The following is a 288,358-nucleotide window of genomic DNA, read 5'->3' on the forward strand; positions in this document are numbered from 1 at the left end:
CTGAGGCAGCTGAAGATGGTTTATACTCCTGAATTGTGGTTCAGGAATAGCAGAACCTTTATATTTGTTCACCCTAACAGGGCAATCTGTACTGCGGTCATGTTTTGAGGTCACCGTGTTTAATCACTCACGTCGTGTGTGTCTGTTTTACTTCTGCTTAAGAGTGGCATGTAGTATTTCATTTGCAAACACTGTGAACCATACATATACATACTCAAGGCCGTATAGGAATGGGTGGCAAAAAAAGGAAGACAAAGACGCATATAACAAGCATATGGCTGTGTAAAAACAAATTGCAAACAAATCAACAAGCAATGAACGACTCGGCATCGGTGCTAGTACTCCTGTCTACATGGATGAATATTTTAGGCACCTATTTTCCTCTGACCAGCTCCCAGCTAACGCTCCGCTGTTACCTTCCTCGTGACAACCAGCCCGCTCTTGGGCTCGCAACGTATGACTCTCCAGAACTTAGCATTGAATTTCCTTTTCTGTGCATTGTTGCGCTTACGTAGGAACTGGGACACAATCGGAGACGACACAGAACAGATGTGCGCAATTGCGCACATCTGTTCTGTGTCGTCTCCGATTGTGTCCCAGTTCCTACGTAAGCGCAACAATGCACAGGAATAACAACCACCAACTAGCCCAATTTGAAACTCTCCTAATGTTTCCTTTTCTGCTTCAGCAATTTTCAATCGAAGCTCCAGCGTTTTCATCTGCTGCTTCGACGCTGTTTCCGACATGGCGCTACTCGCATCTCTCATCGCATAACTGGTAATCGCCAACTGCTGCAAGATTTCAACTCTGTCCGACTCCGCATCTGTGGTGTTAACCTGCCTGTCTCGCAAGTTGTATGGCATCGTCATCAACCGCGCCTGACAGGGAACCAAGAGGCACCCACCTGACTTCTGAAGAGTCGCTCCGCGATGCTTTAGTCTTCCACAGGTCTTCCAGCAGCCCGCTGGCTACTCAGTGACGTTGCTGGGTCCGCCGTCCAGGCCACCGATCTCGTCTGGTGTACACCGCTGCTGCTCTCACTCGCCCACCATTGAACAATCCTGCTCGACTGCGCCAGTTAGTATATTGATGGCTCGTAATTTGTGATGGTCTCCGAAGTTTCTCGGTTCCACAAGTGCAGAAAGGGATGCAGCCAGTTACCGAAGTTACACGACATAGATACACTTTATTTACATATTTACCAGTCAGGATCAAGATCGAGAATCAAGATCGATTATCAAGATGTGTGAAGAATTTCACCAGGTCCATATAAGGCTTCCGAACTGCGAGGGGAAATTTTGCTTTTTCCTAATCAACCAATCACATTCGTTAACGAAGACCCGCCCACGATAAGGCGGTGCCTTAACACTCTCGCTGGCCCTCCCATCACGACGCTGGTCGATTGATGTAACATCACTACCTGGAATGGGAATTCTTCGGAGCTGACGAAGGTGATCTATGCTCGTCCGCTATCAGCCCGCTGTCCGCCTTGTGTGAAGGTGAGTGCCCAAACGGCCGCGTCACAGCCGACTGTAGATTTATAGCCCGCCGGCCCCTCGGTCCTGTCGCCGCGCTTTCTTTTACGCAGCCGCCGTTTTCCAAGGCAGCGGTTCGCGAACAGTGTCGCCTTACCGAAGTGGACGGTGGTGGTTGCGCGACCGCAAACGGGGCGCCGACCGCTTTCGGACCGCAGGGGGGGGGGGCGCAGGCGGCGTCTGGACCTCAAAGGAAGGGCAAGCGGGACGTCGCCGGGAACACAGGTGCGCGACCGAAGCAATTCACCGAACGGGATGCCGGCCGGTAAACGCGCAAGCACAGTCTGCCCTGCGGCAACCAGCCGATCTTCCCATAATTCAGTCGGTGTGACGCCAACAGTATCCAAATTCCAGACAAGTCAAGCCCAACAGTACCTAATGGCGCTACTGATTTCGAGCAGTCATGATCAATTTATCCATCCTGACACATTTTTCAATAGACAAATGCAACAGCGACGGGACAGAAAATACGATGCACGAGCATAATTACCTTAAGTGTGGAGAACGTAGTAGAGGTCCTTGAGAGTCTTTTAGAGCAAACAAAAGTAATCATAACATGTGTTCATTGTTAATCATGTTAAGCGGGGATCCAGGCACTGGTAGCGGGCACTGGTAGCGAGCAGGACCGGAGCGGGGGTGGCCTAACTTGCAGTCAGCTGGTCTGCAAAATAACTTCCTCTTGCTCTCTTTCGGCAATCTGCCCACTTAATGTGAACTTCCTCTTTACAATCTGGCCCCCGCAGAAAGGAGTAGCTCTCCTGGCGACTCAAGGAGACGAAAGGAATGCGGGATCGTAGTAAGGATTTAAACGGTCGACGTGAACAATCTCACGCCCACGGCGGCGAAGGTAGGAGGAAGCGGCTAGCGGTTCAACTAGGTAATTGACGGGAGAAGCCTGTTGGAGCACTAGATAGGGTCCGTGGTAGTTGGAAATGAACTTGCTGGTCAGACCGGGTAGTGTCGACGGGACCCTGAGCCACACGTGAGCACCGGGAGAAAATTGGTGGACAGAGTGGCTGATGTCGCTGTGCGCTTGTTTCTGGGCTTGCTCTTCCGAAGTGAGTGAGCGAGCCAGTATGCGACATTCTTCAGCGTGCCTGGCAGCTGCTGAAAGCGATGTATACTCTGAGATATCAGGACGGTAGGGAAGGATGGTGTCGAGTGGAGACAAAGATTCACACTCGTACAGCAGAACACATGGCGAGAATGCGGTAGTTGATTCAACGGCGGTGTTGTAGGCATAGGTTATAAATGGGAGCATCTTGTCCCAATCGGAGTGATTGGAGGCGAAGTACTTGGACATCATGTCACTTAGTGTGGGACTGAAGCGCTCTGTCAGTCCGTTGGTTTGAGGGTGGTACGCGCTGGCTGTCCGGTAGATGGTTTGACATTCGCGTAGGAGCGCTTTGACAGCCTCGGATATGAAAGATTTGCCTCGATCACTTAGAAGTTCACGGGGGGCCCCGTGCCGCAGAATGAAATTATGAAGAAGAAAGGACGCGATAGTGGGTCCTGTGGCATCCTGAAGTACTGCTGTCTCCGCATAGCGTGTGAGGTAATCAACGGCCACGATTATCCAACGATTTCCTGCAAGTGTGTATGGCAGAGGTCCATACAAGTCGATGCCAACACGATCGAATGGTCGGTATGGGCACGGAAGGTGCTGTAGTGGAGCCGGCTGATGGAGAGGAGGCGGCTTGCGACGTTGGAAATCGATGCACGAACGCACATACCTACTGACGAAGGTATATATACCGCGCCAGTAAAAGCGCTGTCGCAACCGTTCATAAGTCTTAAATACACCCACATGGCCACACTGCGGATCGTTATGGTAAGATGCGCAGATATCACTTCGGAGGTGGCGAGGTACGACGAGCAGCCCCTTACGGCCATCTGGCATATAGTTGCGTCGATAGAGAAGACGGTCACGAAGGGCGAAATGCTGCGCTTGACGACGAAGGGCACGAGGAGCCGGTGAAAGTGACGAGTTCGTAAGAAGATCGATCAGTGATGTGCGCCACGGATCTTTGCGCTGTTCTGATGGCATGTCGTTGATGGACAAGGAAGACAAGGCGGAGCTGGTGGCAGGGGACAACGGAGCATCAGGCGACACACTGGCGAGCGAGATAAAGTGTCTGCGTCGGAGTGCTCCCGCCCTGTACGATAGATGACTCGGATATCATACTCTGGTAGTCTAAGCGACCAGCGGGCGAGACGGCCGGTGGGGTCTTTTAGTGAAGACCACCAACATAAAGCGTGGTGGTCCGTAACAAGATCAAATGCACGCCCATAAAAGTATGGCCGAAATTTCTGAAGCGCCCAAACAATTGCCAAGCATTCCTTTTCTGTCACCAAATAGTTGATCTCGGCCTTGATCAGGGTTCGACTCGCGTACGCCACAACGTATTCATCAACACCGGGTTTTCGTTGGGCAAAAAACAGCGCCGAGGCCGGCGTCGCTGACATCGGTGTGCACTTCAGTAGGAGCAGCCGGATCAAAATGGTGCAATACGGGGGGTGAGGTAAGTATTGTGCGCAATTTCGTAAAAGAAGTATCGCAGGCCGGCGACCAGGCAGAAATATCTTTGTGGGCGCTGAGAAGTCGCGTCAGAGGAGCAATGATGGTCGCATAGTTCCGAACGAAACGCCTAAAATATGAGCATAAGCCTATGAAGCTGCGTAGTTGCTTGATAGATGTGGGCTTCGGGAACTCAGCGACAGCGCGGAGTTTAGATGGATCAGGAAGGATGCCATCCTTGGACACTAAATGCCCCAATATAGTAAGTTGGCGAGCGGCGAAATGGCACTTTTTCAGATTGATCTGCAGACCAGCGTCGCTAAGACATTGCAAGACAGTTTCAAGGCGAGTTAGGTGGTTCGCGAAGTCGGGTTAAAATACGACGATGTCATCCAAGTAGCAGAGACATGTGTGCCACTTCAAACCGCGGAGAATATTGTCTATCATGCGTTCAAAGGTGGCGGGCGCGTTACACAGGCCAACCGACATGACGTTGAACTCATAGAGCCCGTCGGCAGTGACAAAAGCTGTCTTGGGGCGATCGTCTTCAGCCATTGGAACTTGCCAGTAGCCAGATCGTAAATCGATTGAAGAGTAAAAATTCCGCTCCATGCTAAGTGTCCAGCGTGTCGTCTATGCGTTGTAGCGGATAGACGTCCTTTCGTGTGATCGCATTAAGGCGGCGGTAGTCCACACAGAATCGAATAGACCCGTCTTTCTTCTTGACTAAAACGGCCGGGGACGCCCAAGGGCTACTGGAAGGCTGAATAACACCTCTACTGAGCATCTCATCGACTTGCTCAACAATAATGCGGCGCTCTGAGGCTCATACACGATAAGGACGTTGGCGTAACGGGGCGTGCGTACCAGCATAGATGTGGTGGGCAACAGTTGATGTCCGACCCAAGGATGGCTGCTGGATGTCAACGGAAGTTCGGAATCTATTCAGCAGGTCGAAGAGCTTGGCGCGTTGATCTGGAGCGGGAGCACTGTCGATGGCTTTGTCAAAGGCAGCAAGAGGCGATGAAGGAGACGAGGAACGAGGTGGACTAAGGGCACTTGTGGTGTCGGAGATTGTGTCGGCACAACCTGAGAGAATCGGCGGGAAGGTAACAAATGCTTCTGATGGTACAGGGTCGGCATGCCCAACGCACTCGCCACATAGCAACGTGAGTGGACAGAACGAATCATTAGTAATGGCTAGTTCAGTGCGGCCGCTTCGTACACTAAGGACGGCGAAGGGTAGGGGAAGACACTGTCGTGAGACGAAAAGGGAAGATGGGGTGAAGAGCAGTGTACAGTCTTGAAGAGAGTCACAGTTTATAGGCACAATAGCGGCAGATAAAGGCGGGATATCAGTAGCATCCGCAACGTGGCATTTGGCTTACCCAAGAACGTTAACGGCGGTCGGTGCGGTGCACAGCGTAGAAAGATCTACTTCGGCGCGAACGCAATAAATTACGGCGCGATTGCGATAAAAAAATCCCACCCTAAAATAATGTCATGAGAGCAGTCACGAAGAACGATAAAACTGATGACGTAGAGAATGTCCTGAATAGTGACTCGAGCCGTGCAGGTACCGAGCGGTTTGATGTGCTCAGCAGTGGCGGTGCTCAAAGAAACCCCAGAATACGGCGGAAGAACTTTTCGTAACAAGCGGCACAGTCTAACGTCCATAACCGGCACAGCAGCACTAGTATCTACAAGCGCAAGAGCGCAAACATTTTCGATGGTAACTTCGATTAAATTGTTCGGTGGCGAATCAGGACTTTCACTGTTCGATGAAAGCGCAGTTCTTGCCTGCGGAACTGCGTCTAGTTCTTTTCCGGCCTTGGCGAGGTAGAACCTGACGCATCGGCGACGGAGAGCGACGGCGCGGAGAGATTGAGCGGTTTTCGTGCGAGAAGTGGTCAAAGTGGGACGAGGGCTGAGGGGGCGCACGGAGAAGGGACGGTGGCTGCGCGTAGTTGACCGGGCTCTGATCGGAAGCGTACGGTGCCGGGCGACTGCGGCACAGGCGTGCAACATGGCCAGGGAGACCACATGCAAAGCAAATCGGCCGATTGTCAGATGTGCGCCAAGGGTGTAGAATAGTTGACGCGCGACGCTGAGTGAAAAATGCCCGCTGAGGCGAACCATACGATGCAAAAGGCGTAGGAGGTGGTGGTCTTGCGGTGACCTCGGTACACGACAGTGGAGTGCGGGCGTCTGGACAGCGTCGGCATGAATGAGCGGAGCTGTCAGTGGAGCGGCATGAAGAGTTGGTTGTCGAGGGGGCGGAAGTGCTTCGGCAACTTGTTCCTGAATAACCTGGCGTATGTTCGAAGCGAGGTGTGTGCTGGAATGCGGAACGTTTGAAATTAATGATAATTGCCGGGCAACTTTTTCCCGTACGAAGTCTTTAATTTCTTGAATAAGTGCGGAGCTGACAGTGCCATCGGACATAGCCGCGATCGTGCCTTCAGGCTGTCGAGGGACGATGCGTTGGCGACGAAGGTCGTCGTAGCTTTGACAACATAGTGACACATCGTTCGGTGCTTTTTGGCCATGAGATGTCGAATACGCCTTCATGGATGCCCATCATGATGTGGCGAATTTTCTGAGCTTCAGTCATCGATGCATTTACACGATGGCGCAAATATAAAACGTCTTCGATGTAGCTAGTGAAGGTTTCTCCATTCTGCTGCACCCGCTCGAGCAAACGGTGCTCGGCACGAAGCTTGCGGACTGCAGGGTGACCGAAAACATCCACAAAGCGAGGTCTGAACGAGGCCCAAGTTGTAATGTGAGCCTCGTGATTTGTGAACCACAACTTTGCGACTTGTGTGAGGTAGAATATTACGTTGTTAAGCTTCAGGATATCATCCCACTTATTGTGGGTGCTTAAACGTTCATACGGCGAAAGCCAGTCCTCCACGTCCTGATCGTCGGTACCGCTGAAGACCAACGGGTCCCGCTGGCGAAGCACCCCGGAGCATGGAATAGAAAGCGGCGAGGTAGCAGGGCCGGTGGTGTTAGTGCTGGAGTCAGTCATTGAGGTAGGAATTCGGCGGCTGCGGAGCTCCAGGGCGAAGCAATAGAAGAGAAATCCCACGACCTCCACCAAGTCTTAAGCGGGGATCCAGGCACTGGTAGCGAGCAGAAACGGAGCGGGGGTGGCCTAACATGCAGTCAGCTGGTCTGCAAAATCGCTTCCTCTTCCTCTCTCTCGGCAACCTGCCCACTTAATCTGAACTTCCTCTTCACAATCAGTTCAGACAGTCGTTCAGTAGTGTCCGACTCTTCGTGACCCTATGGACCATATCACGCCATGCTTTAAGGTTTCTCACTATCTTCCGAACATCACATAACTTTCTCTGCAGCGCCTCAAGGATGTCATCTAACAATCGCGTTCGCTCCGGTGACCCTCAACCTTTCCCAACATCAAATATTTCTCCAGCGACTCCTCTCTTCTCATCAGATGAACAAAGTAGCTGAGCTTTAACTTTCGAAGTTGACCCTTCAATGAGCTGTGAGGGTTTATGGTCGACAATATCGACTGATTTCATCTTCTGGCCGTCCAAAGAACTCTCAAGAGTCTCCGCCAGCACCACAATTGGAACGCGTCAATTCTTTGGCGGTCAGCCTTTTTCACAGTCCAACTCTCGCATCCATATATCACATCTGGAAAGACCATAGCATGCGTTACACGGATCTTGGTTGGCAGTGTAATGTCTCTGCTCTTTACTAGGCGGTCAAGGACAGCCATGGCTCTCTTTTTCCCAGAAGCAGGCGTCTCCTAATTTCATGGCTGCAGCCTCCTTCCGGGGTAATCTTGGAGCCCAAGGAGAGAAAATCTGTCACAGCTTCCACTTCTTGTCCCTTGATGCTCCAGGACTTGATAGAGCAAGACGCCATGATCTTTGTCTTTTTAAAGTTCAGTTTAAACACAAACTTCTCACTCTCTTCTTGTACGCGCATCAGAAGTCTCTTAAGTTTCACTTCACTTTCTGCCATTAAAGTGGTATCATCCGCATATCTAAGGTTGTTGATACGTTTCACAGCAATCTTCACTCTAGCTGAGGACTCCTCCAGACCGGCCTTCCTCATGATGCACTCAGCATATAGGTTAAATAGGCGGGGCGACAGTATGCAGCCTTGTCTCACTCCTTTCTCAATCAGAAACCAATCAGTAAGACCATGCTCAGTTCTGACTGTGGCCTCTTGCCCTTCATATAGGTTCATGAAGAGACATGAGGAGGTGAATTGGGACTCTCATCTCTTGGAGAGCTTGCCGCAATCTGCTGTGATCTACGCAGTGAAACGCTTTCGCATAATCAATAAAGCAGAAGTAGATGGGTTTCTGGAACGCTCTTGCTTTTTTCATCATCCAGCGAAGGTTGGCAATCTGGTCTCTAGTTCCTCTGCCCTTGTGAAACCCAGCTTGCATGTCCGGAAGCTCCCGATCCACATAATGCTGCAGTATACCTTGAATGATTTGCAACAGCACCTTGCTATCATGCGAAATAAGCGCGAACTTGCGGTAGTTGGAACAATCTGGCTCTGCCTTTCTTTGGGATGGGGATGTAAACGGACCTCCTTCAATCCTTTGGCCACTGCAGGGTTGTCCAAATTTGCTGACATAATGTATACATAACGCTAACAGTGTCGTCATGACTGAGGTTTTGAAGCAACTTAGCTGGAATGCCATCAGTTCCGCTAGTTTTGTTCTTAGGAAGGCGGGCTATGGCCAATTGTGCTTGACTGTTCAGGATGCCCGGCTCGAGGTCAGTAATCACAACCATCTTATGTTGGGTTTGCACATCCGGGTCCTTCTTGTACAGTTTTTCTGTTTATTCCTGTCACCTCTTCTTTATCTCCTAGGTTTCAGTGAAGTCCCTGCCTCGTTTCCCTTTATCACGCCCAGCTTAGCACAGAAGCTTCCTTTGATATCTTTGATTGTCTTATACAGAGCTCTTGTATTCCTTAATTGGCTGTTGTCCTGAACTGCTAGGCACTGTATGTTCAGGAAAGCATTCTTATCTCTTGTTGATATTTTCTGAAAATCCGCATTGAGAACCTTGTATCTTTCTCTTTCCACCATAACGTTTACCATCCTCCTTCCTTGAGCTATTTGCAAATCCTCTTCAGATAACCGGTTTGCTTTCTTGCATTTATTTTGCTTTGGAACTACCTTAGTAGCAACGTCTTGTATTGTATCACGAACATCAGTCCACATCTCTTCAGGCTCTCTGTTTTCTAGATCTAATTCTTTAAACCGATTCCTGACTCCCACAGCATATTTTGATGGAATTTGATCCAGATCATATTTGAAAGGCCTTCTAGTTTTCTGCGTTTTCCTCAATCGAAGCTTAAATTTGGCAACAAGAAGCTGATGGTGCCACAATCGGCCCCAGTCCTTGTTTTTACTGCTTGTATAGCGCTTCTCCATCTCTGCCGGCAAAGAATATAATCAATCTGATTCCTGTACAGACTGTCCGGTGAAGTCTATGTGTACAGGCGTTTCTTGTGCTGTTGAAAATGAGTATTCGCTATGGTCAGGTTGTTTTCTTGACAAACCTCTACTAGCCTCTGCCCAGCTTCATTTGGCTCAGCAAGACCGAGCTTGCCTGTAGTTCCGTATATTTATTCACTCCCCACCTTAGCATTCCAGTCTCCTATGAGAAAATTATTGTTAATACTAAACGTTTATCGTATTACATAGCTCAGATGGCCTCATGAAATGCATCCTCGATACTGTCAAAAGACACTATTTTATAACCTTCTTGAATAAGTGAGACATCTCTATGAATGGTTTCTCTGAAATCGTTTCCATTTATCTGACTGAAATTCTCAGGATGCAAGCGTATTTCTGTCACACGAAAGAATGGCATTTATCTGAATGGGATAATCTATCGGAATGGGATAATGGGACAACAAAACAGGACTTTGTACAGCGTTTTCGGGAAGAGTTTTTGCCGCCTGACTACGTCATCCGAATCCAGGATGAGCTTTGTGCCAGGACGCAAGGCGAACACGAGGGTTTGCTCGAGTTTTTGCGCAGCTTTCAAGAGCTGCACGAGCGGGCAGATCCTGGAGCTCCGGAACCAGAGAAGGTGGCTCATGCCACACATCGGTGCCATCCGAGGTACCAGCCATACCTCCGGCGCCGGCAGTTCATGGACTTCGAGGACATGGCCAGGGAGGCCTCCAGCATCGAGGCATTTTTTCTGGCGGAGCTCACCTACAAGCCACCTCCCCCAGCGACCTGCCTCGAGCCGTCCTGTGCATGGCTCGGATCATTGGCAGCTCGCAGCGTGATGGCCCCCAACTGCCGTATGGGGACCGGCGACTCGCACGAGGTCGCAATCCCCGGTGCGCCTCCGCCTGTGACTGGCCGACTGCAGGGGGTGGCAGGCCGGACCGAGCCTCCTCCAGTGACTGGCAGACTGCAGGGAGTGACTGGCCGACTGCAGGGGGTGGCAGGCCGGACCGGGCCTCCTCCGATGAGTGACCGAGTGCAAGGGGTGGCAGGCCGGACTTGGCCTCCTCCGGTTATTGACCGAGCGCAAGAGGTGGCAGGCCAGACTAGGCCTCCTCTGGTGATTGACCGAGCGCAAGGGGTGGCAGGCCGGACCGGGCCTCCTCCGGTGAGTGGCCGAGCGCAAGGGGTGGCAGGCCTGAACGGGCCTCCTCCGGTGACTGGCAGACTGCCGACTGTGGCAAGCCGGACCGGGCCTCTTCTGGCTGCTGCCTGCTACAATGCGGGAGAAGGAGCGTGACCAGCGTGACCAGAGCTTGGTGTTTTGGTCATCTCATCACCCGGCGGCCAGGGTATGGGGCAGCTGCAGATGTTAGCCTAAGCGACGTAAGGGACGAGGAATGAAGTCTCCTCTGGCCCAGACAGCCCCGGCACCAGATGTGATTGGCGGCCCCTTGGAATGTGAATCACGGCCCCAGAACATCAAGGACCAAACGGTAAGCGATTTGCCGTCCACTTTCCGCCTCCAGGATGCCCGCCCTGATAATGCACCACTGGTGGCTGTTAAAATAGCGGGGATAGAAGTTCCCGCTCTACTGGACACGGGTTCCACTGTTTCTGTTTTTGGCGATGAGGTCAAGCAAGCATGCGATGCAAGGCATTTGCAGTTACGGGACGTGACCACAAAACTTCGGATGGCATCGCCACAGATAGCCTCGGTAACCTCTGCGGCACGTCTGACAGTTACCCTGAATGGTCGCAAAATAAGGCAGCGCTTTCTGCATCTTCGCGGACTCTCTTCTCCGGTAATTTTGGGCCGTGACTTCATCTCGAAGGCAGGAATCATTGTCGACCTACATTCAGGCAGCTACCGATACGGCATTAATGCAGAACCACTCAAGTTCATTACAAATATTACAGAGCCTCACTCAAATCTTCTGGTCGCGGATCCCCCCTCAGTCGGAGTGGCAGAAAGTGGTGTTCTCGCTGTCCTGCAGTCTTTCACAGGGTCACAAACGGAAAGATCCAGAATCCAGGCGACACTCGAGCCCTTCACTACTATGTTCACGGAGGCTCCTGGAAAAGCTAACGTGCTGATGCAAAGGATTGACACCGGCAGCTCCCGCCCGATCCGTTTCAACCCCAGGCCGTTGAGCGTCCACAAGCGAGGACTCCTGGATGCCGCTCTGGATGAAATGCTGGCTACCGGTGCAGTAAGACCCTCAAAAAGCCCTTGGGCTTTTCTCGTTGTTCTTGCGCCTAAGAAAGACGGCACAGCACGCTTATGTGTCGACTATCGGCGGCTGAAAGCTGTAACAGTCAGAGATTCGTACCCTTTTCCGTCAGTCGACTCTGTTATGTATACGCTTGGATCAGCGAAATTCTTCACTACTCTAGACTGTAGCAGGGCTTTTCTGCAGATACCGATTGCCCAGAGTGACATCGAAAAAACTGCATTCACTTGCCATCGGGGCTTATTCGAGTTTGTTCGACTGCTTTTCGGTTTATGCAATTCACCTGCTACCTTTCAGCGCGTGATGGATATAGTGCTCGGAGACGCGAAATTCAACTATGCAATGGCATACATGGACGACGTCGTGGTGTTTTCAGAAAGCCTAGATGAGCGTCTGATCCATTTAACCACTGTTTTGCAAATAATGAAGGACGCAGGCATCACCATTAATCCACGCAAAGTGCAGTTGGTTTCATTTTTGAACAGGGCACAGTCCTGCCTGACGAGGAGAAACTGCAGGCCATATTGCAGCTGCCATCACCAACAAACGTCTAGAGCCTGCAGCGGTTCTTGGGCATGGTCGGTTTCTACCGCCACTTTATTCCAAACTGTGCGGACCTGGCAAGACCCCTTCATCAGCTTCTCCGGAAAGGCACCCGTTAGTTCTGGACAGACACGGAGCAGGAATCGTTTCGGGCGCTGTCAACAGCTATCGCCGATACTGCTCGTCTGCGACTCCCGGACCTAAACCGGCCCTTTACAGTGCAGACTGATGCGAGTGAGCATGGAATAGGTGCTGTTTTACTTCAGGATCACAAAAGGAAGCTTTGCCCCTTGGCATTTGCAAGTCGCTCTCTCTTATCGCCGGAATGAAACTACACGGTAACAGAGAAAGAGTGCTTGACAATCGTATTTGCGCTAAAAAAGTTTGACATGTATTTGGATGGGGCGGAGTTTACAATTCAGACCGATCATCAGGCACTGTCTTGGTTGTCAAAGCTGCAGAACCCAGCCGGCCGTCTAGCCCGCTGGCCGCTCGCACTTCAGAAATATAATTACAGGGTGGAGTACAAGACAGGCACCTTCATCAAGGCAGCCGACGCCCTGTCCCGACCTCCGTTACCTGCAGATGGCGAGCAAGCACCGCAAGTCCTGGTGATCGCAGAAGCCGCTGATACCTGGGCAACGCTGGTTTCCCGTGAACAGCTGCTCCAAGCTCAGCTAAGCTATCCTTAGTGCATCCAAATACGAAAGGGCCTGGACAGCGCCAACCCTACTGGAAGCACAGCGCCTACCGGCAGCTATGACTGCTACCAGGAAGCAGAGGATGGACTTCTACTGAGATATATACCCGCTGCCCCACACAGATGGTGGTGAGTCCCCATTTCGTGTTGTCGTACCAAAGAGCCTGCGCAAGCTCTTTTTAGAGTATTTTCACGACACACGCCTTGCAGGCCACAGCGATGGCAAGAAAACATATGAAAAGTTGGGTCGCATTGTGACTTGGCCCCGCATGAGAAAGGATGTCGTGGCATACGTCCGTACTTGTTTTATATGCCAGACAGCAAAGGCAAGAGGAGGTTAACCACCGGGCTTCTTGCAGCCTGTGTTGAGCTGTTGCCCGTGGGAAATTGTTGCCTGCGACGTAATGGGCCCTTATCCTAGATCTGTGAAAGGAAATCGCTACTTGCTAGTGGTCACTGATCATTTTTCTAAATGGGTTGAATTATACCCGCTGCGTAAACTGGACTCAAAAGTAGTCTGGGATAAACTCCTACACGCATTCACTCGGTTCGGCTTCCCTGCGCAGCTAATCACTGATAATGCGACGCATTTCACGGGCAGGATATTTGCTGACACCTGCAAAGCTCTTGCCGTGCAGCACAAAAAGACAACACCCTACAATCCTCAGGCCAACATCACAGAGCGGGTCAACAGAAACCTGAAAAACATGCTCGTGGCTTTCACGGAACGTCAAAAAGACTCGGATTTGCGAGTGCAGGAGATGGCTTTCGCCACAAGAACCACGGTAAACCGGTCGACTGGTTTTACGCCGGCAGCTATTCCTCTTGGCCGCGAGCTTCGATCTCCCATTGAACATGCCCTTACCCATGACTCTGATTTACAGGCTCCACTTATTCCAGGTTAACCCAGGATCTTTCCAATCGTCTCGCTGGAACTCTGGAGGCCAGGGAGAACTTGGACCTCGCCCGCCTGGAGCACTGCGGCCAGTACAACAAGGGCAGGCGTCCTTTGCAGTTCGACGTTGGGGATGAAGTACTCCGCCGCTCGCACCCGCTAAGTGATGCCACAAAAGAATTTGCCGCCTCTCTCGCTCCTCGATGGACTGGTACTCCGCGCTCGCACCCGCTAAGTGATGCCACAAAAGAATTTGCCGCCTCTCTCGCTCCTCGATGGACTGGTCCTTTTGTAGTAATAAAGCGTCTTTCGCGGCTGGCTTACATGCTTCGTCATGTGCAGGGTGGCCGGGAGATCGGACCAGTCAACATCGCCGACCTGAGAAAGTACTACGAGCGGCCAGAAAGTACGTAACGGCACTCGAGTCTACCAGATGTGAATCACCTGGACCATCGTCTGATGAATGCCACCAATCCAGCTGATTCCTTCAAGCGGGCAGCTCGTCAGAACCAGCATTGTTTTTGTACTCCTCCCAGTGCCCTTCTTTGTTTCGTTCTTGGAAATCTCGGGAGGTGTCCCGTCTTGAGAGGGGGGGAGTGTGGGGCTCCGCAGCTCCTTTAGGTGTTTTAAACCGCGCGCGCGTCTTTCTGTTTGTATTGTGTTTGCACGGGCAGCGCGAGTGCGCATGAGAAAGCAGATAATCTTGGGGGGCGTGATGTTAGCGGCGACAGACGAGGGTAGATAAGCGCGTCAGAAGCGAGGCGCGGGGCTTTCTGGCCCCGGCGGAAAGGCCGGCGCGGGGCAACCGGCGAGCGTCATGGGCCAGCAGGGTGTGCACGGACGACCGAAAGAAGATCGCCGACGCGAAGATGGAAGCAGTGCCTGCAGGAACAGCCTAGGCGTATTTTTGTGAGTTGCTGTGCCGCGAGGAGCAATCTTTCTTGTATCGCCGTTAGCGGTTTGGCCCCATTGCTAGCTTTATTTGCTCCGCAGTGTGTTTTGTTTCGCCGCGGTAAGACCCTGGCATTCTTCCCGCTTTCCTTTGGTGCTGTATTCTCGCGCGCATGAACAGCCTGTTCTCAGCGCAGTAGCACCTTATGTTTCTCTGTTTTGCTTATTTTGTTTATCCGGAATAAACCGGTGTTTTTAGGAGACTGGATTTGTCACCCGTCGGGTGAGACCATGGCTCGCGGACCCGTTTTTTGAAGGCGAGGCCTTCAGTTTTTACAAATACGCTACTGATTCTTGATTTAACGCACGAATTTGCAGACAATAATCCTATGTACAGCTTGAAGCTTGAAATCTTCCTCAAGCTTATTCATAAGTTCTTGGCATTCCAGCCGAGGGGCAAAAAGTTCATTTTGTTATATAGCACCGCTCTCCCAGAGCTGCCTAAGCACTTCTGTTACCAAAACTTATCTGTATGCGCTGTTCACAAATGTGATGCACCACGAAATAGCCTGATAGTTCTTTTCCTGTTTCTGAGGATATGTGTCGTACAAAAAGGCCTGACATCCATGCAATTATTTTAAAACAAGATGAAGCATTACGGGTATTAAATACACCCCTTATTATTTAACACGTAAACAAGACTCTTTCTGCAGTCGGACACACCATACTACGATTAGTATTATGCCAAGTGGTAAATATTGGGCCAGCAAAATTAAACAGCAGCTACTAGCAGCTGTTGGCTACATTTTCTGCCTCTCCTTGGACAAGATGACATATTCTTCATAACTTCAAAGGGGCGGATAGGGCTATACCTGCATCATATCTTCTTGCGACGTGTTTTAACCCGTGTGACAGGTGATGGATGTATGGGATGACAGTACGCTTCTTCAAGTTCACTTAAGCGGGTAATAGGCGGCCTTTCACCCATTTCAATAACTTAATGCATGACTTTGAAATGACATTATTGGGGTAACCTGCGTTTGACAATCTACGAACTTGGATATTGAAGCTATCAGAAAATGTAGCCAATGATTCCTGCACCTGCAATGTAAAGCATAGAACAAGGTTTGTGCATTGTGAATCTGGTGTGGTGTACAAACTTCCTTTTCTCTGCAGTTTGGCTTACGTAGGACAAACTGGGCGATGTTTAAATATTCCACTTCGTTGACACAAAAATGATAGCTCTTCTGGGGTGAGTGAACACCTGCGAGAGTGTAACAATTGCAGCCCAATCTATGAAGATACACAGGTCTTACTTTGTCATCATCAGCAAAGAAGCAGAGAGGTGATGGAAGCGTTCTATATTGCATCATATGGTAACGGTCTAAGCAAGCCTTCGGTTTCACTATCTAAGAGAGAAATAGGATATCTGCGAAGATTTTGACATTGTTTTCTTCTCCTGGATTTGTTAACTGACTGTATCTTTTGTTGATTAGATTCTTGTTCATATTTAGGAATTCGTATTTTTTCTCAATAAACCAGTTGTGTAAACGGCGCTTGTCTTCTTATATTCTTCTCTGTGTCCACGTTCCGTCTGCGCCCTCTTACCCATCATGAACAGCTTTCAACTAGCCCAAATTTCTATTCTGCTGAATATGACTAGGTTTTAGTGGTCGATATTGTGCACTGTGTTTTGACGGTTGGAAAAACATTGCACATATTACGACATGTCTTGGCCGGAATTGGCTTGCAGATATTAACGATTAATTTTCAACCTCTATATCCTGATATATTTTTAACGTCCGGAACTATACTGTCGCGTCCTTCGCGATGGCTTTCAAGTATGTTTTATACATCGTCATCGAAAGAGTAGCAGATAACATTTATTCAAGAAATATGGCTTAGGCTGTAAGGGCACGCTTGGGATATGATTCTCCCCCATTGCTCCGGTCTTGACCCCTGCCGGCGTAAGGCTTCATGTTTTGACAAACCCATGCCATGAGATAAAGGCATAGATTCTTGGGCCAAGACAGTTAGAAAGCCCCACAATGAATGATTGGGTGGCACTACGCATGCAAGTAGGGCATGCTTCGTGCAATTTTGCCATCGAGTCGGACGCGTGGCTTATGCTGTCTACGAAACGTATAGAAATGCCCGACTGTTGCGCTGTTTTCAGCTGTAAAGAAGTTTAGTACAGAGGTGGAATTCTCCGCAGTTACAGCCCCTGCCATTCCTTCTATACGTCTTCAGCATGATGCATAAGGCCGCTCATACGTCTACTTCGTCGCACTACTCGATAAAATCGCAACAAAACAGATGCATAATTTTTTTTAAGCTGACAACTGTCGCTGCCTATGTATAGAAACACAGTGCGGTGCGGTATACCAGCATGCATACTTCTGCAATCTGCAGTAGGCCAGTAAGACGCAGCACCTTCATAACCATATATACTATAGGCTGTCAGCCCGGGTTAATTCGTAGCGACGAAGTTTTACATCCGCATCCTGAAAACGTTTTTCCATGACTAGAAACAGGCACATAAATGCTTTATTTACGCACTATTTCATTTGCGTGGTGAAGAAAAGATCAAATGCTGGAAAACAGAGGTACGTTGAAGAGATTGTGCTAGTGAAGGCAAATGTTGCATCGTTTCGTCATGTACGCTAGCTGACTCATCAACGAGGCGCCAGCACCGACGGGCTAGCTGAAACATATTTTGTATTGTAATTTACATCAGCCATAAACTTGCACTTGATTCCTACATGCCGGCGTGCTCTGCTTTGAGTGCTTCAGCAAGGAACAAATAATGAACAAACCCTTTAGGCTGTTGATGCAGCGTAGCTCATAGTCATAAGGTAAATCCCCCCACATAAAAAAATAAACGCATTATTTTCTCTACGTTCGCTACCTTCGCCTGGAAGAGAAAAAAAATACAGCTTTCCCAGATGTTCTGGAATGAAGTGCATTTAAATTCAGTAGCATTGCACGCTACCCAACCTTTTACTACAAGTTGTGCACGTGTTGTGGCAGCTGTTTATCTAGTTTGGACTTAATATTTGCTGGTAAAGACTTCAAAGAAACAATATTGAAGAAGCTTGAAGCATAGCAACCCCGCAATTGTGGACTCGAAATAAGTGTAAATGAATTTTTTGTCTTAAAAAAAAAACATGAATGCGTGCTGACCACAGAAATATTTGTTATAAAATTACTGTTGCGTGGTACTGCTGCTCTTCAAGGAGATTATTTTTGTCCGAAAGCTGTATAAGCGCTTATATACCTCTTATGACCTGCCTTCGAATATTTTTGAGAAGTCGGCTTAACATCTTGCGTATAAAGACTTGTTCCTATAGGAACAATATTGCATTCAGATATGTGGCGCAAACAGACACAAACACAGGAGAAGATACACTACACACGCGCACGATGATGCACCAACTCGCCCCTCAAGCCGTTATTTTGAGAACAATATTGCATACAGTTAAAACTTGATTTAACGAAGTTGAAGGGAGCCGCAAAATATTTCGTTAAATCGGGAACTTCGTTAAATCAAGGAAGGCATTTCTCGGTCGCTTAACCCAATAAAGTCGACTATTATATGGTTTCGCGGTATCAAGGAAGTACAGCGGCATCATTTTGCGAAGCGTAAATGCTCTAAAAAGGGAATCGTGATTTGAAAAGAGGTAACAGCCAACATAAACAAAGGCCCAGGGAAGCTTTACTGTTACGTCATCTTTAAATGCAATACCACTATGCTATGTTGCTGCAATGAATTTTTGACCCGCGCAACCACCGACAACGATAGCGCGTATGAAAAGAGGCAACGAAAATTTTGCCTTGGCAAGAAGGGTACTGGGGACTAAATTTCTTTCCTACCAATGACGTCGCTGATGTTTGCTTATTTGCAGTTTGCAAACAACATTTGCCTGAATTTTTAGTGAGTTCTTTTTTCATGTGTTCTGGCAAACTGTCGCAGCCAGCAGATTAAGGGCAACCATAAATTGTCCCGGTGTTGGCATGTTGAATCGCTGCCAAAACCAGGTCGACGTGCCAGCGGTAATCTCGTGAATTAACATCAATATAACTCTCGTTTCGCACTGCACAGTTCGGCAAAAGCGGGACGTAGTTACTGCACGATGATACCGTTGGCTCGCAGTCAATACATTCTTGAACGTTTTGTACAAAGTAGAGCAGAAATATACTTTTTCGCCTTCATTTTTCAGCAAAAGGTTCGTTAAATCAGAAAGGATAGAGAAATTTGTTTCGTTATTTAGAGTTACTCAAAGCTTTGGACCCTATGAGCTTCTCAGGGGGAATCGGAATATCTTCGTTAAATTGGGACTTTCATTAAATCGGGTTTCGTTAAATCGAGTTTTGACTGTATATGCAGTATTCTGGGAAGATTCTTCATCCTATTATGGAAGTATTAATTAAACATATTGCGTCTAGTTCGAAGGTATTTCAATTTAGAGATTACGTTTGTTCGCTCTAACAGTTGAGAGAAAGATTTGTTCATTTTAGCAGTAATATACAGGCGGCTATCTGCGACGCAGGCAACGCAGCGGCGCAAGCCTACGCCGTGGCAGCGTACGCGTTTTTCGTTCCCCCCACGCCTCAGCTGCGAGCAGTGACCGTTAGTGGAATTCCAACTTGCTGTGTCACATGAAACCATACGGACAGCCCTGCCGCGCTCGCCCGAGTGACGCCGCTGGCGCCGGCGCGCTCTCTCCTTTCGTTCTTCCCCCTTCTCGCTAGCAGCGCAGGTGCGCGCCTCGCGTTGGCTGCTGCAGCTCGCTCGCAGTCGCGCTCAGAGGATAAACAGCAGAACCACGACATGCATCGTCCTGTCTTGAGGTTCTTGAATAGGAGGAGGGGGGGGGGGAGTTTGAAGAAATTGGGGGGCACAGTCATGGAGGAAGAAAAAAACTAGAAGGGAGCGTGCGCAGCCTCCGCAAGCCAACCTCCTCTGAGGCCGCACCCTTCTCTCTCGCGCGCGGAAGGATTCTTGGGAATTTAGCCAACATAGTTGCCAGACTCAATAGCAGCAGGGAACATGGTATATTTTAGTGACTTTGGATGCCCCCGCGGAAAGCCTACCGCAGTGGTATGCCGACAGTTGCGCGTAACCGAAACACATAAGTTACTTTGTTCACAATTGTTGCATTGTACTCCGTGTTTATAGGCACACTAGTGAGAACTGCAGATGGCCTTTTCATCTTTGGTTTCGTCAGGGAGACTACGAACTCAACATAACCTTGCATGCCTGGGAAACTGGCTTCAGCGTAACAATGTGTATTTGCGGTCTACATTTCCTAAATGAATCAAACGATTTTCGTCTCGAACAATACATGCAACTGCCCTGACAAACAAACGTTTGGTTTCTCGAGGACTGCGCATAACACGATACTCACCGTTGGAGTGACAGCCCATAGAGGTGTATCCGTGTAGTTCTTGTATCCCGGCACGCATTTCATATGGCAGTACTTTTTGTTGGGCTAGTTGGTTTGATTTCATGCTTGCGAGACTCAGCGCACCAAGACAGAGCACAAGAACACAGCGGACGACAGGACGAAGCGATGATCAGCGCTTCGTCCCCACGTCCTTCTTCTTCTCGCGTGCTTCGTCTGATCGCCGAGCCCCGCAAGCATTTCATATGGCGCAGCTGAGACAACCCAGCCATACTTCGCGAAATATACGGGTGCACTGCGCGGCGGCGGCAGCCCCGACGTGATCAGCCCGTCTAAACGTCCAAAGTTCCATTTACCGTCTGCTCGCAGCGCGCGCCTCAATTTTCTAGTGCAGACGTCGCGTAGCGAAAGCCACGCGAAGGCATTCTTTCAGAACGAAACGCACGAAACCGCAACCGAAACCAGCTACCGGCTACCGCTTGCCGTATCACGTGACGGCTAATTTCCCATGATTTTTTCCATGATATTTTTTATGACTAGGCTTCACTTTACCGCTGCGGCGCTCCCTCCTAGTTTTTTCTTCCTCCACGGGCACAGCCCTATAACTGTCTCCTAGAACAGATTAGGGACCACCGCAAGTGGGCTGTGCAGGGGAGGGGTAAGTGAAAAGGAGTGATAGATAGTGAAGGGGAGGAATGGCAAAGGGAGGCAGGGGGGAGGCGACTGCGCGGCAATGCCAGAGGGGCTCACACCTGCGGTGTTAGAGGCGGGGGCGAAGTTGGGTGTCCTCTAGAAATGCAAGGAGGAGCCTGAGGGCGGCAGTTTGTTTGGCTGACGGGTGCAGCACTTCACTGAGGGTTGTCGAGGGAAGTCTCAAATACGGTAGCCCAGTTGAAGGGAAACTCGCTCTTGTTGCAGGGAGGGGCAGACACAGAGCAAATGTTCGAGGGTTTCTTTGTTTCGTGGACCTTAGAACAGTCTGCAACTCAGTGTGAGTACCACTGACCCTTTACTTTAAAATATAGGTTCGTAACGGAGTAGGTTTTGGGGAGCATTTGTTGCTTTATCTGCCTGCCATATTGCTACACTTCCCTGCAGGAGTAAAGACTCAGGATCACCAGGACAGACTTTTGCGTGCCAATATCCTCTAGGGCTGCTTGAATTGACGCTGCATGCAAGGCTGTGTTTTACGATCGGTAAGGTATCTATTTGTATACAGTGCGGCGTATTAACTGGAAATTATTCATTTTGTCAGTCATTGTACATGATAATTAGATTAACAGAATGTCCTTATCTGATGTTTATTTACGCCGAGAATAAGAAAAGATTTTGCTTCAACTATATTGCACCAAACAGAAAATATGCATTCTTCATGAATTCCAATTTCAGCACAGTGACTTGGACAAACTAATTTTGAAGCAGTGGCAAATTTTACGGCTCATGAACAGTTTGCCCATGCTATACTACAACCAATTCTGCATAATATTGTCTCTTATTTTTGTTTTCGCTTGCAGAATTTTGTACGAAAGAGGAGATGGTGACATGCAAGCTTCTCGAACATACATCGGTAAGGGCTGCTGAAAGCTGCTGTCCTTATAACCGAGAACAAAAGGCGCATGCTAGAGATGCTGGCTTGCCAGACACCTGAAGCTACCTTTAATGCGGCGTCTTCCTACAACCTAGGATCTGCCGACACTTCATACTGAAATTGACTTCATACTGGGTTCAACCCCAGCCATTATGCAAGATGTAGAGGTAATCGGGAAAGTGCGATGCAGTGACCACAGGATAGTGAGGTCCCGAATTAGCCTAAATCTGAAGAAGGAACGCAACAGATTAGAAAGAAAGAAACCCATAAACGAATTAGCGGGGAGGGGGAGGGCAGAAGAGTTCAGGAGTTAGCTACAGAATAGATATTCAATTCTAAGCGAGGACGAGGACATTAGCCTAGAAGCAATGAACAATAATTTCGGAGATATCATTACTGACTGTGCTGTAGAAGTAGGCAGTAAGATAGTTAGAGAGGATGCCGGTAAGCTGTCTAAGGAGACGGAATATTTGATTAAGAAACGTCAGAGTATGAAAGATTCAAATAAAACAGACAAGATAGAATTGGCCGAGATATCAAAGCTAATCAATAAGCGTAAGGTGGCCGGTATAGGGAAGTATAACATGGATAAAATTGAGCATGCTGTAAGGAACGGGGGAAGCCTTAAAGTGGTAAAGAAAAAATTAGACATAGGTAGAAACCAGACGTGTGAGATAAGGGGCAAGGCGGGTAACGTCATCACGAATATGGAGAGGATAGTCAAAGTAGCCGAGGAGTTCTATACAGATCTCTACAGTAGCCATAGTGGTCTGGACCGTAATGAGATTGGCTTTAGGGAAAACAGTCAGACGGTCCACCAGTGACGAAGGACGAGGTCAAGAAAGCATTAGAAACTATGAAAAGGGGGAAATCGGCTGGAGATGAGATAACTGCAGATTTGTTGAAAGATGGGAGGGGGGGGGGATATCGTGCTAGAAAAACTGGCCACCCTGTATACGCAGTGCCTGGTGTCATCGACGGTACCGGAACCATGTATGAATGGAAACATTATCCTCATTCATAGGAAAGGGGACTCTAAGGACCTTAAAAATTACAGACCAATCAGCTTACTGTCTGTTACCTATAGGGTATTTACTAAGGTAATCGCTAACAGAATCAGGACAACCTGATACTGCAATCAAGCAAAGGATCAAGCAGGTTTTCGGAAACGGTACTCTACTACCGATGATACCCATACCATCAATCAGGTGATAGAAAAATGCTCAAAATATAACCAGCCCTTATACATAGCATTCATTGATTACGAAAAAGCATTTAAATCAGTTGAAACCTCGGCGGTGATGCAGGCATTGCGAATTCAGGGGGTAGACGAGCCGTACGTGAAAGTGCTGGAAGTTTATATAGTGGCTGCACAGCAACCATAGTTCTGCCTAAAGAAAGTAACAAAATTCCCATAAAGGAGGGAGTTAGGAAAGGAGACACAATCTCCCCAGTACTATTCACAGCTTGCTTAGAGGAAGTATTCAGACTTGGAATGGGAGCAGTTAGGGATAAGGGTAGATGGAGAATACCTCAGTAATCCGCGATTTGCTGATGACATTGCCTTGCTTAGCAACCCGGGGGATAAACTGCGAGTAATGATTGATGACCTAGACAGGAAAAGTAGAAAGGTAGGCTTGAAAATATATTTGCAGAAGACTAAGGTAATGTTCAACAGCCTCGGGAAGAACATCAGTTTACATTAGGTAGCGAAGTACTGGAAGTAGTAGGCGAATATGTCTACTTAGGACAGGTAGTAAACGCAGATCCGAATCATGAAAAGAAAATAACAAGAATAATAAGATTGGGATGGAGTGCATTTGGCAAGCGCTCGCAGCTTATGACTAGCAGCTTACCGGTATCGCTCAAGAGGAAAGTCTACGACAGTTGCATTTTACCTGCACTCACTTATGTGGATAAAACGTGGAGGCTAACCAAGAGGGTTCTACTTAAATTGAGGACAACCCGGAGGGCTATGGAACAAAAAATGGTAGGGGTAACATTAAGAGATAGGAAGCGTGCCGAGTGGGTCTGAGAAATACCTCAAGTTACCGACATTCTAGCGGAAATTACGAAGAAATGGACATGGGCAGGACATGTAGTACGAAGAGGGGACAGCCGATGGTCTCTTAGGATAAGAAACTGGGTTCCAAGGGAAGGAAAGCGTTGCGGGGGGGGCAGAAAGTTAGGTGGGCGGATGAGTTTAAGAATTTTGCAGAGGTCAATTGGATGTTGCTTGCACAGAACCGGGTTATTTGGAGAAATATGGGGAAGGCCTTCTTCCTGCAGTGGGCATAGTCAGGATGATGATGATGATTATGATGATGATGTCACTGCACCGAACTAGAGCTGATGTCCTGGAAGTCTGAAAGAATTCTACCCATAGTTTTTTCACTATGCACCACATGCAAACCTAATAAATATCTTTGAAACATACCATTCTGGCTTTTTGTGTGAAAGCATGTATACTTTCAGGATGCTGTATACATATTGCCACGGGCATGGCGCTTCGCGGCTACCATGCTTGGTGCCGACGACGACGAAGCGGCTGTTGGCTCGAGAGGCGCGCTGGTGCTGGACTCTGCTATTGGAACTAGAAGCCGACCTTATTCTCGGGTCCTCGTCTACATGTGCCTTCGCAGCTCTCTGTGGCTTGAGTCGTGACACTGGTGGAAGTGTCATCGATGATCCCTTCTCCTGCGGTCGGTCCGACGTGGCCGCCTCTCGCGACCACTCCTGTTCATCATTCAAGCCGGCGGCTCCGAGGCTTGCCCCCCGAAGCCTTCCCTCTTGACAAAGAGACCCTAGCTTTCACCTTAGCCATGGCAGCGACACCGCCCGCTCGTACCACGACTGTCCCTTCCATCCCTTCGTCCTATCTGATTTTTCAGACCCGCGCACCCCTAAGCTATTTCACGGTGAGCAGTACGAAGACACCGAGGACTGGCAGCTCACTACGAAAGGGTCGCGACGTTTAATGGCTGGGACGACGCTGCGAAAACGCGGAACGTCTACTTCAGCCTTGAAGACGTTGCTCGGACGTGGTTAGAGAACCGCGAGGCCACATTCTCTATGTGGTCAGCCTTCCGAAGCCAGCTCCTCGGTACGTACGCCAACAGTGACCACCGAGAAAACCCCGAGCGTACCCTGACCTCTGGCTTTCAGCGTCCGGACGAAGGGGTCGCACTGTACATTGAAGACGTCCTGCGTCTCTGCCATCGTGCTGACCCGTCCATGACTGAGGAGAAGGTGCGGCACCTAATGCGCGGAGTTAAAGACAAGCTTTTTTCAGGCCTCGTGCGAAACCCACGCACCACCGTCGCGGCGTTTCTGGCTGAAGCTGTGATTATGGAGAAACTGCTAAAGCAACGATGCAGCCAGTATGCTCGACCACTGAATTCCATCTATATACTACCGCCGAGGGATCGCACCGACTACAATCCCGGGGCAGATCTGAGCTCCCTTCGCGACCTCATTCGCACTGTGGATAGAGAGGAGCTCCAGCAACTTCATGGGATATTTCCTCCTGGCATGGCTTCTCTGGCCAGCGTCATCCATAACAAGGTCCAGAACGCACTCACACCACCAATCAATGCAGTCGTTCCACCGCCACCCCCGGGCCTCACCCAGCCGATGACTTATGCTGATGTCACACGCCGCCCAGCCCTGCTTCCTACCCCTTCGCCTTACACGCCACCTCAGGTCGCTGTGCATGCTGCGGAACCGCTGCCCCTCTCGGCAGATCGGCGCCAGGCGCCCCGGAAGACTGCTCTCTGGCGCTCTCCAGATAACCGTCCTCTCTGCTACCCCTGTGGCGAGGCAGGTCACCTCCACCGGTGGTGCCCTTATCGCCAGATTGGCCTTAGAGGACTTTCTCCCGACTGCCTTCAACCACGGCCTGGTCAGCGGCCTCAGGACAACACCGAGTACGCCAACCGCCAGCGTAGTCTGCCGCATTCTCCTCGTCGTGAGTCGCGCTCGCCTTCGCTTCGTGCTCTTCGCCCTCTGGGCCACGTTATACTACTGTACACCGTGGTTCCTCGAGCCCTGGTTGGGAAAACTAGCTCCGGCGACCTTTGGGTTCGAGGCCACCGAACACCGATTCGCCGCAAAGCTTCCACCGCCTCATCCTATCCGACTCGCGTGGGGTCTGTCGGAATTATGAACTGGGCTGGATAACGCCTACAGCACAAATAATACTTCGGAGAGCAGCTTGGGATCAGGATCCCCAGACCCGATTTCTCATTTGGACTCCAGGCCACCAGGGCGTACCAGGGAATGAGGCCGCCAACTCGGCCGCCGGTGCACTCACTAACCGGGACCCCGACGTAGACCCTACCGATCTGGACCAGGACACTTATCCTATCTTAACTTTTCAAGAAATCTGCGCCTATTACCGGGACTCGCACCGTCAGTACCCGGCTCCTCTCAAGGGGCTAGGGAAAGCGGGGGATAGAATAATTCTTGGACTTTTTTCTAATACTCTACTGTGCCCGCCAGTACTCAAACATTTCGACCCTTCCTTTTCTGGCCTCTGCCCTTTCTGTGGAGAGGTGGCTGACGCCTTTCGCATGGCCTGGGCATGCCAGCTAAATCCTTCTCTTTTACCCATAGCTCCTCCCCTACCCGAGAGGACTGGGAGGCGGCCCTTATCGGCTGCCTGGATCTAGCGGCACAACAAGCGCTGGTCTAGCGATCTCGTGTGGCGGCCCAGACCAATGGAGTCCCGGAATAAGGGATTCCACCTAATATTGAAAAGGTAGGCGGCCCACTAAGGATGGCTCTCCAACCTATCAATTTGAATTTAAATGCTTACACCACCACATCCACTGCCGCACCGCTCGATTCGCCCCGACGTAGAACGCCGAATTCCTGTCCAGTTTTCGCGGCACAGACCAGATCGCCGGACCAGTTATCACCGCCGTGTCGGTTAAATCACCCCGACGCCGACCACCCAACTGCCGTCCAGCTTCCGCCGCCACACCCCTCGCTTCACTTCGAACCGACATCAACAGGCCCTGGTCTTGGCCGGGTCTCCCTGGACATCCCTGTTATCGTCGACATGAAGGAGGTTAGTTGATTATTCTGTCCTTAGCGGGCGGCTTACAAGCTGAAGGCCTCCGCCGTCTCTCAGCGGGATCGAGAGCCGCACATTAAGCGTCGAATAACCAAAAACGATTGCTGGCTCAGGAACAAAAACACTTTAATTAAGTTAGGAAAAATAAACAGATGAAATTAACTGGGTTAGAGTATATCGAGTGATGGATGCAAGAGAGGGGTCTACTGGTACTGCAGACGTTGCACCGGCGAGTCAGCAAAGTATCCGTGCTCTCGAAAATATAAAGAAACACGCCACTGGCGGATACACATGCGGAAAGTTAAAGCGCGCGCGAGCGAAAATAAATGCCCCCCAGGCGAGTTCACTCACGCAGGTTGTTCCTCCGGCGGGAAATGGTCGCTCCCTTGACGCCAACCGAAACAAACCGCCGCGCCGCTTGTTACAACACCTGAACAAGTCCAAAAACCCCCGGCGCTGATCGCTTCCCGCTTATTTAGTCTAGGGTAAGGGTCATGTGCGTACACCTCTGCACATGCGCAGAAGGTCGCCGCCGGCTTCGTCCCATCGGGCGCGCTCGCTCGAGGTTACGCGGTTCACAAAGGACACTCAGAAAAGTGATGACGCCATGGAACAGATCAGACATACGTACAGCAGGCGGACATGTGGTTGCACCACTGGGTATGTCTACGGCCCGGTTTACGGTGCGAGCCTGCACATTTGTCGCGACTTTTCTTGCTCTACGCGAATGCTCTCGCGATGTTATTCTTGGCATCGACTTCTTTCGTGAGCACGGTGCCACTATAGATCTCCCGAACCGCTTGGTGACGTTTTCCGCTAAACTGGCCACCGAAAAGCATAAGTACTGTGGATCCCACTCCACGCTGCGAGTCGCCGATGATAGCCTCACAGGGCCACCACGCGCCAGCATCCTGGCCAGAGTTGCCTGTGACGAGCCACATCATGATATCCGGGTTGTTGAGCCTAGTGTCTCTCTCTCACTCACCTTGGGAATTTCTGTGGCAAGAGGTCTTTGTTTCTTTCGTGGCAGAGAGACGGAGGTGCTTGTCACCAATTTCTCCAATGAACATCGACATCTGTTCCGTGGCACTGTCATTGCTTACGTCGACCATTTGCAGGAAGTAGCCGAATGTTTTGCTTCCGAGGAAGCTACGCCTAGCACCGAACCGGATGATGCTGTCGATATCAATTCTAGCCTTTCCCCGGCTCAAAAGAGGCACCTCCAGGATCTATTGCTGAAGTTTTGTGCGTGCTTCACATCTTCGCCGAAAGTGCAGCAAACGTCAGTCAATAAACACCGGATTATCACGTATGATGGCACTCGACCCATCCATCAGCAGCCCTATTTTGTGTCTCCTCGGGAGAGAGACACTATCCAACCGCAAGTCAAGGAGAGGAGGAGGAATCAACATTTATTGGCACGAAATAATTCAGTGGTGCTTACTTGAACCAGGCGGGGTGGTTCCCTAATTGCAGGACCCATGTTCCCAGCAGCTCCTGGCCCCTATCCGTCAGTGCGAGCTGGATGGATAGGGCGGGGCTGAATAACAATGTCTTCCATCGCTCAAGGAATTTGGAATTTGGGTTATTGGCGGAAAGGGGAGGAGGTGGGTCTTTAGTTTTGTGCATTCTGCCAACACGTGCGGCAGGGTGCCTTTTTGATTTTTTGCAAAAAAGGACAGAGCATATCGTGTTCTGCAGGGTACATGTGGTTCATCAGTACGGGATGCACAAGCGATCCCGCCTGCGCTCGATGCGGAATCGTCTGTTATTGTCTGGTGAGTTTGGGGTGCGGATCTGGTAGTCTGCGCCTTTCCTCTCGGTGCATACGGGTTATTTTCCGAAAGCTGGTAACCAGATGCGGTAGCTCTTCCGGCTCGTGCTCGCCCCGGATTGAAATTTCTTGGGCATGGTAGCCTGCGATTGTGTTGCTTGCCACCTGCGAGTGAGCCGGGACCCACACGAGCTGTATGGCTCTTCCAGGAGGCTCGCACTTGGTTAGAATGGCTCGGGCCGCGGAGTGGATTACCTCTCTGCGGAAGCTTCTGTAGGCTGTCTTTGAGTCTTTGACCACGGTGTCCATGCTCGGCGGTGTGAGTGCGAGGGCCACGGCCGCTTCTTCGGCAACTGCTGGGTCTTTTGTCTCTATGGACGCGCTGACGATCAGCTTGTATTTTGACATAGCCATTACCGCTGCACGGGCACTGGGTTTTCGGAGCGAGGCGTCCGCGTAGAGGACCCTGGGGTTCTCTTCCAGCTTCCGGGCAATGGCTTTGGCCCGCGCGGTGCGCCTCTCGTCGTCTTTGCCCGGCGTCATGTTCTGGGGAAGGGGTTGGTCTGAATGGTCGTCTTCCAGTCTTCCGCAAGGGCTCTCTTGAGGGGTGCTGGCTCAATCTGCCATCCTATCTCGCTTAGGATGGCTCGTCCTTGGTTTGTGTGAGAGCCGGATTCTCTGATTAGAGAGGTGGGCTTCAATGAGCTTATCCACCATGTTGTGGGCGCCTATGTCTAGCAGTCATTGCGTGGATGAGGATATGGGTATGCCCAGTGCTTGCTTCGTTGCCTTACGAGGCATCGTCTTTAGGGTGTCCCTATTTGCCTTCGTGAGCTGGAGATAAGGGGTGGAGTAGGTAACCCGGGACACGACGAACGCGCGTATCAGGAGCATGGCATCGCCCTCTTTGAGACCTCTGTTTCTGTTAGATACCCTGCTAATCATATTGAGTATCTGTTCGGTTGTAGTCTTGACCTTTGTGACGGCGGCGTATGCCTTCCCGTCGGTCTCAAGTTGTAGGCCGAGTATCCTAATCTGCTGTGTTGGCTTGATGGCTGTTCCATCGATGGTGATGATCATGTTCGGCGGCAGCTCTTCCTTGGATTTTTGCGGTTGGATCATAAGCAGCTCTAATTTCTGGGGAACGCAGCTCAATCCGCACGACTTTGCGTACTCGTGCGCGGTCGTTGCCGCCTTCTGCAAGTCTCCCTCCATCCAGGCATAAGACCTGGCTAGAGCCGTCCACATCGTAATATTGTCGGTGTAGAAAGCGTGGTCCACGCCATCGATTTGCTTGAGTAGAGCGGGCAGGGGCAGGAGAGCTAGATTGAAGAGCAGGGGCGACAAGACCGATCTCTGTGGGGTGCCCCTTTCACTGAGCTCGACAGGGTCTGCATTCTCCTCCCCTATCCTGATTATCGCTGTTCGGTTTGACAGAAAATCTTTGATGTAGCCGAATGTCTTTCGGTCACACCGGGTCATATTCAGATTCCGCAACACGCTCGCGTGGGACATGTTATCAAACGCTCCCTTCAGGTCGGGGGCGAGTATACCGCGAGGCGCGTGCCTCGTTACCGGCTTGACGATCAGTTCGTGAAGTTGGATCATCACGGCTTGGATGCTGAGATATTGCCTGAAGCCGTACATTGTCTCCAGCATCTGATCCGTTTTTTCGAGGTGCTTCTGCAGGCGGTGAAGGACGATGCATTCCATCACCTTTCCCGCGCAGGACGTGAGGAGATGGGCCGTATTTTGTCTATCGTGAGGGCCTTGCCGAGCTTTGGAATGAGCAGTCCTCGGCATCCTTCCATTTCTTCGGCAACCGCGCGGTCTCCCACGGTTCGTTGATGTGCCCTAGGAGGCCACTGGCCGCTTTACCGCTCAGGTTATCGAGTAGTTCGTATGTTATGGCATCCCTGCAGGGTGCACTTCTCTTGTTACTTTCATCTATTGCTGTCCACAGTTCCTTCATTGTCGACAGTTCCTTCAACTCCTCGTTGTCGGGTCACTCGAACCTCTCGGGCAGGGGTACTGCCCTTCTCTGTCTTTAGGTACTTCGCAATCAGGTTTTCCAGGAGCCCGCGGTCCTCTTCCTTGTACATGTTCAATACTTTGGCAAGGTTGCGATTGATCGCAATTTTGCTACTCAGCGGGTCGATCAGATGCCTCAAGAGACGCCACGTCTTCCACGTCGAGAGCGTGCTCTGCAGGCCGTCGCAGGTCTTCAGCCAATTCTCCCTGCATAGTTTGGCCGCATACTCGGCGATCTGTTTGTTCAAGGCTGCTATGCGCTTTACCAGCTTTCTGTTGTGCCTCTGATGTTTCCATCGCTGCGTTAACGAGTACCGGGTCGCCCACATGTGGGTCAGTCTGGCGTCCACGTACGGGGTCTGCGACGTCGTTACCATTTCTTTGGTAAATTTTTGGAGGCTCATCTTCTGGTCCATCGACAATTCAGTGTAGGTCTGTTGCATTTTAGCTTGTCCTGATTCTTCCTCAGATGCCTCTTCTTGTTCCTGGGTCAACTTTCTCATCTTGTCCCAATCCGTGATGCGCGCTGTCCCCAACACAGCCCGATATTGGGAACCTCGGATTGTGATGCCGATCACGCTGTGGTCAGAGCCCACGTCCGCTTCTTCGCTTCTCCAGACATCTAGCGTGCCCGATAACCACGAAAGGTCTGGTCTGGTAGTTACGTCAGGCTCGTTCAGCAGGGCAATCTCGCGATCCTTCATTGCTTTGGCCAATGGTTTTCTTCTTTTTGACTGGAACTTATAGCCCCACGTTGTGTGAAGGGCGTTAAAGCCGCCGAGGATCAGGAGCGGCTTGGTCCCCGCCAACCCTTTTGCCTGGCTCACGATGCGGTCAAATTCATACTGCCTTAGTAACGGCCGAGAGTACGCGCTCATTAGAAATAAATTGCCCGCGCTGCAAATTTTTTTTACATGAATTTCGACCAGCGTGTGCTCGCACCTGCCCTGCGCCGTAACATGTTGAGTTGCCGCCACGTTGCTGCGAATGAACACCGCCGTTCCGTTCCCCGTGGGGTCCGTGTAAGTGACGTACCCCGGAAGTCTTTGTTTCCCGTTTGTCTCCTGTAGAGCAATTACATCGGGCTTGTCTGGCCCGTCAACGTGTAACATTAGTTCCGTTTCTTTGTTGCGAATTCCACGGCAGTTCCATTGGTAAACTACGTTGTGTCCCCCCCCGGTCCTCTTGTGCTTCTTACTTGGCTTCTGCATCATCCTTTCGGGCGTCTCAAGTGATGATGTGTGCTGCAAGGTGATGAACTATTTCACGCATAGTAATACTGACCTGGAGGCGTTGTGTGTGTCTAGCGGGAAAGATATATTCGCAGTGGTATATCGCCCTCCTTCTGGAAACAAAAATCATTTTTTTTACCTTCATCGAAGAACTGTTGGAGCATGCTTCCTTTCATGAATAACGTCTGCTATTAGGAGGTGACTTTAATATTAACTTAGCTGGAAATGACTGTCATTCTCTTGATTTCAGTAACAAACTGCTGGCGTCTGGCTTTCATTCTGTCATCAACACACCAACGCGAGTAACCGAGACAGGCGAATCCGTCCTTGACCTTTTCATTGTCAACCAAGACACCGTCGTACACTCCGCTGGCACCATATGCTATGACTTAAGTGACCATTGTCCAATATTTATTGTGTATTCCAGCTCTAGGTTACAAAAAAGCGAGCAAGGACGAACCCATGTATAGGAGCATATCGAAAAGTAATCTGGAATCTTTCCGGGCCCACCTACTATACAACGACTGGTCTCCTAGTTACAATGAGAATAATGCCTTTGAAGCTTACAACAAATTCCTAGTCTTGTTCTATGACCATTACAATAAATGTTTTCCATATAGGAAAGCAAAACTAAAGAATAAAATAAGAAAGCCGTGGATAACACCCGATCATTTGAAGATATTAAGGAGAAACAAAAACTGTTCCAAGACTTCTTGCGTACCAGAGAAACGACAGCACTAACAAACTTCAAGAAGTACGAAATAAATTGACTGCAGAGTTAAGAAAAGCAAAGTTTTCTTACTATAATAACATCCTATCTGATGCGTCAAGAAATCGTCCTCAGAAAATGTAGAAGGTCATTAACGAAATTCTTCAAAGGCAACATCGCAAGTGCTGCCCTCTTGAAATGTCAAAAGATGACAAATGTATTTCGGGTGTCGATTTAGCCGAACATTTCAATGCCCATTTTATAAACATGATGAGACCAACCTGCGACGAAACAGGGTCAACGACTAGGAACAAACTAAATCCAACCGTATTCCTCGAGCCAACGAACGAAGCGGAAATTTGTAACACGTTCCTTAACCTGAAAAATACCAGCTCAACTGATGTCGACGATATTCATATCAAGCCTGCGAAGTTCGTAATTGACGTTATCTCGCCTCACCTAGTATATATTTTCAACCTGGTCCTCACAACTGGCTGCTTCCCAAGTCGATTGAAAGAAGCAAAAGTATCGGTCATCTTTAAAGGCGGCGAAGAAAATGACGTTACGAACTGCAGGCCGGTGTCTATACTGCCAGTATTTTCAAAGGGCTTAGAAAAAATCTTGTTGGTACGCATAGAAAAAATCTTCACTAAACATAATATACTACGAGAGCATCAGCATAGTTTCCGTCGAGGAAAATCGACTGAAACAGCACTGTTAACGATGAAAGAACTTATCATCAAAAACATTCAATGCAAAATGCTTACTTTGGGTATTTTTGTAGAGGCCTTTGATTTCCTGAACCACAAGCTTTTGTTGAAAAAGCTGAGTGCTTAAGGTATCCGCGGTGCATCGAATGTGTTGTTTAAATCGTACTTGAGTGATCGGAAGCATTGTGTCAGTATTGGGGACCACTCCTTATCTTGAAGGAGGGTTGAAATCTGGGTCATTTGGTACATAGTCAAAGAATAAAAACCAGCAAAGGGACGAGGACAAAGAAAGACGATGTACACACGGAAGCTTCCGTGTGTACATCGTCTTTCTTTGTCCTCGTCCCTTGGCTGGTTTTTATTCTCTGACTCCTTATCTTTTAAGAGTATTCCTTCTGGTGTGCCACAAGGCAGTCTACTGGGGCCACTGCTTTTCAATGTATATGTAAACGATATTGTTCAACCGAATTCTGATGCCTGTTGTGTTCTTTATGCCGATGATACCAGCATGTTTGTTTCTGGTCATGATATACAGGAAGTAGTTGCAAAAGCGGAAACTGAGATGTCTAAGATAATCAATTGGTCCAACACCAATGGACCAGTGTAAAGCTCTCGTTTTGTAGGAGCGCCCAGTGTTAGAATCCCTTGCTTCAATCTGATGTATAGCCCCAACTGACGTGTCGAGCGTTGAAGTTAGCTACCACAATCAGCGGGTGGCGTGTGCTGATCTGCAATGTTTTTCGTAGTGCTGCCATGAGGGGAGCTGCTTTACACTTAGGGTGACTGTAAATATTCAAGATAAAGAGACTGGGGCTCATTCTGGTTCTGGGCAGGAGTTCAATGACATGACAGTCGCAGTCTTCTAATTCCATCGGGTGATCTTTAGCGGTGTAGTTGCGGTGTACCAATGTAGCAACTTTAAGCACGGTTGTGTTTGTTGGTATGTGGGGGGTGCAGTTGAGGAGTTTAACAGAAGCATACATTTCTTGCAGTGCGATGACTGTAGACATTTCTGCCTAGGACCGAGATTGAATGCGGAGTTGCAGGCTGCGGCGCTTGCAGCGAAACCTCCTGCTATTCCAGTGCCACACTCTAAATTTCTTGCGGTTTCCTGCCATCGTTAGGTAGGTTGCAAGTTGGGGTAGTTAATATTTTGGGGTGAAAAACTATGATGTGTTTGAGCTTGGACTGCAGTTGGGCTACGATTTTCGCTTGGAAAGATTGCTGCTGCTCGATCGCTGTCAACCGAGTGCTGAGGTCAGTGGCCCATGAATTTGTGCTTTGGACCATTGCTTCGAACTTTTTGGTTAGGTTTTGTTGCAGGAGAGCCAGAGAAATGAGGAGGTCAGATTGATTTTGGTTTGTCGTTTGCTATGGGGTCTGTTCCGTAGCCTTACGCTTGGTTTGGGCATTGTGGGAGGTGGGAGGCGTGAGGCTTGATGCGGGAAGAGGTGATGAGGAAGGGGGTGGAAGGTTCTGTTCTGGATGAGGGGTGACGGGTTGGACTTCGATTCGCTCTGTGGGGGACAATTTTTCCAGTAAAAGCTGTAGGTGAATGCTAAGCTTGGCTGTTTGCGCGTTCTGTTGTTGATTTTGTTGGTCCTGTTTCTCTAACCGGGCATTAAGAAGGGCGTTCTCACGGATGAAAGAAGAAGATCGCGGGCCCCTGCTCACCTGTTTGTCTGGAGTGGGCTGGTCTGTCAGAGGCGGGAACGATGGCGACGGGTTCCAGGACATGGGTGGTTTGGATTCTGTCCTCGCTGTCGATTCAGAGCGGTTGTGGGAGAGGCTGCGATTAGCAGAGTTGGACTGGTGCCTGGTGCGGGACTTCCGGACTGGTCCGCTGCACCTTCGGCAGGGGTGGTTGTTGTCCTCTTGGTTCGCGGACGGCTGTAGCGCTCTTGGCAATCCTTATATCCTGTGAAATGGGGACCGTTGCAGACAATGCATTTCGCCGCGCACGTAGGAGGTTCCAAGGGTGTGTGACCGTCTCCACATCCCTGGCATAAATTGTTCTTTGACTTGGTGCACACATCACTTCACGGCAAGCCTGGCGGCAATTATAGCAGGCTTCCGCCTTGGCCAAGAAGGGGTAGCAATTATATACCGCGCCATAGAAACTGAGTTGCCGGGGGACCTTCTTCGTATTCATGAATGTAACCAGGATTGATTTAGTTCTTCCCAGCTGTCGGGCGTCCGTGATGGTGAAGGATTGTCTTCAGTTGAACATCTGCAGTTCCCGGAAAACTTCTTCTGGTGTTTGGTCGTATATGGCGTTGTATAATATGCCTCTGATGGCGGGGTCAGGTTTGGCGATGTATGCATTCATCGGGTATTATTTATCCGCAACTTGGAGGGATGCAAGTTGGACGTAGCGTTTTTCTCTGTCTTCGGAGGGAGCACTTATGGTGAAAGAGTTGTTTCGGGGATTGATCTGGATGACGTCTTGTTGACGGACTACTTCTATTGGGAGTTTCAGAGTAGTACTCACTAGGGATATGATGTATCCGCCGTTATGCTTGCTGAGGTCAAGACCTCCATTAGGCGGTAGATATTCTTCAAATCATCGGCAGGTAGCTTAGGTACGGGGCTTGGCGCCTCATAGTGGTGGATGAAGAGTTGCCGTGGTGTAGTTGTGCCGGTATGGCCTGGCCGGCCGGTGGCGGAGGTGGCGAACGCGTGCTGGGCTGCCCGGATGCGAGTGGCTTCGGGTGATTCAGCGTTCGGGCTTCAATAGTCCTAATCCATTTCGGATCGGTGTCGAGTACCTCAGGAGTGATCGCTTCCCAGTCGGCTTGATGGGCCATGCTGCTGTGGGCACGTCCACGTATCAGGCGAGGGTCCCGGTGCACGAGGGAGGCCAGGCACAGCCGCGCTTGGAATTGGCGAAATCGCTAGGCCTAAACTAGGCCTAGCGGGCGGCCGCCGCTTCGGGTAGAAATTGCACGGTTTATAGCCAATTCGTGCGCGAAATTCCAAAACGTAGTAGTGGGCAGGTGCAGAGCAGTTTCACAAACCGTTTACAGCACTTCAGTTCATAGGGAGTCGTTCAGATCGCATAAATCAGTCGAAAAAGTGAGGAGTCGATGCAAACGAGTCCGCTCATTACGCGGGCCGGTGAGCGAAATCCGGAGGTGTTGTGTTGAGTGTACACGCGTGCCCTTACTCCCAACCGCACAACAACCCAAACCAGCTTGGGGAATGTGCTTTTCTCCTCTCCGTACCACGGGGAGCCCATTCTTCACCACTTGCTCCTGTCTCCACCTCCGCATTGACGATCATAGAAATTAAGGGGAGATGTTTTAGAATCGCACTCACAAGCGGTAGCAAAGGGTGTAGCACGCTTTTCCTGATGGTGATTTCCGCGTGCCAAGTTTAATGTATCATCTCCCAGCAGTGATGAAATCACGTGAAGCAAGAGCCACGCATGCATTTTCCCATGTACAGGCTCCACCTGCTCACAATACCCTCTAACCTCACTCTTCTTGTCAGCAGTGGCAAGAGCTTTGGTAGGGGTCAGTGGCATATATACCCACCCCCACGGCGTCTTGAGGACGAACATGTAGTGGTTTGTTTTCTCTACTGGAGGTAGAGGGCGCGTGAGGGTGAGATGAGTACGGGTTCTGGACTGAGGCGACAGCCAAAACGGGGAAAATATACTTTCTTACACATTCTTTCTGCGAGCGTTGGCGGCAGAAAATGATTGGAGTAAATCATTGTGTAGGAATCTTTATCGAACTCATATTACGCAGCTTGTTCACACATTGGACGACGCCGAGCATTGTTTCTGCGCAGCCTTGTGAGTCGTTTTAGCAGCCGACAAGTCTTCATTCAAAGAGGCGTGCCTGCTAATGTTTGGGAGCACAATAAACGCATGCGTCGAAGGCGACAGGGATTTTTAAGTACCGAAAGCGTTCCACAACGGATGTGAAGTAAGTCGTATTTGAACAGTGATGAGAAATAACACTGTTCGGGATGAAAGAATATTTGTCTTTCATTTAAACGTCGCGATAAGACGAGAAAGGGTAATGGAGGCTTGCCCCACATTTTCCAGAGGATGGCTGGTCAAGCTATTAAATTTACTCCATATTTCATGTGTCATTATAAATAAAGTGATGTAATTACTCCCTCCTCATTTAACGTCATGCGTAGTAGCAATATACACCAGATATTTTTTAGTGTAAAACTATAGGCTCCTTCTTTACTCCGCACCTCTTAATTTTTTTCTCTTTCAAAATTTTGTTTTCAGTTTTGTAATCTCAGTAGTAAATCTTCAGTAGATCTACTTCTACCGACGCAATTGTTTTCTCTCAGGAAACCTCCCGGCGCACCTTATCTCCCAAAGTTACTATAAATATCTCCTAAGGTTACAATAGTTAATTTGGAGCCTAGACTACGCGGGGGATTCACGCGGGTGACCCAGTAACGGGTGTGCACGAAAAATGTGGCGTCTAGACGAGTGTAAATAAATAGTTTCCTCGCGTCCGAAAAACGGCTGCTGTTAAGTCAACGGCTGATATAACAGTGGTGACGAGGAAACAGAACTCAGTCCAGCGTTAAAGATATACTGAATAAAAAAAATAGCCTCCGAGATTTCCAACGCAGATGGTAGATATCGCATTGGGAGTGAACAAAACAATCCACTTTATGAAAAGAAACGGGCCGAAAGTATTTTAATGAATATTTCTCAAATCGTCGTACCTAGCGGGTTCCTGCGAAATCTCTGATAAAACCGGATAACAGGTTTCATTTACTTGCCCCCCTAATGACTCCCTAGCCAACCCCAACGAGAGCAGTCGCACCTGTTCATTTTTTTCCCCGTGGTATTCCATTCACAAAGCGCACTGACGGACCTTTTTTTTTCTTTTCTCTTGTTTTTTTTTTGCTGCTCGTGTTCCTGCGCACATTTGATCGTTCCCTCCCAGCGCGCAAACAATGTCCTCCGCATGCGTCCCCCTCGACCTCCCTCGTATGCAGCATTCCACAGTTCTCACCATTGTGCATGGCACGACGCGGGGGAACCGACACTGCTTGTAGCCGGTAGACCAGCTTCAGGTGCGGGGGCGGCAGCGCCGAGATTGCGTGGCCATAACGTTGCTGATGTTAAATGTGACGTCACACCCGCCGGCTCTCAGTCGGGAGCGCGCTGCCTCTGACCCGGCGGCCGCTCAGAAAGCGTCAGAAATACAGCCATCCGCTCAAAACTAACTCGAATTATGTGTCTGTACTAGCGTAATCGTGTCTTATGGTTGCGGTGCTTTCTCAATATTTTTGGATATTTGGTCATTATACCTTTAAGCTATGCCCGTGCAACATCTTGGCTACACTTGCTTTTCCCGTACGGATACCGGAATTCAACAGCTTTACTTCGGCTTCGATGTCACGGAGAGCGCCCAGAAAAGGACCCGCACTGGCTCAAGCTGTGCGGGGAGGCGACGAACGACGTTTTCTGTGCCGTGGTCTAGCCAAGCATGCCAGCTGCCGTGGTCTGCTAGAGTAGTACACCATCGTAGTTGCACTGAAGAAGCATTTAAACCCGCGGCCATCTGAAGTCAGCAGTCGGCTCGCTTCCAGTGACGAAACTAGTTGGAGGGAGAACTAGCTGCCGACTGCAGCTTTGAAACAATGCCTATACAAATATGGCAGCCACTGAACTAATACACTCTGAAAGGCTAGTTGGTTCATACTAGTTGAACGGGTAAAACTGCGCGAAAAAGACAGGAAAAAGAATGACACAGGCACAGCGTTGTTTGTGCCGGTGTGTTTCTTTGGACCCGTCTTTTTTATCTTATTTTTATTTTATTCATTTTGAACATACTGCAGGCTGAGCGCATGCAGGAGTGGCAAACATTTGCATAAAATTCAAAAAAGCATGAAAGCACAAGGTACAAAACCCACCAACACATCGAGTAGACCAGTTGAAGCGGTCATTACTGCACATAAAATATAAGCAAAACAGCAAAAAAAAAAGGAAAACTGACACAATCAACACCGACACCCTAGAACTGACAGGAGGCAATATTTCATAAGTCATTACATACTTAATTCAAGCATATCTAAATACTGGAGGGAAGAAGCAGGCAAACTATTCCAATCTGCAACTGTATTAGGGAAAAAGGAGAATTTGTATAAGTTAGTCCTTGCAAAGTGTGGTGCTAGAGATAGGGCATGAGAGGGGCGTGTCTGCCTAGTGGTAAGAGGGCGAACGTAAGGGCTAGGATCAAGTGCAAGTTTGTTATTAAATAAAAGAAATAAAAATTTAGGACGGAGGAATTTTCTTCTAGCTTGGAAAGTGACAATACCATTTTCTGCCATAAATTCAGATATCGAATCAGTGCGACTGTATTTGGGACAAACAAAACGCACTGCCCGTCTCTGAATTTTTTCAAGAGTATTTATATTGCACATCGTATGGGGGTCCCACACTGTGCAAGCATATTCAAGCCTAGGCCTTATAAGTGTTGTGTATGCGAGAAGTTTAACATGAGCGTGAGCATCCTTAAGCTTGTGTCTGAGCAGGCAAAGTTTGCGAAAGGCTGAAGAGGAGATGTTAAGAATATGTGTGTTCCAGCTGCGGCGGTTATTTAGTGCAACATCGAGATATTTATATTCCTTCACTTCGGTTAAACTGCGGTCCTGGACAAAGTAAGTGTACTGAAGCGGGTATTTTTTCCTGGTTATTCGAAGCAAGACAGATTTAAGTTTAGGAGCATGCCCCACTCCTGGCACCCTCTAGTGTATTAATTAGCTCAACATTAAGTGCGTGCTGGTCTTCGGGTACCACAATTTCATTAAAGATAACGCAGTCATCGGCGAAGAGACGAATGTTCACGGGATCATGGATCACATTAACTATATCGTTGCAAAATATCAGGAAGAGGAGTGGCCCGAGAACACTACCTTGCGAAACACCGGAAGAGACTGGAAGACAGTCAGAGTCTGAACCATTTATATGTACGTGCTGAAAACGGTTGCTAAAGTAGGCGGCGATCCAGGCAATGAGGAAGCTGAGAAGTTCAAGCTCCTTCAATTTGAAAATAAGTTTGTCATGCGGAATACGATCAAACGTTTTGCTGAAGTCCCAAAATATAGTATCTATTTGCCCACCTCTGTCGAGGACAGAAGCGAAAAAAATGAACAACTGTTGTTAACTGTGTAGTAGTTGAAAACCCCTTTCTGAAGCCATGCTGGAATGGAGATAGAATATTGTGGTTATTTAGGAAGTCAGAGATGTGAGTACTCAAAGCATTTTGCATGTTGATGATACCAAGGAAATAGGGCGGTAATAAGATACTGAGAGTGGGTTGCCTTTTTTAAACACAGGCACCACGCGCGCTATCTTCCAGTCACCTGGAAGAGAGGACGATCTGATTGAAAGCTGAAAGATTAATACAATGTACCTTGGTAATTGCTCTGCACAGCGCCGGAGAAGTGCATTTGGAATACCATCTGGTCGTGTGGATGATTTTACTTTCAACCTTAACATCATATTAGCAATGCCCTCATATTAAATAATGTTAGTGCCAAGAGTATCACAAGGTGTGTTTACAAAGGGTTCAGAGATGGAAAAGACACTGCTAAAGTGGCGGTTGAAATGTGATGCAATAGCCTCAGGATCTGTTATTAAGGCATCTTCATGTGAAATGTGCTCAATAGGTTTCTTAAGCTCACTAACAAAGCTCCAAAATTTATCAGGATCTGATTTGATAAAATTAGGTAAGGTAGCTTTAAAATAAAAATGTTTGGCTGACTGAATGGCATTTGAAAGGGAGCGACGAATTTGGATAAAGTCATGTGGAGCTGTACGGTTTTTTCTTGCCCGTTTCGCTTTCTTTTTTAAATGTATTATATCCCTTGTCAGCCACGGATTACGTTTAGCAGTCTTTTTTACTTTGTTAGGAACGAAGCTGTCAAGACAAAAGAAGCCTACATTTTTAAAATTGTTCCATAACGCATTAATGTTATGCATTACCGCATTACCGCATTACCTGAGAAGTTTCCAAGGTGGGAATCTAGGTAATCTATTATGCTTACGTCATCGGCATGAGCGTAATCTTTCACAGTTTTTAGCATACAAGCGTGATTGGGTCGAGCATCATGTAAGGAAAAAGTGACTGCAACAATCTGGTGATCAGAAATCCCCGGATCAACTAAAACATTGTAGTTATTTATAAGACGGGGAATAAAAACAAGATCAAGAACCGATTATGAAGAAGCAGTAACACGTGTTGGTTCTTGCACAACTTGGAGTAGATTGTGGTAAAACATGATATCAAAGATAATACCAGAAGAGCCGTCAGAAACGAAGCCCGATTGTAAGCGACTCCAATCATTATCGGGAAGATTAAAATCTCTGGCCACGATAAGTTTCTGGTTGCTGAATTTTTCCATATGCGTTTTAGGTTGAAACAAAAAATCGGGAGTCGAATCTGGCGGTCTGTACACTGCAAACAGTACAAAAACATGTCCGAATAGGCCGATTCTTAGGCACAGAGTTTCAACGCATGAACTTTTCTGCAAAATAGTGACTTCAATGTCGGTTTTCACAATAACAGCTACGCCACCTCCCCTAGTCTCCCTATCCATGCGGTGTATCTTATAGTTGGGTGGGATTAGAAAGTCATCGTTTATTGTACTGCTAAGCCATGTCTCGGAATGACAACTAAATGCGGGCTGTAAGAAAGAAGCACAGATTCAAGCTGAACAGTCTTGTTTACGATGCTGCGGGCGTTAAAATTAAGTAGTCTGATGCATGTTTCATTGGAAAGTCATGAAGCAAGTAGGGGTAAGTTTTTTTGCTTTCTCTTAATTAGCTTGCGGGCGTTCTGCACGTCATCCCATGCAAACAGATCACCGTCAATGCGCAGTTTGTCATGAATGAGAGTAACTTTTTTCCCATTGTCCCTATCCAATTTCTAGCTTTCCCATAACAGTTTTCGCGTTTTCAGCGTCTTATTACTGTAATCATTCTGAACACAAATGTCTGTTCCTTTGAGTTTGCTGACGTTTTTGAAGACTGCCATCTTTTCATTGTAGTCCTGGAAGAAAACTATTACGGGTCTTTTGTCGCTCCCCTTGCCAAGTCTGTGAATTCTACCAACGGATGCACATTTCACATCTAGTTTATCGCTAAATACTTCGCTAATGACTTTGCGTTTTAGGACTTCTTCTGATTCATCCGGTTCCTCTTTAACACCACCGACAACTACATTAGAACGCATGCCCCTGTCTTCAAGATCTGTGAGCTTGCGCGTTTCCAAAGTGAATGTACTTTCGCACATTCTAAGAAGATTGTCAAGCTCATCGAGTTTTTCTGTTTTAGCTTTAAAGTCAGGTATGTGGCTCTCAATTTCGTGAAAGCGAACTTTAATGTCTTCCATCATGGTCTCAGCTTTTGCCCTAAATTCCTGAACTTCTGCATGCAATTTCAGTTGTCAATCAAAGTTGTCCATCAAATTTTCTGCCGTAATTCAGCATTGGTCGGTCCCGGGTTTAGTTCAACGTCTCCGCAGACAAAAAGCTTAAGGACAAGAAAACAATCATATGCAATTTTGCAGCACTTGCCTGGGCACGGAAGAACCACCAAAGCACGAAAGTCGCTTTTACAGCAGGAATAACGACTAACCTGCATAAGGTAGAAAAGTGGCTTGGTAGGCATCGTGCTCGTGGCAGGTCCGCCGTGCCCACTGAACTGGAAGCAGTGCAGCGATTGTTTTATACGCGAAGGTGTTGAAGACGTCACAGTTGCTGGGAATGTAGGCGGCAGCAGCAGATGTGGGATGTCATGCTCCAGTTCTGATTGCGATGCAGTTGAGTTGATAGCGGTGGGCTGGCACACGTGCAGGAAGCCATCACTAGAGAGTGCTCCATACAGCGACGGGAAGCTGGTGATGCAGAGTGCAAGACCCTGCATAAGGTAGAAAAGTGGCTTGGTAAGCATCGTGCTCGCGGCAGGTCCGCCGTGCCCACTGAACTGGAATCAGTGCAGCGATTCTTTTATACGCGAAGGTGTTGAAGACGTCACAGTTGCTGGGAATGTAGGCGGCAGCAGCAGATGTGGGATGTCATACTCCAGTTCTGATTGCGATGCAGTCGAGTTGATAGCGGTGGGCTGGCACACGTGCAGGAAGCCATCACTAGAGAGTGCTTCATACAGCGACGGGAAGCTGGGGATGCAGAGTGCAAGACCCTGCATAAGGTAAAAAAGTGGCTTGGTAAGCATCGTGCACGCGGCAGGTCCGCCGTGCCCACGCCCCGTTTTACCCGTTCAATTAGCCACTGAGCAGTCAGCCAAAGCAGTGTCGTCACTATAGCTTGTTAACGCGACTACGTTCCCATTGGAGGTCATGCTTCGTGATAAAGCCTTACAAGAGTGCCGGTTCGCTGTAAAGAACCTCGCGGTCTAGAAAGCATGTGGCGACCCATCGAGTTGTTGTTGTGGCTCTAAGAAAAGAAAGAAAATTAACGGGCCTGCTATTGGCTCTGTAGCTGAGCCACCTCCGCTGCCTCGTGCGAGCAGAAGAGAAAATAGACAAGAAAGAAAAAAAGAAGAGGGAGAGAAAGATGTGTGCTGCAACAACAGCCGTCATCCACCACCACCGAAATGGGGGCGCGTGCAATGACGGCCTACAACTGTAAAAATTCAGTGACAGGCTAGCCCCCGCCGCAAGTGGTGGTGACCTACCTGTCCCGACCCCATCAGGGCCAGCTCAGCGTCAAAACAGTGCACCAGAAAAGCCGTTCGCACAACTAGAGCCACAACACGAAGGTAAATTTGGAAAAACTTTCAAACGTTCGCCGCTTTTGGTGATAGCTGTGACGTAGAAAATGCACAAAAGAGGGAAAATGCGGGCTGCTTGGTACATGATTAAGAATTGAGTAAAACAGCGCTAGGGGAGACGAAACACGTGAACTGTCTGACACCAGAGGAAATTGGCCGCAATGGACGCCAAATGTAAGTCTTTTCCAAATCTTTTGGTGCCTACCTGCGGCGGAACGTCTCTTCTGCTTCTTCGCTCTTCTTTTCTCTTCTTCGTCTGTTCTTTTTCCTTGGCTTCCACGGAAAAGACAACTTCCATCTACAGTTCAACAAGATGTGGTTGTGTTGGGCAACGGCAGCGTCCCAACTGAAGTGAACAGTCTGCTTAAGCTTGGACCAAAATTCTGCCAGCATCCGCGTCTTGACAAAACGGAGCTGCTTTCTCTTGTACGCACAGCCGCAAACAAGGCAACTACGGTTGACGCCAACAGGTGCATCATGGAAGGCGTCGAGTCGCTTCCACGAGACGTCAAGAAGGGAAGCACGCGCCTTGTCACCACTGCCGTCGCGGCCCTTAGGGATGCTAATGTCAAGCTGGTCCAGTCTGACAAGGAGGTGGCTTTGTCATCGTACCTAATTACCTGTACGAAGAAAAAGCTCGAGAAGCTATACGTGCTCACTTCAGAGAAATTAAAGTCGTCAAGCCAGCGAAACTGCAGGATAAAGCGGTTCAGCTCTGCGAACAAGCAGGCCTGTCAAGATTAGCATCGTCTGTGAAAGCTTCAAAAGGAACAAGCCTGTCGGTCTTCTTCAGTGCCAACACCCACAAAGATCAGTGCCCTTTCCGCGCGGTTGTGTCTGAAAGAGGTACGTGGCAGCGCGAAGTCTCTGTCTTCCTGCAGAAATGCCTTTCGCACCTGGAAGTGGACGACCCTTTCCTCATCAGGAAGCCAGAGGCTGTTTCAGACTTCTTTCTGAAGGAATGCCCTCCCAATGTAAGCGTTTTTTCAGTTGACGTGAAGGACTTGTATTATTCCTTGCCCCAGAGTTCCGTGACTGCGGAAATAGGTCTTTGCATTGATCGCTTCGCCATAACCAAGTTCAAAAACGCATGTGGTATGGACGCTAGTAAATTTTTATAATTGCTAAACCTTTATTTGGAGTCGACCTTTGTTACTATGGACAAAAAATGTTTTATACAAAAACAAGGAGTCTGTATTGAATCCAGCATCACTCCTGCATTAAGTGACCTACTTCTGGCTTGTTATGACAGGCGTCTTCAAACTAAGTATAAAGACGCGACCGTTGTTAAGGTAATGCGATACGTCGACGACGTTTTAATTGTGTATCGTACTAATGACACACAGCCATCCGCTGCTCGTATTTTTGACGTGTTCTGTAAAGAGCTTAAATGCTGCAGTTGACTACTGAGTTCCCCACTAACAATAGGCTCAGGTTTCTAGACTTGGAACTAATAATTTCTGACAGCCATATTCGTTGGGCGTACTCACCACGGTCCAGGAAGAGCCTTCTTCCTTTCAAGTCGGCTCATTCTAAGATTATTAAGCGGAATATTGCAAAGGCATGCCTAAGAGCCGCACTACAAAGATCTTGCGTGCATCAAACAAAAATCAGTTTCTCCGCTCAGGTGAACAGGCTCTCTGCAACTGGATACCCAAAGAAGTTTGTATCAGGTATAGCCGAGTCCTTGCTGGCCGAATGCACACAGAAAAGGAAGAGGCGCACCGCTGCTGGTCTGACTAAAACGGCGTGTATCCTGTACGTGCACAAAGTTTCGGACAATCTTAAGAAAATTGTAAGCAAAGCTGGTATGAGGTTGTTTTTTTCGGCCAATAACAGATTGAGCGGATTGGGCAAAAGAGTGAATGACGATAGAAACACGAAAAGAGTCGGCCAAAAAAAGTACAAGTTTGTTGACTGTTGCGTCGCTGTGGTGTACAAGATCCCGACGTCATGTGGCCATTTCTACATTGGCGAGACAGGACGCTGCATCAATGATCGACTAAGAGAACATGCTAGAGATATAGAGAATAAGTCACCCAGAAACCATCTTGCCATCCATTGCACAGAATGTAATGACTGCGAAGCGCTTCTCAAGGAAACCACCATCATCGCCAGATACAAAGATGAAACCTCCAAGCTTATCTCCGAAGCTTCCAATATAGAAAAGGTAGGAGGCACCTGCATCAGCAGCCCGTCGATAACGTTATACCCTAAAGAATATGACTCTCTGAATCAGTGACTTATTTCTTTTTCATGTGGTAGTGTGGTTGCGCACATTCTTTTTTGTGTTTTTCTGTGTTTCTCTCTTGTTATTGTTTCTTTATATTGCTGCCTCACAGGTACCAATATATCATTTGGTTGCTAGTCAGCGCATGTGTCTGTCGTTCACGTGTTTCGTCTCCCCTAGCGCTGTTTTACTCAATTTTTAAATATACACAGACATGCCGGCTTCAAGAAATTACATGCAACGTTTAATTGCTGCCGGCGTGAACCCCTAGAAAAGGCCTGATCACTATAAAGAAACAAGATAAAGCAGCTATTTTATGAAGCCACAGCGCAGATACTTCAATTACACAATTTGGGACGCAACAAAGTAACAAAGTGTCAGCTTCGTCAATGCTCTACGACCTTAACACTGTTGCTAATCGCTGCACACGGTCTAATAGCTCACTTGATCATGAACCACCATTTGATATAGTTCGAAATGGACTCCGAACTAGAGCGGTGCGTACACCCTCATTTCGAGGACACCTTTCACACAACGTGGCCTTAACAACCGCGATGACACGTACCTGCTAGATCGTGGTCAGGTCAGATCGATCCTCTCACTAATGTGTAGCGCCGGTGTTGACATTCCTAACAATAAGGGGGTGAATTGCAAGCTGCCACTTTTAGCTGTTATAGGCAGCGAATCAAGAATGTTGGGAAGAAGGTGGTTTGGCGAACCCGTCCCAGCGACAAAACGACTGTGGAATATCTCAAAGAAAAATATAAAACCTTCTAGAACGACGTTGGTACAAGTGTTGGTACAAGCAGTTCTTCAAAACAAGGTCATTACGTTTTGCCCTGGAATGTTCAGTGGGATTGAAAATCGGCAGATTGCAAGAATAGGGCACCCTTGAGCCAACATAACAATGTCTGCTCACAAAGAATCTGAGGGCAAGTTGTTGGGACCCTTAAACAACCTTTTGTTGGTTCCCTGAAGTTATGTATTCTCTTAAACCAGCTTTTTGATTGCTTGAACTTGAATCATATTGGTATTTTGAGTATAGTAATGACTATTTTGAAAGTATGAAGTGCAATAGTGTTTTGGAAGGGCCGGATTTGCGAAGAATTCATGGCCTCATTCTTCTTTAGTGGTAAAACATGCTTTCAAATTGCGTAAAACTTAATTTACAAAGTGTAAATTTGGGGCTAAATTTAATTTAAAAATTATGGCAAAATGACAAAATAACAAGGAAACAAAATAAAAATAAAATAAAAATTGCCTGAAAAATAAAAATTAGAACCTGACAAAATTTGCTCCCCACCACTTCAAAAAAACTTCCGGAGTCCCTGCTGACGCCGAGCTGCGACTGATCATCGACCACCTTGAAGGTGGGCCCCTTACAATACCCCGGTATCTTGCTCGGGGGCTGTCGTCGTAGTGCCTCCGGAATGGGTGCTTTATAGGAAGAATTCTACTTCGAGTGCAACAACATACCTGCTACCGGGGTGCAAAAACATACCGGCTGATCTAAGGCACGATATCTTCCTGGCCGCCCACGACGAAACAACTTCCGGTCATCTTTCCTTTACACGCACCCTAAACCGAATCCGGCAGAACTACTACTGGCCACATCTTTCTCTGGGCGTTAAACGTTATGTACAGACTTGTCGACAATGCCAGCGGCGAAAACACCTGCGCTGAAGCCATCCGGCATGTTATAATGTATCGAACCTCCCCTCACACCCTTTGAGCAAGTGGGCATGGATCTTTTAGGCCCATTTCCTTTATCCTTGAACGGACACAAGTGGATCGTAGTCGCCACAGACTACTTAACAGGCTACGCTGAAACGAAGGCCCTTGCTCGAGGTACTGCCGGTGAAGTTGCTCGTTTCTTTATGAACGACACGGACACGGTGCAGACACGGTGCAGCGTCGATCATCATTACTGACCGAGGAAAGGCGTTTAAAGCTCGGCTACTGCGGGACACCTTACCTCTCAGCCATAGCGCGCATCGCACATCAACAGCGTATCACCCGCAGACAAATGGCCAGATGGAAGGACTCAACAAAACTTTGGCGGACATGATCTCAATGTACATCGACGTTGAACATAAAATGTGAGACGATATCCTGCCGTATGCCACCTTCGCCTACAATACGGAGCCGCAGGAAACCACGAAGTTTACGCCGTTCTGTCTTGTATATGGCAGAGAGGCTCGCACGATGTTGGACGCGATGCTCTCATGCGGGGATGAAGCGGTCGAACCCGATGCCGCCCATTTCGAGGAACAGGCTGAGCAACCCCGTCAGCTGGCCCGCTTGCACAACAAGGAGCAACATGCCACCGACATGCGACACTATAACCTTCGGCACAGGGAAGTCGACTACGAACCAGGGGACCAAGTGTGGGTGTGGACCCCCACAAAGGCTTGTGCGAGAAACTGCTCCACCGGTATTTAGGACCGTATAAATTCCTGCGCCGCTTTAACAGCGTTAATTATGAAGGTATTCCAGACGAAACTGTGACCGTCAGTGTTCGGCGTCAGAGGCCTGCAATTGTGCATGTGGTGCGCTTAAAGCCGTACTTTGCGCGTGACTGAGCGCTGTGTCAACATCGCCTTTCGTAACATTGACGCTTCCTGGAAGTGAGATCTTGAGTTATTGTACTGTTCACCTCACATCTAATATTTTTTCGCCTCTCACCTTATCATCGGGGCGATGTTTTTCTTTCACGGGGCGAAATAATGCCACGTGCCTAGCGCCTCGCTACTGCCGTGTTTGGTGCCGACAACGACGAAGCGGACGAAGCGGTTGCTGGTTCGAGAGGCGCGCTGGTGCTGGACTCTGTTATTAGAACTAGAAGCCGACCTTATTCTCGGGTCCTCGTCTACATGTACCTTCACGGCCTCCTGTGGCTTGAGCCGTGACAATATTAATAGCTGCATGTAAAATACCTACACAAAAACAAACTCAACTCTGTTTTTGGCGCATGATGGCCGTAGCTGCCTCTGCGCTGTAATACCCATCAAATAAAAAAAAATAGTCACAGAAAGCAACATTCTACAATAATGGGATTTCCTGGATGCCAATGATGCAATGCCAGTGAACAAGCTTGGGTGGGCAATGTTGGGCAGCCGATGAGCCTAGCTGGATAGGAATTCTTAAACTCGAGTGAGTAAACTTGGTTGTAAGTATTAGATAGCCAGTGAGAGTGGCTGGATGTACGTTGTATCAGAGCCAGTGCGTATGCTTGGGTGGACGATATTAAGTAGCCGTTGAGCCAGGCTGCATGCCAATAAATTAGCTAGTCTGCCATTGGTGGCCTTTGTAGGAACGCCAGTCTAGTAGATTGGATTACATCTTGGCACAGATAGCGCCCCAATGAAACGCCCTTATTGGCCCCAATAGTGGGGTTGGTTTCCCTCAATATTGGACTGAAAGCGGTCTATTGACGGCGTGCTACTTGGGATAAGGCATGCCAGACATGCAAGGAAAAATGTCAATAAAAAAATGTTGAATATATCAAAATTTAACTGCAAAGCAATATTATACCCGGGAGATGTACTGTAGTAAAAAATGGTAGTCATATGAAGATAAGGGGGTAAGAAGAAATGTCACTGAAAAGAAGCAGTGAGAAGCTTCATTTCAGTCGACTCACACTGACCCCAGACGAATGTAAACTCAACACATCTATTGCTCCTTTCATTCAGTGTATGTAAGCATTTAAAGAATATAATGCTTAATCTAATAATCAAAGAGGTTTGCAAATAGTCTAGGTTGACAACCAAGTAGCAAGAACCAATAACGCATTTAGGGCACAGTTTTCTTTGGTATTGCATTGATTTATGCAAAATAAAGAAAAAGAAAGAATTCAACATACACTACAGCAAAAAAACGCACCTTTGATTCCTTAGAGCTCTCGAATATTTTCCAGTTGCTACAAGGTCAATACTGCGAGCTTCCATGTGGTTTTGTCCGGCAGATGTCCATATAATGCCATCGTAAACACAGACGCCAATGGGACAAAAAACGAAGGTCCCGAAAAACTTTGTACAGGCAATAAATATTTTCAAGCTTGAGCAGCATGAGATTAAATACGGAGAGAATCAAACTGAAGTAACTGTGAAGCACTAAGAAACAATTAGCGGGACAACCAATCTCTGCTGTTCAGAGTATAAAACACTGGCGTTCCGCACAGATGGTCGATATTTTTCACTTTTGAAAATTTTTATTGGTATATTTACTCTTTTTTACATCAAAACTTAACATAAGGAAACATTACCCTTCCGTTCAAACCAATTTGATACGTTTGCACCCCTTCCTTTTTTTAATATTTCAAGTAAATAATTGGTGAAATGCACACCCCATAATTTCTTAATTACCTTCATCCAGCATTGACGTTTCATTGCAAACATTTTTACACATTTGAACCCGCTTTTCCTGATTTTGTAACTTATTCAAACCATCAAGTAACCTATTAAAAGCAATTACTTCATTCACCTATCTTCGCCAATCACACATAAGTCAGTCGATCCCCAGAACAATGAGCTACCAGAATATGACTTTTTTACGTAGCCATTAATTCGTTCTTAAACTCGATGACAGCTACTACGCTAACAGCTTTTCGAGTGAAGTAGCTTATGCTTTATAAGCTATCGCTCTGAACTGGACAGCATCAAAAATGCAAAGGAGCCAGATGCACAAAGAAACGGTCACTGCTGGTTTAGAAAGTTCTGTTTAAGCAATGTATTTCACACAAAGCTAGAATACACTGTCGTTCGCGACAAAACTGCAGGAGGAGATGGAAGTCTACAAAGCGTATTCTCATTACATCCATCTTCTCAAATTTTAAATTTGATAGAACACCTGCTCCTAAACATTACTCACTGCTAGTATGTATAATAATGTTACGTGGCGGCAAGCGATGACAACAGGAAAACAGAGGACAGAGACAGAGAGATGCTCGATGGTCGTGAGATGACGTTTAAAGAATCTGTGTGCGGGCCTAGCGCGCGCGCTCCTGCCCGCGCCACTGCACTCTTCTTCCTCCGTCCGTAACATGACCCGAGGCCATCGAGCGATCGTCCCGATCGTAGACGAGGAAATTTGCCGATGATGATTCCATGGCATAATAATGGGCGTGCCTGAATGCTTGAATAGGAGGAAAAAGTAAGAATAAAATGGCTCGCCGATACGATGTCTGATGCGTATATGAACCGCCTCCCCTGAGCTGTCAACCATCCGTCACCAGAGTCCATGGGACCGATGGCTCGAGGTCACGTCGGGCAACTAGGGCGGTGGTTGCATGTTCGTGTCCAGCGGTTTCTTCGGGTCAATCCAGTCTTTGGGGTCCTTCGTCTTGGTTCTGATTGGACTGTCTGTTCTTGTCTTCAGGTCCGTGCTCGAGGATGGGCGGTGGTAGTTGGTCAGGTCTGGGCTTGAAGGGCTGGGCAAAGTTGCTCCGCGATGTCCCTGGGCCCTCGGTCGATAGTCCTCGCTTACAGATGCTCCATGGCGAGTCGAGGATGGGGATGAGGTACGCCGCACCTCCAACCAAATGTTAGGTGGCGGCAAGCGATGACAACAGGAGAAAAGAAGACACAGAGAAGATGTTCGATGGTCGTGAGAAGACGTTTAATAAATCTGTGTCCTGGAATAGCGCGCGCGCCCCTACCCACGCCACTGCCCTCTTCTTCCTCCTTCGTCCGTAAAAGTATATTTATTCATAACAATCACGCCATAAATTGAGACTTTTTCTTATGGGGTTTGTTCAAGGCGGCCCCCTCCCTCCTGGGTTCGTGTTGTAACCGCTGACGACGGCAGCCCGGAACAGTCTGTAACATTTCCAATTACCTGAATGTCAAACACAGCAGTATGATAGGCTGCTTTATGCAAAACATGCGGTCTAAAATTCGCCATCCAACTAGTATTAATACAAGATCGCTTGCCAAAGATGGCTCCGTCGTTGAGAGCTGCCCTCTACGAGACACACAGGATTTCATTTAATATCGCATAAGAGCAAAGAAGGCTGTCAACGATGAACCAACACACCCAAACATTTTCCCTTCCGAAGATAGCTCCGCCTGTGAAAGCTGCCATTTACGGAATTCGAACTTTCTGCCAGACATGCGCAGTGCTCATCCCTATGTGTGTTCCGTATCAGAGACGTCTCCAGCATGGGCAATAAAAGACTGTCCTCAGAGATACCTCACCAGTTGGCTCGGAAGGCGAAGAGCATCATGTCACTAATGCAAAGATTCCTGCTTACTTTCCAGGTTATCCTGTTCGCCATATAACCGGTGTGTCAGCAGTTTCAATCAAGTGTCCTCATTTAGGATCGGATGACAACAAAGAGGGCTGCAAAACGATGAACTGACACGCCCAAACATTTATCCTTCTGAAGATGGCTTCGTTGGTGAAAGCTCCCTTTTACGGGATTCGGACTTTCTGCCAGACATGCGCAGTGCTCCATTTTATGAGTGTTCCGCATCAGAGATGTCTCTAGCATGGTCTATAAAAGACTGTACTCAGCGATTCCTCATCAGTGGGCTCGGCGAGGCGACGGGCGTTATGTCTCTAACGCAAAGGTTCCTGCTTACTGTCCAAGTTATCGTGGTCGCCACAGCCGGTGCGTCGACGGTTTCAAGCAAGTGTCGCCAATTTAGGATCGGATGACTGCAAAGAGGACTGTCAAGGATGAACAAACACGCCCAAGCATTTTCCCTTCTGAACATGGCTTCGTCGGTGAAAGCTGCCCTTTAGGCGATTAGGACTTTCTGCCAGATGCGCAGTGCTTCACCTTATGAATTTTTTGCATAAGTGATATCTCCAGCAGGGGCTATAAAAGACTGACCTCAGCGATACCTCACCAGCAATCTTGGCGAGGCGACAGGCGCCATGTCGCTATAGCAAAGATTATTGCTAACTGCCCAAGTTATCCTTTTCACCACAGCAGGTGCGTCAACAGTTTCAAGCAAGTGCAGTAGCCATTTAGGATTGGATGAAAGCAAAAGCTGTCAACGATGAACCAACATGCCAGAACATTTTCCCTCCTCAAGATGGCTCCGCCGGTGAAAGCAGGCCTTAACGCGATTAGGACTTTCTGCCAGACATGCGCAATGCTTCACCTTATGAATAATCTGCATCAGTGACCTCTGCAGGATGGGCTATAAAAGACTGAACTCAGCGATACCTCACCAGCGGGCTTCGCGAGGCGATAGGCGTCATGTCGATAACGCAAAGATTCCTGCTTACTGCCCAAGTTATCCGGTTCGCCACAGCCGGTGCGTCAACGGTTTCAAGCAAGTGTCGCCATTTACGATCCAATGACAACAGAGAAGGCTGTAAACGATGAAGCAACACGCACAAACGTTTTTCCTTCTAAAGATGGCTCCGTCTTTGAAAGCTGCCCTTTACGGAATTTATACTTTCTGCCAGACATGCGCAGTGCTCCACCTCATCAACATTCAGCATCAGAGACGTCTTCAGCATGGCCCATAAAGGACTGTCCTCAGCGGTACCTCGCCAGTGGGCTCGGCGAGGTGACGGGGATCATGTTGATAACGCAGTTTCGTGCTTACAGTCCAGGTTATTCTGTTCGCCGCAGCCGGTGCGTCAACCGTCTAAATCAAGTGTCTCGCTTTAGGATCAGATGACAGCAACGAAGGCTGTCAACAATGAGCAAACACGCCCAAACCTTTTCCTCCCTGAATATGGCTTCGTCGGTGAAAGCAGTTTTTACGCTAGTAGGACGTTCTGCACGACATGCGCAGTGCTCCACGTTTTGAATGTTCCGCATCAGAGACGTCTCCAGCATAGGTTATAAAAGACTATACTCAGCGATACCTCAAAAGTGAGCTCGGTGAAGCGACGGGGATCATGTCGCTAACGCAAAGATTCCTGCTTACTTCCCAGGTTATCCTGTTCGCCACACCCAGTGCGTAAAAAGTTTCAAGCAAGTGTAGCCATGTAAGATCGGATGACATCAAAGAAGGCTGTCAATAATGAACAAACACGAACAAACACTTTCGCTTCTGACGATGGCTCCGTCTTTTAAAGCTGCCTTTTACAGGATTCGGACTTTCTACCAGACATGCGCGTTGCTTTACCTTATGAATTTTACGCATCAGTAACGTCTCCAGAATGGGTTATAAAAGACTGTCCTCAGTGATACCTTATCAGTTGCTTCGACGATGCGACGGGCATCACGTCGCTAACCTAAAGCTTCCTTCTAACTGTCCAGGTTATCCTGTTCGTCACAGCCGACGCTTCAACGGTTTCAAGCCAGTGTCGCCATTTAAGTTAGGATGACAGCAAAGAAGGCTGTCAACGATGAACCAACACTCCCAAACATTTTCCCTTTTGAAAATGACTCCGTCGGTGAAAACTGCCCTTTACGCGATTCCGACTTCCTGCCAAGCATGCGCAGTGCTACAGCTTATTAATTTTCCGCCTCAGTGACGTCTCCAGCATGGGCTGTAAAAGACTGTCCTCTGCGGAACCTCACCAGTGGGCTCGGCCAGGCGACGGGGATCATGTTGCTAATGCAAGGATTCCTGCTTACTGTCCAGGTTATCCTGTTCGTCACAACCGATGCGTCAACGGTTTCAAGCAAGTGTCGCTGTTTAAGACGGGATGACAGCAAAGAAGGCTGTCAACGATGAACCAACACGCCCAGACATTTTCCCTTCTTAAGATGGCTCCGTCGGTGAAAACTGTCCTTTACGCGATTTGGACTTTCTGCGAAATCTGAGCAGTGCTACAGCTTATTAATTTTCCGCATCAGTGACGTCTCCAGCATAGGCTGTAAAAGATTGTGATCTGCGGATCCTCGCCAGTGGGCTCGGCGAGGCGACGGGGATCATGTCGCTAATGCAAGGATTCCTGCTTACTGTCCAGGTTATCATGTTCGTCACAGCCGATGCGTCAACGGTTTCAAGCAAGTGTCGCCATTTAGGATCGGATGACAGCAATGGCTGCCAACAATGAACCAACACGCCCAAACCTTTCCCTTCTGAAGATGGCTACGTCTTGTAAAGCTGCCTTTTACAGTATTAGGACGTTCTGCCAGACATGTGCAGTACTCCAGCCTATGAATTCTCCCCCTCAGTGACGTCTCCAGCGCGGGCTATAAAAGACTATCCTCAACGGTACCTCATCATCGTGCTTGGCGAGGCGACGGGCATCATGTCGCTAACGCAAAGATTCCTGCTCACCGTTCATGTTATTCTGTTCGCCGCAGCCGGTGCGTCAACCGTCTCAAGCAAGTGTCGCCCTTGAGAATCTGGTGACAATAACGAAGGCTGTGAACGATGAACCAACACACTCGAACATTTTCCCTTCTAAAGATGACTCGTCGGTGAAAGCTACCCTTTAATCGATTCGGACTTTCTGCCAGACATTCGCAGTGATCAACCTCATGAGTGTTCCGCATCAGCGCAGTCTCCAGCATGGGCTCTAAAACACTGTCCGCTGCGGAACCTCACCAGTGGGCTCTGCGAGGCGACGGGGATCATGTCGCTAATGCAAAGATTCCTGCTTACTGTCCAGGTTATTCTGTTCGCCGCAGCCGGTGCGTCAACCGTCTCAAGCAAGTGTCGGCATTTGGGATCTAATGACAGCAAGGAAGGCTCTCAAAGTTCAACCAACATGCTCAAACATTTTCCTTTCTGCAAGATTTCTGCGTCGATGAAAGCTGTCCTTTACGCGATTCGGACTTTCTACCAGACATGCGCACTGCTCTACCTTGTGAATGTTTAGCATCTGAGAAGTCTCCAGCATGGGTTAAAAGACTGTCCTCAGCGGTACCTAACCAGAGGGCTCGTAAAGGCGACGGGGATGATGTGGATAATGCAAAGTCCTGCTTGCTATCCAGGTAATCCTGTTCGCCACAGCCCGTACATCAACGGTTTCAAGCTATGAAATGCTGCCCTCAGCGATAACTCACCAGTGGGCAAGGCGAGGCGACGGGCCTCATGCTGCTAACGCAATGAATCCTGCATAATGTTCAGGTCATCCTATTCGCCACAGCCGGTGCGTCAACCGCTTCAAGCAAGTGTCGTCATTTCGCATCGGATGAGAGCAAACAAGGCTGTCAATGATGAATTAGAACGCTCAAACATTTTCCTTTCTGTAAGATTTCTGCCTCGGTGAAAGCTTACCTTTACGCGATTCGGACTTTCTGCCAGACATGCGCAGTGCTCCAGCTTATGAGTTTTCCGCACCAGTGACGTCTCCAGCATGGACTATAAAAGACTGTCCTCAGCAATACTTCACCAGCGGGCTTGGCGAGGCGACGGGCATCACATCGCTCACGCAAATATTCCTGCTTCCTGGCCGGTCCGGTTCGTCACAGGCGGTGCATCATTAGTTTCAAGCAAGTGTCGCCATTTGGGATCGGATGGCAGCAAAGAAGGCTGTCAACGATGAACCAACACGCCCAAACTGTTTCCCTTCTGAAGATGGCTCCGTCTTTGAAAACTGCCCTTTAAAGGATTAGGACTTTCTGCCAGACATGAGCAGTGCTCCTGCCTATGAATTTTCCGCCTCAGTGACGTCTCCAGCATGGGCTATAAAAGACTTTCCTCAATGATACCTCACCAGTGGGCTTGGCGAGACGACGGTCATCATGTCGCCAACACAGAGATTCCTGCTTACTCTCGAGATAATCCTGTTCGCCACAGCCGATGCGTTAACGGCTTCAAGCAAGCGTCGCCATTTAGAATAGGATTACAGCAAAGAAGGCTGTCAACGATTAACCAACACGCCCAAACATTTTTCCTTCTGAAGATGGCTCCTGAGGTATTCATAGTGGGAAAACGATCGCAGCACCCCGGCCTGGCGTCGGGTCTTTCGGACGACTGATGGATCCAGGATCGATACTCTGCACACAATACTGGCTGTTACGAAGTGGCTATTGGCAAAACGAATTTAACTCGCGGAACGGTCATGAACGGTCAGGTTCTCAGCTCGCGTGCCTTCTCCGCGCTTCTTCATCTTCATCCCAGTGCTTGTGAACGCCACATCACCCCTTCATCGCCATTCCACTGCTTGTGAACGCAACCTGTCCATATAATTGGTCTGCACCCAGCTATGATTCAGACGAAAAGCTCGCTTCCAGCAGGGCGTCGAGTAAAACGTGATGTTCACCTTTATTCCCACTCGGGTTCACGGCTGATGTTGGGTCTATTTTGTCGAGAACTGGTGCTAATAGCATTTCCTGGTTGACAGCCCGTCCTTAGCGGCCCATCAGTAATTAATGACAGAACAAGGCTATATACTGAATAGACTAGAAAGACGGCTCTTCAATCTATAACCATTCTTGTAGGAAGAAAAAAATTGCATCATCTAAAGAGCTGAGAGTGCATGCAGTTGCGGCGATCATTATGCCTTCCACGTGCCGCATTGCTTCCCAGACCGTGGCTACAGCGGCCCAGTTCATGTTTCGCTTTAAGTGCGATCTACCACTACTACTTGTGCACCGCACGTGCAGGCCGTTCGATGGACCGAATCAACCCCGTGCGGCCGTCCTCTGTGCACGCCGTATACGACCAGCTGCTTCGGCGGGTCCTCGTTCCAGCGGCGCTGTTCAACATATCCGTGCCGGGCAACAGCACGGGCTTCTCGCTGCAGATGGCACGCTACGCGTTGCGCTTGTACCAGGCCCTGCTGGACGCACTCCTGCTGGACAATTGGGACAGAAACGAGGCCGTGCGGCGCTAGCTACAGGCGCTGCCGCAGTGCTTCGAGTGGGACATGCGAGAGCTGCCCGGCTCACTGAGGGGATCCGCAATGGCAGATCCCGTGCGATCGAGAGGTGCTCTGCTGCTACAGACAGCCGTGTTGCAGTTCGCCCTCCGTGCCTTTCAGGAGCTGTGGCGGGTATCTAAGTTAACAAATATGTTACGTAAAATGATTTTCCAATCTAATTTTTTCAAAGCCTTCATGGTATCCGTGCTTTACTACTACGGCCACAAATGACTTGCTGCTTCCGAAAATTAAGGACACTTTACTTTTCTGTGAATCTTCTTCATCCCCATTCGTTCGTCGCACCCCTGGAGAGTCTTTCTTACTGCCTTATGTGGACAATCGGTTGCTCTCGGTCAGATAGGTGAAACATCTTCGGAGCGCATGACTCCTGCTTTGATATAGGACTGCCTGTCTCAGAAAATAACACAGCTTCTCCCTGATTTGAGCAGGGTTTTTATATCTACATATTTCATTCACCGCCATCACGTATGCCGCATGACAAAACAACACGAAATATTTGCATGGTAGCACACTCCAATGCTTGTATATTAGGCGCAGTGTGCAAATATATTACAATTCGAATTTAGTCGCGAGAAAAAAGCACAAAGCACACGTGTGCTTAAAAGAGAGGGAACATGTGTTGAAATAAACAGAGCAATTCTGATAAAAGTTAGTGTGGGCAATTATAGAACTGAAAACAATGTTGACCAGTCCGCACGGCATGAAACCCAATGTGATATCAGTACTGCAAAAGTTTGTAGGCTCAGCACAAGGCTTTCATAACCACAAGAACTGAATCTGATGCAAGTGCCGTGCGCAAATATATAGTACCACGAAATTCAAACACGAGTACCGAGAAGCTATGCACTGCAGAAATTCTGCACGAAATTCCAAAACACAGATTTTTAGTGGAGAGTGTTATAGAATCCAACATCAAGTCTGCCTGCAAGACTGCAACGCGCGCTTCTCCCCAAGCATCGAAATGAAGTGGCCGCCGCGACGCATTGACCGACCGTGCCAAAGAGGCCTTGTGCTGCTCGCGCCCGTTGAACTCCTCTCCTCCTTTAGATTACGCCGTGTGCAGCAGACGCCCGGCGGCAGCACCGTGCGCCGATTTTGTTCTTCGGTGAGCAGTGTTGTGTTGCTTGAAACGTCGTCGCGGCTGCCTAAAAGCAGGTATGCGCCATGCTATAATTGCAGTTTCAGAGACAAAAAAAGAATCAGGGTGATAAGTTTATCACGATAATGAAATGTTGAGTTCTCACATTTCAAATGACAAATTTGCTGAATTTATAAGGATTCAGGACGTACGTAGAATTAACTTATGGTACAAAACAATGAGTTATCCACTGAATTTAGGGGTTTACGGCAGTTTCGGATAATGAACCTGGCAGCGCTGAACTTTCTTTTGGTGCTGCGACTTGCGGCTGACTAACACGTTCTCTGATAGGAAACCTAGTTTTCGGCAAGCAGCTTGATTATTTCTTCAAAAGTACGCTAGGTCTAAACATAAACAAGGGTTTGATTTTGTGGCTAAGTACTCGGTGAGCTCGCCTGGCTCACCGAGTGCCTTTCACGTGAAATTTTTGCAACAAGAGAAACAAGAGAGGACTCTTACACCGCAGATACTTTGAGCTATGTCCCGCTTCAGACGAGGTCATCAGGAGTAAGTCACAAAGAGAACTTTGATAGGCGACAGTGTGGCGCGAATCCTGAAACAGATATAAACACCATCGCCGGTGTTACCAAAGCGGAGATGCGAAACTTATACTAAATAGTCCACAACCGACCCCTCTGCTTGCTCACTCACGGCTACCAAATATCCATTCGCGGCGAAGAGGTGGGGAGAAAGGCGGCTGGATTCTGGGAAAGAATTCGGAAGCTGTCGCGTGAGGAGGATAAGGGAAGATGCTGTGCATTGTAGATGCTTATCCCGCAGTTAGGTTTCGAGGCTGTCCGGCTGCGGCCCATGTACACACTGTAACAAGAACAACCAAGTCTAACTCGCATTATGGCCGTAATCGCACTTTCGCAAACGTTGCACGTGTTTGTGATTGCGGGGCGTGGCCCAGCTCGGCAGAGAAAAATATAATTTGATCCGCGCCCGGCCCAATCTCGAGCGAAAGGGCGGCCGAACCCGTGCACAGCTCTAGTACCGTTTGCCGCAAGATAGAGGGATGGAGTACGTAACACAATCTTTGCATGCAACAAATTGATTTTCATGTTTTATGGTGCACTTTTCTGGTATAGATTTCGCGTTAACAAGCTCGCACAATTTCCCAAGCCTTTTGGAAACCGAGGAAACAACTCTGACATTAGCTCGGTGGCCTATCTTCTTTAGCCTACCCAAGTAGCACAAAACAGGCTCCCAGTTGGGGCCCCTCCGGGCCCCTTGTGGGCAGCCCACATGGCCCCATGCGGGATTTGCAACTCGTGCCCAGGAGGGGCCCGAATGGGCAGCCCATCGGGCTCCGCTAAAGGGGCCAGAGAATACCCAGCTTGGGCAACCCATCAACTGACAGGAAGTTAGGCTTACCTAATAGAGCCCACTTCTAATAGTGTGCTGCCCCTTTTCGGTGCCTTGGTGCAGCCCTTTTTGGGCCTGAGTGGGCAGCCCAATTTCGATCCCCTGGTGGAGCCCTGGTTGGGCTGGAGTGGGCATACTATTTCAAATTACCTGGTGGAGCCCTGGTAGGGCCCAAGTGGGCAGCCTGTTTTCAATGCCCTGGTAGTACCCTGACTGGGCCCAAGTGGATGGCCTATTTTCAATGCCCTGGTGTAACACTGCCTGGGCCCTAGTGGGAAGCCCTTCTTGGTTGCCCAGATTGAGCCCAGCTTGGGACCATTTTGGTTGCCCTAATGCATCCCAGTCTGGGCCAAAGTGGGCAGCCCAATATTGCCCATAATGGGCTACAGGCATGCAGGTAGCCCACATTGGCAGCCCTGCATAGCCCTGGCTGCACTCACATTATTCTGCATGAGTTGAAATTATAGAAAATCAACAATATTGAATACTAAGCAGGTTTATTACACTTTTCAAATTGCAATAAAGGCAGCTTTATTGTGTATCCAAGTCACGGAACCTTGGATTTTAGCGAGTTTGCTGCAAGGCTTGCCCGAGGTTCATCCTGGCTTTCCGGCCCCCATCCCGATCTCACGCACCACATAAAAAGTTTGCAATGCGAGAGTTTATCCTGACGATATCGGCGTCAGGCACTCTCCATTGGACAGCAGCTGCAATTAGACAATTGGTAATTGAGCTCATAGCTATATAGGTAAACTTTGTAACAACAAAGTGAAGACTGAAGCAAAACCACAATCAGTATGCAAAGATTCATCTTAAAAGCAGACAAACATTGGGTGAAAATATATGCCAGCATGCTACCAGTACTTTGTTTATACTTGAGCTGTGTATCTTTGCCAGCCTTTTAGTTGTGTTTTCTGTTGTGCAGCTCAGCAACGGCTGAGTGCTGTTTAAATAGACTACATAACCACGTGTAATAAATACCAGGTCAGAAAAAAAGAGTGCTTCCCAATCCGGGGCATGGCGCAGTAGTAAAGCGCTGGGCTGGGGATCCAAGAGATGGAGGTTTGAATACCCGGTGGAAGACAAGCTTAATTTGTTTTTTAAGTATCAGAGCCGCCACAAAAGCGTGACACTTTTTGCTGACGACAACAATAAGCCATTAAAGGACAGCCCAGGTTGCATTTATTGCTATGTAAACTGCAGTATCTGTTTGCATAGTGCTAATAATAAAGAGTAGCACCTGGTGCAGTCATTGACATCAGCATATTATGGAGAAAAACCATCCATGTAGTCGCTGCTTGATGGTGTGCAATCACCCTAAGCCCTCCCTTGACAAATTTCAGAAAATTGCTGACCAAGCAACAAAAAAAGCACCATGCAGAGATCAAAATAAACACTATGGGAGCCATATTAGTAGCACGGTATGAAGCTGCGGGTGGGACAAAGTGAAAACAGCAATGATTATAGGCTGATGGGGACAGAAATGCATTGCTGTCTTGGCAACTGTCTACTGCCAGGCTGCTTTGGTCATGAAGATGGGGTGCCATCGCCATGCTGACAATCAGCATGCTGCAACCATCACTGGAGTGGAACAAGGTCAAGGACAGCACAAAAAATGCATTTACTTAGTCTGCCAACAGAAATAAGTTTAGTGTGAGCATGTCTTAAGTGTAGCAATCACGCACCAAACATTGACCATGAATTGCAGTGACATTTACACTTTACTAAATTTTTAGGTCAGAAATAGTAATGTAGGCAAGAAAAAAGCAAATGGCATAGCAGTTATAAAATTTTGAGCTTTTAAAATACAAGGAGCTAGCTTCAGTTAATTTGCACCAGCAAGACATCCATACATTATTTCCACTGTCCCATCTCACAACTGCCTCATGGGAAGTGAAAATGTCATTTGGAAACTACATGCTAGAACACACTTTATTATCAACTCAGACAATTCTGAAAACTTTTATGCATTTAAATGTAAATACGGCATGAAAATCAATGTGGCTCAGTGTTGTTCTGCCCTTACATAAAACTTCATTGGGAGTTTCATGACCGAAAGCATTGAAGTACTCCGGCAAAAGTTAATCGGACAACCAGTTAAAGCAATGCTAAAAGAGAACACAAGGGAACAGAAACATCACAAGGTGTAAACAAGGCCAAAAAACTTGGCATGTCAAAACTCACCTACGATCACTCGATACAGCTTCAGCTGCTTGAAGGCACACCTGTGCCCCCGCCCTTGAAGGGTAAAAGCCAAGGCAACCGCAGTTTTTATTAGTGTTTTTAGAATCAGGCGTGTGGCCTCATCAGCATTTTGGCCCCCAATCAATAGGAGCCGCTTGATCTGAAGACCAATATTGCACAAATCATAAGACTTTTAGAGGAAAAAAATTATGAATGAGCTTTTTATAAGCACATAGACATGTCATATTTATCATGTACAAGGCTCAACAATCAGAACTTGTCTATGCTCAACACCCTAGAATTGTTTACGACCATTTTTTTTTTGTAAAATGAACAGCGATTTCAGCACATGATGAAATAAAAGGAACATGTGAAACCAAAATAAAGGCAGTGACGCAGCTGTGTTCATTTCATTGCAGCGCAGTGACTAACATATCAGCTCTCCGAAGTTAACCTAACTGCATTCTGCAATGGCGCGACCAGTGGATCATGAAACTAAACACTAACAAATGCAAACAGTTCTCCTTTCACCGTTGCCAACACCCCCTCGTATTTAACAACACTATCATTGCTTCCACGTGCAATCTTATAAATACCTTGACGTAACCTTAAGCAGTGATCTTACCTGGCACGCTTATACCTCTAATCGTGATATCATCTGCTAACAAGTCTCTTGGTTTTCTAAAACGTCATTTAAGGCATGCACCACAGCACATAAAGTTACTTGCATATAAATCGCTGATCAGGCCTAGAGTAGAATGTGTATCCCCAATATGGCACATGCATCAAACCTATCTAGCTAAAGCACTTGAAGCTTAAGAGAATCGTACTGTGAGATTCATTTACTCTGATTACTCATTTAATACAAGCGTAAACGCATTAAAACTACAATCCAGTCTGATGAGCCTTAATGCCCGTCATTGCAGTGCTAGCCTTTGCCTGTTTCATAAGCTATTTCGTAGTTCGCTCAATCATCCCCCCAATATCACCATCATCATGTATATCCCACCGCACTGCGCATCTTTTTTATAATGCACGACCACTGTGTATAACTGCCATATTTGCTTGCTAATTTTTTTTCCCCGAACAGCCATAGACTTCCAGGGACCACCTTCCCCACGTCATTGCTGTCATCACTTGCCCATGAATGTTTGTGACAACTGTAACTTCACATATTCAAACATTATATATCTCACTTATTTGTTAACCTAACCCTTATGTAATACCCCGAAAGGACTCTTTAAAGTATTATAATGCAAAAAAAGAAGACAATTCTGATGCCCAGCTGATCAAAACATGCTAAAGCTATGAGTGATAGCGGTTCAGTGTGAGATGCTGCATGGCCGTTTAACTTTTTAAAACGTGCCCTTTTGAATCATTGACACCAAATATTTATTCACTGTATTAAAAGAGCAAGTTTGATTTCAAGCATTTCAAGCAAGCAAACAGCACGTGCAACTAAAACACTGATAAACTAAGCTAAAAACACAGTACAGATTGTAAAGAATATAGCCCAAGCCATGTACTCCAGAAAATGATAACAAAAGAATGCAATACAGCTGCATTTATCTTGCACTCCATTTTGCTCTTACCACTGCAGTGACTTCACATACCTGCACGCTACCTGAAAAAAATGGAGGAAATTTAACTTTACATAAACCTCATTAAAACGAGTAAACATTTGACAAGTTTACCAGCACTGCGACAGGAGACAAAGTAGAGAAGGAAGAACCCATTTAGCAATGCTGATAAAGTTTTAAAAAATATACCAACTCGCTCAAATGTCTGTTTTGCTAGAATAAAACTTTTGTTATACATTCTGGGTTTTTCAAAGCCGCTTTTGTCTTGACATGCTTCCACGAATAGTAAGCCCCCCGTTGCAAGCCATCAATCTAGCTTTTCGCCGCTCAGGTATTTAGTAACCTTTCTAGCATAGACGCGTTCCTTGCCTTGATGTCTCTCAGCACAGCACACGGTGCCTTTGCATTTCATTGGAGGCGAAACGGAAAGGCGTCCATGTGCTGTGCGATGTCAGTGCATGTTAAAGATGCCCAGGTGGATGAAATTATTTCGTAGCCCTCCATTACGGCACCTCTTCTTCCACTCACACCTTCCACCCTTCCCTTACTTTGCTATTCAGATGCCGAACCAGAAGTGTGGCAGATGCTGCACCTTTTCTTTCTATTTACATGGCATACATGGCAGAACATACATTTGCATATTTTTGCAATACGGCACCCTCTACACTCTTTCCCTTGTCTCAGATAGCTCAGAAAATAAAGCTTAAGCCATACAACCACTTTAAAAGTTTTATAGCTTTAAGTTTTAAAGTTTAGTAAAGTTTTTGCTATTTTAAGAACTTTCAAGATGAAATTTAGCTCTCCTTGCTGTACTTGTGCTTGTCTGGTGGATCACTGGCTATAGAAGACCTGTTTGTCATTCTAGATTACTCAGTACCTGAATTCTGAAAGCTAATTTCACAACTGACAAATACCTTGAACACTCATTAAGGTCTATGCAAGAAAGCTGCAGTGAAAGATCCTTAATTTAAATTTCAATAATACAAATTTTTGATCTGCATTACTTTGTCTCATCAAGCTTCACAGAAGCTTATGCATAAACTACCCTGCTATTTTGAATGCAATTCGTTTACACCATGGATAATTCGAACTACGTCGCACACGTCTGAGTAGCCTGCCAACCGGCACATGGGCAAACAAATACCCCGCAATGAGGCAGCATAGTTAGAGAGTCTGAAAGCATACAAAATGAGAAGAGAACAACGGAAAGAATTATAATCTGCGAACCGGAAACGCCAGAAAGTAGGAGAAAGCAGTTGTGGTGGTAGGTATTCTATGTTCAATATGACTTCTAAGGCTTGCAACTGAATGCTCAATAATTTGATCCTTGTTAATTAGAAAACAAACAAATCTACTGTCAGTGCAGTCCCAGCAAATGACCATGTAAGGCTATTGCACTGCATGGATGCTACAAGTCTCACACTGAAGGGCACGTCCGGGTATGACTAGCATGACAAGCAAGTCAAAATAGCATTCCGCAAACCTGAACTGCACGTTGCTAAGTTGAAGACACACCTCTTTCATGCATGCCAATGAAAAGCATAATGAAACACAAATGGCCTCATCTCCGATAACAGGCCGACTACTTTAGTTTCAATTTCGCTTTTAAGAGCTTTGTGCCATTTGCATTACCAACGATGATGGTGGCTCTGGCTCCATATCAGGCAGACAACCAACTGCAGTTGTTTGATGTTTCAGATGACGATTGGCAGTACTGACTGAACATTTTCTGTGATTCCATCCATGTATTTCTTCCACTGCTCCAAAATTGTGCACTCGTCAAGTACTGTTCAAGCTGCTTGTGAGGAGACATCACCACTACTGTATTGCAACACGAAGGATACTAAGGAGTGCCTTAACATTTAAAGCAATTCTGCTCACTCCCTCCCTGCCTTTTCTCCTCTTACTCTGCTTTGATGCTCCCGACGGTATGCACGTAATACATCATTGATGTGATGTGATGTGAATGATGTGAAGAAAACCTGGCCACCCTGTATAAGCAGTGCCTGGTGTCATCGACGGTACCGGAACCATGGAAGAATGCAAACATTATCCTCATTCACAAGAAAGGGGACTCTAAGGACCTTAAAAATTACAGACCAATCAGCTTACTGTCTGTTACGTATAAGGTATTTACTAAGGTAATCGCTAATAGAATCAGGACAACCTTAGACTGCAATCAAGCAAAGGATCAAGCAGGGTTTCGGAAACGGTACTCTACTATCGATCATATCCATACCATCAATCAGGTGATAGAAAAATGCTCGGAATATAACCAGCCCTTATACATAGCATTCATTGATTACGAAAAAGCATTTGACTCAGTTGAAACCTCGGCGGTGATGCAGGCATTGCGAAATCAGGGGGTAGACGAGCCATACGTGAAAGTGCTGGAAGATATATATAGCGGCTGCACAGCAACCATAGTTCTGCATAAAGAAAGTAACAAAATTCCCATAAAGAGAGGTGTTAGGCAAGGAGACACAATCTCCCCAGTACTATTCACAGCTTGTTTAGAGGAAGTATTCAGAGACTTGGAATGGGAGCAGTTAGGGATAAGGGTAGATGGAGAATACCTCAGTAATCTGCGATTTGCTGATGACATTGCCTTGCTAAGCAACTCGGGGGATGAACTGCAAATAATGATTGATGACCTAGACAGGGAAAGTAGAAAGGTAGGCTTGAAAATCAATATGCAGAAGAGTAAGGTAATGTTCAACAGCCTCGGGAAGGAAAAGCAGTTTACATTAGGTAGCGAAATACTGGAAGTAGCAGGCGAATATGTCTACTTAGGACAGGTAGTAACCGCAGACCCGGACCACGAAAAGGAAATAACAAGAAGAATACGATTGGGATGGAGCGCATTTGGCAAGCGCTCGCAGATTATGACTAGCAGCTTACCGGTATCGCTCAAGAGGAAAGTATACAACAGTTGCATCTTGCCTGTACTCACCTATGGGGCTGAAACGTGGAGGCTAACCAAGAGAGTTCTACTTAAGTTGAGGACAACCCAGAGGGCTATGGAACGAAAAATGGTAGGGGTAACATTAAGAGATAGAAATCGTGCAGAGTGGGCCAGAGAAATAACTCAAGTTACCGACATTCTAGTAGAAATTAAGAAGAAGAAATGGACATGGGCAGGACATGTAGTGCGAAGAGAGGATAACCGATGGTCGCTGAGGGTAACAAACTGGATTCCAAGGGAAGGAAAGCGTAGCAGGGGGCGGCAGAAAGTTAGGGGGGCGGATGAGATTAAGAAGTTCGCAGGGGTCAAGTGGATGCAGCTAGCACAGAACCGGGTTAAGTGGAGAAATATGGGAGAGGCCTTCGCCCTGCAGTGGGTATAATCAGGCTGATGATGATGATGATGATGATGTGAATGCAAGAAATAGTCATTGGTATGGTGTTCTTTTTCAACAGGCAGATGATCATAGCCCAATTTGTTTTCATATAAATGTACTGCAACACAAGCAGTTCTGTCAGCATGTTAAGGCCATCGGATAATTCAAATTTTTTCCAGTTCTGTTAGGTTCAAATAAATAAGCTTTTACTATACACTAAAACATTTATTTAAATATTTATTAGAATACTTATAATAAAGAAAGACAGAGTACAAAGAAAAGAAAAAGAGAAGCCAAACATAACTCTAAATGAGGTGGCGACGGTGTTGTTCATCTTATCGATTTCCACCTCTGCATACTGCCTGCTTTTAAATTCTAAACATAAGTCTATACTCACTAGTGCACTGCACTACTTGCAGCAAGCTCCATGTAACCCAAAAATATTAAATTAACAGACGAACCGAGGAAGCAGCAGGTAATGATCATTGCTGATTTCACAACCAAGCAATGTTTACAAAAGAGAATAGAAAACCTTGCAAGGGAAGAAACATCCCTTGTGTTACATGGCACAAGCAGTCCAAAGCTTGGATTACCATGAGAGTTTTTATGTTGTCATCCTCGAGGCTGTCCTCCAGGTTTTCTAGCTCTTCCATGGAATGCAAGGGGGGCAGCTCATCTTTGAGGCAGTCCTGAAGTGTAGCGGCATGATTGCGCTTCAACTCTTTTATGTCGGCTCTAATCTCCATCAGGAGCGGAACGACGCGTGTGTTGATCCCTGAAATAAATATTGAAAATCCATGATTACAGCTTTTTCAGTGCATTGATAAGTAAAAGGTATCATACTTTGGTTTAAATCAGACTGGTTATGCAACAGAGAAGCAAGCTTTTGTTAACTTTGTTCCAACGACTGGACTTTTACTGTTATTGGGTCTCATTCAGGTCATGCATTCATTACATCCACTTGTATCCAGCTTAAAGTAATGAAGCTTTGTTGCCTGTAAAGAGCTATCTATATATATTACAGGCCACAAAGCTTCATTACTTTAAGCTGGATGTATGTAAACACATGCATGTAAACGTGTTGTCATGCTGAAAAAAAAACAAGTTTTGCTACCTGCGGGTGCATGCCTATCTCAAGAAAATGGCCATGGTTCAATTCTCATCCCTAGTCAAAATTAGTTGAAATATTTTAGCTCAATTTCTTTTCCTTGATGGCAGCAACTAGACACAAATATAGCACCAAGTCAAATATTTTTGACCTGATCAAATTATATTATACCCTGTTTCAGAAGGATTTTTTTTCCTCATGGAAAACACTGACACTGCCAGATTTTCTGTGACAAAAGACCAGTAAGGACACCATGATAGGGTATTTTCTAATAAAATGTGCACAAACATACAATGCAACAGTTCTTAAGCTAGCTGACATCCCCATCACAAAAGATATGAGTGATAAAAATGATGCTCTCACTCTTGCCCTCTCAACTCGGACCTTGCCTGCATGCGAATGTAGAACCTCGATATATGAAGTTCTACTTGAAGCTGAAAATTTCGTTCAATCGCGAGTTTCGTTACGTTGAGGCTCCATTGTTCTAGCCATCCAAATAAAGTAACAGGTTAGTAGAACACTGCTAGTAGATGGGAACTTGCCAATTACGAATTCAGGAAATATGCAAGAAATTCTAGCAATAATAACGCTAACAAGGGTACCGGATGTTGTTCTGTATATCAAGAAGACAATGGGTGATAGCAAACAGGCACGAACACGTCAGTTTTCTTAATGTGAGCAAAGAGCGAGTGCAGCACCCATGCCAGCGCGGCAACCTTTGCGCGCAATTTTTTGTTCAGGCCTCATGTACCAACGTACCTATTTACCCGCATAATGAACTTGCCTCCAATTTTCACCCCGACAACTTAAAAAAAAAGAACGCCAGTCGTTATGCTTCCCTTCATTGCGTACCTGCGCGCCCAATCCAGTTTTTTTTCTAGATTCCGCGCAGCGTCAACTTCACGGTGTGCGTTATAGCTCCAGTAGTGGAATGAAAAGGGAGGGGGGGGAGACTTGGCGGAGTTGCAGCGATTTTTGAAGCGCAGGATGCTAAAAGAAGATGATCGCGACTGACCGCGATTTGTTGACTGATAGGTGGAAGGATGGACGACCGTCGTACAAAAAAAATCTACTTCTTGCGTATTTAACCCTCCCCTCAAATTGGCGTGGATGCCGGGCAAATGCAAAACGCGGTATCTCGGCTAAAGTTTGTTTTCATCCGATTGTCATTTAAAGTGGCTGCAATGCGCGGCGGCGACTTCGTTAAATTGAAAGTGCGGCACAAAATTATTTCGTTTAAATTTCGAAAAAAAGACATGATTTTAATGGGGCAGAGATTGGAAGATTTTTAAAAATTGTTACATCGCGAATTACGTTACATTGAGGTTCGTTATATCAAGGTTCGACGAGAAGAAAATAGGTTGCTACGGCATTCCACCACATCCCGTACTTCCTGTGTCACTTGGGACACCCAGTGAGAAGGTGCACCTGAAAAGCCTAGTTGACATCAGTTGAAAGATTGCTACTACAAATGTATGTTGACCTAGCTGTTGCCCGCGTTGGCTTTGAGCTGTTGCAAACAGTGCTTTTTAAAATTATTTGTAAAAGATAGCCTATGCAAAGCTTCTAAATTTCACTCAAATACTCACAAAGGCTAATTATAGAAATTTGTTGCATTACAATATTGACGCTAGTGTTAAAATTAAGAAAGAAGTGGGACTGTACAGTGGTAAGTGGGGTCACTACTTCCACTTGTAGTGTCGCATGCTTTTAGGCTTATTTTGCTACAAAGCCCCAGGCATCATGGACTTGGAGCCTCACTTCATAACATAATGGTATTACATTACTGAGACCATGCAATGTCTTTAAAGACTGTAAGTGAATAAGCTCAATACATCTAACAAACGTTTTGAGCATTTGCACAATGTACAATAAATCCTAGGGATGGAGGTTTCAAGTAATTATTTTCAAAATCCGTGTATGATATTAAATTTGCAAGACTGGCAAAATTCTCCCATATTCACAGTTTTTGAAACTATATTCTGGAACTGCAATATCATGACTAAGGGTGATTCACAGCAGCCACAACAATTGTGAATGCCACCTGAAAATAAAACCAGCATTATACGAAATTCAAGTGGTCTACTCACATTGCTGCGAGCATGAAATGTCCATGTCTTGCCGATCTGAAAAATTAATTCAATAGTAAATGTGTAAAAATCATTCATGTCACCAACGATGTGTAACTACCCTGCCCCTGTCACTTTTTGAAAGCAAGCAATATTGAACAAATAAATATAATAGGCGTTTCAGCAAAGATGAAGCAGAATTTTTAAAATATTTAACAGACGCACTTAGGCCACCTATGTGTATAAAGGCAGAAGTTTGATTGGCAATGCATTAGTACTTCTATGCCTGATTCCCATGCTTCCTCCTCCAATAGTATGTCGCACCATGCAAGCAGTAGTGTGATGCCCTCCCCACTCTTCCTCCTCTGCCTGTTGAAATAGGTCATGTGCATGCTTTCATCCCACTCACAGTTTCAGTGGTTTGACAGCGACTGGTGCCATATTTGCTGTAGTGACCAGCAAGACATGGTAGAACTTTACTGGTACTCACTGCGGACACTTCTTGCCCAATGCGAAAGAAAAGACTGTCACCTTTGAAATAGCATTTTTGAATCGGGAAAAAAACTTGTGCACACATTTGCACCAATGTTGCAAACATCAGGAAACAGGTGAGTAATGTTATACTAAGCGGGTTGACTCATTTCTGATGTCTCTTATTTAGGCATCTAGTTGCAGTACAGGATCATAGCCTGCAATTAGTAAACCTGATATACCCTCGATGCGGTGGATCGACAAACTTTAGCTCTCGCACAGAACAGACGCACTCTAGAAAAAGCTATGCTCTGAATGACACCATGAGAGCTGTCCCTCCACAACGCAAGTGTGATGTGGATTCTCTCTCATGTAGGCTGGAGCACAAAGTAGTGGTGTGTACAACAGTGCAGCTGGGATAAGGCTTAGTGTGCTGCTTTCTTACGAAAGTATGCCGCATGTGTCTTTTGCTATGAGGTAAGCAAGGTTTTTTAAGGCACAACACGAAAGGCAATCAGGCTTTATTTATTCTTAAAACTGATATAGCTACTACTTAGAGAGGGCTACAAATACAAGGTGGCTAACTGTAAACTGATTATCAGAAAGGCATAAACCAACTTACTAATTAACAGTATCCACCTAATTTCCGATGTGCACCAACACTGGCGTCCTTAACTGGGCCGCAGAAACTATCCTCTTATCTCAAAAAGCCTATTTAAAAAACATTCTTGTTCTCCTTCGGCTGGAGTGGCTTGGAGGGCAAGTAACCTACAGCGCCACCTTGCCAATGCTCATTTATACAAAGAGGCAAGTACTACTGATGATGCTGAAGCCAACACTATATTCAGTCAAGCAGTGCTCTCAGTCCCTTTCTCATAACAAGGCTATGAAGCAGTATTGGGCGCGAGGACATACCGTGACGCCACCTCTCGGAAGCGCCCGCATGACGAAGTAAGTGGGATAACGCACGTTGAGCTGCTGCTGTAGGATGCTTTCCTAGGCAGTTCGGTTGCGCACTAGCATGGCATTCATTCATTTATTTAATATACACCTCGGTGTGGGCCTCTATAAGCTTATTCTGAGGTATGATAACCACTCATTCAGCAGGAAAGCACTTCTTCGAATCAGAGTTATCAAAGTTGACGAGCTTTACTGCTACGACGACGCGCACCGGCTGCAGCTATTCTGCCGTTATGAACACAAAAACTGAAACCACCACACAACCAGTCAGATGTAAGCAGTCAGTGCAGAGGTAATGGCATTTCTCTGCAAGAGCAGAGGGCTGTCAGGAGCCTGACAGATGCTGAGCACATTTGCATAGCGCTGGCGGAAGCAGCACCGTTCGGCTACTCCCTTGAACGTAATAGAGCAAACAAGCTTGACTGTGGGGATAACACGGATTAATCTTTTAGCAAGTGTGAAGACGTGCGTTCCACGCAGTGAATTCTTGCGCACTGACTATCTTCATTGACACTCTAGGTTAGAGCGGATATTTGTTTTACCCTTTTTTTACGCATATCTCGATCATGCATGCGACGCTCTATCTTTCGTGTATTCACGGATTCTGTCATTTGAAATTACTACAGTACTGAACACGATGTCTGAGACAACTTCACCATGCATCCGCTGCCCGAGGCGGCAGATTCTCCTAGTTCACTTCAGTGAAACTTCCGTATCTAAGTGTTCCTTTAGAATAATTTCAGACCTGGCTTTCGCATGATTGCTCCGTTCTTTGGGAGGGTACTGCTTCATGAAGAAGCCAGTATCTTTTCCATCCTTCTAGCAGTAGCTTCCAAGTGATAAGCACCAACTAAAACGAGCGCGCCGTTTCTTCTGCCGCTCACCGAACATTTGGCGCCAAGTCTATGGACAAAATCTCGCTCACTGAAATGTCTGCTGCGCACATCATGAGAATGATCACTCGCTTCTTTGTCCATTCAAATTTTGAAAAATTTGAGGAAGGTTCTGCGAGGTTATGTTTTGGGTAGCAACGGAAACTTTTGACGAGTTCCCTAACTTACGTCCGGGTACAGAGCAGTAACGGACCGTTGCAACAGCTTAAATAAAATTCAGCAGCCTCAGTAATGATGCAAGATCAAGAAGTGCAAGGCTGGCACTCTATATCACCTCAAACTACAGAAATAAACGTGACTATTAGCTTTTAAAATGCACGAATTCAATCGAGCATCCACTTCAGCAGCAGTAAAAGGATACACGTGATCCCACTTGCTCCCTTAGGTCGACACTAGTGCTATTCGCTCCAGTGGTAGCGCTCGTGCCCAATATGAAAATGTGACTACTTGATACAACTGCCTTGAGACGATCACTAAAGAGCAAGATGGAGATCACTCCTCATTAAGTGGCGAGTGTGCAGAGCAGTGGCAGGGGGAGTGCTGGAGAGTGCACCTAGAGATACAGTTGTGATTCTGCAGCACCACATTGAGCATAAAAAGCATGCCAAATTTTTTCCAGGCCTTTCAAGACATGCATATTTACTTCACAAAAATTAACTAAATGATGTGACGTAGACCAGCTGTCTTTCTGTGTTCCCACATTATAATAATTATAAGAGGCAGCACAAAAAGACAAGGACTAACACAACACAACAGCACTGGCACTGAACTATCAACATTTTACACAAAGCAGAGAGCAGCATTTAAATACAATTCACAATCAACGTGGCATCAAGAGGCCAAGAGCAACAAGAATTATGTACCAAAACCCCATCCTTTCATTGCCCTAAAAAACTTATCTGCGAAATTTTGAAGTTTCTGCACAGCCATACTAACCGAATCCAATTAATCGAAGAATGCAAATGGTAAAAAGCAACGAAAAATAAACAAAAACTAAGCAGCAATGAAAGCAGATTCATTAACATCGAAGCAAAAGCAATGTCAAAAGGAATGGTTAGCAGCAATATTACCAAGCAAAAGAAAACAATTCGGAGCAAAAGCCAAGTCAGGTATACGGGCGCTGGATCAAATGCCAGGTGGCAGATTTAAACCATGAAATCAACGATTACCCAAAAGCAGCGTTATTACATCTAAGCAGAAGCAGGACCACATTTAAACCACTTTAAAGAAACCTCGTTTCTTGTCAGTCGGTAAACGAGAAGGGGTGCTGACACACAGGCCTCCAGCTTTAGTAGTCAGCAGGGTCTCTGTGATGACCCCTTAGACTTCAGTCTGCACCCATGATTTTTTATTACATTTTTTACTAACAGTGGCTCACACGACGTTCTGGTTGCTTTGCAAGTTATCCATATGGCTGCCGGTTTTGTTACATACAAACTGTTGGTGGTCAAGCAGTCTGTCATTGAAATATCTACCAGTTTGACCAATGTACACATGGCAGAACTTCATAAATCACACAAGTACCACGTTCAGTGAAATGATTGATGTGTCTAACAAGGCAGTAGTATTTCTTTGGCTTTGTCAGGGGCGATACTTCACTCAGGAGAACTGCGTTTCCGGAACAGCTGCGGTATTACCAGCGATCACTTTTGACTCCTGGATTTCAAGTATTTAGAGTAGACAGTTATCCATTTCAATGACCAATATTAAGTTCAAAAGAATGGAATTTGCATAAGGGTCATCAATTGCCCCAGTTCTGTGTGACATCTGCCGGGCTTCTGTGAACAAACTTATATGCGAGATTTCTGGGGAATTGAAGTTCTGCCCATAGGTATGTGGAAGATTTCTATGCTGTCCTAATAGTCACTTTCATGAATCCATTGAAAGAGTTAATTCTGAGCTTCTCGCTCCTAAGTACCAATCCGGAGGGCTTAACTTGATGTGGGAAGCGCCGACTAGCAATTCTGTGTAGTTTCTTGAGTTTTTAACCAGTTTTGAATCTGACCACCCATGTTGAATGTACCATTGTTATTTGAAGAAAGGCCTGCTTCTCTTTGATAGTGTCCACTCGAAACTGATCAAGTGTGACTATCGTGTCATCAGTTATCTAAGCTGCACTGACCAAAAGTTATTTGCTCTCCATACGGAGTAGTATTGAAATACAGGTTCAACACTTTCACAGTGCAGGTTGCCATTCAGAACTGCTGTGCAGTGCCTTAAAAATGGTGCTGCAGAAGGTCAACGGAAAGATGGCAACAAGCAAAGGCGATCCAAATGGAGACCTGCGGCTGTACTACTGTACATCCATGAGTTGTCTCACAACTTAAAGAAAGTTACAAAGCATAGTGTTGTGAATGGTTTTCAGCCCCTTGCAACCTGCTAGGATTTGTACCCTGCTGACTAAGTAAAAGAAAAACCACTGCCTTGTTAGACACATCGATCCTTTCAGTGAATGTTTTACTTGTGTGATTTATGGCATCTCGCTGCAATCCAGACTGCTTGAGTGCTAATGGCTTGTACATAACAAAGCCGGCAGCTATCTGGGTAGCATGCAAAGCAACCAAAAAAGTCTTACCCACTGTTTGTAAAAATCATAATCAAAGCACGGGCTCAGGCTGAAGTTTAAAGGGTCATCACTGAGGCCCTGCTGACTACTAAAGCCAGAGACCAGTGCGTCAGCACACCGTCCACTTTATTGACTGACAAGGAACAAGGTTGCTTTAAATTGGTTTCAAATATGATCCTGCTTCTGCTCCTAAGTATTCACACTGCACTTTGGTTAATGGTTGATTTTATGGTTTAACCTGCTATGTGGACATTAATTCAGTGTCCATATATCTGACTCTGCTTTCGCTCCAACTTGGTTTTCTTTGTTTGGTAATCCAGGTAGAACTAGAGGAAGATGGTTTACACGGTATGAAGGAGCACTGAACAAGGGTAAAAGGGTTATGCCTCAGTTCGCAGGTCGAGCCAATGTTTCCAAAGTGGACTTGTGTTCGTCTGGGCATAGCGATCATCACTGGCAGGGGTTTAAATACGCTTTTGCTTCCGAAGAAGAAAAGCTGGGGAGCGGAAAGTGGGTGCAAAGAAAGTAGGTGTGAAGGAGTGGGGAGGAGAGGATGGGTGAGAAGAAAGTGGGTCATGAAGTGAAAAAATGTTTCTTCAGTATGTATTTCTCAGCCCTGAACCACGTATCCTATGGCCTACAAAAGAAGTAAAAGGGGCAGTACCAGGAAAAACTACAATACCGGGTTTGGTGCAGATACACCCTACAAAGGGACAGGCTTTGTAAAGAGCCCTGATAAGGAGTATATCTAAGAGGACAATTTTTAATACTTTCTGCAAAGGTGGAGGGGAGGGGAGAGAAGTGCAAAGTTACAGGATAATAACCGCACAGTGAACCACAATTTACATGCAAAAAACAAATCGAGGACAAACTAAAACAACAAGTGATAAGGAGGAAATGTGTTTGGAGAAACATGTACAGCTAATACTATTGCGGAAGGGAATAGAGTGTACATGTGTTGTGAATAAACTGTACAAGTAACACTATGTGGGATTGTTTTCCCAAATAGGTTATGGAAACTGGAGGATGCCCGTAGCCTGATTCCTGATGTGCTGCAATTAGCGTCCTCGTCCAGTATCATAATGTTGTGGTCTCCCGCGGGCCTGCAGCTTTCATAACTGGGACTCGCAGATGATCCACCGACTGCGCTTATTTCTTCCATGCATCCTTTCATTGATAGAAGACATTTTGGTAAGCCTCAGTACACAGTACAGGCACTACATGTTCCCATTACATGCGCTCAAAATTGCAGGAGTTAAATGCTTCCCGTACTTTATGAGGTAACCCGGCAGCCATGGTGAATGACTACTCAAAGGTAAAGATAGCAGTAATATCCTACGTATATCAGTTTTCACATAGGCTAGAGAAGATTGACGGTAAAACAGTTGTGCATATGGTACTCCTCGCCGTGAACAAACTTACAAAACTCTGCGGCACAGTCAATGTGACACAAAAGATGAAACCAGGCTGCATCAAGAAGTACAAGAAGCCCTTCGTAGCATGCAAGACATGAGTGGTGTACAAGATTCTGCTCTCATGTGGCGAATATGCTATGTAGGCCAGACTGAGTGTTGCATAAATAACTCGTTGCTGGATATAAAATTGACATGCAGCCTGAAGCTGGGAGCAATCTGGCAGTCCACTAAGCACCTTGTGAAATTATCAGCGGCACTGTGGGCGAACCAGTAGCCTTGGAGAGGTGTAGGTGGTACCAAATGAATTGTGTTTTATGATGTACATGTTATTACCAATTGAGGACCTAGGAATAAATTCTTCAAAACTCAAACTCACATGCTTCGTTGTAGGCCTGCAGTAGTTGAGATCTTTTTTTTAACGTATTTCCCTTCAGTGAACTATATTTTGGTCCCCAAGTGCTTTCATCTTATTTGTTTTGTTTATATTGCTTTATTACTCCTTTTATGCCTGCTGGAGGAAACCATTTTTTATATTTTTCCTTATTCCCTTAAGATATGGCCTCCAAAAGGACTAGAAATAGTTAACAAATTAATCCAAAAAGCCTGAGAGCAGAAAAAGTACCTACCATTAAATGTGGGCATCTGGAGCTCTGCATCTGGAAAATAAATATCAAAAGCTGGTTGCATAATTGCCATGGCCAACTGTACTCATAAATCCTCATGTCATGCCTATAAAATACTGATCCATACAGCATAATAAGAACACATAAGCAGCATGGTAGTCTACTGCCAATACCAGTTGTTGGGCAAGCTGGTGTGCACGATGGTCCATAACAACAGCGCGACAGACGGGACTTAGAAGAACGGACGACAACATAGAGCTCTGTGTAGTCCGTTCTTCTAAGTTCCACCTGTTGCGCTGTTGTTCTGGCTAATAAAACACTAGTCTACAAGCAGCTACAGGCTGTAGTCAAGAAAATTCTTGCCAGTGCACAAAATTTCAAAGATAGCAAAAAGCTTGCTCGTTGTTAGAGCACACTTTTCGTCACTGGACTCGGTAGAGTCCAAGTGGGAGGTATGTTCAGTGAGTGCCATTTTCTCGCAGGCTCTGGCATAGGAGACTAGATTATCAAAGATAAGGACATGAAAATTAGACATGGAATAGCACTGAGCAGCATCCTTTCAGCAACCCTAGTGGCACATTAAACACTGCCAGGTTGAAACTCAGCTTCCCTCATAGAAACCCACAACTGACAGAAGTTAGAATTTGCCAGTAATTTGAGTTCAGGATTCTGGCAAGATACAAAAATATTTGAAAATTGCAGACTTCCACTTCAAAGCATTGTTGATGACTGCAATTTCATTAAGAATATCTTCACAGTAGGTGACATGTTGCGTTATTAACTCAACAAGAAGCGTAGCGTTTTGACAGGACAAGGAAGACTCCCTTAAAGCCTCGGTAAATATATTAATAGCCAGATAAGTTGTTACTGTAACTGAAACGTATAAGGGCCAAGGTGCTATTTTTGAACGGCATAATGTATCTGCACTTACTTTGGCCTTGCTGCACAATTAGAAATAAAACAAGTCATAGTGCAGACATGAAGAACCCAGTTCACTAATTTTTCCCTTTAATCAAACTTCCATAAAGTGGACCAAGTCACACGCGGTATCGCTGAGAGAATTTTTTCTGTGTCAACAAAATCACCACTTGGCCAACATCACCTCCAAGTCACCTTGCCAAGGAAAGTATCACCTAGCTGATGAGTATGTAATTGAAACTCTCTCTTCCAAAAATTACTTTCCAAACTTGATCCTCAAAATTAACCATTGTGAGAAATAAAAACTAAATGTTCTATCTGACCTGATGACGAAACAGACTTCTCTGGAATAAAAAGTATGGTTAATGGCATTTGATGAAAGGACATTTGATAATTTCAACCATCTGTTGTTCTTTGATTATACAAACGGCACATAGTACAACAGCCTCTAGCAATCTGTGACAGAAAGATCAAACCCATTTCTTTCAGGTCCCCAGCTCAGTGCAATAACCACTGTGCCGCCATGGCAGCTGGAAGCGGTGAAGTATACTTGGCAATATTTGTGTGCCTCATCAGATTTGTGCAGAAAAACATACGTTGAGTATACGTCATAACATCTTTTACACATGCCCTTCTGCTTCTGATAGGGTTACTTATGTATCCCGCAAAAACAAATTTTACCTACAAACGAAGAGCCATGCTAGTATCACAGAGACCAGAAGTTAATTGCAAATACAGCTACTGTCCCCAGGAGTGCCTTTAACGTGTACACTACATACTGGAAATGCTTAGGCTATAGCAGACTAAACTTGGTCGCAAAACTTTTGTGAAAAAAGGGAGGAGCACTAAAGCTAAAGCTAGTCCAAAGAACTAGATAACCATCCACCCCCCCCCCAACCCCCTCCCCCAATTTTTTAATCTCCTTCCACTCGATGGTACTCCTTTAAATAAACTGAAATATGAGCACTCCAGCTGTGGGTGGACTTCAAACAGCTGACTACTGCTCTGCAATGTTCCCAGTCATTATCACAGTCCATACCTTAGCTCTTTTCTTCAACTCTATGCTAGGGGAAGGATTAAAACACTAAAAAAGAATGTTTTGAGTTACTCAAAGCACATCTATTTTCTTACCTGCATAGCCTAACACCCTGCAAGGGCAACGTTGCCAATCCAATAATGGCTCCACTCTCCTCCTCGCCATCTGTTCAATGGCAGACCTTCCTGTACCTTTTGGCGGCCACGAGCACCGTACAATTTGGACTTCGATAGCCAGTTTGTTGGCACAGCACCTAGTGAATCCTTTTCTTTAGTAAAAATAACTATGCAGAAAAGATGATGAGGCTTCGACCTCTTCCTTTTTCTGAAAAGTGAATAAGCAAGGCAGAGCCAATAATATGTAGAATAAACTTCTTTATGACTCGTTCTATATTTTCTAGATACTCGTGAGAATTTTACATGCTGCAAGTGTCTTTACACTTGCAAAACCTTCACTGTTCCCAACTGGAATCCCACTACTATACATGAAAATATATGAAAGCCACATCACCAACATGCCAACATTCCTTGAAATACTAGCAAACCATGTAAAATGCCAAAGTAGTTGCTTAACATTTTACACAGATTCTGCAATGATCCTCGACAAACGTCATGAATGTCATTCAAAGATGACATATGACTTAGTTCCTGCTTAAACATCATCTATTGTGGCTGTTGACTAATGCGAAAACCGTCTAACTACTTCAATACAAAATACAGCGCTATCGCAAAGACATGATTTCTCACTGAAAGAACCCATGGTTGAAAATTTACAGACAGCAGGGATCATATGTGGTAAGATTACGTACCAGCATGCCACTAGTCAGAACACTCCCGAGAGGTGCAAAGGATATCTATGAATTACAAAATTGCACACACGTTGACAGCCATTTGTTGTCACAGGCAAAACGAGTGTTTACTCAGGCTCACTGACAAAATTTTGGCCAACCTGTGAACTAGCCCCCTCATATTCGTGCTCACACCAGCTCAGTCTCATCTAACTCGTGAACATTAGACTCACAGCTCAATTGCTTGGACTTACTCTATCTTAGGTAGAATTATATTAGGTGGAAAGTATTCATTGTTTTTCCGCGCGCGCGCGCGCGTGTGTGTGTGTGTGTGTGTGTGTGTGTGTGTGTGTGTGTGTGTGTGTGTGTGTGTGTGTGTGTGTGTGTGTGTGTGTGTGTGTGTGTGTGTGTGTGTGTGTGTGTGTGTGTGTGTGTGTGTGTGTGTGTGTGTGTGTGTGTGTGTGTGTGTGTGTGTGTGTGTGTGTGCGTGCGTGTGTGTGTGTGTGTGTGTGTTCGTGCGTGCGTGTGTGTGTGTGTGTGTGTGTGTGTGTGTGTGTGTGTGTGTGTGTGTGTGTGTGTGTGTGTGTGTGTGTGTGTGTGTGTGTGTGTGTGTGTGTGTGTGTGTGTGTGTGTGTGTGTGTGTGTGTGTGTGTGTGTGTGTGTGTGTGTGTGTGTGTGTGTGTGTGTGTGTGTGTGTGTGTGTGTGTGTGTGTGTGTGTGTGTGTGTGTGTGTGCGCGCGCGTCATTTTTCGTAATGTGAGTCCGTGTGAATTTTACTTTGTTATCGAACACACGTTTAATATCAAAACTTGTTAACACACATAAACAAAAGCGGATACATACCCACTGTAAAAACCCACGTAAATACATTTTTTCCCCCGATTATATCATGTCAGATTTTCGCCTCGAACTCTATGCGGATCCGAACAAACTTCAGTCTAAATTCGCAGTTCCAAACTATTAATCAGCGCTATCAGCTCCGTGCTAGAGGAGGTGTTCAGCACGTTGAGACTGCGATCGTTGCGACATGACTACCACGGTGTCCGCGACGCAAACGCGACTGGAAGCATGCCGAGCACACCTTAACGATCTCTCATACCTATCACTTACTTCTCTAGCCATGCTGGCCACACAGCTGCTGCATGACAATGTGCCGCATGACAACGTGCCGGATGATAACGATCGCGAAAACCCTGAATCTAGCAGTAGTAGTAAGGCACTTTATTCCCCGAATCTAAAAACGCAATTCTTGGGCGCACACGGCGCGCGCCTGCGCGTGGTGCACGGTATGCGCCCCATACGAGAGGTAATGCGCCCAATATATTAATACTCGTAAGCAAATGTCTTAAATGCATTTTTATGACTGCACAGTGTAAGCACGATGTCAGCGTGTCATGAAGAAAGGTCTGCAGCTACACCCTCATTTTATTAAACCTCATTTCGAAGACGATGCATTGTTTAAACACCGCGATACATGCGAGTGGGGGTCGCCACTGACCACGCGGGTGCGTCAAAGAGGCAAAACTCAATTCTTCTCGTTTCACCGGCTTTATGTCGACACAGTTGGCGTGTACTTTTGAAGAGCACTCTTACAAAATTATTATGCATTGATATTTGCAAGCTATAGGTTAAAAAAAAACGGCACAAAAAGTGCGTTATGTGTAGCTGCAAGGTGTTTCTCCGAACCGCAAACGCTACTGTGCGCTCTATAGGTCCATATAGCATACGGTCAGTGGAACTGAACAGCTTACACTCTATGCTAATTAGGCAGCTCTCAAACGGAATAGCAAACGAGGCAAAACAAATTGCGCACCATTGCAGATGGCCGATGTGAGCCACCACGATGGCCGGATATATCGTCTGCGCCATCGTTGCAAAGGTACGCAGTTCATATTCGTTCGTTTGTCATACCGGAGCTGCTTTTCACATTGAGCATCTAGACAGCTGCAGTTTTAAGGACCGTAGTATTGGACCAGTGTAGCGCGCGCAGGAGCATACATGTTGGGCTCAAGATGGTTGTGCGATTCGGAAACGGCAGCTGACAGAGCAGGGCACGATACGATGCTAGAAAATTGTTCGTAAAGTTTTGTTTGAATGAACATTTCTATCGCCCATGCCGGCCGCCAGGTAACTCCCACGCGCATATATCGCACTGTTTTAAAAATACAGCGCCTTCAAAATGAGTCTTGATGACTTTTCAGTCTGTTTTTGGCTTTACTGGGCTTTTCTTCTTGAAGGGCAGAACGCGGCGAATGGTTGGCAACAGCTCGTGAACTGCCTCTAGAGCTGGAAGCAGCCTCTTAGAACAGTAGGAGGCTTGCGATAGCTGGGCAAATCTGGTATTCTCCTCACGTTGCGTGAAGTTCTCAGTTTAAGCGTGCCGGCGCGGCAAGAGTGAACCAGCACCGGCATATATGACGGTTCGCGACACTATATTCAATGGCTGGTGCGGACGCGAAAGCGCGTACGATTCGCGGGAAAACGAAATGTAGTGCAAATAAACATTTTTGTTGATATTTCCTCGTCCGTATTATACGCGGGTGAAAACTTTTCTCCAGCTTTTGGTATCCCTAAATTACAATTCGTATATTATTTGCGGGCCCGTATTATAACGCGGGCCTTTATGGTATGCATTCGACTCTTGGTGAAGGTACAGCTGAAGTCGATTTAGGCCCATGATTTAATTCATGTCTGTATGTCCGCATTCCTCTTAAATATGTAGTATAGCATTCCCACGATGACTTTCACCACTGTATTCACTCAGGGTTGTGTGCGGCTGGCACCGCTGCAAGCGACGCACACCAATTCACGAGCAGCTTTCGTTTTGCACTGAACTGCCACCTCGATCTACTCGTATAATGTAAGCGAGCTATTCCTAGCATTTGCGCTGCCTTCGATCCTGCATGCACCGACCTCCCAAGATCGAACGCCGGCACAACACGTATTTCGTAGTGCAGTGCAACCGTCCGTCGTAGGTAGTAATCAGGAAATGACTTCTTTACATGCAGATAGAGATAATGGGATGTTTCTCGTTAAACCCTACCTCAATATCCTACCGCACAGCCATGGAAAAAGCATGCCGAATATGTACCAAGAGCAGTGCCTAGTCTGGCGCCATTGAAGAGGTCAAGCACAGATGAAAAGGGAAATATATATAGAGAGAAGCGGCTGGTGGCCTGCGTCGTACACAGTTTTTTACAAAGGAGAGAATTTGTTTGGAAAATCTGAGGAGAAATTCATCGTGTTTTTTAGATAATACCTTAATTGATTCCTACCTGATAAAAACAAATACTGTGAAACTGCCGAAACAACAGAGAAGAATGTTCTGACAATACATTTTAACGCAGGGAAACGGTGCGGGGCGGGAGGCAAGGGGGTGGGTGGGAGACCTCTCTTAAATACAGGCAGAGGTTGGGTCTGAGAGACCCCCTAACTTTGAGCCTTGGCTTGAGACCTATACGCTGGTACAGCGGCGAGGACCAGCACACTGCACCGTAATGCGTGTACATCTGGAAATCAGAAACAGGACCTTCGCCCCATAACAAAAAACTCTCCCCCCCCCCCTTATTTGGGAGGGGGAGGAGGCCTTTCCGGGGGCGTCGGATGAATGATGTACAGATGATGATGGAATGAACGGCGGCGCAACAAAGACACTAACAAGAAAGGGCATCATGCACGAACTCGCCCCTCAGGCCGTTATTTTGAAGATGATGTTAGGTTGATGAAATGTGTGATCCTGGGACGCGGCACTTCCGGGTGTCAAGTCCCCTTCCTATCTGACAACGGTAAGCGCGAAGCCAAAAAAAAGAGTATACTGAAAGGGGTTTTCTAGGTCTCCGTCCACTTTCACTGTATATCAGTGGCAACATTGTTTGCAAAATGCACAAAATACTGTTAGAAGCGCACGCAAAAATACGTTCCACATATATGCTCTTTTTTCGGTCACCGAGACACATAAGCCAATGCGCCCAAGCATGCATTCTCGCGGCAAAAAGATATTTCCTCCCCTCTACCGCCAGCAAACGAGGAAAGGCACACACTTTCGTCATGAAAAACACACATCATAATTTGATCCTGAGCCCGCGGACTCGTAACTGGGGTCATGATTTCATTGTGAGTCCAGACTATATAGGAAGCTTGCATGAAGCGATGCATGCTGGGTATAATCCGCCATAATGTTGTCGCTGGCAGCAGACGGCGGGAAGCGTAGCCAGGCTGAATGGAGCGAGCGCCTTGTCATTTTCGACGGTCCACCGAGCAAACAAACGGCTTTTCATGCGCTGTCCTTACGTGCGTGCAAGATCTTGCAAGATATCAGCGAGGAACATACGCGTCGACGCTGTGCCCGAAAAATCTGGCACGCTACGAAGAAAGGCAAAGCAGTGCAGCGCGGACCTGTTCACGCTAGGCGCAGACGACCAGCTGTACTATGCGTCTGGACCTGTGGCTGCCCGTCGACATCGCCAACATTTATGACTTCTAGTTCTGGCGAGTAGTGTGATACTTTCCCGGATTAGCGTCGGTCTGCGAGTGTTGGCCCATGCGAGCCATTCGAGTCGGCAATGCTAGAGGGATGCTTTGCCTTCCCGCACTCGTGCATGCGTACTTTTGGAACTGTGGAGAACCCGCAGTCGGCCTGTCTGATCACGCCAGCATCGTTTGCGCGCACTACACGACCATGCAAACGAGTGTGAGTGACGTGCTGCATCGTCTGCTGCCAGCGACAATAACATGGCGGATTATACCCAGCATGCATCACTTCATGCAAGCTCCTTATAGGTCATGGCTGAGATCTGATCTGTACGTGCACGAAAGGTTTATTCATCGTCCAAGGTGGTTGGGTGGGACGATATGGGAGGGCATGGTACTTGCGACTGATTGCAGCGGAGTGCACTTGTAAAACTGCAGTCCGGCCTTTCATCCAGAATCTTGCTGAGTGGGTGAAAACTGTGTCTTGTAAGGGCTCGTAAATATACACGAAGTGGTTCGTGTGACGATCGAGTATATGGATATTGGGCGAGCATGCGCCTCTTCAATTGTACCTTTGTTAGAGGTGCATCTAGGCAGTCCAAGGCATATTTTCAGTGCCTGCGATTGTACGCTCTCTAAAGTCCGCAAGCATGAAATGCTCATACTAGAAAGTACAGGAAGACTGTACCGGAAGTAGCCAACAAACAGGGTCTCGTAAAGCCGTATTAAGAAGCGCTCAGTTGGACCCCATTTGATGCAGGCTAGGTAACGAAGTACATGGCAAAAATTAATTAGCCTTTTCTTCACCATTGTAACATGTTGCGACCAAGATAGTCGGTGGTCAATAATTACTTCCAAGAATCTGTGCCTGGAGACGTAGGGTATTACGACTCCATGAAGGGTAATCGGATAGCGGCTGACACATTTCCCCGTAAACGCAACCTTCGTGTTCCCGGAATACCAAAGAAGTCAGTGGTACCAATTAGCGGACTCAAACAACTTGCTGTGGCGCACATCTGGTCAGAATATCCTCATTATATTCACGTATACACCGATGGATCTGTGTCAGCACAGGCATCCGCTGCAGCTGTGGTCATACCAACTCTGAAAACGATTCTGCATTTCCTTTTGGGACATTCCTCTACATCAACCACTGCTGAACTTGTAGTCATTCGGGAAGCTATTCGCTACATATGTGGGGAACCAGCTCAAAAATGGTGTATACTCACGGACTCAAAAACGGCATTATAAATTTTGGAAAACTTACGCCACACTGCCTATCAGTCCCTGGCACTAAACATTATGGAGCTCCTCACATCTGCCCAGCTGCAAGGCCACATGATAATGTTTCAATGGATTCCTGCTCACTGCGGACTCCATGAGAATGAATTCAGGCCGATGTTGAAGCGAAAAGCGCACTCATCAATGGCCTCCAAACAGCTGTGCCTTTTTCAAGAGGTGACACGACGTGCCTTCTTACGAGTTGTATGAATAATGCTACAGCAGCTTATTGGGCCCAGCCAGACGCCCGACACATTCGTCTAAGAAGGCTCAATCAAACATTAAAATTTTATGTTTTGCGTGATATTCTGCGTCATCAGGCATGCTTACTACATGGACTTCATTTAAACGCGGCTTTCACGCAAAAGTACGTACATTTAATTGGACAGATGGACTCGCCGGAATGTTCAACGTGTGGCATCCCAGAGACTGTGGACCATATATTATTGGTGTGCCCAGCGTATTCGTGCGAAAGAAGTGTGCTAGCGGCTTCCTTGAAGCGTTTAGACTAGAGGCCTCTGTCGGAAGAACTGCTTCTTGGCGCTTGGCAGGACAAGGGGAAGGGTGTCCACGCAGTGCGTGCTCTTTGCCGTTTTTAGTGCGCCAGCGGACATGATTCACGCTTGTAAAACAAGCTACTGTGTCTGTATATGTATTTCATATGCATTCTCCCACTTCGTCACCCATCATGACCTTCTTTCTTTTCTCCTTCCCCTTCCCCAGTGCAGAGTAGCAGGCCAGATTTGAATTATTCCGGCCAACCTCTCTGCCTTTTCCTTTCAATAATTACATCTATCTATCTCATCTGTACGTGATCGAGTTGTTCGGATTCACTCACAACCTAGCTCATGATCTGGATGCGAGCTTGTCTGTACTCAGCCATGATCCAGATCGTGATAAGGAATGTGAGCTTGAGCGTGAGTGAGCACTCGCAGCGCACACCGCGGATGCAGACATGCATACTGGGCCATTTCTAGCTACAGGCATTCAACACTAATATTGAGACAAATTTACTAACCGATCTTGGAGACTGCGCTGCATCGTTCTGTCCATTCTGTGAATCGGATGATAAAGCCTGAGCAAAGTACTCTCCACACGCACCTATAGCAAGTTTACGCGTACGCAGGAAAGCGCCTGTCTCAATGCACCAAATATCAGTTCAGAAGGGCGGGCTCTCCTTTTTTTAACCCTAAAACGCAGAGGGCGGCACTCGTGCCAAGAGTTGGCGCCGGAAGAAATTTTCCGGGAGAGTCGCTGCTGCTGTCGTGGAGAAGTAGTCAAGCGGCCAAGCTCTGTGCAGCGAAATGATGTCGGTTTGGGAGCGAGCGATCACAAGGCGGAGAGACGCGGACGACCTCAAACAGTCTTTTAAAGGCTGTGAACCCGAGAAACTGGGCAGGAAGGAAGGAGAAGGGCGCGCCATATGAGAAAGGGAGAGCAAAAGAACGAATGGGAGGGGGAAAAACGCGATGAAAAAAGAAGTAAAAATAACACAACAGAAACACGTACCCCTCCCTCTACATGTGGTACAACAATTCGCACAAAGGCAGCCTCCAACGCACTTTGACCTAGAGGAACGGGTTGGAGTCGTCCCTATAGGGACCGGGCGCCCGTTGTATGGAGCCACCGTCGCCTCGGTGGAACAGCGCCGCCCGCGGAGGAGTGCCGAAACAGCGGAATGCCGAGGCAGCTGAGCGGCGCAGTCGTTTCCGTTCTGCGAGGCGTTTTTGAGCCTGTCTCTACCCGTCGTTTTGCGGTGTGGCTTTGAGAGCTTTGAGCTGCTTTGAGTAATCGCAAGGAGTATTTTTTGACAGCGAAATCTTGAAAAAGAAACGGGCCGTTCTCGGCAAGGCGTTCGTGTTTTTTTTTTATTTTGAAACTGCCCGGCGCATGGTATTTCTGTTATATACTCGAAAATGCCGCGCGCGTGATTTCACCATGCGCTAGGAACACCTTCGTTAGGCACTTGTTAAGGCGACTTCGAAGACGGGAATTGCGCCTGCACTGCGCGTCCATCTTATATTAGGTCTAGTCGAAACCTGCCTGAAGATCAAATACCGCTGAAAAAGATACTGCACCTGTCTTTTTTGGTAATAGCTAGGCTCAAACGATTCAGAGTTGAATAATAGCAAATGACATTCCAGTTTCAAAATTGCAATGAGAGCTGTAAAAGGAGAAAAATAAACAAGCAAGACAAAAGCAGGATCCTATTTATGGTTAGAATAGCGAACAGACATATACTTCCAGGACTTCCAGCACAATTACGCTGAAATAGCTCACTGAACCCGGCCTTGAGACTATCAAACTTAATCATAATATAAGCCAAATGAGTAATAACACCTCAGCATCATTTTTATATATACGACAATGCTCTTGTTCAACACGTCGGAGCTGCTACATATAATTGACTTAGAAAATATTATACTATACATGCATTTTTTCCCGACATGCTGCGGAGGTTGTGAAAAGAAAAAAAATTAAATTTCCTGCTAGCATTCTCTCAGCGCAGGAAGTTCAATGCGATTTACCGCACCTGCCTTGAACATCTGAGGGCAAGAGTCCAATACTGTCAAACTGTTAAATACAATCGAAAAAAAAAACACACACACAGTGTGATGTGTTGTAAGATAAGCCACCGACAACTAAGAGAGCATTCTATTGTTAAATGAACCCCTTCGATGGCTCGTTCGCTAAGGTGGTCTTCTTTCTCAGCGTACCACGAACTTGCGGGGCCGATACATAGCTGACCTCGATACCTGATGAGTGTGAGGGGACACGACCATGTATGTAGTTTTCTATTTGCACGTAAAGGAATCCGGATAACTGAAAGCCATTTCTTTTACAACTTTGTCACTGCAGCTTGCCGGACTGCTATCTGTTTACATTGGCCATAGAAGCAATTTCTGAGAGAGGTAAAACGGTCTTGTCATACTACGCCACAATCAGGAAATCTCAAGTTCACTAAAACGCCGATGAGAAACACATGTATTTAGGCGGACCAGGCAATGGACGCTGCTGAGAAAATACGTAAAGCCGTGTCAGGTGCAACGTGAATGTGGAAAAAAGAACTGCTACACGGCCTTCGAAATTGAAAAAAAAAATGCTACGTTTATGCTCGTTGCGAGAAATTAAATTGTATTTTTTTTCTTCGACTTTTATAGGAAGCCGATAGCAGATTTTGTGACCATGCGGTATTGATTGAGCTGTGAAATGAGTGATTTTATTAGGCGAAATTGACATGCCACAAACAAACGTTAACAAATTCTGAGAGTATCAACGCAGAGCTCTCAGCGCATTTTCATTGGTTGACAAACGAAAAGAGGAAAAATGACAAGATCATGGTAATAGAAATTGTTTATATCTCCTATCTGCTCTTTCTGTTAAGAGAAAAAAGTATATTCTCTTTGACTATGTCAGCGAAAGTATCTGCACAAACATTGTCTGTGCCCATCACTGAAGATCGTAACGCAGCCCGAACGATGATGGTGGAGCTGCCATTTCTTTTCCCGTGCTGGGGTTTCCTTGTACACATGCGGGGAAATGCTAGCGTTGTAACTTACGCTGTTGGGTTACTTCGATTTCCAATTGTCAATAAAGTGACTACAGATGAAGGATTGCGGCTTCGACTCCGAGACTCTCGTGCCGTCACTCCTGGGCAACAGAAGGCACAGAGCATCCGGTAGCAAGCGGAATTTTAAAAATTAGCACTTTCCATGACCACACAGTAACCAAATACGTAGATTCGTGCATTTGCCTTTCAAAGAAGCATGCTTAGGTCACCCGCCACTCATGCTTCTGTGGAAACCCGTAGAAATAAATCGACTTAAAAACGTCCGACGAGTTTGCGTAGCTGCCAGTGGAGCCAACAAAGCACCACGTTTCGCCAGCCTTGTTTGGCCAGACTTCATTTCACTGAACATATTCACACAACTAGTCCAACTCTCTGTTCTCTTGAGGATATATTCACGCACAACGTCATCTAAACCTTAGGATTTCCAATTTCCACACAAACCAACGACAAACAGTACGCTCCAATGCGCTGGCAATGCGCCGGCCGGCGCCGGCGCCTTCCGGCGATTGAGCGAGGCGGCGCCACCCGTTCAGCTGTCCGGTCCCTATAGGCGAGAGAAAGAGAGAGAACGCTGCGAGGTAGTTGGCGGGGAGCAAGGAACGGCTATGGAAGACCAGGAACGTATGGAACGGAAGCTGAAAAGAAGGAAAGAAAAGCTGAAATTTTTTTTTTTATAAAATACGAAAAGCCTGTAAAATCGCGAACTACGTGACCGCTACTTGCCAATGTTGTGGATGCAATAATAAACTTAAGCAGAAGATCTCTGAAAAGCTGTAGCTGTCTCTCCAGTGAAGCTGTTGCCAGTTTTCTCGGCGATAAGGGAAAGCATGGCTGATTTTCAAAGACAGCTTCCCCGCCGCTGCTCACATGCGGTCGCTGATAGAAACACAGGAAAATGGAATTAAAGGTGCATTTGGGAAGAAGCGAAGGCTGGTAAAAAAAAAAAAAAAGGAAACATGAACTGAGAGGCAGCAAGAAATAGCGAAACCACACAAAAAAGGTCAATTCATGAACATATACGACGCAAAAAGAAATAAAAACAGTAAATACGCTACATGCCTGTTGATATAACTATCTGCATGTTATCGTAAACAGTGACCCATAAAGGTTAAATAAGTGTTGGACAATAAACAACTGCGTTTACGAGCACACCACAGTACGCGCAGGCGCTTTTATTCTGTGGGGCATGCCAGCTGGCACCACATATTACAGAACCTACTAGTGCCCCCCTTCCCCTTTTTTTTTAAGTGTTGAGACAAATAGGGGATTGCAGGCGATTGTAGTGTGCCCTTTTTCGGCAAGAGCGCTTTGCGACAAATCCAGACAAGATTTCCGGGTCACTGCTAGTCGAGACAGCAGCGCTCCTAGGCTCATGGAACGAAATCCCGTGCGCGAGAGTTGTGCGCGATATTTGTACGCGAGATCTGTGCGTGAGATCTGTCATATTTTCACGAGATTAGTTGTCTAGCGTTCCTGCCACTTGCAATGCCACGCTTGAACGCGCGCTAAGTAACGCCACGCGACAGGAGCGATGGTGTACCATCCAAACTCACACTTGCTGGAGGAAGTGTGACAGATATACTGAAACCAATTATAGTAACACTGCAACGAAGCCGATAAGAGGCAAGCGAAATAGGTAAATGATGAAACCATATATATATATATATATATATATATATATATATATATATATATATATATATATATATATATATATATATATATATATTATTGCTTCAGTGATGCAAACTGTTCTGTGTAAGTTTCTTGACTATACTTTTCTCACCGTCGTTTTGAAGATTATATTCAGCCGCGGAATGTTAATGGCAGCTGCGCTTCGGTCTTCAGACTACAGTGGAAGTTTCTTTTTTGAAAGACTAGTGCTTGGCGTCCGCGTGATTGAATTCTTAAGGTTGTTCTTTAACCTCGACAATAATAATAAATGAGCCCTTTCCTGACTTCTAAGGTATCTGAACACGATAGTGTTTAAAGTAACACCAAATAATGCAGTGTCTGCCACATTAAAGGAGTATATAGGCATCAAATTTGGGTTGCGTGTTTTATTCTTGTTAATGATAAGTAAGTCATTAATCACTCACCATAATTCGTCATGTAGGTACACGCCTGCGGCCAATAACTCTTACATAATAATTTGTTTTTCACTCATGCGTTTCGGTTTCGATTACAACTTTCATATCTGATTTTGGCTCTTAAGTCAGGCTTGATTTAGCATTGTAGTCAAGCAAAACGACGAAATGGTGATTATTTCGCACCTTTAAAATCGTTCAAGCCGCATATAGTATAGCTATATAGATATATATATAGATATATACAGAGACATATATAGACATTTACATCTATCATTCCCTTGTTCGAAACCGAAGCAGGTGAGAGACGGATTTATTTATTTATTTATTTATTTATTTATTTATTTATTTATTTATTTATTTATTTATTTATTTATTTATTTATTTATACAAATACCTCACAGGTTCCAAACATGGAACATTGTGTGAGGAGGAGGGGTTACAGCGTATCAAAAGAAACAATAGTACATAGTTTGAAATACAAAAGTTAGCAGTATTACAGGACTGGAACTGCAAATAAGTGTTAGAGCATGCATGGGAAGTAATAAACCGAGGATCATGACATCATACAATAGTTAGCGGCATTGGACGTAATCAACCGGCACACAGTGAAGGCAATATAAAAAAGTTATTCTGACTGCGAAAAGGTACTCAATTCGTTTTTGAATTTTAGTGGGTCAGATATGTTAGCGATGCGTTCAATACCATTCCAACCCTTTATAGCCCGTGGCAAGGTAGAGAAGTTAAATGCATGTGTTCGGCCGAATAGACGTTGAAAACTTATATTATTATTCAGGCGGTGGGAGGTACGAGTTGGTCTAGTAAGTGGCACTGTTGATGTATGGTGACTGTAGATTAGCTTATGTAGCAAGCAGATAAGCGCGATATCCCGACGTTATTGTAAACTCGTGAGTGATAAAGACAGCTTGATGTTAGTCACGCTGGCATGGCGGCTGTAATCATGGGAAATAAAACGTGCTGCACGGTTTTGAATAGCTTCTAGGGATTTGATTAGATACTCTTGATGTGGTGACCAGATGGCTGATGCATATTCTAGTTGAGGACTAACGAAAGTTAGAAATGCGAGCTTACGAGTAGAAATAGGTGCGCTATGTAGATTTCGCTTTAGATAGCCGAGCGTGCGCGATGCTTTGGTGGTTATATTTTCAATATGCGTCGCCCATGAAAGAATTTCGCTAAGATGAACGCCGAGATATTTATAAGAAGATGTGCGGGTTAGTGAAATCTTGCTGAGTGAATAATCGTAGGTTGAGAGGGAATGCTTCCGACTGACTGTCATTAATTTGCATTTTTCCGTGTTAAGTGTCATTTGCCATGATCTGCACCAGTCAGTTACGTACTCCAGGTCCTGCTAAAGGATGACATGGTCAGTGAGAGAACGGATTTTACGATAAATTATGCAGTCATCAGCGAACAGTCGAACTGATGATCTTATGTGAGATGGGAGGTCACTAATGTATATTAAAAATAATAAAGAACCGAGGACGCTACCTTGAGGAAGGCCAGATGTGACGCCGCTAAGGGGTGATGAAAAGTTATTGAAAACAGTGAACTGCTTGCGAAATGACAAAGTTTCTAATGCAAGAGAGTGTTAGGTTGTCTAAATTAAGCAATGACAATTTAGCTATGAGGCGACAGTGGGCGACGCGGTCAAATGCACGAGAGAAATCAATGAATATGCAGTCAGCCTGGCAATTTTCGTCCATGTTCATAAAGAGGTCAGTAGTAAATTCTATTAATTGTGTGTCACAGGAGAACCCTTTTCTGAAACCGTGTTGGTGTGGGAAGAAGAAACCGTTTCGCTCCAGGTTGAAGGCAACGTTAGATGCAAGGATGTGTTCTAGTAATTTGCATAGAACACTTGTTAGCGATATCGGGCGGTAGTTACTGACAGAGTGTTTGTTACCAGATTTATACACGAGAATTATTTGAGAAATCTTCCAGTCATGCGGAATTGCGCCAGTTTCTATAGACTGTTTGAAAATATGACAGAGGATGAGGCTAGAGGGATGTACAGTGTGTTTTAGAATTTTGGTATTTATTCCGTCTAATCCTGAAGAACTAGATATTTTGAGACTTTTGATTAGAGATGCAATGCCTTCTATAGTGATGTCTATTGCACTCATTAAAAGGAAATCGGTTTCTTGTGGGCTAGGTAGGTTGGAATAGTCTTCGTTAGTGAAAACAGATGTGAGAAAATTATTAAAAACTGTTGCACAGCTGTCCTGAGGAATGGGACATCCGGTGACATCCAGTAAAGAAATATTGTCAGACGTGCGTGATGAGGGGGAGATGGTTTTCAGCAATTTAGCTGGATTATTTTTCATGAGCGATTGAAGATTATGTGACAGAAATTTGCGCTTTGCTTTACGGACGGCATGGCTGTATGATGCTTCACATAACTTATATTGTGTTTTCGAATACTGCGTGCAAAGTCGCTTCGCTGATTTAAAAAAACGTTTCTTCTTGTTTTTTAATGTACGAAGTGATTTGTTAAGCCAAGGTTTAGATACCTTAAAAAAAACGTTATTAGAGAAATGTAATTACGCACGAGTTCTGTCATTTTTTTCTTGTACAATGACCAGATTTTGTTAACAGACCGGGAGAAAAAATCGCGAAAAAAACTGTTCAGAGAAACATTCCAGGCCACGATTTATAGCGTTGAAGTCAGCCTTGTTATAATTTAGGATTTGTTTATGTTCAGCGCGACGTGAAAAAAAAAGGAGCATTTAGTGATAACTGTAGAAGTTTATGATCGCTGAATCCTTCATCAAAATTAATGTGCCTGACCCTGTGCGGAGAAGAAGTTAAAATAAGGTCTAAAATATTAGCTTCTTTTGTTGGATGGTCTACCAACTGGAAAAAAGAAAAGTCTTGTGCAAGTTGTACGAATTCATTGGAAGCAGAGGAATTACAAGATAAGTTACACCAATCAATGTCAGGGTAATTAAAATCTCCAAACAAAAAGATGTCAGACTTAGGAAACATATTTGTAATGGCAATGATATTGTCACGAAGGTCGGGCACAAACTTAGGGGGACTGTCCGGAGGTCTGTAGCAGACGCCCAAAATAGAGTTACCCAAGCGGGATTGTATTGCTACCCATACGATTTCTACTGCACTATGGATATCGATAAGAAAAAACTGAATGTTATCTTTAACTGCGAATAATACTCCACCACCTTTTTTGTTCGTCCTGTCTTTACGGTAAATTTGAAATTTATTGCTATCTAGCAGAACTTCTTCGCTACTAACGTCAGGGCGCAACCAAGTCTCTGTTAAAAGCAGTACGTCGCAGTTGCTATTATCGAGATATGAACATAGTTCAGTGCGTTTAGGGAAAAGGCTACGTATGTTAATGAATAACAAATGGAGCGGCGGACATGGAATGATATCGCTAGTTGGCTGGACTGGGATATTGATAACTAGATTGGTTTTACGTCGTGGCTATCTTGAATCTTCGGTTACTTGGTTACCATCAGTGTCATAAATGTAGACTAAATCACCCATGCGAAGTTTATCAACACTTGTAGGTGGTTTTTTTGGACCTCGCGAATTCTAGCAGTTTTTTCCTGGCTAGCCGTGTATGAAACGAAAAATCCTCACGTATGTACACTTTAATCGGTGTCCTTAAACTTCTTCCCATTTTCCAGAATGAGATTCTTATCCTTAAAGAAGGTAAATTTAACGATGATTGGGCTGAATTTGCCAACGTGGAACTGCCCTAGACGGTGTGCTCGTTGAATTTGTGTTGGCTCGAGATTTATTCCAAGTTTATCGCGGCAAAGCTCAATTACTTTGCTTTCTGCAGTTGACCAAGTTTCAGACGACACGTCCGCCACGCCAAAGAAAAGCAGATTCGATCACCTTAGCCTGTTTTCGGCGTCTTCGCATCTCGACTCAATTTTGCGAAGCTGCGTGCCAATGGTACCTAGGGCAATAGGACCGGGCGCATACTCTGATGTGGTTTCCTTCGTCTTGGATTTAGCAAGGTCTACTTCAACCGCGCGAATTCGGTCAGACGGTTGCTTCAGCTCAACATCAACCGACGCCCGCCAGTGCTTGAGAGCACTTAATTAATTACGGACCTCGTTTAGTCCAGCTTCTATCAGCTGAACCGTAGAGAGCACAGTTGTCAGTATATCAGTATTTTCGCGGTTAGGACCTGGGTTTGTCTCCACATCGCCACAGAGGATCAAAAGAACGTTACTAATACAGCGAGCTGCTCTGCTATCAAGCAATCCCATCACAACCAACAAAACCCCTGGGCACGACACCGCGAAGAAACAACGATTGCTGGTTCTAACACAACGGCCATCGTTTAGGTAACTAACCTGGAATAACAGATGAGGTAAGTGCACCATACTAGATGCGGTGTCCTGCCCCGCAGGGGCGGCGTCTGGCTGCTGCTTATATCCCCTTTCGTCGTCGCTGATAGTGGCTGTGCGTACACGTAGTCGCCAGAGCAGGTAGTGATCGACGGTCAAACTTGTCCCTTGAGTCCAATACTCGGCTTGGCTTGTCGCCGGCAAGGCACAGGCTCTCGGGGAGACCGTGACTGGCGCTGCAATAGCCACGTTGAGTATAAGGGTAACCTTAAACAAAAGATGAGGTAAGTGCACCAGACTAGATGCGGTGTCGTGCCCCCTGTCACTTGGTGATGCACTATCTTACGCATCATTTAAATTATCAAGCATGCACCTATAAATTATGTATCTATACCGCTTCAGGTATTCGAAATGCGACCCACGATAGCAACAGAGACAGGGAAAGGAAAAGTAGAGGAGTGACAGCGCAGAGAGGACTTCTCTACTTTTAAACCACAAATCCACCGACTGTTTTAATTCTGTTAACGTTTGGACATTTTCGTTAGCCCCGTTAGACCAGAACACCAGGCCAGTAGTGATAATTATCTAGGAAGCATCAATATGGGTATATTAGCAGAATATGTTCTGTAACTATATAAAGTTTCACTTAGTACTGAAGAGCCGTCGCCGTAACGGAAAAAAGCGGTGTCAGAGAAAACAAGCACATAATTTTGTATCTAAACTGCGGCACAACCCTCTACTTTGTGCAGCGTTCAGTGTGGCGTCATACGATTTGGCTTCTCATTCAGCATCCATCGTCTAGTCAAATTGGAGGCTAGTTTGCGTCAAGGATTTGAACCGACGACATATGCACCTCCGAGAAGTGTAGGTATCCTTTCACATATCACTACACCGCCTCTAATGCTACCACCATATAATTTAATTTCCCAGCTTCTTCATATGTGGGCCGACTAAGGCCACTATCTATACATTATCTGTGGGAATTCCCCCAACCATTGGCAGTGCACCCCGCATATCCAACCCAACTACTTCCACAAGGGAGGCCACTCTGCGGGTTGCTCAACCGGCTAGCCAAAAATGGCAGGCAGATAGAGTTTCCCGTGAAGCTGATACCCATGAGCTCCAGGACAAGTATAGGAGATCACCCTTGAAGACCTTTCTTTTTTCGTTTTTGTTCCCTTTTTTATTTCATTTATACCGCAAAAATAGCCACCACCAGCTTCCCAAAAGTAACTTGCAAAATGTATAAGTATTTGTGGAATGAAAAGGCGGTGTTAAAGACATTTTGCGTCTATTGTTAAGGCGAACCTTGAGCGTCCTTCTAATTTCTTTATCCGCATACAGCCGAACAGAATCTACAGTGTTCGGCTACGGACTCGTAAAAGAATTAGTTGCAAATGTTGCGATGTTTCGTCCCGACACTAACGTTTCCGTGAGTCTTGAGTGATTTCCGTGAGTCTGGAGTGACAGAAGAGAGAGTTAGTTGGTCGAACTGCAAGCGACATGCGACGAGTTTGAAACAGTATGGCATTCATTCGCAGTGTCGATGCGATTGCTTTGCAATTAGCCATTTTGGAGAACCGACAGCTGCTCCCCTCTTTAACTATGTCTGAACACACTTGAACAAACCTCACCTTGGATAGCAGCTTCGTTGGCCTCGTCAAGGTAAGTGAGGCAGACGCCGGACCATAAAACTGGTTCATGCAAGCACCATTCGAGCTATGCCTCCTTAGTGCCGCATGCATATTACAGGCGCTTCACTACTTATTTCATTCACTATATTCAGATAACACTTTGAAGAAACTTTGAATGGAATACTTTCAGGAACAAACTGGCACCTGCGGTGGAAGTCAGCCGATATAAAAATCCAATTAACTAATTCACAACTTGTAGTGTTGTGTCATCATTATCATCATCATCATCATCCTGATTATACCCCCTGCAGGGCGAAGGCCTCTCCCATATTTCTCCACTTAACCCGGTTCTTTGCTAGCTGCATCAACTCGACCCCTGCAAACTTCTTAATCTCATCCACCCACATAACTTCTTCCCGTCCCCTGCTACGCTTTCCTTCCCTTGGAATCCAATTTGTTACCCTCAGCGACCATCGGTTATCCTCTCTTCGCACTACATGTCCTGCCCATGTCCATTTCTTCTTCTTAATTTCTACTAGAATGTCGGTAACTTGAGTTATTTCTCTGACCCACTCTGCACGCTTTCTATCTCTTAATGTTACCCCTACCATTTTTCGTTCCATAGCCCTCTGGGTTGTCCTCAACTTAAGTAGAACTCTCTTGGTTAGCCTCCACGTTTCAGCCCCATAGGTGAGTACAGGCAAGACGCAACTGTTGTATACTTTCCTCTTGAGCGATACCGGTAAGCTGCTAGCCATAATCTGCGAGTGCTTGCCAAATGCGCTCCATCCCAATCGTATTCTTCTTGTTATTTCCTTTTCGTGGTCCGGATCTGCGGTTACTACCTGTCCTAAGTAGACATATTCGCCTACTACTTCCAGTATTTCGCTACCTAATGTAAACTGCTGTTCCTTCCCGAGGCTGTTGAACATTACCTTGGTCTTCTGCATATTGATTTTCAAGCCTACCTTTCTACTTTTCCTGTCTAGGTCATCAATCATTATTTGCAGTTCATCCCCCGAGTTGCTTAGCAAGGCAATGTCTTCAGCAAATCGCAGATTGCTGAGGTATTCTCCATCTACCCTTATACCTAACTGCTCCCATTCTAAGTCTCTGAATACTTCCTCTAAACAAGCTGTGAATAGTACTGGGGAGATTGTGTCTCCTTGCCTAACACCTTTCTTTATGGGAATTTTGTTACTTTCTTTATGTAGAACTATGGTTGCTGTGCAGCCACTGTATATATCTTCCAGCACTTTCATGTACGGCTCGTCTACCCCCTGATTTCGCAATGCCTGCATCACCGCCGAGGTTTCAACTGAGTCAAATGCTTTTTCGTAATCAATGAATGCTATGTATAAGGGCTGGTTATATCCCGAGCATTTTTCTATCACCTGATTGATAGTATGGATATGATCGATATTAGAGTACCGTTTCCGAAACCTTGCTTGATCCTTTGCTTGATTGCATTCTAAGGTTGTCCTGATTCTATTAGCGATTACCTCAGTAAATACCTTATACGTAACAGACAGTAAGCTGATTGGTCTGTAATTTTTAAGATCCTTAGAGTCCCCTTTCTTGTGAATGAGGATAATGTTTGCATTCTTCCATGGTTCCGGTACCGTCGATGACACCAGGCACTGCGTATACAGGGTGGCCAGTTTTTCTAGCACGATATCCCCCCGTCCTTCAATAAATCTGTAGTTATCTGATCCTCTCCAGCTGATTTCCCCCTTTTCATAGTTTCTAGTGCTTTCTTGACCTTGTCCTTCGTCACTGGTGGAACGACTGACTGTTTTTACCTACCGCCAATCTCATTACGGTCCTGACTACTTTGGCTACTGTAGAGATCTGTATAGAACTCCTCGGCTACTTTGACTATCTTTTCCATATTAGTGATGACGTGCCCACCTTGTCCCTTATTGCATACATCTGGTTTTTGCCTATGCCCAATTTCTTCTTTACCGCTTTAAGGCTTCCCTCGTTCTTTACAGCATGCTCAATTTTCTCCATGTTATACTTCCTTATATCGCCCACCTTGCGCTTATTGATTAGCTTTGATATCTCCGCCAATTCGATCTGGTCTGTTGGATTGGAAGCTTTCATACTCTGGCGTTTCTTAATTAAATCTTTCGTCTGCTTAGACAGCTTGCCGGTATCCTCTCTAACTATCCTACCGCCTACTTCTACCGCACACTCATTAATAATATCTCTGAAATTCTTGTTCCTTACCTCTAGAGTAATTTCGCCATCCTCGGTTAGAGCTGAAAACCTATTCTGTAGCAAGATCATTAACTCTTCTGCCCTCCCCCTCACCGCTAATTCGTTGATGGGTTTCTTTCTTACTAATCTGTTGCGTTCCTTCTTCAGATTTAGGCTAATTCAAGACCTCACCATCCTGTGGTCACTGCATCGCACTTTCCCGATTACCTCCACATCTTGCATAATGGCGGGGGTTGAACACATTATGAAGTCGATTTCATTTTTAGTCTGTCTGTTAGGACTTTTCCATGTCCATTTCCGATTCTTCCGTTTGCTGAAGAAGGTTTCGTAAGTTATTGTGCTCTGCAAACTCAACTAGTAACTCCCCCCTGCTATTCCTAGAACCAATGCCATAGTCACCTACTGCCTTGTCTCCTGCCTGTTTTTTCCATACCTTGGCATTGAAATCGCCCATTAGTACAGTATACTGCGTCTTTTCTTTTCGCATTGCCGATTCTACATCTTCATAGAAGCTTTCAACTGCCTGGTCATCATAACTACATGTAGGTGCATAGGCCTGTACAACCTTCAGTTTATACCGCTTATTAAGCCTAATTACGATGCCTGCAACCCTTTCATTAATACTATAGAATTCATCTATATTACCCGCTATATACTTATTGACAAAGAAATCTACTCCTAGTTGTCGCCTCTCCGGTAAGCCTCGATAACACAGTACATGCCCATCCTTCAGTACAGTACATGCCTCATTCGGCCTCCTAACCTCACTAAGCCCTATGACATCCCATTTCATGCCCTCTAGTTCCTCTAACAGCACTGCTAAGCTAGCTTCACTAGCTAGGGTTCTAGCATTAAACGTTGCCAAGGTCAGTTTCCAGTGGCGGTCTGTCCAGCGGAGCCAGGCTTTCTTAGCACCCCCTGCTGCGTCACAGGTCTGACCGCCGCCGTGCTCAGTTGTTCCGCAGCCGCTGGTGACTGAGCGGCGGGGGTTTATGGAGCTTATCATAGGAGGTTGCGGCCATTTACTGCACCAGGGTGGCCAACTCCTGTTATGGTGAGGGAGTGCGTTGCCGGAGGTGTTCACCGGCATCAGGTCGCACCCCAAGCCTGTTTAACCACCAGTACACCAGTGTTGTGTACTGGAGGTTAAACTGTCAGTTTAGACTCTGAGGCCATACATGGACAGAATAGCGACTCGTGCAGCGTTTGAAACGATGAAAAAGGCACATCATAAAGCTCTACAACGAGAGGAAGTCCATCGCCTTTTCAGTTCAATTCAGTTCAATTTATTGCCTTATACGTCCCCCGTAAGAGGGCATTACGGATATTCCGAAACTTAGTGGAGAAAAAGCGCAGTTATGTGGTGCAGTGAAAGCGCAGCATTCCCGGTAGCGTGCTGTGCCACCCCAGGAACTGGCTGTGCTAGTTTAGCGCATAATTCTCATGCGTCTTGGTGCCACGAAAAGGATACAGCTAGAAGTTTTTCGGAGAAGGACGGAGGGAAGAAAAGTATATTTCACAGCGTAGTACAACAGGCAGCTCGAAATCTGCGCCATATTCGCTGCACACGCTCGCCGTTCATTGAGTTTCTGTTTGAGGCTAGGCGCCGGCATTCCGCGCGTTGGCAAGATTTAGCGCCTTGTTTTTCTAATGGGCGTAATAGTAGTATGTAGTTATTTTATTATATGTTCAAAAGGAAGGAACAGGTGTTTGCCAGCCCCGGTATCTGCTATCGGAAACCTGAACTGGGGTGGCGGAAATAAAGGGATAGTGAGGAAGCGTTAGAGTAAATCATAGAGGTGAGCGATAGGAAGAAAGGACCAGGGTAGGCAAAATAAAAAGAAATGTATACAGCTATGGCACAGCCTACAGTAGTTTGCTTGAGGAAAATATTTTAGGTCACTGGGCACTCGGTACATCGGGTGGGTCTTCGAAGCCGTTTTCGGGTCCACGGAATGAACTCATGTCCTCCCCCCCCCCCCCCCCCTCAAAAAAAAAAAAGAAGAGAGAGGTCGTGCGCTAGCTGTGGCCTAGCTGTGGCTAGACGCAGTTTTGTAGGGTTAAAAGCATGAAGGTTCAAAGTTGCCCTTACTTTCTCAAAGCTAAAAAAACGCGTGTGCGCAGAAACAGAAAGTGCGCGAGGGTGAGAGCATCTACCTCGTTTTTCGATGCTGGCATCGGTTGAACTCGAGCTTCGTATGCACTTCTGGGCGTAGCTGCAATGCAAAGCATCTCAGGTGTCCTACGAGTCATCTGCGGAGTGTTGGGAGGAGTCGAATCCCTTATAGCGGCATGCATACTGGCGCCGACACGTCGCCTTTTCCCGTGCACGCCTTGGCGTGCTGGCTTATCAAGTGCAGGTTTTTTTTAGATGGCAGAATAGCCTGTACTCCAACCAAATTCTGCGACCTGCTCCCGCAAATGCAGCAGCAGTCGGCACAATATAACCCCCTTCCCTCACCCGGCCCTTTAACGGTGTCACGAGGTTCAACAACACTTCCACTGCTCCTTGACACATTCCATGGGTGAGAACCACTGGACAGACCGGAAGACTGGACGGTTTACAATCGGCTGGACGCGGCAGCACGGCGGCATGCTAGCAAGCTCTACCGCCGGCAGTGGGCTTCTCTGTGCAATACGAGCGAGAAGTATCGCAGCTCCCGGCGGCTGTTCACCACCCTGCGGCGCATCACTAAACCTCAGGCGAACCCTCAGCCCCTCGCCGCTCTCGCCATCTAAAGCGGCCAAACAACCCAACAACTAGCTGAGCGGTTCGCTGACCGGTTTGCGCCGCAACGCCCCGCGAGCACCGATGCCATCGCAGCGACTACACCGAGCCCGAGTCCCGATGCCAATGTCCTTTCCTCCGCCCCGGACGACGGCCCGTGCAACGCGCTCTTCACAGTGGTGGAACCGAATGACGCCCTGTGCCGCTGCACCCGCAGCTCAGCGCTCGGGCCCGACAGGGTGACCTACCAGATGCTGCGCAACCTGGACGCGGAGCAACGTCAAGTCCTTCTGCGGCAACTGAACCTGGTGTGGGAACGCGGGGAGCTACCGGAGGAGTGGCGCACAGCGGTCGTCTGCCCGCTACCGAAGCCAGATCGCTCACCCACGGAGCTCAGCGGATATCGCCCTGTGCCGCTGACGTCGGCGGCCTGTAAGGTGATGGAGCATACGGCGCTTCAGCGGTCACACACGCGGGCCGCGGAGGCGGACTTGTTCCATGAGCGCCAGACAGGCTTTCGAAGGATGCGCTGCACGGCGGACTCAATCGCAGACGTGGTTTCTGCGCTCGAGCACGCGGTAGCGGCGCGGCAGGTCGCACTGCTGTCAATGCTGCTCGACGTGTCGAGTGCGTTTGACAACGTTCACCGTGCAGTGATCCTCGCGAGGCTGGAAGAGGCAGGCGTGAACGGGCGCTTGTTGAGCTATGTACAGGCCTTCCCAACGCGCGCACTATTCGCGTGCGTGTAAAAGGGGCTCTCTCGCGACCCCGTCCGGTGGATCTAGGCGTTCCGCAAGGATCGGTTTTGTCGCTGTTTCTATTCAATGTGGCAATGTCGGCGGTGCCGGGCTGTCTGCCCGCAGTCAACCGGCACCGTGTGTACATCTCCATGTACGCTGACGACATCGCGCTGTGGTGCCTGGGGCCGCCGGGCGAGGCTTCCCGCGTCAGAGAGTACCTTCAGGGGGCCCTTTGCGCGATAGACGCCCAGTTGCGGGATCTCGGTCTGGCGCTCTGCCCGGGCAAGTCCGCGGCCATGGCCTGCGGCGCTCGCAGGGGCGCCCGCCTTTCACCGCTAACGGTGGCTGGGATGCCGCTGCCGTGGAAAAGCTCCATGCGGTACCTGGGCCTAGATATCGACCAGCGCCTTTCCTACCGTCCTGCGGCGACCAGGGCATGCCAGCAGATGAAGAGGACCACCGTCGCCGTGCACAAGCTCACCGCCCGGGGCCAGGGGATTTCCCAGAAGGCTGCGCTGCGCCTCTACAACGCAGCAGCCGTGGGGGTGATTCTCTACGCACTGCCACTGGTGACGGTGCGCAAACCATCGTGGAGGGCACTGGAGGTGCAGCATCGCAAAGCGCTGCGAACCTGCCTTGGCCTGCCGGGTAACTCTTAATGCGAAGCGACGCCGCTCGCCGAGGCAAGCGCGTGGCCACTGCAGCTACAGGCCACACAGCGAGCGCTGCACCACATCGACCGCCTTCACCGCGCACCAGACGGCGGCGAACTCCTGCAGCGCCTTCGGAATCTCCCACGCTCTAGAATGGGCGCGGCGCTGCAGGAGTATGATAAGCAGACGCGTGCCACGGCCCCCTACTGCCTCTGCTCCCCCTGGCCCCTCACGACGGAGGTACAGCGCGAGATCATCGGCATCGCGGGAAAACGCAGCACACCACTGTGTGCGGTGCAACAGCTAGCCAGAGCCGTCATACACGAGCAACTAAGCGACCACCTGCTTGTTTTCACTGACGGCTCCGTGGCGAGAGAGAGCTGCTCGCTCGTCGCAGCGGCCACCATCCCTGCCATGCAGTTGCACCGCCAGCAAAGAGTGGCACACCTGGGCTCTTCGACCACGGCGGAACTACTGGGCCTTCGCCTGGGCCTTGACCTATTGCTCACCATTGCTCCGCCACCACCCAGGTGCGCATTGCTGTGTGACTCCCGCGCCGCACTCAGCCGCCTACAGACTCCCGGCCGTGGCACACCGCTGCTGTGCGCGATACGCGAGCGCCTCGAGCACCTCGCAGAGCGAAAGTGCAGCATTCGCGCGCAGTGGGTGCCTGGCCTCTGCGGCATACACGGCAATGACCAAGCCGATGAACTCGCCACCGCCGCACATCAACTCCCTCCCAGCGACGAACTTCTCGCTTTGGAGGACGTGCGCGCTGTCGTCAGCAACACCCGGACCCACGCATCGCGCGAGAAGAGCGCATCCCTGCTGTCGGCGCGCGCTCATTGTGGCGCCTACAGCGTGCAATGCTCATCCGAGTGCGCGTCGGCTGTGTGTGGCCCGGGTTAAGACGGGTGCGCCACGGACTTTCGTCGAGCGCCGTGTGTTGTGATTGCGGTGCAGTGGAGACATTGGAGCACATGCTGCTTCGCTGTACCGCATCCGCAGAGCCACGTCGCGAGATGCTCGCGGCTTATAGGACGCTCAGAATCATCCCGGGTAGCATCGAGACGCTCCTGTGGCCGCGAGGCAGTGCGCGCACCCATGACAGGGCAATGGTGAGCCTCTGTGCGCTCATCGAGCGGGCGGGCTTGAAGCCTCGCTTGCTCTTCGCCAGGTAGTGCGTGCGTGACCTGAACGCTCCGTGTGTGCTACCTTGGACGTATGCTGCCGGGCGCCCCACCCCGGCAGCTGGTATATATATATATATGTAATTTGTAAACAATTGCAGTGGCCTCTCGCGCGCAGGCATTTGTGGACAGTGTTTGGACACGCGTGCGAGCGATGCGAACTCGTTGACCTTCTGCACTTTGTAAATAATGTACAAAGCTCCCCCTGTCCTTTCTTCCTATCGCTCCCCTCTCTGCTTCCCCTCGCTATCCTCTCCCTATCCCCTTTTCCTTCCCGGCGGCCGCAGCTCAAGTGCTTCAGTTTTTCAGATAGCAGTTGCCGTGGCCGGCAATACTCTTTTCCTTCTTTTTGATTATTATAAAAAAATAAATCAACCACTACCACCACCAGCGAATGCCTGCTCCTTCGTTTTTAAAGACAGGCCCGTATCTGGTTGTTCGTTATGCCGTCCAACTTCGATCAAGGTGCTCTTGTGCCCCAATCTACTACAGTGCATAGCGTTTGTTTTTTCTTTTTTTTCCGACAAACCCGACGCTTCGGAGCCGACTCGACTCCTATTGGGGTGACGCAGGGCTTGTATGCAGCTGTAAGTAAACGAAAGAAGAGGCGAGGAGGGGCAAACACAGGTGGGGGATGCGAGGGGGTGGGTGTTGAAAGAGTGGGAGGGGTGATTTAAAGTGCTGAAAGCTCATTTTGAATCATGGTGCCGGCAGGTGCAGGTGTACGCAGCGGTGCTGGCTGGCGTCTCTCTCTTTTTTTTTTTCCTTTTTGAAGTGGCCAGCTGGTCCGTTTGTCGTAGTTTGGGGTAGTCTGACTCAAAGGCCTGTACTTACATTGGTCTCGGCTTCCAGGTCGATGTTTCTTGGAAGTTTATTTCGTGTTCGGAGTGTTCGGAATGTTCGGCTATGATGCTGCGTTCTCTTAAGAAATTCATTAGACCATTGTTATGTTGCCAATTTCTTTCTTCTAGTATTTCTTTGCAAGTATTGCAGTCGGCGCAAAAAATTTTGTAAACAATGCCTTCGCGTCTTTCTCTAGATGGTCGGTCGTTAGGAATATAGGTAGCGTACACCCCAAAGTGTTCGAGTGCTTGGCATTAATTGACCCAGCCGTGCTTTTACCCACCCACCCCCAAGTTGCAGCTTCGTTTGTACTTCTATTCGGTGACTAACTTTACCGTTCTCCCAACTAGCCTTGAGGAAAGGAGGAAGCTGGATGTACGACTATATATAGCCTTTCTTCAGTGACATTTTTTCCAACTTGACAATAAAAACTACCGTATCATCTGTATTTGCAGAAACATATACACAAATTCAATTTTTTTAGCACCTCATAATAGAATGTCCTATCGATAAACTCACCGAATAAATTTATAGTACCGACCTCTCCTTTTTGGTGGGCATGATTTACGTATTTCCTGAGGTAAATAGATTTACTTTTTTTTTCATTACCACCGTTAGGTAGCCAGCCGGGCGTTACATCTATAAGCTAAATGCATGACACAGCGATCCCACACATGCAGAACCTCACACTGGAGCAATGAGAGATCCCGATCATGCTGCTCAGAGAAGACTGGACGGCGAAGTCCAGTTGTTCGCCGGGCCGTTACTCCCGGCCCGGACGGAAACCTGTTCAATGGGTAATGACCAGGCTTACGCTGCAGCTGTGGCCGCTGAAGCCTTGGAAAAGGGTAGCGTCCCCTTACTCTTCAGAGCCCATTAAAGTTTTTTTCTCCCTCTCCTGCCTTGCCGTTCAGTTGTCTCTTTCTCCGCTCTTTTCCCGCCAGCCGCAGATCAGGAGAGTCGATTTATACCTTTGCAGAGATTTAGAGTACGTAACGCGCTCCGCTTCAAAGTTCTCTATCGAAGTAGAATTTTCATTCGGAATGGCCAGTAAGTGGCAGAAGTACCGGCAGCTGAACTGGGATGTTCAGGAATTTTTTCGTGATATTTTCTCCGCCGAAAGCGACGATGCGTCTTCGACGACACGCGACGAAGTCATGAAGAATCGCCTGAAGCATCTGCAGGATAAAGCGGCGTAGCTGACTGCTCTCACATGCCAGCCACTTCTGAAGAAAGCGTCGATGATTTGTGGTCTTCCGAAGAGGATACGGCTACCGTGGCTGAACAAGCGATCAATACCGAAGCAAGTCCCTCGGTGACAGATGCTGCACAGAAGCTAGCAGAAATAGCCCGGAAGCATTCCCTTACGCACTCTGCAGTTATACGACCTGTGCCTGCTTTGGCGCCAACTTGATCATGCAGTGCCTCGTGATGCTCGCACATTGCTGAAGACTGAGCGAAAAGCTGATGTACGCAATAATTCTGTGCATTTTGGCCTGCGAAGCGAAATGATAGAAAAATTGAAAGCGGGTCTGCATGATGCTGCAGGCACCCAGGTTGCCCCCCACGTGAATATAGACGGAATGCCACTGTTCAAGATTTCGTTACTTAGCTTCTGGGTACTGCTGTGTTCAGTGGCGAATGCAATTGACAATCGACCATTTGTTGTGTCTATTCACTCTGACAAGAAGAAGCCAACTAATATTGAACAATTTTTGCGGCCATTTCTCGAGGAAATGAAAAGTATGCAGAACTCTGGTGTGATAGGGAAAGGTACGTGCTACAGCATTTCCCTCGAGGCAGTGATATGCAATGCGCCAGCCAGCTCATAAATAAAATGCACAAAGGGTCACACCGGTTATTACGGCTGTGACCGTTGTACACAAAAAGGTGAAAGAGTTGAACGACGGCAAACATTTCCCATCTGTGCTGATTCCACAAATAGCACAGATGAAACCTTTCGTTCTATGGCCGGCGCTGGCCATCATCACACTGAAAGTCTCCTGCTGGAGTTACGTGTGGACATGATAAAAAGCTTTCCACTAGACTACATGAACGCGGTGTGCCTGGGAGTGGTTCACAAGTTGCTGCAGACTTGGACATCTGGACCACTACCTCATCGTCTCAGCGCACAGCAGCGGACCATTCTTAGTGCAAGACTGCAGGAAAATAGACTACCGTCAGAATTTAGCCGGCAGCCCAGAACCCTTGATGAACTAGATAGATGGAAGGCCGTGAGTTTAGGTCATTCCTTCTCTACATTGGCCCTGTAGTGCTACGAAGTTTGTTGGATGAAGCCCATTACAAGCACTTCATGTGGCTTCATGTCGCTATCTGCATTCTCCTCAGTGATGTCCTTTCATTACAGATGAACAGATTTGCCTCAGATCTGCTCCAATATTTTTCACAGCAGTGTGGGAAACTTTATGGACCAGAGGTTATGGTGTACAATATACACATGCTGTGCCACATTGCGGATGACTCTAATTTATGGGTCACTGGACAATGTTAGTACCTTCCCATTTGAGAACGCTTTGGGGCAGCTTAAACGGTTGTTGCGCAGTAGCAGAATGCCACTCGAACAAATCAGCCGCAGACTGTCTGAGCTGGCTCATTCACCAAGAATTATCCCACCTATCATGCATCCAACAGACATCTCATCTCTGAAAGCTGGAGTGGAAACGGACTCATGCTGCTTATTAAACAATGGCAGCATTGTCAGTGTGACAGAGCTCACTCCAATGTTTCTTTATGGCCACGAGCACCTTCATTCAAGGAACTTATTCTCTGCTCCGCTTCCATCAGAGCAGCTGAACATTTTCCGTACAGGCAATGCTTCACTTCAAATAAGGATGTGGCCTGTGGAGTCTTTTCGCTCAAAATGTGTGAAAGTTTTCTGCAAGTCTGGGTATGTTATATTACCTCTCCTTCATCACAAGCAATAAGCTAGGAGCTTAAGAAAGTGCATCTTTAGCAATGTGCTCTCTCCTCATCATAGCAATTGTAGTTATTGTATCATGGTAGAAGTGTATGTTCAGTGTTATATTTCCTCTCTGTCATCATTTTATTTTTAGAAAACAGTATTTGGTTTCATGTATTGTAGACAGCGGCAGTGCAGTTTGAGTGTTATATCATGGCTGAAAGAAGTGCTAGTGTCATTTCCGAGTGTTTTGGTTTACTGAGCATTGGGGGAGGTACAGGCAGTGAAATAGCTTTTATTCTTCTGTAAAAGCACAATAGCTACTTGTGTATATCTTCATGAACTGTAGCGATAATAACACAGTAAAGATGTTGGCTATTATCATGATGCTGTTAACACTGATGCATGCCTGTCTAATGTTGGATGGCTCAATAATCTGGGGACTCATTTTGACCTTGATTAACAAATCTTTTATTTTGGTCTGGGCAACATATGGTTGGGTGAGATAAGCACACAGAGGGGCTACTGCATAGCAGCTTGAGAGGCAATGTGTAATGTAAGTCATCAGCACTGTTTTTTCTTGAGAGGGACTAAGAGTAAGATAACAGTTGCAGGATAGCATGCTTGGCATGCTGCTTTGCTCGAATTGCAGTAAAGCAGAAGTGTTGGCAGCGTAGCTGGCCATACCTATGAAGAATTCTTGCAGCAAATTAGACCCCTTCATACCTAAAGTTGCCGTCTTTATCTTGATATAAGCAGTCTTATGTACATATATATATATATATATATATATATATATATATATATATATATATATATATATATATCTGTATATATATATATATATATATATATATATATATATATATATATATATATATATATATATATATTTATTTATGAGTTAGCAGCATCACTTTCAAGAACTTTAGTTTTCTTCCCTGTGCAGGATTGCTGATGCCTCTTGCCCTACTACTTGGCTGCTGCAGTTTTTTCTTGTCTAGTCCAAGTGATGTACGCAATTAATCAACCATGAATTATTTCATTGGCTTCAATAGGGTTCCAGGCATCTACTACTTCTAGAACAAATGACTCTAGATCAAGCTATGCTATGCATAAATGTTTTGCAGTCATACAGTGCTAAAGCTTGTTCTCCAAAATACAGGCTCTCTGTGTGTGCGCTTTTCCCAGGCAAATGTGGTATACATTTTGAATTTGCATGATTTTTGGGCTATATAGACATAACTAAAGTTCTACCAGCATTAACCTTATTCAGTGTGGGTTTTGCAATCTTTTTTGAAGTGACACATGTTTTTCATTGCTTTTTTGAGGTCTGCATGCACAGTTCTGATTTTTTGCTGTTTCTGTGTGGTGACTGCTGTATAAACAGCAATTTCGAATGCCTTACAGAATGCAGTCATTGTCTACGAACTGCTGCTGCAGGTGTTTCCATACGTTATGCACCATTACGCAGTGTGGTTTTCTTGTCTAGTGAACCTGAATGATGATACATGCCTGACTTATATAAGAACAATACCACAGTTACAGCAGCCATAACATCAGTGCAACCCCTGGCACAGTCACTGTGGCTGCCACATGCCAAGTCTCAAAGTTAAAACCTACTTGTATACAGCCAGGCACATATTGTCGTGCAGGTTCACCAGACAACTCGACAAAATGTAGAAGCATGGTGTGATTGTTAGCCTGATGTGGACAAGGGTAAAAAGTATCTGGAATGCCATTAAAATGGTAATCTAGTTTGCTCTGTTTAGTACTCTGGCAAAAAAAGCACAAACCAGGTTGTAAGTCTAGGCTGCAAATTGCACATTGCTTAAATCAGTTGGTAGCATTGTTAGGGCTTGAAAAAAAATATATCTGAGACAGGCGTACAGTGACATTCAAGGTACACCATTCAAATTATTACACTGCTTTGTCTGCCTGTGGAAATTTGTCAGTCAGGCTGTCCTGGTAATATTGAGTTGCTGTGTAGTTTCAGTCTGTTTTCACACTATTAGCTGCTAATGAAGTTCATGCAATGCTAGATATTCACTCCATCTTTACAGAATGCACTAAAGCACAAGCAAAGTTTGTAGATATGCAAAAGTGAAGCTTCACTATAATGCTTGCCACTGGAGTCTGTTGTATTTGCTCAGTAAGGGAATAACTTTTTCCTCCTCGTACTTGTAGAGTTTAGAAATTGGTACCTCTTTTTCCTTTATTCTTAAGGTGTCAAAACAGAAATAAAGCTAACTGTAACACCTGAGTGGCTTTTGCATTTTGCTACTGAGCTCATGGTTGTAGGTTCAAGTCTTGGCGTCTCAATTTAGGTGCACGTGAGATGTGAAAGGCATTCGTGCTCTTCACTCTGTCCACATGTACTAAAGAATGTAATATGGTTGATCCGGAGGACTCCATTCTGATGGCTTTCATATTTGCCATGGAGCTGTGGAATGCTAAATATCGCATACAACATCATACAGTAACAAAGGAAACAATTCCCTGCTTAAGATTTGTTAGATGTAAAACTGTAACATGTGTTTGCTGCCTGCTACCCTTTATTTGCCCGAAATTTCAAACATACACACAGTGCGATAGCATATTCAGCCAACTGCACATTATTTCACATAAAATATAAGATTATGTATCAGTTAAAAAAATACCTTGCCCCCTTCGATGCTTACTTCTGGCACATTTTTTGATGGAACATACTTATGCTGTGAGGGTAGTAAGTTGGGCTGGTAGGTTGTATTCTTCATAATAAAACTGCACAGAATCTACAGACACAGGCAGTTCAGTTGGCTAACACTGGCTTCAAGAAGAGGGCTTTGTCGGGGGGCTGGTTGGTTCATGTTGAGTGGAAGGAAGGAACAGCTCAAATGAACGGGAAGGTGTAGGAAGACACAGCTCATGTGTCTGTCTCGCCTTCTTACACGTCCCGTCTGTTTGAGCTGTTCCTTCCTTCCACTCAGCACTGGCTTCCCTTGAAAAAGACTAATGGCAGAACCAGAAAGCCCCCCCCCCAAGCCCCAGAAAGAAAAGCAGAGCTTCATTTTAAAATTGTGAATATCTTAAAACGGTGTTTTTTTAATGCATTACTATTTTTTGTTTTATAGTATTTCCTTTGTTGTTTAAGCTCATGTTATGTACAATCACTTGTGTACTTTTTCTCCATAACTATGTATTTTATCACTGCCTCTGTTTTGTGGCTTCTATTTTAACTCTTTATTACATTTACTATACTGCATATGTAGTCGTTTCTAATTAGTTATTGCATGCTACATCCTGTATCGGTTTCCTGGACCTCGTAAAACTCTCGGAAATAGCGTTGGTGTGAATACAGTTAAAACTGGCCTGTATGGAAGGCGTGCTTCATGTTGGACGAGACGAGTGTCCCCAAGTTGCTGCAAGGTCTTCTCAATAACTTGGATCGCCCCAAAGAATTTTGCTGTACTATGACATCACCATCCTCTATTCGCCTCATCACTGTCGTTTAGTTCCCTTGTCCCCTTCCTCAGTTTTTAGTAGCAGGCCAGGGTAGGGTCTCTTTACTGCCGACAATTTCTTCACCTTTCCTTTAATTAAATAACTTTTATGCGAAGCATATTAACGCAGGTTTCGGGCTTTCGCGCGACGCCCGGCGGTGGCCACAGTTGACCCTGAAGTGGGGTCACGTGACATGACGTCACGTGATGACGTCACACCGGCTGCAGATGTGGCCTCATATCGCACCGTCGGTCGCCTCCCGGCGGTGGCCACCATTGACCTTGAAGTGAGATCACATGATGTGACGTCACGTGATGACGTCACACCGGCTGCAGATGGGGCCTCATATCACGCCGTCGGACATCGCCCGGCGGAGGCCTACACGCTTCGGTTCGCGCCGTCGGGCGCGACGCGGCGGCGGCGCCACCATCGCGGTATCACGTGATATGTGACGTCACGCCAGGGATGAAGCGGCGCGCGCCCGCCGTCGCGTCAGTCTTTGTGCCCGCAACCGCGCCAGCGTCTTTGCGCCGGGCGTGTATGCGTAAGTGACGTGCAAACCAAGAGTCATGCATTTACGGACCATAAGAGTGTGTTTGTCGGGCTGCAAAGAATAAAGTGCGACGATTAACCTAAAACCACGTCTCCGTTACTTATCCTCATCCACACTGAGGCAGCTGCTTAACATGCTTCGCATCCACTGGGCTTAACCTTGATAAGCCTCCAATTTTTGCTCTTTCCATCTCATTACATGTTTGGTTGCAGTCTCCCTCAATACCTCATGATATATGCATAACTGTGCGGTGCCAGAGGCAGGTCTCGAAGCTGTACTTTAGAAACCAATGCCTGGCATCAATGAATTCAATTATGGTATTATCTTTAAAGGCTTGATGAATTTCTAATTGCATTTAAACTGAAAATTTATCTTAAAGGGCCGCAGCCCACCCTCTGGTCAACAATACTTTTTTCCTGTTAACTATGAGACATAAACCCCAGAACGCTGCCTCAAACCTTTTTTGAATATAATAATTGATAGTGCAGTTACAGCCACTGCAATCACAAAATTCTTCGTGTTTCTCTACTTCCTTTCTCTCTCGGAAGATTTTCATTCGCCTGCCCGGCCGTCTAGCCTTCACATGCCGAATTGCCCTTTCTCCTCCACACTTGACAAGAGGCATGATATCTGGTGCAGCATGCGACAGTTCTGCCTTTACGACATGCTTGTTTTTTTGCTGCTTCATGAATATTAGACTGCGTCCCCACCGTGCAGTGGGAGCCCCAGGCAACTTTCTTTTTGAAAGCCAAGAAAAAAAAGAAGCCTCCCCCCCCCCCTTTCCTGCTCTTATCAAAGCGGCAGATGAGCTAGCAGGCTGGTGCACATGTGTGTGTCTGTAGTGTTTATGTACATCTGTTCACGGTTATGCGACTGAATGAGCCCACCACTGCACACAGAAAACTCTGAAGTGCACATAGAGTAGCAAAAGAAAATAAAAACCTTCTTTTTCTGTGCTCCTGTGTAAAAAAAAGGTCTGATGAAAATGCACACAGCGAGTGGCTGACACGATGGTCTATGCTTACCTTTCATGCCTCACTCAGAGAACTAGGAAGTTCGCTTTCCAAAGAGGAGGACGAGAGTGTTTTAAAGTTTGGTTTTGCTGCTTTTCGACGTGCACATCGCTGTAGTATTTTGCAGACTATCTCTGATACCTGATCGAAGATTTAGGCTTTTTTGTTTAAATGGCCATACCCTGGATACTGGCCCGTTAAAGAGCTGACAGTAATGAAAAAATTGCTTGAATACGTCCATTCCTGTTTGCTGCTGCTCAAGCTGCGATTGGTATGAATGTGAAACATCAATGCATCTTTTTTTGCATTCAACCTCCGAGCTCTTCAAGACTACTTTGAGCTCGACTATTTTGAATGCGCACCAGGCAGTACTTAGTTTTAAATCAGTGTTTATTTTTATAAAATTCAAAAACTGCAAGGACCTTCATAGTTGCTATGTAACATTACTTACTTTAGAGTATGTGACAAATTTTTTGAGTGACTTAAATGCACTGCATTATGAATAAACTGATTTTTCAAGTTGCTAAGCGATTCCCAAGCACTTCTATCACAATGTATCTTTTTTTAAACCTGTCGTAAATGGTTGACATAATGTCAAACTAAAGTGAACATATTTGATTGTATCCTCAATAAGGCATGGCCTAGCGTAAGAGAAGATTAATTGTCATGCAATTTAAGGCCAAATTATACAAGGCCCTTTACCTCAATGAGGATGCTTGCACCTACGTTCCATCAGTTCTTAAATACAGCTTAAACAATGAGTGATTAGTGAGGCATATTCAAAAATTCACTGAAGAAGGGCATGTTGCTCTTATGGCAACCTCACTGAGGTACGGAGCCTTTTAAAATTTAGCCTTTAGTTCTCCAGACCGTGTTGTTCATTCAGCAGTTGTTGTACCTAATTGCTTGTTCTTTTTTGCTTTTAATTTTACTTTGTTTTTCATCTGCCATGTTCATTTAGAAGTGAATGTAAGAGGCATTGCATGTGTCACTGCAAGTGGCACCCTGTCTGTATATGTTCATCTGCTGCTTTTGTCCAGTTGTGCTATTACTGCAATAGATTTAATTGGTGATGCTACCCAGAATTTTTTTGTATAATTTGCAACAGCATATTACAACATCCACCATTAAAAGAGTATGACCTCATACCGATGACTCTTCCCGAATCTACTTTCAGCGTTTTAATAGCTAATTTAGTTCACCCTCTCCATGCCAGCAGTAAAACAATTCCTGTTATGCACACTCGGGCCATAACTCAAATTTCTCGTTACGAATAGCAGAATACAATAAACTATAGAAACAAAGTACGCCACTTCTATTTTTTTTTAGAAAAATATTTTAACCCACTTTTGACAAAGAAGCTTCTCAAATTCTCTCACTGAAATGATAGCGAGGTTCTGAAAGGGATTTTCATTTTTGTATTCCGCACACGGTAAAGCAACAACATGCCAACACACGCAAAAAAATGTCAAATACGAACAGAAAAAAAATTAATTTGGAAGGTAAAAAATGGTTACTGCTATCCGGCCCAGTCGTTCAATATCGATTAAATCTACAGACTGCTCGCAAGGGTGTCCCAAAACAATACTCAATGCCGCAATGAACCAGTACCTATGCTCTTGCCTATATTGAGACACGTCCCATCGAATATGACGGCTACGTGCGTGGACCACGCTTCGTGCTGCCGTGAGGTGTCTGGCCCGCTGGTTTCCGGTGGCGGCTTTGGTGGCGGCGGCATGCACGTTTTTGGCGAATTCAGTGAAAGCCTTGTAATGCACTGGCCTTAAAGCACTAACTACAGCACAAAACCGCACAAGCTGCTCGTGCCCGTCACCGATCACGCGCGTTGCGTTGCGACCACGGTTGCGACTACCGAACAAGTTCACGGCAGAGCTGTCTCTTGCGCTACCGCAGGCGGACGTCTCCGTTGCTGGCACTGCCTGACAGAAATATGTGGTTTGAAATGTATGCAGAACACGTGTCATTTCGGCAATGCAGTTCCTAAAATGATGGAAGTCCTCTTAGTTTTCCGGCGGATTCTTAGAAAAAAAAATCGCATCATCCGCAGGTTGCGCGTGCCGCGCCGCTGACGTCGCTCAACACGCCGATCTCGCAGATATCTGCGCTTGTGTGCTCGTCTTCAAGTTTATGGTCGCCATTAAGCACCTTGTCTTTCTCTCTGATGCACCTACGAAGTTGACGCTATGGAGAAAGCTTGATGAATCCGAATAGGCTGCGTAGCCGTTGTCATGTTTAGGGCTAGCAGCAGCCGACCCAGGTGAAAATTTTCTACTGGTATTGTAATGATTCCAGTGGTAGTGGTTTATTGCCAGATTCCCAGTGCCCACTGGAACCATTGGCTACTGGAACCAGTTGCTGATGGTTCCGGCAAATAGTCACACAAAAAGCTAGAACACAGGTGAAATAAATTACATAGTTTATTTTCCTACTCTAGGAGCCAGGTCTAGGCTGACTACCACTTAATCAGTTGGCCGACTGTACTACACACGTATTTGCAGGCTTGCGTAGCTTGGCTTTCAGGGTGTCCTGAATCTTATCGGAAAGAATGCGGGTCAACTCGTATTCGGTGCTGGCAACATCCACTGCCTTCAGGGCACCCCAGTGCTTGAGTGTTGCTACAAGGAGAGAATTCAATTTTAGTATTACAAAACACAGATGCCATATCAGTTGAACTAGCACTGTTGTGCTGTTTAACAATAGAAAACCTGTACTACTGAACACATGTCTGCAGCTGGGCAAATTTACAAAAGAGGTCCCCAAATCCAGCGGTCATGCATCCCATTTTCTGCAGTCAAGCGTCACATGCACCCATGGGCCTCGGCAGGATTTTGTTGGGAGGAGAGGGGGTTCAAGAAACAATCCCCCTTCATATGTGTATTTTTTTTTTACATTCCAGAAAGTTTGTTACAGATCTCAGTGGGAAAATAAGGAAGCACAAGTGAAGGTGGCTTGCGATGAGAGTGAGGGCAAGGGCTGATGTGGCTTTGTGGTGAAGGGCAAGTGCTCCTGCACCCCCTTGACAATGCCCATGCATCTACTAGAGCAAAATTATATCTTGAAATGCACCACATTTAAATGTTAGCTGACGCAGAGGTATAGGGAAGAACTAGACATGCCTTTGCTAATAAGCTAGCATAAGTCTGCTCCACTAATATGTGATTATCCAATGAAGCTATATTAGCATTTTGCCAGCTTTACCTGACACAACCTGAAGTTTCTCTGGTGTCAATGGGGGCTTGGGCTTCTCCCCTTAAGCTTTTTTCCTTGTATAGGCAGTGCCCGTTACGCTTCTTTCCGTTAATACATCAGTATCCCATATGGCTTGGGCAGTGTCCTTGACCACCAATGTGGGCTTTTGTTCTGCAAAATCTTTTCCGCTGCACTTCCATTTATTATTATACCTTTGGTTAGGTGAAACTGAAAAAAAGAACAAAATTTTAGTCATTGTTTACTTGAAGTCACACAAGAAAAAACATAGCACGCAACTGAACACAAGCTAGATTACGTGAAAGCAGCTACTTTCAACAAGCAAATATTTAAGATCAACAGCTGCTCTCTAATCAAAACAGAAGTGAACGTTCATCTGCTACATGTACCCCAAGTGGTGGCCTCACACCACAGTGCCATGTCTGTGCCAGTGCAAATAAAAAGCAAATAAGTATGGAACTGTTTAATGAATGCACACTTTATGTAGCTTACAGTGCTCTGACAGCACTTCAGTAGTATGTGCTCCGTGATATTACTCTGCATAAAAGGGATAACAATCATGATCTACCCAACTACTGCTCTGCAACTGGCTTAAACAGTAAGCAGAAAATGGAAGTCGTTATGATAAGAGAAGTCAAAAGTTTACGAGTCCAAGGTAAAGAAATGGTTTTTTTTTTGTAGTTCTTTTTGTTCAGAATTAGTCCTGTGATGATTTTAAGGAGAAAGAATATAAATACAAAGTGGAAGGAAAAACAGTGCACATTGTTTTCCTTCCGCTTTGCATTTATTATCCATCTCTAAAATCACTACTAATTCTGGTCAATATCAACTACGAAAGAAAAAAAAATGTTCCTTGTTTACCTTGGATTAGTAGACTATGGGCTCCTAGCTTTAATTGCCTTGAACAGTGTTACCCCTGAGAACAGGAAAAATTATAATCACTCTACTGCAGCCTGCAGACTTGTGAAATTATTGTGGAATGCTGCATTAACTAATGTGGGTTAAATATATACCTGGAAACCGGGGTTCTCCCCAGGGTGGCTGACAATGGTTTTGCCACCCATCTCTGAAGCTGACCGGCAACCTCTCCAACCAGGCGCTCACCCCTGCTAGCCTCTCGGGCTTCACATTTGCTACACTCTAGAACAACATTTGTGACTGATATGACCAGTCATGCCATTTGAGAGACTGTAGCACATGTCACTGGCCTTTTAGTTTTATTCCAGGATGGCATCACACCATTTTCTCTCTTACATTCATGTGCTTTCTTTGGTCTTTAAGTATGCGAAGTTCAGTGGAACCGTTGCATTTTGGTTTTGAGAAATGCTTCACCACACGGGTTGCACAGCATGCGATGAAGTGTCCTCAAAACGCAATGAGGTCGCTTACATAGCCACTCCCTCCTTCCCATCAGTCATTAAATGTCTATTTCCCAAAATTTTCTGGGGAGAACCCTGCTGAAAACAAAAGAACGTCAAGCATGAAAACAGCTAAAAAAAAGTTGATATAACTGTTCAGAATATTATACTCAAAGAACCGTCTTCCATGGAAATGAAGTCTCCACTTGGAACTACATGAGGGAAGCAACTAAGTAAGACTCCTTTCCATGCTATATGCAGGTAACTTTAATATATTTAGTCCTATACGAACCTGTTGCCTACCTGGAGCTGTAAGTACATGCTGGCTTTCTGGCCTGCATTGCCATTCCTCCCTTTGCCTAGGTTCAGCAGAAGATGGTGCTGCAGAACATTTGAGAATATTAAAATCATGATTTGGCAGCGCGAAAGGAAATGTTACTTACAGTGAGGAACTTGAATGCAAGGCATGTTTTGTACCTCCATAGCTTCTGAAGTGAAATATATGAAATTAAGCTTCGAAATGGTTTCGACAATGTGAAATATTACAAAATTCACTTAAGTACTTACCTTCAATTGGGCTTTCTGCGGCAGCTATTGCAGAAGGTGCTGTAACAAAAAGAGCATTTCAAGAATAACGCCTCAAATTCGAATGTTCCTTACACATAGATTGCACATCACAGGTCTCACCTTTGAGTACTGAGGCTACCTTCTATAATTACAACCGAAGCAGTATGCGACAAGTGGATTAGCTAAACACCAGACTTTCAGTGCTTTTTGAACTCAACCATGGCAGCTGTTTTGACGTCTATGCAGCTTGTGCATAGGTGCAATATGCGATAATTTACGTCTGATTAATTTGGCTGCACTAATCTGACCATTCCCATATAGCGTCCCAAATGTGCAATGCCAGTTAAAGCAGTCCAGGTGTACAAGGCTTCCATTTATCATTAGCCGCTTATTATTGGCAGCTTCATACTGCGTTATGGAGAGTACCGCTGCATCATATGAACTGCAACATATTGTGCAACCCATGTATGGTTTCGAAAACATCTTATAATATGCAAATGGAAAACAAACCTGCAATCGCGCCTTTACTGCCAGTATGTTGAAGGTCTTGTGCTCGTTCAACTTCATGTAATAATAATGAAGAGCAGACAAAAAGCACATGAGGTCTCACTTTTAAACTAATTTTACATGCAGAATCAACAGAAACATAAGAGTAGATCAGCACGCAACCTTACCGTCAAAAATTTTGCTCTCAAGGCACTTCTGCAAGCTCTGAATGTGTTGCTTTAAAAAGGAGTTGTCTGCTTGGAGCTCTTGAGCACGGGATCTCCAGAAGTCCTTCTGCCGCTTCATTTCCTGGAGCTCACGTTTTGAGCACAGGTCATCACCTGTGCCTGATGACCCAGCAGACTGGCGTCCAGTTCTCTTTGACTGCAAAAGGATGCAAGATATGTTGGTTAACTGGTTTGGTTTGATTTGTGGGGTTTAACGTCCCAAAGCGACTCAGGCTATGAGAGACGCCGTAGTGGAGGACTTCGGAAATTTAGACACCCTGGGGTTCTTTAACGTAGACTGACATCGCACAGGAGATTTGCTAAAATGTACTAATATGCCACACTTACGTGTGCGCCAGATTTGTGTGCTTTGCCTTTTCTGTGCGCTTCTTCTAGGTTCTCTTTCAAAATTTATTCATACCTAATTTTTTTTTTTGAAGCAGCGGTGTCATTCTTCTGTTTCTGAAAGAAGTGGAACATAAGGGAGCGAGAGATCCAAATTTGCCATTTCTTGAAAGAATATAACCAATTAAAGTAATTTCTGCTAACCCTTTTTTCAGCCTTTTTTTTCTTTGCTTCGACAGCTGCCTCCTCATCCTCATCTGTCGTGTCCGGCACAATTTTTGGGATCGCCACTGGCTTTTGGCGCGCATCCTCTCATTAGCGCCGTTTTCGCTCTCTGCAAAAAAAAATATGAAATAGGCACCACTGCATACTGCACACAAACGACTAGGCCATCGCCACATACCAGCCAGCATCAGAACTTGGGCGCTGTAGCAGCAGCTGTTGACGTCATCGACCGGGTCAGGCCAGTGTGCATTATACACGGTCAGGTTATTGAAGTCGTTCTCATTTTCTGGAGCGAAATCTTCAATATCACTCGCAGGGATGACATAAAGGCGGTTATCGTGATCGCAAAGAAATCGCACAACAGCGAACATTGCTGCCTGGCAGGGTATTTCAGAAAACAAAGTAAAAAAAAAAAGCACCTAGAGGCTAGACACAGCAAAAAGCACGTAACAAAAAAGAGCGAACCACCATAACAAGCATGGTCTATGACATTGGATTGGATTGGTACTGAGCCGTACTACACCGACGGATGCTAATTTCAGAAAAAAAGCAGAGTAATACGTAAACTGCAATCGGTATTTTTAAAATCGCCATAACGTATTATAACTAAAAATGAGAAGTTTAATAACTTTTATTGGGTGCATAAAAAAAAAAGCTTTTGTGTTCCACATAGTGACACAGTGAGCAGTACACATCCATCCAACCTAATCCAAGATACATACTGATCCAAGACCAAAAAACAGGGTGGCGGCCATTTTGTTTTTGTTTTTTTTTCTATCTCGGAGCTTGCATGCTCGGAGGGTAGTCTGTATGCACGACCTTTTCGACGTGCAACATCGCGATTCGCATGCAAATTTACTGAAGAGACTATGGGCCCTAAAAAGAAATACCTGAACCCAGGAAGCACCTCTTCCATCCCTGATTCAACCAGAAAATATCTTCATCGTTCAACCTGGCGGACGCAGGCATCGCCGACACAGCAGGCCACCTCGACCGACCACGGAGCCGACAGCGATGTTTACACTGGGCTTGCGGATGCGGCCACTTCGGGATCGGCGTCAAGTAGTGACGTGCTGGTGCCGGCACAGGTGCAGCTTGTTCAGGAGGATGTTGAGACTTCTCGAGAAGGCCATTTGTGTACCGAATCGACGGATGCAGCGGCTTCACTCATCAACGTCAGCTGACCAGCCGCAGGAAGACAGTAACTTTTCTGCTGAATATTTGCTTGCACTCACAGTAAGCTTTGTCTTGGAGTTCGATCTTCCGTGGAAGGGAGTGGGAGCCCTGCAAAGGTTAATAATGTATGTGCTCGCCCGGCATGACATTCCAGCAACCAAATACCGTATCAAAAAGAGTGTCGGGGCTGAACTTCAGAGCGCCCGTTTTCATTTCTATTGTGGGCACTGCATGAAGCATCTCGCGGAGACGACTGGCGATCTTGCTGAACGAAATGCGGTACGAGGAGTGTACTCTGTGTGTGGGCATCAGTACAACGGTGAGAAGATGCTACAGGGTGGACACTTTTTCTTGACGCTGCCTACTGCACACCTACTTTCTTCTTTACTTTCCGAAAGTGATACTGCCGACGCACTGTACGGAAGACTTGGTTCGATTCACGATAGCCTCCTGGTTGAAAAGGATCGGATGTCAGACATCACAGATGGCTCCCTATACAGAAAGCTCAGGCAGGAATTGTCTTGCAGAAATGACATCACCCTTACTATAAATACAGATGGAAGTCCGGTTTTCAATTTCCTCAAACTTTTCTGTGTGGCCAATCCAGATGACTGTGAATGAGCTGCCAGCACACATCAGGCAAAAAAATGTGCTTGTGTCTGAACTTTGGTATAGACAAAAACACCCAGACATGACACTTCTGCTGAAGACATTTGTTGAACAAATGGATGATTTGTCCACTAATGGCATCACGTGGGCAGTGAAGAATGAAACCATACAGTCCAAGGTAAATCCTTTTTTTTTTGCTGATGAAAAGGTTTTAAAGGGAGAGAAAGGCTATATTAAGCCACATTGAGGAAACATTGTATCCGTTTATGAAAATCTTTTATGAGAAATTTATTTTATAAAAATTTCGGCAGAATTTTTCACAACTTAACTGTCAATGGATGTCTTGCATTGTAGAGTTATTAGTCTACAATTGTGGCTCTTTTAAACTCTGCTGATGCGCAGGGCTTAAATAAAGGAATGTCAGGTGTTAAAACTAAGGTGACTTAATTAGGGCATTGAGGCCCTGACAGAGACCCTTAACGTGAAACACTGCCACTGGTTTTGTACTTTCTTCTCCTTTTAACATGCTTGATTTAGTACACTTCTCCCCTGAAGTCTGAGGCAAGATGGGTACTAATCTGATAGTAATGAGAGGGACAGCTTACTTCTACCATTTTGTGCAATGCCACCATCATCACTGCATTAGACTTTTATTTAGGGCGCAGTTCGTTACTACTCATTTCTCCAGCCGATATGCATGGTGTCAAGAGGTATTGTGTTGAAAGGAACCTGAGTACTGTTGCCAGAGGTACACGGCAAGGCTAGCAATAAAATTACAATTGTTTAGGTTTACACCACCTTGTGTTCTTATAGTAGTCAAAATGTTTTGATTTGTCCTTTCCTCTTGTTGTAACCTTTAGCAAGACAGTAAATGTTGTGCTTGTTTATATTTCAGGTGTACTGCTTCAGCTGCTGTGCTGATGCACCTGCACGTGCGGCCATGCAGCATATGACACAGTTCAATGGTTATTATGGCTGTGGATGGTGTTTGCACCTTGGGAAAACTGTGAATGGTTAGTTTGTTTGTATTTTTCAAAAGAAGTAATGGCAATGGAATGCAGCATCTGCCGTCTGATATGAGCAGCTCCAAGGGGAATTTGATTTTGTTCACATGGTTTTCATAAACACTTCCTTTAGAATTTTTGTTTTTTTTCACACCTCATTTCAGGAATAGAAAATGGATTGTATCTGGAGAATCATTATAATATTTTAAAATGAAGGTGCATAGTTAGTACCTCAATTGCATGCATTAAGTAAGCTCACGTCTGCTGCAGTCAGTGGCGTCACGAGGGGGGTGCGGTCTGCACCGGGTGCAGCTGGACAGTGAGAGGGAGGGAGGGGTGGAGGGCGAACGCCGAAAGGCATGGAATGCCTGTCGCTCAGTGGAATGGCAAGTCTGATCACTATGCGCTGACAAGAAAAAAAATAATGATGAGAAGAAGGGCACCTTCAGCAAGGTTAGGTGCTTTAAAAGTGGAACTGAGAGTGAATGTCCCCAGAGTGCTCACATAGTGTATTACGCGGTTCTTACCTTTTCTCTTTGAAAAAGGCAAAGTGAGTGTTAAAATGACAAACGCAACTGAAAGCGTTTAAAAAAAATGAGCCTGGAGACGCCCACCGTTTCCCAGCTCCAAAAGGCCGTTTCGCGCTTAGCATTTTCTGTTAGTATGGCCTCAATGCGCGTTAGTAACTTTGCAGAATGGATGCAGAAGTTAAGTTGTACTTTTTGGGGAAAAGGACAGGAGAAAATTGGTATATGTAGAAAATGCTAAGTAAAAGGCTTTCACCTATGCATGTGGCATGTGAAAGGCTCTTGCTCGGGACATAACTACAACGCGCAGCCTCATACTGGGCAATCACCTGTCTTAAAGGGACACTAAAGAGAGAAAGGAAGTGGGTTTGCATCGATAGAATGCCAGTTCCTGATTACAAAAAGACCACTCTTACTGAAAACAGAGCTGTTATAAGGTAGTAAAGAAGAATAACAGAAATACAGGTATCGCCACCACAGCCAAACGGCCGAGGCTCGCAACTACAAATCACGTGACGCGCTAGGGATTCCGGAGGCTGACAAATGTGAATTACGTTGTATGCTTGAATGCGGTAGTACGTTTTTTCTCAAACATGATAACACGCTTTTATCATACGTAAACGACGGCGAAAAGACAACGTAAACGTTGCAAGGCAAATACAAAAATATACTTGGTGGCGCCACAGGCGCCCACTTCAGTTCTGGTTATGTTTCGGCTCGGGCATTTCGTGCGCACTCGGATAGTTTGTTTGAACCTGCAGCGCCTGAATTACGAGCTTGGAGCAGCAGATGCGCCTTGATGGTTCCCATTTGAGCATTCGGAAGCACGAGCGAGCGAAATCCGCTACCGCCGACACACTCCTTCGTTCACACTTCTGTGCCAACATATCGCCGCAGTTGCCGCTTCGACTGCGACCTGACCGCTTGACTGCAGCTACGTACGCCACGAAAAGCATACATATGCTAAGTACCGACGGAAAAACGCATTATCATTCAATTGTTCACTAAATCATGGCACATCTGACCAACATATACTGCGTCAACAAGACCTTCAACGTGCTATTTGCAGGCGTCGTAAACAAAAGGGGCATACTTGCCGCTCATACCAAGGAGAGCGTCGATATATTGCGCTCGTCGCCCGGCGAAAAAAAGGGCCCTGGGTAAAAAGTAAAAACTAAAAACTAAAAATAACGAAGCACTAGAAAAACATTACAAAGGTTAAAAAAAATCGATTTGTAAAAAAAAAAAATGCCAGAAAAGGTAAGACTCGAACTCGCTACTGCTTGCTCCGTAACGTTCGGCGCTAACCGCTCGTCTACGCCGCTTTTTTTTTTTTTTTTCTTTATTTCCTGACCGAGGACGTACACAAAAAAGACACATGTGACATCAATAACATGACAAAATAAAAGATCAAGCATTGACTTAAAGCTTCGGCCTTCCTTAGCTGAAGTTGTCGGATTAAAAATCCCTCATATGTGACAACCCTTCAAAACTAACCAACCATTCTGACTCTAGTTTTAACGCTTTCTGTTCATCCACATATGCCCGTATGCTCTCTCTAAAGAGCTGTCTCGCTGAACGTGCATCGACGTCACCATGCTCTACAGCCATTCTGCTTTTCCATATGCTGTGGAGAGCCAGTAGCATCAAAAGATCCAACGGTGTATCATTGTTCGCTTCTACTGGCAAGAATCGAATACCATGTGGGCTTATGGGTAGTTCCTTTTTAAGCGTCCTCTGGAGCACGTCCCATAAAAATACGGCGTCCCAGCATTCGAGAAACACGTGTTCAATCGTCTCCTCTTTCCTGCATATTATGCAGTGGACACCCCAGGGTACAAAAAGCCCTTTCTGTTCCTTCCATTTCTTTACCTCCAATGTTCCAGTGTGCAGCTTAAAAAAGAACGTTTTCATCCCTGCCGGCACCATCATCCTCTTCACTCTTTTAAGAACATTTTTGCCCCCGGTAGACGAGTACACAGCTCTGTGCCATAGGGACCTTGGAAATATTTCTAGTTTTTATGTCATGGCCCCATTTACAATAAAGTGTTTCTGCTGCCGGTCTAAAAATTGCAACTTCTTGATCATCGGCGCATGCTGCCTGCTCTCACGTCTTGCAAGTAATGTTCTGGATGCCTATGCGCACTATATTGTGCACTGGATCCATTACTTCGGTCATGTTCTGCTACCGTGGACGTAATTTTCGCTGAACACGGAGCTGTAGCACAAACCTTGAAGGAAAAAAGTGCGACGAAGCTTCAAAACTGACAAGCGCAGCAGCGAGGACACTATTTTGCTGGTAACTAAATCTTATTTGTATGTAAACATGTCAGGAAGCGTTGCGATGACCGAGGGCTCGGTTTGTTTATACACAGTGCAAGAAGGAGCGCAAAAGCTTGAGAAACATGTAAAGTATTGTGCATTACAAGCGCTCTATGTTTTTTTTTTCTTCCTTTATGGGCCCATCGCTCGGTAAATTACCCTCTTCATCGTTTTATTTATTTCGGCTGAGGCCGTCATTGCGAGTACGCTGTTGCCAAGTTGGCCCTTGAGGGATGCGACGCCGCGGGCCGCGACGGCTCGCTAGCTATCACGGAGTCTCCGCTTACGTCATAGTGTGCGTCACTCAACTCCAACTACGTAGTTGGAGGCCACAGTTTGAATTCGACCGGCGGGAACAAGAAAAAACCTCAACTTCTTATCGCAATATCTCAGCAATTATTCGATTTTTTGCTGCCGGATATGCGGCGGCAGTGTCGCCAAATGTAGTTTATTAGATTTTCATACCATCTTTGGCTGTCTTTAGTGTCCCTTTAAGCCGCTTGCTCGGTGAATTTCCTCGCAACTTACACGACTTGCGTCTAAGTGTTGAAAAAAAACCAATTCACTTGCACTGCGTGGTTGGGTGCAGGGCGAATTTGACTTCAAAGCAAACCATGAGGACAGAGGAGGTGGCTGTAAGGGGGGGTTGCCGCGCAGCACCGGGTGCGGGGTGCGGGTAACCCTAGTGACGCCACTGGCTGCAGTGTTCAAATACGCAGTTTAACTTGTGCACCTTGCCGGTATTGTCTTTGTGCCTTTTGGTGTAATCGTTGTGTTTAATACAGTGCATCAGTACATGAAAAATTAGTTTAACTAGACTGGATTCTTTTAAAACTGAAAATTTTAGTTTTTGTTGCCATTTTTTCTTTACGATGCCAAAAGAGGAACCATCAAGTATCCTGTACATACAGTCTTCCCTGGGAGAACAGTAGAAGACACCAAAAAAAAAAGATGCACAAGGCTGTCAAGACTGGTCAAGTAGTTCGTGGTGTTAAAGGTGTAACACCATTGATCAACCTTTCACATTTTAATGTAATCTGGGGTTTCACACCAGATTATATGCACTGCATTTTGCTGGGTGTCTCACGACAGTTGACTGAAAACTGGCTTTCAGATGTAGGAGACGAGCATTATATCGGAGCTCCAGAAACTCTTAAAGTCATCGATGAGCGTCTATGCTCAATAAAGCCACATCGTTGTGTTACTCGCCTTCCACGTTCCATTGGCTTAAGAAAGTATTGGAAAGCCTCAGAGTGGCAGCAGTGGCTTTTATATTTTGCCTTGCCCTGTCTGGAAAGTATCCTTCCTAGGAAATACCTCGACCATTTTTCATTGCTTGTAAAGGGTATAGCCCTCATTTTGCAGTACACAGTCTGCCTAAATGATATAGCTTTAAGCACTGACTGCCTAGTCAAGTTTGTTGTTGACGTCCAGTTTCTTTATGGAGAGCAACACATGTCTTTCAATGTTCATTAGGTGACGCACATGCCTCAGAGTGTTGAGCGCCAGGAACCACTCTGGGCGCATTTTTGTTTTGTGTTTGAGTCAAGCATTGGGCATATTAAGCAGTTGGTCACATCAGCTAAAGGTGTTCCTCTGCAGATTGTAGAGCGGCTCATGATGGCCAGTATATAAAAACCTGAAGGCCTTAGCAAGTCCTCGCACTTTGCGTTTCTTAACGAAAGCTGGTCCATCAAAGAGTCAAGCTGCTCTCCTTCTGAATAGGCCCCAAGGCGTTACTGGCCGATTGCTTGACCTTATTACGAGCCAAGTTTGCAACATCGTAAATGGCCCTGTTGTATAGCACGACCCAATTATTTTGTCTCCAGGCATCCTGTTCCACAGCGAGCAATACTTAAGGCCAAGCAAAACAGACTGCACAGCTGTAGTGACAAATTTAGGAACCTGTCTGAAAATAGAGCATATTGTTTCTTTCAAAGATGTAACTAACTCCACAAGGATTTTTGCTATTTCCAAAAAGTACTTGTCTCGCCGTGCATTCAATACACAGCATATAATCCATTTAGAGAATGGTAATTCATACCAGCTTGCTTAGATTTCATCCAGTGCTGTTCCATGCAATTATATGCAATTGGATGGAAAGATCTTTTTTGTGAGAACTCTATTGAAACTACTATCTCTGAGTTAATGTGACATTGATAGCAACTGTTTACTAATTCAGTTATATGTTACACTTCTCTTGCCTTCATATTTGTTGCGGCAAATGATACATTACAAGTCAGGAATTCGTAGCTGCTGTACATTTTTTGCTAACAAAAATTTGTGGGTCCTGAGCATGGATTATATAGGTAGAATCAGAAAACGAGTTAGACTGATGTAAAACAAAGTCTGATCTAACAGCCTATGTGTCTATGTGTCCAGTTCTAATCATATACTACTATTGCCACAGTGACTATTTTTACTAATGTATTTTTTAATTATGGAGATGCTTTCAGCCCATCATTGTGACATATATTCTGCAGTATTAAAAAAAGTCCTGGTAGTAAAAAATAATTTGAAGTCCTCTGGAACATTAAGAGTGCTTTTAAAAGTGTGTCTTTAGGTTGCTGTATTTTCAGTTGAACTTAACAGTTCACGCATTAGTTCTATGTTGTGCTCTTAGAAATTCTTACATGATGTCATGTATCTGCTCATCATGGCTAGAGCAAATTTGGCACTGTGGAACTGTATAATTTACCTATGCTGCATTTTTAAAGTATTATCATATTAAAAGCTTTTTTTATAGAGTTACAAGTTTCATGTCACTGTTCTGGTATCCTGCATTTTTTTGCTAGCCTCTGCTCACTGTGGCTTACAAGAGCTGAATGTTGAGATGGGTCACTATTAAGCCATTGTTTCCACTCTGGAATGTTACTTCAGGATGAAGTGTCTTTTCTTATGCATTGTTGCTTTTTTTCCTGTGATATAATTGTATCATGGACTTCTCTGTGACTCCTCATTTTTGAAAATTCACCATGGTTTCTAAGCAATCCACCTTTTGGCGGAGGATGTGGCACCATTATAAGAAAGCTGCGAGAAACACATTGAACGGCAGTGTAGCAGATCACAAGCGCACCATGTGAAGTGGCCACGCCAACGCAGGTGGAGACTAAAAGCTCCCCACTTTTGTACCTTTGGGGCGGAAAGTAGTGACAGTGATTGCAGTATTATGTTCACGTAGTATGGAGGAATGTTTCAGCCATTTCAAAACCCACTCATAACGCACACAGATAGTCTCCATATTGTAGGAGCGTGTAGCATGGGCCATGGCGCGGGCTATGTTTCACATGACAATGAGACATGCTCTCAGCGTGCAGATTCACATAGTGTTAATGTTATTCTCAAAAAGGAATTTGAAAGAAGCGTGGAGGCAGAGAGGAGTTCTCAAAGGGCAAAACAGCCTGGGGTTTATTGATGCTGCAGCGCTAGGTGGAATCGTCTCCTGTGACTTATGAGCGGCGCACATGCGCGAGGCGTCTTATTACCGAGCACCGGTCACCGCGGTGCCGGCATGGTGCAATGGGAATAGCTTCATCACATTATCTAGAAGCTTGGAGCTATAGTATTTCATCTATGAAGCTTGGCAGAGAGGCACTTATTCACACCCCCGGCATTGCCCCAGCCGAAATGCACAACAAAACCCTGCAGGAATTGCGCAGCCTTTTTCTGACACTGGATGATTCAGCACTGTAGCCGGTTTCTGCCCCCAAAACGAAGGAAAGTCTGTAAGGTTAAAAGAAACATACTGAGCGTCATGCAAAAGTGTGAAGTGCGTCATGCTGCGAGCAGCAAAAACACAAGGCAAACTCATGACTGGTTCAACCACTCGGCTTGCGAACGGCAATGCATCAGAACAAATGCCATATTTTTTTCTTGTTAGTCAGGCAGCAGTCACGATAAAACATGCTAAGTATTACGGTCTAGCGCTCATAGCCGCCTGTGATATCTGCGCTACCCAGCCCCTTCGCACGTCAAGAAAACGACAAAATGTATCGCGGTCGGGTCCCGTCGCACATAAAGCAAACACGCACCAAACAAATCCTCACTGCGGCTATCACTGGTGGATTATAAGCTCGGTGCAAACTCCAGTAGATACCTGTCATCATGCGCATTTCTTTTAGATGCATACGTACTTGTAACGAAGTCTTTTTCACACAGTCCAGAGTACCCCGCCGGGGTGGCGCAGTGGTTACGGCGCTCGACTACTGTTCCGAAGGACGCGGGATCGAATCCCGGCCTCGGCGGCAGCTTTTCGATGGAGGCGAAAAGCAAGGCGCCCTTGTGCTGTGCGATGTCAGTAAACGTTAAAGAACCCCAGGTGGTCGAAATTTCCGGAGTCCTCCACTACGGCGTCTCTCATAGCCTGAGTTGCTTTGGGACGTTAAACCCCACAAACCAACCAAACCAACCAACACAGTCGAGAGTAAACAGTCGGCTGTGAAGGTCACCCATTCACATATTGACGCTTGAGAGCCCAATTCAAGCTTCACATCATTCGTCATAGCTCAACGAAGGGAACCTGAAAAACCGCGTCTTGCCTCCCGGCACGCCTCGAGAGTAGCAACCCTATGCGGCACGCGTGGTTGGCATCGTTTTGCCGAGCCTGTGATGGTCACCATGCCGCCCCGTGCACTGGCTATGAGTGCGGCAACGAAAAACGCCGTCCAGTGTGTTTACATCAGTCGCAGCTAGGACTTTGCGCAAGCGCAGAAAACTCATTCAAAAGGCGGATTATATTAATTTTTTTTTTCGAGTGAGGTATATTTTCTGCAAATCATGTGGTGTTTTCTGTTTGTGATCTAACATTGTATTTCTGTGTTGTTAGAAGTCACTTGGATATGCCATGATTGTTATTTGGATTGAGTTGTTCATTTACAAGTAGTTAATGCACTTGTGGTCATAGGTGCTTGTAAGGTGGAAGTGCAGTTGACATGTCCAGCGACAGCATTTCTGTAGACTTGGCTGTCACACTTTTGTTGCTGGAAATTATGGGGGCAGGGAGCATGTACATGCATGCAATTATGCAGAAATATATGCTTTTGCAACGAGTGCATTCCCTGAGTTTTATTAAAAGGCCCACTATCCACCCTCCGGTCCAATATATTTTGTTCCCTGGTGACTTTGAGGCTTCGATCCTACAACGCAAGGCCACAAAAAGTTCTTGAAGAGTAATTAACGCAGTTACAGCCACCGCAATATAGAAATTTTATGTTTCCTTCTCCTTCCGTTCCCTCTCAGAGGTTTTCGATTCTCCTGCTCAGTCATTTTGCCTCTGCAAGCCAAATTCTCCTTCCTCCTCCGCATTTGGTGGGAGGTGGGGTGTCTTGTGGAGAGCGGGTGAAGCAGGGTGGTCGCGATGGTAACACTTTTCGTGCGCGAAAACAAAACGGCTGAGGAAAAAGCGCATAGCGAGCTGCGGACACAATTAGTGGTGTACACCCATCCTTCACCCGTCAGCGAGTCAGACAAGTGGATGTCATTGGGATCTTGACGTCAGCCTCGCGACTCAACGGGCCAGCGTAGAGAACGGGGAAGCTGATTTTCCGGAGGAGTGGATGCGAGAGCTTTGATTTGTATTTTTGCTGATTTGCGGCATGCATATTGCTGTAGCATTTTGCACAGACCATCTCTGGAACCTGATCGAAGCACTGGGCTCCCTTGCTTAAAAGGTCATCCTGGACAGTAGCCCTTTAACGCCAGAAGCCGAACTTTCCCCTCTACAACACTGCTACAAAGCAGCAAGTTCTAGTAATAATAATACCTTTATTTTCCATCAAGGTGGTGGAGGAGGCAGGGAGAAAAAGCCGAGCAATCGGCTTGACGAGCTCCCATGCCCCCCCCCCCCCCCGAAGAAAATGCAAAGTAAACATGCATTGGCAAAGCAATGTAGCGTCCGCAAAAAAAGTAAAATAAAATAAAATAAATAGAAGTACATTTGACGAGACATCGCGCTCAATGGTAGCGTATAAAAAATTGACAATAACCAGCACCTTATTGCACATGAACAGAGTCGGCAACAAAGAAAAGCGAGATTGCAGTCAGATCAGGCAGAGTAAAACAACAGAAAAGGACCAGTTTCTTTCCATATAGCGGTAGTAATAATAGCAGTGTCAGCAATGCAGCAGTGACAGTAATAATAATAGCAGTGTCAAACTGTCGCACACAGAAAAGAAGAAAAGAGCAAAACCTTTAAAAATTGAGTTTTTATTGGTATTGTAAATACAAATTGATAAAATGAATTCTTTATTGTAATTGAAATTTTAATTTCTTTGAACTTGAAAAAAAAGGCTGACACTAATTTTCAATTCACAGTTCGCTCTTAGTTGATTGACACGTCCTTGCATGAAAACAATTGCTCCCAGCAACGGCCAGCAAAGTCCTGCCCTAGTGAAAAATCCCGTATCGCGACAAACAGGGTTGAACCGGTCCTGTATTATCCCGTATAAATTTGATATCGGTGTGACCAGTCCTGTATGAAGCTTAAACGGGTTTATATCGGACAGGTCATGTCTGGTATGAATCTCAATCAGGACGGTCCAGACCGGTATAGAGTTAAACAGGGCAGACCATTTCCAGTATGCATCTTATACATGACAACCCAACCGGTATGGATATGAAACAGGGCGGACCAGTCCTGTATGTAGCTTAAACGGGTTTATATCGACAGGTCATGTCCGGTATGAATCTCAATCCGGACGATCCAGTCCGGTATCGAGTTAATATAGGGCACACCATTTCCAATATGCAACTTATACATGACATCCCAGTCCGGTATGGATATGAAGGAGGGTGAACCAGTCCTGTCTCATATACAGGACAGGTCATGTCCGGTTTAACAAAAACCGGACAAATCCGATATGGATGAAACTGATACGGGACAGAGTATTTCCGCTTCTCAGTACAACTCGGGCGGATCGTGAAGCTCAGCCAGGATGACCACGTCGGAACATACCTTCACGCTAAATAAGTATGAAACCATACATAATATATGTTAAAACTTTTCTGTATATGTGGAGTACGCGTTGCTTCGTACATACCTAGAAGATATGAAGCCGTGGATGTGTGCGCTAGCAGTACATACATTCATCGCGTTTTGTTCTTGCGTGTGCAACAGTCGCTGCAACTTGTACGATCTTGCGGTGCATCTTCATAATCTGCGAATGAAGATCTGCCACCTTCAACGCGAAAGTGCAAGCAAGAACGTAGCGTTTCGTTGGCGCGGATAAAATACGCTCGAGAATAAATGAAACATCGCTGACCATCAAAATATGCACAGGTCAGCCGGACATTGGGAGTCGCTTCCTCGAGTGTTTACGCATCCAAAACACTTGGTCAAAATAAATTCATTGACGTCGCGGCTCCGCTGGCAGCAGGTGAAGCTAAAACAAGCAGTATTACAAGTGTTGGTGCACCGCATATATCTATATGTAGCAAAAATTGCATGCTTTCGAAGACGATGACAAAACACATCAGAACTAGTAAATTGTGACATTCGGAGGTTTGTCTGCAAGAAAGCGATACATTGTAAAGATGCGGGACACGGATAACCCTTCGTGATAGCCAGGAAAAAGATGCAGCGTGTTTAAAGGGCGAGCGTTCAATTACGGCCACAAATTCTACACCCTACAAAAATACACAAACTACAAAAGAGCAATCTGACTACATAAGTAGATATATAACCTACATCACCGTTTCCTGCTGTGGTGTAGTGGTTAAAGTGCGTGCTTGCTGTCTGAAAAGACGGAAGTTCGAATCACATGTAAATTTTCTTCCTTTTCTAATTTCTTTTTGTTTCTTTTTCTTTTTTCTTTTCTTTTTTTTTCTTTTTCAAATGTAGTGGTGTTATGTAGTGTTCAGCCTGTATCAATTAACCAGAAACCGGACGAACGCTTCATTTCTGTAGCTGATACCGGGCAGAGTATTCCGCTTCTGAACAGAAGCCGGGCCGATCGACGAAGCTCAACCAGAATGACCATGCCGGACACTGCAGCGCACTAAATAAGCATGATACCAAACATATTATACAACTGTCCTGTATATAAAGGGCACGCTTCGTTTCCCAAATACCTCGAAAATGCGAAGCCGTGGAAGTGTGCGCTAGCAAGCATATACGCGCGTCGCGTCGCTTTTGCGCGTACAACAGTCGCTGCAGCTCGTACGATCTTGCGGTGCGTCTTCATATCTGCGACTGAAGATCTACCGCGTACAACACGAAAGTAGAAGCACGAACGTATCGTTTCGCTAGCGATGACTAAAAACTGTTCGAGAAAAAATAAACAAACATCGCTGACCATCGAAAGATGCGCAAATAGCCGCACACCGGGCGACGCGTTCTCGAATGTTTACATATTGAAACCGCTCAGTCGGAAGTGTATTCATTGTTATCGATGCTCCGCTGGTAGCACGTGAAGCTAAAACTCCAAGTATTACAAGTATTAGTGCACCGGATATCTCTGTATGTAGGAAAACTTACAAGCGTTCGTAGACGATGAAAAACACATCAGCATTAGTAAATTATAATATCTTGAGGTTTGCCTTCAATAAAGCGACGCATTATAATGATACGGCCCATTTGTGAACCCTCGTGATAGCCTGCAAAGATATTAAGCGTGTTTAAAGGGCGATCGGTGAATTACGGCCACAAATTCTACTGCCAAAGAAAATATAAAATTACGAAAGAGCAAACGTAGCTACATATACTGAATAATAACCACTGTAGTTATAACCCGCCGTAGAGTAAGTGGACAAATGGAATGGATGGCAGTGGTCGGTGTTTGCGAAGGCCACGATTTGTAATTTGTTTTTAGTGACAAAAGTTTGGTACGTGCTTCAAGTGTTATATTGTTCAAGAGCTAATGTCCAAAAGATGCATCGTATCTTTGCCGTCTTTGTGTGGGGGTCTTCGAGGGAACGGACAAGTCGGACAAATCTCTTCCGCCGAATGAAGGACGGCGGGCTTGGTTTGGCACATCTGTTTCTGCGCCAGTTAGTCAATCGTTTCATGTTTTTGAGGAATGTGAAAAATCCATTTCTTCGTACGGTCTGTCAGTTACGCCTGGGTCAAGCTCTCCCGGGAATTGTCGTTTCTTCTGACCGCATGTCAGGAGGTGTCCACGGGTATCTAAGGGAAGTGGTCTTGGCGTACAGGTTCTTGATGGTGCGGTTTACTTTAGACTATTTGTGGAGTGTAAACCGGAAAAAACTGTATAAAGACTTGTGTGATGTGGTGCTTCCAGAACCGTTGTACAGAGCTGTGTACTCGTCTACCGGGGGCAAAAATGTTCTTAAAAGAGTGAAGAGGATGATGGTGCCGGCAGGGATGAAAACGTTCTTTTTTAAGCTGCACACTGGAACATTGGAGGTAAAGAAATGGAAGGAACAGAAAGGGCTTTTTGTACCCTGGGGTGTCCACTGCATAATATGCAGGAAAGAGGAGACGATTGAACACGTGTTTCTCGAATGCTGGGACGCCGTATTTTTATGGGACGTGCTCCAGAGGACGCTTAAAAAGGAACTACCCATAAGCCCACATGGTATTCGATTCTTGCCAGTAGAAGCGAACAATGATACACCGTTGGATCTTTTGATGCTACTGGCTCTCCACAGCATATGGAAAAGCAGAATGGCTGTAGAGCATGGTGACGTCGATGCACGTTCAGCGAGACAGCTCTTTAGAGAGAGCATACGGGCATATGTGGATGAACAGAAAGCGTTAAAACTAGAGTCAGAATGGTTGGTTAGTTTTGAAGGGTTGTCACATATGAGGGATTTTTAATCCGACAACTTCAGCTAAGGAAGGCCGAAGCTTTAAGTCAATGCTTGATCTTTTATTTTGTCATGTTATTGATGTCACATGCGTCTTTTTTGTGTACGTCCTCGGTCAGGAAGTAAAAAAAAAAAAAGCCGTAGAGTAGTGGTTAACGTGCCCGTCTGAAGACTATAAGGACCGAGGTTCGATTCCACATTCGGTAGTAAAATGCTTTCTATTTTTTATTTGATTTATTATTTTAAATGTAGTCGTTTTATTTTATATTGTTGCATGCTTTTTCCACCCTGGCGACGCGTTTCTTTCCGGAAACGAGGGCCATCAACCATACAGGCCATTACGGTATCAGAGCTCCGCACGGTTTCATTCCGGACTTTCCAGGGCAGTACAGGAATTTGCTGAAATAGCCTGTATCGTGTATCCCAGATCCTGTACAGTAAACCTGTATACAATTTCCTGTACGAATTTTATACAGGATTTTTCAGGGTGCCCAATAAAAAATAGGTTTCGATTGTTAGGTGCCCTCACGTCGCCGCTTCACCGGAGCTTTCCGCTTGAGTTTCTGGCGTTTTCTTTTTGACATTTGTTCAAGGACCACAGTGAACAAAAATCATGTTTCTAGCTGACATCCATGGTGCAGAAAGCAGTAAAACCCAGGCAGAACTTTCGGTTCTGGTAGAATCGCTGGCCACGCAAAATGAAGGGCACGCATGCGCGATCCGGGGGGCGTGCGTCCGAGTGTGACGCAGCCAGTAAAGGAGGATTGAGCCTGCTTATACCCGCTAAAATTCAAAAGCGGGCAACGCCGTGGTGCGACGTGCCGCTTGCCTGAATATCGGTAAAATTTGCACTTTCACAACGCAGCGCGAATGCTGTATAATAGCATTTTTTGCTAACGTCCCCACCAAATCTTAGCTCTGACTTCTTGCTATATGAAATATGGTGCTTTGAGATATGCAAAACGCAAGAAAACTTCATTTCTTCTAAAAAAAAAGTTTTTTTACCCTCATTTTTAAACTGTTTAGCACTGGCTGCTCATCGAAACTACCAGTAATGACTTACATCCATGTTCACAGTTTTACAAACGGAGACGCAGTCTTCTCTCTGGTTCACAAAGTCATGCTGAATAAAGATGTAGTTCATATTTGTGCATTTAAATATGGTTTTAAGTGTCAACTTACTGCGTTCACTGTCAATGCATATATCGCCATTGGCTGCATTTATTATCATCGTGGAGAGTTAGAATGATCCTGCAAACTGCCGTAAAATGTATATACATATAAAATATATATATATGTATATATATATATATATATATATATATATATATATATATAAGGAAATGAGGGGCTCGTTAATAAAGCATTTAAAGGAGCGAATAGTCTACGAGTGCAAGGCAAACGCTCGTTTTTTTTTTCGTTTATACTGTTGACATTTACAGGAATTTTGTCTTATGGTGATTATTGGAATAAAGAGCATTAACTGCAAAGCGGAAGGAAAAACAACGCGCCCACCATCGGCGCGTTGTTTTTCTCTTTTCCTTCATCATCTGCTTCCTCTTCTCTTCTTCCTTACAATATATATATTATTGTGTACGAAGTGCTGTGCTCGTCCGTTCTGTTGTGAATGGAGCAGTGCGCGCTAATGAACGGGTCCGCACCCCTCTTCGAGCTTTGCCGGGAGGACTCGCCGCCTGCCTGCGCTGAGCGGGACGCCCCCCACGGCGGGCTCCCTCGCCCTCCTCTGGTTCTGAGAAGCAAGCCCCATCCCCATCCCCGGCCTCCGTTCCCTCTGTTCTTCGCCCGGCAGTTCGGTCTACGCCTCGGCCGACGCTGGTCGCACCCTCTTGTCTAGTGAATAAACGAAGTTAACAGTTTAACAGTAGCGCGTATGTCTTTTCTACATCGACGACGCGCAAACACGATATATATATATATATATATATATATATATATATATATATATATATATATATATATATATATATATATATATATATGTGCGGATAAATGAAGCGGAAATGAGGGTGCTCGTTATAATACATGAAGGAAAGAAGCCAACATTCGGCGAGGCCAAGGAAAGCATTGGGGATTATGGTTTATGTCTTTTTTTTTAATTTTTACGTCGATAGTCACAGAAATGACTGATGTAATCTGCTTAGGGGAAAGATAATTAAATGCAAAGTAGAAGAAAAAACAACGTGCAGATGGTGGGGACCAAACCCACGACCTCCGAATATCGCGTCCGGTGCTCCGGACGCGATATTCGGAGCACCGGAGCATATATATATATATATATATGTGTGTGTGTGTGTGTGTGTGTGTGTGTGTGTGTGTGTGTGTGTGTGTGTGTGTGTGTGTGTGTGTGTGTGTGTGCGTGCGTGCGTGCGTGCGTGCGTGCGTGCGTGCGTTCGTGCGTGCGTGCAAAGTGAATTCGTGGCTGTATATAAAAAATCTGACGGTTAATAAAATTGCACATCGGCATTCAGTTCATATAAGAAAGGGGCTCGCTGTAAGCCATATGGTGCTGCAGTCGCTTGTTATATGTTGAAATACTGTAAGCAAGGTCAGCTTGGGTGGTCTATGTAGTGCCGAAACGGGTCCCATGTAGGCTGTGGCAGCGTTGTAACAATGCTCGTGCCCACGCAATATCCACATGGGACGCCAGTGTGGTAGACGGACAATGTGCAGGAACATTTTGGGAAGGCACAACTTGAATGACCCCCATATTACTCCAGCAAGTAAACTGTGGAATTTGGAGGGCACTACTGCAGCGTGTATTGTACACATGGGGCTCTGGTGAGATACGCAAGGACTAACTTGGTGTAGACCAGTGAAATGTGAAAAAAGATCATGGACAACCCGAATTGGGCAGTTTATCTGGGCCCCACACGGGACATGAAGGGGCTGAACCGGTAGGTTTTCCGATGCAATACCCAGATGAGACCCAAATGGGGTAAGCAAGGGCTAACGTGGCGTAGACCATAGGATATGAGAAGAAAGATCGTTGGTAACCCAACTTGGGCATTTATCTGGGTCCCACACGGGACATGGAGGCGCTAAACCGTTAAGTTTTACGATGTAATACCCACATGGGACCCAAATTGGGTAAGCAAGGGCTAACTTCATGCATACTTGGGCATTGTACAGGAATACTGCGGCCAGGCCCACCTGAAAGCCCATGAAATACCCTAGAGGGCCCCGTGTGGGCCCTGGAGGGGCTAACATGCTCTGTAGGCCCATACAATACCCTATCTGGCACCACACGGGGTTTTGGAGGGCTAAAATAGAATGTGAACTATGATTAGCCCTTTAGTTACCCAGATGGGACCCTTTTGATTATTAGATGGGGCATCCAGACTTGGGCAGCCCACAATGTTTCTCTGCACCGCCCAGGTTTGCATCAAATAAGCCCATTCATCGCCCGCTAAGGCCCCGTTTGGGTTTTTTCTGAGAATATGAACTAGCTTAGCCCATTAAGAACCCATGCTGGTTCAATCTAGGTGCCAGGTGGGCTGCCCAAGATGGGCTTGCCCCTAGATTTCCTGCACTCAAACCAAGTCGATCTTCATCATCATCAGCCTGATTATACCCACTGCAGGGCGAAGGCTTCTCCCATATTTCTCCACTTAACCCGGTTCTGTGCTAGCTGCATCCACTTGACCCCTGCGAACTACTTAATCTCATCCGCCCACCTAACTTTCTGCCGCCCCCTGATACGCTTTCCTTCTCTCGGAATCCAGTTTTTTACCCTCAGCGACCATCGGTTATCCTTTCTTCACACTACATGTCCTGCCCATGCCCATTTCTTCTTCTTAATTTCCACTAGAATCTCGGTAACTTGAGTTATTTCTCTGACCCACTCTGCACGCTTTCTATCTCTTAATGTTACCCCTACCATTTTTCGTTCCATAGCCCTCTGGGTTGTCCTCAACTTAAAGGGGTCATGCAATGCCTAAAACGGGGTAAAACAAATCGCTCGAGAGATAGGTACTCTCTCACAGGTCAATTCACCGCAAGAATTTTTTAGCTAGCTTCATTAACACCAGAGATATCGGCGATTAAAAATGGCGCTCCTCCTCGCTCCCCTCAACTCAACACTCCGAGACACCAGAAAAAAAAACGAAGAAAACAGCTCGGGAACTCCGCCCCGCTAGCCCCGCCCACGAAGCGCCATCGGGTGACGCTCGGTTCTCAGACTTCCGGTCGTCGCGCCTGTTTTCCCCCGAGCGTCGCCTATGCATTCACGGTCTGCCTTTGCCGTCCCGTCTGCGTTTGCATAGCTTTCAACCTTGCCTGCTGTCTTCCTCGGCCGCCGGTGTCTTCAGTTTCTTGACCTCTCGGAATTGTGTGCGACAGCAGCCCGAACGACTCGGGTCGTTCGCGAGCGCATACCTGCAGGTGGGAGTTCACACATACCGGCGGCCGCCGCGGAGGGAGCACTTCCCTTCATATCCCTGTCCCATTCAGCGCAAATTAGCGTGCACTCCTGCCGAGCACGGCTTTCTACAAGACCGCTTTCTTCTCTCGCGCTGCCTGGGTCAGTCTCTTTGGTACCGTCTTCTGCGGTTTGACCAACGGCGGCCGGTGACCCCTCGCGGAGTTGACGCGATAGCATCGACTCTGCATGGATGCTGGCAGACGATCGAGCGTGTGAGCTGCCCGCGTGCAAACATATGTCGTCGTCACTTTTAGTCCGGAGCTGCTTTCATTATGGCCGGCGAGAGGCATCTCTTGTGCATAACGAATGGAATGTATACGCGTACGTATCACCGACGAGAGCACGGACTGATGGTCGCTACAGAGTTTGGATATCGGATATGACAGGTGAGCACGAATTATTCGTCCGCGAATCTTAAAACTGAGATTAACAAAAAAGATAGTGTAGTGTTTTTTTTTTTTTTTTGACGTCCTTTCGCACATCGTTTAGGAAGTGCCAATGCGCAACGTGCACGCGTGTTTATGTCATGTGTACGCATCGTCCGAGCCAGACTCGACGGCGCAAAACATCAGCAAAGCAGCTCGGCACATTCAGTTCGGCAGCGCAGGTTGTCACTGATTTTCGCGCCGACACGCAAGAATCGCGAACATGAGCATGCGAGCGGCTACGCTAGAGACGCAGCGAAGCGGGTGATTCCAAAACGCCGTCCGCCGTGGCTTCGATGCAAATAAGGCCTAGCGACGACCAGGGAGCAGCGCACGATCGGAGTGCCGTCGGTCGCAGCGCCCGCGGACGGCATCGCTGCGGTAACCTGGCGACATCCGGTGCTGCACATAAGCGGTGCGAATTTGTGTACTTTCGCGATGAAGCTGAGGAGAGACCTTTTTTGACGCACGTTTCATTTATACACGAAGGTTGATGCTGCCTTTTTAATCGGTACGGTGTTGAATCGGACCTGCGTGCTCTTTTCGCACTGCTGCACCGACGCGCATTTTCAGTCGGACGCACACAGTTTAGGAAGTGCCAGTGCGTAACGTGCACGCGTGTTTTATCTCATGTGTACGCATCGGCCGATCCAGAAACAACCGCGCAAAACATGAGCAATGCAGCTCGCCACATGCAGTTCGGCAGCGCAGGTTGTCACTGTTTTCCGAAGCTACACGCAAGAATCGTGCACAGGAGCACGCGAGCGACTACACTAGAGACGCAGCGAAGCGGACGATTCTAAAATGCCGTCCGCCGTGGCTGCGATGCAAAAGAAACAAGGCCTATCGACGAGCAGGGAGCAGCGCACGACCGGAGTGCCGTCGGCCGCAGCGCCCGCGCCTGGCGGCATCGGGTGCTGCACTTAAGCGGTGCGAATTTGTGTACTTTCGCGATGAAGCTGAGGGTACACCTTTTTTTTTTTTTTACGCACGTTCCATTTAATTATTAACACGCCGCACAAATGGTCGATGCGGCAAAGACGAGACGGGACTACAGTACAGTACGTTGCTGCGCCGTCGGTCGGTACATAAAGGTTGATGCTGCCTATTTAATCGGTACGGTGTTAAATCGGACCAGCTAGTGCTCTTTTCGCACTCCTGCACCGACGCGCACTTTCAGTCGGATGCCACCACCTTTTCGGTTAACATCGCGAACCGAAGCGCCAAGCTCGGGTTCACGCATGCATTGCAGCACTCGAGCAGACGACTTTCGCAGCTACCGGAAGTGTGTCAGTGACGTAGTGGGCGTCGCGGCTGCACCCAATGGCAGCCTGTCGTGGCCTGTCACTCTGGGACTGGTGACGTAGGAAATCACGGCAGAATAGTCCCAAATTTCGCCGCCACGCGGAAATGGCGCAGCCCGCGAATTTCAAAAAACGCTGTTTTTAAAAATTAATAACAAATCGCTGGATTTTTTCCGATGAGTTTTACTTTGAACGAATGCTCGGAAGCATTTGTTCTGCGCATTGAAAACGTTTGTCAGTGACCTTTCTAGCTGTTTCATCCCCCCTTTAAGCAGAACTCTCTTGGCTAGCCTCCACGTTTCAGCCCCATAGGTGAGTACAGGCAAGATACAACTGTTGTATACTTTCCTCTTGAACGATACCGGTAAGCTGCTAGTCATAATCTGCGAGTGCTTGCCAAATGCGCTTTATCCCAATCTTATTCTTCTTGTTATTCCCTTTTCATGGTCCGGATCTGCGGGTACCACCTGTCCTAAGTAGACATAATCGCCTACTACTTCCAGTATTTCGCTACCTAATGTAAACTGCTGTATCTTCCCGAGGCTGTTGGACATTACCTTAGTCTTCTGCATATTGATTTTCAAACCTACCTTTCTACTTTTCCTGTCTAGGTCATCAATCATTATTTGCAGTTCATCCCCCGAGTTGCTTAGCAAGGCAATGTCTTCAGCAAATCGCAGATTGCTGAGGTATTCTCCATCTACCCTTATTCCTAACTGCTACCATTCCAAGTCTCTGAATACTTCCTCTAAACAAGCTGTGAATAGTACTGGGGAGATTGTGTCTCCTTGCCTAACACCTTTCTTTATAGGAATTTTGTTACTTTCTTTATGCAGAACTATGGTTGCAGTGCAGCCACTATATATATCTTCCAGCACTTTCACGTACGGCTCGTCTACCCCCTGATTTCGCAATGCCTCCATCACCGCCGAGGTTTCAACTTAGTCAAATGCTTTTTCGTAATCAATGAATGCTATGTATAAGGGCTGGTTATATTTTGAGCATTTTTCTATCACCTGATTGATGGTATGGATATGATCGATAATAGAGTGTGAGGTTCTTTTCTTTAGATCTTCTGGCCACCTTATTCTGTGGCTTATTAAGAAACAGCAATCTAAATAGACGACCATACTGACCAAGCTAACAACGAATAATTTATGTACACATGGACGGGACGAGAGTAGAACGAACGGACGAAGTGGGTCAAGGACTTAACACTAAGTTATCTACAGTCACCAGTTAGTTCGTTGGGTGGGGAAGCCGGTGCAGACGCTCCGGGTAGTCAGAGTTCTGCAGGGTCGGTGCAGTAGGGCCTCAGTAATCCCAGCGGAAGGCCAGGCCACCGGACGGGGCCCTGTAGAGGCAAGAGGCCTTGAGTGGCCTTCCACGGCAGATGCGTTAGGCCTCCCCGACGTGCCTGGGCTCAGCACGGCGCCGAAAGCTTTGCCAGTGAAGAGCTGGCGCTGTGGCACTCCCGGGCCCGACCACCGTTCCGAGTTTCGTGGTCGACAGGAGAACAGGACAGGATACGGCCGGCAGGCCCCAGGTCTGGATCCCCGGGTCAGGCCTGGCAGAAGACGAACCGCTCCGAGCTCTTTGGACAGCCGATCGGCTCCGCTGCTCGCCTGTTCTCCCCCGCTCGTGGCTCGCGCTCCTCGAGCCAACCTTCACGTTTTCTTCTTCTTCTTTCTCCTTTCTTCGTTTCTTTCTTCGTCATTGATCAAATTATCAGATGTTCTTCACAAATATGCCCCCCCTTTGAGAAGTTTTTTTTTTCGGGAAAAAAACTTGGCGCCATGACACTGATGCACTCTTTCGGAGGACGACGGCACACCACAACACTGCTGCACCCATCACTGCACACCTCACAGAGTGGCCACACCATTGCTATTGTCCGCTGAGAGTCTGAGTCACTCGCGCACAGAAAATAAAAATAAAAAACATTCGTTTTTTTAAGTAACATTAACACTCAACACTTGTCAGAAGAAATAAACTCTTAGAAACATATTATGAACAGCACGACGACACCTCCAGAAGACAGCTCAGAGATTAACATTGTCTCCCGTATCATTCTCGATTCAACAGTTGACTATTCTGTATCGAATCTCGGTTCCCCAGTCCACTCTGGGACCAAGGTTCTTCACTGAACGTTGACAACGGAGTTTTCGACTCGACGTTATCAAGAACTGCGAAGAATGAAGTTTGTAGGGCATTCACTGGCTGGCGCTCTTCGTAGCTTTTTGTGTCAAAGGACCTGCGTCCTAATGGAGCGTTCCTCAGGTTTCCTTTCGGGACAGTCCTCTTACATGTATCGCACGACCTCACAAACCGCTTAATGTCAGCTTGCACCCCTGGCCAGTAAAAGTTATCAAGCACTCTTGCGGCAGTTTTTCTGACACTCTGGTGGCCGACAAGTGCGCTTCCATGTACCTGCACGAGGACCTGACGGCGCAAAACCTTCGGAACGACCGTTTGTTTAATTGTTTTTCCTGGACAAGGTTGATAGGTCCGGCACAAAATGCCGTCACTTAGATGGAAGGTGTAGGCCGTCTGCCCTTTTCCGTCATAGGTTTTCTTAAGCTTGCGACGACACACGTCTAAGCTGGCGTCCTCTTCTTGTTTCTTGCGAAAAACAGACCGAGGTAAGTTGATTACGGTTTGAGTGGCATCCAAACCAGTCCCTGAAACTTTCGCCGCCAGAACCTGGAAAGAAGCACTGTACCCATCATCACTGCCAGGTATGCTTCTCTGGCCCGTCAGGACTGTTGGAGCGTCGGCGAATGGGACGCTTGCACCCGGAACGTTACCAATAATTACGTCATATGATGGCGTCGGCAGGCACCTAGCAATAGCTTTGCCTGTGAAGTATGGCGACTTGATAATAACCTCCGCCTCAGGCGCTTCGATGTCAGAACCATCCACTAAACGTAAAGATGCTCGCTCACCGGTATATGCATCCTCGGGCACCAAAGCCTGACGCACCACGATGCCATTAGAACCAGTGTCGCGCAGCACCGACACTGCTTGTCCGAACACTTCTCCATGCTTCACTGGCATGTTGTTAATAATCTGAGATGGACTACGAGCCGAATCGTCCCTTCGAACATCTAGGCATTTTCTTCCCAGCTGACGACCAGGGCGGGAATCTCGAGGGGACGTGCAGCAAGCAGACGTCTCCCGGTCATTTGAATTTCCGTATCGACACAACTGGGTTTCATGCCTAGATTTGCGACATAATGTGCAATATGTGGGCTTCGGTTTAGTACGGCAATCCGACGACCTATGTCCGATCTCTTCACAGATGAAGCATTGAATTCTCATCTTTGGGTTCGGGGCTGCGTCCTGCGGTTTCGCAGAATTCTGCTCAGCTCTATCTTTAAAACTCGCGATATTATTCTGTTGCTGAGCCTCAAGAAAGTGATCGGCGGCCTCAGCAATCTCGTCCACCGTTTTACAATCACGTTCTCGCAAGAAAACTATACGATCGTGACAGCTGTTTAAGAACTGCTCCGCCACTATCATTTCCCGAGCCACTTCAAACGTGCGACCTTGTCCTCGCATCTCGACCCAGCGGTCAAAAAAACTTAACAGCCTTGTGGTGTACTGGGAAGCTGTCTCAACATCTTGCGGCTTGCTTCCACGAAACTTCTCTCTGTAGCCCTCAGCCGTGAACCAAAACCTCCGAAGTAAGGCAAGTTTCGATACATCATAATTGACTGAGTCCTCAGGGGAGAGTCGTCCAAAGACTCTGAGAGCTTCTCCGCCGAGACACAGACTCAAAGCCGTGGCCCACTTCTCTTTCGGCCAGCCCTGTCCAATGGCGACATGTTCAAACGCTTCAAATACGCGTCCAAATCGTCCCTTTCCTCATTAAACAGTGGAATCAATCCATGAGGACTAATTGGGAAAGACGGAGCTGGTACGGTCCCGTGCTCAGCGCTTCCAGAACTAGGAGCGTTTTCTCCCAATTCCGCAAGTCGTATTCGCAGCTGCAAATTCTGGTTTTCTTGCTCCAAGCGCTGCTTCGTCGCTTCACGTTCTACAGCTCTGTCTTCCCTTGCCTTTTGCAATTCTTTCTCAACCCACTGGCGCAACTCGACTCCCTGCAAACCTATACGTTCCCCTACCGCGAGCAACTCTCGTGCACTTATTTTTCTCCAATCTCTAGCCGCGGGGAAATGCTGCTTGGCCGGCCTGGTCCTGCCGTGGACGCTAAAATTGTGAGGATCTTTTCTTTAGATCTTCTGGCCACCTTATTCTGTGGCTTATTCCGAGACAGCAATCTAAATAGACGACCAGACTGACCAAGCTAACAACGAATAATTTATGTACACATGGACGGGACGAGAGTAGAACGATCAAGTGGCCTTTCCACTGCAGATGCGTTAGGCCTCCTCGACGTGCCTGGGCTCAGCACGGCGCCGAACGCTCGTGCCAGTGAAGAGCTGGCGCTGTGGCACTCCCGGGCCCGACCACCGTTCCGAGTTTAGTGGTCGACAGGAGAACAGGACAGGACACGGCAAGCAGGCCCCAGGTCTGGATCCCCGGGTCAGGCCTGGCAGAAGAAGAACCGCTCCGAGCTCCTTGGACAGCCGATCGGCTCCGCTGCTCGCCTGTTCTCCCCCGCTCGTGCCTCGCGCTCCTCGAGCCAGCCTTCACGTTTTCCTCTTCTTCTTTCTCCTTTCTTCGTCTTTGATCAAATTATCAGATGTTCTTCACATAGAGTACCGTTTCCGAAACCCTGCTTGATCCTTTGCTTGATTGCAGTCTAAGGTTGTCCTGATTCTATTAGCGATTACCTTAGTAAATACCTTATAAGTAACAGACAGTAAGCTGATTGGTCTGTAATTTTTAAGGTCCTTATAGTCCCCTTTCTTGTGAATGAGGGTAATGTTTGCATCCTATAATGGTTCCGGTACCGTCGATGACACCAGGCACTGCGTATACAGGCTGGCCAGTTTTTCTAGCACGATATCCCCCCCGTCCTTCAGCAAATCTGTAGTTATCTGATCCTCTCCAGCTGATTTCCCCTTTTCATAGTTTCTAGTGCTTTCTTGACCTCGTCCTTCGTCACTGGTGGAACGTCTGACTGTTTTTCCCTACCACCAATCTCATTACGGTCCTGACTACTTTGGCTACTGTAGAGATCTGTATAGAACTCCTCGGCTACTTTAACTATCTTCTCCATATTAGTGATGGCGTTGCCCGCCTTGTCCCTTATCACATACATCTGGTTTTTGCCTATGCCCAATTTCTTCTTTACCGCTTTAAGGCTTCCCCCGTTCTTTACAGCATGCTCAATTTTCTTCATGTTATACTTCCTTATATCGGCTACCTTGCGCTTATTGATTAGCTTTGATATCTCGGACAATTCGATCTGCTCTGTTGGATTGGAAGCTTTCATACTCTGGCGTTTCTTAATCAAATCTTTCGTCTCCTTAGACAGCGCAGCGGTGGCGTAGCGGTAGAACATCCGCCTCGCCTGCAAGAGGACCGGGGTTCAAATCCCGGTGCCACGCAACTCTCCACCGGATGAAAAAAAAAGAAAAGAAAAAAAAATCTGCGTGTCGATGGAGTTGCATAAACAGGCTTGGGGTGCGACCTGATGCCGGTGAACACCTCCGGCAACGCACTCCCTCACCAGAACAGGAGTTGGCCACCCTGGTGCAGTAATTGGCCACTACCTCCTATGATAAGCTCCATAAAACCCCGGCCCTCAGTCACCAGTGGCTGCGGAACAACTGACCACGGCGGCGGTCAGACCTGTGACGCAGCAGGGGGTGCTAAGAAAGCCTGGCTCCGCTGGACAGGCCGCCATTGGAAACTGACCCTGGCAACGTTTAATGCTAGAACCTTAGCTAGTGAAGCTAGTTTAGCAGTGCTCTTACAGGAACTAGAGGGCACGAAATGGGATGTCATAGGGCTTAGTGAGGTTAGGAGGCCGAATGAGGCATATACTGTACTGAAGGATGGGCATGTACTGTGTTATCGAGGTTTACCAGAGAGGCGACAACTAGGAGTAGGTTTCCTTGTCAGTAAGTATATAGCAGATAGTATAGATGAATTCTATAGTATTAATGAGAGGGTTGCAGGCATCGTAATTAGGCTTAATAAGCGGTATAAACTGAAGGTCGTACAGGGCTATACACCTACATGTAGTTATGATGACCAGGCAGTTGAAAGCTTCTATGAAAATGTAGAATCGGCAATGCGAAAAGTAAAGACGCAGTATACTGTACTAATGGGCGACTTCAATGCCAAGATAGGGAAAAAACAGGCAGGAGACAAGGCAGTAGGTGACTATAACATTGGTTCAAGGAATAGCAGGGGGGAGTTACTAGTTGAGTTTGCAGAGCGCAATAACTTACGAATCGTGAATACCTTCCTTAGCAAACGGAAGAACCGGAAATGGACATGGAAAAGTCCTAACGGAGAGACTAAAAATGAAATCGACTTCATAATGTGTTCAACCCCCGCCATTGTGCAGGATGTAGAGGTAATTGGGAAAGTGCGATGCAGCGACCACAGGATGGTGAGGTCCCGAATTAGCCTAAATCTGAAGAAGGAACGCAACAGATTAGTAAGAAAGAAACCCATCAACGAATCAGCGGTGAGGGGGAGGGCAGAAGAGTTCAGGATCTCGCTACAGAATAGGTATTCAGCTCTAACTGAGGATGGCGACATTACCCTAGAGGCAAGGAACAATAATGTCAGAGATATAATTACTGAGTGCGCGGTAGAAGTAGGCGGTAGGATAGTTAGAGAGGATACCGGTAAGCTAAGTCGATCTTAAGTTTGCCCTAATGTTGCATTCCGGCAAGGGATCTCTGCGGGCTGAATTTGTTAATGTCGGCTTGTTTTGCCCCATAATTACCAACATGGGACCTTAACGGGCTTGTAATGGGAAGCCCAAATCCTGCTCGCCCACATGATACCCAAAAGGGCCCAAGGTGGGTTAAGAACGGTTTTCCCAAGCTCACATTGACCACACGGGGCCCAGACGGGCATTGAAAGCTGTGCTACTTGGGTGTGGGAAGATTTGTAGATATAGGGAACGACAGTTGCCTCTTGTTTTTCCTAGCCAGATCCTGCCAGTTCCTTCTTTTTGGTTTGCTTAAACATGCAAGCATCGATTATGAAACGGACAGGAGCAGTTGCTTGGGGTATCCTGCCTTCACAAGGCGATCGGTTTTGTGGTTGAAATTTCTTTTATGGAGTGAAAGCATGATTTTTTTAAAGCATTTGTATATCACGACATAGCCATGGTGCGTTTTACGAGCTTAGAGTGCGACGACGCAAACGGTAGCAGTAGTTTGTTGCATCGGGGTTCATAAGACCAGCAGGTGTGCTTTGGCATGAAGCTGAGTCTGAGAACAAGAAATCTTATCTTATATTCAGGCTATCCTCCAGTCAACTTCGTCACAGAGCATCTCGGCGTCCACTGCAGAGACTGTAAAAGTAAAGACTGCAAGGCGTATGTCCAACAAAACAAAAGTGTTAAACAGGCATCGGGACAAGTTAACCCGTGAAATTATTGAGGCCGCGCAAATTGCCTGGTCAAATGACGTCAACATCCCGTCCTTGGCGTTGCCAGCCAAGGAACTAAGATTTCTAGCTACAGGAAAGTGACGTGGTGGCATCAAACTTGTTTTCCCGTGCATAATCAAATGTGTATCGCTTCTATGCTTTCTTTTGTTGTTTGGAGCCTCATATACATATTACCGCGTTCCGAGCAATAAACATCAGTTGCCAATCAGCACCTGTCCGTGTATGTCTTCCTTGTCGCGCTGCTCTTCAAAATCATGGTAGTGGTTTTTGTGAATAACGATCAAAAAACGACTTTAACGGGTGCTAAGCCACTTTGGAGGGCTTTGGATGAGTAAATATTTGTTAGAGCATCCCACACATTAAATACGCTAACAACGACAATAAATGAAGTTAGCATGCTCGGACTAAGAAGACAGCCGTGTGATGAGTAAGGCGTCGGCTTCAGGCACTCGCACATGGCCAGGGTGGCGGTCGCCGAAGCAGCGACAGATCGAAATTTAGAGATAATAACTTTACTAATAAACGCTGAAATGAAGAACTTTAAGCTTTGACACTGAAGAGGTTTCTTGCGCACTTGTCCCCGAGTACAGAATTTACTTTATACTTAATGCCTATAATCAGTAATCACTTTGGTTTAGTCATTTCCGCAACCTTCACGAAAGGCCCAAGAGAGATGCTCTCGGCGCATTGTATCCTCTTCTGACAAGATATCGACTTGGGAACAGTGGTGACTAGCTCGTAAATAAGTATGCATATTGTTCAAGATCGGTCACATCACATCGCCCGTGCGACTTAATCGTTACGCAGGGATGCCAAGGAGGATACAAGGTGCCCTTTTGAAGGCTCGAATATGCTGGCGCCGTTGCATGTGATTCGAGACACAGCTTTGCCCAGTTATCGGTCACGTAGCAAGCGCAACCGACTCCCCGAAACAAAGTAGGCACAGTCTAATACTGACTCTGATCGACACGATGAACCATGCCGCTGAGTCCTGCGTGGTTCGAGCGGCGCTCTGTGCCGGCAGTCGAAGTCTTCAATCACTCTATTCCAAGCCTTTCCCTGCGGACAACTGGAAGTTTTCTGCTTGCGTCATAGAATTGTGGCGCCGCGTCTGAGTATTAATATGTCGGGAACTCAGGCGGTTCCGTACCACGAATTTTCTCCGGCTAGCGGACGTCCAACTCACCACCGCTTTCTCGATGTAGACAAACGGTCGAAACGTCGCTGCCTAACTTCAGCCACTTGTGTTCTTTCGCGTGAATCCACAAAATGCATTTTCGGTTTTTATCCTCATCAGAAAGGGCCAAGAGCAATTGATCGACGCTCGGGTTAGAAATCTGGACCCAAATCGAATAAAGCATCGCATAAAAAAAATGCAAAAAGTAACTGACAGATGCAACCCCGACAAGAAAAGGCGGGAGCAACCACAACGAGCCGAATAAGTACGGTGTGAAGGCGCGAAAAAGCGAAACGCATTCGTTCCATAGGCTCGTTTACGATAGCCTTTTAATTTTCACTTGGTATACCAAGCGATTATTCCTTCACGCAAAAAAAAAAAAAATGTGTGACGAAATAGGCGCAAAATACCAATTGTGTAAACCACGGGAGCGCACATCAAATAAATATTTCACAGCGGTCTGCGAGAAAGCGCACGGAACAAGTTTCTCTCACGTGCAGACGGAGTTGACGCACGCAGGTTGAAGAGCCCGTCCGATAGGTGACGCGGAGCCGCTTAGAGATGGCGGTGTTTGCTGCCGCCGGAGCTCCACGCTTCGACGCTTATTAGCAGTGCACGTTTTGGCAATATAATGTTCAACATTAAAAATAGCTATTCTTGCACATTGCCCCACATGTCACCTCTAGGGTTCGGTTGTTGAGTGCAAAAAAAGTTGATCAGGCAGCCGTAATAAGCAAAAAAGAAATACGCAAACAAACAAAATTAAAAGTCAACAAACTCGAAGAAAATGCATCTCAGACAACGTTTCGTAGCCGAAAGAAAGCAGCTTTTAAAGATAAATGCAACATACACACATATGCAACAAATTATATGATTAATCCTAATTGAATTGCGGGAGCAACGGCCGAAACCTTTTTTTTTTTGCCTGCTGCATTATTCCCCTTTCAGTGTAAGGCTCTGGATGCAAGGTCATCCTTCAAGGGTATGAAGCGACAGCGTACGCTCACATATAAAGTCACGCCGCATGGACGTGCCTGCGTGTCGTAGGGTAGCGAGAATGCGAACGGTTTTGGCGGGCTGATTCTGATATCACCCACCCTCCCATATAAAAGGAGCGAGCCCATTTAGGAGCTCCTTACTGCCCGTGGCATAGGGGTAACGTGAATTGTAACGTAGCGTGAGCTGATGAATACCCAACGTGTAAAGTTTGTGACCTAAACCTGTAATAAATATTAGTATTCGATTCTCCTTATATAAATAAATATTGCTGTAATAAGACGCATCGCCTATCACACTCAATGATCGCTTCTGTAGTCTTTGAAATGGAGGTGAATAAGTTTTGTACGTTTGACCCCAAGTTTCCATGCAATTGCTAATAGCTTATATAGCAGGGTGCTCCCTTGCAGCTGTCTCTTTCAAGTGGTGGAGAAGCAAGGTTGAACCAAATGTGCTGCTACCACAGATTTTGCTGCTTTTACCTATAGAGCGAAAGTTGTTGGCGCTGCGTTTCAGCCGCTTTGAATATCTTGGGTCGGAAAGCATGATGATTTTTTGCGCGGGTAGAGCGGCATTCAGGGGGTGCGCCATTGCGCCGTTCCGAAAACCTTGTTTCTCCATTCGTAGCATATGAACTCGAACATAGGCCCACACCCTACTCCAAGCCGAAACCGCGGAGCGGATGACCAGACAAAAAGGGAAGCTTTTCTATAATAAAATACGACCGAGAAAACTGAAAATGAGAGCAGCTCATGCTCCATCCATTATTCAAAACGCCAGCGTCTGGCGGAATACTAATCATGGTTCATACGCAGTACGTAGGCTTCCACGTCACGGGGCAGGAGGAAGTTCCATGGCCCCCGAAATACCTGCTGCAGTTGACAGGTGCACGATTCTGGGAAATTGTGAAGAAGCTAGAGAACATAAGGTATTCTCATGTAGCTGCATGTATGTGTTAATAGGAAATGTTTATGCCCCCGACGCGTCGTTTTCCTTCGCATGAAGCGACCTTTCACCAAAAAACAGTGATAATTATTTTAGAAACCAAATCTGAGCACATAGTGAAATATTCAGGATCGGTTTTATGAGCTCTTCGATAAAAATTGAGCTTCCAAGGCGCACATCATATTTTCTTCTGAAGTTCATCGACCGCTCACAGAAGAAAAACACGGCCATTGATGACTGATGGGAGCAGTTTTGAATACTAGCAGCAGAAAACCTGCCTGCCTGGAAGCCTGGAAGCCTGGCCGAGGAAGCTCTTCAGTCATATTTTTGCTCTAAACATTACCAATATAAATAATCATGGAGGAAGGTTTTCGCAGAATATGTCAAAACTTTCTTGTTATGCTTTCATCCCCTATGAGCAGCTACAATGCTGTCTTCTAATGAATATTTATGGGGCGCCACCTGCCTGTCATTTTTACAGCTGCAGTGAGCTGTTATCGTGCATTCTGAATCATATATATATTAACTCTGAAATCTATTCAGGTCTAATGGATTGTTAAAAAATATCGGCATGGATTCGTATGTACGCCGGCACCGCGTCCCAGTGAACAGATTAGCAGCTCCTGAGAATCCATGTATAAACTTTCTCAGTTGTAGTTAAGAGCCTGATGGTAAGCGCAAGTGTGTGGTTGAATTCTTAACTGTTATGAGCATGATTCTTTTTTGATCGTGTCAGAAACTGTTGCACCAATCAGTCCCAACCAACAGCAGGAATGATGCTTTAGGAGAAAAAATACATTTTTGGACACGTTCGAAGCCAGGCAGTGCCTCGCATCAAGCGACTGAAAAATTTTCTCAAGCAAATATTTGCATATGCTGGTCAGCGGGACTTGGGGCTTCTGCTTCATATTTCCTGCTTCTCTTAGTAGAATTAATTACTAAGTCGTGGGGCAAATGAGGAGAGCCAATATTTCCAACAGAAAATTGTTTTTTTTTTTTTTTTCACATATCAAAGTTTCTCAATGTTATACTTGTTCAAGTAGTAGAGAAATTGGCGTTTTATTTCAAGCTTTGGAGTCATCCGTTCTGAATATTGAAGGTCTTTTGGTGCCCTTGGGGTTGAAAATATATTTTCTGGTACTGGCTCAACCACAGCTATCTAAGCAGCGAGTGAAGGAACGAAAGCACCGAGCACTAACGCGTCGGTTCTACCTGTTCTGGCGGGCCAATGCGGCACTTCCCCTTTACATCATAATACGCAGTAGGAAAATTCGTGCTTTGAGCTTAGGTTTCAGCTTCCTAGTCAATGTCTCCTGTTTAAAAATCCACACGCGCGGCGCCAGAGCATCACGACAGCCGCCACTTGGCGACGCAGGCTACTGTCTGGAGGCGCGACATATTCCCCGGAAAGCGTACTGGCGAATACACCGTTGTAGAAAACACCAGTTAAATGTTTGTTTTCCAAAATGCCTTTACAAAAAAAAATGGTTCGAAAGTTTTCTTAATTTGGTCAATAAGAGAGAAACTCATCTCTCAGTATGGAAAATTTGTGCTCGTGTGTATTAGTTTCACCGTATGTGTGCCACTTTGTATGCTAGGACATTTGTCATTTTACAACGTGTGTTACTGCCATACGCTTTACTAAAACTAGGTGTTGTGCAGTCGGCAGCGCGTCATGCCATGATGTTTACACCGGGATGTCGAACCGGAAACGGAGCCAAACCAAAAACCAGAACCGAACACATATTTTTGCCCGAACCCGAACCGAACTGAACCCGAATTTTTCTGCCATTTCGAACTGAAACGAAACCAGAACGAATCGGAAGAATCGTTCGGAACCGTTCGCTCTACTGTTGTGGCCCACTTTACTAACAACTGACCTTCTACACTGCTAACATTCTCGAATACATAAGCACAACTGGACTTCACTCCTTCTTTTAACTTTCTATCTCCTGCCCCCACTCCCCTTTCTCAACTTATGCCTTGTGGCAATGTTTTCGAAAAAAAAACTCACCTTCAGTATTTTTTTTTTATTGCTGCTTGTAAAGCTCTCTTCTCGCTTACTTCAAAACCTCCAGTGCACACCGCAAACATCAGAACCATATTGAAAAATCGTCCCTTGCATAGAAATGATAAGAACAGAGGAAAATATATTGCCACATGCATAGCACCAATCTCTGGAGTCAAGCTGTCGTTTCACCCCGAACACGGGTGTGCGCTTCGCTGAGCATTATCGCACCACTCATTAGGAAAGTTGCCCCATTCGAGAATCATCCTAGGCAATGGAATAATAGCTTGTAATTCGTAAGTTCAGTTACATACTTATGAATAAATACACATAACCATGTACATGTATATAACCTGGATTTCGGAAGATTTAACTAACCGTAAACAGGATGTATTATTTAACGGGGAGGTATCGGACTGTCTTTCAGTCTCTTCTCGAGTACCCCAAGGGAGTGTACTCGGGCCTCTATTATTTCTCATCTACATCAATGCCACCGTTGACACAGTTGTTCCTGGCGTGGAGATTAGTTTGTTTGCAGATGATCGCGTGCTGGACCGCTATAATGTTCTCATCACCTGATTGATTTCATTAATATCCTTGTATGGTGCCAAACACAGGGACATGGTCATAAACAAAAAAAAATACACATTTCCCATTCTTCACAAGCAACAAAAATATATTTTATCAAAGCTGTCACACTTGGGCATCACCACTACAAGGTGTATTCAGTTTTAAGTTCCTAGGTGGATTTAATATATCTGATTGTCCGCCTTTCACAAGCTGTGTTTCCTGCAGAACAAACTTTCGAAAGGCCTCGCTGAAGCTAAATTCCTGGCCTACAATTCTTTAATCAGGCCTAAGGTCGAGTATGAGTGGTGTGGGATCCTTACACTAAAACCAATATTTTAAAAATAAAAAGAATCCAACGAAAAGCCTAAAGGAAAGGAGGCGCTGGTCCTCCATCCTACGCATATTTTCTAACTACACGTCTTAGACGACACTCTCATCCCAGTGCCCTTACTTCGCACTTTACTCGAAATAACACATTGTTATTTTTCTTTTTTCGACATGCTACAAACGCGTGGATTCGTTAGGTCAAAAACGTAGCGCAAAAGTAAAGAAAAAATAGACAAAGAAAGACACATAAGACGATTTACGTGTCTTTGTCCATTGTTCTCTTTTTGCGCTGAACTGTTGGGTTAATACATCACGCCAGCATGCTCTCCTCAAACGAGTGGAATTCACCGGCGCAATGATTAGCAGCCTTCAGTGATCTGCATGTTCCATTTCGTTCTTTGTTTTACTTTTTGTTTTAATTTCTGCACTCGTGTCTGTAATATATACTGTATATGATATGCCATGGGAAAGGTTGAGGGTCGCCGGAGAAGGGGTAGGCAGCGAACGCGATGGTTAGATGGCATTCTCGAGGCATTGCAGATGAAGTTATGTGATGTTAAGAAGATAGTGAGAGACCGGAAAGCGTAGCGTGACATGGTCCATAGGGTCACGAAGAGTCGGACACGACTGAACGCCTGAACTGAACTGATGATATGCAGTCTAATATAAATAAACTCAAATGCCGAATGATGAATCTGCTGAAAAATTCACGCTGAATGTAGAGAGGGTGTACGTGGATGCAGCTCAGCACATCAAAAACGGAGCATACGTGGCATGTATGGCCACTCCAAAGTCAACCTTCATTAACGCTATAACATTTCATGCTAGCTCCATATGCGAGGCAGAGGAAGTAGCTATCGCACTGGCCATCGCGGATCCCCACACCAAAACTATTCTAAGCGACTCAAAAAGCGCCGTTCAAAATTTCGCCAAAAATTCTGTAAGCGCACTCGCGGCGCGAATTCTGCGCAACCGATCTCTCAATCACAACATCAATCTCGTATGGGTTCCGGCTCACGCGGGTAACTCCGGAAACGAAGGGGTCGACCGTCTAGCCCGAGGCTTAACCAACCGGGAGACGGGAGATCTATCGGGAACGGACGCGCCTGTGGAGGCACCGCGCACATACGCGGAGGTAACAAACTTTTATCGCGAGCTAAGATGCACGTACCCCGCCCCTCACCCCGACCTCGACCGGGCGCAAGCCACGACACTCAGACGCCTACAAACAAAGGCCATTCTTAGCCCCTACCGACTATCGTTAATTACAAACGGAGAATTCAACCCTGCATGCCGGCACTGCGGTGACGGGACGCAGGCCACTCAAGACCATATACTGTGGGAATGCGCCAGCAATCCCCCTCCAAAGACACTCTTGCCAGCTCCCTCAGCGGAGGAATGGGACAAGCTGTTGGCCAGCCCAAGGAAAACTACGCAACTGGCCCTCGTCACGCGAGCTCAAGAGGTCGCTCCCGACTGGAGGCCACCCTAGACTCGCCCCAGCCCGAAATAATTCCTTTCATTTCGTGGCAATAAAAGTTGTTACCACTGCCTCGGGTAGCAATTTACCGGTCTGTTCGCGAGTCGTATCTAAATTTAGCAAAGAGATGTTTCCGTACGTTGATTTCCCCTTTTGTCTTCTCTTCCTTTTGCTTCTAGTTATGGGTGCCTGTTTTGTTTCCCTTGACAAGTTAAACTGTGTCAGATGTGATGATCCGATAATCAAATTTCAAGAACGGGTGAATCAAGGAAATTATTATATTGGTTCACAGGAAGGGAAAGGCGCAGTAACTGTCACACTTGCTCTGTGGACACCCGAACCGCGCCGTAAGGGAAGGGAGGAAGGTGGGAATGAAAGTGGAAAGAGAGAAAGAGGGGCCGTAGTGGAGGGCTACGGAGTAATTTCGACCACCTGGGGATCTTTAACGTGCGCTGACATCGCACAGCACACGACGCCTCTTCGTTTCGCCTCCATCGAAACGCAGCCGCCGTGGTCGGGTTCGAACCCGGGAACTCCGGCACAGTAGTCGGGCGTTTTACCACTGCACCACCCCGGCGGGGCGAGTGGAATTATTAGTATGAATAATTATTCATATTTTTCACATACCCAATTCACATAGCCCATACAAATATGGTGTCGAAAGGTCGAATTGCGCTTTATCGCTTTATCCACAATCACAGATATGATTAACTAAAAATTGAGGTGCACTTTGGTCCACTAAAGTGCTTCAAGGCGGAAGCCTTCCCCGCCGCACTGCTTAGGCGTTCACTTCGAGACCGTTTGTGATTGACTAGAATTGAGGCAGGTATTGCGCCTTTTCTTTGCTGTGAACCAATTTTAATCACCGCTGATGCCTGCTGTATTGCGTCTATTTCTATATATGCTCTGTGGGGCGGCGTTCGAGGAAGCCGCCAAATGAAAGGCGATGTACGGATGCCGGGATGGAATGCCCAAAGGCGTCAGCTTCTCTCCTGGTGACGTAATCACCAGCCATAACATCACGACCGGATGTGACGTCATTATCACCTCCGGTTATTACACATGACCGGATGTGACATCATGATGACGTCACTGCCGATGACGTCGCCATGTGACGGCTATGGATGTCTCGAAACGTCTAACCATTACTGCTGGTAAGTGACAATTAGTAGTGACTTGCACTTTCTGAGTACTAGTCAATGTCTGGCTAGTGTTAGGATGAACTCCAAATGCATGGGTTCTATTTTATTAATAGTCGTAAATTATCATGAAATAATCTTGAAAATACCTTAAATCATGTTCCGATATCACCGATTGCTATTGCTTAAGCATCGATTCAATGGTGACTGACATGCGCCCATATAAGGCATGCACCCGAAACATGGACACATTTGCGGGCCACAGTGTGAGGCATTAAAGGATTTCGCCTTAATACACTGCAGAAAGCTAGGACTTAATGCTAGAAGTGCAATGTTGAGAGAAAACATAACTAATGAGCAACCAATGGGTTTCGCGGACACAAGGGAGGTCGGGAGAAAAACCGTGAAAAGCAGGGAGAGGGACAAAGACAGGCGGACCGAAGGAAACTGCGAGTCTGTACAACCAAGTGGAGCCCGTCACATCTGACGACAAATATAGACTACTATATCAAGTTTTGAGCTTTTATTACATACTGAAATGGTAAACTAAACTTGGTAATAAAAGTAAAGCAAAAACACATGTTCAAGCAACCGTGCTAGAGGACGAAGACGGGAGAGGCGTTTTATAAGCCAGGGAAATGGGCCTACTACACAATGGATAATGGCGCAGTGTACACACAGTGCTTTTGAAGTGGTTTTATCCTTGATAAGCACATGATGTTTTGACGCATGTTTTTAACGTTGGGCATGTGCGCAGATTTGATTAAAGCATAAATCGACGTGTGTTTTCACCAAAAATGACAGTTGTAAGTTCAGCGCCGTCGTGGGTCCCTTCTTGCAGCAGTCTGCGTACGCTAGCGCTGCTTTTAAACATTTATAATCATCAACTATCCCTAACCTCCATTCTTCTTGAGTAAAAATCCACCGAAGGTTTTTTTCTTTTTCTGAACACGTTTGAGTTGGTTCGGGCAGGGTCGAACCGGCTTGAACCTGAATGGAATGTTTCTCCGGAGCCGCAACCAAACCAGAAAAACTTCCTGTTCGACACACATGCTTAAGTTGTCTCTGAGAAACTCGCAATGGCGTTGAGGCCGGCATTCTCTCTCAGGGATAGTACGGAACCTTTGCGCATTCGGCTGCGGTACCCTTATGCGTACAGCGCTGCTTACCAGCAGACTTGCGAAACATGGTCAGTACCCCAGCGAATTAAATTGCTAGGTGTGTGTGTGTGTGTGTGTGTGTGTGTGTGTGTGTGTGTGTGTGTGTGTGTGTGTGTGTGTGTGTGTGTGTGTGTGTGTGTGTGTGTGTGTGTGTGTGTGTGTGTGTGTGTGTGTGTGTGTGTGTGTGTGTGTGTGTGTTGTGTGTTTGTGTGTGTGCGCGTGCGTGCGTGCGTGTGTTTGTTGTGTGTTTGCGTGCGTTTCCTCACAATTCATATGGCATTGTGAATGAATCACTTCGCCAATCCTCCTTGGTATGTGCAATCCATGGTTTCTCATTCCATTCGCGATGCAGGTGAGTTAGTGCTGCTTTGTGCTGAATGTACTATGTGCGATTGTGCACCATGTCCAGCAATGCCGTAATGTGCCTGGCAGCGGCACTGAGAGATACAAAAGGGGTGGCTTTCACAATCGAGCATCTGAACAATCGAAAGCTCTCGAAGTAACACTGAGGAATATCGGAGCGGATTGTGGCAGCCGTTTTCTCTACACTTCCAGGTACGCCGTGCGTGGAACGTCGACTTCCGGCACCGTCGGCTACCGTCGTTGTCAGCCGACGCACTCTTCTTCGTCTACTACGCGCTGGACAATTTCGAGGCGAGCGACGCGGTCTACAAGGGGGACCAGCTGCTGCTGGTCGAACATCGCGTAAACCTGCCGCTCCGCCACATTGCGGAATTCCCGCCGCTCCTCAACTGCTCGACAGACGCCGCTGTGGGTCGTCCCAGTCGCTCGTGCGCTGTCGTTACACCCGACACATGGTCGCTACGGGCGCCTGAGCACGCTTAGCATTCGTCGCTGCTATCATCAGCGCATTAGGTAACACGGTCGGTTGCTTGCGTTGATCGGTGACACATGCGACTGGGAGTTTATGGGCGCACAACGTCTGCGCACTGCACTTTTGACTGCCATCATGCCACATGCGCCCGGATGAGGTTAAGAAATTCGCGGGGATCAAGTGGATGCAGCTAGCACAGAACCGGGTTAAGTGTAGAAATATGGGAGAGGACTTCGCCCTGCAGTGGGTATAGTCTGGATGATGATGATGATGATGATGATGATGATTTCTGTGTACAGTACAGCATTCACTAGAGCAGCTCGTGGAAACTTTAATCGTCCTCTTGTCAAGTCTTCAATGAGCTGTGTGTCATCATAATCCAAAATTCAGGACGCGATTTGCTTTGCACGACACACACTGAAGGTGTCATGGGCACAGTATCCCGCAACGTAGTTACGTCACAGCGGGCCGCTGACGATTTTGAAGCGAAAAGATTCACTACGAGAATCGGAGACGAGCCTCGCCTCTGCCGTGACGTCACAGCCAAGGCCAGCTGCGCTGCCTCCTCGCCAAGCTCTGCCGGCGTTGCCTAGCAATGCTTAAGATATGTGTGACTTCACCTGATCAAAAAAAAAGAAAATTAGTCTCCACCCAAGAGTCGAACCTTCATCCCTTCGATCCCCAGCCGAGTGCTTTACCGCTGCACCGCGCCCCCGGCTTTTATATTGTTTTTTTTGCTTAATGCCTGGTCTTGACACATTGAATTTAAAAGAACAAATCAACAACAATCAAACAAATGCTATTTACATTTGAAACACTAAAATTCACGTATGCACAACAAAGGCTCTAGTCTTCAGAGCCACTCGAGAGGTTCTGGTGCAGATTTCTGAATCGCCAAAAGCCTTTCCACGCTTTCCTGAAAAAATCTGGCAGGCCGTGCAACTATTACAATGATAACCGACCATTCTTGAGCGCTATATACAGTGAAGGCCCATGAGCATAAATTAAATTAAATGATACCCCATCCTCACTTTCTACGCCGGATGCCATGCGGGTCTAGCGGAAAATCTTTCATTAGCGTTCTCTGCAATACATCCCAAAAATATACTCCTTCCCTCAGTGTAAAAGACATAGTCCATTTTTTCTGGCTTCCTGCACATTAAACAGTGTGATCCCATGGTATAAATAATCTATTTTCCTTCAAAAATGTTTTTAACGTCAAGGTGCCGGTGTGCAATTTAAAAATAAAGGTTTTTGCTCCTAGCGTCACCTGAATTCTTTTTACCCTTTTTAACACATTTGCACCTGAGCCGCCACTGTACAAGGTCCTCTACAAAGGCACAGGGAACATCGGTTCAGTCGTGTCCGACTCTTCGTGACCCTATGGACCATGTCACGCCACGCTTTCCGGACTCTCACTATCTTCCTAACATCACATAACTTCATCTGATCGCGTATGGCCTGGCGTTCTCGCGGCGATACACGGTAGGGGCTTTGACGTAGCGGTCAAGCGTTTTCGTCCGTGATGATGCGATGATTTGCCAACAGAGTTTGCCGCACCTTCGACGCTGAAGCGACGAGCACAAATGTGCTCGTCACTGTAGTTTTTAAGAAGAGCGGGAATCCGATCTTGTCTGTCTCGAGGAGGCGCCGGGTTAATGCCAAAATTGGGCTACTTGGCTCGGTTGGGTGCATCGTCTTCAAGTTGGCTGGGAAGCGCGAAGACTTCTCGGGTGTCTGCTAGCTCGTCAAAGAAAGCAGTCGCCATGCCCTTGTTAAGGTACCGGTATTTGTCGGTGAAGTTCGTGACGAGCACATGAGCTTGTCCATGACGGAAACGGACGATACCTTTTGCGACGCCACGTCCTCTACCTAGTAACAACTGAGTGTTTCCTTCAACAAACCCTTTCGTGATTTCGACTTCTTTTGTAACCACAGAGACAATGACGCTTGATCGGGGCGGTGCGGTCAATTCTCCGTCGAGGAGGTTGAGAGCGATGTGATGCGTCGAAGTTCTCGTAGCAGGTATGGCTTTGTCGGTCGAGAGCTTGATGAGTTTGAATCAGAGGTCGATGATCGCTCGATGTTTGTTCAGAAAATACATGCCCAGAATCACTTCGCTGGAACAGTATTGTAGGATCACGAAGCTGGTAGGGTTGGTACGTCCATTTACTGTAACCCTTGCGGTGCATCGCCTGACGGCGTAATAAAATTATCACCAGCGGTGCGGATTAGCGGGCCTTCCCCAGTGGTCGTCACCTTCTTGAGCTGGGCGGCGAAAGCTCCACTGATGACTGAGTAGTCGGCTCCAGTGTCCACTAGGGCGATAACCGTGCGTCCGCCGACAGCAACCTCAAGGTCGCTTGTTCGTGTCCTAGTATTGCACGTTGGCTTCGGTTTTCGATCTCTGCTTCGTCTCGTGTTGAGGTCGCGGCCGGGGCACACCGTCTTCACGTCGCTGGGCGGCGATGTCTACTTCAAGTCTGGTAGTGATCTCGTCAATGTTGTCGTGTTGTGGATCGGCGATTTAATGACTGCATCGTCGTGACTCATCATCGGCGTTGGAGGATCTTCTTGTTTTCGCCATGAAGCAACCTCATCTCGAAAGGTTGCTCTATTTAGTTTCCCCTGCGCGGTCTTGGGGAACTTCCGCGCACACTGTGTTTGCATTTACGCCCTGGCGACGCAAAGCGCGCCCTGTACTGCAATGGGGACCTGGACCGACGGCTTGGCAGCGCAATCTTACCGCTACGCAGATAGCTGTCGATTGCTTGCGGTCGTTCACCTGGGCGTGGTCATGGAGCGTCGATTACAAATCCGCGGAGACCGTTTCGTAGTTACGGGCAGTGGCGCAGACTGGTGCCGGCCTCACCGCAGTGGACGCGTAATGGCCGGTTGTTCGCTGTCCTCCATGCGTCGCCCTTTCTTGGGCTTGGAGGTCATTGCTCGGCTTGCGGGCAGGGGCCAAGGGGTGACTTCAGAAACAGGACGGTAAAGGCGAGGGTTGGGAAAGTCATCACGTCGGGATTCAGGGCGACATAATGCAGAAGCAAAGTTCATCGCTGTTACCTCTTGTGATGGAACTGTCGCAGCGGTCGCTTGAGGAACGCACAGCGCCTGCTGGAATTCTTCACGGACGACGTCGGCGAGCGTCGCCACCTGGGCTTGTTGGAATTTTTTTTAAATCGATATTTATTGCCTCAGGGCATCAGTAGGTTATGAGATGAAGGATGAACAAATGATTAAATGAATGGAAAAAGGTTGGCTGATTTTATGAAGTCCAGAAGTGAGCGATGATGAGGTCCCTGCGTCCAAGTGACGTATGAGGCAGGATTGGTTGCTGAAAGGCCAGCTATTCTCAGGTGCCGGATTCGTGTTGGCTTGAGTGCTGGGCAGTCCCACAGCAAGTGGTGGATGTCGGCCTCGACATCTTCGTTATTACAGATCGGGCATCCTGGGCGAGGATATGTGTTGGAAGTATGGCCACGTCCTAGTTACTGCTGGTGTAAGGGCAACACCGACCCGGATCCTCCTAAGCGCAACCTCCTCTGCACGGGTGAGACCGCGGGGAAGGGATATCGCACACGGAGGGATAAGTGCACGTGTGCGGCGCCGGAGGTGCTCCTTTCTTGACAAAAGGAGGGTAGCGTCGTCGACTTCGAGAAGCCGTGGGATTGATGCGTCTTGGTTCACGAGGCAGGTTGCAAAATCAGCTTGACTTTGGGAAGGCAGCAGATCCCGTGGGACCCACTCAATGCGTATTGACTGTGGGATGCGCGCCGCAAGCTGGTAGATGTCCTGGGAAATTTTAGGGCAGCGGCTGACACGTCGGAGCAGACGTATTGCTTGAAGTGCGTCAGTGCGGATGACAATGTGGGCTGTAGGGAGCATGGTTATAGAAGTCACGGAGCAGAGTGCCTCCTGAACTGCCACAAGCTCAGCGCAGAAAGATGTAAGTGGTTCCGAAAGCTGAAACGTAGTTGTCTGATTCAGGCTAGGTCTCCGTGGACAGTGGATTGCCGTTTTGGCTTCACAGCCTTGCAGGCTTCCATCTACGTACACTACTATGGAATCTTGAGGCAGGTTAGTATCTTGCTCTTCAAATCTCTGGCGTAGCAACGATGCAGAGTTGGCAGACGTCGGTCTGCGGATGTCAGTTGGCTTGTTGTCTCCTAACTGTATAAATTTCCAGGGAGGGAGAACTGGCGCAGGTGGCTGAAGAATAATGTGTGACGTTGCATACGCCCTCAGTGCTTGAGTGGAATGTGACAAAGTGGCCTTGAGTCCGCGAGCATCTCGACGCTACTGCACCAGTTCATCGATGGTGTTGAGCTGCGCATTCTCCTGTAACGCTACGACCGGTGTGATTCGTGGAAGGCATGCTATGGTCATCATAGCTTCTCGATTTACGGCCTCAAGGCGATCCCATTGTGTCCTTGTAAGATGCTGGAACTGGGCCTGATAAACAATACGGGGCTGCAGAACCGCCCTCACTAACTGGCGTTCAACAGACGAGCCAGCGCCACCCGTTTTAGGTGAAATTCTTCTTACTAAACTTATAGTTTTAAGTGCTTGCTTTTTTGCCTGAGAGAGCCAAGCAGTCGCTGATCCTGATTGGTGAATTATTAAGCCCAGAATTTTCAGGCTCGAACTTTCTTCTTTTGGGGTGCCTGATAGAGAGAGACGAATTGGATTTGAGGCAAGTTTACGGTGTCCCCAGCGGTTGGCGACTGACGTGTATGAAGTTTTACACACAGAAAGTTGAAGGCCAATGGAGAGAGAGAGATATATTTTAATGGCAACAGGAGATGTCTGCCAGGAGATGAACGGCCAATCGAGGATGCGTAATCAGAGGTTACGTCTAATGCTGTCTGAAGGGCGGCCTCTTGACTGAGAGGATCATGGTGAGTGCTCTATACCGTGATATCATCTGCGTACTGCAAAAACTTGATTTCAGGGATATCATGTAAGCGCCACGCCAATGGGATGAAAGTAATATTGAATAACGTCGGAGACAATACTGATCCCTGGGGCACGCCACGTAGTGAAACGAATGAACCAACAGTGTCACCGCTGAGGCGTATTGCAAATTTTCGTCCGTCCAAAAATGATGCGACAAAAGTGCGTACTCTCGGAGAGAGATGAAGCATGTCAATGGTATTCAGGATTGCAGCATGACTGATGTTGTCATATGCCTTTTCAACATTCATTGCTAATATGGTACGTACATTGCGGCTGCGGGTAGATGACAGAACTGCTGATGCCAAGACAGCCAACCCGTCCTCTGTACCTATGTATGGACGAAATGCAATTTGAGCAGGGTGATAAAAACCATGCTGTTCAAGCCACCAAGAAAGTCGTGTGGCTAGCATTTTCTCTGCGAGCTTGCAAAGCGTTGATGTTAAGGAGATTGGTCGCAAGTTGGCGAGGTTCGTTGGAGGCTTCCCAGGTTTGGGAATAGGGATCACGACAGCGGTTTTCCAGCTCTCGGGTACGACACCATCAAGCCACACTTTGTTTATGGTGTCTAGTAGTTGAGGAAGTGCAGCAGTACTGAGGTTCTTGTAAACCTCATACTGAATTTTGTCCAGGCCGGGCGCTGTTTTCCGTTTCGCATCGTCAATTGCAGCCAGCAGCTCGCACATCGAAAAGGGGCTCGCAATTCCACCTGCGTCGGCAGCAGATGGTAATTTCCATGCGTCCTGCAGGGATACCTGCCAAATTAAGGTTTACAGCTGAAGGAGGCAGTCTATCGTATTTTGGAATTTTCGAGCAGCTTCTTTGGCGAAATCACCCGGCGACAGATTAGCCGCAAAGCATGCTGTTGCTGCTGCGTCAGTAGAACGACGACCATGTTCCATTGCACTAAACGTTCGCCATAGTGAGGCATTCGATGATTTATCAGAAAATTGTTCACACCATGCATGCCACTGGCGTCGCCAGAGATCGCGTTCATATCTCCGAGCCTTCGCGGTAAGATAATTCAGTCGTGTACGTGCCTGCCCCGAAGTAGGGTCTCGCGTAGCAGCCAGCTCAGCTTGACGGCGGGCTGCCCACAAGTTAAGCAGGCCGAGATCTGGTGCCGGTCGACCTACATCAATCCAGGTAGTAGTCGTAGCGCTGTTTAGTGCTCTCTGTATACAGTCAACAAGGAGCGACGGCGAATCTGAAGACATACTGTCGAGACATGAGTGAAAGCTGTCCCAGTTTATCACAGAACATTTGCGGCGTAAAGGGCGGAGACGGGAGGGATGGAGACCGATGAGGATAGGGTGGTGATCACTTCCCCAGCAGTCCGGCTCCATGCGCCATGAGGGAGTTCCTGCGCCCAACCACCACGTCAAGTCTGGAGCAGAGGCAGCACTATGTATGTGACGCACAGGCCGTGTTGCTGTCCGAGGGTGATTAAGCAGAACAAACAGGGCATCAGTGAAGGCGTCCCGCACAGGCCTACCATGAGGGCTTGCAGTCGGATACCCCCAATCTGGGTGAGGGGCGTTAAAGTCGCCTCCGACTAAAATTGGACACCCGGGGTATTGCCGACGAACGCTTAATAACCAGCCAAGATTAATACGGGAAGAGGCGCCTCCAGCTGGTCGAACGTAATAAGAAACAAGAACAACGGTTCCTTTCAGAAATTTCGCAGCAACTGCTACTACATCTTGGCATGATGTGCAGCAGTTTTCGAGAGAAAGGCGTACATGAGGAATACTCGTTTCAACATATATCGCCGCCTTTCCCGGGGGAGAAGCAGTCTGCACGCGACGGTCGGTCATTGAAGGAGACACGTAGCCGCTGAAGCCAGGAATAGATGGCAAGGCGTTCGTTTCCTGAAGTAACATAGCCCACACCCGAAGCTTGTTAAATCGCAGTCGGGTCCTGAGCTCGGCCACCTTCGTGGAAATGCCTCTACAGTTCCACTGTAGTACACCAGGACGACCGGATTTCACCATTTTTGTGTGCTAGTCTAAGCGCTGTAGTATCACAGATGTCAGGTTGGACAACTGGTTGACCATATAGCGGAGCAGCGATGTTGGAGAGTTATCATTGGGCGTTGTGGTACACTGGGAAGAGGCAGCAAATGGCCCTGTTGCGCGGGATGAAGGCGGTTGTGTTGGGCAATTACTAGATTTGGCGGTTACTTCTGCAGCTCGCCGACGTCGAGCAAGCATTTCGCGGTGTTGTCGGAGCTTAGAGACCTCTGCTAAGAGACGATTGATTTGCTCATCCACTACAGCCATATCGTCGTCTGGTAGACCAGTACACTGCTGTATTGGCTGTTGTCGACGGCGTTTCTTGAGCACCGTATCATTAGACTTTGTCTTAGCTGGAGGTGCATTCGAAGCGGGCTCAGGAAGCTCTGGCCACTCGTCATCATTCCACTGAAGAGCTGCAAAGCGATTGGATGTCTGCACCGGTGTCATGTCCTCTATTGGCCAACGCTTAGTGTTCCGAAGACGAGCCTTCTGCGTTGCCTTTTGCTCTGTCGGACAACTTGGAGATGTTATCTCGTGGTCGCCCGATTTGCAGAGGCCGCATCGGTACGTAACTTTTCCTTCAGACGCACCTTCATCGGCAGTAGCAAAGGGGCAAGATTTGCGCATGTGCCCTGCCCGAAAACAGTTATAACAGTAAACCACACACGGTTTATACGGCCGTGGCCTTAATATGCAGCCGTAGTAGTACAGACAAGCTGGGAGTGTCGGAGGGCCTTGCAAGGTGATCATGCAGGAACGCCCCTTTCCTACGTGTCGGGCCTGTATGACTCGGTGCGTTGAGCAGTACAGCTCACGTTGAAGGGTGGTTTGATCTTCGTTTATGTCGACGTTGTAAACAACGCAACGCTGCAAGTCAGAGCCTTCAACTAGATACACTTGCACAGGCACTGAAATCTCACTTGTGACTGAATGATGGCAGCAATCGACGGAGCTCCTTTAGTACGATCTCCCAGATGAGGTCCCGAAGGTTCTCTCCGCTTGCAGATGCACTGGGGTAGTGGCTTGAGCAGTCCGGTTGAAGTGGTCGCTCGTAGTGGCGCATCCGGGTGTCCAAAGTCTTCTCGATGGTAGACGCTTCCGTTTCAAATTCCGCCACGGTTTTTGGCGGATTTCGACAAGACCTGTAAAAAGCGACTCGCATTAAAAATTTCACTTTATCACCTTCGGTCATGTTAGGGTCGGCGCGGCGAAAGAGGCGCTTCATTTCCGCTACGTAGACCAGGACGGGCTCGTTTGGGAATTGAAGTCTTGATTGAAGGAGGGCTTGGGCTCTTTCCTTTCGGACGGCGCTTGAAAAGGCAGTCAAAAACTCTTCTTGAAAATCTTCCAACCTTTCAAAGCGGCCTCATGATTTTCGAACCATATTCGGGCAGATCCTTGAAGAGAAAAGTAGACTTGCCCGAGTTTCGTTTCGTCGTTCCAGGCGTTGAAAGTTGCCACACGTTCGAACAGGTTGAGCCAATCTTCCGCATACTCGTCCGGTCGTCCATGGAAGCAGGGCGGCTGTCGGGGTTGGACAAAATAAACCGGTGCAGTAGGCTGGGCCATTATGAGCGTTGATGCCTTCCCAGATCGAACGGGGTCCGGCAGCAGACCATGTTCCGGTTGGAGCCCTTTAAGATGGAGGCTGGTTCTCTGACCTGCCGGCTGATCCCCCAGGGTGCCAGGAACAGCGCTGGTGTCTTGGCTTGATGGAGTAAACCGGGAATTGAATCACTTCCACCAATAGTCATGTAGTGGTGACAATACCGTACACACCAAAAGAAAACGCAGGCGTGATGGTACTCAAATTAACTCTTTATTGGGCTCACTTGCGCCCGCAAAAGAAGTAAGCAACTCGGCGGCGGCGATAGCAACAAATGTGCTCGTCGATCCCCAGGTAGCACAGAATGTGGGGCCCCAGTAGGTCCGATGTAGGCAAGTGGGGCTGAGGCAACCATCATAAAACCTGCATCGGTCCCCGATGGGGCAAATGTGGGCAAGCCCCATTTGGGCTTGCCCCTGCTCCTCCTGCATGGGTCCCATAGCGGCGTTTCTTGGGCTAATGCAGAGCACATTCCTGCATCCAGACCACAAGGGTCCCTTGCCGGATATTTGAGGGCAATCCAACCTAAATGTGGGCTTTTTATGGGAAAGCCCTCATAGATCCGAAGTGAGGCCGCCGCCATTAAATCTTTGAGGGACCAACATCGGCCGTAGTGGGGCAAGAAAACGGACATACCCACATGCTGCCCAAATCGGCCCCTTGTAGGTTACTTGAGGGCAGGTGAAATATGAATAAGGGCTCAATTTGGGCAAGCCCTCGTGAAGCCCAAATGAGGCAGCCTTAGCTAAACCGCTTTAGGTCCCACGTAGGCTGTAATGGGGCTGGAAGGCGGGCGTGCCCGCATGGTACCAAAATCGGTCCTTTGTGGGGGCTTTGAAGGCCCGCGCAACAGCAGGTGGGCTCTAGGTTCAAAAACAACGTCCAGCCCAATTGGGGCTGCCCACATAAAACTGCTTTATATCCCACATGGGCCGTAATGGGGCTGGAAGGCGGGAGGGCCCGCATGATACCAAAATTGATCCCTTGTGGGGAATTTGAAGGCACGTGCAATAGCAAGTGGGCTTTAGGTTGAAAACCAACACCCAGCCCAATTGGGGCTGCCCACACAAAACCGCTGTAGGTCCCACATCGGCCGTAATGGGGCTAGATGGCGTGCGTGCAATTGCGTAATCATTGTTTCCAACTTTTATTTGCATTAGATGTTGCCCTAAATTACTGTTATAGATGATTTGTATAACAGTTGTGGCCATGTTTAGTCGATTAGAAATTTACATGGCTTTAGTTCTTATATTTCCGAGATTGTGGCAAGCTCTCCAAGAGATGGGAGTTCCAATTCACCTCATCTGTCTCCTCAGGAACCTTTATGAAGGGCAAGAGGCCACAGTCAGAACTGGGCATGGTCTTACTGATTGGTTTCCGATTGAGAAAGGGGTGAGGCAAGGCTGCATACTGTCGCCCTGCCTATTTAACCTATATGCAGAGTGCATCATGAGGAAGGCTGGTCTGGACGAGTCATCAGCTGGAGTGAAGATTGCTGGAAAACGTATCAACAACCTTAGATATGCGGATGATACCACTTTAATGGCAGAAAGTGAAGTGGAACTCAAGAGACTTCTGATGCGCGTACAAGAAGAGAGTGAGAAGTTTGGGCTTAAACTGAACATTAAAAAGACGAAGATCATGGCGTCTTGCCCTATCAAGTCCTGGAGCATCAATGGACAAGAAGTGGAAGCTGTGACAGATTTTCTGTTCTTGGGAGCCAAGATTACCTCGGAAGGAGACTGCAGCCATGAAATTAGGAGACGCCTGCTTCTGGGAAAGAGAGCAATGGTTAGCCTTGACCGCCTAGTAAAGAGCAGAGACATTAGTCTGCCAACCAAGATCCGTATAACCCGTGCTATGGTCTTTCCAGTTGTGATGTATGGATGCGAGAGTTGGACTGTGAAAAAGGCTGACCGCCGAAGAATTGACGCGTTTGAATTGTGGTGCTGGCGAAGACTCTTAAGAGTTCCTTGGACTGCCAGAAGATCAAATCAGTCGATATTGTCGACCATAAACCCTGACTGCTCATTGGAGGGTCAAATTCTAAAGTTAAAGCTCAGCTACTTTGGTCATCTGATGAGAAGAGAGGAGTCGCTGGAGAAAGATTTGATGTTGGGAAAGGTTGAGGGTCGCCGGAGAAGGGGTAGGCAGCGAACGCGATGGTTAGATGGCATTCTCGAGGCATTGCAGATGAAGCTATGTGATGTTAAGAAGATAGTGAGAGACCGGAAAGCGTGGCGTGACATGGTCCATAGGGTCACGAAGAGTCGGACACGACTGAACGCCTGAACTGAACTGAACTTAGTTCTCACACTCATGCGATTTGCGCTACAAATACTAAAACAAACTGATTGTTAACTGTTGCCTCTTATGTGGTTGCTTTGGACAGCCTGCAACTCGCAGTACAATATTACTGTTCAGAACACACATCTCCATAGCCTGAACAAGATGTACATGAAGTCATTTCGGCTAGATAAATGTTATGAATTATTGTAAAATTTAATATTGTGGCTGTTTAGAAAGTGCAGACATGTATAAAGTAATTACTTAATTATGTGCCAAAATATTGATTGGGAAAACTTGGACTAGGGCTTTCCATCAATTTCCTACGTCGGACCCCTATGAGAATAATGTGGGCAAGCCCAAGTGTGGCTAGCGCTATAGAACCCGCATTGGTCCTATGTCATTTTCTGAGGGGCTAACTGAAATAAAAAAAAAAATGTTCCTCCAAAGCGGCTGCCCAAATAGGTCCAAAGTAGGACCATCGCGGGGAGTTGGCGGGATGTGCCCTTTTAACAATGCCGGAAAAATGTGGGCAGCCCCGCAAGGGCTGCCTGCATCGGCCCCTAGTGGGGCCAATTGGGGCTTTGTCGACAGCCCGCTTCGGGCCTACGTCGGCCCCTCTTGCAGCACCCACATTGAGCCCACCGGGGCTGTCCTGCATTGCCTACATCGGGCCCACCGGGGCCCACCCTTCATAGCCCACTTTGTGCTACCTGGGTCGTTGAACCAAAAAGCTCTTCGCACTCGTCAACGCTCAATTTAAAGGTTGCTCAGAACAGTCTAGATAACGTCGAAAACTGCTACTAGCACAACCCGGCACATCGTAGAAATATACGCGAGTGATCGGAATCTCCAAGACAGATCTCGGCGCATTTGCGAGACAACGAAACTGATAAAGGTGCTTCTCGCGACATCGATCATTAACAAAGAATACAGAGCTGATACGCGATCCAGAATAAGAGTGATAAGACCGCATACCGGCGGCTGTGAAAGCACAACAAATGCAGTTTCGTAGGTTTTGCGGCAATATACAATAAAATAAAATCTTGGCCATGGTGAATTGTAGTGAAAAACAAAGAACAACGTATGAAGCAATTTATTGACGTTTCGGCTGTGGAACAGCCTTCGTCAGAATGTCGATACTCAAATGGAAGTTACAGTATTTGTGGAAAGGTATACGGCAATATACAAAAATATCGCACGGAAAAGTGTGGACGCATCGGGCACGTGAATCAAAGGCGATATGTTGGTCACTGTAGGAGGTGTTAGCGTTTTGGAGTCTTGTTTAACTTATAAATAAGGCGGCAGCAGGTAAATATAAATACATAGATGCATGCATGTGCGAGGTATTCAGTAGGCATAGCACAAGTTCAAAGATAACCATGCACAATTGCTAGACAGCAAATTAAAGAAGCGAGAAATTACAGAAAAGAAAACACGGCTCAATGAACAGCATAAAGATTAGTATGCAAATCGATCACCACATCCTAAAAGAGAACGATATGCTCTACCAAAGCACAAAAAAGAATAAGAAAGACACGCAAGCGCAGTATATATGCGAAGACAATGAACTAGAAACACCAATAATACAACATTGACAAGGGAACGTATTTGGGTGCCCAAGTTGTAGGGATTAAACTTAATTTTCCTGTGCTTTCATTTCAACCTGATGACAATGCTTTGAATTCATAGATAAGAAACGACTCTCTAATTGCCCGCTCATGATTGCTCTTATAACCGGATTCGAGAATAGTGGCGGAAATCTGGTCTAATGAATTACCGTGTAGCTGAACATGCTTTTAGAGAGGCAGGTGCGGACGCCATTGAACATAGGCTCTTTGATTAATAAAGCGTAATCTAAACGGGGTTTCAGTTCGTCCTAGATGTTATTGGTTACATACGGTGTATAGAGGGTTTACAAAAGTAAGTCCGGCAACCATGAGCGGCACGCTGATCACGCGCTGACCGCCATATTTTGCTCGCTTTATCCGTTCGCTTCGGGTCCGTCCATCAGCGCTCACCGTTCTGATCGCGCTTTTCACGTTTTAACCTAGTGTGCTGTTTTTGGACCTCTGCGCTGTCCCTGGCGGTTTCTGTTAGCGAAGCCTAAAAGCGTATTTTGACAGCCGAGACGTGGCGGGGCCCACCGGCCGTGCTGCCGAGCGCAGTTACAAACTGCTCTGCGAGTCGTGCATGGGCCCCTCGGCAATCCGTGTAGCGTCATCCCTATCCAGGTACAGTATCCAGAGTTTTGTAATGTGGATTTTTTTTTGTCTGTGTGACTTTGCTGTTACTTGGACGCCTATGACAGACGATCGCGAGTTTGTTTGCTTGGTTTGCGTAATCACCGTCGCTCATCCCACTGGAAGATACTTGATTGCTGAAATGAGCGGGGATGCATTTTATTATATGATAAAAGAATCGTTCGTAATTTGACGTAAGTTGGACTTCCGCTTAGCACTTTCCTTCCCATGCCGTCGACGAAGTACTTGGCACGAGTTTCGGAAATAATCGGGGGCTGCCTAAAGTGCCATGGTAATTTGTGCTTCCAGTGATTGACGATTGATTGGTGTGCAATAGGCGATGACGAGTTAATAAAATCTTTGTAATTAATTTATGAAATAAAGAAACGGAAAAAGGAAAAAATGGAAATTAAGGGTTTAAAGGTGTCAGAATGCTCAGAATGAAAAACCAGTGCTTGATGATGCTAAGGAAGAAACTTTAGAATGTGTAAATGATTAATTGAAACAACTGAAGAATGTGTTCAAAAGTGTCAAATTGCTCAGTATGGAAAGCGATTGTTGCTCACGCATGATTATTCGTGTGTAAAAATATAAAACATCAAATTGAATAAATATAAATAAAGAAACAATAGAAATATAAATAAGAGAGTTAAAATATAAAACGTGAAGAAAGAAAACATCCTGCGTGTGTGTGTATGAGAGAGAGACGCTATCGCGTTATACCTTTAATGGCGGAGCTTAAGTGTCCCCCTAATTTTTTTTATAACAATATAATATAAAATAAATCTGACTTTAAGAACATAGCCAGTTGCACCAAGCACAAACACTTCGCAGTAATGTGAGTTGACTTTTCAAATCTCGTTCCGTTTCAGCCGAGTTCGTCTTCTTCAGAGTTCCTCGAAACTTCCCATGTCAGCGCTTTCATATGTGATTACGACTTCAAATGTATCTGACAGAGGGAATAAACAACAAATCGGAATATCTACAAAATCCACTGAATTTCAGGTAGCTGTCAATTAGCGAACCATCGGGTGGCTCGACAAAACACACTAAAGGGAAGCGAACGCTTCGTTATTTTATCGGCCGCGATGGCAGGTATAAGGCACAGAATTCAAACCTGAGCTACGTGCTCTGGACGTGGACTGGTCGAAACGGGCTGCACGTGAGCTTATTACAACACACTAGTGGGATGTCATCTTTTCCTGCTTTACTAGACGCCGCGGGTTTGGCAGCCGCTTGCTTTTGCAGCGTGAAACACGCACCTTGGGCGCACTAGACAACCGTATTGCTCACTGCACCAAGCACTACCATTTCGTACGACTGTGAAAAGTAGTTTCGGAAATCATGCCCGTGTCTTAATTAAAATACACAATGGTAAATGCAACCTACGTATAGCATTCGTTATACATGCATTGCTCCTGCCCCCGTGTCTGACGTTCACAAGGCTCCATAGCACGCAAAACAACCTTGCTGTTTTAGGTGATAGCATATTCTGTGAGCTAGCTCCCAGTCAGAGGGACGTGCAGTAATGCTTTACATGATGCAAGTGACACTTGTAAAGCCGATTAGAACTGCAAACGAACGCTCGCATACACGCGTATACCTTGATGCCGTGCGCGTCTACGACGGTACGCTGGCTGCAGAAGGGCACGCAGCAACATGCTGGCATCATTCCGAATAGAGCCTGGAGCTACCAGCGACTGCTGTGATGTTAAAAAATGAAACAATCACTTGTGAGCATTCCAATGCACCTTTCGGCGCATGCACGGGTTCCACGAAGGCGCACGTTGACAGCGTTCTCGATGGGAGGCGCGGGCGGACTGAACAAAACATGGCCGCCGCTCAGTTTGTTTCTTTCACTAGATGGCGCTAACTTTTGTAAAGCCTCGTACCTTTTGTAAAGACAACGTAAGCAGGGAACTCCTGTGGAACATATTAAAAGAAGAAGGTATCGGTTATGAAATAATAAAGTTCCTACAGGAAATATACCGGGATAACAAAGTAGAAATTACGTGGGAAGGGATAAGAAGTACGGAGGATGTCAAAGTATGCAAAGGATTAAGACAAGGCTGTCCTCTATCACCGGTGCTGTTCATGCTTTATATGACAAACCTGGAACGGAAGACACAAGACAGTAACCTGGGTTTTAACCTGTTATATAGATTAGGTGGAAAGGCGGTAGAGCAGCGCCTCTCCGGTTTGATGTATGCAGACGATATTGTGCTGCTAGCTGAAAGCCTGGAAGAATTGCAAACTCTAGTTAAGTATTGCGAAGACGAAGGGGACGCTCTAGGCTTTAGTTTCAGAGCAGTTAAGTCGGGTCTGATGATTTTCAACGGCTCAACTGATCAGGGTCTTAAAATACAAGGCCTTGAAATACCTAGAGTAGCAGAATATAAATATTTGGGGGTATGGGTAAACGAAGGACTGGCATACATTGGAAAGCATGAGCAATCACTTAAGGCCAAAGGGCGAAGGAACGCCGGGATATTGAAGCATAAGGCATTGTAGGGATACAATAGGTATTAGGTATTGAGGGGTATTTAGAAAGGAATTATGGTGCCCGGACTTACTTTCGGAAATGCGGTTTTGTGCCTAAAATCAGGTGTACAGTGGACATTAGAAACAAATCAGAGATCCGTTGGACGATTAGCACTAGGTGCCCACGGCAAAACTACAAATGAGGCGGTACAGGGAGATATGGGCTGGGCATCTTTCGAAGTACGGGAAGCTCAGAGTAAAATATTATATGAGGAACGCCTGAGAAAATTGGACAGTAACAGATGGGCAGCTAAGGTATTTAAATACCTGTACCTAAAAAGCGTTGACTCACAATGGAGGAAAAGAACTAGGAAACTAACTAGTAAGTATGCTAGTAACAAGGACGGAGAAATAAAGAGCATTAAGCAACAGGTGAAAAACACAGAAGGTAAAAATTGGATAAATTCGATGGAAACGAAATAGAGTGTGGAATTATACCGAAAGTGGAAAATGCAGATCAGGAAGGAAGATTTGTTTGATAACTCAAAAGGCAGTGCCCTACTTTTTGAAGCTAGATCAGGGTTCCTTAGAACACGCGGCTACAAAAAGAAATTTAACAATGGAGATGACGCATGTGCTGTATATGGAACTCCAGCGAAACAATTGACCATATTATACTCGAATGCAATGGTATCCATCCGGAAGTTGATGCAGGCGCAATCACTGTTCCTGAAGCTCTGGGGTTTAGAGATAACAGTGGCCGGGTGAATAAACCGGCGGTGGAAACTAGCAAAAAACGGCTGGAAGATTGGTGGCTTAAAAGCAGGGAAGTGACATAATGTTAGTAATGTAGGAACAAAATTTAATAAATAGAATGATGGTTTAGTTAACCATTCTAAATCAATAATTAAGATATATGGTGAATAATGAGCATGATAGCTACTGCTACCACCCCGTTTCAAAGGGGACGCTCCTATATTCCATCCATCCATCCAACCATCCTCCATTGCAGTAGATAAATAACGTTTGAAGTACCGCAGGTGAACTCGCCGTGAAAGTTTAAACTAAACTTTGACCCAGTGCTATGGACGCTCGGTGATGTGGTTATGTGGGGACACACTTTACACCTGTTCTGACTGCAAGGACGGCAGCCTATGTGTTCCGGAGAATCTGTTTTCGATTGTGTTAGTATATCTCGTAGGTTTATCGACCTTCTGTAAACTGCCCTGGGTGGCTCTACGAATATGTTCCTAAGGCGATCACTTTGCATGAGAATGTTTTGATGCTTTTTGAGGATTGCCGAAACGTTCGGAGCAGAAGCAGAATGAGTCAGGACAAGATTAGGATGCAAGTGGGGAGTTTTCGCTTTGTCTTTGGCAAGTAGAATTCTACGGTCTTGTGTATCAGCTCGCTTAATGGCGTCATCTATCAGCGGGGGTATTTTTGTTTAATGAGCGAGGTGCGAAGCGTGGCACAGTTATGTTCGAAATCAGATTGCTTTGATTGAAACCGTTTGAAACGAACTACTTTATTATTTCGTCTAACCCTTGCATTATTTCGCTTGTTTCTGTTTTCTTTTCTTTTCTTGTTATTTTTATGTTTTCCTGTTCTTGTTCGCATTGTATATTGAGTTTGCTCCCCCCTTATGTTATGCCCTCGGGCCTTTAAGGGAAAAATAAATGAAATGAAATGAAATGAACTTGTTTAGGGGATACTGGGTTTGGCGTGCTTTGAATGGTTACTATCGAAATGCAGATATTGCGGAGGGTCAGTCGGTTTCCGGTAAACTGTTGTAGTTAAGCTTATCTACTGGAGCGAAATTGTGAGGTCACGATAATTGATTGTATATCTAGAGTACGTGTGGGGAAATGATATAGAAGGTTGCAAGTTGTTGAAATCGGATATCAATTATAGGAGCTCGGCTTCGCCATGGGACCAGATAAGAAATGTATCATCAATCTAACGTTTGTACTAAAAAGGTACTAAAAATCGGCTTTGCAGAAATTTGTTCTCCAGCATGGCCATAAATATGTTTGCGTGATTAAGTCCTATTCTTGTACCCACTGATCTGGATATAATGCTTTCCTTCAAACTCTAAATTACAAAGATCTAATATAAGTTGGAGTAGGGTGGCCAAAGTGTTACTGTCGATCATCGTTTCAATGCAAGCTTCATTGTAGGCAGTCACAACGGCGCATATACCATCTGCATGCGGGACGCGTTTGCGTAAAGTGAAGTGACGTCGAGCGTGACAAGCAGAGAGTCATGAGGAATGGTGAGAGCAATGATGTCAGACAAGACGTTAGTAGTGTCCTTTATGTAAGACGAAAATGTGGGAGGAATGCTATTAATGAGCGCGTCGACGTAACGAGACAGATTTTTTGTAACCGTGCCGATACCCAAAAAAAAAATGGATTAACCTGGAATGGTTTCTTTATGAATTTTTGGTAACACATAGAATATACCGCCCATCGGGCTGAGTGGAACAATGGAGCGCAAGTTGTTTTCTGTAATCTTGTTATCCTTATGAAATTCCTGTAATGCGTTTTTCAGAATATATTTGAACTAATCTGTAGGGTCGCAGTCTACAAGGTGATAAAAGTTATCGTCTACCAGCTGCCTGTGTGCCTCTAAGGAGTAATCACTTTTATTCATTACGACTAAAGCACCACCCTTTTCAGCCGGCTTAATGATTATTTCTTTTCTGGGAGCTAACTCTTCCATTTCGTTTGCCTCACGGACTGAGAGGTTTCGATGGAAAGAAACTTGTATTTTATACACTTCTAAGACATCTTTTTATACAGCACTTATGTACAACTTAAGACAGTTGTTCAGTTGTGTTGGAGGAGCCCAGTGTTTGTAAGGCGGCATAGTGTTGCGCGAGGTGTTCAAGTTGGGACGAACCGCCTCGTGGCGCTTCGTTTTGTCACCTACCTATGTGTCTTGTCTGTTTTTAGCGCCTTAAAACTATTTAATTATGAACCGAAACCAACTAGCCCAGCAGAAAGTGCTTTTAGACTAATAACCGGAAATGATCGTGACGCCACATTTGGTCATGACGTCATGTCTAGTGATGACGTCACCTTCCCTTGCCGAAATGAAATCCCGTCTCAATGCCAGTTTTGATGCCCTGCTTAGGACAACGATGGAACGCCTCATCGCTCAAGTCATGAAGGCTATCCCCTCTATGATCACTCAAAACGTCGCGAAAAACCACCGTCTTTCTTGTAAAGCCGGTCTGCTAAAGGACGTATTTGGTCGGCCACCATAATTTGTTCCGCCCAGTCATTGACCTCGACGATGACGACGACAGCTGCCCTCTTCCAGGCGCTGAGCTTCAGGCCCTGAACACGGCAACTCTGTTTCCTGGACACTGATTCGGAGGCAACCGCACTTGCATCTGTCACCCCTAAACCCGAACCTTGCGGGACACCCTCGGTGCAGGCGCTCCCTTCCTTCGAAATCGGCTTCCCTCATTACGATTACTGAATGGACTGTCGAAGACTTCCATCCCGTTCCAAGCGGTCCGACCTCCGTCTTTTCCTTTCAGCTTTCGATCATTTGCCAGCTGTGGTTGCTCTCCAAGAGCCAGGGAGACGCCACACTAACAAATGATATGACATCCCAGCAGAACTCCTCGACTTGTCTATGCGTCCATATAAATTATACAGCCAACGAGGTCGATATAGATCTGGAACTTGATTGCTGCTATGTAATGGTGACCCTCCTCCGGCTCCACAAGTAGCACCTACCGTTACACACACTCAATGCATAAAGCACTTCGTAACTGCCCAATGTTTTATTCGCGGACCTCTTTAGCCGCGCGCTGAAAGTTGCGGGTCGGAACCCCCTCCTGATTGTAGCTGTTTTCAACTCTCTCACTCGGGCGTGGGGCTACCGTCGTGAAGAGAAGCGGGCACGCAAGGTGGCGGAGCATGCGTCAACGCTGGGCCGCACTCTCCACACTGACCCAGTCCACCCAACTCGTATAGGCAACTCCGTGACTATACATGTCCGGAATTGACCTTCACCCGCAACATTCAGTATGCAGACAGGGTCAACACCGAGGAAAAACTCGGCAGCGACCACTGCTTCTTTAACACCACGATTTCGATCCGTCCTTTCGCGCAACCCACAAAGCAATCCCGACATACAGATTGGACCAAGTTCCGGCAAAAGTATAACACTGAGACACCCATACATGAGCAAGGCTACCAGTCTTGGTCCAAAGAATTATCTCCAGACTTCGCTCCTCCAAATCTCAAATTCAGCGCCCGGAGGCGGTCCCAGATGTGGACAACCATCTCCTCCCCCTCTGGGAGGCCCGGCATGGCCTTATCCGTCGGTGTTGCCGGCATAAGCACAACCAAAAACGTAAACCTCGCATCGCCGAGCTCACCAAGCGAGCGGCTGAGTATGCGGCCCAACTCGCCGACTCCAAATGGGTGGCCCGATGCAATACGGCCGCGCGGCAGAAGTCTAGTCGGAACACCTGGCGACTCTTCCGCGCGCCCTAATTGACCCAACGCAAACACGCACGGAAACTGAAAAACACCTCCAAAGAGGAATACACAGCTTTCAAGGCAACGTAACTCAGTTGGTGCACAAGCTACGAGACCTGTATTTGTGCACCACCCAGGGCCCCCGCGGGTCGGCGTAATCTTATGCAGTCTCTGAGAAAGTTGAGCTGGATCAACCGTTTCAGCTTCACGACCTGAGGGCGGCCTTGGCGAAAATGGAACGTTGCACTGCTCCGGGTCGTGACAAAATTACAATCAAATTGTTAGCCAACCTCCCCGACCCGCCATACATATCTTTATTGGATTACATTAACTGAATATGACTTGGGGAAGTGCCACTCCTCATCGAATGGAGGACCGCCCTGGTCACCTTCATTCCTAAACCTGGCAAGGCCATCAACACGGACAAACTTCGTCCCATCCCTCTCACGTCCTGTGCAGTCAAACTCATGAAGACGATGCTAAGAGACAGGTTTTCCGAGTTCATAGAATCCCAACACATTTTCGCGGACACCCTGTTCGTGTTTCGCCGTACAGATCTGCACAGAATGTCTTACTACAACTCAGTCAGGCTTTCCTCAACTCCGTCGAATACCCCCACAATGACAAGGTTGTAGTCGCCTTGGACTTGAAGGAAGCATTCGACAACGTTACCCACGAACGCAAGATGCATCGCAAGAGCGACAGTGAATGGACGTACTTATCCTACGAGCTTCGCGGTCCTTCAGAACTGCTCGTGAGACATTATTCTGGGTATGGATTTTCTCAGTGAACATTGAGCGGCCATTGACCTTCATCAAAGCTCGTCAAGCTTTCGACGTAAAACGTCATACCTACTACGACAATTTCGACGTAATTTGCCGCTCTGAATATCCTGCCCAAAGAAGTGACCGTGCCACCCCCATCAAGCTTCTAGTCAGTGTAGGTAGTGCAGACATCTAAAGCGTCGAAGGAAACACCAAGTTGCTCTTGGAACCAGGTCTCGGCATCACAAGAGGCAACGCCAAGTTACGCGGTGGACAAGCTAAAGTGCTGGTGATGAGCTTCACCGAACAATACCGGCACTTTAACAGGAGCACGACGATCGCTTTCCCCGACGCACTAGCAGACACCCGAGATGTCTTCGCCCTACCCGATCAGTTCGCAGACGATGCAACCAACCAAGGAAATCTCCCGACATTCGACGTGTCAACGCAGCATTACCCAGGGGCAGGCAAGACCAAATTCGCAGTCTTCTTAAAAGCACAGCAAGTGCGTTTTGTCAAAGTCGAAGGTGCGACAAACTCCATTGGCAAAGCACCGCGTTAACACTGACGAACACGCCCGGCCTCTTCGTCAAAGCCCTTAACGACCATCACCGCGAGAATGTGAAGCAATACAAGACCAAGTCGGTGAAATGCTTCGTTACGTAAGTACGTTGCAGGATACTGTGCCCATGACACCTTCAGTGAGTGTGTCGTGCAAAGCAAATCGCGTCCTGAATTTTGGATTATGATGACACACAGCTCATTGAAGACTTGACAAGAGGACGATTAAAGTTTCCACGAGCTGCTCTAGTGAATGCTGTACTTTGCACAGAAATCATCATCATCATCAGCCTGATTATACCCACTGCAGGGCGAAGGCCTCTCCCCTATTTCTCCACTTAACCCGGCTCTGTGCTAGCTGCATCCACTTGACCCCTGCGAAATTCTTAATCTCATCCGCCCACCTAACTTCCTGCCGCCCCCTTCTACGCTTTCCTTCCCTTGGAATCCAGTTTGTTACCCTCAGCGACCATCGGTTATCCTCTCTTCGCACTACATGTCCTCCCCATGTCCATTTCTTCTTCTTAATTTCCACTAGAATGTCGGTAACTTGAGTTATTTCTCTGACCCACTCTGCACGCTTTCTATCTCTTAATGTTACCCCTACCATTTTTCGTTCCATAGCCCTCTGGGTTGTCCTCAACTTAAGTAGACCTTTCTTGGTTAGCCTCCACGTTTCAGCCCCATAGGTGAGTACAGGCAAGATGCAACTGTTGTATACTTTCCTCTTGAGCGATACCGGTAAGCTGCTAGTCATAATCTGCGAGTGCTTGCCAAATGCGCTCCATCCCAATCCCCAATACCCTCCATGCCCCAATACCCTTGCGTTTAATAAGTTTTCCCGACGAGGTGAAATAACGCTATCGCGTTCCACTCTTGAAGGCGAAGCTTAAGCGTTCTCCAATTTTTTTAGTGTTTAGTTGCATGTTCCACGTATTAGACCAGCCAAGAGCACGGTTAATATCGGACTGAAGAAGCGCTACATCAGATAACTGTTAATTTTGCGGTATATGACGCAGTCATCTGCAAAAAGGTTAATCGATGAGCATATGGTATCAGGTAAATCGTTGATGTAGATGAGAAAAAGCAAAGGTCCCAGCACAGAGCTTTGCGGAATGCCCGATTGAACTGGGGAAGAAAAGGAGCAAGTGTTATTAGCAGTGACAAATTGTGAACGATCAGTAAGAAAAGAATGAAGCCACGCAAGAACGTTAGTGTCAAGGTTAAGTTTACTTAATTTTAAAAACAGCAGTTGAAGCGAAACTTTGTCAAACGCTTTAGAGAAATCTAGGAATATACAATCGACAATAGAGCCCCTATCAAGGATGGAATTTAGATCATGTGTAAAGGATAATAGTACAGTTTCGCATGAAAATTACTTTCGAAATCCATGTTGACAATCTGTAAAAAAGCCATTTGACTGAAGGAATGATACAAGGCGAGTGTAAATGGCATGCTGCATGATTTTACATGGAATGCTCGTAAGTGAAATGGGTCGATAATTAAGTGCCGAATGTTTGTCCCCAGACTTGTGCAAGGGAATCACCTTCCCAACCTTCAAGTCCTCTGGAATACAGGCTGTCTGAAGAGATTGCTGGAATAGATTAGAAAGTATTACAGCGCTGTACACTTTAGTCCTGATCAGAACATTGGAATTGACGTTGTCAACACCACACGATGAAGAAATTTTTTCTTTTCCAATTAATTGTCCCACGCCAGCCATATCAAAGACAATAATGTCCATTGGTGGAAAACCAGCACCAGGATAAGCGGGGGCTACAGAATACAGATTTTTGGAAAAAGCTGAAACAAAAGCACAGTTAAGGACATTTGCGCACTCATCAAGTGGGATTAGTTGGTTGTTTGAGTATTTGAGCGTAATGCCTGAATCATCTCTTTTATTGACTAAGTTCCAAAATTGCTTAGGGTTACTATCTAAAAGGGATGGTAATGTAGTATTGAAAAATGTCTCCTTAGCGTGTTTGAGAGCTTTTTTGTATTCAGCAGCTACAGTATGATACGCAGCCCAACGTTCTTGAGAGCCAGTTAGTTTTGTAGAGCGGAAAATGCGTTTTTTCTTGTTACTAAGCCTTTTTAACGATTGATTGAACCGTGGTGACTGCCGGTTAGAAGTAATTACTGTGCGCGGAACGTATTTCTCAGTGAGCGATGAAGCTTTTTCTTTAAATAAATTCCAGTTAGCGTTCACGGAGCGATCATAAAAACTTGTTAAGTAATCATTTAAAAAAGCAGACAGCTCATGGTTAATAGCATCAAAATTAGCATTTTTATAGTTCCGGATATATTTTTGTGGTTACTCTGATGAGGTACGGTGCAAGATAAAGAAAAATAAAGCAGTAAGTGATCACTTAGCCCTGGTAGAAATGATAAAGGCTGAAAAAGATCAGGCGAAATAGTAAGAATGAAATCAAGGATGTTAGAAGTAGTCGACATGATCCGAGTTGGCTGCATCACAAGCTGGGATAAGTTGAAATCACTGCACAAACTCAAAAATCTATCGCCTTCACTGGAAAAAGGATTACAATAAGAATTTACATCACACCACACAATGTTAGGTAAATTAAAGTCGCCTAGTAAAATGAAGGGACTGTTTGGATACCGCACAGTAATCACATGAATGACATCATGAAGGTCGTCGGCAAAGGTTGATGAACTGGAAGGCGGACGATAGCAAGTACCCAATATCAATTTCTTAGAGCACGTGCGAATTTCAACCAAGCCTAGTTCTAAATCGGTTGTACAATGGATAGGAAAAGACAAAATAGTATCACAGATGGCGATAAGCACGCCTCCACCACACCGAGCACCCCTGTCACACGGATAAATGTTGTAGCGCTTTTGACAGTCAAAGAGTTCACTGCTATCAACCTTCGCAGACAGCCAGGTTTCAGTAAGGCATACTATGTCGGCATCACAAGCATTGATAACAGAACAAAGATCGTCGCGTTTTGGAAGTATGCTCCGTATATTTGTGAATAAAAATGAAAGTTGGTTACTGACGGGTAACTTTATTCCACTGCCCCTCGCGTAGTGCTAATCAGTGATGGGCTGAGCGGATGAGGTGGAAGGAATAGATAGTGCATGCATGTCATCAGAAGATTCGACCAGTGGCGTAGAGACACTGGAAAGTTCATGCACGCAATAATCAAAGGGATTGTAGGTATAACACGTTTTGTTTATGAATAATTTATTGAAGCGAAGTTTGAAGGTTAATGGTTGGGTTTTGCCAAATTCAACCAGTTTCCTCCTAGCAAGACGAGTTGCGACGGAATAGTCTTCACTAACTGCAATTTTTTCTTCCTTCAGCTTAGAACTAGCGACGAGTATCTTCTGTTTAGGCTTCTAAGACGAAAATTTAGCAATAAGTGGCGTGCATTTATTCGGAGTATACAGGCCCAGCCTGTGTGCTCTTTCGACCAGAATTTCGGTGGGTGGAATTTTCAAACAGGACGAAAGCATGCTAACCAGTTTTTCCTCTGACTGAGCCCAGGCACGGCCGGTCTCGAGGGAGAGCGCGCGCTCTTTCTTACGGCCTTCTCAATCGCCGCGTGAACAATGGGAACTTTTCTCCTTGAGTCACGCTCTCCGCCACCGCAAGGGGCGCGACCTGCTCACTGTTCGCTCCGCATCTGCTTCAGCGGCGGCGGGTGGCTTTTGCATGGCTTCGCGCTGTCACTCGCTTGTTTCGTGGTGTGTGCAGCCCCGGAATGAAAGAACACGAAAGGTAGATACTCCAGCGGCATGTCAGCGTACTACACAAGTGAACCGAGTCTTTATATAAAAACACTGTCACTCTGCAAACGTTCTACAAGCATATGACATGCATTGCGGCATGGTAGCTACTTTTGTCCATTTTAATCCGAATTTTTCCAAAGCCTGCACAGGAATAGCAAAAAAAAAAAAAAGCTGATCACATCGAAGCTTCTTCAAGGCTAACATTACAGCAACTCGTCTGCAACAGCAAAACCGTCTTTCAGCACTAGATGCGAAACCATCCATACGTAGCACCGAAGATGAAAATAATTTCATAAAAATGTAATTTAAGTTGCATAATGCTTGCATGATATAAAGTATTAGTACAACAGTGAAAGTAAAGACTGTAAGGTTGAGTTTTCAATGTTATTACAATTTATATATTAGCAAATGTGTTGTACTTAAACATTATTTTATTTTGCAAATAAATGCCATTTTAATAAATTTTACATGATATTATGCTTATTATGAAAACAATAGAGAAATGGTTTGATATTCATGACACCACTTGTGCTCGAAGTGGTAAAAAGAGGCCAATAAATGATGAAGGTGATACTCGATGTAGTGACTTACAAATGAGTTCACCTGCTATATCGAATTATACAAGAAACTTTAAGCGTTAAAGAAGGACACTCTCACTGAAGACCCATTTCAAGCCTTATATAGCGAACCATTGAGGCTCTCTTCGGGAAAGTAAGGTTAATGTGTGGTAGGGAATGTCATATGCTAGATGCGAGGGCCGTAGTAGCTAGCGACACATGACTACATTGCCAAGACGGACGTTTCATCTGAGAGCAAAATGAAGGCACTGGAGAAAGTGAGGGCATCTCCTACCATTCCATTTCCCACTGTCACATATTCCAGTTTACCTTACGTCGCTGGATATATCGTTTAGTTAATCAACCTCGGGTGTGACGTTCGCGCTATTCTTTTTGAAACTAGCGAAAGAAGCAGCCCCATGTAGTACGCTCTTCTACGAGGACGATATTCTAGTGAACTGCATTATCCGAAACCAGAGCTTGTTGCCTTATTGGACAGGCTTTTTTTTTTTTTCGAAAAAGCTGCCGTGCACCTACTACACACAAATGTCCTCGAAGTACTTAAGATCCTGATTCAGTAAGCATTTCAGAATTCAACACTGAGTTGCCAGAAAGGAATTGACAACAGCTATGTTATTAGGTCCGCTTCTTTGATATTTAAATTTCGCAGAATTCTTCTTCTTGATTAATTATACCAGGAAAGTGACAGAAAGACCGAGATGCCAACTCCTTATGTGCACAAGCAGTGCAGGAAGATTTTGAGACTGAATTTTCTAGACGCAGGTCGCATTTTCATGAATTGATGAATATATAGTGCAATGTGTAATTGAAGGACAAATTTTTTGTTGTTTGCCGCTCTTTTCGATTCTGCTTAACTGTTTATGCCCATTTCCTTGATTAAAAGTAGTCGCGAGACTACATATGCATCTTCGGTATTTCAACCGACTGATATGTTTTGAACGAAGCTAGAACATCCCGCTTCACTAGACAAGTGAAAATTTTACTATATGAGTAAATTTTTGTTCTTTACTCTGATTCTGAGACGCGCCATGAAATTTTGCCGGTGCCTCAATTCTGATCTAAACGAAAATGGTAGCGGTTGACAGAATTTCCACCCAACAGTTCACCATGCACTCACGTCAGGTCGCGCTACGCCTGCTTAAAACATTCAAAGGCACATTGCATAGCCTAGTAAATTTATTTTTGTACAAAACTTAGGGGTAAAGAATGTTGAAGTGTTCCCGAAGCTTCATTCGACCGTGCACGGCCGCATTGACGAAGGAGCGCGCGCTTGAGCGCATTGTTGACTGTATTTTATTCCTCGTACACGATAAATGTTCTATGTTGAATACGGATTTTGTATAAATCATAACGGGCGAAATGTCACGGCCTGCCGGTTGCAACTGACGCGGTCGAAGCTAAAAGCGAGCGCGCGTTTCCTTTGCGCGTGAACGGCTGTAGCGGAGGAGCAGCAGTGGGGCGGTGGCGACCCCACTGAGGCGCGGCGGGCGGCAGAAACAGACCCCATTGGAGAGGCCGTAAGAGAAGAGAAGCGCTCTCTCCCTCGAGACCGGCCGTGGCCCAGGATTCGGATTGTGTGTCTGATAGGCCGTACAAAAGAAGGCTGTCTCGCCGCTGCGTGTCTTCAAACTCAGCCTGCTTAGAGTGCAGTTGAGAGTTTTCAGTTGAAAGACGATCAATCGACTGGCGAAGACGCTGGAGCTCCTCCTCAACTGCCTTAAGGGTGACGGTTTTGCGTTCAACCCCTGTTAGCCTTCTTTCTGTATCTGCCAGATTTTCTTGAAATTTAGCCTGTGTTTTTTTAAGATCAACAGACTTGATTAAAGCATTCTGATCCCTTTCCATTTTTTCAGTCCGCGTGTTCACGCGTGTTTTTCGAAACACTGAAAAACACGCGTGTCCGCGTGTTTTTCAGTCCGCGATATTGCAAGCATATCGTCCATTTGCGTAGAACCAGAATCTGACGGAGAGTCCTGCGCCCTCGATCTCGTGTTCGGCGCAGACCCAGGGTTGAGCTCAACATCGCCGGACAACATAAGTAGATGGGTTGTAACATCAAAGCGTTCACTGAACACGGAAAGCAAAACTCCCGGGCGTGGGAAAACCGCAGACAAACGTTATTCGATTTCTTAGCGTATAGAGGTGTAACAGGACTAGCCTGGACGAGGAAGCAGAGCGGGTTAGAAAACCGCATCGTCGTGCTGTTCACACGCCCACTAAAGGCGCCGTGATCCTGCCAGATCTTCATATTGGCAGCAGAGGGTGATGTTACCGTCGATCCGGATCTTTGAAATGATGGAGGGATGACCGTGAAAATCCGGGCGTCGTGAGGCCAGGCGGATCCAATTCCGTGTCTGAAATGACAGGGCTTGCTGACGTCAGTGGTGGGTGAAGATAGCGGTACGGCGCTGAAGTGAGCCCATGCGGTAACCTGGACGAGGAAGCAGAGCGGGTTAGAAAACCGCATCGTCGTGCTATTTTCTCTGTAATCTACAAGGTCTCCCTTCAGCAAATACTGGCGCTGTTCTTCGCCGTGAGCGAATCCATGTCAGGCGCCATATTGACGCCTTTTGCTTCGTGAACCTGAGCAGATGTAATAACAAATATTTCTCAAGTACTTGCACCCTGATTCTGCTGGAATAAAGTTGATTTCATCACCACCGCTTGAATAGCATAACGAAGAAGGATGTCTACCCGCTTCCTCGCATCGACGACATGGTGGATCAGCTCTGTAGCGCTAAGTAGTTCTTTTCGATGGACCTGAAGAGCGGGTACTGGTAAATTGAGACCGCGAGAACACCACTTTCAGCACGCCAGATGGCCTTGTCGAGTTCACGGTAAAGCCATTTGGCCTCTGCTGCGCGCCAGCGACGTTCCAGCGAGTAATGGACACCGTACTGGCTGGCTTAAAATGGCAAATTTGTTTGGTATACTTAGATGACATTGTCTTCTTTTCAAACCACGGCCGCTCAATGGAGGCGCACTTGGGTGCGGCCAGTTGCGTCGCCCGGAAGAGCCGTATTCATGGCCGGGCTAAAGGGGAGAGAGGCGCGCGCTCTTTCTTCCGGCCTGCGCTTCGGGGCAAGTTCCCACCTTTCACCGCCGCTAGTTTGTGGCGCTGTAACCCAACCCTGGCCAGTTCAGTTGACTGAATTTGTACTGTGAAAAACTGCGCCGAAATAAACACACCACAAGAAAGAAGACGGGACAAAGGCGCTATCTTTGTCCCGTCTTCTTTCTTGTGGTGTGTTTATTTCGGCGCAGTTTTTCACAGTACAAATATGAACCAACTAGCCCAAGAAACGGTATTAATTCAGTTGACTGAACCGGACGCCTCTCCCGTTCGTGGAGAACAGGCAATAGGGGTTCTGTTTACACTAATTTACATTCCCTTTACCATGGGCGTCCTGAAAATGGTGATTTCCTGTCCACTTCGGGAGTTCTTGGCCAACGGTCGAATCAGCATTAAATTATTGCTGAGAAGCTTCGTATCATAAACATCTGAAAGAAATGCTCCACGCAAAGGCTATGATGCAAATGATGCAAATTACCCTTAAATATACTGTTTATTGAATCATACCTGCTGCATTTCGAGCATCAATTTTCCAGCAAAGTTGGGTACAAACTTCGATTAAAAATAGTCACTCAGAAGAGGCATTGAAGACTGTGTAAACAAGCAGGCTGTAGTTGGACCTTTTCTTCTTTATCAAAGGTCCTGGGCTCATATATGTCAAGGTCATAATCTGATTAACTTCCTGGAGGGCTTGTGAACATATTTGGAAGGCTTATCTTGTGCGCCTGTTATTTTGTTTGCATGGTGGATCAGAAGTAGTCTCGTGAATTTTTCGGCAATTAAAGCCGCTGATCGCTTTGCCTGTCGTCAACACACTCTGGACAGCTTAGTACCGGTGAGCTTTCAAGCCGACGCTCCATGAGCAAGTGAAGAACTTCAAGCGTATTCGTTCGTGGCAAGTCTTTTGCCACGCGCTCGAAAAAAGTCACTATACTTTGTTCAAAAGAGCAAGGAACTCTGGCCTTGGGTAGCATACAGTCCGCTCCTGTCTTGGCCTTGTAACAGTGCGTACAGAGGATCATCTTTGTTGCATGTTGTGGCAAGCATTTCACAGGTCCCGCAACCAAAATCTGTTATTAACTTGGCAATGTATCCACCAACATATGACAAGCCCGAGTAAGTTACCGACCTTGGTGTAGCCACTTGACATTCCCTTAGGTCTTCCAGCTCCTCGTGAAACTTTTCAGACAGTGTTGCAGCCACTTGTTCAACACCAATATCGGGCGTCTCAGCTTCCTTCGGGCTTAACGCCTTGGCCTTCACAATCCGATCAAGGGCAGCCGTAACAGCCCTTGCATCCAGTTGATCGTTGCCGCCGCACATCTGTCGAATTCTTCCGAAAAGTGCCTCAATTGGGTCAATGTTTAATTTTTTCGTCAGCACATAACTGACGACTTTCTTCAACAAGAAGCATGTTGTCTCCACAGTGGACTGAGTTGTGAAGAGCAAGGCTTGAAATGTTTCTTCTGTGAGTGCACCATTGCCTGAGGCGACTGAACATGACTGTACATGCCTTATGTATACACTGAACTTGTTTTTTAGCCATAGCAAACGATGATCGTCCATATTGGAGATCGGCGCCTTGTAGCCACTTCCTGTGTACGAAGTGTCGTGTATATCGAACCATTTCTTCAACGTTTTCAGGAAACGAATGGTGGCCCCCGCTTCTTTGAAATCATGCAAGGCCCTATCTCCACGGTAGTTCTCCTGTAGGTGTTGTAGCGCCGCACAAACCTGTGGTGAAAACACTTGAACAGCACGCAGCACATTTTGCTTTTCAAGATTCGATGGATCACATGTTTCCTTGTAAGGTTTCGAGCGAGTTTCACTGTCATCTGCTTTTGATACTCGTAGAGCTTCTGAACGTATGTGCCAGTTATAACGTCACTGCCATCCATGAGCTGCCTTTCGAGGAACTGACTTCGGACATTTTTTATAACATGACACGGGTCAAAGCTAAGGAAGATAACCCGCTCGGGGTCATGCGGATGCGTTACAACTGTACGCAAGCAACCATTTCCCATATGCTTGAACATGGTGGTGTTCGCCGAGTAGTTATCGGTCACAATTCGGACTATGATAAATCCACACGACTAGAAAGCGGCAATCACTTCCTTCGTCCACTGAAAAAGGTCTTTCCCACTTAGCTGCTTTGTGAAATAATAAGAGCAGGGTATCTTGTATTGGCTGTTAGTGCCGCACAGAACAAAGCACAGAACCCTGTTCGCTAAAATCCCCTGCGTGTTCGACGTGCTGCTGTCAGGCCTGTCCTTAAGACCAAACACAGCATCTCCTTTGCGGTCATAAATGCGTTTCGGCTTTATGCTGGCTTCATCAATAATTAATGATGACATGTGCTGCCTGTTGCTCAGAAGTGAAGCCTCATGAACCAGTCTTGCTCGCATCGCAGCACTCATTCCGGACGTGGTCGGACTTCGGCCCATGTATTTCTGGAGGGTGCATTTGCTGGCAAATTCAGGAGACTTGACCTTCGAGCATGATCATAGCCCTTCGGTGACAGAAATCGCCATATGATGCATTCTCGAATAACCACTTCAGGATATGTATGATGTTGCTTTCCCTATCGCTCTATTTGATGAAGCAGAAATACGGCCTTTTTGTCTCCATTCTGTGCGTCCGCCACGATTCTCCTGATCGAAGCATGATGTGTGTTTTTGCGGTAGAATGCAGTGCGTTGTTCTTCCGCCGCGAGTTTTCCCACTAACTTCTGGCTCTTGGAGCGGTGATACGCAACTTTGAGATCAGAGAGAGGTACCGGCTTGCTCGCTGGCCATCGTTGTTCGTAGTTTGCGTACTGGCGCATTTAGTGTGTTCATCGGGGCAGTCTGGCAGATTGCACTCCACAGGCAGCGATTCAAATGGCTCAGCTTTTCGGTTGGTCTGTTTTGGAGTTGGAACAAAACGAGCAGCAGGTTCTTTGCGAGGATTTTTCGCGGGAAGTACCAAGTAGGTTGGATAGCCTTCGAAAACGGTGGGGACAGCGCCAGGCAAAAGTTTCCTGATGCGGCTCTCTGGAGCGTAGTCCGTCGAAAGAAAGTGCTGGCTACACACGACCGTAGAGGGCGACGTATCGTTGATGATTAAGTCCTTTCTTGCGATGTTTTTTGCCAGTTGGCGCACAACTCTGCGTTACTCGGAAATTGGTGAAAAGACACGCCCGGGCATTTCCCAGAGCGCGAGCGGCAAAAGGGTACGCAGCAGTATACCATATGGATGCCGATCAGTGCAGCGATTTAACACGAACCACCCTGAAAAAATTTAACAGCGCAATCAACAATCGATTGAAAAAAATATTACAAATCAAGCGCCAAAACCACTATACTTACTTGGCAAAACGTGGCAGCAGCGAATGTGTGCATTGATGCCCGGTGAATGTTCGCGGTGCCTCGAAAACACGTGCGGAGAACACTGTCCATGCGAGGAGAGGAGAGGTGTCTGCTGAAGTGAGGTTGAGTTGGGTCTAAGCGCCCCCACTCGGCAAGCGTGGCAACCAGCCGTCGAGAAAGCACCCTATTGTTCCCTCACGGCCGCTCAATGGAGGCGCACTTGGTGCGGCCCGTCGCGTCGCGCCTCAATGGCTGGGGAAGCGCGTATTGGGAGAAGTTACAGTTTCCGCCGCGGGGGCGCCACCACTCCAGGACAAGGCGCCGCCGGTACGGACGAGCAGACGACGCGGAAGGAGCGCGCTGGCTGGGTTGGCGCGTGTTATCGTTTTGAATACTCAGCATAACCGCGTGGTTCTGATAGTTCTGCATGCGTGTCATCGGTGCCTGTGTCAACAGCGTCCTAAGCGTATGCAGCACCATGCCAGGCAACTGCTGTGTGCCGCTGTGCACCACGAAAGCAAGGAAAGATCGGTTACCATGGGTTCCCGTGCGATTCACAACGTCGAGCAGCATGGCTGAAAAACATATCTCGGGAAGGTTAGGACGGAAAAGGAAGCCGGTGGGAGCCGAGTGACAAGTCACTGGTATACTCACTGCACTTCACAGATGACGATTACAGGTAGAACATAAAACTGAAGATCCTGCTTCCTTCAGCTGTCCCCTTCGTGTTCCCGAACTGCCCACCTTGCAAGTTGAGTTATTCATGCGGGCTCATGTTGAGCCAAACAACCTTGAAAAAATTAATGTGCGCAGGTCAATAGCTTTATTTTCCCCACTTGTTATAGCTACACTTCATTTCCTCCTGGACAACCCCCCGTGTCATCCTGAAACATGTGTGTTTCAAGATAGGTGCGCCACGATCATTTTTTTGACGATGATATCAAAATGGTATGCCTTGCTCAACATCGCATAAGTGAAGCCATAGAGACACCAAGAGGAGCCGCTTTATTTGTCAGATGACGAGTGACTCTCTTGGTCAGAGTTGGACTTTGCCATATCAAAGACATTCAGGTCCTAGGAGGCACGTCGAAGCAAAGGCTAACCAAGCAAATTAACGTACGAAGCAACAATCATGACAACCAGATCCACAGTGGCGCAAATTAAGCACCTTCTTGATCACATCAAGTATCTTGCAACGTCTTCTGTGTGCCTTACAAGTGCATTGCGTTTAACCGAATCTTATTTTCAGCTTCCGATACGCCCTAAAGCAGGCCCTCAACAGCAGGCCTGTAGTATCGCTTTTTAGCAGCCTAAGGCAATTCAAAGGCGGGAACGACAGAGTTGACGCAAGGGCTGCAGTTTTCACCTCGGAGAAAATACTGTAGGTACAACTAGCGAAAAAAAAAATATATCCACTGAGATACACATTTTGCCATGCTTTGTGCAGGTTGGCATCTTGCAAGCATCAGTCTGCAAATGCACCTATCAACAATAGACAGCTATAAAACTTGGCATTCGTGATTATGAAAGTCGTACCTTGCCAACTGCCATATCACGTCTGCTGCGCGAGAGTTTTCGAGTCAGCTTGGATTCATTCATGTGTGGTGTGAACCAGCAGCTGACATAGAGTTAGCACCGATTGAATTTTTGGCTGGTTACCTTGCACGTCCATTTGAAGATAAAGTATAAATAGCTTAACAGAATCTCATGAAACATTTTTATTTATTCTGTTTTCAGTGCCTGCCCGTGTTTTCATTATTTATATATTACCAAAGTTTAAATAACTTCTAGTGCTTACTTTAGAGTGTCAATAATTTTATTTTATTAGTCCCCATCCATTTATTAACTTTGTGCCTTGTGATTCCTGCAATACCCTGGACTTATCAAAATTCTTGATGATGGACGCCTATGGTATCTGAAAATCACCATGCACCTTTGTTAGCAAGGTGATGAAGTTCCTGCAGGTCATAAGAAGCAGCAAGCTATGCAACATGTTAATTTCATCCCTTCTTCCCTATTTTGTGCAATTTCCAGAGCTGATTTGCGAGAGAAAAGACCGCAGTCACACTAAGGACCTAACTAAACTAATGCGACCACTGCTGACCAACTGGACAGGCAACATTAATCAGACAGTGGAAAAAATCACGCTTGCACATAAACATTTTCGAGAAAAGTTCTTCGCTTGTAAAATAAGCTTGCGTGTCTTCTGTGCATCACGCGGCTTCATAAACGAGAAAAAAATTGCCAGAGCCTGCGGGCGTGTCGTTGAACTGGCTGTATTGTGTTGTTTCTTTTGCAACAGTTTGTGTTAGTAGTATGTTTTGGTGGTGGTACCCACTTGAATATTATTTCCAGTGAAAACGGAGGAACAGGCTGAACAATAATGTTGAACGCTACGTCCAGAAAAGTGCACGCTGAATAAATGGCCCCAAACCATGTCTCGATTTCAAGATTGCAATATCTAATACGTTATTACAGTGGTTGAAACGCAACTAAATGGGTGCGCACTCAGCGAAGCACACGACTGCCCCGTTCTCGTTGTAAACGGAAGACCACGAATGACTTGGAAAAGCCTAGTGATGATGACTTGCCGCTATCACCTTATCAATAGCAAACTTGCACATAGCATCACATACTGAGTGAAACGCCGCTCATAATCCTAAATTGAGCAAGCGCCGACCACGCGGACGCCGAAACGAAAGCACAGCCACGGCCGTTTCGCGCAGCTCTCCGCCCGAACTCGTCCCGGAGCGGTGGCGCCGCAGCGGTGGCGATGAGAACTAGGCGCAATACGGCTCTTCTGGGCGACGCGACGGGCCGCACCCAAGTGCGCCTCCATTGAGCGGCCGTGGTTCCCTCGTCCGGTGCGCAGGCCATAAGAGCGCGCGCCTGTCTCCCCTTTTGCCCGGGCATGCCGTAATGCGCCTAGTTCTCATCGCCACCGCCGCGGCGCCACCGCTCCGGGACGGGTCCGGGCGGAGAGCTGCGCGCAGCAGCCGTGACTGTGCTTTTGTTTCGTCGCCCGCTTGCTCGGGCTTGCTCAATTTAGGATTTATGAGCGGCGTTTCACACAATATGGGGATGCCGCGTACAAGTTTGCTATTTATAAGGTGATATAGCGGCATGTCTTCATCACTGGGCTTTTCCAAGTCAGTCGTTGACCTCCGTTTACAACGAGAATCAAGGCAGTCGTGTGCTTCGCTGAGCGGGCACCCATTTAGTTGCGTTTCAATCACTGTAATAATCCATTAAATATTACAATCTTGAAATCAAGACAAGGTTTGGGCCCATTTATTCAGCGTTCACTTTTTTGGAAATTACAATTCAGGGCGTAGCGCTCAAGATTTTTGTTCAGCCTGTTCCTCCGTTTTCACAGGAAATTATATTCAAGTGGGTACAACCATCTAGGCATACTGCTAGCACAAACTGTTGAAAAAGAAACAACACAAGACAGCCAGTTCAATGACACGCCCGCAGGCTCAGGCAATTTTTTTGTTTCGTTTGATTATGAAGCCGTGTGATGCACAGAAGACACGCAAGCCTATTTTACAAGCGAAGAACTTTCCTCGAGAGAGGGTTATGTGCAAGTGGGAGTTTTTTCCCTGTCAGATAGATATTTGCTGCCTACTTGGTCAGCAGTGGTCGCATTAGTTTTGTTTGGTCCTTAGTGTGACTGCGGTCTTCTCTCTCACAAGTCAACTCCGGAAATTGCGCAAAATAGGGAAGAAGGGATGAAATCATGTTGCATAGCTTTCTATTCCTTCAGACCTCCGGGCACTTCATCACCTTGCTAATAAAGGTGCATGGTGATTTTCAGATACCTTAGTGTCAGATACCTTAGACATCCAACATCAATAATTTTGGTAAGTCCAGTGTTTTGCAGGAATCACAAGGCACCTAGCTGAAAACGAGTACAAACAGTTCATAAAATGATATGGACTAATAAAATAAAATTAATGGCACTCTAGACTAAGCACTCGAAAATATTTAACCTTTGGTAATATATAAATAATGAAAACAATTGGGCAGGCATTGAAAACCGCCAAATAAAAATGTTTCATGAGATTCTGTAAAAGTATTCATACTTTCTCTTCACATGGAAATGCAAGGTAACCAGCCAAGAATGCAATCGGCGCTAACTCTATGTCAGCTGCTGGTTCACACCACACATGATTGAATCCAAGCTGACTCGAAAACTCTCCCGCAGCAAACAGTGATGGCAGTGGGCAAGGTACAACTTTCATAATCACGAATGCCAAGTTATATAGCTGCCTATTGTTGATAGGTGCATTTGCACTTTGATGCTTGCAAAGACGCCAGCCTGCACAAAGCATGGCAAAATGTGTGTAATCTAAGTCGATATATATTTTTTTCGCTAGTGGTAGCTTCAGTATTTCCTCCGAAGTGCAGCCCTTGCATCAACTTTGTCGTTCCCGCCTTTGAATTGCCTTAGGCTGCTAAAAAGCGATACTACATGATCGCTGTTGAGGGCCTATTTTAGGGCGTATCGGAAGCTGAAAATAAGATTCGGTTAAATGCAATGCACTAGTAAGGCACACAGAAGACATTGGTGTAAATTGCTTGATGTGATCAAGAAGGTACTTAATTTGCGCCACTGCTGATCTGGCTGTCATGACTGTTGCTTCGTACGTTTGCTTGGTTAGCCTTTGCTTCGACGTGCCTCCTTGGACCTTAATGTCTTCGATATGGCAAAGCTCAACTCTAACCAAGAGAATCGCTGTCATCTGACAAATAGAGCGGCTCCTCTTGGTGTCTCCATAGCTTTACTGATGCGATGTGGTGTGGCATACCATTTTGATATCATTGTCATAAAAGTGATCGTGGCGGATCTACCAATTGAAACTCACATACGCTTCAGGATGACACTGGGGGTTGTTCAGGAGGAAATGAAGTGTATGTAGCTATAACAAGCGGGGAAAATATATCTATTGACTTGCGCGTCTTCATTTTTTTTTTTTTCAAAGTTGTTTGGTTCAACATGAGCCCGCGTGAGACATCTAACTTGTAATGTAGGTATTCGGGAACACGGAGGGGACTGCTGAAGGAAGCAGGATCTTCAGTTTTATGTTCTTCCTGTAATCATCTGTGCAATGCAGTGAGTATGCCAGTGACTTGTCACTCGGCTTCCACCGGATTCCTTTTCCGTCCAAGCCCTCCCCAGATATGTTTTTTCAGCCATACAGCTCAACGTTGTGAATCACACGGGAAATCATGGTAACCGATCTTCAGATCTTTTCTTGCATTCGTGGTGCACAGCGGCACACAGCAGTTGCCTGGCATGTTGTTGCATACGCTTAGGACGCTGTTGATGCAGGCACTGATGACACGCACGCACAACTATCAGAACCACGAGGTTATGCTGAGCAGTCAAAACGAAAACACGCACCAACACAGCCAGCGCTCTCCTTCCGCGCCGTCTACTCGTCCGTGCCGGCGGCGCTTCGATGGATGGATGGAATATAGGAGCGTCCCCTTTGAAACGGGGTGGTAGCAGTTGCTATCATGCTCATTTTTCTCCCTATATCTTAGTTATTGATTTAGAATGGTTTAATAAACCATCATTTTATTTATCAAATTTTTGTTCCTACATTACTAGCATTATGTCACTTCTCTGCTTTTGAGCCATCAATCTTCCAGTCGTTTGTTTTGCTAGTTTCCACCGCCGGTTTATTCACCCGGCCACTGTTATCTCTAAACCCCAGAGCTTCAGCAACAGTGATTGCGCCTGCATCAACTTCCGGATAGATACTATTACATTCGAGTATAATATGATCAATTGTTTCACTGGGGTTTCCACATACAGCACATGCGTCATCTCCATTGTTAATTTTTTTTTTGTAGCTGCGTGTTCTAAGGCACACTGATCTAGCTTCAAAAAGTAGGGCACTGCCTCTTGAGTTATCAAAGAAATCTTCCTTCCTGATCTGCATTTTTCCCTTTCGGTATAATTCCACACTCTGTTTCTTTTCCATCGAATTTATCAAATTTTTACCTTCTGTGTTTTCCACCTGTTGCTTAATGCTCTTTATTTCTCCGTCCTTGGCCTTGTGACAAGGATACTCACTAGTTAGTTTCCTGGTTCTTTTTCTCCATTGTGAGTCCACGCCTTTTAAGTACAGGTATTTAAATACTTTAGCTGCCCATCTGTTACTGTCTAACTTCCTCAGGCTTTCCTCATATAATATTTATTTATTTCAAAATACTGCAGGCCTTATGGCCCAAGCAGGAGGGGCATACCAGGTAACAATCACACACAGAAAAAACAAAAAATACAATACACACTACAATTCGGCGAGCATAAAGGAATCATAATAGTAATAGTAATTATTAAAAAAATTTGACAGTCTAACAAATAAAAATAGGCAATAACACACAGCACAGTTCGGCATGAACAAAGGAAACCGATATAAAGTACTAAAAAGTTGAGCAGCCTCACCAAACAAATGACCTTCGAGTTTGTTAAAATTACTGCTTTGGAAAAGAAATTCTGGAAGCAAATTCCAATCAGAGATGGTCAGAGATATAATATTTTACTCTGAGCTTCCCGCACTTCGAAAGATGCCCAGCCCATATCTCCCTGTACCGCCTCATTTGTAGGTTTGCCGCCGAAACATAGTGCTAATCGTCCAATGGATCTCTGATTTATTTCTAATGTCGACTGTACCTCTGATTTTAGGCACAAAACCGCATTTCCGAAAGTAAGTCCGGGCACCATAATTCCTTTCCAAATACCCCTCAAAACCTCATACCTATTGTATCCCCACAATGCCTTGTGCTTCATTATCCCGGCATTCCTTCGCCCTTTAGCCTTAAGTGATTGCTCATGCTTTCCAATGTATGCCAATTCTTCGTTTACCCATACCCCCATATATGTATATTCTGCTACTCTAGGTATTTCATGGCCTTGTATTTTAAGAACCTCATTAGTTGAGCCGTTGAAAATGATCAGACCCGACTTAACTGCGCTGAAACTGAAGCCAAGAGCGTCCCCTTCGTCTCCGCAAAACTTAAGTAGAGTTTGCAGTTCTTCCAGACTCTCAGCTAGCAGCACAATATCGTCTGCATACGGGGTGGCGCTGCTCTACCGCCTTTCCACCTAATCTATATAACAGGTTAAAACCTAGGTTACTGTCTTGTATCCTCCGTTCCAGGTTTATCATATAAAGCATGAACAGCACCGGTGATAGAGGACAGCCTTGTCTTAATCCTTTGCATACTTTGACATCCTCCGTACTTCTTATCCCTTCCCACGTAATTTCTATTTGCTATCCCGGTATATTTACTGTAGGAACTCTATTATCTCATAACCGATACCTTCGTCTTTTAATATGTTCCACAGGAGTTCCCTGTTTACGTTGTCGTACGCCCCTTTATGCCCAGGAAGGCCAAATACAAAGGTCTATTTTCCACTCTAGATATTTCGATGCATTGGGTAAGCACGAACAGGCTATCATCTAAGCGTCTACCATTTTTAATGCCGTTCTGAAGTTCTCCGAGTATCTTGTTACTTTCTATCCATGCTTGCACCTTTAATTTCTCCGCCTGCATGGCTAACCTGTACATAACAGATGTTATGGTAATCGGCCTGCAGGATTTTATGTCATCCTGTCTCCTTTCCCTTTATATATCAAATTCATTTTACTCTGCCGCCAGCTGTCCAGAATTTTCTTATTCGTTATGACTGTTTCCAGAGCTTTTAACAACGTTTCCTTACTCTTTGGACCGAGTTCATTAATCAGCTTGATTGGAATTCCATCTATTCCTGTAGATGTGTAGTTAGGAATATTTTTTTCTGCCTTTTTCCAGTTTAGATTGGTCAGTTCTAAGCTGCTTTCTATTCTGTACCCTGTGTAGCTTCCTGATTTGCGGAGATTACCCTATCGTCGCTCGTAAATGGCTCGGCTATAACTGATATCTAATGTAGTTCACTGCGTTGTCTCCCTTTAAACAATTTTCCTCGTTATCTTGAATCCGATCCTGCTTTCTTGGATTCTTCTTCCCTAGCCAGCTTATATGGTTCCAGAAATTTTCTTGCTCTGTCTCTAGAGGCATCGTGTATGTCAGCCATCCAGCGATCAGTGGACTGCCTTATTTTACTTTGGACGAGGGCCTGCACCTGAAGTTTTTTTTTTCGATATGATTCCCATTTTTGGTCGATTTCCTCCTGAGATACCTGTGCTATCTTTGCCATTCCGTCTTCCCTTGAAGCAGCCCGTCATTGTTCAATAGCTTCCCTGATTTCCTTTTTCCACCAGCTCCGTGGCTTCCTCTTTCTATTCCAGCGGTTTGCTACTTTCACCTCCTGATTTTTCCTCCTTATAAGAGGAATATAAGTTCTACCTCTTCATAATCCCAGTCTTCCATGGGGCTTTTCTCTATTGCTTCCTGTATGTCTGCTGCTATCTGCGCTATTTGATCGTCGTTTAATTTTGCGTTTACTTTTTGTCTAAGTTCCAATTCTCTTTTCATCAAGGGCCCCATCTGCAGACTAATACGTTTATGATCACTTCCCAGACTACACTCCCCTTCTTCGTCTATTTCCATTTTTCTGACCTTGCTATAAATTTCCTGCGACATTAGACAATAGTCAACGGTCGTTTGCCTGTTGCGGAATTCCCACGTGATTTAGCCTTCACATTTTGTTTCTCTATTTACTATAACTAGATCGTGTCGCTCACAGAAATCTAGCATTAGCTTCCCGTTACAATCCGTGTATCCATCCAGATCGTCGATGTGGCCGTTCATGTCCCCCAGTAGAATAATATTGGCCCCGTTTCCAAACTGGCTTATATCGTCACTGAGGCATTCAACAAGATCCTTGTTTTCTTTTCTTGCATGCTTTGATATCGTGTTCCTAAATACACTACCCCTAGCCATGTCCTTATGCCGGCAATTGTTCCTGAACCCCAGATATGTCCTTTACAAGATGATTTATATCTTTGCCAATTTATTCCCTGGTGTATCAATTTACCTACCCCTCCACCCTTTTTACCGTTCTCGTTCTGTTGCACCCTTCCTAGACGTAGCCTTCTATAAACGGCGGATCTTCTAGGTCCCTGAGATGAGTCTCGCAAAGAGCGTACACACCTATTTTGTCATCCTTCAACTGCTGTTCTATCTGTAGCCATTTCGCTGTTTTTCTACCTCCTTGCATGTTTATGTACCTGATCCTAGTGATAAATTTCTTTTTTGTACTTTTCTTTCTGGACCTACTTTTTGCCATTTTTGGGGGCTCAACCTCCATTATTACACTTTCTTCTGCTTCACTTCTAACTACCTCTTTGCACGGAGTCCTCGCGGACCCCCTAAAAAAGCTACAGCCCTGCCTGCCAGGCGCCAGCCGATCTCTGCTCCCACCTTCTGTTAAAATGAATTCCATCTCGCTGAAAAGCCCTACCAAAACCTGCTTTATGTACCTCCCTGTTTACCTCAACCACTTCGAAACGCTTCACCAGGCTTAAATTTCTTATGTCCCGATTAACTGTCACCACGTCCTTTTCGAGCTTTCCGTTCAATTTCAACATGTACTAGGACACTTCGCTTGCCATTCCTGTTTACTCTGTCACATTGTTGTTTACCCTGACTGTACCGCTTGTCTGTATTCACTTTGATTTGAATTTTATTTGAAGCAAAAATGTGCTTAATTTATCTGTTACTTTCGCTAAACTCATTGCCATCGCACATGAATGTTCCATTGCTTTTGTAAGTGCTTTCTAGCTTCATTCTAACACATTTTCTGTATAATTTTATGTAGTTTTTATGAGTGATTGTAATTGCAGATGTTTTCATGTTTTTGTTTCTATTTTCTTTTTGGATGAGACATGCCGTTTCATTGCGCCTATGATGCTGTCAAGTGTATAGGGGGGCCTCCGGCTTTGTCAAGCTGTCGCTTGTGACAGCTTTTACTGCGGGTCTCCCGCGCCATGTATTCATTTGGCGCAAATAAAACCATTATTATTATTATTATTATTCTAGCACCTCTGGTACTGTGCATACAACTATCTGCGTTTGCTGTGCTATCTCCCTGATCACGTCAACTCCCTTAGCTAAACTTTCCACCACTCCTTCAGCGTCACCATTTAGGACATCGTTTAGCCCCGCGGCTACTATTACCATACTGCGCTCTGCGGAATTCTTCAACAGCCTATTTTTACTCTCTTTCAGCACTGCCCTCATTGTCCTCCCTGGGAAGGATACAACACTCGCTTATCACCCTTTACACGTTCCAAGATATCTCGCTTGCACCTGTTCATGTTAGAATCTCCGGCGATAAGCACCTGGGCCTTCTCTCTCCCTCTCCCAAATGTTGGCTCCTGCTTTCGGTTATCTGTCCTTATCTCTGGGATTTTCATTCTTCCTTTCTTCCTTTTTTTCCAGCTTCTTAGCTGCTTCTAAATAACTGACGGTTCGGATCCGCCTGACGCTTATGCCTTCCATGCCAGTGCTGGCCCCAGCCACGTGGCCCGCACTGGAATGTTCGTCCTCGTTGGTTCCAAGGATAAAGTCGGCCCCTTTTTTTCCCAATTTAAGGAAGCTGTTCGAGCAGTTTCTGATTTTCCGCCCTTAACAAACATACTTCATTTTTAATTCATACACACGAGACACTAAACTGCCCCTTTCTTGATCAAATCTATCTAGACGCGCACTCAGTACGCAGCACCGACACAAAAAGTCGCTGCCTTTCGCTTCACCTACAGAGTCAAAACGCGTTTTCTTGAGATTAACCTGCGCCTCACATTGAGTACACTTTACCTTCTTTTGATTGCACATCTTAAGCGCTCATCGACTGAACTATATCTATTACGAATTCTCAGAATATATAAATTGCCAAAAGAAGACACAAGAAACGACTGGCAAACACGCGTTAAAAGCCAATTCTGCGAATGCCAATAGCCTAGAACAAAAAGTATTTATCTAAACAAGATAGTTAAAGAATGAACGCCAAGAAAACCTAGCTGCCGGCACGAAAAACCAGGCCGCTAGGACCAAGAGCTAAAATCTATTCTGACCTAACCTAACTAGCTGAAAACGAAATAAAGTTAATAAAAGAAAGAACTCATCTATTTGACGCTTCGGAAGCTCCCGCTGTCGCCAGTCCGTCCGTTTCCGGTAGCCACGTGCAATCGGAGGAGCGATGGAACACGCGTCCGCACCACACGGATGTCAACTGTCAACTGTCATGGAGTGGTGGCGCCCCCGCGGAGAATGACGGCGGAAACTGTAACTTCTCCCAATACGCGCTTCCCCAGCCATTGAGGCGCGACGCGACGGGCCTCACCAAGTGCGCCTCCATTAACCGGCCGTGTTCAAACCTTGAGGACTATCTGTCATGCCTTCGAACAGTACTTGATGCAATCAAGTTGTCAGGTTTAACGCCGAAAGCAGAGAAATGTCACTTCGCTTATAAAGAGATGTTTACGGGTCATATCGTCAGCAACGAGAGAGGTCACCCCGACCGAGAACAGCAATCGCACAGTTTCCACAGTCTAGTGACAAGACACCCATACGCCGATTCCTCCTACTTCTGCCAAAGACTTTTCGTGCTTCGCTGAACCTTTGACGCAGCTTACAAAGCAGACGTGCCATTTAGATGGGAAGGACCGCAAGCGGAGCCTTCGAGGAACTCAAGCGCTGCGCACAGTCCCCTCCATTTCTTGGGCACTTTGATGGGAACTTTTTCTCGAAAAAAAAAGCAGTAAAAAAACGAAGAACAAAGAGGAAGACGGCTTTGGACTGGTTGTTTTAAGAACATGTACAACTGACCCAAACTTCAACTCTGCTGATGAAAACGCCGAGGATGAGATGCACACCGGCGCGAGTAGTGGGTGCCTAGGCGCCGTTTTCGTTCAAAAGAGTGCCGGACAGGAGAAAGTAATCGCCTACGCCAGCCCTTCTCAAAATCCGGAGCCAATTACTCGACAACCGAGAAGGAGTACCTCGCGATCATCTGGGCAAAGTTCTACCCCTACCTATATGGTCGACCATTCAAGGTAGTAAACGACCATCATGTGCTCTCCTAGATCGCCAATTTGAAAGACCCTTCCAAACGCCTTGCTCGATGCAGCTCACGTCAGCAAGAATTCAACATCCCAGCTGTCTACAAGTCTGGTCGTAAGCATTCTGACGCAGAATGCTGGACCCAGGCCCCTGTGGACTCGCCCCCACAGGAGCACGACGACGATTTCTTGGGATCGATAACGCCAGCAGCTACGCTGAAATGCAGCACTCGGCGGACTTGGCGGACTACTAGAAGGAAAGATCGCTTCCCATCTTGCTGTGTTCAGACGTCAGTTGTTCCTCACTCTGCACAACGAAGACCTCGTGAAGAACTTCGCGCTCAGAAAGACCATATAACTTCTAGTCGTGCTTAAGGAACTCCGAAAGGAAAGTTTGCAGGCGTTTGCGGTGAGCCGCAGCAGGGTACCTCGGTATTGTGCGCACGTTGCAACGGATCCAGGAGATGCAGTACTGGCCGCGGTTACCCTCCGGCGTTGCCCATTACGTGAAAACGTGCCGTGAGTGCCAACGAGGCAAGACGCCCTCGATCAGACCATCTGGGCGACTTAAACCCATCCATCCCCGACCAAACCCTTTCAACAAATCGAGATAGATCTCCTCGGCCCCCTTCTGACTACATCTGCGAGTCACAAGTGGATCATCGTGGTCACATGCTATCTCACGCACTACGTCAAAGCAAGAGCATTGCCCAACGGTGCCACTACAGACGTTATCCAGGTTTTGTCGAACAAATTCTCTTTCCACACGGCGCCCCAGAAGCACTCATCATTGACAAGAGAACAGCATTTACGACGGGGCTGATAAAAGCCATCTTGATATACAGCTATAAAAGCCACCGCCTTGCAACGGCGTACCATTCCCAGACCAACGGACCTACAGCACCTCAAGGAAACATCCGCGGACATGATTGCCATGTACGTCGACTCCGAGCACAAGACCTGGAACACCATCCTGCCCTGCGTGCCCTTCGTCCATAAAACAGCTGTCCAAGAGCCAACGAGCCTTGAGTACGACAGGGAGGCCACGACGACGCTCGACGCAATGCTACCGCACGTCACAGACGAAGAAAACCTCGACGTCGGCGCCTACCTTCAACGTGCACAAGAAACACGAAGACTCATCCGAATGCCCATTAAGATCAGCAACGAACAGACGCTCGACGTTCCAATTTACGACAATGCGATGCTGAGTACAAGCCGGGATATCAAGTCTTGGTTGGGACACCGATTCGCCGTCGCAGACTGAGTTGAACAGCAGATCCGGACCATGAAAAGAATATAACGAGAAGAATAAGATTGGGATGGAGCGCATTTGGCAAGCACTCGTAGATTATGACTAGCAACTTACCGGTATCGCTCAAAAGGACAGTACATAACAGTTGCATCTCACCTGTAACTCACCTATAGGGTTGAAACGTGGAGGCTAACCAAGAGGGTTCTACTTAAGTTGAGGACAACTCAGAGGGCTATGGAACGAAAAATAGTAGGGGTAACATTAAGAGACAGGAAGTGTGCAGAGTGGGTCAGAGAAAGAACTCAAGTTACCGACATTCTAGTGGAAATTAAGAAGAAGTGGGCATGGGCAGGACATGTAGTGCGATGAGAGGATAACCGATGGTCGCTTAGGGTAACAAACTGGATTTCAAGGGAAGGAAAGCGTAGCAGGGGGCGGAAAACAGTTAGGTGGGTGGATGAGGTTGAGATGTTCGCAGGGGTCAAGTGGATGCAGCTAGCACAGAACCTGGTTAAGTGGAGAAATATGGGAGAAGCCTTCGCCCTGCAGTGGGTAAAGTCAGGCTGATGATGATGATGATGACGATGATGATGACGACGCCGATACTTCGGCCCGTACCAGGTGCTTCAACGATTAGGACAATTAAACTATGAGGTCGTTGCCGACGGTGCAAAAGCATCTCAGCTCTGCTGAGCGCCGTCAAAAAGTGTGCATGTTTTACGCCTTAAGTCATACTACGCGCAAAAGGCTCTTTTACTCCCCAAAGTTTGTGTTAACTCATGTCTGTTTACTCTCCAACATCCAGGTGAGATTTTCAAGTGCGTAGTATTGCGGCAAACCATTGCGCTAGTCAGCCCAGTAAGGAGTTGATTCCTGTGAAGATCTCGTCTCATTTGTTTGCCGACGGCATACAATATAGAATAGGGTATCAACACCCAGCTGCCCGGGCATAAGAGTGCAGCAAAAAAATGAAGGAGAGACCCTGCTTTCCAGAGCGTGTAAGTTCTGAGTCACAGATCCTAGCACTCGTATGGAGAAGGCATTAGGCGTGCAACAGCCATAAAGCTTCGCAAAAAAAAATAGTGTTCTGTTTGAGCTGAGAAATAAGCAAACTGATCTTTTGTTCTAATTCCGGAGAATTACTAGTTGCTTTTTTCTTTTTCATCCGTTTCAGTTTTCTTTTTAACTGCAGTGTCGCCCGAGAAATCCATGGTTTTTTTTTTTGTAATCTTTTTACCAATAACTGCCACGTGGCATTCAATGCATTCATGTATCATAGCTTTAAAGCGGTCCCAAAGTTTGCGAACACTGTCGGTGCTATAACAAAATGTATCAAAGTTGAAGGAAAGAACATCGACAATAGAAACATTATCAGCTCGAGAGAAGTTTCTAAAATGCATTTCTGAGCAATTTTTATCAACAGTTAAGTCGGAAAGAGTAAGTAGAACGGCTTGGTGATCAGAGATATCGGGTATGACTACACATTTAGCTGTATCTAAAATTGTGGCAGAAACAAAAAAAAGGTCTAGTGTGGATTTCGAACTGTCTAGTATTCGGGTCGGTTGCTCTACAGTTTGTGTCAAGTCATATGAGAACGCTATATCAAGCATGGCCTCACTTGACTCATCGCTATAGGTTTTGATTGCGAAATTTGGCCAGTCAATATCCGGTAAGTTGAAATCGCCTGCTAAAATCATTCGATCATTTAGCTTAATAAAAGTTCTCATATAATCTGCTATAGATTATTTAAAACACTGACAGGTGATCCAGGAGGCCTATAAAAAGATCCAAAAATGTACCGGACATTGTTGTGGTAAGCCTTACACAAAATGCATTCGATATTAGGCGCTCCAGGCATGCCCACTATATTTGAATAATTTTTGAAGAATATGGCGACTCCTGCTCCTTTGCTACCACGGTCTTTTCTAAGTACACTGTAGTCAGTTCAGTTCAGTTCAGTTCAGTTCAGGCGTTCAGTCGTGTCCGACTCTTCGTGACCCTATGGACCATGTCACGCCACGCTTTCCGGTCTCTCACTATCTTCTTAACATCACATAGCTTCATCTGCAATGCCTCGAGAATGCCATCTAACCATCGCGTTCGCTGCCTACCCCTTCTCCGGCGACCCTCAACCTTTCCCAACATCAAATCTTTCTCCAGCGACTCCTCTCTTCTCATCAGATGACCAAAGTAGCTGAGCTTTAACTTTAGAATTTGACCCTCCAATGAGCAGTCAGGGTTTATGGTCGACAATATCGACTGATTTGATCTTCTGGCAGTCCAAGGAACTCTTAAGAGTCTTCGCCAGCACCACAATTCAAACGCGTCAATTCTTCGGCGGTCAGCCTTTTTCACAGTCCAACTCTCGCATCCATACATCACAACTGGAAAGACCATAGCACGGGTTATACGGATCTTGGTTGGTAGACTAATGTCTCTGCTCTTTACTAGGCGGTCAAGGCTAACCATTGCTCTCTTTCCCAGAAGCAGGCGTCTCCTAATTTCATGGCTGCAGTCTCCTTCCGAGGTAATCTTGGCGCCCAAGAATAGAAAATCTGTCACAGCTTCCACTTCTTGTCCATTGATGCTCCAGGACTTGATAGGGCAAGACGCCATGATCTTCGTCTTTTTAATGTTCAGTTTAAGCCCAAACTTCTCACTCTCTTCTTGTACGCGCATCAGAAGTCTCTTGAGTTCCACTTCACTTTCTGCCATTAAAGTGGTATCATCCGCATATCTAAGGTTGTTGATACGTTTTCCAGCAATCTTCACTCCAGCTGAAGACTCGTCCAGACCAGCCTTCCTCATGATGCACTCTGCATATAGGTTAAATAGGCAGGGCGACAGTATGCAGCCTTGCCTCACCCCTTTCTCAATCGGAAACCAATCAGTAAGACCATGCCCAGTTCTGACTGTGGCCTCTTGCCCTTCATAAAGGTTGTAAATCGTTTCGTTTAACCATGTGTCAGTTAAAACCGCGATATTTGTATCTTCGCAATGTAAAATTCCTTCTAACTCACTAATCTTATTTAATATGCTTCTGCAGTTTACATTTAATATTTTTAGTGATTTGGGAACGGGCTTTTGCTGTCAGTTGTTTTTGCTGTTTAACTTAAAACGGGCATGTTTCACTTCATCCCAGCCATACATCATACTGTCAACGGACAATTTATTGTACACCAATTTCACCTTGCCTTCATTTTTCTTTTCCCGGGCGGCTCTCTTCCACAGGTGCTTTCGGATCTCCCGCATTCTGACAGAAGTCTTCAGAAATTGAAATTGAGCATCCCTTTAGCATGCAGGCTAACTTTAATGCCGATGCTTTTTCTCGGTAATCTATAAACTTGACTATCATAGGACGTTTCTTATCTCTATGTTTTCGACCAAGTCGATGACACCTATTTATTCCAGAGACAGTTAAACCTAATTTGTCTTGAAACACTTATGTAATCAGTTTACTTTCAAGTTCGGCTGCTGTTTCTTCGTCTTCCTCAGCTAATCCATATATATATAACTAAATTGTTTCTGCGGCTCCTATTTCCCAAGTCATCGACTTTGGAGAGAAGCGCCGATAACTGTTGATCAACCTTCTCGACAGTGTCCTCTATTAGACTCACACGGTTGTTCAAGGCGTTCAAACCTGTCAGCTTCCTTTCTACACCTTCTGTACGTTCGTTCAGAGCTGAAATGTTCCGCTCGATATCGGTTTGAGAACTACGTAAAGCTTCCATAGCTGAGGTGAACTTTCCCTGGCCGTCCAGTAATTATAAAAGCATTTCTTTTCAGTAGGACCCGGATTTGCCTCAACATCCCCACACGCCAACAGGTCTCTCGATATAGAAATTACATAACTGAAGACATTCATAAAAGGTAGAGGGCAGGGCAGCAGCACTAAGAAGCGGTTATCGCTTCGATAGCATTTAGTAGATAAGTATCGACTAACCTGCAGCACAAAACAGAAAGGGTTCCTTAGCATGTTGCCGCTGAGGCTGCTGCCATGCCCACTACCGCACTGCTCTGCACCACGCCACCGTGAATGCCTCAGGAGCTGACAACCTACAGCATGTCTTTCTTCTCCGTGAAGAGGCTGGACTGCGCTTAGCCCTCCACTTTCTTTACCAGCTCCCTCTTCCACAGACCTGTTCCGCGCACTGAACTACTTGCAAGGGGCTGAATTCTTTTCCCCTCCAGATTTACTTTCCGGATATTGGCCGCTCTTGATGGAAGCGGTCGACCGCTCTAAAACCACTTTTGTCACTCCAGAAGGCCTGTCCGAATTTACTTTTGCGCCTTTCGGCCGTTGCAATGCTCCTCTGATAGTTGAGAGAATGATGGACACCATTTTGCGTGGACTGAAATGGAAGACCTGCCTCTGTTATCTCGACGACATCGTCGTCTTTTTTCCTGACTTCGACACTCATCTCTACCTCCTGAAGGACATCTTAGCCTGCCTTTCTGATGTCGGCTTGCAGCGCAACGTAAAGGACTGTCGTTTCGCCGCCAGTCAACTGACGATATCCGGACACGTTGCCTCCAAGGAAGAAGTTTCTCCAGACCCGGACAAACTTCGTGCTGTCGCTGCCTTGCCCATGCCGAGATCTATCAAAGAGCTTCGCAGCTTCCTAGGCTTGTGCTCCTTTTCGTCGGTTCATTCGAAGCTTCGCCTCTATTGCTGCCCCGTTAACGCAGTTATTGTCGGGCAGTTCCGACTTTTTCGCTCTGGTCACCGTCATGCAATAATGCCTTCAATACGTTGCACCGCATCCTCACGACACCGCCCGTCCTGCGTCGCTTCGACCCGAACACCCCTACTGATGTACACACCGACGCCAGTGGTGTCGGTCTCGGCGCTGTGCTCGCTCAGCGGAATGCCGGATTTGTTGAATATGTCGTCGCCTATGCAAGCCGAACGCTCGTGAAGGCGGAGACAAAAGACTCGGTTCCCGAAAAAAAGGCTTTGGCAATAGTTCGTGCTCGGACCAAATTCCGCCCTTAAACCTATGACCGCCCCATTGATGTTGTGACGGATCATTATGCGCATGCGCTGTGCTGGCTTCGCTCTTTGAAAGACCCATATGGCCGTCTTGCCAGGAGGGCTCTTGGTCTACAGGAATTTCATGTAAACGTAGTCTACCGCTCTGGCCGCAAGCATCGAAACGCCGATGCCCTTTCTCGCTGCTCCTTCCAGCTGACGTCGCCAGCCTATGCACTTCGAACGCCTCGGCAACGCCACTTCACATCAATGACATGCCTTCTGCGTAGCGGAAAGGCCTGTGGGTCGCTTCACTTGTCGAGCTCCTCTCCGATCCATCGGCTGAAGTTTCCATCGCATGCGCTTCATCGCCAAGCATCAAAACATACCATCGCCTACGCTTATGGTATACTGCAGGGGGATGTACAACTTTGTCCTCAAATAAGCTGGCTCACGCCACGGCCATCTCCTCCGACCACTCTGACTGGGAACTCCTCCTTCCATGTGCGACGTACGCATAAACTACTGATAGTCAACTACCGGTTTCTCTCCGTTCTATCTTATTTGGCAGAAGAAACCGTACACTCGCCATGTACTTAAAGAAACAAAAAATGTTTAAAACATGACGTTTCGGAGCCCCTACGGGTCCCTTGTTCACAATGTAGGAACACAATGAGCATGATAGGCCGCCTCTTATAAGCGCTGTTGACAATGTAGTGAGTGTGCATAGATATCAGGTAGGTTGCCTTCGTCCGGTTAATGACATTGGTCGTGGTCTGTATGTAAAAGGATTCCAGAAGTAATCGTGCAGATAACGTTTTCTTCGTGTCCAAAATTATGGCGCCGTCCCAATCAATGGTGTGATGAGTCGTTTGAGGACACGCGACCTCTGCTGACGTCGTTTTTATCGTCTCTTAATCTTCTTTTAAAATCACCGGACTCGCCAATGTACAAAGCGTTGCAATCCTTGCAATGTATCTTACAGATCACTCCGAGGTGGTGCGGGCGCTCCAGATGATCTTTCACATGACAAAGCTTTTGTTTTAGCATGCTCGACGGCACGTGCGCGATGTGCACACCGTATTCAGCAAATATACGTGCGAAAGCTGCACTGTTCTCTGAGAGTGAGGTACGCTGGCAGGCTTTTGTTCGGCGACAGACTGGGGCTCTGGAGGTAGCAGGGAGCGGTGTTCTTCGTTTCGAAGTATTTGTCGTGGATAACCATTATTTTTAAGGTCGACGCGGACCTTTTCTTGCTCGAAAGAGCGCACAGGGGGACTGGAGCAGAGACGAGCTGCTCTGCTGAAGCGGTCGGATGCGACGGAACGTTTGTGGCCAATAGGGTTGGCAGACTCAAAATCCAGATATTTGCCGGTGTATGTAGGTTTCCAGAAAACGGTAGTGGCAAGTCCGTCCAGAGTGCGGAAAACAAGAACATCAAGGAAAGCGATCCCTCCAGCAACTTCTTCTTCCATAGTAAATTGAATAGTTTGAAAAGAGTTAGGATGGTGCAGAAACGGTTTGGCTTCCTTGCGGGGAATTACACAAAAACAATCATCCACATACCGTAAAAAGAGTTTTTGACGAGTAGGAAATAACTGCAGGGCTGAACTTTCCAAGAACTCAAGCGCGAGGTTGGCACAGGTTATCGATACTGATGCACCCATAGCGGTGCCAAAAACTTGCTTTTAAAGCTCGTTGTTGAAGACGAAATATGCGTTCTTGAGACACAAGCTGAGGAGACGGCACACATAGACAGTTTCAAACATTGTTCGGGATAGCAGTGATGCCTCTTTTTCAAGTACTCTCTTGCAGCATGCCACAGCGAAGTCAACAGGAACGCAGGTAAATATCGACTTTACATCAAGATACCATGGTGCCTCCTTCATTCACAGACACATTCTTGAGCTTCAAAACCACATCCGATGAATCTTTGACGAATGTCAATGTTTGACAAACTAGAGGTCTGAGAACCTGGTGCAAATACTTCGAAAGGTTATGTAACGGTTACCGAGTGAAATCGAGAATTGGCCTGAGGGGCACGTGCGATTTGGGGATCTTGGTAAAGCCATAGATGGCAGGTGCTGAGCCGTTACGGCATGGAAGCTGGTAGTAGAGGTACTTTTTCTCAGGTGGTACGAATTTAAACACGTCTGTCAGGAGTTTCTAAAGCTCTTATTCTATTTTCTTTGTATGATCATGGCTTAGCATGGCGTATGTTACTTCGTCTTGGAGCATGTCGGTCATCTTTGTAACGTACTGAGTGCGGCCTAATACAACGGTTGCGTTTCCTTTGTCAGCTGGTAGGATTACTATACTTTTATTTTTCTGGAGTCTCTTAGGGCATGCTACTCGTGAGTAGGCAAATTTCTGGATCCAGCTGATCGTCTAGAAAGCGCTCCAACTGCTCGTGAGCGTGCTTCAGCGTGAAACTTCGGATCCACTAGGCGTACTGCCTGATCAACGGAACAAGTCATTTGGCCTACCTTGAGTGCGGCGCCTGTGTTGAAATTAAGTTCAATAATGGCAGCGTTTGGGCGAGTTGGTTAGACATGTTAAATCTGGAAAGCGCATAAAAAACAACGGACAACAGTGTCTGTCTGTCTGTCTCTTGCTGTTGTCCGTTGTTTTTTATGTGCTTTCCAGGTTTAACATGAAATTAAGGCCACGGCTCAAGCGGCCATGCTCCGCTGGGTCCAATATGTGCAATGACAAGTTGTAGATGCAGGTACAGCGCGTTAGGAGTGTCCAGAGCTTCCAAGTAGGTACATAAGATACGTGATAAGTGATCTATAAGATACCTTGCAAGGATTTCAACGCTTCGTACATTGATGAGTCCGAAGTCCAGCGATTTCAGAACAAGAATAAGAGATTATAAAAACGACGTCAACAAAGGTCTCGCGTCCTCCAACGCTGAGCATGCTCAAACGACTCATCACACCACTGATTGGGACCATGCCATAATCTTGGACACAAAGAAAACATTGTCTTCACGATTACTTCTGGAATCCTTTTACACATAGACCACGATAAATGTCGTTGGGATATCTTGGCACGAGGATGTAACAGCTGTTTGGCAAGCGGCGTTGAAGTGCGCCGCAATACGTCGGTGTTTTGCTTGCTCAAACTGCCGGCTAGCTTGGAGGACTGAGTCGACCGTCGTACACGCTTTGAGAAGCGGAAAATTAAAAGAATCTTCTGTGATTCCTTTTAATATGTGGTCCAGCTTTTCACAGTTGGACATGGCGCTGTCCACTTTTCGGCATATGGCAGGACCATCTTTAATACGATCAATGTGCTTCGATCAAGGGAGGTTCGGGATGCTAGGTTTTTTTTAGCGTCGAGCTTGCGTCCGATCGGCTTGCCAATGAGATACCGGAGCTTCTCCTTGCGCATGTTCTAAGATCTGCGATCTTTTTGTGCGTCTAAACTTAGACGCGCGCAGTACCCGTCAGGCAGAAAATGACGTTCGGAAGCATAAGGGTGGCGTCACAATGGTTATGCTTGCACATTCGTTGGTGCATAGTAGCCAGCCTTCGACATCGACGTGATCGCTGCCGCGAAAGGTATCCGGATCTCGAGGCAATGACGACGTTGGGAGCTGGTTGTGCTGCTGGAGAAAATGTTGCATCGGTCGGCATAGTGCTAGACACAAGCTGCTGGCGGCCACTACGAAAATCTAGACTGGCTCTTGAAGTAGTCCCAGCCAGCCTCCAAGAAATCTTAGGGAAATCTACACGGAAGTCGCCGCAACAGGACACATCAGGGAAAGTTCAGAGACCGCCTGAACAATTATTGTTGCCCTCATAAATATGGCGCATACAAAGAAGGGCCAGAAATAACCCAACATAGTTATGTGTCGTCTTTGTTCACCAAGCTGCATCAGCACGTCGTCGTCGTCTCAACAGTGCATACCATAAAAAACCTATACACTAGATACAGGTCAGGGACACCCTGCCAGGGCTACTGTTGTTGTTCTTGCCCTCAGAAAAATGGCGGATATCCATAGGGGCCAGAATAACTAAGTGTAGTTTCAGCGTAGCCTTCCTTCACACCACACCAGTACGTCAGCGTCGTCGTATCGATAGTGCAGTAGTGTAAGACACACACACACACACACACACACACACACACACACACACACACACACACACACACACACACACACACACACACACACACACACACACACACACACACACACACACACACACACACACACACACACACACACACACACACACACACACACACACACACACACACACACACACACACACACACACACACACACACACACACACACACACACACACGCACACACACACACACACACACACACACATATATATATATATATATATATATATATATGTATATAAATATATATACTGTGCGCCATGGCGAAGATTAATGGAATGCAAAAGAAACGACGAAATATCGGCAGCCTTTGCGGTAGCGAGAGCAGCGGTTTCCGCGTATTTGGTAAGATAGTCAACGCAGACGATAACCCAGCGGCAGCATTCTACTGTCTTTGGAAAAGGACAGAGCAGGTCAATTCCAATCTTTTCAAAAGGTGAGGTAGGTGACTGGACGGGTTGTAAAGGTCCGGCCAGCGTGGTGGTGCGTGCCTTAAGTGGTTGGCATTTTTCACACGCCGCAACGTATTGCTTGGTGGTCTTATCAATTTGTGGCCGATAAAAACGCTGGCGAACTCGGTGCAGGGTACGACAGAAGTCTAGACGTCCAGAGGTAAATCATCGTGCATGGCATGCAAAACTTGTGCACAGAGACTTTTTCGGACGACCAAAAGGAGGGCAGCACCGTCAACTGAGTAGTTCTTCTTGAACAAAACACTATCTTCGATAGTAAACTGCGTTGACTCAGCTCTTCCTTCTACCTCTTGTATAAGAGGCTGTAGTGACCGGTCGTCACGTTGTTCTCGCCTAAAGGTCGCCATACTGGGAAACGTCGAAGCAATTGAGGCTAAACACCCGTCGAAGCCGTCTTCATCGTTTACGGAACTCGGCAATAGGTGCTTTGACAAGCAGTCTGCATCACTGTGATGTCGTCCACTCTTATACGCGACACCAAAGTTGTATTCTTGTATGCGTAATGCCCAGCGCGCTAGACGACCAGATGGATCGCGAAGTCCGATGAGCCAGCATAGCGAATGGTGGTCATTAACTATGGTCAAGTAGCGTCCATATAGGTATGGTCGGAACTTGTGCACAGTGAACACAAATGCGAGGCACTCCAATTCGGTAACTGGGAAGTTCCGTTCACATTTTGTGAACGTGCGGCTGGCATATGCTACAACGTGTTCAGCCCCACTATGCAGCTGCACAAGCACCGCCCCAAGACCGACGCCACTGGCGTCAGTGTGAACCTCCGTCCCAGCAGAAGGGTCGAAGTGGTGCAGCAGTGGTGCTGAAGTTAGAGAAGACTTAAGCAGGTTGAAAGAGGATTCGCACTCTGGGGTCCACACTAATTGCGAATACTTGTGCAGTAGAGAAGTGAGGGGGTGGGCAAGTTGCGCAAAACCAGCAGTGAAGCGACAAAAATAAGAAGAAGCCGAGAAAGCTCCGATTGCGTTTCAGGGTGCGTGGAGTTTCGAAGTCGCGTACTGCAGCAATCTTCTGCGGATACCATTCTCGTTGACGAGGAACCCAAGAACTAAAGTTTGTCGCTCTCCAAAATGGCACTTCTTCGAATTCAAAATGAGGCCCGCTTTGCCAATGCATTCAAGAACTTTATGGAGCCTCTCATTGTGCTCTTGGAAGGTGTTTCCGAAAATGATAACATCATCAAGATAACACATGCATAATTCCCATTTGAGGCCACGAAGGATAGTGTCCATAAACCGCATGAACGTCGAGGGAGCGTTGCGTAATCCAGAGAGCATTACATCAAAAATTCGTATGTTACAAAAGCAGTCTTCTCATGGTCGGTTGGATGTAGAAGATTTTGCGAATAGCCAGATCGCAAATCAACACAGGAGAAATATGACGCCGAATGCAGACAGTCGACAGCGTCATCAATGCGAGGTAACGGATATACTTCTTTCTTTGTTACCGCATTCAAATGACGGTAGTCTACACAAAATCGCCAAGAATTATCTTTTTTTTTCGCACCAGGATCACAGGTGCGGCCCACGGACTGGAAGATTCTCGGGTGATTCCTTTGTGCATCATTTCGTCCGCCTGTTCTTGAATTATCTTGCGCTCTGCCGGGGAGGCTCTGTAAGGTGTTTGGCGAATAGGGGTGCGTTCCCTGTGTTATTTTGTGCTGCAGCCGAGAAGCTGGGAATTGGCTAACCGATCCGTTTCAAGAAAAGTCGAACACTTGGGCATGAGCTGTCGAATTGTCTTGCAGAATACGACGTTCACTAGATGGGAGCGCTTTGTTGACCATGCCCTCAAACTCAGCACAATATTCAGACTTGTCTTTCGCGGCTCCTCTGCAATCGGAAATAATTGCAACGGTATGAGTCACAAAATTATCAAATCTCGCGACTGTCAAACTTGAAGGAAGAAGAACAGGCTCTTCTGACACATTTACAGCTCAGAGGTATGCGCGACCATCCTCCGCCTCCACGAAGGAGAGTGGCACCATAATGTTTTTCCCCGCTCCATTCGAGACATCTGGCTCGACGACTTTTGAATGTTCACCCATGAAGGATTCAGATGACTTCACGGGGAGAACCGTCACCGTCATCGAAGGCAGCAGCACATCTCCATTCAAGGCGAGAACTCCTTGATGACTCTGAGACATGTTATCTACTAATGCGGGGATGATGTTCGGCTGCAAAAAAATTTTACCGACACCAAAGTCTAAAGTCGCACCACACTCGCGCAAAAAGTCAACACCCAAGATAACATCATGCGTGACACGTCTCAACACAACGAATTCTGTCCTATAGCACTCGTCACCAATTACAACTGAAACTGAGCACAGGCCAACCGGAACTAAAGTTTCACCCCCAACTCCACACACAAACATAACTTTCTGTCAAAGGCGGTTCTTAAATGAAAGGCCCATAACTGACACAGCAGCACCAGTGTCAACCAAAGGATCCGTTTTAACATTGTCTACATACTGACACTTTGTTCTTTAGCATGACAATAGGTAGCGGTATGCGTACAATTGTCTGTACGGCGACCTTACCTCCATCGGTCGCACCACCTAATTTCCCAGCGGTGGAGAACCAAAGCGGCGACGTGGAGATGGCGAACGGGGTTGTCGCTGCGGTGGGGGAGTGATGCTGTGACCGGACACAGGGGAGTCATTCCGTGCGTGGCGTTGAGGGGACGAGGGCCGATAAAAGGTAGCGGATGGCTGCTGCTCCCGCTGGGCACCGTTCGTGAAGCGCGGTGCTCGTTGGACAGGGGGTCGGGTAATTTGACAAAGAGGACAAAAGCGGGAGATATATGTCCGCTGCCCCCACAGCCGTAACATACTGGCGGCTGGCGACTCTGGTAGTTGACTTCAGGAACCCTTGGTGGCCGAGATGGAACGACAGAACCGCAACGAGAAGTACCACGAGGCTCTCCATCATCCGGATGGGCTGAACGCTGCAGGAAATATGGGTGGATGTTAGTTTCAGGGCCCGCTCCACGCCGTTGTTGTATAATGGTTGGCTGTTATTTTTTGCAGCCAATGGCGTGCGTTGTTCTCATGATGATACGGATTTCGATGTCGGGTGGTGAGATACATTGAAATTTATACGTTGTCGCTGAATATCCAGCTCCTCGCGTATGATCCTCCAGACCATAGAAGCGATGTTTTCAACCTCCGGAATGTCGATACCGGCAACAGTTGTCACATTAGAAAGACGGCAAAATTTGTGCGCTATCCGACGTGCCTTTAACGCCTCAAATGCCTGGCACTGCTTGCTGACATCTGCTACTGTGGCAAGGGTGTCCCGCGAAATAAGGAAGTTATACACATCTTCAGCAATCCTTTTGAGAAGGTGCCCCACCAAGTCTTCTTCTGACATCTGCCGGTTTACAATGCGACAAAGTTTCATTATTTCCTCGATGTACGTGTGCATGTCTCACCGGGCAGCTGGGCTCTCTGGAAAAGCTGATGCTGAGCGCGTTCCTTCTTCGCAAGCATATACCCAAAGGACTTCGTAATATATATATATATATATATATATATATATATATATATATATATATATATATATATGCGCGCAAAAATATAAGAAGACGCTTGTGGATTACAGCAATTTAATAATGAAGTCTCGTTTCGGCCGTGGCACCGGCCTTCGCCAAAGACAAAACGCGGATGCTTAGCAGCGTCATATATATATATACGAAGGAAAGAAGCCAACAGTCGGCGAGGCCAAGGAAAGCATTGGGGATTATGTGTTACGTCTTTTTTTAATTTTGCTTGCATAATCACAGAAATGAGTAATGAAATCTCCTTAGGGGAAATATAATTAAACACAAAGTCGAAGAAAAAACAACGTGCCGATGGTGGGGACCGAACCCACGACCTCCGAATATCGCGTCCGGTGCTCTTCCAACTGAGCTACATCGGCCGCTGTCCCCCCTGCTACTTTCTATGGTATTAATGTTGTCTTTATACGAACCTTGAGAGTGTTCACCAGCGCCACCCTCAACCATAGCGGCGGACGTGGAACGTCCTGTGTTACCGTCAGCGTCACGTAGAACGTGATCAAGAGCGAGGGCGAAAGCTGTGCTACAACCCTCTTACGCTACCTATGGCTTCAAGACTACCAGAACCGAGACCCCCGTACGCTACAAGCAGATAAATGAAGGGGAAATGAGGGTGCTCGTTATAATACACGAAGGAAAGAAGCCAACAGTCGGCGAGGCCAAGGAAAGCATTGGGGATTACGTGTTATGTCTTTTTTTTAATTTTTACTTGGATAATCACAGAAATAAGTATTGAAATCTGCTTAGGGGAAAGATAATTAAACACAAAGTAGAAGAAAAAACAAGGTGCCGATGATGTGGACCGAGACCACGACCTCCGAATATTGCGTCCGGTGCTCTTCCAACTGAGCTACACCGGCCGCTGTCCCCCTGCTACTTTCTCAGGTATTAATGTTGTCTGTATACGAACCTTGAGAGTGTTCACCAGCGTCACCCTCAATCATAGCGGCGGACGTGGAACATCCTGTGTTACCGCCAGCGTCACGTAGAACGTGATCAAGAGCGAGGGCGAAAGCTGTGCTACAACCCTCTTACGCTACCTATGGCTTCAAGACTGCCAGAACCTAGCCCCCGTAAGGTACAAGCAGATAAATGAAGGGGAAATGAGGGTGCTCGTTATAATCCACGAAGGAAAGATATATATATATATATATATATATATATATATATATATATATATATATATATATATATATATATATATATATATATATATATATATATATATATACCGGGTGTCCCAGCAAACGTGAACCAAGGGATACAAAACAATACATTTGAGGTAGGTCAGTGAAACCAATTGCATTCAACAGCCAGCCTCCTTGCGCAATACAGGCAATATTTTGTTTTGCAATGACTTAATTAGCTAATTATGTGAATTTTTCTAATTTAACAAATATCGACTTTAGACCAAACATCTGAATTGGAAACTTGTAGAGCACCTTCAGAAGCCCCCCTTCCATTAATTGCGATAAAGAAAACCTCACGTGTATGTTTTTTTCTGTGCTGAAAAGAAAGCCCGCGAAATACAAATAATTCCACGTGACTATCGCATTTGTGCGCCGCGATTGTGGTGCTCTCAGTCGTGGTTTGAGCGAACGAGATTAGCGGCGGCCGTGTCTCGGCCCCGTTAAAGCGGCAGGCCGATATGCTTGCAATGGCTTCTTCGTCCGCGTCAGACAGCCGGCCCACGTGACGGTGCAAGTAGCGGCGAGAGTGGCGAGCCGACACCACGGAGATTCTAACAAGGCCTGCTTCTCTCCCATCAGCGAACGTCACGACAAACCGATGAGCGATAAGGTATCAGCCACTGAATCTGCGCATACAGGCTAGGGTAAAGGGGCGAGATGACATCATGTGACTCGACTAAAATTAGCGCTGCATCTTCATTTGCCGGTTCTTTATCGTCGTCCGCTTGTCGTGATGTAGGTTGCTGCGGTGCGTAAGCCTGACCAAAATCGCGGTGGCGACGGGCGATCTCGAGCTCCCTCCAACCTTCGCCAACATTTCTGCCTGCCGCTGCAACGGGACAATCGAGTCACGGCCGCAGCTGATTTCGTTCGCTGAAACCACGACTGAGAGCACCACAATCGAGACGCTCAAATGCGCTAGTCACGTGGCATTATTTGTATTTCGCGGGCTTTCTTTTGAGCCCGGAAAAAAAGATACACGTCAGACTTTCTTTATCGCAATTAATGGAATGGGGGTTTCTGAAGGTCCTCTACAAGTTTCCAATTCACATGTTTGGTCTAAAGTCGATATTTTATAAATTAGAAAAATTAACATAATTAGCCAATCAAGCAATTGCGAAACAAAAAATTGTCTGTAGTGCGCAAGCAGGCTGGTAGTTGTATGCAACTGATTTCACTGACCTACCTCAAACATATTATTTTGTAACCCTTGGTTCAAGTTAGCTGGGACACCCGGTATATATATATATATATATATATATATATATATATTGTCGGTAGATGAAATATATATATATTTCATCTACCGAAGAAGCCGTAGACTTGCTGGCCTACCACCAATGCCATCAGACACGACTGAAGACAGCAGTACCGAGCAGCCAGGACCATCCACGGCGAACAACTGGCCCCATTATCGAGAGCCGCGTACTTTTTCCGGAAAACCTGAGGAGGACGTTGATGAGTGGCTGAAGCACTACGAAAGAGTGAGTAAATACAATCACTGGACCGCCGCTACTAAGCTGGCTAATGTGGTGTTCTTCCTTGCCGCCACTGCCTTCGACTGGTTCGATAATCACGAGGATTCATTAAGTTCATGGGCTATCTTTACCAGCGAAATCAAGAAAAATTTTGGAGATGAACCTGCAAAGAAGAAGCGCGCTGAACAAACTTTGTTTCACCGGGCACAAGTACCCGGAGAAACTTGTACTGCATATATCGAAGCTATCTTAAAGCTATGCAGACTCGTCAACCCCACTATGCTTGAAGAAGACAAAGTCGGTCACCTCCTGAAAGGAATAGCGGAAGACGTTTATAATTTTCTTATTAGCAAAGAGAACCTGAGCACCACCGCTGATGTTATAAAGCATTGTAGAACAGTTGAGGCTCTCAAGCTGCGACGAATTACACCTAAATTCGGAAGACTGGCCAATGTCACCTCTGTAGCCAGTGTTGAAGCCTGTCCTTCAGTTTCCATGGCTGATATGATACGAGAGATTGTACGCGAGGAATTGTCAAGATCTAGGGACGCCATCTGTAGTGAAGAATATGTGCGGCAGAGTTGTGCACCGCAGGCAAATGTTGCCGCCCTGTCCACTCCGTGGGTTCAACCTAGCGGCGCTCCGCATATCGACGATCAGCGCAGCTATACTCAACGTTATGACCACCAGCCGATGGAAAAGAGGCCCGCCTACTCTGAAAATGTGGTTCGTCAGCAGCGAGAGCCTCGCTACAACCAACGTCGCGACTTTGTTAGTGAGGACTCTTGTGCTGATCGCTGGCGCCCTCAACCTGTGTGCTACAGGTGTGGCATTGCGGGGCATATCGCTAGATACTGCCTCCGTCGTTTTCCAACTGTACAAGATTACTGACCCCACGCGAACATTCACGGACGGCTGCACACCGAACAACAACGATCCCCGACTATGCCTACCGGAGACTCACATCATTCGACACATTTGCGGAATTCATCTCCTGAATCTGATCGTAGTGTGACGCCGCCACCCCAGCGCCCGCGCAGGTCACCTTCCCCTCGACGTCGTTCTACCCCTCCGCCTCCGGGAAACTAGGGGGCGCGGCCGATGGAGGTGAGGCCGCCGGCGAGTCGATGACGTCCATACCTCTGCCCGTGTTTATGTTAAAGAAGAAATTGGAAATGTATGTTGATGGTGTGAAAACAATGGCTCTTGTGGACACTGGTGCTACAGTATCTGTTATGAGTTTGAGTTTTAAGAACCGTTTAGGTAGAAAAGTAATGTTCAGTGAGTGGTGACCGTGCAGTGTTATTCCGTGGTGTCGGTGGTGAACCTTTATTTCCTCTTGGTGTGTGTGCTTCGGATGTTGTTATTGGCGGCCTCAAGTTTAGAGTAGAATTTGCAGTACTGCCTCGGTCTACGCATGACGTGATTCTTGGGATTGATTTTCTGCAAGAGTGTGGTGCAACTTTAGACTGTGGTACGGGAGAGATTCCTTTGAATCCTTCACTACTTTCGGTTCTTGTGGATGACTCGACACCTGAATTTGGAGCATTTGCTGTGGAAGAAGACACAGTTGTGCCAGCGTTATCTGCAGCATTCGTGCGGGTTTTCTTTATTCGGAACCAGTGCGAATCTTTTGAGGCTATAGTAGAACCTACGAGATTCACCTGCTCTAAGAAGAGTATCCTTGTGCCTTGTTGCGTCATTCCCGTGACTAAAGGCCGCACTCAGCTATGGACAGTGAACCACTCCGAAGAGCCAACTGTGTTGCCTCGGGGCCTGAAACTCGCCCGTTTAGAGGAAGGCATATCCGGTTCCCTCGCGGCGTTAAACAGCTCTGTCACTAAGCAGCAGGTGCGACCAGGCATGGAGACCCAAGTTACGGCTATGATTAGTAAGTCTCTTTCTACAACTGAGCGTCGTATTCTAGTGGAACTACTACTGAAACACGTGACAGTGTTCGACTTTGCCAAGGATGACTCAATGCCACTGCCTACCAGTCGTATTCATTACACGATTAACACAGGGTCCGCCCCTCCAATACGTCAGAAGCCCTATCGAGTCTCAGCAACTGAACGTAAGTTAATAGATGAGCAAGTGCAAGACATGCTAAAGCGCGGCATTATTCGAGAGTCCTGTAGTCCTTGGGCAGCTCCAGTTATCCTTGTTAAAAAGAAAGATGGCACATGGAGGTTTTGTGTTGACTACCGCCGTTTAAATTCAGTCACAAAGAAAGATGTCTACCCCCTTCCACGTATAGATTACGCAATTTACTGTCTGCACTCAGCTTCATACTTTTCCTCTATTGACTTGAGATCCGGTTACTGGCAAATCCCCATGCACATTGCAGAAAAAGAAAAAACGGCATTCGTAACACCAGACGGACTTTACGAATTTAACGTTATGCCTTTTGGATTATGTAATGCACCTGCCACATTCGAGCGGTTCATGGATACAGTTCTACGTGGACTAAAGTGGCAAATTTGTTTATGTTATTTGGACGACATAGTAATATTTGGCAAAACATTTAGTGAGCACAACAGCCGTCTGGATATCGTACTTAATTGCATGGAACGAGCTGGTCTTGTACTGAATGCAAAGAAATGTCATTTTGGCGATCGTGAAACAATTGTCCTCGGTCACTTAGTTGACAAAGAAGGTGTTCGACCAGATCCCAAGAAAATTGAAGCCGTCAAAAGTTTTACCGTGCCCAAGTCAGTAAAAGAACTGCAGAGTTTTTTGGGGCTATGCTCATACTTTCGACGCCTTATACCAAGGTTTGCAGACATCGCTTACCCACTTACGAGTCTACTGCATAAAGACACACCATTCAATTGGACCAGCGAATGTGACTCAGCTTTCCGTCATCTGAAGCTTCTTTTGACCTCGGGCCCAATCCTCCGCCACTTCTGCCCATCAGCTCCAATTGAAGTACACACTGACGCAAGTGGTATCGGTATCGGCGCTGTACTTATACAACACCATGGACGCGATCAGCACGTGATAGCGTATGCCAGCCGCTCGTTGAGTAAATGTGAAAGAAATTACACGGTTACGGAGCAAGAATGTCTAGCCGTTGTTTTCGCTGTACAGCGCTTTCGTTCCTATCTGTACGGGAATGCTTTCACGATTGTGACCGACCACCATTCCCTTTGCTGGCTCGTGAGTCTTCGTGACCCCTGTGGGCGGCTCGCTCGATGGGCTTTACGCCTACAAGAGTTTAATTTTACTGTGGTGCATAAAAGCGGCCGTAAACACTCAGATGCTGACTGTCTTTCGCGTTTGCCGCTTCAAACGACTCATAATGACTCAGACAATTTCGATGAATATTTGGCTCCAATTACACAAACTTTCCCCGATCTCAGAGTTTTCCGAACCGAGCAACGCAAAGACAAAACATTAACTTCACTGTTTGATTCCGCCAACGATCCTATGAAGAACACATTTAGCATTCGCGAAGGAGTGCTTTACAAGAAAAATTTCGCCTCTGGGGGAGCACGTATGCTTCTTGTCGTTCCGGAAAGCCTACGTATCACAGTTCTAGAAATGACGCATGATGATGCCACGTCTGGTCACCTGGGAGTGGCCCGAACACTCCACCGCACACAGCAGCGATTTTACTGGCCGAAGATGCGTTCAACAATCAAGCGATATGTAGCCAGCTGTGTGCAATGTCAGCGCTTTAAGCTGTCGACTTCAAGCCCACATGGAAAACTCCAGCCAGTCACACCTCCAACAGCCCCGTTTGAGCAAGTTGGCATTGACCTTCTTGGACCTTTTCCACGGTCCTCTAAAGGAAACCGATGGATTCTTGTGTGCGTTGATTATTTAACCCGCTACTGTGAGACAGCCGCGATACCATCCGCTACTGCGTCTGAAGTATCAAATTTCTTACTTCGACTCGTCATTCTTCGGCACGGCCCTCCTGCAGTCATCATTAGTGACCGTGGACGACAATTCACAGCGGACATTGTCGAAGAACTTCTTCGCCTCAGCGCCTCCAGTTTTCGCCACTCCACGCCATATCATCCCCAAATGAACGGTGTGGTAGAACGAACTAATAGGACGCTTACCACCATGTTGACTATGTACGTCGCTGCAGACCATAAGGACTGGGATGGCGTTCTACCGTTCATCACGCATGCATATAACACAGCGCAACATGAGACAACATGCTACAGTCCCTTCTACCTTCTCTATGCTCGCACGCCTCGCTGTGCCCTCGACACCATACTGCCATTTTTCATTCATGATGAACCTTCTCTTGCTACCACACTCTGCAGAGCTGAAGAAGCCCGCCAGCTGGCCAGAGTTCGAATTTTATCTTCACAAGAACGTTCTAAGAACCGCTACGACGCCCGACACCAAGAAGTTTCCTATGCTCCTGGTGACTATGTGTGGTTGTGGACACCTCTCCGTAAGCGTGGTCTTTGTCAAAAACTGCTTTCACACTACACCGGACCGTTTGTTGTGTTAGAACGCATCAATGACCTGAATTACGTCATAGCACACATAACGGCGAATGGTCGACGGTCACGGCAGTCGCAGGTGGTGCATGTAGCCCGCCTCAAGCGATTTCATTCCAGAGGATCTCTGTAACTCGCTCGACGGGCTTCGTCTGCGAGGAGGGAAATGTCACGCGCCTTCGTAGAACGTCGACGGAAGATGAAAAAGAGCGGTCGGGTAGATCGGTGAAGAAGAAGAAAGAGCAAGGGCAGAGGAACGCTTGTACGCTTCGCCGCAGTCCTCTTCGTACAGATCCCTGTAAATAAACCCCCCGTGCGTACAAAGTACGTAACGATATATATATATATATATATATATATATATATATATATATATATATATATTGTAGGGGTGTGTTTATTCAGTAAACCCAGATGGATCGAGCCGCTCAGGATGCACTCGCAGCGAAGCGTCAGGCGTGGCGAATAAGCACGCCAGTGACCAACTTCGTCCTCGAATGCGCCAGCACGCGATGCATGTCAGTGGCTATGATGACAAAGATTACCACACTACATTTCCCCCCTGGGTAGAGAAGGAGCCAGCCATCCTGGCGATTTGTGGAGCTGAAAGGACAGAAGGATCGTATTATGGATTGATTCGGTTCACATGAACTGCTTCACCTCCACGGCGACGCAAGTCCGCAGAGGGCGTAATAGGCTCAACTACGTTGTTGACCGGCGGTGTTTTTGAAGGACTCGGTATGGACCGTGACACCGAGCAAGAAGCTTCTTTGAAATGCCGGTATTTGTGGCAGGAACCAAGAGCCCCACCAGGGAGTTGGGCGAATATGACGGCGCCTCGCCAGTGTCACGATGGTGTTTTTGTTGCCACTGGTTTTCCTTTGTAAGCGAGCGAGCTAGCTGATGGCATTCTTCAGCGTACTGGGCGGCGTCAGAGAGTGGCGTCGATTAAGAACCACCAGGGCGGTAGGAGAAACGCGCGTCCATTGTGCAGGTTGGCTCTCGCCCGTAAAGAAGAAAGAAAGGAGAGAATCCAGTGGTGGTCTGTATCGCAGTGTTGTGCGCGTAGGTTACGAAGGGAAGAACCTGGTCCCAGCTCGAATGAGCGTCGTTGACGTACTACATGTCCAGCATGCCAGCATGTCACTCAGAGTACGAACGGTTGAAGCGTTCTGTCAGGCCATTCGTCTGAGGGTGGTAAGAAGTAGCGGTGCGGTGAATGATGCGGCATTCTTTCGGTAGGGCCTTAAGAGCGTCGGACAAGAAAACGCGTCCGCGGTCACTGAGTAGTTCCTTCGGAGTCCCGTGGCGAAGAATCGAGTTGTTGAGAAGAAACAACGCAACGTCTCTTGCGGAGGCAGAGGGTAACGATGATGCTACAGTGTAGCAAGTAAGATGTTCTAGTGCCACGATAATCCACCTGTTTTCAGCGGGAGTAGTAGGAAGAGGGCCATAAAGATCTATGCCAACACCGTCAGCCGGACGAGCAGAGCAGGGTAACGGCTGCAACGAAACAGGGGACTTCTGAGGAGTGTTTCGGCGTTGACCATTAAGATTCGCAAGGGCGCACGAAGAGTCGTATAAATCGGTACATTCTATGCCAGTTAAATCGCAGACGTAGGCGGGTGTACGTTTTCAATACGCCACCGTGAGCACGCACCGGGTCACCATGATACGCAGCACAAATGTCGGCGCGGAGATGACGCGGGATGACTACAAGGCACTTCCGTCCATCAAGCAAATAATTGCGGCAATAAATGAGACCATCACGAGTGCAGAAATGGTGTGGTTACCGGACGAGCGCTTCGGATGAATGACCGGGAGTTGGACTTGAAAGAAAATTCAAAAGTGCACTAATCCACGGGTCATTCCGCTGCTCGGTAGCCGTGTTGACAGTGGCAAGAGCTGACAAATCGTAAGCACAGACGTGGACAGACGAGGTATCACTAGGCAATGGCGAACGGGAAAGGGCATCCGCGTCCGTATTCTTGAGACCTGATCGATAAATGACGAATGTCATACTCCTGGAATCGGAGAGCAAAGCGAACAAGGAAGCGGGATGGGTGTTTCAGAGAGCGTCTAGCGTTTTAATCCGATGACAAAACCCAGGCGCGTGCCGGAGCCGGCGCCGCGGGACGATGATGATGGTATGTACAAATGAAAGAGGAAGATCATGGCATGTACAAATTAAAGAACATCCACGGAAGGCTCAGAATATATATATAGTTTGGCGATGTCAACATTTCATGCGCAAATCAAAACCAGAAATATGTAGTCCCACAAAGGCTCCTGGCGCCGTAGTAATACGGAACTCCAATCGCGTATACAAGGCGTGATTACATATTATTTCAGGTCAGAAGCGTTCCAAAAAAGAATCAGTGAGCGCGAAATGCGAATATAGCACAATGTAATACAGAGCACGTGATGGCTAATAAAAGCAAAACAATATGTGTCTGAAAATGATGCAAAAGAGTGAAAAAAGTTATGAGTTTACTGGGAAATAACAGATACAAATGAAAAGTGCGTAGCAAAAAAGAACCAAGTTTAAACGTTTACCTGGAATAAACTAGTACACCAGTCACGACCTCATTGATATTTACGAGGTCGTCGAACTGAAAGGATTACGACATCAAGGTTAACCGCTATCATTATTGCCTGACCAGGCAGCTTTATTTTATGAATGAGGAACGATTTCCTCACTTCTCGGTTCCTGAACGCTTACGTATTTTGATAATAGTGCTTCAAGCTTTGTGAGTATAGAAAACTGGGCGAGTTGGATTGGATTCATCTTAAAGAAGCGCTAAACACAGGACAAAAGAACAGGAGACGACACAAGCGCTTTCTGTGTCGTCTCCCGTACTTTTGTCCTGTGTTTCGCGCGGCTTTAAGATGAAATCGTTGTGAGTATTAAAACGTAGCTTAAATGACGTCGCAGATTGCCCAATATACTGAAGCCGGCAGAGAGAACATTCAAGCAGGTAGACTACATTCTAGGTGTCGCATGTTGGAGTTGGAGTTTGAGTTTAGTTCTTTTTTTTACAAGAAAGGGGAAGCCAAGGCAAAAGGCGACAAGCCTGACTGGGCCTTGGCTCCCAAAACAGATAACAACAGACAACAGCACACACCTCTAGTGTATACAAAATAAAAAAAAAACATGCAACACTTACATGCTTCGTTTTAAGTGGGGCGTCTAAAGCAAGACCCCAGCGGAGGCGGGCAACGTGCAGTCGAAGCCGGTAACCCAGCGCCTCTAGGAAGCGCCCGAACAGGGAATCCTGTTCGGGACAGTGGCCTCCTCGACCGCGCTTTACTACCTTGGCAAATAGCGAGTCGGCGTCGATCTGAATGTCCGGTTGAGAAGAACGTCGATGTTCTCGAAGGGAACGTGCTGCACATGAGCCTTCATGAGAGCGCTCAAAGTGGCGAGGTCGGCGGGAGGCTTCTCGTGAAATCCCAGGCGGGCCAAGTACGCAGATATTTGACTTGTTGTCAGCGGGTCAACAGTGACAAAGGATTGCTTGGTGCAGTTCATATATGTACCAGACGATGTTGACGTGCTTTCTTGAACAGCTGGCATACAATGAGCGTCGAAATGAATGTTATCACTGCTGCTCGGTTCAAACTGGTGACCAGGCACTGCAAAGCGCTGTAAATAAAGTGACGGTTGGTTAACGCACTTCCACAAGCGCTAGCTGTCAACGGTGCAAAGCGAGAAAAAACAAACGTTTCGCGCCCTTTGCAATTGGGCACGAAATATCATGATGACGCAGGTCAGCTCGAAGTAGCCATTTCGCTAAGCACTAAAACGTGTCTTGACCTATTGCTTACATGCTTGGTTAGAGATCTATGTGCCTTGTCTGGGTCGTCACTTTTTGCACGTCCGCTGTGTATTATGCAGGCCGTGTGCCTTAATTTAAAAGAAGCGCTTGTAGTGGTCTGTGTCGCAGCTGCGCTTTAACTTCGAAAATAGCCTGACTGCCCATGCGAGCTTCAATATTATTCGGTGAAAGCTACGCGTTCTGCAGTGATGTCACAGTTTGGCAGTGCATGCCACTCGCTGGTTATGGATTTGGAAAAAAGTGTTCTCCTTTCGGACACAATCCAGGTCGATAAAAATTTCTAGATCAGACGCTCGGACGTAGGTGTGTGTAGTAGCCATCCTGAGTGTTTATATTACAGTATAAGTAACATAAAAATTACCTTGAATTGAAGCATACAATTCAAAACCTCGATAAAAGAACAATTCAAGTAAAAAATGTTGAAATAGTATCTATCGTTGCACCTTCTTCCACGAACGAATATAAAAACGTGCTTGTAGTGTACTTAGGTGCGCAGGTTAAGTTGCACGGAACTCAAATAGATACAAAGAAAACAGCCGTCGCTGCAGCTATGTCGCTAATTACCCATGCGGAATCCAAAAACGGGGGTTCGTATTCGAGTTGCGACATCCGGTTCTTTTCTACGTTCTAACGAATTATCTTCATGGTTATAGTCGGCTTGCGAACTCAGCCTCCCCCTTCATCCTTGTTCCGTGCTCTTTCTATTGTGTAGCCATCTTCTTTATCTCATTCTGCCCTGGATCGTCATGGTTACCGTATTACTTCATATCTGTCAACCCCCAAGAACCTCTAATATTTTCTTTTGGTGTCAATGGGCTCTTTCTTTGTACGTTTGTACAAATGGGGTTATATTTAGTTGTTGATCGTCCATCAAGCAGTGGCGATGGTCTGTCGCCGGCGCCGGAATCAGTTGTGCAGACAAACACGTAGATTCATAAGGACGCGATTAGAGGACATTTTGAACAAAGCACTGACATTTCTCTATGCTACTACCTTGAACAGCAGCACTGACATTTCTCTATGCTACTACCTTGAACAGCACTACAGCTACTTTGGAAAAAGCAGAATGTAAGAACTGTGCCAGGTAAGCTCGTATGGAATGCTGAATGGTGGTCTGAGTGCGGACCTTTTCAATCCTGCCGAAGAGCTCTATCGATTAATCAGACACATAGCTATTCTGTTGCGATTTTCGTAGTGTTGTAACCCTTTGCACTTTCTTGCCGCACTAGATTACCGCCATAGATGAGCACTTCGAGTGACTCTCGATGGTGATGCAGATGCCAACTAACTGCACGTCGCCGCACATGCGCGCGCACACACTGACGCAAACTCACTCGTGCTTGCTTATGTTATGTAACATCTTTATTGAAGCATTCCAAGTGGACGCGTGTTTTTTAAGACGGCGGATGCCGGCTGTGCATTCCTGTACCTTCCACGAGCTAATTTCTATCCGAAGTAACAATACATGCAATTTGGTTACTGCATTCCAACTGTTTATTTGTGGTTTGTCACTTTTTTCCTAGCGTTTCTGCGAATTAGTTCCGTGCTGCATGTGCAGCAACAGATGCAAGCTAGTGTTGTTTTACTGAATCGAACAAAGCATTGAGTATTTCCTCTACCATATAAACACGCGTGATGAATATTTAACCACCTTCACCATCGTCACTCACAATGAATGCACAGGAAAAGTATTATTTCCTTTCATTTATTGTATCCTTAGAGCTTTCGCATTGTTCTGAGCTTTTGGAATCCTATCTTCAAGACGAGAGCAGCTACCCAACGAGATACGGTAAAGCAAGACGATGTGTATATGTCCCTAAAATACTCAATGGCCTTCCTGATCAGGTATTCCCTGTTACTTCTAAAGGCACCTTAAAACAAATGTTAAAATCTGTGAAGCTTCAATGCTTAATGATGCAGGGAACATGTAAGTTCCAGACTGTATTTCTTTCTTTCACACAGTATATATTTTTAGTATTTGTTTTTCAGTGTGTGTCCACTTACCCTGATATTTTATTGTCTTTACTTTTCGCTCGCCTATGTTGCCAGGCCTAGTCCTGCAAGTCTCCTCTTGGCTTTGACACACCCGAGTTTGTATGTATCACAACATGTTGTGATACAAAAAAATTGTCAAAAATTGTTAAACGGTGTTATCAAAGCTAGTATTATTATTGTTCCCCCAAAGTGGTGCCCAGTAAGGATGCATTTGCGATGTGCTCTCGCCCATTCCTTGGCAAGTAGCAGTTTTTATGCTCTGCCGACTACTTGTACAGTCGAAGTGTGTCACTTGGGCGGGTGATGAGCTGCGACGCTAAAAGTCCGGCCACGGCCGGCCTCGAGGGAGAGCGCGCTTCTCTTCTCTAACGGCCTCTCCAATGCGGTCTGTTTCCACCGCCCGCCGCGCTTCGGTGTGGTCGCCATCGCCCCACTGCTGCTCCTCCTCTACAGCCTTTCACGCGCAAGGAAAACGCGCGCTCGCTTTTAACTTCGCCCACGTCAATTGCAACCGGCAGGTCCTGACATTTCGCCCCTTATGCTTGACCATGACCACAAGGCCACCGAAGCGCATTCGGAAGGTACCGGGTTCGATTCCTGGTGCCACCGGGTACCCATCGGTTTTTCAATGGGTATAAGCTTTCCCCTGACTTGGTGCTCGGCTCTCCTGGGAGAACTACTATGGTAATGGGATCACGGCCCAAATAGTTGCGCTGATGTGGCACTGATCCGTTCCGCCATCGGATAACAATAAGTCCGCCTCGCGCGGCAAAAGCCCATTATGTGGCCCCCTTTTTTTTAAGCAGTAGTACACGTCTAGTCGCAGTGAGCCCCCCGCCTGGTTGGGATTTGAGGCCGTAGGCTCCTTTCCCAAGCCATAGACCCTGAGAAGCCGAGCACCGGGCCGGGTAATGGCTTGTACCCACTTGAGAAAACCAATGGGTGTCCGGCCGGAAGTGGGAGTCGAACCCACCACCTCCCGAAGGAGAGGCGAGTGCTCTATCCCGAGGCCATGACTGCGGTTTATACAAAGGTCGTAATCACTTGCATCGAACATTTATCGTGTACGAGGAATAAAATACAGTCAACAATTCGCTCACGCACGCGCGCCTTCGTCAGTGCGGCCCTGCACGGTCGAATGAAGCTTCGGGTACACTTCAACATTTTTTACCCCTAAGTTTTGTACAAAAATAAATTTGCCAGGCTATGCAATGTGCCTTTGAATATTTAAAGCAGGTGTACCGCGACCTGACGCGAGTGCATGGTGAACTGTTGGGTGGAGATCCTGTCAACCGCCACCGTTTTCGTTTAAATCAGAAGAGGCATCGGCAAAAATTTATGGCGCGTCTCAGATTCACAGTAAAGAATAAAAATTTGCTCATATAGTAAAAATTTCACTTCTCTAGGGAAGTAGGCTGTTCTACCTTCGTTCAAAACATATCAGTTGGTTGAAAGACCGAAGATATATATGTAGTCTCGCTACTACTTTTAATCAAGGAAACGGGCATAAACAGTTAAGCAGAATCGAAAAGAGCGGCAAACAATAAAACAATTGTCCTTCAAATTCACACATTGCACTACATATTCATCAATTCATCAAAATGCGACCTGCGTCTAGAAAATTAAGTCTCATAATCTTCCTGCACGGCTTGTGCACATAAGGAGTTGGCCTCTCGGTCTTCTCTATCACTTTCCTGGTATAATTAATTGAGAATAAGAATTCTGAGATTTTTTTCTAATATCAAAGAAGCGGACCTAATAACATAGCTGTTGTCAATTCCTTTCGGGCAACTCAGTGTTGAATCCTAAAATGCTGACAGATACTTAAGTACTTCGAGAACATTTGTGTGTAGTAGGTGCACGGTAGCTTTTTCGAAAAAAAAAAGCTTGTCCAATACGGCAAAAAGCTCTGGTTTCGGATAATGCATTCCACTAGAATATTGTCCCCGTAGAAGTAGAAGAGTGTACTATACATGGGGCTGCTTCTTTCGCTAGTTTCAAGAAGATTAGCGCAAGCGTGACACCCAGAGCTGATTAACTAAACGATATATCCAGCGACGTAAGGTAAACCGGAATATGTGACAGTGGGAAATGGGATGGTAGGAGATGCCATCATTTCCTTCAGTGCCTTGAATTCGCTCTCAGATGAAACGTCCGTCTTGAAAATGTAGTCATCTGCCGCTAGCTCTTACGGCCCTCGCATCTAGCATATGTCGTTCCCTTCCGCACGTTAATCTTACTTTCCCGAAGAGTGCCTCATTGGATCGCTATATAGGGCTTAGTGAGAGTGTCCTTCTTTAACGCTTTAGAGGTTTCTTGCATACTTTCGATGTAGCAGATGAACTCATTTGTAAGTCACTGCATCAAGTATCATTTTCATTTATTGGCTTCTTTTTAGCACTTCGAACACAGGTGGTGTCATGAATATCAAACCATTTTTATTGTTTTCATAATAACCTTAATATCATATAGAAATTTAATTAAAACAAAGTTTATTTGCAAAATTAAAATAATGCTGACAATACCAAAGATTGCCTAATATATGAATTGTAATGACATTTAAAACTCAACCCTAGAACGTTTATTTTGACTGTTATACTAATACTTTATATCATGCAAGCATTTTGCAATTTACATTACAATTTTATGAAATTATTTTCGTCTTCGGTGCTACATCAATGGTTTCGCTTCTAGACGAGGTGCTGTCATATTAACCTTGAAGAAGCTCTGAAGTGATCACTGCTCATCCAGTTTATTTTTTGCTCCTGTTCTTGTAGAGGCTTGGGAAAAATTAGGATTAAAATGGAGAAAAGGAGCTAACATGCCTCAATGCATGTCATGCTTGTCGAACGTTTGCTGAACGACTGTTTTTTATATCCGTTCACGTGTGTAGTACGTTGACGACATGCCGCTGCAGCATCTACCTTCTGTATTCTTTCATTTCGGGACTGCACTCTCCACGAAACTCGCGAGCGACAGCGCGAAACCAGGCAAAAGCCACCCGCCGTCGCTGAAGCAGACGCGGAGCGAACAGTGAGCAGGTCGCGCCGCTTGTGGCGGCGGTGGGCGTAACTCAACGAGAAACGTTCCCATTGTTCCTGCGGCGATTGAGAAGGCCGTAAGAAAGAGCGCGCGTTCTCCCGCGAGACCGGCCGTAGTCCGGCTCACGGCCATCCGTGTGCAATTTCTGTGCGTCGTCGTCTGACGATGCTAGGCTTAGCGACGGTGGTACGCCGGCAGCAATGTTCGTTTCTCCCGTCTCCCCGCTCCTGTCCAACCGCCAGACCGGTTTCCCCCATTCAAACGCGACCGGCGAACATGGCTGTGAGTTTGCCTCGCTACGGACTCTCCTCCTCGACGCGCATGAGGGAATCTGTACATCTTCTCCCTTTGCTCCTCTCCGCGCGGATACCCCACCTAGTGTCATGAAGAAGCACTGAAGTCCAGCCATCACTGGTGCATCGAGCTCATCCTTCCTGAACGTTGCCAACCAAAAGAAGCGTCCGAAGACTATTTTCGTCTCTAATCTCAGTCCCGAAACAACATCGGTAGACCTTAATTCACATCTGAAGTCAATGAATGTTACCGGCAGCTGAAAACAAGGTACCACTCTTACTCATCCTTCCAGATTGCAGTTGATGAAAAATCGTACAGTAAGCTTGTCGGGCCTTCGATGTGGACGATGCGCTGCATGTACAAGGCCTTTCGTTGGAAGCTTCACGACAAATTTGCTGCATCCCTCAGAACTGACGCTAAATTGCAGTGGCCCCTAATTTGGGCATCTTTTATCAAAACACCCGAGGTCTTCGCACTAAGGGATCTGAATTTTTTTTGTATTATTTCGGCGTGTTGTTACACCGTTGTTGTAGTTACCGAAATCTGGTTGTCAAGCGATATCCCTTGCAGTGATTTCTTTCCTAAGAATTACTGTGTTTTTCAAAGCTACCGCCCTATAACAAGACCCAAAGAGAAGGGGGAGTGGTCATTGCTATTAAAGGTTGTCTGCAGTGTGTTCGACTTTCCAATCTGGAAACTTTTGAAGGACGTGTGTGGCTTGATCTCACTTTAAATCGGCATGAAAAATGTTTACTGGCAGCCTTCTGTATTCCTTCTAAACTTCCTCATCCTGCCTATGATGATTTCTCGCTCTCAATCCAACATGTTATAACTTCTCATATTGAACACAAACTACTCATTTTAGGCGATTCTAATACGCCAGGTATCAGCTGGAATCTCTTTACTTCTTCTCACAACACGTTTTATATATTAAGTGTAACGTGCTACTTGATTTTATAGCCTTTAACTCTTTGCAGCAACTCAATTTCATTAAAAACAGCGGTGGTAATATTCTCGATATCTGTCTGTCAAATTTTGAAGTTGTTCGAGTCTTGAGTTCCGACGTAGCGCCAACTGGCTGTGACAAATTTTACCCACCACTTCTAGTTACTACTTCTGTCTCTACCTCACCTTTTACTAATTCAGATCAGACGGGTAATTCGCCCCGTTTCGCGTATGCACATGGTGACTATGTCGGTCTCTTTAATTTTTTCTCTTCTGTCGACTGCTCCCTTTAAATGACATTAGTGATGCCGACGGACAAGTCAGTCGCTTCACTGAAACAGTTTTTGATGGTATGCGTTAGTACACGCATCTGCATACTCCTCTACTCGTAGGAAGTTTCCTTTCTGGTTTCAAGGGAACTGAGAACTGCGTTAAAACTTCAGGAACGGGCTCATCGTAAAGCGAAACGCCCTAGGTTTGAAAAATGTGCAGATGAGTTTCGCCGCTTGCGTTCTCTTTACAAACGCTTATACAAGCGTGACCAGTAGTGTTATTTTGAGCCTTTAGAGAGGAGTGCCTCAAATCGTCCTAGTCAGTTCTGTCGATACGTTCGCAAGCGTTCCATTAAATAAGATTCGACTATCGACTTAGCTGATCCTGTGGGGGCGGACATTCGGGATGTTGTCGACAGTTTTGCCCAACAATTTTCCTCCGCATACATACTTCAACATTGCGACTCCGTATGCCTCACATCTGGTGCACCACCTAATTTCTTCCTCTTTGACGAGAAGTTGATAACTGCGAGTCATAGGTGCTTGAGACCATCTTTATTTCTTCGACCTGATGTCGTTCCAGCCGCCATAATAAAAGCCTTCAGCGATATTTTTGTACCAGCATTGACTGCTATATTTAATAACTGCTTGAAAAATGCTGCCCTTCCTCGCGTGTGGAAAATGGCACGTGTGTCCTGTCTTCAAGTCAAGAAACAAATATGATGTTTCCAATTATCGTCCGATTTCGCTTCTATGTGCAACCTCTAAGCTTTTCGAATTCGGTTTGCACAACGTGCTTTCCTTCCATCTCAAACATAACATCATACCGAATCAACATAACTTCATATAGGGTCGCTCTACTTAATTCAACCAACCTAGTCAGGTTTAATACGTATGGCTCTGTAGCAGTCCTTCAGAGAGGTCAGGTTCACACCGTGTACTGTGATTTGAGCAAATATTTCAACTTTGTAACTCACTCATTACTACTTGAAAGCTTGTACTCTCTGCTGTCGGAGTCTCAATCCTAGCTCTGCTACGTAGCTATCTCCTTGATCGCTCCTGCTTTGTCAGTGTCAATGGAGAGACCTCCTTCATGTTCCCTGCGACCAGTAGAGTTCATTAAGGTTCTGTATTAGGCCTTCTTCTCCGTTTTTATTAATGGGGCTTCTTTGGTGATAAAGAACTCCTCGTTCCTTATTAATGCTGATGATATAAAAATATTCAAGGTCATACATCTTTTTAAGATTGCTTGTTGTTGCAATCGGACATATTTGCTTTCTCTGAATGGTGTGCGAAAAATGGACTTACCCTAAACTCTTCCAAAACTAGTGCTATCTCATTTACTCGCAAAACGCACAGCTTTCTCTAGCATTATTTTGTGAATTCCGTACAGTTGGACAGGGTGATAAAATAAATGACCTTGGTGTACTTTTTTACCGCAACCTCAGCTTCTCCTCTCACACTAAGCGCATTTCTCAGCGGGCTATGCGCACACGGGCTATTCGTCTGCAGACTTTCGAGTGACTTCCGTACTCCACTTCCATTCTTAAAACTGTACCTGTCAGTTGCTTGTCAATTTTGGATTACGTGTCGGCTGTTAGGAATGCCACTTGCCATTTCAAGTGCGACATGGTCGACAGAGTAAAGCAAACAAATTTACGGATATTTCGATATCGCTATCCCTGCGCACCTTCTTCATCTCGCTCCACAAGGGGCACCCCAATGAATCTTCCTTCTCTTATCTGCCGTCGTGCCAGAGTCGATAGAATATTTCTGTACAAACTCCTTCACGGCCACATTATGTGCCCCCCCCCCCCCCCTTATAGAATACATCCCACTGCGCGTTCCGCGAAAAACCATGAGGGAATTCACACCGTTTCAAGTTTCTCCGTTTCTTCATTCCCATTCCCCTCTGGACAGCATGCACGTTGCTTCCTCTGCATGCAGGTACGTTATTAATGAAATATTTATTGCAATCGGCGTGCTAAAGCGTCTTGCTACTGCTCCCTTGCCCACATCATTTTATGTCCCGGTGTTTGATGGGTTATACTGAGCAAGTCGCCTCCTTCTGGGCGGTAATGCGATCCCCCTAAGCCCTGGCCAAATTCAATCAGTTTGAATAGGCGATGTCAATTAGGCAATGGTTCTGCGACCCGGCCTAGGACTGGTCCGACTATCACTCGCGAGGAGGCTTGTGCTCTACTTTCACCTAGCTTGCATGACCACGTAACCCCATCTCCAGTAGAAATGCTCAGGTAACTTTTGGCCGGGCTAAATCAGTTGGCTAGAGGCATCGCGGACATTAAAGCATTTCAAGAATAAACAGACGAGCGTTGTGATGTCTTGGAGTCGCGAGTGACTGCACTTGAACCCTCCCCTGTATTCATTGACTCAAAACTATTTTGTGATTTACTTGCTTAAAGTTCTTGTTGGAATGTAAGAAAATAAATCAGCCTGTTCTACAAAATGACCACCTTGAAAATCCGACTTCAAGAAATAATCTGAGGTGTTCCACAAGTCTCAGGTGAACACGCCAACGCACTATTTTCTCGGATTGCTTCTGTATTTACTAGCAACTTGAACATAGATGCCCCCCATATTTAGCGTTATCACCGGCTTGGCAAAGCACGCAAAGATTATTCTCGGCCTGTTGTTATACAACTTCTGGATTTTAATGACAAGACTCAGGTATTAAGAAACGTGTGAAAATGTGAGGGCTCATGCTACTCCATTACCAGTGACTTTTCTCTGAGAATTCGCTCTATTTGAAAGAAAATCTAGGACGCCTCGCCCCCTTTTAGCACCGAATGTTGTTCCGTGAAGTTATGGTACGATAATGCTTTCATTCACAAAGTTTGTTACAATTGGGACGATATCTCGAACTCTCTGCGCATCTTGATCCTTCTCAATCAGTTGCTTCCCCTATGGCCTCGTCCACCCCTTGACATCATCTTGAATGTCTTGATAACCTCGTGATCCTTATTATCAACGATCGAAACATCATTAAAAAATGTCTAGATTTATTTTTCCTTATAGCTTTCCATTCAACCAATGCCGTTGGCATTACTGAGACTTGGCTGCATACTGGCATTTATGATTGCGAATTCACTCCGCCTGGTTTCACTGCTGTCCGCATGGACAGGACTTCAGACTTTGGGGGTGGCCTAGCTCTGAGTGTCCGCTTCGACCTACAATTCGCAGTTTTGCCCTCACATTCTAAAAAAGAATCTGTGTAGTGAAAACTGTACATAAGCAATAGGCATATCATAATTAGTGTTATATATCATCCACCCATCTCTTTCACTCATGCCCTTTATGCTGTCTCTGACTTCATGAATGAGATGAAGATTGCTGGCTCTAGTTTCGTCTGTATAGACAAATTTAACGCTCCTGGTATTCACTGGCAGTCACTGTCTGCTTTTTGTCATGACCCGAGCATTTGTAAACACCTAGTAAATATTTTGTTTTCTTTTGGAATTACTGAGATTGTTCATAGTGCGACTGGTTAAATTCCCTTCCCGATCTTGTGTTTCTAAGTGCTGTCATCGCAGAAAACGTATTTTCTCGCGAAACAATTGACGGCACCTCAGACAACAAAAGTGTCGTATTGTCCCTGTCTTGCCAAATTCCCAAGTCACCTTATACCTTTACTAGCTTGCCCGACCACACCCGTGCAGATGACAATTCATATACTAAGGTAATAGCTGAGCATTTCGACATGTTCAGCACATTATCTGACCACCATGAAGTACATTTTCTTTTTACGTACTTTAAACGCCTTGTAAATTTATGCGTCCAACGTTTCATTCCTGTCAAGACTAAAAACATTACTAGCATCCTTTCGATTACGCGCGATATCAGTTGCTTGCGCCTGTCACGACGCGAGCGGAATCATATCTTGCGTCTGTCAAGAAGCGTTCGCAGGCCCAAACGTTGCAAGCACGTAATGATCCTTTCTCCTTACAAAAATAGCTCAACGCCAAGAACGAACCAAATCTTAGAGTACGATGAGCCAAAGATTTTTTTTTTGCGGGTTCCACCTGCATTATCTATAAAAAGTAACCCCCGAAAATTCAGTCTTCCATACTACCCACTGGTACTTTATCTACCTCTTTTAAAATAGGAAATAACGTCGTTAGCAACCCGGCAGCACTTTAGAATGTTTTATATGTGTATTTTCAGTGCATATTTGTTTCCGATAACAACCTCATCCCACCACTTAACAATATTGATAAGTGGCAGAAGGCTAGTTCAGGGAAAACCACCACAGCTGATGACAGACGTAAATGTTCTTGCAAGCACCAACCGTGGCTTCAGCTTCGTCGTCTCTCACTGTTTTTTTCATCGTCGTCCTTTTCCGTGGCATATACGTAACATTACCCTGCCACGAAAAGCACCGTCCCGGGGCGTACTACATCAAGGAACTACAACTGGAGTGGTAGGGCTTCTTGCGAGCGACATGAAGATTTCGGAACGTGGCATATCGAACTGTTGGCGCGGGTGCACAAGGGTGACCTCGTATGTCACAGAAGTGACTGGTCGTAAAACACGGTAGGGGCCTGTGTACCATGGCAAGAGCTCCTCACAGAGTCCAGCTCTACGGGCGGGAGTCCAGAGCAAGACGAGAGAGTCCGGTGAGTAGTGGGCATCGCGATGCCGAGAATCATAGCGCAGCTTTTGGGAGCTCTGTGAAGAAGCCAGTCGGCGGCTAGCAACAACACGGGCGGCGTCAGCTCGGGATATGGCGTCACGAACATAGCAACCTGCATCAGCGGTGTGAGGTAGTACGCTGTCAAACGGAAGAGAGGGGTCATGGCCGAACAGAAGATAGAAGGGCGAGTAGCATATTGTATTATGACGGGAGGAATTATACGCAAACGTAACAAAAGGTAAAGTAATATCCCAGTCACGGTGATCAGCCGATACATACATTGGCAGCATGTCCGTGAGTATGCGATTGAGGCGTTCGGTGAGGCCGTTCGTTAGTGGATGGTAAGCGGTGGTGAAGTAGTGCTTAATGTAGCACTATCGGAGAATTTCTTCGACTACTCGAGCAAGAAAGCAACGGCCGCGGTCAGTGAGCAGCTGACGTGGAGCACCATGAAGAAGGATAACGTCGTGGAGGAGAAACACAGCCGCGTCAGTAGCACAGCTGGTGGGTATCGCTCGTGTAATGGCATAGCACGTAGCCTAGCACGTAGCATGGCATAGCACGTCCGTAGCCATCACAATCTATTTATTCCCCGAAGCAGGCAGATGGAAAGGCCCGAGGAGATCAAGACTAATCCGGTAAAATGAATCTATAGGGATGTCGATTGGCTGTAGGGATCCAGCAGGCACAACCGAGGGATTCTTCCGTCGCTGACACCTGTCACAAGAAGCCACGTAACGACGAACAGAGCGGTAGAGGCCTGGCGAAAACAAGCGCCGGTAGACGATGTCGTACGTACGAGATATGCCAAGATTACCCGCTGTGGGCCCGTCATGCAGCTGCTGAAGAACGGTGGCACGCGTCTGGTCGGAGACTACGAGCAGAAGCTCAGCGCCATCTGGTCGGATATTCTGCCGATATAAACTGCCATTGTGGAACACAAACAAAGCAAGGCTAGCGTCACGGTGATCAGTGCTGAGGCAGTTAATAATGCCGCAAAGCTTGGGATCTAAGCGCTGCTCATGACGAATTTTTAAAAGGTCAGAGATCGACAGCACACAGGTGTAGTCGTCACACTCGCTTTCAGGCGGCGGATCTACCGGGTTGCGGGACAGGCAATCGGCATCAGTTTGTAGCCGGCCGGACTTGTGAACGACAGAAAAAGTGTATTCCTGAAGACGCAGCGCCAAAGAACCAAGACGACCAGTAGGGTTCTTCAGCGTAGAAAGCAAATAAAGGCGTGGTGGTCGGTGATGACGGAAAACAGGTGGCCAAACAAGGGCGAAATTTTGTAATGGCCCACAGAAAGGCTAAACACCCACGTTCTCTTATCGAATAATTCCGCTCAGCCACTGAAAAAAGGCGACTGGCATAAGCAAGGAGGCGAGTGCGGCCCGTGTGCTGTTGGGCGAGATGGCACCAATACCGTGGCCTTTGGCGTCGGTGCGTACCTCCGTCGTGCTGAGAGGTTGCAGTGGGCCAGGTCGGGCTGGTTGGCGAGGGCTGCAATGAGCGCAGAGAAGGCTTGAGATTGTTCTTGGCCTTAGCGTTCTTCAGAAGCAGTGTGAGTGGACGAGCCGTGTCCGCAAAGTTGGGGACAAACCGCCTAAAATGCGAGCAAAGGCCATGAAAACTACGAACGTCACTGGTACAGCGGTGTGTAGGAAAAGCACTTACAGCATGTATTTTGTAGGGGTCGGGTTGAACGCCGCGGGCGTCGAACAGGTGTCCAAGCACTTTGGGTTCACGTCGGTCGAAGCTACACTTCTTTGAATTCAGCTGAAGGCCAACTCTTCGGAAAACTCCAAGAATGGCATCAAGGCGATGAAAATGGCTCTCAAAGGTCGAAGAAAAGACAATGACGTCATTGAGATAACATAAGCACGTCATCCATTTGAAACCACGTAAAAGAGAGTCCATCCTACGCTCGAATGTAGCGGGCGCATTACACAGGCCAAAAGGCATCACCTTGAATTGGTACAGGCCATCCGGTGTGCCGAAGGCGGTTTTCTCTCTGTCCCGTTCGTCGACCGCGATCTGCCAATACGGAACGAAGATCAATCTAAGAGAAATAACTGGCAGCATGTGTAGGGCCGCGCCCAAGGATAATCACTTGCAGGTGCGCGTCTCTGCACGGCGCCGTCACCCGACTGTCTGCTTCTGGTATTGTAAAAGCGCTTCCCCTTCTACAAGCGTGCCGCGGGTGGGGGAGAGTCGACCGGACCGTCGGCGCCGGATTTGCGGGACCGTTTTAGCCCGAAGGTCATTCATGGGAACATGCGTAGCGGAACGTGCTGCCAGGTGCACGCATGTATGGCACCCTTTGTACTGGCCGGTAGCGAGCACCCAAATGACCCTTCGGCCTTTTTTTACACTGCAACTTTGAGCAGTGCGAAAATAATTTTCTCCTTTCTGCAGATGCGACAAAAGAGCGCCCGAAGAAGCATTCAGGAGTTGACTCGGGTATTGTGCTCAGAGCACGCAAGCCAGAAGCTCCCCTTTAATCCGGCGCCACCTGCAGAATGGCGGCTGGTTGATCTTTCCCTTTCTATGTCGTTGCTCGTAGTGGTAAACACGGGTGGCGCGGGGCAGTGCACTGTGGAAAGGATTGGGCCAGCAGCGGCAGTGTGGATGGGGCGGCGGTGTGCGGGAGACAAATGGGAAGAAAGTCTCCCGAGTGGAGAGGGTCCAACACCCCCACTGGGGAAAGAGTTTTCGCTGTGCTTTGTTGTAATTTGTATTGCTAGTGGGGCCCTGGGTTAGAGGCTAAGGCCAACCCATGGGGCTGGGCCCGTCTAGCATATTTTCTTATTGGACAGTTGATGTGTGGGGCTGGCCTCTGAAAATGACCGCCCCTATTTCTTTGTTTTGTGAATGTGTAAAATGAGACGTGATCCAAGAGAGTTCAGTCCAGTCTGAGCTGGGGCTCCATGCGTAGGCATGTAACGCGGCTGTTCTGCTTAGGCTCTAACCAGTTAGGTCGAAGAGTAAAGTAGCGCAGAGTGTTGTTTTTGTAAATTCATTTCATGTTCCAGTTTTACTCCGTATATATATGTCATGCTTTAAATATATTGTTACGGACGACAAGGAAGAAGAAGCGGGCAGTGGCGCGGGCAGGAGCGCTCGCGCTAGGCCCGCAAATGTTCATTAAACGTCATCTACCATCGCCATCGGTCATGTTCTGTCTCCTGTCTTCATCAGCTTACCGCTTCATAACATTTGGTTGGAGGTGCGGCGTACGACATCGCCATCCTCGCCTTGGAGCATCGGGGCCATCTTCAAGCCGGGACCATCACCGAGGGCCCAGGGACATCGCCGAGCAGCTTCGCCCCAGCCCTTCAAGCCCAGACCTGAACAACTACCACCGCCCAGCCCCCAGCCCGGACCTGAAGACAAGGTGAACAGACATACGAATCAGCACCGAGACGAAGGAGCCGAAAGACCCGAATGACCCGAAGGAACAGATGGACACGAACACGCAACACCCGCCCAAGCTGCCCGACGTGACCTCGAGCCATCGGTCCCATGGACTCTGGTGACGGATGGTTGACAGCTCCAAGGGAGGCGGATCACCCACGCATCAGACATCGTACCGGCAAGCCGTTCTATTCTTCCTTCTTCCTCTTCTTCAATCATCCAGACACGCCCATCATCATGCTATAAAATCATTAACATCACTAAACTTCCTCGTCCACGATCGGGACGATCGCTCGGTGGCCCCGGGTCATGTTATGGACGACAAGGAAGAAGAAGCGGGCAGTGGCGCGGGCAGGAGCGCTCGCGCTAGGCCCGCGAACGTTCATTAAACGTCATCTACCATCGCCGTCGGTCATGTTCTGTCTCCTGTCTTTATCGGCTTACCGCTTCGTAACAATATGCTCTACCATCATCACCTTCAAATACGCCTCCTGGTCTTCTCTACGCCGAATTACATAACAGGAAGGGTTTAAAGAACCTTCCGAAAAGGAACGAACGACATAAGTTCTACTGGCGCAGCTCGACAGGGTTCAGCGCGTCTCATCTACAAGGACAAGCATCGCACCGGCAACCACAGGCCATTCGACACGGAGCAGCGAGGAACCGTCAAGGGACGATTTTACCTCGGCTGCCACCAATGCCGTTGGAGCGGACACACCATCCAGGCTCTGGGCGGCAGACAACAAAAGATCTGCTCCAGGTGAGTGGGATTTCTTGCGTTTGTTGAAGTTGGCATGGTGGTTGGTTTGTGACGCTTATGGTTGAGACGAGGAGAATGCTAGCCGTTAAAGAAAGCGAATCTAATCCTGAGAGTGAATCGAGGTCAAATCCTCAACAGGAGCAGCAATCGCTAGGGGGCGGAGTAGAAATGGTCACTGATCAGAGTGAGGTAGTGACTATGGAGGGTGATTACAATGTGAAGAGCAGGTTACAGGCCGGCGACCAGAAACCAACATTGCCACTAGACGCGACAGGAGCCGAGACACAGAGGATGGCTATTCGCCTTATGGAGTTGGAAATGGAGCTACGAATGCGTGAAATTGAATCTCGGGAGCGACTAGCCTTAAAGCAGATGGAGCTTGGGCTGTCGAGTGGTCGACTGTCCCCGCTTGTGTCGGGACGGAGCGATGAGTGACGTATAGGCCCAGATTCAATAACACAGTGTGCGAAAGTCCTTAAGGGCTATAAAATTCCATGTGATGCTGATATGCCACTTTGGTTTGAGGAGGGGGAGAAGCTGTTCGCTACATTCAGTGTACCGTACAGTAGCCGGGTGCATTTAATTATGCCGGCACTGACAGAGCGAGTCCGGTACTTGCATCCTAACCTCGACGGAACGGAATGTACTGACTATGAGGTCGTAAAAGGAGCGGTTCTAAGTGAACTAAAACTCATCCCAACTGAGTACCTGGAAAGATTTGAAAAAGCAGCAAAAAGGAAGGAGGAGACATGGGCTCAGTTTGCATCACGCGTGAAAACGTACCTAGCATACTACATCCAGGCTAGAAGGTGGACTCAGTAGGGGCGCTGACTGACCTAATGGTGTCTGATCGCATTAAGGCAGGTCTCAGTTCAGAGGGCATCGAATATGTGTGCCTGCGGGAAGGAGAGAGTTGGCTGAAGCCTAAAGAGCTATCAAAGGCTCTACAGATCTTTGAGCAAGCAAAAGGTAAAGGCCGAGCTACAAAGTAGCTTACGGTGCCAGTGCAGCAAATGGGCCAAAAACAGATAAATTCCGAAAAGCCCGTAGTAAAGTGCCATCTATGCCATGGGCAGGGGCACATTGCCAGGAATTGCCCGCAAGCAACAGGAAATGATACGCACCTGAAACAAGGAAATTGGTACCAAAAGAGGGTGCAGAAGGTCGCGCGGGTCGATGAGACCGAAGCAAAAGAGCCAGTTTCAAACCAAAGTACGGGTTTAACTGCTAAAGTTAAGGTACCGATGCAAAGTTCGAGGGCAGCAACATCGAAGCTCCACTTTGTAGATCTTGTGTGCGGAGGTGTTCGCACAGAGGCAGTGCTTGACACTGGTAGTGAAATAACAGTAATACGATGTTGTTGTTGTTGAAAACTTTTATTGTCCAACAGAGAAGGACCACACCGCCTGGGCCGCTGTGTCTCACCCCCCTGTAAGGGGGAGGGGACTTAGCGGCCCAGCCGCACGGGATGGTCGCATTAGATGCTGGCCGGTTTGGTTTCGCCGGCGGCCTCTGCTGCCAGTTGGACGGCGGTGAGTTGGAGCTCAGGGTCCGAGCTTCGCAATAAGGTTTCCCAGGCTTCCCTACTGCTAATGTTTTGCGCCCTGCCTGGGGAGTAAGCGCACTCCCAAATTATATGGTCGAGGGTTCCTCTCGCCCCACACTTTTTACATTTATCGTCCTCGCAGTCCGATCGGATATGTTTATTTAGTACTGGGTTTGGGTATACTCCAGTCTGCAGGCGTCTCCACGCCATTGCCTGACCTCTATTTAACGCCGTGTTTGGTGGGGGGAAACGCCTCCGGCATTGCCTGTAGTGTTCTGTAATGTCTTGATACGAAATTAATCGCCCTTCTCTATTATGTTCTGCCTGAGCCGAGCCATCCTGTACAGCTCGGAGGTAGAGATCTCGAGCTGCACTGTGGGCCGCCTCGTTACCGCTGACAGATTCGTGCGCCGGGGTCCAGATGATGTTGATCGTCCTATCAATCACTCCTTGGGTTAAAATTTTGGTGGTGAGGGGGTTTACCCTCCCCCTACTGAAATTTTGGATTGCAGTTTTACTGTCGCTAATAATATATCTAGCTTTGGTGCCAACGCAAGCGATCGCTATCGCAGCTTCCTCCGCTATCTCGGTTTCTTTCCCTAGTATGGTAGCCCCCATGATGAGGGTGCCTCCCCCATCTACCGCCGCTATGGTCATGTATCGACTGTGTCTGTTTCCTGCTGCATCTACGTAGGGAAAGCATACTACCGCAAGCGCTGACGGAACCATCTGGGGCAGTGAAATTAGTGTCAGCTTTCGGCAGCTCCATTCAGGCGAAGTTGGCGATGATCCCGGTAAAAATATCTAGGCCGGGAACAGTTGCAGAAGATCAAAAGACAGGCATAGCATGTGCCCTCACCAATGAGCTGGCCGAGGGTGTGAACTGTTTGCTTTCATTAGAGGACTGGCAGCTGCTTAAAGATCACAGTGAGTTTGAGCCCACAAGTATGGGTGCAGTCAGGGTTTCTAACAAGGAACTAGAAAACGCAGAAAATCGGCACTATGAGTCACTGACATGCGAGGTGAACACGGCACTGAATGCCGAATATTCACAAGAGGAAGCAGAGTCAGACGAGAAAGAAGAGGCAGTTTCGCTGTCTAGCCAGCGGGAAATATTTCGAGCAGCACAGCTCGCTGATGAGAACTTGAGAAAGGCATGGTAGGACTCTAAGTACGGAAAGGCGGGTATGTTCGTTAGCGAGGGTTTGCTTCACGACTGGGACTCAATAGCAGGTACTAAAGTGCGACAGCTGGTGCTTCCCCGAGAAAAACGAAAGGAAGTTCTGTCCTTGGCGCTTGAATCACTGTGGGGTGGACACCTGGGTCCAAGAAAGACCAAAGCCCGCATAAAGTACAACTTCTGCTGGCCTGGCATGGAAAAAGAAATTTTAGAGTACTGCCAGTCTTGCCATGGGTGCCAGATCCACTCAGACCGACGTCAAACTGACAATATACCTATCACGCCAATAACAAGGCCTGAAAATGCCTTTAAGGTTGTTAATTTAGATGTTATAGGGCCTCTTGATACGCCATCTGGTAGGGGTCACAAATATGCTTTGTGCCTTGTTGACTTATGCACGAGATGGCAGGAAGTAGTAGGTCTTCGTTCTTTAACGGCAAGGGCTACCTGTGATGCTCTATTAGAAATCTTCAGTCGAACAGGGGTTCCACAGACTATCTGTTCGGATCAGGGAACAAATTTCAAGACACAACTCACTCAGCTGATGCTAGAGAAATTAGGTTGTTCCCCTAGATTTTCCAGCCCGGAACACCCTGAAAACAACGGGGCCGTGGAAAGATGGAATCGGGTGCTAAAGAACATGCTCTTTTATGTAATAGAAAAAGACCCTAAAAACTGGGATAAGTTGATCCCATTTGTGTTGTGGGCTTACCGCGAAGTCCCCCACGACACTACCGGTGTAGCACCCTTTAGGCTTTTGTACGGCAGAAATCCGACAGGTCCACTTACAATTCTTCGCCAGGCGTGGGCAGGAGAAGTTAGTGTACCAGCGACGCTTAGGGAGGAACCTGCGAGGTACTTTACACAGCTACGGGAGAAGTTTGAGCTAGCGGCCAATGTGGCAGGACTCACAAGCATGGCGCGACAAGCTAGCTACGTAGAAGCATACAAAAGAAGGACGCGAAATAAAGTCTTTAATGTGGGAATAAGGTTCTCGTTTTCGACACAGACCGCACCACCAAGATAGCTCCTAAGTGGCTCGGTCCTTTCCCAGTAATTGGTTGTGAGAGGCAACATTCGGACAGAGTAGAAACGCAACAGGGAAAAAGATATGTGGTCCACGCCAACCGAATGAGACCGTACTACGCAAGGGTAAGCCAGGTTGGTGTAGTGTTTGATGACGATCATGAGTTTGGAGAAGTAGAGGTGCACCACAAGTCGCACCCCCTCTAAAAGATGAGGAGCTAATACCGTTAGATAAATTAGCCCACCTCAGTGAGATGGAGCAGAAAGAAATACGACGGTTGTTCCGAAAACATCGTGCACTCTTCGATGGCAGGCCGGGATTGGCGAAAGTAGGAAGGCACCGAATTGAGCTAGAAGAAGGGATCAAACCGAAGAAAGCTTTTCCTTACCGAGTGCCTGAACTGCGCAACAAAGAAGTAAGCTGCCAAGTAGATGAGCTACTTGATTCAGGATTATTGTATCCTGTAGAGAGTGAATTTTCGCACCCGGTTGTGTGTGTGGGGAAGAAAGACGGGTCAGTGCGAATGTGTATTGACTACCGAACTTTGAATGCAGGAACCCGTGCAGACGCGTTTCCAATGACTAACTCACAGGAGCTAATTTTTAGAGTCGGTCGCGCGCAGTTCATCACTTTGGTTGATCTAAGGCGCGGCTACTGGCAGGTACCGATGGACTCGCAGAGCCAGGTACTCACCGCATTTGTAACCCATGAGGGTCAATATGCATGGAAGGTGATGCCCTTTGGGCTAAAAAACTCGGCAGCGACCTTCCAAAGAATGATTAATACGCTCCTCGCTAAGCATCAAGCCTACGCTACGGCATATCTAGATGATATAGCTATTTTCTCGCAAACCTGGCAAGAACACGTAAAGCACGTCGATACCATATTTTGGTTACTTAGGGAAGCAGGACTAAAGGCTAGCCCTGAGAAAAGTCAAGTGGAACAGTTTCACATTCGTTATCTAGGACACATAGTGGGCTCAAGGACACATGCACCTGACCCCGAGAAAGTTTCTGCAATGAAGGCCTAGTGCAGCCTAGAACAAAGAAAGAGCTGCGAAGTTTGCTGGGACTATGCGGATATTACAGGGACTATGTATCTGGGTATGCTGAAATAGCTAGCCCACTAACGGCGTTGACAAAGCGAGGAGTACCAAACTTAATCCCGTGGCCGCAAGATGCGCAACGCGCGTTAGAACAGCTCAAGGACTCGCTCTGCAGAGCAGTGGCGTTGAGCACTCCGCAACCTCATGAGCCATATTGGCTGTTCACTGACGCATCAGCGACAGCTGCCGGGGCTTGCTTGGCACAGATGACTGAAAATGGCGATGAGAGGCCTATAGCATTCGCAAGCCATCGCTTCGATGCGACCCAGGCGAGATGGTCGACCATAGAGCGCGAAGCGTTTTCCTATTATTTGGGCTCTAAAGAAGTTCGACTACTGGCTTTTTGGCGCTGAGGTCAATGTTGTCTCTGACCACAATCCGCTGTCATATCTGACGACGTGCACTCCACACGGGGCAAAATTGGCTAGGTGGGCGCTGGCACTCCAGCGTTATAACATAACGGTTAGACATCGAAAAGGTATCAAGAATGGAAATGCGGATGCGCTATACAGGCTCCCCAATCTGTCATGGGAGTTGGAAACTAGCGATACCACCATGTCAACCTAGACAAGCGTGAACGTTCCTACACAGCCGACGCTGTGTGCGGCGAGCCGTGTATGTGATACATCGAACATTTGGAAGAGAGTTCTCGCTGATACTCAGCTAGTGTCGTCAGTGTTGTGTGCGCGGACTTGCGAGGCGCGATGAACAATAGGATTTCTGTGTACGCCTGTGTACATGAATGTGGACTACCTGCAGAGTGATGTTGCTCACTGCTTAGCAGACCTGGACAACAGCATACACCAATGTTGTGTTTTGTGATTTGCTTACTTCAGTGTATATGTTTTTCTCTGAGTATCGCGGTGACGTATACACATTGGCACCCCAGCAGGAATGACATTGTTGCCGTGAAGGTAGTGCGGCCCTTGTGAAGAGTTAGTATAAACGAGCTGATAGCAAGCTCGGTTATACTCTTAGAAGGGGCGTGTAGGGCAGCGCCCAAGGATAATCACTTGCAGGTGCGCGTCTCTGCACGGCGCCGTCACCCGACTGTCTGCTTCTGGTATTGTAAAAGCGCTTCCCCTTCTACAAGCGTGCCGCGGGTGGGGGGAGGAGCCGACCGCACCGTCGGCGCCGGATTTGCGGGACCGTTTTAGCCCGAAGGTCATTCATGGGAACATGCGTAGCGGAACGTGCTGCCAGGTGCACGCATGTATAGCACCCTTCGTACTGGCCGATAGCGAGCACCCAAATGACCCTTCGGCCTTTTTTTTTACACTGCAACTTTGAGCAGTGCGAAAATAATTTTCTCCTGTCTGCACATGCGACAAAAGAGCGCCCGAAGAAGCATTCAGGAGTTGACTCGAGTATTGTGTTCAAAGCGGGCAAGCCAGAAGCTCCCCTTTAATCCGGCGCCACCTGCAGAATGGCGGCTGGTTGATCTTTCCCTTTCTATGTCGTTGCTCGTAGTGGTAAACACGGGTGGCGCGGGGCAATGCACTGTGGAAAGGATTCGGCCAGCAGCGGCAGTGTGGATGGGGCGGCGGTGTGCGGGAGACAAATGGGAAGAAAGTCTCCCGAGTGGAGAGGGTCCAACACCCCACTGGGGAAAGAGTTTTCGCTGTGCATTGTTGTAATTTGTATTGCTAGTGGGGCCCTGGGTTAGAGGCTAAGGCCAACCCATGGGGCTGGGCCCGTCTAGCATATTTTCTTATTGGACAATTGATGTGTGGGGCTGGCCTCTGAAAATGACCGCCCCTATTTCTTTCTTTTGTGAATGTGTAAAATGAGACGTGATCCAAGAGAGTTCAGTCCAGTCTGAGCTGGAGCTCCATGCGTAGGCATGTAACGCGGCTGTTCTGCTTAGGCTCTAACCAGTTAGGTCGAAGAGTAAAGTAGCGCAGAGTGTTGTTTTTGTAAATTCATTTCATGTTCCAGTTTTTACTCCGTATATATATGTCATGCTTTAAATATATTGTCACGTAGTGGTGAGTAGGTCGACGACAAAAATGAAGGGTCGATGGTTGCACTAAAGAAACTCTTTATTTGGGCTGACTTGCGCCCGCAAAAGAACTAAGCAACTCGGCGGCGGCGATAGAAACAAACGTGCTCGTCGATCGTCGAACAAAGAATGCGCGTTACACTCGGCAACGCTCAATTTAAAGGCTGCACAGAACAATCTAGATAACGTCGCTAACAGCTACCAGCACGGGCTGGAACATTGTGGAAAGACACCCGAGTGGCCGGAACCTTCGAGACAGATCTCGGTGCGTCTTGCGCTACAACAAAACCTGATAAAGGTGTGACAAGCGACATCGAGCAGTAACAAACAAAGTTTACGGAACTGATACGTTGTCCAGAATCAGAGTGATAAGCTTGTATGCCGGCGGCTGTTCAAAAACAACAAATACTGTTTTGAAGGTTTCGCGGCATTACTCCCCCCTTAAAAAAACATCGCCTCGATGTTCCAAAACAAAGAAACTTAAACATCAAAACTGCAAAGTTTAAACACCACAGATTATTTAACGCGCGTAATATGGCTTCAGTCGTACAACATGTACAATTTCTGGGCGTGCGCGTCGCCGTTGTCATGCTGCCGTTCCGTCGGGAATGACTTCATAGTCCAGTGGTCCGACGCGGCGAAGAATTTTGTATGGCCCAAAGTATCGACGCAACAACTTTTCACTTAATCCGCGACGGCGAATTGGTGTCCAAACCCACACTTGGTCTCCTGGATTGTACTCTGCGTGGCGTCGTCGTAAATTGTATCGTCGGCTGTCGATGCGCTGTTGGTCTTTAATACGCAGCCGTGCGAGTCGTCGGGCTTCCTCTGCACGCTGCAGGTAGGCGGCGACGTCAAGGTTGTCTTCGATGGTTACGTGCGGCAGCATTGCGTCGAGCGTCGTCGTGGGCTCCCTGCCGTACACAAGCTTAAACGGGGTCGCTCTGGTCGTCTCCTGGACTGCCGTGTTATACGCAAAGGTCACGTACGGCAAGATGGCGTCCGAGGTCTTGTGTTCAGCGTCGACGTACATAGCGATCATGTCCGCGATCGTTTTGTTCAGGCGCTCCGTAAGGCCATTGGTCTGGGGATGGTACGCAGTTGTTCGTCGATGGCCTGTGTGACTGTATTCCAAGATGGCTTGCGTCAACTCTGCCGTAAATGGCGTTCCCCTGTCCATGATGAGCACTTCTGGGGCGCCGTGTCGCAAGAGAATTTGTTCGACAAAAAATTTGGCGACTTCTGCCGCGGTACCATTTGGTAGTGCTCTTGCTTCGGCGTAACGGGTAAGGTAGTCAGTGGCCACGATGATCCACTTGTTACGCACAGACGAAGATGGAAAGGGGCCGAGGAGATCCATCCCAATTTGTTGAAAGGGCAGGATTGGGGGCGGAATCGGGTATAGTAGTCCTGCTGGTCTGATCGGCGGCGTCTTGCGTCGTTGGCACTCACGACACGTCTTCACGTAGTGGGGAACTTCGGCAGACAGTCGCGGCCAGTAATACTTCCCCTGGATTTGACGCAATGTGTGCGCACCTCCGAGGTGGCCTGCTGTGGGCTCATCGTGCAACGCCTGCAGAATTTCTTGCCGAAGGGTTTTAGGCACTACGAGAAGCTGCGCGGTCTTGTTGAGTGAAAAGTTCTTCACGAGGAGGCCATTGCTTAACGTGAAGGATGATAAATGTCGCCTGAACACACCAGGAGGGGAAGCGGTCTTTCCTTCCAAGTAGTCGGCTAGCGCTTTCAGCTCAGGGTATTATCGCTGTTGTTCTGCGAAACTGCTGGCGGTTACCGGTCCCAAAAAGGCGTCGTCGTCATCGTCCTGCTGGGGAACATCGACGGGAGCTCGAGATAAGCAGTCTGCGTCGGAATGCTTCCGGCCCGACTTATAGACTACAGTCATGTCAAATTCATGAAGTCGTAGGCTCCATCTGGCAAGGCGGCCGGAAGGATCTTTCAAATTAGCCAGCCAGCAGAGTGCGTGATGGTCGCTTACCACCTTGAATGGTCGGCCGTATAGGTATTTACGAAACGTAGAAGTGGCCCAGATGATTGCAAGGCACTCCTTCTCGGTCGTCGAGTAATTGACTTCGGCTTTTGTGAGGGACCTGCTAGTGTAGGCGATTACTTTCTCCTGTCCGGCACTCTTCTGGACGAGAACGGCTCCTAGGCCCACACTGCTCGCGTCGGTGTGAATTTCGGTCTCGGCGTTTTCATCAAAGTGGCAAAGTACAGGAGGGCATTGCAGGCGGCGCTTGATTTCGTCGAAGGCTTCTCCTTGCGGCGCTTCCCATTTAAAAGGTACGTCAGCCTTTGTAAGCTGCGTCAACGGTTCGGCGATCCGCGAAAAGTTTCTGACAAATCGTCGATAATAAGCGCACAGCCCAAGGAATCGGCGCACAGCTTTCTTGTCGGCAGGCGGTGGGAATTGTGCGATTGCAGCTGTTTTCTCCGGGTCTGGGCGGATACCGTCCTTGCTAACGATGTGACCTAGGAAACGGAGTTCTTCGTAGGCGAAGTGACATTTCTCTGCTTTTAGCGTTAGTCCCGATGACTTGATGGCTTCCAGCACTGTCTGTAGTCGTTTTAGGTGGTCTTCAAAGTTTGATGAGAAGACAACAACGTCGTCCAAATATACCAAACATATTTGCCACTTCAAGCCTGCCAGGACTGTGTCCATTACTCGTTGAAATGGGGCTGGTGCGGAGCAGAGGCCAAATGGCATCGCCTTGAACTCAAAAAGTCCGTCCGGTGTGATGAATGCGGTCTTCTCACGATCTCTTTCGTCGACCTCAATTTACCAATATCCGCTTTTTAGGTCGATCGATGAAAAGTACCTTGCATTGCAGAGCCGCTCGAGATTATCGTCGATGCGGGGAAGCGGGTAGACATCCTTCTTCGTTATGCTATTTAAGCGGCGGTAATCAACGCAGAAGCGAAGTGTGCCGTCTTTCTTCTTCACCAAAATGACTGGTGCAGCCCAGGGGCTCTTCGATGGCTGTATTACATCATCACGCAGCATTTCCTCAACTTGATCGCGAATGGCCTGGCGTTCTCGCGGCGATACACGATAAGGGCTTTGGCGCAGAAGTCGGGCGTGTTCGTCCGTTATTATGCGGTGCTTGGCCAGTGGTGTTTGTCGTACCTTTGATGACGATGAGAAGCACTCCCCGTAGCTTCGAAGCAGACTGAGAATCTGGTCTTTTCTGTTGTGGGTCAATGCCGGGTTGATGTCAAATGTAGGCTGACGGAATAGGTCCGGTGCGTCTTCCAGCGTTTGGTCGTGGAGGGCGAATACATCTTTGAGGTCCGCTAATTCGTCAAGAAAAGCGATCATCGTGCCCTTGTTGAGATGCTGGTATTCTTTGGTGAAGTTTGTTACCAGAACCTGAGCTTGACCTCTCCGGAATTTCGTGATGCCTCTTGCGAAGCCGACACCTCGTTCTAAGAGCAATTGGATATTTCCTTCGACGATGCCTTCAGCGGTTTCGATGTTTGCGCTACCTATGCAGACTGCGATGCTTGATCGGGGCGGGACGGTCAATTCTTCATCGAGGACGTTTAGGGGGATGTGTTGCATCGACGTCGTCGTAGCAGGAATGGCTTTGTCTGCAGAGAGCTTGATGAGCTTGGATCGCAGGCCGATAATAGCCCTATGTTCATTTAGGAAGTCCATGCCTAAAATCACGTCGCGGGAGCACTGCTGCAAGACCACAAAGCTGGTGGGGTAAGTACGCTCATTTACGGTTATTCTTGCAGTGCATCGTCCCGATGGAGTAATCAGGTTGCCACCTGCAGTGCGAATCAGCTGACCATCCAAAGCGGTGGTAACTTTTCTGAGTTGAGAGGCTAACGGTCCACTAATGACTGAATATTCAGCTCCGGTGTCTACTAGGGCAGTGACTCTGCGACCGTCGATATCAACTTCAAGGTCACTTGTTCGCGTCCTCGCATTGCACGTGGGCCTTATTGTCCGATCTCGGCTCCGTCGTTTCTTCAGGTCATGGCCGGGGCATACCGTAGTTACTGCACAGGGCGGCGTTGTTTGCTTGCAGTCTGGTCATGATGTCGTCGATGGCGTCGTGTGGAGCGGCGGTGAAATGGCTGCGTCGTCGTTAGTGGTCGTCGGCGGCGGAGGATGTTCGTCATTTCGCCGTTGAGCAACCTCACCTCCAAAGGTTGCTCTGTTCAGTTTCCCCTGCGCGGGCTTGGTGACCTTCCGCGCATACTCTCATCATAGGTACGGCCTGGCGACGCAAAGCGGGCCCTGTATGGCGATGGAGATCTGAACCGACGGCTTGGTGGCGCAATCTCACCGCTACGCAGATAGTTGTCAATTTCTTGTGGTCGTTCACCTGGGCGTGGTTGTGGGGCGTCGACTGCAAATCCGCGGAGACCGATTCGTCGGTACGGGCAGTGTCGCAGAATGTGGCCGGCCTCACCGCAGTGGAAGCATAATTGCCGGTTGTTTGCAGTCCTCCAGGCGTCGCACTTCCTGGGGCTTGGGGGTCGTTGGTAGGCTTGGCGGGCGGGGGCCAAGGGGCGGCTTTCAGGAACAGGACGGTAGCAGCGAGGGCTCGGAAAGTCATCACGTCGGGGCGTAGGGCGACGTAATGCACCAGCATAGTTCATTGCTTTTGCTTCTTGAGCTGGAACAGTCGCAGCCGTCGCTTGAGGAATGCTAGCGCCTGCTGAACTTCTTCACGGACGACGTCCGCGAGCGTCGCCACCTGGGGTTGTTGCGAGGATGGCAGCATTCGGCGGAGCTCCTCTCGCACTATCTCCCGGATTATGTCCCGAAGGTTCTCTCCGCTTGCAGATGCGCTGGGGTAGTGGCATGAGTAGGCTGGTTGAAGTGGTCGCTCGAAGTGGCGTATCCGGGTGTCCAACGTCTTCTCGATGCTCGATGCTTCACTTAGAAATTCTTCCACTGTTTTCGGCGGGTTCCGAACAAGCCCCGCAAAAAGAGACTCTTTAACTCCTCGCATTAGGAATTTCACTCTATCACCTTCGGTCATGTTAGGGTCGGCGCGGCGAAACAGGCGTTTCATCTCCTCTACGTAGACCAGGACGGGCTCGTTCGGTAGTTGAATTCTTGGTTGAAGGAGGGCCTGAGCCCTTTCTTTTCGAACAGAACTTGTAAAGGCCGTCAAGAACTGTGCTTTGATTGCCTCCCAATCCTTGAAAGAAGTCTCGTGATTTTCAAACCAAATTCGGGCATGTCCTTGAAGAACAAAGTAGACCTGCCTGAGTTTCGCAGCGTCGTTTCAGCCGTTGAAATCTGCCACACGGTCGAAAAGGTCTATCCAATCTCCCGCATCTTCATCCGGTAGTCCATGGAAGCAGGGGGGCTCATGAGGTTGGACGAAAACAACCGGTGTTGTAGGCTGGGCCATTGTCAGCGTCGATGCCTTCCGAGATCGAATGGGGTCAGGCAGCAGACCATGTTCGGGTTGTAGGCCTTGAAGTCGGCGGCTGGCTCGGTGACCTGTAGGCTGGTTTTCCAGGGCGTCAGGAACACGGCTTGGGTCTTCGCTTGAAGGATCAAAGGCAGCACCTCCACCAGATGTGACGTAGTGGTGACGAGGTCGACGACAAAAATGAAGGGTCGATGGTTGCACTAAAGAAACTCTTTATTTGGGCTGACTTGCGCCCGCAAAAGAACTAAGCAACTCGGCGGCGGCGATAGAAACTAACGTGCTCGTCGATCGTCGAACAAAGAATGCCCGTTACACTCGGCAACGCTCAATTTAAAGGCTGCACAGAACAATCTAGATAACGTCGCTAACAGCTACCAGCACGGGCTGGAACATTGTGGAAAGACACCCGAGTGGCCGGAACCTTCGAGACAGATCTCGGTGCGTCTTGCGCTACAACAAAACCTGATAAAGTTGTGACTCGCGACATCGAGCAGTAACAAACAAAGTTTACGGAACTGAGACGTGGTCCAGAATCAGAGTGATAAGCTTGTATGCCGGCGGCTGTTCAAAAACAACAAATACTGTTTTGAAGGTTTCGCGGCAATATGCTCTACCATCATCACCTTCAAGTACGCCTCCTGGTCTTCTCTACGCCGAACTACATAACAGGAAGGGTTTAAAGAACCTTCCAAAACGGAACGAACGACATAAATTCTACTCCATGCAAGCAGTCGAGGGCATCATCTATCCTGGAAAGTGGGTAAACGTCCTTCTTTGTAACTTTGTTGAGGTGTCGGCAATCAACGCAGAACCTTCAGGTATTGTCCTTCTTTTTAACAAGCACGACAGGGGACGACCAGGGGCTGCTCGAAGGCTCTATAATGGTTCTTGCCAACATCTTGTCCACTTCCTCTTGTCCACGTCATCTTGTATCACGCGATGTTCAGAAATGGCGACTCGGTAAGGTCTTCCGTGAATTGCTCTAGCGTCTCCAGTATCCATGCGATAACTAAGGAGGGCCGTTTGTCCCAAGGGTCGGTTACCAAAGTCATAATGTCCCTGTACGAAGTCAGAAGGCGCGTAAGTGCTTGAGAACGATCAGGACACAAGTCAGGAGCTACCATTCCTGATACGCGGGCCTCCGTAGGCGGGGATTGTGCAGGTAGTGTCGATACTTCAACAGGAGTGTCAGGTAAACGTGCAGACACATTAAACTGAAGCAGTGGGGTCAGTTAGGCGAGAGAAATGCCCTCAGGAACAACTTGTACAGAAAAGCTGAAGTTCAGGACGGGAATATAAGCGTGGGTATTCGCTTAGTGGACGATATTGTGCGTTAGAGCTATACTACGCTGCAGAGTCACGTCGGTTATGGGGGAAACCACGTAGTCGCCATCAGGAATGGAGGGAAAAGGCGACATGCGCACATACACAGCAGCTTCAGGTGGCAGAGGAGAAAATGCAGCGGAGCGAAGACGGAGTGTTGAAGTTTCATGAGCTTGTTCGTCAGGACGAAGCGGCAGGTCTAGATAAAGCAGTCCAGAACAGTCAATAAGAGCGGAGTGGGCCGTTAAAAAGTCGAGGGCTAATATAACATCTTGAGGGCAACTGGTGAGGACTGTAAATAACGCAGGCACGTTGCGGTCGGCAATGCTAATTCGTGCAGTACACATACCAATAACAGTAGCTGTGTTGCCATCCGCAACACGGATGGTAGATGAAGTAGCGGGTTAGAAGACGTTCTTGAGGCGCCGGCGGAGCGAGGAACTGAGGACAGAAATGTGGGCGCCAGTGTCAATGAGTGCAGAAATTAGGACTCCATCCAAAAGAATATCAATGAGGTTACGTCTAGGTGCGTGGGTTAGCACCGAATTGGCAGTCCGGGTCGGTAATGCAGCGTCACTCCGGCGTCAATCTTCGTCCTCGTCCTTCGCGCTGTTATTCCAAAATGTATTACCAATTAGCCGGCACCTGAACGCTTGTTAACGCAAGCACGTCCTGAATGTAGGCGAGGTGGGGGATTGGACACTAGAAGAGAGTTCCGTTTTGGCAGCCAGAGCCCACCCAATGGGCTTCCCGAATAAATCCTGAAACTTTTGCTTGCAGATGTCCCACGTAACGAGCTCTTGTTCGGGATTTTGGAACCATGTTCGAGCTGTTCTAGCCAAATAGAAGATGATGTTAGCGAGCATGATGGTTGCGTCCCAGTGGTTGTTCCTGCTGCAGCGCTCATATTCATCTAGCCAGTCGTCCACGTCGGGGTGGTCGTCACCATTAAAAATGGGAGGGTGGCAAACTTTCGTGAGTACTACTGGCTGAGCCGATGTTCCCGCGGTGGTGGGGGCTTTCTCGAAGGTCATCGTGACTGTTTTTGACGTCGTTTTGATGTCAGGTAGGTGACGGCCGCTGCGCAAATCCAGCTTTTGGCAGCGTACTGTGCCAAAACTGTGCGCACTGGGATCTTGATTTACCTCCAACAAGATGATACGTGGCAGAAGGCTAGTTCAGGGAAACCCACCACAGCTGATGACAGACGTGAATGTTCTTGCAAGCACCAACCGTGGATTCAGCTTCGTCGTCTCTCACTGTTTTTTCCATCGTCGTCCTCTTCCGTGGCATATACGTAACAATATAATTCTTTTCCGAAGTTGTTAGTGACATCGAGGTAGTTCTGGCATTTTACATCTTATCCTAAACTTAGATACCAAGAAAAGCACAGCTACGAATGGCGTTTCCAACGCGTTCCTGGTTCGCTACTCATTGCGGTCATCGAAATATCTCTCAGTAATATTCAATATGTCCTTGACGTCTGCTAGAGTTCCTATTTTTCAGGGTTAGCCAAAGTGCTACATCTTTATAAATCTGGGGATAAACAGCTTTTGTCTAACCATGGGCCGTTATTACTGACATCGCAATTGTGCAAAAGGTTGGGACATATTATTCATAAGCACGTTTCACTTAACCTTGATATTGGTAAACAGGTTGATGCCATTTTTATTCGATTACTCGAAGGCACTTGATACCGTATAGCATCCTAAACTTCTAGCTAAACTCAGTGTATACTAAATGACCCTCAACTAGTTAATTGCACTTCCAGCTTCCTGTCACATCGTTCCCAGTTCGTTTCTTACAGCTCTAATATCTCTGCTTCAATTAATGTCACATCAGGGGTCCAATATTCCTGATGTTTGGGACAGTTGGTGATGATCCATATTAAAAACCATTTGTGCAGCATGAATAAAACAACGACAAAAAGAAAGCACACGACAGGACGAATTCTTCCTGCCTTGTGTGTTTTCTCATTTTCGTTGTGCTGCGAATGGGTTTTAATATGGATCAGGGGTCGCTCACGGCTCGATTCTCGGATCACAACTTTTTTTTAATATACATAAATGGTTTGCCTTGCAACATTTATTCTTACATTCGTGTTTACACAGATGGCGTTTTATACGAAGGGACAAACTTTTTGAATGACCGCCCCACTGCGGTAATGCAGTGACTAGGGTGCTCAATAACTGTGCCCAAGGATGAGAGATTGAATCCCGGCCGCGACGGCCGTTTTTGGATGAAGGCGAAAAGCGAGGCGCCCGCATGCTGTGCAATATAAGTGCACGGTAAAGAACCTAGGTTGGACGAAATTTCCGAGGCGCTACCCTATGGCGTCTCTCATAGCCTGATTCGCTTTGGGACGTTAAACACCGTAAACCAAACAACCTGTTCTAATGACTATTTTCGTGTACAAGAATCGTTTGGTAGGTTTGGCACTTGGTGTAATACATGGCAGATGATGATTAACTTTTAGTAACACTGTCCTCATGTCCTTCTCTAATAAATCAGCTCCATCGACTTTTACTTACTCATTCCAGGGCCGTACCTTAAACACTAGTGTGTCCGAGTATAAATACTTCGTGTCATTTTCAGGCATATCGTGTCTTGTACTAATCAAACTGATTACATCTGTGAGAAAGCAGTTAAATAGTTAGGCTTCCTGTGGCATACAGAAAGTAATTCTCCAGTAGACATAAAGCTAGTAATGTATAAATCATTAATTCGTCCAGTTTTAGACTGTGCTTCTGCAGTTTGGAATCTATATGTGCAATCACAGGTTAACAAGTTCGAGGCTGTGGAAAAAGGATGGGGATAAGGTTAAGCGATAGGAAGCGAGCAGAGTGGGTCAGAGAAATACCTCAAGTCACTGACATTTCAATGGAAATCAAGAAGAAAAAATGGGCAGGGGCAGGACAAGTAGTACGAAGGGAGGTCACTTATGGTAACAAACTGGATACCAAGTGAAGGAAAGGGTAGCAGGGGGCGGCAGAAAGTTAGACGTGCGGATGAGGTTAAGAAGTTCGCAGGGGTCAAGTGGATGCAGCTACCACAGAACCGGGTTAATTGGAGGAATATGCGAGAGACCTTTGCCCTGCAGTGAGTATAGTCAGGGTGATGATGATGATGTCCAAAAAGCCATGCTTTTTATTTTTAACCCTTATTACTGTTATTCTAACACTTTCGGGCACTCCTCTCTATGAAAAAAGCAGCGCTTTTCACACGTTGCCGCATAGAATCACTAAAATCCTTGCATTATATAATAAATTATTCAGCCCCGCTCTCGTCCAATCACTGTACTTTTGCTCCAGAAACATCAACAAGAAATCGTCACGAGCATAATTTGATGCCTTTTTACGCTCATACTAACACATTAAAATTCAGTTTTTGTTTTCAACACAATTTGAAGTAATTAACTCATTTTGGGCAGTCGTAAAATTGGACTTACCTAGCACAAATGCATGTTTCTTTGTCGCCGCCAACTTATCCCTGCTGTACGGATTAGGCAACGCGTCTTTCTTTGTTTATTTCTTCCTTCGGAATTATTTATTTATTTAATTTTTATTTAATCATTTATTCATACAATACAATAAAATACAATAGAGAAAAACATCTCTTCGTATTCAATACAATAATGCATTCGAAGGCGCAGCTACCCGGCGTTCTGTCGCGAAGGGCTTATTGCAAAGAAAATCCTGCGGGACCAATACCAGACTCAAAATGCACCCGTCTTCGCACACGAACTGTGGCGAAGGGTGTCCATGATTAACTGTATGGAAACTTGACGGCGAACAGAAGCCATGGCGAACCATTAGACCTATGTTGACCAATCAATGTAGTGGCATATAATAAGACCAGCCAAAACACAGGAACAAAGGAACAGAAAAACCGAAAACGACCGGACGGACGCTTACTACCAATTGTTCATTCTCGGGAAAAAAGAGCAAATTATATAGGCCATAACTCAGACCACTGGGAGGAGCGAAAAGAAAAGAAAACACAGGAATCATGTCATGTGTGTACAGCGCTATCTTTTTACAAACCGCATCAAGACACCCTCCAAAGCGATCTTTGTGGCACGAGCGCCAGGAAGCAAAAACCGAGATGAAGATTGCATAGCATCACTGCAAGACACATGAAGGATAAGCAAGATGAAAAAGCTAACAACGGCGTGGCCTACAGGCATTGTCAGAAACAAACGATAAAGACGAAAAAACGAAAAACGAAAAATTGACTTATGAGCAGGTGAACGCGCAAACAACAGCGAAGCAAAGGCAGATTCACAACCTAAAAATATACAACATTATACAATCTTTGGTGAAGCCAACGATAACAGGGCGAACAAGGGGGAACAAAAGCACTAAGACAAACCCGGTTACATTTCGATAAATAAGATGATGGACATGATGGACGCGCACATTCAAAGAAACTTAAAACAAAGGGGTTTAGCTATGATGCAAGTGATGCATTTCTTTTCCCCTGCAATGAAATCGATGGAGTGCTGATACAAGAGTCGCCTGCCTTAGCAATGAAATAAGCCTTGATCAACTCCCTTTCAGCTTGCTTTTAGTCGCCCCCAAGAACCTCGTTCTCGCTAAATCGGTTCGCATTTGTGTACAGGCTGGTTACAGTGATCTGAAAGGTTTCCCCCGCCTCTGTTTTTTTTACATTGAGGAAGTGCTCCCTGGCCCTAACAATAAAACACCGTCCCGTCTGCCCTATGTACCCCTTACATTCACCGCATGTAAGGGGTACCTGATAACCGACTCCGGTCCGGCAGTTGGTGTATCGTTCTGCATGCTTAATAGCGCATGCCACCTGTCCAGGTGTGGTTATCAATGCACATACCTTCGAAAGCATGCATGCGATGGAAAAGACGACCCGCACATCGTACCTTGTGTCACATTGTGTCACATCTTGTGTAGGTAGGGGATTACTGCCACGTGGTTTTTCTCTTTTTCTTTCGTTTTCATACCCTCTGTTTTATCTTTTGTAGGATTGCCTCGCCCAGATTAGTGATCAGAGAAGGCGCGTACCCAGCGCAATAAAGGCGTTGCACTTGGTTGTCAAATCTGGAGTTCGCCATGCGGTCGCAACTCTTAGTAAAGGAAGCCTGGAGCGCATTTGTCAATGTCGTGCGTTTTATTAGCTTTGAGTGCGCACTATGCAAAGGAAACAGGCTCTTTCTCGACTTTGCGCTATACGACCAGCAAAGGTGGGGTTCGCTAAAAAGTAGGAGCATAAAAACTGAATTTGGTTATTCCTTGGCATTTCGGAGGTAAAGCTCAGTCCCCCTGCCGAGGCTGTGAACAGGTCGCTATTTTCATGAACAGTCGCTTTTAACCGACTGGCTGCGACCCTGTCCAAACCTCGAGGTAATTGTCGACATACTTGTATACCTTAATTATATGCTTATCATTAGGTTTTCCCTGAATTTTTCTGTCTATGTGGTAGCGGCGCGGAAAAAAAGTCACGCTACTCTGAAAATTATCGAGTGACTCTAGAACACACTGCCAAACCAGCCGCTGTATTAGCATCAGGCTCATGGAGCACAAGGGGCTTTTAGACGCAATATGAGGCTCGGGACACTTGGCGGCGTATTGCAAACGGTGCAAGAACGAGGAAACAAGGGGTCCAAAGTACCCTTCAAAATTTTTTTGAAGCCTTTTTTATACATGTGGAGAGCCAGCAGTGAGCGAGCAAGCCGAACGTTGTTTTGACGAAAAGGAAGGTTTTGAAGAGGAGGACGCCGTCGCACACGCGGTTTAACTCTTGACTCTTTTGAAGCACGAGCGTGTTTGCCTGCATAAATGCGTGAGTACCTGTCAGCAAACTCAGTTGATGTCTAACGCTTGTGGTGTCTGTGTTCTCGGTGCACTCCTCTGACATGTGTTAGAGAGAGAGAGAAAAAAAGTCTTTATTTGTCAGTAATGACTTAGATGTTTTTCGCCTTGGGTGTATTCAGCTGCACCAGGTGGCCGGCAGTGCAAGTCTTTCAGCGACCTATTGCGCTCTTGCCGAGGTCCGAGACTGGACGTCTGGGTCCCGGCTGGCGAGAACAGCTTCCCAGTGTTCCAGCGAGGGGAGATGGTACTAGATCTGCCGGAAGCGGATCCTCCGCGCAGTCCCAGATTATATGGTCTAAGGTGGCAGGCTTGCCGCACAGTTGGCAGTACGGATTTACTATGTCCGGAAAGATTTCTGCATAAGTCTAGGGGTTTGGCTGCGACCGCGTTTGCGGACGCCGCCACGTGGTAGCCTGTTCTCGGCTGAGCGAAGCGTGCAGAGGAGGCAGGCTCGCCCTGAGCTCTTTGTAATAAGTGGTAATGGCCTAGTACGTATCCAGTGACTCACCCCGTCGGGCACCCGCGTGCGAGATACCCTCAACAGCTCGGCTGACAAAACCTCGAGCATTTTGGTGAGCGGTCTTGTTCCCCGGACGCCCAGGTAAGCCAGGACCCACACGAGATCCACTAGGTTCTTATATTTTGGCAACACGCAAAGAATTTTGAATGCAGTGGCGGAGATACGACCCCTGGCGAAGTTGCGAAGGGCCGTTTTGGAATCACTGAGAATGGTGGTGGTTCCGGTTTGATCAATTCCTAGGGCAACTGCGGCCTCTTCTGCCTCTTCTACTCAGTCTGTGTTTACCGTAGATGAATTAGGACTGTCTGTTGAATGGTAAGGCGGCTAGTACAATCAGTGCTACAGCACATGATACAATACCAGGCCAGTTCCAAAGACTGAAGAGGCGGGGATGGGCAGGGTTGTAAGCAATGAATTGGAACACAGTGCGCGCCACCTCTGCCTTACCGAAATTTACCCCACTCACTATACTAAAATTGGGCTCCTGAGTCTTCTACGGTGGTGCAGCTGTTATTGTTCTCTGGGTATGGAATTTCGTATAAGCATGGTGGGAGCTTAGAAAGACTATGCTGAAATGAGAAACATGTGATACGCGTATTCTTGCCCTTTGGCATGGAGTTCTTCACCTTCGTATTCATTTGGCTAGGTTTTACTTCTTAGTTTTCCGACTGCGTTGCGTGTGGGCCGCCTTTGGACAATGCGTTCTTTGCTCAGTTTTGTGCTTTTCTTTCACGCTGTTTGAGGTGCAAGTTCCATATGATTGTTAATTTAATTTATTTTACTTTCCTCTAATAGAACCATTTCTCTAGTTACACTTAAGTGGTCATCCCTCCTTGTGCTATAATCATGGCACAAACACAACCACCATTTTTGCTAAGCGGCTTCAACACAACCGGGAGTAAGGAAAGAAGAAATGGTACGGCTTAGGTACATTGCTGTTTTAAAATCGGGCTTATCGACATTACTTTCAGATAACTACAGTGAGGGTTAAAAAGCTTTCAAAGAGCGGGCTCAGAAAACGAGGACTAATTTTAATATTTCAATCATGCGATGGCGAATCCGTAAGCATGGCGACTTAATACAGAGACCATAGGTACATGAATGTAACGGATGGTTAGATGAGAAAAACCAGCAGCCTTGATGAGGTCTGCAGAGTCCCTGTCGAGGTGGCAGTTGCAGCAGAGGAATGCCCAGAAGGGGGTCATCAGCTTCTGCAGGAGGCGCTGCCATGTGCCCTTCGGGTACGCCACGTGCTCCAGAAAGATAAGGTACCCACCCTGCAGCATACCAAAGGCCTATTAACTTTCAAAATATACTGGTAATAAGCACTGAAAATATTTTAATACAAAATGCACATAAATAATACTAAAAGTGGATTACACAATATTCGGGGTCATTTTGCGTATAAAATTAGCATCGTTGTTTGGCTAATATGAACGCTCAGATACATCTCTTGTGTGAAGTTCTTTTTTTTTTCTCATGCCCGAAATTTTGAGAGGTGCCGCATAAAGATAGGAAACGCTTATGCTACGCTTATAAGCTGGTGCGCGATAAAGAACTTTGTTATTTCGTTTTTCATTAGAATATCCTTCTAAGCCCCGCAACGCTTTGACTGGGTGCATCTTAAGTGGCAAATAATAGCGCACAAAGGAGGACGGGGCGAGTGGGTGTTTCGTTTCCGGACAAAGGGTATGTCCGCTCACTTTCCCCCGTCTTCTTTTCTGCGCTATAATTTCCCGCTTAGCGATGAATCACCAAAACGCCCAAACATACTTTCTGTTCTATAGCACATCGTTTCCCACTGTTACCAACGTGTTCATTGAGAGATGAAGTATTTCATTGAAAAGGTGACTTACCTGAAAGCAAGCTATAATTTGCAAACTGTAAACCTTCACGTATATTGGATCGAGCTGGGTAAGCTAAAACATTTCTGAAACACAGTCACCCTTACGTTTAGCGTTGCATTGTGAGGAGGAAATAAAAACAAAAGCCCTTCTCGGCCTATGCTTTCTTTGACCACCTGTCATGCAGATGTCCCGGGTTTCAAACCAGATGGTGGTTTACGAAACAACTCTACCAAGAAACTTATCAAACATATAGCCTCTATGGCTTGTTCAGGCAAAGCTAGAGCAAAACGTCAGCAAAACAACACGTTCCGATCAAAACTAGCCAAAGGTTGCTTAAGCGAAATGTACTGTATAGGTTGTATATTTAGTAGGAGAACAAACCGTACTCTTCTTCGTACCAATTCCTGTTTCTACCAAATAAATGCTACAGTGAATGCCGCAAGGTTAAAGGTGCATGAACATAACCTGGAATGGGGTAGACCTTAAGAGAGATGGATTTGAGGTGATAGTAAGCATCAGAGTTCAAGTACATTGAACAGGACTTTAATCGCAGCAGGAAAATATTCCCATAAAACGAAGCAAGCATCAGAGCCTGCAGCAAGGATGTTTCAGAAAAATATTTGGTGTATCAAACGGCCGGTGAAGCGCAAGCTGATATTTAAGGCAAATCCTGTCTAATACGAGCTGTAAACTAGAAATAAAGTTGCGCGTCTTGTCACCATAGCTGTAGTGCAATATTGTGCATCACTTTATAATATTTTCCGCATGTAAACCATCCTGCATTCGCCGGCGCCAACACAATTGGTTGTGGTGAAGTGCCAGTTCGTACCCTTTTTAGGTTCACAGAGGTAAAGCCTTGCCGACGATGCAGCTCGAGCTGTGCAGCGGAGGGGAGAATTGGCGGACTCGCACAAGATTTGCCGGCTTCCCGGAGCTCCGGAACATTCATGATTGTTCCTTCTTTCTTAACGTGTTGCAAGCACGAAATGTGGCAGCTATTATATTAGGCGGATTAAAATACATTCTGCAGAAATCATTAGGTCAACACGTCGCCAACTCGAGTCAAGCTTAAAGTTAGTTGCCTGTATATGATAGCGCTGCTAAAGAAAGTTTTTTTTTTTTTACAGTTACACTCTTCAATATACCAATGGTATTATAAATGTACTGCCAATTTACGTCACAATAACGTCTGAATTCATGCTGATATAGCTGTAAGTGTCGTGGGGTCATGGCTGAAAATTGCAGTCGCGCCGTGGTTGCTGACCTGTGCGTTTTACCTACAAATGTGATAAAAAGAAATACCAGCCAAAGTGTCTTACAACTGGACGTTTGTCAAAATATTCTTTTATGAGTACAAAATGCCACTTACCTTAGCAAGTACTCGCTTTGCTTCGCCAAGAATCGTTCTTCCGTTTTTCGCTGAGCATAGCAGGTAAGTGAACATGACGACGTCAAAATGGCCACTTGTCAGTTCGGCCATATCTTCACCGTAGCCCTGGACCCACCGTTGAAGTTCTATCTGGAGCGGAAAACAGTACCCTGATGTGTTCGTGGAGAGTTTTTCTTACCTTGAGTAGAGGGCCTTTTACTACTACTCCTACCATTATTTATTTGGCCATATTTTTTACTCTAGGGAGCACATGTTCATTACAACCCATGGGCGTACGTGTGTGTTTAAAATTCAGGTACAGCTTGCTAGCAATAGCCGTATTTCTGGAACATTGACTGGACCGAAACTTTAGGCGTATATACTTTAGCAAGTCTTATTTCTTCACTCCCGTTTGATTTCCTTTCAATTTCCGTTCTTCCATCGTATTTGATACTTTGTCAAAGCTCCTCGCAACCTCCTACTAGCGTTGCCCTTTAACAACATCATCGTCATCATCAGCCGGACTTATATCCACTGTATGGCGAAGACCTGACCCATATTCCTCGAGTTAACCCGTCTCTGTGCTAGCTGCATCCAGTTGACCCCTGAGAACTTCTCAACCTCATCCGCCCACCTAACTTTCGTCCGCTCCTGCTACGCTTTCCTGTCCTTGGAATCTAATTTGTTCCCCTAAGCGGTTATCCTTTCTTCGCACTACATGCCCTGCCCAAGCTCAATTCGTCTTCACGATTTCCACTAGAATGTGATTAACTCGAGTTATTTCTCTGACCCACTCTGCACGCTTCCTATCTCCCAACGCTACACCTACTATTTTTCGTTCCATAGCCTTCTGCTTTGTCCTCAACTTTAACGCCAATCCTTAACTTCAATAAAAACCACTGTCCCAAAGAAACATTAGTCATGCTACTTTTTGCTATTGGTATACCGTGCTGCCATTGAAAATGTTCGTGCTTCAATATTGACATATATATGCTCATATCTGGAAACAGTGTGTTATGTGGCAATTATTAAGTTGGCTAACTAGGCTAGAAGTATTGTTGTCCCTGTAAGAACAACTACCGCGAAAAAGAAGCACAGCATAGAATATGGGCAAACATGAGCGCCGTGTTTTTTCCAATTTCTTTGCTGGGCGTTGTTCTCGCACTGGTACTCCAGAAATGATTTCATGACATTCAGTTCGCACTAATTCGCGATCGGCAAAGTGCAAAACGTTGCTACCAAAAGAAAGAAGCAAAAGCGAGTGAATCAGCTGGATACAAAGCGATGTATAGGACAGGAAGCAAAGCCATAATTAGAAAACTATTGCGATGCTCGGTATAGTGGGCTCTGGTAGAGCAGCTGCTCCTGGGGCTTTCCGAGAAAGGTGGTACCAGACGTCTCTCGTTAGTGGATCTATTCCTTTTTTCCAATTTTCTTCTTTGCGTGCTAACAACAATATCGCGGTCCTTCGGGATACCAGCACCACGTCCGCTGTTCCCTCCCATCACTGGCAAGGAAACCGTGGAAGGAGCAATTTGTAACTTGAACATCGCGGCGCCATAAATTTCAGATTGTGCTGATGGCATCACAGTAACTGTGATATACTCCGGCAACAGCAACACGCTTGCTGAATCGCGCCGCCCGGAAAGGATGCGCAGATAATTGACGGCCGTTGAGTCGCCGTTAATTATCGTGAAAAACGAGGAGTGTTGTTCGTTGCCTTCGTAGAAAAAACGGTGACTGATCATCCGGATGTCATATAAACAGACAGTGGCTGACGCAGGGTTTTGATTCTTTAGTTCAATGTCAACTCGAAGTGATCAAACTCAATCCTCGGACCAATGTCCTTACTGTTTTAATCAAATCCGAGGTGACAGTGTACAAGCTGAAAGGAATTGGCGTACTATACAACATGCCAGTCTACTGACTTATTACGCATAAAGAAACGACTGCCTCAGATCTCATAACAGATGCTGCATCTTGAAGTAATTGACATTAATGCAGCTGGTGAATTCTATATCCCAAAGCTATGACTAAATGTTTCAGTTGCTCCCTGTATGTTTTGGTTTCGTCCCTTCTGTGAAGTACAAGAGGGGGCCGTTCCCTGAAAAGGAATATCCTGCCGTTGATGGGGCGGTACACACCAGCATGAAAATTGCTAGATGAAACCTACATATGAAATGCTGCTCATATGAAGCGATGGCTAAAATCGCCATAAAAACAATGCCTTATCCTGAAAAAGACGGTGAAAGGCAAATCGACACAACAAGAAGCGGGTATATCTTTTCGTCACCGCACGTGCCATTCCAGTTCCCTTCAATGGCTTTCTGTTCCTATTCTGAATAAACGCCGTCGCATATAGCGGAGCTACGAGCTGTATTGCGTCAGCAGCTTTGAAGGAAAACTAATAAGGCAAGAAATGCTACATAACAATAGTTTAAGACTAAGGCCCAGCTAGACTGTAGTATTATCTGCATTGAGCGAAGTTAATGCCCTTCACTCAATGATTGTCGCATTGAAACCTCCCAGTTTGGCTGTACTGCAGGTGGCAGTACTGATAAACCGGCAGACAGTAGGGGAAATATGTCCTGAAAGAGCTTGTGCATTTAGTGCTCATATTGTTTTCGCATATTTACCCGCAGCTAGTTTTCGACGCGTTTTAGCCGGTTGTGGTGGCATTCCAATAATAGTCGGCCACTATAAACAGCTTTGTGATGAAGCACATGAGCTGTAGTGCAGTGATGATGTGGAATTCCCGTGGCCTGCATGGTCGTTTCAGCAACTTTCAACTGTGCACCCCAAGGTACAGCCGCACAATACGAAACACATTTTGTGATTGGAAGCCATAAGGACAACTTGTTTTTTTGGATTTGCTCTTAGATTTCACTGCTCCTATAATCAGGTATCCAATGAGCAAGGTTCCGCTAATATTGTGGGTGATTTTATTATCCATCACCTCCAGTGTCGTAATGCAGTGTTGAAAAAAAAAAAGGAAGAAGAGACCTGGCTTATTTTAAGCATACATATGACGTCATAAGAAACGACGCTTGACTAGCGTTTCGACGCATAACCTCGAAGAGCAGCAAGTTGGATCTGCCTTTTTCTTCCTTAACTCTCAAGCCCATGACTTCCCTTTTACCTCTTGTAGGTATTCATCTGCGCTTCATATTGATGAGATTTTTTACTTAACTTTATTTCGCCCGTGCATTGATAGACGAATTGTGCTGCCGATATATTTGAATGCCACACAAGTTTCTAGATTGTTTAAGAACATTAGATTGTCAAGGAGGTGAAAACAGGCTATTGTGAGTGTTTCATGATGAATATCGGCGAACGCAGGAAAAGAAAGAAGTCAAGGTGACCAACAAGCGCGGAAATTCAAAATAATATTTATTACAAGAAACGTCTGCTCACTTAATACCTAAATAAATAAATGTAGCTGCTTAACGAAGTGACACATTACGTAACGTCTTTTTTTGGAATCAGCATATGGGTATAATTTTTTGATAGTTTTTAGTTGGAAGTTCAGCGCTTGTGCGTCAACATCCCTTCGTTCTGTCTTTTACTGTGTTGCGCTGACACATCACTGGGAGATCAGCCCTCTGCTTGCTTTTGGTGCCATGAAAGCCTTCTTACTACATGAAGACATATCGGCAACTTGGCACAGGAATTGTGTTGGAAATTTACAGCGAATGGCACTGACGAGACGAATGTTCTGTAGAAATCAATTATCTTTACCGGACATGATGACCATCGGGGACGCTATTCAATTGACCTCGCTGCGACGGTCGAACATTAAAAACGGCACCGCAGAATGGTAGCTGGTAAAATTTAAAACTTCATCGAGATTTACTACATCCTTCATGGTGCCTTCCTTTGTGAACTTGACAACGTGAGCGTAGACGGCTGGCTCTACCTGCCAGTTTGAACTATGTCAGCGGCCGATCCGTTTATATGTCTACACCTGATAGAAAAACTGCTCACTATCATGCACGCCGTGAGGTTAGAAAAGAAGGAGTTGTGAGGCAACGTTTTTATAGCGATAGCAACACTCCAACAGCCAAAGCGAGACCTCGGGTGGCCGCAACTACGCCTTGAAGAGGCGTAGTAGCTACGGTCTCCAGTAAGACGACGTGATGTTGGGCTAGTCGGTTCATGGTTATAACAAAACAGAACTGCGCGAAGGAAACGGGACAAGAAGGCACGAATACACACACACATAGCGCAGATTTCCAACTGACTTCATTTAGCGAAAGCAGAATGCTTATAAAGGTTATCACAAAAAAAACAGAGACCGTGCGCATGTTGCTTTTTCTTGTCTCTTCGCTTTTTTGTGATAACCTATATAAGCATTCTGCTTTCGCTAAATGAAGTCAGTTGGAAATCTGCGCTATGTGTGTGTGTATTCGTGCCTACTCGTCCGGTTTCCTTCGCGCAGTTCTGTTTTGTTATAACTACGGTCTCCTCATAACAAAATCCGCCTGCCATGAATTTTGATTTCATGTTACCTCTATACCACGGGCAGGAGCTGTCAACTCCGTTCGCTCCTTTCTTGTGGGAGGGGGATATCAGAATCAGCCGGCCAAAACCATTTGCATACTCGTTACCCCTACGTGCCGGCACGCAGGCGCGTCCATAGGGCTTGGTTGAAGCGTGACTCTATATGTGGGCTCGTAGCTTACGCTCTCACGTCATACCCTTAAAGAATGAGCATAAGTGTCCCCAATAATGTAGCACCTTACATTGATAGGGCGTAATAGGGGAATAATATGGGAGGCAAAAGACGCTTCCGCCCTTTATTTCGCAATTCAACTAGGGTTAACCAGAGCTAAACAACTACTGATGTTTTAACGCGGAATTATTCAGCTCATGAATAAACGGCAAGCTGATATCCAAATCAGTGCATTTGCTAACATCTCCAACTGGGCTTCTGGTTCTAAAAGCAGACAGTTGCATGCCAGATTGCTACGAGCTGTGGAATTGACATCAACACACTTACGGCACACTTGACCTTAGAAGCCAGAAAATATGCAGTGATTCCTGAAACCTTATGTATCCAGCAAAAGATTCCTGTAAAATATCATTTACAGCAGTCCTTCGTGGTCGAGACGTATAGGTACGGTAAGGGAAATACGCAATTCTTGCCCTGTACTTCGCTTCGTCGCAGCCGCCAAAAAAAAACTAAATCGATTGTTTCTTCCTTATTCCTATTTTACGAGACTATTTTCTTATGATTTTAAACATGTCATGGATAATAAAGCAAAGTTCGGAATGTTTGTGTCACGCCAGAAACGCATGCGCATGGAAATGTTAGCACTTGTTCTGTGGCCCGCAGTGATGGTGTACTGTCTAGGGTGCTCGGCTAATGTGTACTAGTATGCGGAATCGAATCCCGGCCGCGGCGGCTGCTTTTCGATGGGAGAGAAAAGCAAGGCGCCTGTGAGTGGTTCGATGTTGGTGCTTGTTAAAGAGCCTCAGGTTCCCAAAATTTTCGGAACACTCCACTGCTGTGTCTCCCATAGCCTGAGTCGCTTTAGTACATTAAACCCTTAAACCGAGCCTACTTGTACTGTGGATAACTGCAGACACGGCATGCTTTTAATAAATGACATACCATCGATACATAGCCGTTTCAATAATATGGTTACGAAGTGGTCGTATCAGTTTCGATTATCCATCTAAAGGAAGCAAAGTTATTGACCGTTAAATTTGGGGTGAGATGAAAGTATTTTTCTTTGATTCAAATAATGGTGTGCAAAAAGCAGGCTACAGAGTGCTAGTCCCCAAAACACGGCTATTTTATTTTTTTTTTTTTGTTCTATAAGCTGATGCCCTAAACTGCTTTATATAGAAAGACACTAACCTAAACAGCAAAGATTTTGTTTCAAATTGTCACCATCTTCTTTTTCAGGGCGCTATTCAATCGAAGAGTGCTTCATGTACCTGAGAAGTTCGACATCCTGAAGTGCTTTGCGTACCAGCAGGCAAGAGTTAATAGCTCGCGCTTTCACATTTCTCAACGCACGCGCATTTCATTGATCTTCGCATTTTAGTTCATGTTTTTGCAATTCTTCAGCACGAATCACTTTTTCCGGTGCCATGACCTTTCCGTTTACGTCTTGTTTTTTTATTTGGTCACTGTTTTTTCTTCACCGTCAGCATTTCTTTAACATAAGGCCGCCTATGGATTCGCCCTACCACTTTGAGTGACTGGAACGAACTGCTGAGCTAAGCTACCCGAGATCGAACCCGGCCACAGAGGAACAGCTTCTTTGGAGTCAAAAGGCAAGCAGACCATGTACTGAGCGACATCTCGATGTTGTAGACTCTGGAGTTAAATAACCCGCATTCCGTCACATATGGCGCCTGTTAATACATCAGTCCATTTTGGAAATTATGCCAAATAATGACATAAAATATTTTATACGTTAGTCGGAGATGTTATTGGATTTTCTGCATCCAGTACTCATTATCGATGTCAGTATGCACTTTGTTTATTATATATCCCTGCTATAAACTTTGCTTGATCGCATTCGGACAGTAAGACTAAAAGAACCGTTTAAACTGTTTAAAGCCCTACGTTGTGGCGCTGTAACCCGGCTTGAAGAATGCTCCTACTTACCTTTGGATTCTGCTTGAGTTCTTCTAGAAAGGTCGGACCAAATTCCTTGTTAGGCTCCACATTCGTGTATTGGATGGCGCGTGTAATATGCTCGAAGTTGCCTCCGTCTCCAGCTCCAATCTCTAGAACACTTAGCAAGCCTCTTTCTTTCAGCGCTGGGAAACGGGATTCTAGCGAACTCAGAGGTCCAAGTGCAAGCCGTCGTGCCTTTGCGATGCTATCAGCAAAGACTGCGGTTCCCAAGCGGTATATAGTGACAAAAAAGATCTCACGTGCTCTCTGCGATATGAGAAGTAGTGGTAGGAGGACGAAGCCGAAGAAGTGAAGGCACGCTACCCAAAGGTGTGGGTAAAAGGGTCGTAACAACGAGCTCATGATTCAGCAGTCTGTCGTAAAAGCAGCGTTTGAGTGGTACATGTAACTTCAAGGGTTTTTTATGCACACTGCTTAAAGCAAAAAACAAGTACTGCTTTACATTTATATACACATAATGTCGTCAAAACCTGCTCCAACAAGAATAGTCCACATTTAAGAAGTCGTCATGCAGGGACAGGTGTTCCCCGAGGGAGCTTGCATTGCTACAAGCCACAGTTGAAAATATGACCGAAGCAACACATTTCATTAAAAAAGACCTTGCAGCAATGAAGCTACGATTTTAAGTGTTCTATAAAACCACCACCATAGAAACGCAAAAAAGCAACAGATCTATGCGTAAAAACTTTGAAAACCATGCACATCCGTTTGCCATTAACAGAATGGGCTCAAGTGCTGTCTGTGCTTTAAAAGCAATCATACATCCGTTTCCCATAAACATAGTAGGCACAAGTGTTTTCTGTACTTTAAAAGCAATCACGTACATAAATGCTCGTGGCAAATAATCCTAGTCTTTTCAGGCCACGTTTTATACAAGAGGATAGCTCTGTTTATTTCCCGCCGCTTCGTGGCTTATAGCCTTTAATGCGAATACAATCATACGTTCGTCACAGCCGGGCAATGACCCTGCTGGCGCCTGACTCCTGATTGGCTCGCCAGATCTGCACATCACTGTGAACTTGTCCTGGGGTTGGTTATTTCAGAAGGGTATTTCACAACGTATCGCAAACCATGGAGAGCTAAACCCGAACATTTGCAGTTCGAACGCGGTCAAACCAAACCAATTATATTCTGACGCGTATACCTGGTTCAGATGAGGAAAATACGTCAGACCCAAGCGGATTAGAACCCAGAATTCCCCCTGGGATGCGAGCATCGGATGTTGTAGCTATTCATGCAGCCGGCTGCCTGCGTGCAGACTATAACAAAATCTCTTGTTGTGTTCGTTTCCATCAACTTTAATCTGTGCGAAATACTTTTGCACGTCCTTCTCTCAGCCTGGTCGTACAGTTTTTAGGGTGCTCGACTGCTTTGCCTAAGGATGCGGGTTTGAATCCCCGCCACTAATTGATGGAGGTGAAAGGATAGGTACCCGTGTACTGTATGATATCAGTGCACGTTAAACAATGCCGTGTTGTCGGTATTTCGGGAGCCTTCCACTACGGCGTCTCCATAGCTGAGTAGCTTTAGGGTGGCAAACCGTATACAACAGACAAACTTCCTTCTCTGCCTAAGACTCGACTTTTCGGTTTGTGCCAGCGCTGCCTCAAACTGCTGCGCATTATTATTTTTCAAAATATTTACAGCACCAAACTAAAATTAGAGTTTGTTATATTCTGTAGCGCTTGTGATTCGCAGCTAACTTTCGTTCACTACATTGAATAAGAGTTTCCATAATGCGGGCTACTTAGCGAAGACATCAGGAAAGAAGTTCTGCCAAAAAAGGGAGGCTGCCTTACAAACGACCTTCTGGTAGTAATCCTCCTTCCAAAAAGTTGTCTGAATAATGAAAGATGGCTAACATCTTTGCTCTTTCCCGCCATCTTTCTTTCCTGACGGGAAACATGTTATGGCTGTAGATATAAGGCACCGACCCCATGGCTAAATGCCTGTATAGATATACACAGAAATATATTGTTCATATGATTTCTGTACAGATGATCTGTATGGACACGTCTTTTGGGCACTATGCTGCTGGCTGTGTGAATACGGGGGGTGAGAGCTTGTCAAGCTGCTGTCCAGCAGCTTTTTCTTTCATCTCCCCATGTTTTGGAAAAAACATGAAATAAACAGTGTCTATCTAAGTAATCTGAAATACATGCCTCAAAATCAGATAATTTTTCAGAAATAAAATTATACTACAAGGATCAGATAACGGAACAAGAATCCGTTTTGAGCTCGCTTTGCGGGCATTTTCCAGCGCAGGTGAAAACCAATGCAACCATGTTCTATGCAATGCCCAAGTATGTTAAAGGAATCCAGATATTCGAAATCACTGTAGCCATTTAGTAGCGGTGCTCCCAAACCTCGAGTCACATTGGCTAGGTATACCGGATCAAAAATATCTAACAAACTTCAACTGCCGAATTTCTCTTCATAACTTTCCGATAGATCCCACCCATGATGGCACAGTTTTGAAAGTGCCACCGTTAGTGACACTACTGCATGCGCTCTGAAAAGATTTCTGCCCTTACTCTGAAAACCCATCTGTTGGCACTTCATCATAGCACGCTGCGCATGCGGGTGAAATGACGCTTTTAAATGCTCGGCCTGTATCGCTCCGGCTGGCTAGGCGCGTTCCAGCGACACGCTCCAAATTGAGCCGAAGTCCGTTTCCAATTTTTCTCCTTTTGTTTGCACTGAAAGGGAAGATATGACAGCTTGAACATAATGAACGCGGGTTAACAATTTGTTCAACCAGAACGCTAAGAATGCCTGCTCTCTGATCTACTTATCCGTCTAAAAAACTGAGTCGGTGCTCTCTGTCCCACAAGCTTGGAGCGTCGGCTTCTTATTACGCCTTTTGAAGCGGCTCTATGTCTATTGTTGTCATTGTGCATGTAGGTGTTTCTCTAGAGACCTTTTTGTAGAAACCAATAAACTTTTAAACAGACATGTTGTAATGCCTGTCGTCATGGTACTACTCATCGTCAAATATATTTTATCGCTTCTCTGCTGGCGGTGTACAGAAATCCTGACTGCGAAGAGTCGTAAATAAAAGTGGGATTACTGTTGTGGTGTATTATTCATTGCACCTATCGGCGAGTAAAGCTGTTACTAATTCCTGTCCCTGTTGCTTCTTGGTGGGCGTCTCCTGTGAGCAACGATAAGACAACATCGCACTTCCATCTGCAGCTGTCTCATAAGCCGACGCTGACTCTGCCTGCACCTCAGTTTCGCAGCAGGGCGCAAGCGACGTGCATGGGCTAATTTCTTCTGCCTTTGCAGGTAACAGACGTGTCTTTAAGCACACTATTTAGCTACTGCGTTTAATGAGCAATGCACTGCTGCCAAGCTTAGTGCCGCGCAACCTGTTTGTTCAATTTGCTTTGTATTATCTAGCGTCATGTCGAAGGAGTCAGTTGTGATGAAGGCACATGAAGATTGCAAACGTGAACTGATATTGGAGCGGCGCTCGGTAAAAGAGTGTCAAATACTGCAGCGACAAGTGTGATGAGACAAAGATAATCAGTAATGAGGTCAAGGCCCTCAGGAAAGATCTGGGTGAGATGATGAAATGAAGCACTAAGAAATGAAAACAAACGTCTCGGGCAAAGATTTGAGGAGCTTGAGCTGTACAGCAGGCTGAATAACCTTGAAATAAAGGACGTTATCAGTTCCGCAGATCCTCTAGATGCAGTAAAGAAGATTGGGGAGACTATTGATGAGCCAATCTCTGATGATGATGTTGGCACAAGTCACAAGGTTCCGACGCGCAACTCTAACGGGACAAGCAATGTCGTCCGTTTCGTCCGCCGAAACAAGCGTCATGCTTTTCTAGCCAAGGCAAAGAAGCATCATCATCATCATCAGCCTGACTATACCCACTGCAGAGCGAAGGCCTCTCCCATATTTCTCCACTTAACCCGGTTCTGTGCTAGCTGCATCCACCTGACCCCCGCGAACTTCGTAACCTCATCCGCCCATCTAACTTTCTGCCTCCCTCTGCTACGCTTTCCTTCCCTTGGAATCCTGTTTGTTACCCTAAGCGGACATCGGTTATCCTCTCTTCGCACTACATGTCCTGCCCATGCCCATTTCGTCTTCTTAATTTCCACTAGAATAGAAGCAAAGGTTCACAAATGAAATGCTTGGCTACGATGACAAAGGGACGATTTTTGCGAATGAGCATTTGACGGCCGCCAATAAGCAGTTAATGGGAGCAGCAAAAGCGCGTATGAAAGAAGTGCCTTGGAAATATGTCCGGACCAGTGGCGGTGAAATTCTTGCGCGAAAGAGCGAGCTTTCTGACGTCATCAGGCTAAAAGATAAGTCCGACCTGCAGAAGATGACAGAGTAGATGGGTTTCATAGTTCACTCGCCTGTTTTCAAGTGCGCTAGATATCGCTATGGATTATCATTCCGTTTGCGCCTACTACAATAACGCATGTTTCAATGCCAACTTCACTGCAGCGGAGAAAAAATCTCTACTATTCATCTAAATGTATCTAGCGGGAACAATAAGGGCGACCAACTTGAGTATTTTTCTTTAAATGTGAATTTTGATGCTGTTATTTTGACTGAAACTTGGGATACATCTAATGAAGATCATTTTCGCTTGGTCGATCATAAGTATAACGGCCTTTTTAGGCCAAATCGCAGAGGAGGTGGCCTCGCTGTGTATGTAAAGGATGTTTATGCCCATTCTGTTGTTGCTGAATTCACCACTCTGACACCTAGTGTTGAATGCTTGACCGTTGCCCTACCACATGTTATCATTGCTGGCATATATAGGCCTCCTGCGGGCAATAGGATGCATTTCTTACATTTTTTTGAGAGCTTTCTTTCATATGTCAGTTCCACAAAACTGCCACTCGTCCTGATGGGCGACATCAACACAGACTTAGTGTCTGACCATCTACACTCTCGTGAATTTTTTAGTCTAATCTCCTCACATGCTTGTTTCAATAACATAACTATCCCCACTAGGATAACACTTGCTACGTCTACACTACCGGATATCTGTGTTACAAATGGGAAATCTCCTCACACTGCATCTGGCGTACTCTCTGCCGATATGAGTGACCGTTTACCAGTTTTTGTTTAATTTATATTGCACGCAAGAAAAAAACATATAACAGACCTAAATATTAGTTCCGAGATATTAGTGACGAATCCCTATGCACATTCAGGTCCTTGATTGAAAGAACTAATTGGGATAGCATTTATGAGATAGACGACGCTAATTTGGCATACTCCGCATTTCTAACCAAGTTCTTGCAGTGTTTTGACTCGCAACCCGAAAAAGTATAGGGAACCCTGGATGAACAAAACTCTTTATAAAGACATCCAACGCAAAAGTAAGATGTACCATAATTGTTTGCAAACACGCGATGTTTTCCTCTTCAAAGAGTCTAAAATGTTTAGAAATAGCCTGAATGCTGAGATGAGGCATGCGAAAAGTATTATATAAACAAACTTTCCCGATATATAGTAATGGAACACAGTTATGGCGAGAGATCAACCAGCTAATGCATATAAGGAATGCTGTTGAAATAAATGAAATCTCAACCGCCAGTGGCACGCTATCTGGCTTTGAAAAGATAAATGCGATGAATAATTGCTTTATTAATGTCGGAAACCCAGGAAACAGTGCGTTGGCGAGTAGTCATGTCTACAGTGATTCAGTCTGCCTTTTACCTAAACCTATTTTAACGCGGTAGCGTTAAGGAGCTCGTGTCGCAGAAAAGCCGGTGTCGTCGGCGTCGGCGGCGTTGGCCGTGAGCGATAAATCCCGGCATGCACTTCATAAATAAAAAGCAACTTCCAAGATGGGCTGGGTGGGAATCGAAGCAGGGTCTCCGGAGTGTGAGACGGAGATGCTACCACTCAGCCACGAGTTTTTTTTTTTTTTTTTTTTTGCCGACTTGGACATTCAAAACAAGACGATGAACAATAAAACGTGCCAGCACACTTTCGCGTGACACGGCGGGTTAAAACTTTTCAGTTTTACCAAACTGTCATGCACATGAATCGATTGTGGATGCTCGGGGAGTGTCATATGCACTTCCCTGAACTGCACAACACTGTATATGAAATGTTCTCGTACAGGATTGACTTGTATATCTGCATTGTTAAACTGCATTTTGGTTTTCCACAAGCTGTGGAGGCCCAGGAGCGTTATTGTATCAAAGGGAAACTCCTCTGTATTAAGAAAAGGTAAAAATCGTATGCCATATGCATCTAGAGGTAGCTCTTTTTTTAAAGTTCTCTGAAGCACACGCGTCGACCTGGGCAAGGACGAGCCGAACAAATTTGTTTCTTGCCGTACAAAAGGAGGGCTTGGTCTGGTGCATTTATTTTTGCGACAAGTTGTCTCGCGTTTCATGTACCTTCGTGACCAAAATGATGTCTTCCTCAGAACAGTAATCCAAGTTCGGCTTGGTCGAAACCTTCCTAATTTTCTTGTCAGTTCGTGTCTGAATGTAGGTGGTACAGTAAGAGGGTACTTGCGAGAAGTGGTGCTCGCGTACAGATTGCTGCATGTGCGCTTTTCCATGGAGTATTTGTGCAATGTTAAACGGAAAAAATTGTATGCGGACCTAGTGGACACATTGCTTCCTGTACCAATATACCGTTTGTCGCACTGTCCACGCCCAGTAGATGATGTACTCAAGAGAGTTAAGAAGATGCCAATATCACCACCAGTGAAATCGTTTTTCTTTAAACTCCACACTAGCACATTATCAGTCAAAACATGGATGCACGCTAAAGGCCTGTCCGTCCCTTGGTCAACAAACTGTTTCTTGTGTAACAGACCAGAGACGATAGAAAACGCGTTTTTGGACTGTTGGGATGCCATTTTTTTATGGGCCCAAATGAAAACGACAAAAACACGGTGAAGGTTTTGTATGTTTGTCCTCGAAGCACTGAGCACATTCATCACGTACCACACTTTAGCAGTAAGGAACAGATTACATATAGTGGCACGCGAGAACATGGACAGCTGCCTTCCTTGCCACACATTACATTTTCCTTGGCCCTCGATGCTTGGTCATGCCAGTACGGATCTGGGTCCCGGTAAGAATCAAGGGGCACTCCTAGTGGTTGACCAGCGCATCCGAGAATAGTGTTCGGGTGTGACCTCCCAGCTACCATGCCAGAAACCGCTGCTTTTTTGCCAGTTTATCTGGACACCTGTGCAGCTGCAAAATTTCTGTACTACATTCGTCACCTCGCAAATACTTTCTCTATTTGCACAAAAGACAGCGATGTCGTCGGCATAAGCCAGTATCTTCACATGCACTGATTGTAGCGTGAATCCCGTTATGCATTCAATATTCCGGATGGCCAAGCAAAGCGGTTCAAGGTAGGCTGCGAATAACAATGGCGACAGTGGACAACCCTGCCTCACAGAAGATCGTACTTGGAGGCTTTCCGTGAGTTCTCCATTCACCACAATCCGTGTGGTACAGGTTTTGTATGCCATTCTAAAGCCCTCTAATATTATTCGACCGACATTTGCATGATCTAATACGGCAAACAGAACATCGTGAGAAACGCGGTCAAAGGCTTTTGCAAGGTCTTGTCGTATCATCGCCACTCGGTCATCAAATGAGTCAGAGCATTCTAGTATGGATCGTGCCACGTGTATGTTAGTAGCGATACTTCGCCCTTTTATGCCGCGCATGTTTGGTGCGTGCCTACGAGCATTGTTATAACACCCTGTAATCTTTTCGCTAGCACCTTCATGAAAATTTTGTAGTCGACGTTGGTGAGGCTTATCGGGCGATAAGACCCCACCAACCGGCGCTTATCAGGGTAGTCGGTATTAGGAATTAGCACTATGTGGGATGCTGTGAAAGACCGCGGAACACGTTTTTTCTCATAGCTTTCGTCAACAACCTTCAGCAGAGCCTGGGCTATTGCAGGTTTGAACACTTTGTAGAAGGCTGCACCCAGTCCTTCAGGGCCAGGGGCTTTACCTGCTGGCAGGGAATGTATTGCCTCCTCAATTTCTTTCACGGAAATCGGCTGCTCAAGCCGTGTTTTAACTTCTTCCTCAAGTTTCGGCATAAGTGGAAGGAATTCACTATAGAAGCCCCGTTCAGTTTTTCGCGACTGACAAAGCATATCTGCGAAAGGATCACAGATTGCGTTCTTGATTACACTACTGTCCGCCGAAATTCCTGTGTTAGTTCTTATTTCTCGTATTTCCTTTCGGCAAGCGTATCGTTTCTCGTCTAATAACGCACGCTTTGTTGGTGTTTCCCCCGCCCACAGCTGTTCCGTCCGCGCCCGAATAACTGCCGCACTATACTTATCTGTGTCCATTTTTTCAAGCTGGGCTTTGAAACCCCTGATCTCATTAAAGCATGCGCCTGGTTGGGCGTTTTCTATACACGTCAGAAATTCGAGCTGTTTACGGAGCTCTGCTTCTTTTTGCTTCTCTGCGTATCTTAATTTCGTGCTCTTTTCTATCGCTCTCATTTTCACCCCTTGCTTAAAATCCCCCCATTTTACAGCGGAGCTCAACGGTTACACTGTAAGTAATGTATTTAATTCTTGATCTGTTTCGTTAAAAAAAGCTTTCGTCCTCCAACAACTTATTAAGTTTCCATAAATGCCAATTAAACCGATTCTTGCTTTGTTTTCTTCCAAGGGTTGCAATCACTAAGGCATGATCACTGAAAGCCGCAGGTCTAACTTCGTACAAGGTTCAAAGTGGTACAAGTTCAGCTGCGACATACAATCTGTCTAATCGAGCATCCTTGCCCTGAAAATGGGTATACTGCGTATAGGTGCCATTAGTAAATAAACTTCCAGTATCTTCTAAATCATGGCCATGGACGATTTCACTCAAAACATCAGCACTTTTATCACGTACAATTGACTTTTTGGCGCGATCTGAAGCTTGGCAAACGCAATTGAAATCGCCCAGTAGGATTATCACTCTGTCACTGTTTAAATAGGACTCCAATCCTTGAAAAAACAATTTTCGCTCAGCCTCTGCGTTTGGTGCATACACACAAATAACTCGGACATCAAGGCCGCAGTGTAAAAAATCAACGACAAGGAGACGGCCGCTTTGACACGAGAAAATCGACTGTACCATAATACCAAGATTATTGCGAAGAAAAAGTACACAACCACCAGAGGCACCTACAGAATGACAGACACATGCACCAAATGCGTACGGAAAGCGGACACCATTCGGTCTGTAGCAACTTGACTCTCAATTTTCGATTCTTGCACGGCGACTACATGTAGGTCGTTATATAGAAGAAGGCGACTGAGCTGACACTGTCACCTTCTTCCTCCAAGGCTTCTCACGTTAATAGATGTTACACGCAGTGCTTCATTTACTGTGATCGCCATATCGAAAAGAAAAAAAAATGCCTTATAAAATGGTGTCTGACCTCGCGCCACACCCCAATACCCTTAGCCCAAATGACACTTTGCACAACAAACTATGGAGGCGGTGTCCCCGCCTGCCTTGAATCGACCGAAATGTTCGGCCGCGGCTTCAGGGTAGACCACCTCAAACCTGGAGTTTTTGGCGGCGGTCCGTCTCCCCCGCTGTGGTCCTGTTGAAGCGTCCCGCTGTCAACGGCGTCGTGGGGGCGTTTTCCGGCCACCAAGGTAGCCGCACTGGGAAGAATGTCCATGCCCTCAGGATCTGGAGGAATGCAAGGAGCTTCAATGTCGACTAAAGATTTAGCCTCGCCCTCCGACTTGAGCCCGACGTCGTGGTGAGGCACTGGTTCACGTGTGGTGGCATCCGCCTCAACCACGGTTTTCTCCTGAGGCGGCACCCCCAAGGCAGTCTCCCTCTCACCCGCAGCGTTCTCAGATGCAGCGGAAGATGTCTCTTCCATATCCGCCTCGTCCATGAACAAGGCGGATGCGTCCTGAGCGTTCACGGGCCCTGTCACTTTTGCGTAGGTCCGCTCGCACTGGCCCTCCTCGTGACCGAACCGTCGACAGGCACCACACCTTGGTATACGGCACTCTCGGCGAATGTCACAGGAAGAAGGAAGAAGAAGCAGGTAGCCCGCTGTCTGTTCCTGCAGTGACTGCATTTATTCGCTGTGTTTAACTTATTATTCGCCTTGAGCGGCTTTTGTCGTGGCCTAGTGGTTAGAGCGCCTGTCTCGGCTGCGGGAGGTGGTCAGTTCGAAACCCACCGCCGGACACCCACCGGTAAAAATGGGTACAAGCGTCCCCCGGCCTGGTGCTCGGCTTTTACAGGGGTGTGCGTTTGGGAGAAGCTCCGTAAACCCCGCTGCGCGCCCCTCCTCCGCAGTGGGCCCAAACCCAGTTTCGAACCTCGCAGCCTGCAAAGGTGGTTCTGTTTGTCTTGCAAAGGAAGGTACTTCCTTTGACCCTCACCTGAAGTGCTCCCTTAGAGCCTCAGCTGCAGCAGTCCTAAAAAAACAAAACGAAAAAAAAAACCTTTTGTAGGGCTCACCCTGGCACAGCCCTAGCTTCGTTGAAGGGGAGCTCGTCCCCGGTGGCCGCAGGCCACAGGGCCTCTTACCAGCGAGGCCTAACATGGCCGCCTCGAACGAAATCCATGGCCGGTCACCAAGCCCGGCAGACGCCTCTGGTGGCCTAGCCCTGGCGGGGAGCTCTGGCTCTCGGGACGGACCTCTACCACCTGGACAACTGCAGGCGCATCATCACGACGCTCATTCTTCCCTGAACTCTGAGCTGCGGGCTCTATCGGATGATGCCCTTGCCGGTAACACACATCAGTCTTCGGACTCGGCGTCTGTTCTCTCGGACCGTATTCAACTCGGCAGTTCTACGAAGGCCATGGCCCTCCACGAGGGTATAATAGCAACGACCCTGAACCCACTGCACAAAGTACAGGCCACTGTTCGTGCAGAGCTTATCACGTCCCGAGAATCTTCAAGGTTCTTCGCTGTTGCAGTTGGCGAGCGTGGACGTTCAGATGTCCTTTTCGCCACTTTACGCGAAAGAGACCGCGAAGTTGAGGCCCTCAAATCATTCATTGCGGAGCAACGAGTGCGGCTCACGGAGACTGTGGAAGATTTGCGGGCCCTCCGAAGTAGAACAGCGGCTCCTCGATCCTTTGCGTCCGTGGTGCGCGAACAGCCTCCTCAGGATACTTCGGATGCCGCCAGCTGCGTCCCTGTAACTCCGTCTGCTGGTCCTATTGACTCTTTTGGCACCTTGTCCTCTGTGATCCCTAGTCCTGATCACGTCATGTTTTTGTCACCCATCCATCCCTCCGACTCTGCAGGCCGTGATGTGGACACCGTGCTCAAGGCTAACATCGATCCTGAGGCTGAAGGCATCGGAGCCGTCACTTTGCGACGCACTCGGCGCGGGGTCACAGTCGTTTCCAAAGATCGCTCAGACCTCGAACGCATTAAGGAGGCGATTAACCGTACTGAGGTGACCCGCACTTCAATAGCTGTTCGAGTGTTACAGCAGAGAAATCCTCATGTGAAACTTGCCGGTGTGGACGCGGGCGTTAGCACGGACGACCTGATTGCTGCCCTAAACCGCCGGAACCAATCGCTGCAGCTGGACCCTGCCACTTGTAAGGTGCGTGTTTCGTATAAAGAAAGAGGCGGAACTTATGCGCATATAATTGAAGTGGACCCGGCTGCGTTTCGCCGCCTGATGGTGGCCAGAAGTGTCATTGTAGGCTGGATGTCAATCGCAGTCTTTGAGGATTTTCACGTTCCCCTTTGCACGCACTGCTCAGAGTATGGTCATGGGCTGAGCCGCTGCCCGCATGCGGACGACCTCTTAAAAGCTGTCTGCACACGCTGTGCTGGACCTCACCGCGTCACATCTTGCAGTGTACGTGTGCGGGACTCCGCTGTTTGTTGCGCAGCATGCCGTGAAGCCGGGCAAATTTCGAACCATTCTGCTGGCCACGGAACGTGCTCAGTTTTAAAGGATAAGGTAGCCCGTGCTCGCGCCCGAACTAATTATGGCGGGACACCTTAAGCACAAACGACAGTCAAAAAGTGCACCGCTGGCTTCTACCATGGTTGCATGGCAGTGGAATTCCAGAGGCTTTCGTCAGAAAAAGGCAGGTCTGCAGCAACTCGTAGAGTCTCGCGGACGCAAACCAGATGTTATCGCCCTCCAAGAAACGAACTGCCAACCAACACTCACAGGATATTCAACATTCGCGCAACAAATATTGGATCCCTACGAAACACCACGCGTAGCCATTTTGGTTAACAAATATATGACCGCGATTGATTGCTCAATGACACAACACTCACACATTTCACACGTTTTGCTCGAGCTCCTGCCTAGAGAAAGAGGTCATGGCAGTGTATTTGTGTTGAATGTGTACAGTCCTCCCAAAAAGGGCAAGAGGGACGTATTTGAAGAGCTCTTTCATGACGCCCTCAAGATTGTGAAGCCACGTGAGAACCCTTTACTAATTATGGGTGATTTCAACGCGTCCCATCCTTCGTGGGGGCTACAAAACCGAAACTCCCAAGGGCCGTAAGTTAGCCCTAGCTATTGCCCACACCCAACTGACTATTTTGACTGAAACTGACCATCCCACCCGTATGAGCAACAGCGTGAACCGGGATACTAGCCCGTACCTGACACTAGTTCGCACGCAACATCCGTGCACGTGGGCCAACCTAGAAGAGTCTCTGGGTAGTGACCATTTTATCCTTGAGACGGCGATGCAAGTGGGAGTGGGCCGCGTGTCTGGTCGTCAGCTGCGCCTCACGGACTGGGACACCTTCCGAAAACAAAGACTTGCTTTGAAAGAAGGCGAGCGACTCCCTTTGGCTGAATGGGTAAGACAGCTTCAGATGGATTTAAAGAACGCCACCTCCGTAGTGAAGGCCACAGAAAAGGCACCTGAGATCGACCCGCACCTCCTCCGTCTGTGGGAAGCTCGAAGAGGACTTGTCCGAAGATGGCGGAAGCAGCGACACAATCGCAAGCTACGGAAACGTATAGCAGAAATTACAATTGCGGCAGAGCTCTATGCGGAAGTGCTCACGAGTTCCAATTGGCACAGGCTCTGCACAAGGCTGCAGGGAACACTCGGAACGGCCAAAACGTGGTCACTCCTCCGAGGCCTTCTCGACCCGGCCAAA

General features: G+C 46.8%; 1 protein-coding gene and 4 pseudogenes across 1 annotated transcript; 3 read left to right on the forward strand and 2 right to left on the reverse strand.

The window, feature by feature from the left end:
- Positions 1-29,236: 29,236 nt before the first annotated feature.
- On the reverse strand, positions 29,237-30,136 carry LOC146209797 (uncharacterized; annotated as a pseudogene).
- Positions 30,137-57,424: 27,288 nt separating this feature from the next.
- On the forward strand, positions 57,425-160,464 carry LOC146209798 (uncharacterized; annotated as a pseudogene).
- Positions 103,697-123,498, forward strand: LOC146209799 (uncharacterized; annotated as a pseudogene).
- An 85,137-nt stretch (positions 160,465-245,601) lies between the features above and the next one.
- LOC146209800 (uncharacterized) lies at positions 245,602-246,773 on the forward strand (annotated as a pseudogene).
- A 19,642-nt stretch (positions 246,774-266,415) lies between these two features.
- LOC146209801 (thiol S-methyltransferase TMT1A-like) lies at positions 266,416-268,699 on the reverse strand. The gene is made up of 2 exons (XM_084581177.1): positions 268,589-268,699; positions 266,416-266,649 (listed from the first exon to the last, which is right to left on the reverse strand). The coding sequence occupies exons 1-2, from the start codon at positions 268,697-268,699 to the stop codon at positions 266,416-266,418; spliced, it is 345 nt and encodes a 114-aa protein (XP_084437303.1).
- Between the last annotated feature and the right edge of the window lie 19,659 nt (positions 268,700-288,358).

Source organism: Amblyomma maculatum, chromosome 1 (genome assembly GCF_055883805.1).
Source record: "Amblyomma maculatum isolate TAMU_Amacu chromosome 1, ASM5588380v1, whole genome shotgun sequence".
In the NCBI taxonomy this organism is placed as follows: Eukaryota; Metazoa; Arthropoda; class Arachnida; order Ixodida; family Ixodidae; genus Amblyomma; species Amblyomma maculatum.

Excerpts from the sequence above, each read along its gene's own strand:
- LOC146209801 (XM_084581177.1), bottom strand. The coding sequence starts at position 268,699 with ATGGCCGAACTGACAAGTGGCCATTTTGACGTCGTCATGTTCACTTAC. Across the intron at positions 266,650-268,588 it reads CAAAGCGAGTACTTGCTAAG|GGTGGGTACCTTATCTTTCT; the intron begins GTAAGTGGCATT and ends GGTATGCTGCAG.